The sequence below is a fragment of the Pongo pygmaeus genome, chromosome 4, assembly GCF_028885625.2.
Source record: "Pongo pygmaeus isolate AG05252 chromosome 4, NHGRI_mPonPyg2-v2.0_pri, whole genome shotgun sequence".
Classification (NCBI taxonomy): Eukaryota; Metazoa; Chordata; class Mammalia; order Primates; family Hominidae; genus Pongo; species Pongo pygmaeus.
The window spans coordinates 55853303-56141660 of NC_072377.2; the positions used below are offsets into that span (position 1 = coordinate 55853303).

Consider the following 288358-nt stretch of genomic DNA (forward strand, 5'->3'; position numbering starts at 1 on the left):
CTGGCATAGTCCTAGGGTAAACTGTAGGATAAGATTGATTTGCTAGGACAGGTAATAACTTCCCTAGAACTGCAAGCATTTAATATAAAGTGACTATGCCACCTTCTGCCAAGTTTGCCATGCAAAACTATTGTTGAAGAATGCTAGCCACCTTCTGCCAAGTTTGCCATGCAAAACTATTGTTGAAGAATGCTAGCCAGCAGATATTGATCAAGTCATGTCATGCCTTCCCTTTCAAAATCTTTCAGTGGCTAAGAAATTAGGATTACAGTGCTTAATTTTTTTTTTCTTTTGAGATGGAGTCTCTCTCTGTCGCTCAGGCTGGAGTGCAGAGGCGCGATCTCAGTTTACTGCAACCTCTGCCTCCTAGGTTCAAGTGATTCTCCTGCCTCAGCCTCCCAAGTAGCTGGGACTACAGGCGCACCACCATGCCCAGCTAATTTTTGTATTTTAAGTAGAGACGGGTTTTGCCATGTTAGCCAGGCTTGTCTCGAACTCCTGACCTCAGGTGATCCACCCGCCTCGGCCTCCCAAAGTGCTAGGATTACAGGGGTGAGCCACTGCACCTAGCCTGTGCTTAACACTGTCCCTTCATGATTTGATTTCCAGGTACCTTTATAGCCTCATCTATAGCAATATTCCTGCCCCCTTCATGCTTTTATATGGTGGCATGGCAAATATTTAATGGTCAGCTCTCTGGCAACAGAACAGAAGCCTTGCTTTGTACTGGCTCCAATTTCTGTGGTGTAAATACTCCCACCATGGCTGACATCCACCTACCAGTGTGCAATCCCTGAGTGTGAAGGTGGGAAGAGAAGTGCACAAGTGTTCTTGCAAGTTTATGTGAGCCAGCTCCAGCGCACCACTGTCTCTATGCCTCCCCACTACCTAGAATGTTCTTTACTTTCTCCACACCTACTCTTCCTTCCATACTCAGCAACTCTGACACCCCCAAACCTCCATCCCCAATTCAATCTGAGTTCTATGCCTCTTGTCTGTGTTCTATTTTGCACCTTGGAAGGTTTTGATCTTTTTTTCTTTTAACAAGTACGTATTGGGTGCTCTCTGTGTTTCACACATTAGCTTACGTCTGGGAGAAACACTGTTGAAGAGAGCAAATTACTCAGGCTTCAAGCACATTTGCTTAGCCTCTTACAAAGGCAGACAAACAGTAAATGTGGTAAGTGCTATAACTGGGCTAGGAACAGAGGACAGGCACCGACATGGAGCATAGCCTGCAACTATAATTATTGCACTGAGAGAGTAAAATTAGAAGAAATCCAAACTGTGAGGAACAAAATCATCCTTTTTTTAAAAATATGATTCACCCTTAAAAAGATGAGTGGCCATGCCAGATCCAGCCTAGGGAAATACAGTGAATTGGTGTAGCAAAGGACTTTTTAATCAGACTAGCAGTAGACCAATGAGAGATATTGCCTTCACCTTTCCCACATGCTGCCCCTCAACACAGGAATAGATACTTGACTTGGGCTCAGCAAATCTTACTACCTCATCCACTTGGCAACAGTGCTTGTCCCAAAGATAGGCCCTTGATCCAAAGTGGGTAGCGAATGGTATCATTTTTATCCTGAGATTAATATTTAGGGTATGGAGAAAAAAAAGTTATACTTCCCCCGCTGAGTTTACTAAACTGGAATGTCACAGATTTGGGATTACCAAAGCACATTTTTCTCTGTTACTTAAAAGAAGCTGCCAGCCAGGCAGGGTGGCTCATGCCTGTAATCCCAGCACTTTGGGAGGCTGAGGCGGGTGGATCACAAGATCAAGAGATTGAGATCTTCCCGGCCAACATGGTGAAACCCCGTCTCTACTAACAATACAAAAATTAGCTGGGCATGGTGGCACGTGCCTCTACCCCCAGCTACTTGGGAGGCTGAGGCAGGAGAATCACTTGAACCTGGGAGGCAGAGGTTGCAGTCAGCCGAGATTGTGCCATTGCACTCCAGCCTGGTGACAAAGCAAGGCTCCATCTCAAAAAAAAAAAAAAAAAAAGAAAAAAGAAAAGAAAAGAAACTGCCAAACAGAAATGGAAAAGAGAAAGTTCTGGTTGAGTTCCCCGTTCAATTCCCTGAGTCCCTGGGTCCTCCAGCTCTTGCTTTGTCTGCTAGGCCATCCAAGCATGCTTTACCATTGTACCAGTCAAGAAACTGTAACTTGTCTTTGTTGGTTTGAGTTACAGTTATGTCATGCAACCAAATGTTTTCTGACAAATACAGTGACCCTGGATGAGGCCTCAAGGAGGCAAGACTGGATTGTGACTGCCAATAAGAAAATGTACCTCCTGGGAGGCACTTGTTCTGCTATTCCTTCAAGCTTCTCTCTCTGCCTTAAATCTGTCTGAATTCCCAGATGTCACCAAGCCCATGGGGCTTACAAATAGAAATAAGAGGAAGTCCCTATGCAAGGACTTACCATTTACTTGAAACAAATGAATCCAAAAAACGTGATAGAAAACTACCAGCTAAACTGGGGAAACAAAGGAGGAATTAGTCAATTGTATAGAAGGGTAAGGAGAGAATAAAAGTGGCTCCTTAATAATAATTAATTCTTTTTATTTATTTATTTATTTATTTTTTTTTTTGAGACGGAGTCTCGCTCTGTCACCCAGGCTGGAGTGCAGTGGCGCAGTCTCGGCTCACTGCAAGCTCCACCTCCTGGGTTCACTCCATTCTCCTGCCTCAGCCTCCCGAGTAGCTGGGACTACAGGCACCTGCCACCACGACTGGCTCATTTTTTGTATTTTTAGTAGAGACGGGGTTTCACCATGTTAGCCAGGATGGTCTCGATCTCCTGACCTTGTGATCCACCTGCCTCGGCCTCCCAAAGTGCTGGGCTTACAGGCACGAGCCACCGCGCCCGGCCAGTAATAATTAATTCTTATTAAGCAACTTAGATATTTCTTTTTGCCTGTGTTTATCTCATTTAATTCTCTTCTACAACTATAAAGAGATAGAAGCCTTTGTTCTCCTCATTCTTCAGATGAGAAAACTGAGATTTTATGTAGTAAGAAATTGTGTAGCTTGCCCAAGTTCACATATCTAGGAGTTGCAGTCCATTTTACTCCAGTAAAAGTTAGAAGTTGAGTCTGTTTTACTCCAAATCCCAGTCTCCACAAGCCTTTCTTGAGATAAGTGTTAAAACTGTTTGACAATTAATATCACAAAGAAAACTAATACAGAAGTTTTTACCTGAATTTTAAAAATACATTTTTGAAATTACATGGAATCCTGTTCCTAAGTAAGCACTGCAAAAATCAACCAACCAACTAAACAAACTCAAATGTTTAGTCAATTAAAACTTTGTGGGGCCAGGCACAGAGGCTCACACCTATAATCCCAGCCCTTTGGGAAGCAAAGGCAGGAGGATCACTTGAGCCCAGGAGTTTGAGAACAGCCTGGGCAACATAGTTGGACCCTGTCTCTACAAAATTTTTTTTTAAACCGGGCGTGGTGGCCTGTGGCTGTAGCTATTTGGGAGGCTGAGGTGGGAAGATGACTTGAACCCAGGAGATAGAGGCTGCAGTGAGCCATGACTGTGCCACTGCACTCCAGCCTGGGTGACAGTAGGAAACCCTGTCTCAAAAAACAAAAACAAAAACAACGTTTTGAAATGTCATAGTAGGCATATTGCAGGCTTAAAATTATTAAGAGAGAAATTTATTTAACTTTATTTAATCTATTTTCCTCCAAACTTACTTGGACCTAGATCCGTTTTGGGAGAAAACCTCATTACATAATATGAAATTAATATCCTATAAAACACTCTTGGGGAAATGCTTCTCTTTTGTAAAGAAAAGACGAAACTTTGAAAGTGAGTGCAAATTAAAATCAATCAATCAATGCATGTATACTGTGTGCCTCCAACCTACTAAGCGTTGTTCTATGGGCTATTTAGGGGCAGTGAAAACAAAGAAGAAGTAGCAGGCAGAATTCAAGTCTCAAGGAATTTAAAAACTACAGCAATAAAAGACAATAACTTAGTCCCCCTCTTGTGCATTACAGATGCTCCTCAACTTATGATAGGGTCATGTCCCAGTAAACTCATCATAAGTTGAAAATATCAAAAGGAGAAAATGCATTTAATATACAAACATACTGAGCATCATTGTTTAGCCTAGCCTACCTTAAATGTGCTCAGAATACTTCCATTTGCTTATAGTTGGGCAAAATCATCTAATACAAAGCCTATTTTATAATTAAGTGTTGAATATATCATGTAATTTTTGAATACTGTACCAAAAATGAAAAACAGAATGATTGTATGGGCACTTGAAGTAAGGTTTCCACTGAATGTGTATTGCTTTGACGCCACTGTAAAGTTATAAAATCTAGTCGAGCTATCATAAGTTGGGGATCATTCGTGTGTTAAGATAGTCTCTATGGTAACCTCTTCCATGGTTACAAAGATCAATAAAAACAGCTCCTGCATGCAAGGAACTTACAGTCTAGAAATGGGGAGTTCAAGGATGAGGGAAGATTAGCGAGTTGGAAAAATCAAGACAGATTTTTTTGAATAAGGTAGCATTTGGTCTGGAGTTGGCTTAAAATTTTTTTTTTCTTTTCTTTCTTTTATTTTCTTTTTCTTTCTTTGTTTTTTATTTTTATTTTTTGAGATGGAGTCTCCCTCTGTCACCCAGGCTGGAGTGCAATGACGTCATCTAGGTTCACTGCAAACTCTGTCTCCCGGGTTCAAGTGATTCTCCTGCCTCAGCCTCCCGAGTAACTGGGACTACAGGGGCACACCACCACGCCAAGCTAATTTTTGTATTTTTGGTAAAGACGGGCTTTCGTCATGTTGACCAGGCTGGTCTTGAACTCCTGAACTCAGGTGATTTGCCTGCCTCGGCCTCCCAAAGTGTATTTTTTTTTTGATTTTCTAACAAATAAAAATTTAAGGCTTTTGTGTAAGTAAAGAGTATCTATAACAGAAAATGAATTGCTATCTAGAATATACAAAAACTTCCTACGAATAAATAATACAAACAAAAAATTCAGTTAAAAAATAGAGGAAATGACAGGCAATCATACAGAGACGACACAAACTGTCAATAAACACTTGAAAAAACGCTCAATATCACTAATAATCAGGGAACTACAGACAAAAACAAGATGAATACTTTACACCTAGCTGGTTAGAAAAAAAATTAAAGACGAATGGTATATACTGTTGGGAATATTGCAGGGAATTAGGTATTCTCAAAAACAGTGGAGTATAAAATGATAAAGTAAATTTGAGAGCAATTTGCTTGTATCTATCAAACTTTTAAATTGCCAGTTCCCTGTGATCCAGTCAATTCACTTCCCAAAGAAACTGCTGAAATTGTGCATAAATTTGTGCATTTGTTGTAAATTGTTTTAATCACAAAACATTTTGCAAAAGCCATCATGACTGCAGAAGTATGGTTAACACTTATTATACTGCATTCATTCAATATCATTCTCTGCAGTGGCTAAACAGAATGAGCGAGATCTCTTTCCACGACAAAGAAAAAAAACTCTTCAAGACAAGTAGAAAAATTAAGTTGTGGCCAGGCGCGGTGGCTCATGCCTCTAATCCCAGCACTTTGGGAGGCCGAGTGGGATGGATCACGAGGTCAGGAGATGGAGATCATCCTGGCAAACATGGTGAAACCCCGTCTCTACTAAAATACAAAAAAACTAGCCAGGTGTGGTGGTGCACGCCTGTAGTACCAGCTACTTGGGAGGCTGAGGCAAGGGAATTGCTTGAACCCGGGAGGTGGAGGCTGCAGTGAGCTGAGATCATGCCACTGCACTCCAGCCTGGCAACACAGCAAAACTCCATCTCAAAAAAAAAAAAAAAAATTAAGTTGTAAAACAATATATATTAGGTAGTTCCATCAAATTATTATTTTTATTTTTTGAGACAGAGTCACTGTGTCACCCAGGCTGGAGTGCAGTGGCCCAATCTTGGCTCACTGCAACCTCTGCCTCCTGGGTTGAAGCAATACTTATGTCCCAGCCTCCTGAGTAGCTGGGACTACAGATATATGCCACCACGCCTGGCTAATTTTTGTATTTTTAGTAGAAATGAGGTTTCACCCCGTTACCCAGGCTGGTCTAGCACTCCTGACCTCAAGCAATCCACCCACCTTGGCCTCCCAAAGTGCTGGGATTACAGGCATGAGCTACTGTGCCCAGCCTAAATTAAAATTTATATGTATAAATCTGTCAACATATGTACATCTGTGTGAAGATATGAGAATGCAATAATACAAGACATTCCCACACAATTAACACTAGTTACTTCTGGGATGAAGGGTGGAATTAGGGATCAGGATAGGTAAGAATTCTCACATTGTACTTTATGTACTAATATATGTCTTAAATCATTTGCGCTGAGAATATATTCATATAGTATTTATGTACTTTCTAAGAAAAAGAAAAAGGTATTCAAAAGAAGGAATTAATATGAATGAGTACAAGCTAAGAATGAGTTTGGTTGCATGGCACAGTGAGGCATCTCATCTAATTATGGTCTAGAATGCTTCTAGGTAGAAAGAGGAATTAAAATTTTACAGGAAAAATGGATCTAAATTAAAGTGAAATTTGGTAGAAAGAAGAGTTAAGGTTTCATGCTGTAGCTTTAGTATTACTTAGGTTAGTAAAGATGCTAGAAAGGGCCATAAAACCTCACCACCACCCCTGTGCTGTCACATTTGACCTTAGTAACCTAATGGAGGTATGGTAAGAACTAAAGTGTGATAAATTCCACAAAACATCACCTAAAGTTCTCCTTCAGCTTGTCAAGTTTATTTAAAGTTGACTTTGGTTTCTCACAGTAGACCTATCAGAAGAGGTCAGAAAAGTAGGATTAGTTTCCAAAGGCAGCTTTTTTTTTTTTCTTTTTTAAGAAACAGGGTCTCCGTCTGTCATCTCAACTAGAGTGCAGTGGTGTAGTTACAGCACACTGCAGCCTCAAACTCCTGTGCTCAAGGGATCCTCCCAAGTAGGTAGCACTACAGGTATTCACCCACACGCCCAGCTAATTTTTATTTTATTTTATTTTTTGTAGAGACAGGGGTCTTGCAATATTGCCAAGGCTGGTTTTGAATTCCTGATCTCAAGCAACCCTCCCACCTCAACCTCCCAAAGTGCTGGGATTACAGGCATGAGCTGCCACGCCAGGCAAGCAGCTTTATAAGGAAAGAATTGCACACATCCCTCTACTTAGAAGAAGGTAGTTGGGCCCTTAGCAAGCATTTTGAATTTTACAGATTTCTTTCCATTACAGAACCACCGCAAGGAGAAGCTAATAATTAAAAAGAACTTTTCAGATCATCTTCCTTCCAGTGGCTCTCCATTTTTCTCAGATGAAATCCCACTTCCTCACCCTTGTTTAAAGGCCCTTTGTGGTGTCTTCGCACAGCAATGCCTCGGCCCCTACCTTGTCCCTCCTTCACTGATTCTGCCACAAAAGCAAACTGTCCCAGTGCTGTTTCCACATCCCAGCAAGGATGGTAGGCATTCCCATGGGCATTTACCACTGATAACACTATCATGCATTTGGCAAAGAAGGCTGTTCCCCTCTTTGCTAATCCTGCCTCCTATCCTCTTCTTAATAACCATGGAATAGCAGAGGCCAGGCTTGTACTTTTCTTAAGACTGTACTAATGGCTGGGTCATTTGGGAAAGGAAGTTGAATGCAAGAAAGGGAAATATAACTGCCACTAGCAGAGGCTATTTTGGGAGTCCGTAGGCTTCAGCCCTCCTCAAAATCCATCATAGGGCTTCTTGTTGGCTTCACTCCTGGCCTGCAGCCATTGGCGGGGCGGTTTACTTCCTAGTGTGGCTTCTGTACATATTTATTCCTTCAAGTTCAATTAAATTGCTGAAAGGTTTCCAGAGAGAAAAAAGTTTCCTGTAGTCCATGTCTCACCTTAGGTGAATTAACCCCTTTGAGCCTGTTTCCTCTTTTGTAAAATGAGAAAAATAACAGCTAGTATATATGGTTATTGTGAATATTAAATGAGTTACTATATGTAAAGCTTTTAGAACAGTTTCTACCAGTTCTGGATAAATGTTAATGAATTCTGGATAAGTTCTGGATAAATATTAATAATAAGTTCTGGATAAATGTTAGTTACAATACCCACATCACGTTATTGAACTTAATGCCGCATGTCCATTACCTTATACTTCCACAGTTTGGCCTTTTGGCACAGGCAAAAAATTTATATTTTTCGCTAATAAATTATATCTGTTGGCTTAGAATCATTATTCTAAACTGGTGGAATTTTTTCAGCAGAGTCTATCATCCAACATGTAGATTATTATCTTCAATTTAGTTTGGGATACCACCCGAGTTCTCCCTCACTGTAAATTGTGATTTTATTTATTTAACAAATTGGTGAAGGGCCTCTTATGTGCCACGTTCCTGAATGCATGTGTGTGTATGTTGTATACTCATGAGTGTTTAAGGCGGGATAGAACTGTTTCATCTCAAAGATGCATATAGTTTTTGATAAGGGAAGTATGTTGAGCACACGTAATATAAACACTTAAACATTCAGAGATGGGGCAAGGTAAAGAAAGGATCCTCGATGTGGGCTGACTTACTTTGAGCAAATTGCTCCATAAGGATCTAGCCTGGAAGATCCTTGGAAGGATCTAGGTTGGTATAGTTTTTAATTAGAGAAATTTATCTTGCAGAAATACATACTAGATAGAAAGGTTAGTTTTTATTTTTTAATCTTACTCCTTCAAATGTAAAAATATTTATTAAATACATCACACCTTAAGGGCATGAACAGGGTGAGGTTAGCTTTGTTTAACCAAAACAGGGCAGCCCATGAAGCTTAAAAAAAAAATCAAATATAGGACAAGTCACAAGAAGGCCTATTTTAAGGAGTGAGTAGTAAACTAAGAGCTCATCCAGACAAAAAAATATTTGGTAGCTTTAAAACTATTTCACATTTATTTGTAGTAAGGGTTCTACTTGGAAGATGCAAGCCTTGTGACTAGATAACTGTAAAATAAATTTTTGTGAGTTAATAGACTTTCAGCCTTTCAGAGAAGTTAAAGCACATAATGGAAGAAGAAATACTCATGATTCTCAGTGGTGATGTGGAAGAGAAGAAAGCGTTTTTGGCAGCCAAAGGGCCTACACAAAGCAACATACCCAGGAAGGACAAAGGGCTTGAACCTGTCCTACCCTAAACAGGAAGCATTTCAGGAGAGGACTGAGCAGGAGATATAGCCTGTTGTGACTGTGGCTTTACTACATCAAAGGCTGCAGTGGATCTCATAATGCAGTATGTTTCCTTTTATAACTCATAGTGAATACGACAGGACAACGAAACTATTTTGTAATTTCTTTCCTGAAAGAAAAAGGAGTTAGAACATAGAATCTTTCATTGATTCTACAGAATCTTAAGACTCCTTCAGGGATGGCAGTCATTCCTACCGTGCTGAACATCATGTTGTCACGGTCAGAATCAGAACTAAATTGATTAAGGGTCTGAAACAGTTTGGCAACTCTTGGACACTTATGCTGATAAGAAAGCTGATGAGACAGGGTAATGAAAAGAGGCTGCAAGAAATGACCATTCATGCATTCAGCCAACATTTAGGCCACCCTCCTGTATTCCAGGCACTGTACATGGCACTGAGAATGCAAAGCAAAAGGAGTCATGGTCTACTGGCGGGAGCCTTCTCAGTGGAGAAAAGATCAACAAGAAAAGTGCCTGCTGGAGACCTCTCCTAGGGCATAAACCAATAGAGGTGGGGGCAGCTACGTCAGCCTGAGGTGTCCTTAGGCAGAACAGAAAGTGAGAATCAGAGCAGTATCTCATTTCTGAACACCTGGATTGTAGCTTTCCCTTGACTGACTGTCAAATGAGGTGGTTTTAAAAATCAAGCCAAATAGGTTTCCATCTTTTAGGAAGACCCTGGAACGTGCCAGTTGATTCTGACAATTTCTCATGAACAGAAACACCTAGGAAGGGAGAACTGGTGAGTCTTTTCAAGAGGAGGAAGTCCCTCAAAAGGGGCTGTTTCGTAAACGGCGCCCCAAAAGGGCTGAACTACTTCGATCTGGAGGAAAAAGACTCAGGCACTGAGGGAAGGGGAGGGTGCACGTCTGGAGTAATTTTAAGGGTTTTTCCGTGTTATGTGATGTGGCAACAAAGAAAGATTTGTTCGTTTTATTATTTTTTTAATTTTTAAAGATTTTCTTTTCCCCCCTTTTCCCCCTCCCAGCCACTCTGGTTTGGGTTTGCCACAAGACTCATAATTCCTTTAGAAAGTGGAGTCGAATTCATAAAAGTGATGGGGGGAGGGGCGCGGAGAGGGAAGGCTGGGAGCCCCAGGGAGTCTTCACTACCTACACTGCCGCTCAGCTCCCGGCGCTAGCGGAGGTCGGGGTGGGGAGACTCGGCTCTCGCCCGGGATGGCTGATACTGTGCGAGCCCCGGCGGCCCGCCGCCGGGCGGGGTGACTAGGCGGCGGGCGCGGAGGGTCTGCGGCGGGCTGGCGGCGCTGCAGCATCCTGGGCACGGCTGCCGCCGCCCGCGGGCGCGAGTGTGCGCGGGTGTGAAGGCCGGCGTGCGGGCCGTGAGGGGTGTGCGCGCGTGAGCCGGAGCGGGGCTCGCCCCTCGCCGGCGCCCGCCGCCCAGCCAGTGATTGCTCTCCGGCTGTCCCCGGGCACCCTCGGCCCCCCACGGCCGTTGGTCCGGGCGGGGGAGGGAGAAAGTGAGACTCGGTGTCATCACCATCCATTGTCAGAAGGAGAGGAAATTGGAATCCAGCAGCGGCGAGCAGCAGCTGGGCGGTCACATCTGGGAATGCAAAGCCGACCTCCCCCTCCTCCTCCTCCTCCTCCTCCTCCTCCACCTCCTCCTCTTCTCTCACCCAGGATCACTTCCGAAACCACTTCGCCCTCAGCCCCTGCCTCGGCCAGAGGTTTCATTTTTAACTGAATATTTACGAAAGCTGGAAGCGTGCGAGGGGGGTGGGGTGGGGTGGAAATAGCGGCTGCTTCTTTTCCAGGGATTTATTTAATGGGGATGTGTTCAAGGCAAGAGCGAATTCAGAAGGATATCGACGTCGTGATCCAGAAGTCCAGAGCTGAGAAGGACTGCCTGTTTGCAGGTGAGTTCTTGCTTTTCCAGAACCTCGGACCCAGCGCCCCCTTCCCAGTTTTCTGACCGCGACGTGTGTGGCTGGGGGTGGGGTGGAGGTTGCACGTCCCCATTCTGGGGTTCATTTGGCAACAGCTGCTGCAACGAGCGCTGGAGCCAAAAGGGGGAGGGGGCGCCAGCCTCTCCCCTTCCCCTCCCCCCACCCCCAAGTCTGGGGCAGCCACCAGCTTTGAGGGCAGAGCCGGCGTGGCCGAAGCGGGGGTCTAGGCGAAGGGGCAGTGCGTGGTCTTTCCAAACCCGCGTAGTGCCCGAAGCCTCCAAGCACGCTTCCTGGGTTCCAGCAGCGGCGGCAGAACGGGGTTGGTTGGACCCGCCGGGTTTGCGCAATGGGCTGAGCGGCGGCGGCCGGGAATGGAGCCCGCTGCGCTGCGCTGCGCTCGTAAGCTGCGCCCGGCGCCGAGGACCCCCGGGGAGCAGCGCTCGGCCCATCTCCGGCCCCTTCGGCTGCCTCTAGTCCCCTCCGACTGGCAAAGAGAAGGGATTCCTTGGATTCCCAAGGCACCCAGCGCCCCTGCCTGGGGGTCGCCTTTCGTCCATTTTGCTCCCCCGGGAGAGAGATCTGATTTTGCTTTCGCTACCGCGAGCCCGGCGGGGGCTGCTTCCGGCCTCCCCGACCGGGAAATTCCCGCTGTTGCCATGGCACCCGGCACTTGTTGCGGGGGGCGGCCTCCCGCTGCACCCAGTCGGGGGCGCGCCGCATCCCCTCGGACGCGGCGCGGAGGGACTTCGCCGCCCTCCAGCCCTCGCCTCCCGCCCGGCCAGGCCTCCCCTGACACCACCAAATGGGGGGCCCAAGTCCTGATCGGGGTTAAAACAAATCCACTCCAGGGGTAGCTTTTGACAGGACTTTCTGTTTCAGATTTCAGATACTCAGACTCCACCTTTACTTTTACCTACGTTGGCGGCCCCAGAAGGTATTTATGTGAATAGAGTTGCTTCATTTCCTGTTCACACTCTTGTGTTTCCTTTGTTCTTAGCGTGTTCCGTGTTCGGGTATTTTGGTTGCTTGTTTGTTTGATTATTGTGGCTTTTCTTTACCTGCTACCCAAGCCTGACGTCCTTCGGTTTTAAATAGCGGGGGGAGGGGAATCAATGTTTGATTCAGGTGTTTCGAAGACCACGCCACAGGCAATGAGCAGAACTCTTCATGTTGAAACTGTTCTGCTACAGTACTAGATTGCTCTCAGGCGATTTGGGGTTGATACAGGCAAGCCGGTGCAAAACTGGAATACTGAATATGAAGTGAAATGTATAAAAGACATAAAATGTCACAAAATAGTTTGATCAGAAGTGTTGGTTTTCCTGGTGAGTTGGGGCTGCGTGTTTCCATGTTTTGTGAAGGTTTACATAAACATGCAGCCTGCCAATTCTCTGTACATTTTTTTTTTTAATGAGTGGTATTTCGGTTTTCACGTATAGTTGTAAGAAAGAAATTGGAGACTTATATGTAGCTGGAGTGGATGACTTCTTTCTTTTGGGGGAAGAATGAGAGATGCACATTTCGTTAGTAAATTGTGAACAACTTGAAACAAACCCAAATCCAATTTTGAATTTAGGAAGTAGAGTTAAAATGAAAGGTAGCCATTCAAATACTATGCCTTGCTGCCTTCACTTGTTGAGTTTGGAGTTTCTTCCTTTTAGCCCTTTAGGGACACAGTAGTTTAAAAGAGCAGTAGCCACATATGAAAAGTATCAGATTTAGCTTAGAGGGAATTCCTTAGACCAGCCCTGCTGTTAAGACTTGACATTCAATATTGTTTGATCACATTCCAAAATATATCTTAGCTAATGGAAACATTTATAAACATATAAATTGCAAAAGAAGCTTTCTTGTGTACATACATTTTTAAAAGCTTGAAATTGATGTGAACTTTTAAAAACACGTAGGATCTGTATTACATTATACATCTCAAAACAAATTTAATTAAAGTGAATATCATTCCAGTATATACAATATGCCTAAGCCCCAGAATTGGCACATTGATTTACTAGTTGAAAATATAACAGTGAATCACCAAACTTCAGTGTATACTTTTTGGGAGAGAATGAAATTAACAGTATTTCTTAATTTACTGTAATGTCATCTTTGTAATTATGAATTAATAATTCAATGAGAGGAGACTTGGTTGATTAAATTAACGCTGGTCCTACACATTATATCTAAAGGATCTTCGTATATGACTAATATCCTCTTGGATTATTTTAACAGTTAAAATATACAAAGTGGCCCATTAAAAACAGAGTTGACTTTTCACTATTGCTGTTTTTCTGGTGAGACATGTGGACAGGAAGGACAGGTGGGCTTTTCAACTAACTAGCTTTCTGATTTTTAATAAGATACCTCAGTTCTTTTGGCCTCAGTTTACTTATCTGTACAATCAAAGGGTAAATCATATGCTTAATCACTAAGATCGGTTAAATACTGCAGTTAAGATTCTTTATCAGCAAATTATTGAACTCTAGTGTTAACATAGCTAGAGGTGGAAAAGGGAGCAAGGCCAGGTGTTGGGATGAATAATTAACTAAGCGAGATAACATCAGTTTTCACCATAGAAGAAGTACCATGGTTGCTCTTAAAGTAGGAGATGTTTCCTATTTTATGTAATTTTATTAAGGGATAGTGTTTTCTTTTGTCACTGATTTAAATGTACCTGGATGTTTCTCAGCCATTTGGCTAAGATCGAGCACAAGTGTACCTGGGCCTTTTATATCTAATCTAATGTAGACCAGCCTGTTAAAAGAGAAAGACAATTGGTTAAACTGCTGATGTGTTGCTTTGTGTTCTCAAAAGCTTGTTCTATAATACAATATGTAAAAAGTTGTTACAGTGTAGTAACCGCAGATAATCCCTTTATGATTTGTACATAATGGCGAAGACTGTTTATTTTCTGAAAATAATGTATTTGTTTTCATTACCGACATTATAAACCAATATTTATTAATCTATTTCTTATCCTGACATTTCAGTCAGACTCTCAAAATAATCTTGCTGTATTTTGATTTAATGTGCTTATCAACTTGTAATATTGAATTAATAGTGTCATTTTAGGTGAACTAGACTTCATTGAAGGAGGTGGGAGCCTTATGGAGAGAGAGTATATGATTATCTCTATTTGTATTTAATAACCATTTCATCTAACCGTTAAGAGAGAATAATTTTAATTCAAGTTGTAGATAAAACTTACTATACCATTTTCTTTTTGACGCTTTCCAAGAATGAGATACACGGTATTTTAAAGACAAAGATTGATCTTACATGTTACTATTAAAAAAAAAATACAATAATTTTGTTCTACATTTATACTTTTAATTTTTCTGTGGATAATAAGAAATGCCAAGAGGCGATTGTGTCCATGCTGGCAAGTGGCCTAATAAATTGTCCTTTTATTTGGTGGTCCTCAGGGTGGCAGTTAACATCTTGCTATTCTGCCTTGTGGACTTGAGGTGGAAAGGTTCGTGGAATTATATCCTTGCTTTTGGATGTGCAAACTGAGGCTCAGAGAGTTTGAGACACATAGTCACTTTCACCAATTGAATGATGAAGCTGCCATGTAAACCTGTTCTGTCACACTCCTGAGACCTCCTTTTTCTCCGTTAGTGTTTTCAAGCTTTTTGAGCATGCAGACACTTTACCGTCAAAAAATTATGTAGAGACATACTTGAGAGTTACAGTTTAAAGAAAAACAAGGTGTAATTATTTGGTTATTAGTAGCATTTACATATGCTTGAAAACTTGTGCTATATATACGGTAAGATTAATTTATTCTAACAATGATCTTGATAATCCCCCTGATTCCCAGACTCCTTGGAATAGCTCCACAGCTATCAGTGGTTCTGCCACAGGTTCAGAGCCTTCCCAGTACTGCCTTCTTATTTGAGAGGTGTGCTAAGAACTATAAAGCAGAGGCTTCAATTGTACACAATTTGGAAGTTTAGGCAAAAGTCATTTCTTCCCTATACTTTGTCATGCTTATCTCCTGTCTCTTTCTGTTTTACTGATTAGCAATAAACTCCTTAAAACTCAAAGGTTTGGGCTTCTGTTCCTTTCACTTGCAGTCAGACATGGAGTTAGTGGTAGAAGGAACAGAAGGGTTAACCTGCATGGTGACAGCTACTGAGGGGATGGATAGGAAAGCAGGCTGAGTCCCTGGGGCCAGTGGTTACCAAAGCCAAGGAGAGAGCAAGGGGAGCCCAGTGGGCCTGGCCATGGAATTCCAAGTGGGAACTTTCAGCCAGGAATGTATTGTGAAAATATTACTGTGAGGTTTTAAAAGTACACAAATAAGAATTGTTTTTTGTAAAAAAAAAAGAAAAAAAAAAGTTAGAAAAAGAAATATGCCAAAAAGAAGGAAGTAAAAAATACATGACTTCTGTCTTCTGTTAACATATTAAAATTTATTCTTTTAGATTTTTGTGTGTCTATATACATATAAAATATATATTGAGACCTCACCTTTTTTTTCACCCAAGAGTATAACATTAATTCCTTTCCTTTAGAAAAGATATGAGACTAAAGAATGTTTATTAAGTTGAGAGTTTCCCAATCAAGGAGTATGACTCTGTATAATAATAAAGCTAATGTTTTATTAGAAATTATAATAAAATTAGAAATTTAATATTTGGCAGGATGTGAGTTGCTGCATATGTACACCCTTTATTATATGACTAGACACTCTTTTGTGTGGTCATGGATATATTGGCATCTTTTGAAGTGTATCCTTTTTGTTTCAGGAGCTTCTGTCTAGATAAATAGCAAGTGTGACACTGATAATAGTAATGGAATATTCCTCAAAGCACAGGCTCCTTCCTCTTTCTCCTGAACCTTGCACATGCTGCCTGGAAAACTCACCCACAACCTGCTTTTCATCCTGTCCTTTGGCTCATCCCTGCTCAGCCCTCTTTGTTGAGATATTTGCTAGCCAGATTCTCTGAGAAGCCTTTCCTGGCATCTTCGTCTGTATGATTCTGCTAGGTGTTTCTAAAATCATGTTGTTATAGTATATTGTAATCGCCCATTTATGTCTGTTTGACTGTGAGCATCTTGGAGATGGGAATTCTCTCCTATGCATTGCAGTTTCCCCAGCCCCTAGCACACTGTCTAGCCCAGTATTCCTTCTAAGTAAGTAGGTGTTGAATGACTTACAAAATGAATGCTAAAAGACCTGGCAGACAGGAAGGAATTTCCTAGCCTAAATGACCAGATGTGGAGAAGATAGTCAAACACTTCAGGGTCCCCAATCTGGTGATGTCACTTGCAGTGGAATTTCATATGAATCCAGTGTGACAGAAGTTGCCTAGTCAAGTTATAAGTCCTCTTCTCTGGGTCACATGTTCAAATACTTTTAGGGGACAGATAACGCAATATTTAAGATACTAGGGAGTGATGAGGACTGTGGCACATTGTAGAGTTTGGACTCCAAGAGTAATTAATTCAGTTGAAAAAATCAACAGCACTCTGTTGATCAAGTAAACTTTCCAGGGGCCCTAATCCACCTGGGCCCGCAGTGTGTAATTCCATAACTCATGGGATGCCATCAAGAGAGACAATCTACTTGATTGCTAAAGGGCCTTGTTTTCTTTGGAGTTCCCCAGAAAGGAAGTGTATGTGTGTGCAGGGGTGAGGAGGGGGAGGGTGAAGAAGCAATACTATCCCCTTAAAAAGGTTTGTCAATTTTCATTATGAAAGATCAAACGTGCCCACTCCAGAAATCTTGGCATATACAGTTATTTTGAAGCCATTCAGTGTTCTTCAAGATGTCACAATGAAAAGAGTGATGATTTTTTAAATAAAAAATTAACATCTTTCTCTTGGCAATGGGACTTTCTCACCATACTTTTATGTTACATCACTTATTATATATTCAAAATATTGATTTTTTAAAAGTGTGTTCCTTGGAGCCCTGGGAACCTGCCTCAGGAGCTGTGGTGGCTGTGGGGAGGCAGTGTGAAGGGAGCTGAATGAGTTAGTGAGAATCTGGGTCTTCATATCTTTTTTAAAATTGCAGCTGCTTTTTTCTGTTCTGTATAACAACTCTTTTTGAAAACAGTTTCATTGTTGAGTTTTAAAACCACTGACCTAAAATAACCACCAATTTAACATAAGTATAACTTTATTGAGTTTTTTTGTATTAAAAAAATTAAACTCCATTTTTTTCATGGATTAAGGTGATTCTACTAGTGATATTTATTAAGCATCATCTCTGCTGTTCTCGTTGCTTGCCTTGCTTTATCCCGTGTTTCCAAAAAACACAAATAGGTATTTTGTCAGCTGTTTTACGTTTTATAGCAGGAAAAACAGAGGCTTGGGTGATTTAAGTTACAGTTAGTAAGAGCCATAGGATACATTTCAGTGTAAGTCAATGTTTATGTAAGACTTAAGGGACATTAGTTGAATTGGCATGGCTAGAATAGTTGGGAACGTTTGGGAATGGGGAGAGATTGCTAATGGGATGTCTGCCAGGGGCAATACTGAAAATCTACTGGTTGGCAAAGGTAGTGCCTGAGCCCAGTGCTAACCATAATAGTTGGAAAATTATGTACGTTGGCTGTGTAATCCTTATGCAAATATTTGGCCAATCCATCTAAATTTCCCATCATTTCTCTCTGCAGCATTTTTAAAAAGACATATAGCTGAAATTTTATCAATCCTAAAAATATTTTGTAATTCTCTGCCCAGATTTGCATTTGGGTAGATTGTGCTGTAGAAGATATATCTTGCTTTAAGATAGCTGCCACTGATTAGTTTATTTTAGTCTATTTTAATCAACTTATTGCCTTGTAATCTTTCCTTTTTCATTCTCTAAATTTCTGAAATTCCATCTTCCATGTTCCCCAGGAAAGACTAGTAAGATGTGTTTTTATTAATAAGACTTACTATCCTCATTTCACCATGACATAATTTGGGCTTTCTGTTCCAAGTTATCCTACTTGAATGCTGGACACTTCCACCTGAATATTTGTCATTTTCACCTCAACCCCAGCACATCAAAACAATCCCTTCTTACCTCTTTAAAAGAAGCTTCTGTCTCCAGCCTTTTCCTAGTCAGTATCACATCTTTTGAGCCAGGTATGGGGATTACAGTTTCAGATTTCACCTCAAGTCTTCCTCTTCTGGTTCCTGAAGCTCCACCAGCCTCTATTTGAAACATTGTTGGCCTCTTCATCCCATCCCATGTCAACATTTAGCCCATGCCCTGTTGGCTTTGACTTAGATCAATCACCTTAACCCAGTGTCTTAAAATTCTTGATTTTGAGTTTCTTATCCATCCAGTTTATTTACACCTGAACTCTTTAAGCACGAAATTAATCATTCATCTGTTCAGAAGCCTTCAAATGTGACCACAGCTTTTTCCATATAGACCTAAAACTTACATTCTTGGCCTTTGAGAGCTGATTTCCCTCTCCACTGATACATGTTTCTCATGCTTCCTAACACCTATGTGCTTCTGTTTGCTTAGTGACCACCCCCCGCCCACTCATCAGCAGTTTGTATTAATTTAGTGTAAAGCTGTGTAAAGTTTATTGGTTGATAACATCTGTGTCAAGATCATGGTTTTTATCACAAAGAGCAGTTCATTGTATTTTTTCCTTGCCCACGAATGACATCTCTGTTTATTAGAATACATAACGTTTTATGCATAGGAGGATAGAGTGAGAATATGAGTAGAACAAAGTAAGAATGAGAGGAGAGGATAGTGAAATTTGAGGATAGGATGAGAATGTAAATAGATTTATGTCCATCCATTACAAGATTAATAATCACAACGATAAAAGTCTTGAATGTTATTTATTTGCATATGAGTGATATTTCAGTTTGTGGCTGATACCCTCTTGGTATTAAATGAAAGATGACAAATCATTCAATATTAATTTTAGAGGGAGACATCTATTGAAACCTTTGTGCAGTCAGGTCAAGTTTCTGTGTACAAAAATTAGCAGAGAGGTGGCTGCTGGTTGACTTCCCCTAGGGTGGTGTCTTTCTGAACATTTTGAAATGTAGATTGAAAAGGTGGATTTGTCAACTAACTCTGAAGTGCTGTAGTTATTTGTGTTTTCATCATTGTTTTATTGTTTATTTTTGAGATGGAGTTTTTGCTCTTGTTGCCCAGGCTGGAGTGCAGTGGCGTGATCTTGGCTCACTGCAACCTCGCCCCCCAGGTTCAAGCGATTCTCCCGTCTCAGTCTCTCAAGTAACTGGGATTACAGGCAAGCACCACCACGGCCGGCAATTTTTTTGTATTTTTAGTCGAGACGGGAATTCACCATATTGGCCAGGTTGGTCTCGAACTCAGGTGACCTCAGGTGATCTGCCCGCCTCGGCCTCCCAAAGTGTTGGGATTACGGGCGTGAGCCAGCCATGGCACCTGGCCTGTTTTATTGTTTAAAAAACAAGTACAGGTTGTTATTATCCAAGAATTGTTGATAGAATATATACTGTATTTGAAGTGTAGAACCAAGGCAGAGGCTGATTAATATAACTAGTTTACATTTGTCAGCCTTTCACATCTGTGAAGGAATAAAGTACAGGCAAAAGTGGAAAACAAACCAGGAAAAAAAATTGTTAAGCACAGAGCTGCTTAAAACAGTGATGTCACATTAAAAAAAAGTCACAGAAATAAGTCAGTTTTTTGTTTAGAAACTAGAATTCCAACTCCTAGCCAAGTGCCTAGAATATAGTAAATATTTTCTAGTTTCTTAAATGACTAGCAATATTCCTACATTATGTGATGGCATTTCCCAAACTGTTTAATTAGATGTTAGATTTGTAGCCAAATATGTCTAGGAAATGCTTAAACAATATAAAACAGTTTTAATGATTGGCTTTTTAGAACGTTATATATTAGTGTGCTTTTTGCATATCCAGGAGGTGAGTGAAGTATTTGGGGTTTTTCAGACTTACTTGATTACAGATCTGGAGTATCTCAAAACAGTTGTTTTGTGGAAAACACTTTGGCAAACTCTGAGTCTTAGTCATTAAAAATAGTTTTTGGGTAAACAACAGTGTAGTAGAAATGGAAATTACTGATTCATATTGAGCCATGAAGAATTTATTTTCAGCAATTTTTATACAAGTTGCTTTATGACAAAGAAAGCTTTGGTTAATCGGCATTTGGCATTTCATGTCCCTAACTTTTCTACATGAGGATATATTTCTCTGGTTCTCTCACTCTCTCACTAGTTATACTGAATTCATTTATGATAAGGGCTCTCAACCATTCTTATTCATCAAAGCCCTGAAGTTGGCAGAGCCCTCTCTGGTACCTGATTAGAAGTCCATCTTCCATCTCATAGGGAGGTGTTAGAGATGGATAATGATTCTGTGTAGCAGAAGTAGTCATTATGTCCTCTTAAATTCGGTCACTTTGACTGCAGTAGAGCTTCTTAGTGAGCGGTCTATGATGGAGTGTACTTTTGGAGAAGCTCGTGGTGGGGGAAATCTGGAATTTGTCTAAATATTTCATTTCTTTGATAAATTACATTAAAAAATCAATGAGAGTATCTATTTGGTGAAATCATTTTCCTCCATGTGACCAAATGAGAAATTTAGTGAAAGATTTAAAATCATTTCTCAGACTTTTTCCACATTAGTCGGGAAGCAAACCCTTTTTTTAAGGCAATGTCAATTATTAAGCTTTAGGGAACCACATGCCACTTTAGGTAACACATGATTGGAGAGATTGAAGAGTGAAGTCCCTGCTTTAAAGTGTACTCCTGTGGACACAGTAATACATATATTTAAAATGGTTCATGTTAAGAGTAGGTATATTTCTATCTAAATACTCTGTAGCTTTTGTGATTCAGGGAAACGAGTGGAGCCTCACAGGCACAAGAATCTAGTAAATTCTAAGTTTCTTGTGTGGAAATCAGTGTGCAAAATCTTAACTGAGTGAATTCTTGATTGTTGGTATCACATTTGTTAGTCTGTATGTATCTGTGTCATTGATCTCCTTAAGAAGAGACTCGTAGATATTGACTGGGAGACCCAAGCTGAATGCTAAAATCTGCTCCATGGATATAAGCTGATGCAGTCATCATTTCTCATTAAAATGCATCACAGCTAGATATGCAGCAAAAAAAAAAAAAAAAAAAAAAAAAAAGTTAGTCCCTCCAGCTGAAAAGCGGTCATTACTTTATTATCACCACAGAATTTGAAATGATTTCTATAGTTAACAGTCAGATTTTATTTTTAGTTAACTAAGACAAAGTTTGAATAATTCACTGTGAGACAAATTCTTTCTTGATTCTTCTTTTTGGAGCAGTCCATCTTTGTGGGAAAACCAGCCTAGAATGGTGATTTCAGTTTCAGTTAGGTGATTTCAATGAGAATTGTATTTGGCTCAGAAATGATGAGACTGGGGCCAAGAAAAATTTTAAACTTTTTTTTTTGTAATCATATTACTAGTTTGATTTCATATGAACTTCCTTTGTTGACTTTCTGTGCCATTAATTTAAAATTTCCAGTATCCTCAATATTTGATGTCTTATATGTACAGAATGCTTTCCAGCTGTAAGTTGTCAGCAAGTAAAAAAATTTAGTATGGCAATAGTTTTCATAAGAGGTTTTTTAAAACAGAAAAATGTTGACATTGCCAGCCTCTGGGTTGCATTTAGGGATATGCTACATTTCAAAGGTATCTTTCTGAAGGCAAAGACTTTTTCAACATCTGAATATTCTGATTTACAGAAATAAAAAAAAAAAACCCTGTACATTACACAGGCATATAAATTTGAATCAGGAAAATATAAAATTAGCTGATTATTTTTATTCAGTAAAAGTGCCTTAGCGCAGAACTAAAATTGATACCTTATGGTTTTAGCATGTACATAAGTACATGAGAGTAAATCACATTTTTATATGAATAGAAATATCAACTTTATTCATGTATAGATTATAAAACTAAACAAAAAGTAATTATTTGCTATTACAAAAATTAAGAACCATTACAAAAATTCTCTGCCTACTAATTTTCAATCACCATAGAAATACAATATTTAATAATGCTGCTGCAGTACTACATAAAACATATTAAGAATTGATGTTATATTTCTGTGTTTGAATATTGAGCTTAAACATAAAACATGTTTGAAATGTGTTCGTGTGTGTCTCTCTCACACACACATAACATGTACATACCTGAAACTCATACTACAATTGCAGCACATCTTAAGCTTTTCCTTTTAAACATACCAAGATAACATTCTAAAATGAAGAATATCTATGTCTCTCTTCATACTGTCTCTCTATGATATGCAATTGCTATAAACATATCTTCATATTTGATATATATAGGTACATATATATGGATAAATATAGATATATGAGAGAGAAATGGAGATTAGAGATCTATGTTTGCCATAAATCACACTTGTTAACATAAACTATCTGATTAAACTGATATTTTGTGGCCCAGGACCTGAGACATGCAAAACTACTCTTACCAGATAGAATTTTCTAAAAACTGAGAGCTCATTCTCCAGGAGCTGGCCAAGGACCAGTCCTAAAGGCAGACCTTTCTTGGAAATGTACAGTCTGAGCAAACAAGGCCTGCTGAGTTAACCCTTTCCTATACATACGCAGACAGTGTTCAGCACAGGGCCTGACAGAAGTCAGTGTTTGTTATTATTATTCATAGCATTAGCCCAATTCTTGTTGTGAGCAACATGAACAAGGAGACTAAGGGGGGAAAAATGCCCTTTTGTAGGGTGACCACCCGAACTGATTTGAAAGTCTACAATTTTTTCAGTTTAAAATGGTATTTATTTGTAACATGTACTGTTATTGAATAACAATTTCTAATTAAAAACTACACTAGTTTTCTGCCTGTGGAGAAGCCACCTTTTTATTCCTTTACTTTCTTAATAAACTTGCTTTCACTTAAAAAAAAACCTACCCTACATATACACAAAAGTTAAAAAGCAGCAATGGTGTACACTGATCAATATAAACGCATGAAGTTTTCTTTTCTTCAGTGTACAAAGTCCAAGTCTAAACCTTTATAATTTTTAGAGTCTGGCGATTCTCCAGACTCCATACTTTTCGTTATTATCAGATGCCAGCGTTAATGCTCTTCCTTTCTCCTGTTTTGGGTTCCTGATCTTCACCTGTGTCTTTAAAACAGATTATTTTCTTTAGATTTGAAAGGTTGGGTTTTTGTCTTCATTTCTTATTTGTTTAGCCTTGTATTTCCCTTTCTTTAGTTGAATTGTGTTATTGAAAATTAAATAATTCCCCTGTGAAGTCAAAAATCCTGTTGCAGGGTGGGCTCTAGAGCCTTTCTCTTGGGCCACCCTCCCATATCCTTAGAAAGCCTGTGTGTATTCTGATACATTTGGCAATTTCGACTGGCTTTTCTTGTATTGTCTGACCCGTTTTTATTTCAGTGGTGCATCCTGGTTTTACCCAACAGGCAAGTGGTGACTCCAATGCAGGTGACACAGAGGTGACACTAGAATGAAGTGAAATATTCTGTTGAGGGCTAAGTTCATGTTTTTGCTGACAGTGGCAGATAAATGTCATGGCTTCCCCCTGCATAGTGCTTAGGAAGTTTCTTTTGATATGTGTTTTAGAGAAAACATAAAACTTGTAATCAAGAAAATGCAATAACGAAAGAAATGCTTACTTGAGTAACTAATGTGAGTTAGGCAAAGAAGATGCAAATACTTCCCATTTCCTGCTTCTAAATTACCGTCAAATTGTCCTAAGCAAATCTCTTTGTCTCCATGTAAAAGATACAGAGAAACCGTTAGAAAAAGGTGGCTGGAACGATTTTATACATACAGCCTGAATGAACTGCCTCACGATTTATATGTTTGAGGAAAGTGTCTGTTTGATAATTTAAATTAAGTTTAAACTGTCATAAACGGAAAGCTGTACAGATTCTGTGGGAGAGGATACTGGGGTACCAGATACTTATTGCTAGGTTGTCCACTCTGCCTTCTTCAATACTCTGGATCGGTGCCCTTTATTCGTTTTTTTTCACAACTTCCTCACCTTTGCTCACATTCTTTACAAGCTTCCAGGATTTTTTTATTTTATTTTATTTTTTTCCACAATGACTCTCATGGCTGTTGCTATAGTTGCTATAAAAGGCAAGGTGGGGAACAGATGGGTGAATGAGTACAGAGGTCATTTGTAAACCGTTTGTGGTTAGTGCTCCTCTGTTTACTGTCTGTCTCTCTTAGTGTCTCTGGGTGTGTGTCTGTTTACAACATAAAATATATGCACACAAATCTCCAATTTTTCTAGAGTAACTATTAACACAGTTAAAATCTGCAGGAAATCTATCTTTTAAAGGAAATACCAATTAGCAAATAAAAGAGTTGATTCCCCCCAACTCTCATTCCCCAAAGCTTGCTTAAGTGTAGGGTTCTCACACATTCCATGAATAAAAACATTGCTGGCTCGTAAGTATGCTTCACTTTCATAAGCCTTCCAAATGTTAGTAACTTAGCCTTCTCCTTTCTAAGGGTTAGTCTGTAAGTGATGCTGGAAGCCATGTGGTAAGAAAGAGGACAGAAGTATAAAATCAGACTCAGAAAGTCAAATCTGGCATATTTGGCATAGATCCATTCAGCTTTGTATACTTTGTTAGGACCCGAGGGCATGCCTGATTTTCATAAAATCGATGCACTGTTATTAAAACAAACAGGTGAAAATCACTTTTGTTACCCTACTTGACAAGGCATCTGACTACCTTAAATGTGTTAGAAATTTTGCAAGTGGTTAAGATTTTATGCTTATGGATTCAAAATATAGACTTTAGTTATCTTAAAAACTAATTTATGTAGATATTTTCCCTAATAATATAGCACAAATGGGTTTTATTTCCAACTAAAAAGAGTATTTATTACCATGGATATAACTAGAAGAATCATACAAATATATGTAATTCCATTAGAAAATATTTTTCTTAAAATTTTAAATGACAAGAACTTAATGAATCTTAAATATCTCTTGTTTTATTTTGAAAAATTGTTTTCATAAGATACAATTGAGCAGTTGATATTTGTTCTCCCAGTATCTGAAGATTTTTTTGGTCTTGTTTTGTTTTTTGGGTTTTCTGGCCCTAAAATTAGGTGAATTCAGCTTTGGGTCTATTTCTTCCATTCTGGAAGGTTCCTTGGGTCACTGATCTGAGGCATTCTTGATGTGGTTAGGACTTCTAAGCATTATTTTTTTTTAGATCCTATTTATTTAAAATGAAAAGGATTAGCATGAGGGATGGTAACATTCCTTTTTGATATCTGTAGCAGCAAGTTTTCTTATGATTCATTCTTCTTCTTCTTACAGCTTTAAATCATCTAGGAACTTCATATAAAATTTAATTCCAGTTTCAACTAGTTGTGGAGCATTTGATCCAAAATAAAATGAAAGTCCTCTCTGAAGTTGTAGAGGAGACTCAAGAATCAGAACAGGGTTTCTTCCAACCTGAAGTTCTTTAAGTTATGAGTTGAAGGACTAGGTAAAAAAGCAAATATCATTTAGTGTGATCATTAATGCACATGAGTCATTATTCCATGTGGTTGCTGTCGACTGGTCAGGGGCACTTCAAGCCCTAATCTCTACTTTGTCCTGTCTGCCTACACCCTGTTCTACTTTTTCAGCTTGTTGCTTGTAATATGTGAATGGAAATAAAATAATCAAGCTTGTTAGAATTGTGTTCATAATGACACAAAAGACCTGAGAGAATGTAAGAACATATAGAACATCCAAAATAAGATATATTTTTGGTTGGTTTAAAACCTTTCTGTTTGTTTCGTTTTCTTCTGTGCTTAATGTATAGTTACTATTATTTCATATCCTTTGACTTACAGGTTTGGCTGCAATGCAGTGTGAATATTGCACATGGGACCATTTGTTATATTGGCAGATGGCAATACATAGATGGATAGAATTTTGCTGTTTGATCAAAGCTGTGCCATTGGAAACTTGTTTTCCCAAGTATGGGTACATTCTCCACTTTTCCTGGGTGGAGAAACCTAGATCTGAGCAAAAAGTGTGAATCAATACACCTTGGGAGGCAGGGTGTCAAGTATTTGATGCCATTTCCTTTGCTTGTAAATTGTTCATTTCATTTGACTATAAATAAAAAGGACTTCTACCAAGGACATGAAACTAACATTTTGCCAAGCTAAATTTTAATGAATTCATTTGGACTTTTTTGTAATCACTTAATATTTTCAGTTCATGTGCTAATATTAACTCTGCTTACTGGAGAGAAAGAAATGGTATTCAATATGATAACTACCTTGTTACTGCAGAAATGTAGCAGTTTGACATTTTAAGTGTCAAATATTTTAAGTTAAAAAAAAAATTACCGGTGTCCCACAGCACAGAGAGAGAATATATGCTTGCTTGTGTCCCTTTAATCTTTCCCCTGTAAAATTAAGCCTAGGGGCCTTACACTATTTTAAATTTTCAAAATTAGGTCATGTAAATGTTGTGTCAGATTTCCAATTCATAAGTAGTATCCTTATGAATACTGAATAGTGAAGATAGGATACATTTATATCCCACTGATTGCTTAGCTGTGGACCAGAGGTGAACAGAGAATGGATGGTATTTTCACAGGTTAGTAAACTGTTTTTCTGTGATCTCTTATATACAAGTGTGATTAACATTTTTTTCCCCCTTCCTGAACTAATATAGGAACATATGGTCTAATAAGTGTGAGTACATTTGGGGAGGGCAGGATACAATGCTTGAAATTAGGACTGACCCAAAAAATGCCTTGGTCTCGGTGTTTGTGGATTAGGAGGAGGAAGGGCTGAAAAGGAACCTTAAAAGCATTAGAATGGTAGAGTACAGATTAGCAGCAACACTCAGGGCTCCATCATGAAGAGAGTGAGATGAGTTCCCATGGTTAATGCAGCAGGTGCTCTAATTGAAAGCCCTCTACCTAGGAAATGATTTAAATCCTTTTATCCTAGCTGGATTGCGAACGTTTTATTTACTTTGAGGAAGTTGTTTAACCCTTTTTGTAGATTCTATCAATATTCAGAGTAATGTAAATACATTTTCCCTTTGGCTATTTGACAAGGACATTGAGGATTAATTAAATTTAAAAGAAAGTAGTGCAGTTAACTCCCAGGAGACAGAGGGAGATGTTTATCATTTTTCTCATCATTCATTCCTTATTCATTCATTTTACAAATGTTTGTTGAGTAGTAATTATAATGAAGACACTATACCAGCTTCCTGAATTGGGAATACAAAGATGAAGGATGAGAGTGTCTTCTGCCCTCATTATGTGTTCATATTTTCTTTTTAAAATTCTCATTATAATATGAGTAATTGTGCAGGGATTTAATATTGCCGGTCTCAGCAATAGTTGATCTTTGATTAACATCTCACTGACACATATTTTCACTGTGTATGTTTATTTTTCCTTTCTAAATTTAGAACTACTCTTTATCTTCTACTGTAAGAGATATACAACATACTTTTGTTTTTTTCTATATTGTAATCAGTGCAGTTTTTTAACCAAGAATAAACACAAGTTCTAATAGCAAACAGAAATAAACTCCCTACACATTACCTTCTCCATTAAAATATGTTTTATGCCACTTGCAGAATTTTAACATTATATAGTTATTTGTGAAAATATAGCTAAGTAGAAATTTTAAGAAAGAAAGCCTCTAATATTCATATCTTAGCACTAAAGAAGCATATATTATTCTGCAGATTGAATTAAAATGTTAGTTACCAAGATATGAACTTAGACATTTTCAGTAAGCATTTATAGGCTATTCTAGTAGAAAACTGTACACAATTTCCTATGAGGCTGGTGAAGGTTTCTTAGCTTAAGTGGCTTTTTAGCTGGTTCTTGGATTTTATTAAATAATATTTGAATGAACAGTTTTGACTAACAGCCTGAAAATATTAATCTTTCATCTCAGTCTGAGCAAGTGAAAGTAGATAAATTCATATTGTATGTCTGATTCCCTTTGGGTTTGAAAAGAAATACTCTACTTCTAAATTAGCATAGAAAAGAGGAGAATTTCTCTTGATTTATTTCTCAGTTTCGGTCTGTGCTTTTGGAAAAGGAAAATAATGGTCCTGAAATCAGTAGCCTTTGTCTTTGCCAAAAAATGTGGACATATTGATCTTAGGGGGGCTGATTATATAAAACAATAGAAATGTAGTCTTAGATGAAAATCTGTAAAGATGTAAGAATGCTGAACTAACATGAAAATCAGGGGCTGAAAAAATGCTGGATTGAGAATAATGTGATAATGAAAGTTTTATATATATTCATATATATAAAGTATATTCATGTATTCTCTTTAACATACATGTCATAAAAAGGATAAAATGCCTAAGTCTAGTCTCGACAGAGCACCAGCTTAAATCACATGAGCCTATCAGAGAACTTATGACAATATTTAGGGCTAAACTGATGTTACTGTTGAACCAGTATCTGGAATGATTTCCATAACTCACTTAACTTGCATATTTATACTGTGGACTTTAAAAAATAATTATCAGGATGGCTACTCTGAAGCCAGGAGCTTAGGAGGTGTCACAGATTCACAGATGGTATATATTTGTATTCCTGCCTCATGTCCCTTTCCCTGAAGTGGCATGTGGGGTATGAGGGATTACGGTGTATTTGTAGGTGGTGTGCCTGAAAGGCTATCAGGGGACTTCTGGTTCTGCTTCAGTTGTGTTTTGTGGAGACGGTCAAGTGATTTAAGGTCTCTTGCTTCAGCCGTCCCACTTAGAAAACAGTTGCTTGAGACTACTTCACTGTAAAACTCCTTTTTTTTTTTTTTTAAAGAAATGCAGATTTTATGATATACCTGATCATTCTGTTTGCATTTACTTTTAAAATGTTATTTGCAGTTGATTAGAGAGTGGTGATAAGTAAGCCAGGATTTCTGGAATGCCAGGGCACTGTCCCCATGCGTGGAAAACTGCACAAGAGCTTGTGTGTCTTGACATTCCCACATGTCAGGATGCCTTCATTTGCTAATGACAGAATACCCAACTCAGACTGGATTAAATAAAAGGGGATTTTCTTGCTTATTTAACTCTAGATTCAGTGGTAAATGGGTTTCTGGGTTGATTGGTTTGGGGCCTAACAATGTCTTCAAGGACTTGGTTTCTTTTCAACAGTCAGCTTTTGCCTTCCTGTGAGCTAGCATTGTTTCCCACGGGATTGCAAGGCAGCTGCATACAACTCCTGCAGTTCTTCCTTTTCCATATCCAGAGAGGCGACATCCTTTCAGAAGCTGATTATTTTAGGTGTAAATTCCATGTCCCATCTCTAGAGTCAGGGGTAAACTTAGCGATTCCCAAATGAACTGTCCTTAGGAAGATATGATATAGTATTGAATAGCAGGCACATTTTTTTATTTTTATAGAGATAGGGTCTCTTTCTGTAGCCTAAGCTGGAGTACTGTCTTAGTCTGTTTTCATGCTGCTGATAAAGACATACCCATGACTGGGCAATTTACAAAAGAAAGAGGTTTAATTGGACTTACAGTTCCATGTGGCTGGGGAAGCTTCACAATCATGGCAGAAGGCAAGGAGGAGCAAGTCACATCTTACATGGATGGCAGCAGGCAAAGAGAGCTTGTGCAGCAAAACTCCCTCTTGAAACTTACTCTCACAAGAACAGCATGGGAAAGACCTGCTGCCATGATTCAATTACTTCCCACTGGGTCCCTCCCACAACACATGGAAATTCAAGATGAGATTTGGGTAGGGACACCGCCAAACCATTCTGCCCTGGGCCCCTCCCAAATCTCATGTCCTCACATTTCAAAACCAATCATACCTTCCCAACAGCCCCCCAAAGTCTTAACTCATTTCAGCGTTAACTCAAAAGTCCAGCCCGAAGTCTCATCCAAGACATGGAATGTCCCTTCCACCTGTGAGCCTGGAAAATCAAAAGCAAGTTAGTTACTTCCTAGATGCATTGTGGGTACAGGCGTTGAATAAATACAGTCATTCCGAATGGGAGACATTGGCCAAACAAAGGGGCTACAGGCCCCCTGCAAGTCCAAAATTCAGCAGGACAGTTAAATCTTAAAGCTCCAAAATGATCTCCTTTGACTCCATGTCTCACATCCAGGTTACACTAATGCAAGAGGTGGCTTCCCATGGTCTTGGGCAGCTCCACCCCTGTGACTTTGCAGGGTGTAGCCCCCCTCCTGTCTACTTTCACAGGCTGGTGTTTAGTGTCTGCACAGCTTTTCCAGGCACATGGTGCAAGCTCTCAGTGGATCTACCATTCTGGGGTCTGGAGGACAGTGGCCTACTTCTCACAACTCCACTACGTGGTGCCCCAGTAAGGAATCTGTGTGGGGGCTCTGACCCCACATTTCCCTTCTACACTGCCGTAGCAGAGGTTCTCCATGAGGGCCCTGCCCCCTGCAGCATACTTTTGCCTGGGCATCCAGGCATTTCCATACATCCTCTAAAATCTAGACAGAGGTTTCCAAACCTCAGTTCTTGCATTCTATGCACCTGCAGGCTCAACACTAGATGGAAGCTGCCAAGGCTTAGAGCTTCCACCCTTTGAAGCAACAGCCCGAGCTATACCTTGGGTCCTTTTGGTCGGGGCTGGAGTGGCTGGGACGCAGGGCATGGAGTCCCTAGGCTGCACACAGCATGGAGACCCTGGGCCTGGACCATGAAACCATTTTCTTCTAGGCTTCTCGGCCTGTGATGGGAGGGGCTGCTGTGAAGACCTATGACATGCTCTGGAGACATTTTCCCCATTGTCTTGGGGATTAACATTCGGCTTCTAGTTACTTATGCAAATTTCTGCAGCCAGCTTGAATTTCTCCTCAGAAAATGGGTTTTTCTTTTCTATCACATTGTCAGGCAGCAAATTTTCTGAACTTTTATGCTCTGCTTCCCTTATAAAACTGAATGCCTTTAGCAGTACCCAGGTCACATCTTGAATGCTTTGCTGCTTAGAAATTTCTTCCACCAGATACCCTAAATCATCTCTCTCAAGTTTAAAGTTCCACAAATCTTTAGGGCAGGGGCAAAATGCTGCCAGTCTCTTTGCTAAAACGTAACAAGAGTCACCTTCGCTCCAGTCCCCAACAAGTTTCTCATCTCCATCTCAGACCACCTTAGCCTGGACTTTATTGTCCATATTGCTATCAGGTTTTTGGTCAAAGCCATTCAACAAGTCTCTAGGAAGTTCCAAACTTTCCCACATTTTTCTGTCTTCTTCTGAGCCCTCCAAACCGTTACAGCCTCTGCCTGTTACCCAATTTCAAAGTCGCTTCCACATTTTTGGGTATCTTTTCAGCAGCCCCCACTCTCTACTGGTACCAATTTACTGTAGTAGTCTGTTTTCACACTGCTGATAAAGACCACCCCGGACTGGGCAATTTACAAAAGAAAGAGGTTTAACTGAACTTACAGTTTCACGTGGCTAGGGAAGCCTCACAGTCATGGCGGAAGGCAAGGAGGAGTAAGTCACGTCTTACGTAGATGGCAGTAGGCAAAGAGGCTTGTGCAGGAAAACTCCCCCGTGTAATAACTGTCAGATCTCTTGAGAGTTACTCACTGTCACGAAAGAAGCACCAGAAAGAACTGCCCCCATTATTCAATTACCTCCCACAGGGTCCCTCTCACAGCACATGGAAATTCAAGATGAGATTTGGATAGGGACACAGCCAAACCATATCAAGTACAATCTTGCCTCATTGTAGCCTCCACCTCCTGGGCTCAAATGATCATCCCACCTCAATCTCCCAAGTAGCTGGGACTACAGGTGTGTGCCACCACACTGGCTGTGTTTTAATTTATGTAGCGATGATGTCTTGCTGTGTCGCCCAGGCTTGTCTGGAAGTCCTAGGCTCAAGGGATCCTCCTGCCTTGGCTTCCCACAGCTCTAGATTACAGGTGTGAGCCACTGTACCTGGCTAGCAGGAAAATTTCTAAGAAATAGATATTGGTGCAGTAACCACAAAGCCGACCAGAGAGAGTTTTTCCATTTCCATTTTATAACTCATTTTTCTCTTTGACCTTGGAAAACTAGGGAACAGTTGGAGTTAAGTAAGTAAATGTACTTACTGTATAAGAATACTTCACTCTGACACACAGCATCTGCAACACACAAGTCAGCTCAGACTTCAGTAACTGCTATTAGTATTTCTATCATGAACCTCACAGATCCCTGGTGAGCAGGCATTGCGTAAGAAGAAACTTCTCAAGAGATAGAGATTCACTGGGAAATATACCAGAATATGTCATAATGAATAACCTCCTTCCAATGCATATGGTGAGGATAATGATAGGTAAATATTTTAATTTCTTGGACAATATTCTACAATTCATTTAGAACTTATATGGTATTATTGATGTAGGTTTCAAACTCATATATATGGCTTAAAGTATGTACTAATTTGATAGAAATTCAAAGTCAGATAATTCTCATCTTTATATAGGAAGTAATTATGAAAGTTCTCAATTAACATTAATATAAAACCTAGAAAGTAAGTCTAGCTTGACTCTTGAAGTATTATAGTATTTAAATTCTTTACTGAAAGAAAACCCACCACTTACCTATGATGAGTGGTTATATACATTTTGTACCTTTTATTATATAGCCTTGTCAGTTTAGAAAATTAAGAACATTATGATGTATTATTGGTTGAGCGGTAGCCCAAGCTATTCAGACAAGAAAATGATGGTTTGAGTGCACTTGATCTTGGACAGATAGTATCACTGAGAACTGCTTCCTTTTTTGTGCCAGAAAATGGGCTGGCATTTGAGAAGATGTTTAAATATGAATGTTTTTTTTTTTTTTTTTTTTTTTTTTTTGGTGAGTGATTTAGGGCATGCTACAGTGTTCCTGGGGGCTCTTAAGCTGCTGTTTTGGCCCTCTGGCTTTCTGGGAAAGAGATCCTTAATCCACCTGTTATTTGAGGTGTGATTTTCTAGGAATGGGCTCTTTGAAACTGTAAACTGTGTTCTCTGTCCTTTTTTCCACACCATCCACTCTTGTTAGCTGTCACAGCTTTGATTTTCTTGGCCAACATGGAAGTTTTCTACATTTACTAACTGTAGCCTAGGCTATGCTGCAAAAAAAAATAGCTGTGAAATTAGAGCCACTTAATTCTACTGAGGTTTATTTCTTATTCTTATTCTCTGTATCCATCTTCAGCTGGTTGAGGCCTCTGCTCCATTTAATCACTTGGGGAGTCAGATTGAAGAACCACCATCTTGTATGTATATTATCTGGAAACACTCCCTCTTTAATCTCCATTTCAGGGAAGGAGGGAAAATGAGGAATTCTATTTGGGTCTTTTACTACCTCAGCCCAAAAGTGACACACATTGCTTCCTCTCACATTTCATGGACTCACATTAGTCATGTATACCTGACTGTAAGGGTTGCAATGAAGAGGAGTGAAAGGAAAGCATTATCACCCATGCTGTATTTTTCTATGACCCAGAAAATGTTGCAGTTTCTGAACACTTCGTGAGGTTGATGGGATCTAATTCATTTTCTTGTCTTCCTCCTCAGTTGGTAGAAGGGTCTCTTGGAATCCACAAATCTGGGTAACTTCTAGATGAGGCATAGGTCCCACCTGGATTGCAGGTGTTTTCTATTGGACGGCTCTTTTGGAAATACTATCATTCCAGCCCGAGGCTGCTGGGACTGGCATTTTTGGGAACATTCCACTGTACCTCACATCCATTCTTGGTTCCTACTCAATAGCTAAAGCTCTTTGATCATCGATCTATTTCTGTTCTCTCATTCCCTTGCTCTTCTACTTCTCTGTGAACCCAAGGGTACAAGGGAGACTTTTCTTTCCTCTGCAACATGGGAAACAAACCAGTAGACAAACTCGAGCTTTTTGGTTTGAGCCTTAGGTGAAGATTGGGCTGTGCCTGAGGCCATCCTTCTTCCTGCAGCCTCTCAGGAGGGCTCCTCATAAGTTCATACCCCTTTTCCTTACAACTAGAAGCTAGGATCAGTGAATTATGTATGATAGTAAAAAGGTTAAGGGATTCCTACTGGATGGTCTGCATTTCTTTTTGGAAGAAGGTAGAGGAATTAGAGAACTTAAGAAGAGTAGAAAAAATTGGAAAAGCCACTGTGAAGAAGTTTGGAGAAGGAAGAGAGATCCCTAGTGCTGCTTTATTTTTCATCCTGTGCAAAATTCTCTTTTAAAGTTCTATTTCACTATGCCACCCTCTCTCTCTTCCCTCTTGCTGGTCTTTACCAGACTCTTAGTTATTCTCCCTCCTTTTTTGAGGACTTTGGTGCCGAGTTTGAAGTCTTCCAACTAACCCTATTAACTTCCTCTCAATTTTACCTCTTCCTTTTTTAGCTGTGTTCCATCATTTGCCAATGGCAGCTCAGCTTCTTTGTTCTTTTATTCTTTTATTGGACCCATCTAGCAAAACTATGTCTGAAGATCTATTCACCTAGTCTAATCCTATGCCCAGACTGATAGCATTTCTGGAGGTAGAAACTCAACAGTGGCAATTGATATTCTTAAATGCATGATTTCCATCCCCAACCAAACCCTCCTATATCAGACACTACATACATGGTATAAATAATGTTAAATAGTGTGAAACAAACACTGTTTCTTTATTCAGTTCTCTCCCCTATTATCCATAGTAGTTCTCTATGCTGTTTCTACTTCCCTTCTCTACACTTCTCAAATTTCTTATTTCTCTACCTTCTTCAAAATGACATCGAAATTCATATAGAAGTCAGTATCCAAAAGGTAGCATGTCCTCATCATCGTTTCTTCCTTTATTCAAATCTCACTGGAAAGGAGGCTCTGGCTGAGGCCTGACACCACAAATCCATTGCATGACTTACCTTTCCCTTACCTTTTTCTCTCTCACTAACTTCTTTCTGTCTTGAAAAACATAAAATTCGATAAACATACAAGTAAAACCTCTCTGGTTTCCCCATTTGCCCTTTGCTCCTTTTTTCCTCCCCTCCAAAACCAGATTCTCAGATGGAAGTGTTTATGTTCTTTTCTGTCCATCCTCAGGTTTTCTCTTCAGCCTTACAGCAGTCTGCCAGTGCCTCCAGGACTCCACTGAAGCAGCTTTCATTTTACGTCACTGGTGGAATGTCTCCTTAGACGGGGTTAATCATGCCCTCCCTTTGGAAGTGCGCTCCTCTCTTGGCTGCTGTGATGAAATCCTGGTTTTTGCCTCACATCTCTGATTCCTAGGCCCCTTTTATAGAACTCCACTTTCTATTTAAATATTTTAAATGACAGTGTAATTTAATGACACCTTCTGTTTCCTCATCTTTACCCACTCCATACACTGGGAAATCTCTATCAACCTTGTGTTGGTTAGACCACATCCCAACGATCCCCCAAATTCCTGACCCCTTGTAACGCTGTTGCTCTTCTGTAATCTGCGTTTCAGCTCAGATCTATGTTCTGTGTATCCACTGCCTACTAGACATCACAAACTGGACAGTTTAAGAATCTTCAAACTCAGCATATTAAAAGTGAAACTCATCATCTACCCACCTTTCAGGTTTCTCATGCCAGTGCCTGACTCCACTAGTTACCCATATTACCCATGTCAAAAACCTGGTGACACCTAAGATGTCTTCATCTCCCACAGCCCCTACTTACAATTAATGACCACGTTCTTAATGATTTTAACTATTTGTTATCATATCAGTCAAATGGCTGATACTGAATGGTGGCTACTTTCCATTCCAACTTCCTCTACCTTAATTCCAACCACCACCACCATTTCTTACTTTGACTATTCAAAAGCCTTTTCCAAATTAGTCTCTCTTTATCCAGTTTTGCTTCATTCTATTCCATTCAACCCATAGCAAAATTATCTTTATTGAATATAAATCTGATATTACTTCATCTGCTTAAAGCCCTTCCTTGTTATTCTATTGACTGCAGAGTGAAATCTAAAATCTTTGTCATGTCATTCAAAAGTGTCTTTGTGATCTGGCATCTCTTGACCTTTCCAGCCTTAACTCACTAATCTCTATCATATTATTTATAATTTTTAATATATTTTTATTTTGCATTGTCTATTCCTGTTTATTTCAGTGGAAGTCTTCCCTAAGACTCTCAAAATTAAACATCTCCTCTAGGAGCTATCATAGCCCCTAATACTTAGTCATCTGGGGATAGTGATCACATGATTAAAAGTTTCGTTTATGACTTTGTCATTTTTATTCTTTAAAGGCAGAAAGAAGCTTTTTTTCGGTCTTCTTTCTTAGCATGGTGTATTTTTTTCTTCTTTCTTAGTACAGTGTCTGACTTAAAGAAGTACTCAGTCAAGGCTTTTGAATGAAGGAATGAATGCTCTTGGGACCTCATTTAGACAACCCTACCTGTGAGAATTCTCTTTGTCCCTATGGTTTCTTTTTCTTGATTTCATAGGCTGGTAAAAAAATAATACCTTTTTTCCCTTTAATCCGTTGGACTAAATCTTACTCTCTTAAATTTCAGCTTCAGTAGTCCTACCCGGCTCATCATTCCCCTGTCTTTGAGGCACTCTGTACCTCCTTGGCACCTTGTGTTATCTGTTACAGCACTTAAAACAATTATTTATGTATAATTATTGGTTTTCCTGCCTGTATTCATTCATCTCTTCACTGAGAGAGACATCAACAGAGAGTTCTTCGAAGCAGGACTTTATATTTTTTAATCTGTGTTTCCAAATGATGAGCTCAGGAAAGGAGCTCTTAAAATTTTTATGATAAGGGTGTTGAGGACCCTCCCTTAGGAATTCTTCATGTAAATTAAACATCAAAGTTCTTAAAATGATTACCAAACTAAAATGCCAAAGGAAGATTTTAAGCCAAGTTATCAGTTGATAACTGAAAGGAGTATTTTAAATGCTTTTTTTCTTGTCTTAATTATTTATACCAACTGGCCGTAGATTCCCCTACCAATTTTTAAATGGCCTGCCTCAAGTAAAGTTTGAATTAGCATGGGAATTAGCTACTATGGCTCAGCCTTTTCTTACCGTTAGTACTGCAGGTCAGAGGATTCCCAGGCATAGAATGAATGACATTTAGCCATTGTTTTGAATCTAAGCCTTGTTCTGAAGCCCTTAGGAAATTAAACCTCTCCAGGTGTTGCTGGTTGTGTCCCTTGTCTTAGGAGGTCAGACCCTACATAACATTTATAGAAGCATAAGTTCAATTTAGCATCTAGGGCAATATAGACTAATTCTAAGGTTTTTAAATTATATTCATGTCTACATGGCACATGATTTCAGAGTTATGCATACTTGTTATAACAATGCAGAAGGATATAAAGAAAGTAAAACTGCCTAAAACTTAAGCACTTAACAATGCAGAAGGATATAAAGCACTTAACAATGCAGAAGGATATAAAGAAAGTAAAACTGCCTAAAACTTAAGCACTTAATTTATATAATTTATATTACTGTATTACATACATTATATAATTAAATCACACAAATCAATCATGTAAATTAAATTATGTAAATTAATCATTTGATTGAATTATATAATGTGATCGTATAATCACATCATATAAATTAATTATATAATTAAGCTATGTGGATTAATTATATGATTGAGTTATGTGGATTAATTGTATGATTAAATTATATGATCAATTATTAATTTATATTAATTTATATAATTATAAGCACCCAAAGATAATGTGGTAACAATTTGATATATGTCCTTTCCCTTTTTTCTGTACACACACACACACACATTTGCTTTCTCTCACTCTCACACTTTTATTTATTATGTATAAAGAAGGATTATCCTAAACCCCTAAATGGTGTCTTGCAAGTAGACTTTTTACTTAACAGTAGCAGTAGATAATTGTCTACACCCTCTTTCTGTACCATTCTTTATGTTTTAAACACCTATTTGTGAACATTTTATGTTGCTTCCAGTATCCTGCAATGAACAAGGATCCTTGTACTTATATATTTTTGCACTTGTCTATTTACTCATGCTATATTACTAGAAGTGAAAATTCTAAGTCTTGTGACACATGTTGTGAAATTGCCCTTATGGAAGTGACATCAACTCCTGCCAGTACTCTCATGACTTAATGTGGGATATTAGAGTTCTTTTTAATTCCTTGTCAGTTCCATAGTCACAAAGTTGAATTTCCTTATAGTTTTAAATTGCATTTATTTGATATTGATTTGATTATTAATTTAATTTGCATTTATTTAATTTTCATTTATTTGATAATGAATTTAAATGTTTTTATGTTTACTTTATTTTCCTAGGTTTAATTAACATTTGCTAAAGGGGTCTTGTAACCACATTTCTTGTGAAAGGGTTTCAGCCCTGCTTTTATAAATTTTGTGGCATTTCCTTAGGGTGGCTTTAAGAACCTCAGTTTTAACTATGAGCCTGACAGTGCACATTGAGATATTACCTTCTAGAAACTGGAACCACATGTACCTGGCTGTATTAGTCTGGGTTCTCTAGAAGGATGGAACTAATAGATTTATATATGAAGGGGAGTTTATTAAGGAGTATTGACTCACACAATCACAAGGTGAAATCCCACAATAGTCTGTCTGCAAGCTGAGGAGCAAGGAAGCCAGTCTGAGTCTCAAAACCTCAGGAGTAAGGAAGCCGACGGTGCAGCCTTCAGTCTGTGCCTGAAAGCCTGAGAGCCCCTGGCATATCACTGGTGTAAGTCCAAGAATCCAAAAGCTCAAGAACTCGGAGTCTGATGTTCGAGGGCAGGAAGCATCCAGCACAGGAGAAAGATGAAGGCTGGAAGACTCAGCAAGTCGGCTTTGTTCTAGCCGTGCTGGCAGTTGATTAGATGGTGCCCACCCAGATTGAGTCAGGTGGGTCCGCCTCTCCCAGTCCACTGACTCAAATGTTCATCTCCTTTGGCAACCCCCTCACAGACACACCCAAGAACGATACTTTGCATCCTTCAATCCCATCAAATTGACACTTAATATTAACCATCATACTGACTATGTAGAATCTATGAAGTAATCAGCTCCCAAGTGTAGAAATGGAGTGAGAATATTGCATTGTAGCAAGTGCCTTGGTAATAATACTGAACTGTCAGTCATCATGTAGATCTGAACTATAGGTGTCCCCATGACCTGATGTAGCACACCCAATGCTTAGAAAATTACTAAAGTAACAACCTAGTGCAGGTTCATACTTAGTCATTCAGGCCTCCTAAATTAATGAACTAGGTTGTAAATGATTGTTGGAGTCTGACCAGCTTAGCTAATTGGGTATTTATTAGACACACTTCATAAAAGCCGTAATTTGTACTAATAATGTGCACTAATTAATGATTATTGCCAGTAAAAGGGCAAAACAGTTATATAAACTAATCTTTTGTGGCTCTTTTAAAAAATAAATATGGTCGTTTATGTCCTGTGATTATTTTTCAATTTCATTCTAATATTTGCATCCTTGCTTCGTTGTGTAGTTTAGTAATGGACTATTTCTAAATTTTTTTCTAATAACAAATTATTTCGATTTAAAAATAACTCATCAGATATGGAGTTATTATTCCTTGAAGCACTGCAATTTGATTTACATTTGGATATGCAAAATTCAAGCTTTAGTGTACCTGAACAATGTTTTTGTGATTTAGAGCTGCTATGGGAATTATAAATTTCAAAATTTTTCACTTGGATGAATTCAAAATCATTCTCCACTGTGCATTATCTTGATATATTTGAGTTGAATTTACTGTTAATTTTTTAACAAAGACATGATTTTGAGGTGAAAGACATATATGCTCTTTATTGTTAGGAATTATGTAAATCTTAAAAGTTAAATCTGTACACCAGCACTGTGAAAACATAATTTAATGCTTATAAAGGAGAGAGTAAAGATTTTGCTTTTAATGAAGAAAAGAGAAACAGTTACATCTAATTAATTTTAGATATATAATGTAGCCTAGGATTAAGGCGAGTCAAACTATACCATAGCTCTTTCTGTGGGTTAATCTATCTTTTATTAGTGTATCATCACTTTTTAGACTGTTTGGGCTGTTTTATAGAAATAGCAAAAAGAAAATACATTAAATCAGAATTTATTTAATCTTTACCTAGGTGAAAGCTAAAAGTTTTATGCTAAGTTTAGTGTAAACTTGGGTAACTGAAAAATTAAATTTTAAATTAAATTTGGCCACCCAAGGTACCATAGTTTATTGTATGTGGAAGTATACATTAAATTTCTTGAATAATCCTCATTCAGGAAGCCCATAATCTTTGTTTGGAAAGATGAAAATGATAAGGCAGCCATAATTATATTATCTAAATACAAAGTACGATCCTGTTACCCTCCAGTAACTTCTCTTGCTCTTTCCCTCTGCAACAGTGTTTCATGCTCTTCATTTTCCTTTTGATGTGATATCTGTCCTTTGTCCTTACTACTCTGATAGGCCACCTTCTATTTTGCATCTTCATTTTGAAAAGTCTTTTTTTCCTTTGACTTAACTGACATCACTTTCTCCTAGTTCTGTTTGTTTCGCCCCACCCCTAATCACTTCTCAGCTTTCTCTATTTCTCTATTTGTACTTCTTTATCTGCTTGCCCCCTAATCTGTTACTTCTTTCTTAATTGACTGTAGCTTTTGGAATTTCTTCTTTTGCAAATGTAGCTGCCGTCAGCCCCTCAGGACTTAATCTTCTTATCTCTGTGCTCTTGGATTTAACTGTTCTTGCCTTGGGTGTTCTTATTCTCCTTTACGGTAGTGAGACCCAACAACAGCTGCCACTCAGCTAGGACATTAAGAAGAATGAGTCTGTGCCGGGCAGGGTGGCTCATGCCTGTAATCCCAGCACTTTGGGAGGCCGAGGCGGGTGGATCACGAGGTCAGGAGATGGAGACCATCCTGGCCAACATAGTGAAACTCCGTCTCTATTCAAATACAAAAATCAGCCAGGCGTGCCTATAATCCCAGCTACTCAGGAGGCTGAGGCAGGAGAATTGCTTGAACCAGGGAGTTGGAGGTTGCAGTGAGCCGAGATTGTGCCACAGCACTCCAACCTGGCGACAGAGCGAGACTCCGTCTCATAGAAAAAAAAAAAAAAAGAATGAGTCTGAAAACAAGTTCATATCCTTCGGAATAAAAAATTCTCAGGTGTTTGGAAAGTTATCGAATGAATAGAATGCCAGAATCTTATCTGAAAATCCTATCTCATATTTCAAATCCTGTGTAGCAGGATTTTAAAGAAGAAAATCAGTACTTAAATCAGTATGTTAATAAATTAAAAGGCTTATCAATTTCAGAAAGAATCCAAATTATATTTATCGTTATCTTTTCTTTTTCTTAAAATTATTTTCAGACAAGATCTTGCTCTGTCATCCAGGCAGGAGTACAGTGGCACGATCATGGCTCACTGCAGCCTTGAACTCCTGGGCTTAAGCAATCCTCCTGCTTTAGCCTCCTGAGTAGCTGGGAGTGTAGGCACATGCCGTCATGCCTGGCTTATTTTTAAATGTTTTGTAGCGGCAGGGTCTTGCTTTGTTGTCCATGCTGGTCTTGAACTCATGGCTTTAAGAAGTGCCCCTACCTCAGCCTCCCAAAATGTTGATAGTAATAGACGGAGGATATTCAAAGCTATATCTTTTAAGTAAGTAATATTCTCATTTGTCTTCAATAATGTGTTTCAGCATATGGCATATATACTGTTGTTACTTTAGTCAACTTTACTAATAATGAAAATAACCACTGTGCTGGTCCAGTGGCACCACTTCCTTTTTCATCTCCTTTGTATTCTTCAGGTTACATCTTCAGTGTCAGGAAGAAAAGCCTTCTGTCTCTCTCTCTCTCTCTCTCTTTCTCCTTGTGATTAGGTTAAATCTCCTTATTGGAGTTTTCTCTTACCATTGCAACTGCAGTTTTACACATTTAGATATGACTATGGAAGATATGACCTTCATGAGGACTTTTGGTGTCATGGATGTAGATGGGTGCTCATGGAATATTTCTCAATCGAATGCACGAGTTAATAAATGAATGAGTTTGGGCCTCACAATTAAATTGGAGGTTTAGATAAGAAAACCTCAGAGAACAAAACATGTATAATATTTCCTAATTGATTTATGTGTCTGCCACTCTGGCAGATGATGAATTCAATATGACCTTTGTACTTGAAGTGTTCATGTTAATCTAAAGCATTCCTTATTGTTTTCAGGGCTACCTGAGAATTGTAGAACATTTATGAATATTATAATTGAAATACTTAGGAATGAATTTTTCTCCCAGCAGGTTCTTCATATCCCCTTCTTACTCCTTAGCATCTTTTTATTTCTTATTACTGTGATAAAATGACCCTGTGCTTTATATAAAGCTGTAACTTATACCTGAGAGTTTTAAATGCAGCAGAATCTCAGTGGAAATAGGATGATACAATTTTTTCCCCTAAAGCACAGTGGAGAGCAGGAAAAAAGCTAAGGACTGCTATCCAATGAAAGAATAATCAGTCTTTTATCCTGATGAGATAGTACCTTTATCCCTTCTCTTAATGGATTGAGAACCCACTGGAAAAATTAAAAGTGAACCAGAAAAATCTCAAAAGGAAGCCATGGGACCAGGGGTTCCTTGAAAGTGTTCAGGGAAAGGAAAGAAAAGGATTAGAAGAGTAGATGTTTAATAAACTATGCCAGCCAAAATGATCTTTAACTTTGAATTAGTTAGCTAAAAATGTACCAAATAAATGTTTTCAAGACCTGTTTCCCTTCCCCTAGGGAAGAGTTAGAGCAGGATTTTACCTTGTTTTACAAAAAAGAAAAGTTTATTTTGAAAAAAATTCCAACCTTGCCTCCTCCGAACTATAGTTAAAAGATAATTTTCCACATCCCTTTGTTCAGGAAATGAGGACACAGTGGTGTCACTGGGTTTTGATTGTCCTCTTGGAAAAGGTTAAAACCTGTCCTACAGTCATGATGACTTCAGTTCTATTTAAGTGGGGTCCTGTCTCTCTCACTCTCCACCGACTGTACCTTTACTATAACATGGCCTTACATAGATAGTTTTGAGTAAGTGTGTGTTAAATGACTGCCCAAGTGAATAGAAAATTGAGAAGGGCCTCCAGCACTGGAGCATGGAAAGGAGCACTGGGTTCATTGACTCTTTGGATTCCTCCCTTGCTACATAAGTCCGTTCCCTGAAGGACATGGATCTTGACAGTATTGGAATCTTCAGAAATAGTCGCAATACCAGAAGTTATTTAAGATTTTACCATTTTCAAATATTTGTACATAACACTTTCATATGTTTTTGTTTCCTAGCTACCTCAGTTTCCCTGTTGGCTTGAGCAGATTAGTGTAAAGAGGTGGTGAGATCAGGGGAAACAGGTTTACTCAGCCATCTTCATTACCATTTTATCACTGGCTTGAGGCTCCTCCCACATGCATTCCTAAAGAGGCTGTTGTGGGTCACCCAAATTATTTACAGCCATCTATATTATCGATATATTGAAACACAAGTGTGCTCTATGGAATACATCTTAGGCTTGAATGTGATTATATGGGCCTCTGTTGAAATGCAGATTCAGATCTATTGAAAGATCTGAGATGGGCCAAGATGGGATGGACATATTTTTAATAAGCTCCTAAAAGTGAGCTGATGCTGCGGGACTATGGACCATATTTTGAGTATCAATATCAAGTTGCTAGGACGTAAGAGGTCTCGGTGCAGCTGAGGACCATTGGTTTCTACTCTGCCTGACACATTGTTGACAGGATAACACCATCACCCACTGGATGAGTAGAAGTTCCATTAACTTGCAAAAAGGATAGATAGCATGACTCATGGAACCTGTCTTCATTTAAAATTAGTGAAGTAAACTAGACTAAATAGTCATCCATTTTTAGAAGTCCAAATATTAGGCATTCTGGTGAGAAACATTAGTCTTTGATGGTTCACTTGTTCAAGAAAATAGTGGGATTTAAGTCTTAAATCATTACTTGTCCTCTTTCCCTTATACCAAGGTCCAGAAGTGCCAGAATCAGCTTCTGGAAAAAGTAATTGCACTGGTTTAGGGGTGAAAAGGTAGTATTTTTTATCTGTTGCCACTATGCTGAAAAGTGAACTTATCTTTAAATGGTTTTCCTCTTTGAAATTCTCTGAGAGGATAAAGCTTCTGTGTAGCGAAAACCAAGTTTCATCTAACTATTGATTATTCTGTAGATAACTTCATTCACAGTTGGGAGACAAGATAATAAGTTTAAAGATAAAAACTTCTTTCCTTGAGTAGCCTGTGGTTTCTAATCGTAAATTTTTGTTTGATCCCACTATTGTGGGTCACCCAAATTATTTACAGCCATCTGTATTATCAATATAATGAAAACACAAGTGTGCTCTATGGAATAAATCTGTAATGCAGTGAAATTGGAGACTTAATTTGATCAACTACAAGGAAATAAACATACTGTGATCTAAATTTACTAAACAATGCTTTAAGGCAAGTGTTTAAATTAGTAAGAATTGGATTGGTTTTCTCTTATTTTAACTATGTTTACAGTCTCTTGACTATTGCTTATATTTAATAACTGAATATTTGTGTTGGGGCATAATTACTCAAAATTACGTTTTTCTTCCTGCGAATACAATATTAATGTAGTAATGCTAACTCAGCTACTCTTTCATAAACTTCCATGTCTTTTTTTAATCTGGCAAAAGCCTTCTCTCAGGATAATCATTATGCTCGGTAATCCTCACCGTCATACTTGAAATAGTTAATAGATAATCCTCCAAGCAGCACTCCAGATCCATCTGAGTACCCATTAAAACGTTTCTTGATGCTATTGGAGTTTTCTGAATTTCTTTATCTGTGAGACAATGGAAATTCCACGGAGAATTTCTTCTATTAGAATGTATATTCAAATCTTACATTGTTTGAGTACCCTCTTCTAATTTTAAATATGGTTTCCAGATGTGAATTGACTTTACAGATTTTTAATCTTGGAATCCTTAATGAACACAGATTAAAGATTTGACAGCCTATGTTGTTGACTCCCTCTCCACTCATTTCTTTTTCTTAAAAGAATGATAAAATGGAAGGGGTTTCATATAGTTATTGTTAATAATAGGAGACTGTTCTGGTAGTGGCTATAAGGATATGTATAAGTGGATGGATTGAAGAAACATTTACTGCAAAATTATCAGGAATTAGTGTTGATTGGATGTGTGGGATATAGATGATGGTACATCAATAAAACAAAGCTCAAAGCATAGTGAATTTGGTTATCTGGGGATAAAGTTTTTAATTCTTCAAACAAAAAGAAAATGCTTTTTATCTGAATTGTCTTTATAAATATTTATTTGCTCTCCTTTGCATAGTTTTCATAAGTGGCATGCAATATATATGAATTTCTAATTATGTAACTCCATTCACAGTTTGAATAACTATTTTAGAAGTGACTTTGGCTAATAAGATTGGCTCTTTTAAAATCTGGAAAATTCATGAGGTTGTTAAAGAGATAAAGTTAGTTTGGAGAGGCCATTTAAAGAATGTGCTGATTAATATATCCAAAATAAACTATTTGCTTTTCTGCATAGATATAGCTACATCCTACAAAAATCTTGCTTCACTCAAGGGGTTTCAGATAGGGTACCTGCTGAGTTTTTTGTTGTTGGTGGTCAGTAACATGGTTATATACAAGCATTTAGAAATTCTTCATTTCTTATTTAGAACCTAAGATCCTTTTGTATCATAATTTTGTTTTAAAAACTTCAAGAATTTGACCTAGTTCTTATAGTTCTGACTCACAAAAATAATGGGCGTAATTGGGGAGTTATGATCGTTTTAGCTTGGAGACATAAACTATTACATTTTTCTTGTTTTGACAACTGACCTTCTTAATAAAATGACATGAAGTTTTCCTGCAGAATATGTAATTTAAAAACTGATGAAAATGTATTCCTATTTACTTGTACTATTTATGTAAGTATTCATTTGCTTTTTCTTTAGAAATAAAAGGAACATCTCTTAACTTTTAAAAAATAACATTTAACATCAATTAAATCTTAAATTTCACTAAGAAAGGACAATAAGTTTTTTTAAAAAAGATAAGTATTACATCACAGTTGATCACATAATTGCAGTAATTTACTTATCATGTGACAATAAATAACTTGATCTGTGATCCCTGATAAAGCATAACAGTAGAAAAATCCTTTGATGGGATAAATATGTTTCTGTTTTACAGGTGACCTCTAGAAACTACCACCTTTAAACTCACACCTGCCTGGAGAGTTGAAAGTAGTCTGAAATGACGATTTTCAGGGCTTCTCATTTTGTTATGTGATTTTCTAAGGCGTTTTTATTTTCTAAAAAGTATTTTAAATTCAAAGTCAAAATGCCCTGATTCACTCAAAACTTAGAAGATGAGGCTCTTGCTTTTGACATCTTAGTCTTAGCACTACTAGAAAATGTGTAAAATCTATAATTCCATTGCTGTAACACTGCTCTTTCCCTCCACTTAGATTCATTTTCTACTTACTTCAACAAATATAGTAGAAGTTGTGTTTTTAGTTAGTGTAGTGTCAGCCTTCTTTAATTCTCCTGTAGAGGTAATTGAGGTATCACATAGTACTTAGTGCAAAAACAACCATTAGGTGAACACGTCAGTTACACAGAAGAGGAAGTGGTGAGGAAAATATCTGTCTTTAATTCTCCTATTGTTCCTTAAGTGCTTCCTCTATGCTGGGCACATGGCCGTAGTGGTGAGTGACAGGGCTTCCTGGAACCCTGTCCTCATGGAGCTTGGCATCTAAGTGGGACCAGCAGACAGAGAGTTGTACAAACAAACCAGATAATTACAGAAGATAAAAAGTGTTATAGGCCAGGTGATGTGGCTCATGCCTGTAATCCCAGCACTTTGGGAGGCTGAGGCGGCAGCATCACTTGAGGCCAAGGCTCAAGACCAGCCTGGGCAACATGGCGAAACCTAATCTCTACAAAAAACACAAACAATAGAGGGGTATGGCGGCCTGCACCTTAAGAGCTACTTGGGAGGCGGAGGTGGGGAGATCGCTTGAGCCCAAGAAATTGAGGCTAAATGAGCCATGATCACACCACTGCACTCCAGCCTGGGTCACAGAGTGAGACCGTGTCTCAAAGAAAAAAAAAAGTCTCGTAAAGGCAGATTAACATGATGATATCATAATCACCGGGAAATGCTATTTCTGATTAAGAAATAATTTGTCTTCATCATTTATTCTGTATGGATATGAGAGATGATATTTGAACTGTCCTGCTCAATGAGATCATTTCTTGGAGGTCTCCTTGGGGGGGGTTTGATTTCTTCCTTGAAAGATTCGTGATTATTATTACTGCCACAGCTTGTTCATCATTCCACACATATTTATTGAGGGCCTGATGTATTTCAGCCTCTGTTCTCACTTGGGAGAACAAAGCTGTGAAATCCCCTGATCTCAGTGAATTTGCCATGTGTTCTCTACTGTTTTAATAAAACCCACTTTCCAGGCCCTTCAGTTGTATAATGGTCTAGCTCTATACATTCATTTTCCAACCTGGGCAATATAGGGAGACCCTATCCCTACAAAAAATTTAAAAGTTAGCCAGGTGTGGTGTTGTGCACCTGTAGTCCCAGCTACTCTGGAGTCTGAGGTGGGAGGATTGTTTGAGCCCAGGAGATCAAGGCTGCAGTGATCACTGCACTCCAGCCTGGGTGACAAAATGAGACCCTTTTTTTTTTTTTTAAATTTCATTCTTCCAACATGAATTTTCCATATTTAAACATGATTTGTAGGAGAAAGTACCTGCTATATACAGCAAGATATAAAATTTAATTGATTACTTATTATGATCTATTTTATTGTTGCTAATCTTTTGAGGTGTATTTAACATTTGTTTAACTTGTTTTCTTAATTCACATTCAGTCTTTTTTTGCAGTAAGAAATTGTCCAGCTTGTGCACTAGCAGAGAGGTTGCCAAATCTGCCTTAAGCTGGAGAGTTTAGCTTCCTTTACCCTTTGAAACTTGAGGCACATGTAAGTCCTGAGAGATGTGATATTTATTACTTCTTGTGGCTAGCTCTTGTGTATAGATATCCTCACAATTTTCCTTGGTATATGTAGATCCTGGTCACCAATCTGACAGTCAAAAAAGGCCACTTAACTATCTTCTGTCAGGACATAATCAGAAAATTTTGTTGATTTTTCTGCTGTCTTTGAAAAACTGCTCTGACCAAGATATAATTACCTAAGTGAGCACGTGCTCACTTACCTTATTTGAATCTTCACTCCTTATATGCTCACCTCTAAACACTTGCAGTGATAATTTTAACATTTTATTTCTGAAAGTGATTTCTTTACTCTGCCCTCCCCCAAATGGTAGCCACTAGCCAAAAGTGGCTTTTGAGCACTTAAAATGTGACTGGATTGAGATGCGCTGTAAGTGTTAAAGTACACACTGGATTTGAAAGACTTAGTGTAATAAAAAGAATGTAACATATCTCATGAACATTGTCATATTGATTGTATATTGGAATGATAGTGTTTTGGCTATATGGGACTAAATAAAGTATATTATTAAAACTGATTTCATCTACTCTTTACCTTTTTAATGTGATGATTTAAAATTGTCAATGTAGCTTGCAATATATTTCTTTTGGACAGTACTGCTTTAAAATAGGAATGCATATGGAATGTTCAAAATGGTTTTGGAAGCCTGGATTCATTGATCTATTTGAAGAGTTGCAAGATTACTCTAGAGCAGTGTAATGTGTAAATTTAGAACTACTTCATGATCAATAATTTACTTCCTTGTAAAGCAAGTGAAAGCATTAATATTGCATGTGGGAGGAATATGACATTTACAAATGGGCAAATTTCAAACTGGACAAAGCAGTGTTTTCATTGCCATCCAGATTATCTGCTCAATATAGATCGAAATTTTAGAAGTAAGTACTTTTATTACTTTCAAAAATAGTTTACTGTTTAAAACAGTTGCTCTGTCTTAGGCAGCATGGCTCAAGAGAATATGTGATTTTAGGAGTAAAAGATAAAAAGAACGTGTTAATGCTTTTTGGTCAAACATCTAGAAACTATTTTCTGTAATATCTGGCTCTGCTATGAAGAGAAGAGGTGAGCCAGGTTGCTCACAAAAATTGGTGGACAAAGAAATGGGGATAGAAGTATATTATTTCAAGTCACCAAGGTGCAAAAGAGTTGAAAGATTAAAAATAATAGTGTCTATATTATATATAAACAATGTGAAGGTGGTAAAATAAGAAGATATAAAATGATATAGAGAAAACCAGAGAGGAGCTAAAACTAAATAAATTTAAAAGGAATTGATGGGGCCAGTGTGGTGGCTCACACCTGTAATCCCACTTTGGGAGGCCAAGGCATGTGAATCACTTGAGGCTAGGAGCTCAAGACCAGCCTGGCCAATATGGTGAAACCCCATCTTTACTAAAAATACAAAAATTAGCTGGGTGTGGTGACGTGCACCTGTAATCCTATCTACTTGGGAGGCTGAGGCATGAGAGTCTCTTGAACTAGGAGGCGAAGGTTGCAGTGAGCCTGATCGAGCCACTGCACTCCAGCCTAGGTGACACAACAAGACTCTGTTTCCAAAAAAAAAAAAAAAAAAGGGGGGGTTGATGGGTGGGTCTGGGCTAGGACTTGACTTTCATCATAAATGTCTTATACTATTTGATTTGTTGCCATTTGCCTGCATTTCCTTGATATATATTTTTAATTTGGTCTAGGGCAGTGTTTTTTAAAATCTGCTTCAGAATTAGGCTGCATTAGAATTATTGAAGTGCACAGAAAAATGCAAATTTCTAAGTCCCACTGCAGAACAACTGAATCACATTTTCTGGGTGCAGTGCTTGGAAATCTGTGTTTTAACTTGCCTCTCAGTGGAATCTTGAGAACATTAAAGTGTGAGAACCTTTATAAGGTATGTCAGAATATATCTGGTTAAGTTTTTTTTTTGACATGTGATTACATGTAAAGTATTTCAGCAATGAGTAAAATGAATGTGCAGTACAAGTTCATAGCGATTGGTATAACATACAGCTCTAACCAGCCATGCACAGCATAATATTGGGATTTAAAAAGTACTTTTTTATTGCTGATTGGGACCAACTATTTCTGTGTCAGCAGTTAAGATGTTGGCAATGTACTTTCCAGTCTTCGGGCTTAAGTGAGTCTTTTCTTCCTATTTTGTAATTGCAACATTATGTACAGCACATAGGAATATTAACCCTAAATGAAATACATCTTTTTTTTTTTTTTTTTTTACAGTGGTGGTGGAGTATGCAGTGATCATATCAGTGATGGTATCTTTGTCTCAGCCAGGTTACCCTGTGCTGCAAAATACACACAGTTTCTATTACATATATATATATATATATATATATATATATATATATATTTTTTTTTTTTTTTTTTTTTTTTTGAGATGGAGTTTCGCTCTATCGCCCAGGCTGGAGTGCAGTGGTGAGATCCTGGCTCACCACAACCTCCGCCTCCTGGGTTCAAGCAATTCTTCTGCCTCAGCCTCCTGAGTAGCTGGAACTACAGGCATGCGCCACCATGCTCAGCTAATTTTTGTATTTCTTTTAGTAGAGATGGGGTTTCACCATATTGGCCAGGTGGTCTCGAACTCCTGACCTCAAGTAATCCACTTGCCTCAGCCTCCCAAAGTGCTGGGATTACAGATGTGAGCCACCATGCCTGGCCTTTGCTTCTATGATATTTTGACAACAGATAATGGAAAACCTGGACTCAAACTGGCTTAAATATGAAGGACATTTATTATCTCAAATGACTAGAAGACAGCAGCAGTAAGCTGTAAGTCAGGGCAAAAATCAGGGGCTTAAGCGATGTCATCAGGAACCTGGTTATGCAGGCCTTGTCCTAAGGCTTACTTTGCTCCTGTTTTCAAGATGACTGCCGTTCACAGTAGACACTGTTTGCTTCCTTGTTCAGGTTCAACAGCAGGTATAAGAAATCTGTCACCCAAGCCAGGAATTCAGATCCTCACCTTTATTCTCACTGGACCTAGGGATGGGACCGTATTACTTTAAGTCCTGAAAGAGAGAGAAGTGGATACCTTTAAAAAAAAAAAAAAAACAGGACTTTGTTTTTTTCCGGAAAGGAAGAAGGCACACTGTAGGCAACAACATTGCCTACCGTAAAAACGTTTTAATATATTTCACTGACAGGTAGTACTGCTAACTTTTAAAATAAGTAAGGCAAACTTTATGCATAGACAAAATAGAAATGTGATAATGACATGTAATACTTGATGAGTACTTACTATATGTTGGCATCATTTTGAATTGTTCTACATATAAAAACTATTAAATTATTTAGTACAATATAAAAACTTTTAAAATTATTTAGTACATTAGTTAACTAAATTAAGTACTCTTGCTACCTCTACTTTATGGATTAGGAAACTGGCACATAGATTAAGTGACTTGTCTGAGGTAACATAGATAGGAAGTGGCAGACAGGGATTTGAACTGTCAGGCCGGCTCCAGAGCCCACTCTGGTAACTGCTACCGTATGACCGACTCAGTAGATGCTCAGTGGGGTTGGTCACTATGAGTGAGTGTGGCCTTTAAGAGGTGATTGTCATAGTGTTCATAATCAAGAATATTGTTAGAATCCTTTGCTTGCTGGTGGTTGGAACAGCTTTCATAGATACTATATTAAATTAAAATCAGCTGGGTGTGGTTGGCTGATGCCTGTAATCCTAGTGTTTTGGGAAGCCAAGGCAGGAAGATTGTTCAGGCTAGGAGTTCGAGACCAGCCTGGGGAACATATTGAGACCCTCATCTCTACAAAAAGTTAAAAGATTAGCCAGATGTGATGGTGCATGCCTGTAGTCTTAGCTACTCAGGAAGCTGAGGCCAGAGGATCACTTGGGCCCAGTATACAGTGAACTGTGATCACACCACTGCACTCCAGCCTGGGTGACAGAGTGAGACCCAGTCCCTGAAAAAAAAAATAAAAAAAAAAAAAGGAAACAGAGTGATTACTGGGCCATAGTACGGAGGTAATAATAGTAGTAGTAGTGGTGTACAGGCAATAATACTAATAATACCAACCTATATTCCTATTATAAACCTGTTTGGATGGACTTATATTTATGGTTTCAACAGTATTAAGGTGATTATTTCAAATTTCCTGAGGCCATGTGTTCATACATAAAATGATAAATAAAAACAGCATCTGTGCTTTTAATAATTTCATGGTCTGGTTAAAGAAATCAAACGTAAACACAAGCTGCAATAGAAAATAGTTAAGTACTGGAATAGAGGAAGAAGCTAGCCTCAAAAGGGGAGTTCTGCTGGTTTTTGGAAGGGGAAAAGTTTGGGAAAGTTTTCAAGAAGAAAGATTTTGAAGATGAGTGGGTAGACCTGAGCAGGAGAATTAGATCCAACATTTCAGGAAAAGTGAACAACATATGCAAATGCACTGAAAACTGAAGAGCTTGCGTTTTGTGGGTAACGTAAGTACTTTATTATGTCCTAAAAAAAGGACCATGAAGAAGGTAGTAGGAGCTTAGGTTATGCAAATACTTCTGGAATATTTAAATTATTAAGATTTGCTGAATTTTAAATCTTTGAGATATATTTGTTTGGATTTGGGCAAGAGAAGTATTTTTAACCTTCAACATCGTGATTTTTAGTTTAGATATAGGACCTGTATTAATTCAAGGCCCTGATGCTCAGTAAAACAGATCAATTAGGAATCATTAGTTACATTGCAATTTCTTCACTGCATATACATAAAATAACTATTTAGTAATACTGGGTGTGTTTCAAAGTACTGGAGTGTGTTATTTGAAGAATTTCATTAATGAATTGGTTTTATATTTGAAATGAAGACTCAATTTAAACACATATATTGAGTACAGCATACCAGAAACACTAATCTATTCCATAAACCATGATGTGTATCTACTCAAGCCATTGAATGACCTTATGTCAATTTCATTGTAGTGGAATTGTCCACCTTCTATGGTTGTTTCAAGTTAGGATAGGCACTTATCTTACTGTTTTATAACTACACCTCTTTGAGATAGTTTCTTTTTATTTTGTTTATTCTCAAAACATTCAAGCATACAGAAGAACACAGAAAAATAATGTATTAAAAATAATATCCTCACTTTTGAGATTAAGCAGGTTTTTTTTTTTATATTTTAGATGTCTTTTTCTTTAAGAAGTGTTACAGATGTAATAAAACCCACGCTTTCATCACTTCAGCTCCCTTTCTCTCCAGAGGATATCACTGTCCTGAAGTTGTTAAAGACCATTTCCAAGTACGTTTTTATGCTTTGATTACACATGTATTCATAAACAACATGTAATATTGCCTTGAGTGTGCATTTTAATTTTTACACCAACCCTTTTGCACTGTATATTTTCTTGCAAATTGCATTTTTACTACTTTTTTGAGATTTGTCTAGGACTTTCATGCAGATCTAGTTCATTCAGTTTGCTACTTTTATGTATCCATTCTCCATATGAAGGGTCAGTTAGAAGGTTTTCATCCATTTATCATGCACAGTCCTTCAGTGAGAATCTTTGTGTCTCCTTGTGTACTTGTGCTAGACTCTCTTGAGGGTAGGTTTTGAAATGGACTAGTTGGATTAAGATATGCTCATGCTTAACAATTGCTTTCTAAATTGATTCTATCAAATTATACTCGAGGCAGAAAGGTACTGTTTCCCCCATTCTTGCCAATAACTGATGTTAAATTTTAAAATTGGTATCAGTGTTATATGTTAAATCATACCCCATTGTTATTTTAATTTGTACCTGCTGATTATTAGTGAGTTTGGGTTTTTTCAGTTTATTGAAAGTTTGGAATTTTATTTCTGTGACGTTTCACATGCTTTTACATATATTTTATTGAGTTTTAAATATTTTTTTCTGAGTAATTTTTAGGAAACCTTTATGTTTTTCAGATGGTTGTTTTTTGGGATGTAGAAGTTTTCATGTCTGGTATCAATTTTTCTAGCCTGAAAAATTATTTAATTCTCTTCCTGTCCCATTTGACTATAGCTGGAGCCTTTTGATTGTAAACTTCTTAGGATTGTTAATGTGAGAAACAAGCCTACTTAACAGTAATTTTAGTGATGAAGATTTTAAGAGCTCAAAAGTTTGGATTTGAGTTCAAGATCTTCATCATTTTGGGTGGTTATTTATTTTATTTTTTGTTTTTGCATTTAAGACTATTTTCTCAGCATATTATACCTGTAATTGAGTAGTTATGTAGTCTTTCCAATTTCTGAATAGGAATAACAATATGTTATAGTACACATAAGCACACACTCACATGTACAAATACCGCAGAGCTTGGGACAGTGTCCACAATAATTTGAAGTAATAATAAGAAGAAAGAGAATAGCATTTTTTGAAAACAGATACCTTTTACCAGAGTGCTTTTACTTAAGTAAAACTTGGTTAATTTGAGCATTACCTAATTCAGATTCTAATAGTGCATTATGATGCTAGCATACAGTGATTGATTTCTGTAATTTTCATATACTGGCACGCATATATCTTGCTTATGAAATCATTACTCAAGGGTTTCACAATTTACACAAAAATCTATGTAGCTGTTTTTTTATTGGATAGTCTTAAGTGTTAGATTTGCATATATTTATGTAGCTCACTAAATCAATATGTTCTTTGTAAACTGATATAAAACCTTTTCTGTACACATAAGAACATTTACTGATTTAATAAATCAGACACTGGTCAGACATGCATCAGTGTAAATTGTTGTTTATATATAATGTAAGCATAATTTTTTAGATACAGTATATAATTCGTCATTCAATTAACATAAATATATAATCAGTCAGTAGTTTATCTCCCAAGGTTCAACTCCTGCAGGAAAGAAACTGTCTTTGATACATAGAAATTAAAACATTTAATGATTTTCCTAAGGTGTTTTTGCATTCTGTAGAGCTTTAAATTTAGATTTTTTATTTTTTATACTCATTTCACAGTAACAATTAAGTAGACTTGACAGCTACCTAGAATTCATAATCTTTTTCTCAAAAACAGTGGCAAATTGTGAAGGTTTGATTAAAATTCTTAAGTCATTAAAGCTAACCTTTTAAAATCTGAATGTAATTAATTGAATGATTTGAAGATTTACCCTTTGGAAGATATTCCAAGGAGATATGAGATAGAGAGATAGAGATAGGGGAGACAGAGAGAGAGAGAGAGAGAGAGAGAGAAAGAGAGAGAGAAAATGCCAATATTATCCTGCTTCTATTGGCATACAGTTGCCTGATCTCCTCTCGTTTTCTATGGGGAGTTAGGCAAAAATTTATGTATTTCTTCAAGTAAGCACATATTTGATTACAAAACCAAACAGTACTAAGAGTCTTATATCAACTGTATTTAACATTTTTTAAAACAATATGCTTGAGTTGCACTTTATTGACATAAGTTTTAGACAGTTTCTATTGAATGCCTGTTATATTAGTATTTATCTTTCTTACATTTCCTTACCACACGATCTCTCACCACAGCCACTTCAGAATTTTTGGTTGCATCACTAATCAGCATATTACAATGACCATACTGTTACACCATAAGTATATATTTTTTCCTTCTACTTTTTATTTTTCCTAGAGTTAAAAATTGCTTATGATTTTTCCCATTAGCTTGTATTTTGCTGTGTATCCATTATTGTTTTTTCCCTAATAATTTAAGAACATTAGTCATGGTTCTCAATAATTTTCCTAAATAGTCTAACACATCAAATAAATTATCAATAACAAATTAGTTTTGCCTTCTCCTCCACCCTAGAGACCTTCCCAGAGCTCTCCTTTTTTCTTGTGTCTGAACCATAGTCTCTGAGAGTATGATGCACATCTGTTGTCATGTGTCATATTCTCTTTTCTGGATGCCGTATTCTTCTTGTTTTATTGAAACATAACACTCTTTGTAAAGAAAACTTTATTCTTTGTAAAGAAAAGTTGTATCGAAGATTGTTTTTCTTTTTTTTAATCTCTGCATGTCTAAAATACCTTTATTTTACCCTCATTTTAATTAATAGATTGAGAAGGTATGGAATTCTGTGTTAGAACTCATTGACCCTCATAATTTTGAAGATTGCTCAATATCCTACTACTGTGCAGTGTTGCTGGTTAATCTAGTGCTTTTCTAATTTCTTTATATGTAACTTGCCTTTGTATATCTTTGAAGTTTATCAAATCTCTTTTTCATCCCTGAAGTTCTGAAATTTCACATTGATATGGCTTGATGTAAACTTATAAAAAATATCTATCAGGCTTGGTGTTTACTGCAAAGCCCTTCACTGTGGAGACTCCTGTGTTAGGAAATTTTTTAAAAAATTATTGTTATTATTTTTTAGAGGCAGTGTCTTACTCCGTCAACCAGGCTGGAGTGCAGTGGCATAATCATAGCTCACTGCAGCTTCAAACTCCTGGGCTCAAGCAATTCTCCTGCTTCAGCCTCCCAGGTAGCCAGGACTACAGGCACTTGCCACCATGCCTGGCTGATTTTTTATTTGTTATTTTGTAGAGACGGGGGTCTCAATATGTTGTCCAGGCTGGTCTTGAACTCCTGGCCTCAAGCAATCTTCCCACCTCAGCCTCCCAAAGTGCTAAGATTACCAGTATTAGCCACCATGCCAGGCCAGGACATTTTCTTGTATTTATATCTTTGATAATATTCTCTTATCTCCTTCTACTCCTTTTTTGGGGTCTACCATTGAAATTCCTGTAGTGATACTCAGTTTCTTATGTTTACTTTCATATTTTCCACCTCTTCCTCTCTTTATTCTGCTTTTTCAAGATTTCTTCATTTTTATGTTCCAACCATTTTGTTGCATTTTTAAGTTTTGACATCATATTTTAAATTTCCAAAGGCTCTTTTTAAATTCTTCCATTTTTTTCTTTTTCTTTTGAAAATGCTTTTCAGAGCATTTTGTTCTTGTTTCATGTGCCAAGTATATTCTGGTTATCTATATTTCTTTTAAGTAAATTTAAGTTTCTTCTGTTCCTTTCATTGCTTCTGTTTCCTGCAAGTGTCATTTTTTTATTTGTTCTTGTCTTTCATATTCATGTTGTAGGCTTTTCTCAAATGTCTACTGATCTTTCAACTGTCTATTCACATTTAAGAGTAAGGTAGTGGGAAACATTTTAATAATAATGTAAGCACCATGGTAGGAGATAATCCGTAAAATTCTTGAGTGCAGTAGCCACAGGCTTACAGTGTCTTCACTCTGACTCATCCAGAGATGAAATTTGATCGTTCCACAAAAAACATACCAGTGTTATTAAGCCCTGGTACTGTTGCAAAAATATAAAAAGGAGAAAAGAAAAAGACCAAGAAACCAAAAGAGAGATAAGTAGACAAAGAGTCAGAGATGGATGGATGGACTGAGTGTTTGTACAAGTGTGTGTGTGTGTGTGTGTGTGTGTGTGTGTGTTTGTGTTGGTGGGGAGAGACTATGAGAATATGAGGTAGAAAGAGTATATATATGTATATATATATATACACACACACACATATATATACATATATACACATATATACACATATATGTATGTGTGTATGTATACATATACATATATGTGTATGTATATATACACACATATATACACACATATATATGTATGTTTGAGATGTTTGTGAAATGTGCTTAATGACCCTTTAATAAAGAGAAACTTTGTTTAGATTTTGGACAGGGAAAATTCATATTAATAATTTTTTTCTGGGGCTAATTATTGTGCTTTCATTTTATTACATCTTTGTGCTCCTGATGTATTTTCTCAGTTATTTAAAGGTGATGAAACAAGCACCTTCCATTAGTTCATTACTTAATGCACATTTCTGCTGCTGTTATCATAGGGAGATCCATTTGCATGTCTGGTTTAATCTGAAATATAAATTGAGTTTTTTTGTACTTTCATGGATCTTTGCTTAGAATCCATCTCCCACTGACTTTTATCTATATTTTGAGGTAAATTTTGAGGCAGTGGTTGCTTTTGCCTTAGAACTTTATCAGCAATAGTAATAAAGAAGTATTCACATGCTTCATGCTTGTTATTTATATCTTTTTTTATTTAAAGAAGGAAACCTTTATTTATTTATTTTTTATTTATTATTTTTTATTTATTTTATTTATTTATTTTATTTATTTATTATTTTATTTATTTATTTTTTTAAAGAAGGAAACCTTTTTTAAAAAAGTTTTTTTTTAATTAAATAAACCTTTTTTATTTAGAAGAATCAGAGATTAGAATGAATTCAACACCTGATGGTATGATGGTACTTAGATCTTACTGGGTCCTGCTAATTCTCATTTCTGGTCTGGTAGGAAACTTTTTAGAGAGAAATAAGGATCAGCTTGTTTTTGTGTGGATGCTCTTTTGTTGTGTGAATTTTCTTGGACTTCATTATCCCTTTTCAAAGTATCAATATTTAAATATAACAGATATAGCAGTGTAACTCTGGTGTAGACTTTTGAAAAAGAACACAATTTTTGTTTCTGTGTCTGCAACCTACATATGTGATTGAAAATTTTTATATGTAACAGGTTCTACGTTTGATGACCTATTACCTAACCACAGTGTATCTGTTTCTATCTGTAGCTTTATAACTATCTGTCAATCATTTATCCATATCTATGTCTCTATCTGTATATAAACACATATACATATGTGCCTGTATATACAATCAAATGTGTATATTTGAATGCTTTCCTAGCCTCAGCATATATTAGTGTGTTTAACTACCTTGTGGTGAATTGTTTGTTGCTACTGGTCATCTGTAAAATGGCATCTTGATTCCTCCTCTGATAAACACAATTATGTTATTATGAAACTTTCCTCTCTCGTTTTACCTCCTCAGAGCTTGGGAATTAGGCCAGTTGTAGAGCTAAGTCTTCTGACAGTCTTGCTGTTTTAAATATTGTTGTCTATCGGCCATTCATTACTACCTTTTTCCATGCAAAGGGAGCACCAGTGTTGTTCAAGAAATCATACCTTAGTGAAAATGCATGGCCCTCTCTCCAGCTCTGGAATAAAAGCCTATTAGTTTAATTCAGTCATATGACTTGTCCCTCTGGCCTGCCTTCTCCCTCCTCCCCTAACTGATTGATTCAGGGCTGTCTAGGAACTTCTCTCTGGCCTCTGAAATGTGAGGAGTTTGCTCTGTGGCTTCTGGGGCTGACTTTCATTTTCATGTCTGGATGTGATGTTGGGACTGCAGCACCCGTCATGTGGGCCACACAGGAAGTTAGCCCAGATGTAGTTTGAAACGGCTGCTATACTGTGAGAAACAGAAAGACAAAATGGGCAGAATTTGAGTCTTTGGGAATGAGTCCTTGGTTAAGCCGCTGAATTAATCATGGACCTCCTCACCTCGCCTTAACCCCCAACCCTCCTGCCCATAATCCAACATACATTTCTGCACTTACATAAGAAAATCAAGGTCCTTATTTTTAAAGTCAATTCAGTGTAGGTTTTTGACAGTTGCAGCCAAAAGCATTCTTGCTGAGACACATCACTGCTTTACCTTTTATTTCTGTTTTCCATAGTGATTATTAACATCTGTTAACTTCTCTTTTCTCTTTTAAGCGAGTAGAGTAAATCATAGGCCAGGCTATTTATCTAGCATTACTGTGGTAATAATAAACTTTCTGAGAATCAAAAATCTAAATGGTTTTTCTGCAAAGTTGATTTATCTGCATCCTGAAGGACCTCATTACTTCTTCCATTTCTGACAGACATTTATGGTGCAATATAAGTTTCTTCTTTATCAATTTTAAGAGTAGTAAGTTTTATTAATCTTCACTTTATTCAAAGTGATTTGAAATAGATTACAAAGTGAAATGGCAGAAACTAAATTATGTTATGTACAGAATAATAAGAACAGCATATGTTGACCTTTGGCTGTTGGTTATCATTTTGTAGGCTTCTCCCAGGATTATATATTTAGAAATAGATATTTGGCATTTTATACTTTAAAAAACCCAACTTCTGGGAAATCTTCTGTTTCTCTACAGTAAATATGTACTGTTTTGTGGAGCACCTATAATACAACAAAATGAATTGTTCATGTTTTTCATGCTTCGATTATTGTACTGTTGATGGCCGAAACTAACAGGAGCTTTTTAGAATCTATTCAACTTCATATTGTTTTTATGTTAATATCAGACAACATTTTATTGTAAGAAATGTACAAAATAGTAAAAGTTGCAAAGATTCTTGGCAAAACAAGTGACTAGATTTTTACTTTATTGTAGTTCATGATTTCCTCATTCACTCATTCAGTCAGCACTGAGGACCAGGCTCTGCAGGCCACCCTGAATATAGAAGAGTCCCTGTCCTGAAGGCATTCACAGAGCAGGGATGAGATAAAGCAGCAAACATTATAATGTAATGTCATAAGTGACAAGATAAGTGTAGGGAGCCACGGGAGCATGCAGGATGAGAAAGAAACAAGTATGGATCTGGTGGTGAGAAGGAGAAGAAAGATATTATGGTATAAGGACTGTTTAAAACAGGAAAGAAGGAGGAACAAGGTCTTTTTTTTTTTTAAGTTTTGTTGCTAACATTAGGCTTGATTTTATTGTGTTTAGGAGATTTTTTTTTTATTTATGTTAGTGGCATGAGGTAAAGTATTATAATAAACTCAGTGCAGAGATGTAATAATAACAACTAAAATTTATTCAGTGTTTCTGTGGCAATTAAAAGAGTGCGTATAAGTGCCAGATGGCTTGACTTTCAAAACCACTCATATCAGATATTTGCTGTGTTATTAGGTTTAGGTATATTAATTGTGTTTTATTTTCCACATTTATAAAATGGCTGTGAGTCATCTATATGTTATAGATCTGTGGTGATGTTTCAATAAGTTAATTATCCAAAGGATTTAGAAGAGTGCTTGCTCATATTGAGTGCTCAATAAACATTAGCTATTATTATTATTATTATTATTATTTTGAGACAGGGTCTCACTCTGTTGCCCAGGCTGGAGTGCAGTGGTGCGATCTTGGTTCACCACAACCTTGGCCTCCTGGGCTCAAGCAGTCCTCCCACCTCAGCCCTCCAAGTAGTTAGGACTACAGGCATGTGCCACTATGCCTGGCTAATTTTGGTATTTTTTGTAGAGATGGGGTTTTGCCTTGTTGCCCAGGCTGACCTTGAACTCCTGGGCTCATGTGATCTGCTCCCGTGTGCCTCCCATAGTGCTGGGATTACAGGTGTGAACCATCACACCCAGCTATTATTATTATTTGGATAATCTCATTTAATTTTTTCATTAATCTGATAATATAATGTGGTAGACAGAATAATGGCCACCAAGATGTCCACATCCTAATCCTGGAACTTGTGAACATATTACCTTACATGGCCAAAAGGAATTTGCCAATATGATTAAATTAAGATTTTGAGATGGGGGGATTACCTTGATAATTATGTTGAGCCCAGTGTCATCATATGGATCCTTAGAAGAGGCAGGCGAGTCAGAGAAGGAGATGGGATGAAGGAAGCAGAGGGATAGAGTCAGAGATCTGAAGATGCTCTGCTGCAGCCTAGCAAGATGGAAGGAACCATGAGGCAAGGAATGTGGGCAGATTCTAGAACCTGGAAATGAAAGGAAATGGATTTTCTCCTGGAGCTCCTGGCAGGAATGTGGCCCCCCTGACATCTTGATTCTGGTCTGGTTGAACCCATTTAATTGGAATTCTGACCTGTAGATCTGTAAGATGATACATTTGTGGCATTTTAAGCCCCCGGTGATTTTTCTTATCTTTCTTTCTTTTTCTTTTTTTTTTTTCCCAGAATTCATCAAGCACAAAGTTTATTTTGAGGGTATCTGAGTCTGGTTTTTAGAACAATGCCTAACCCATGTTGGAAAGAGCCCCACATTTTCTTCTCTATCAAGACTTTTTGGAACTTAGTACCTTACACACAACAGCTCACCAACACCGATTGCTGCTTGGCTCAACATAGACAAATAAATTCAAGCTAGGAAGAAGGGATAGGAAATAAGACATTGAAATTCTATCACTATCTTTCCATAATCCTCTTAGAACAGAATTACAGTTTTTCTTTTCTATTTTTTTAGCCATTTATTTATTTAATTTTCTGTTTTATTTTACTTTAAGTTCTGGGATACATGTGCTGAATGTGCAGGTTTGTTACATAGGTATACATGTGCCATGGTGGTTTGCTGCGCCTATCAACCCATCATCTAGGTTTTAAGCCCCGCATGCGTTAGGTAGCCACTGATTTTTCACAGTATCAATAGAAAACAAATGCAAATAGGCATTATTTCCATGTCACAAAGGAAGGAATGTGTTCTGGGGGATTAAGTTATTGCCAAGATTATTGGAAACTGTGGGGTGCTCACAGGGCTGTGGACTGATAGGCTTTATGATGGAAGCAGTCACCCAGAGAAGGAACCAGGGCCTTACAACTCTATGTGCAGCCTTCCAAGCAGGCCCTGATTTTAGCCTCCCTCCTGCAGCTGACTGTGTGTACAAGACTGGGACTTTTCCAGGATCTTTAAGGCAGCCACTGCTTCTGTTATCCTTAGCTGTCATTCCTGTAAGAAGCCCACCACTAGCTTTTCCACACTGTTAGATCACTTCACATTTTTCTAGCCCCTTGTCTTTTTCTAAAAGTGGTAGAAATCTGTCTTCCACGGATTCCTCTTTCATTCTTGCTGTCTTTGTGAATTTATGCTTTTTTTCCCTTCATTTTCTGTAACTTTAGTAAGAGTTCATCAGGAAACAGTCATCAGTGGCCAGCTAACTATTCCCTACTCAAGCAGCATATCAATTTTTGACCCATGGCAGTGCCTCCTCTCACTTCAGCACTCTCAAAAGACTGCTGCAAACAGTAACATAAATTCACCCAACATGACCACAGTGCAAAAGCGTTTCACATGGTCTTTATGAAAGCACCCACAGTTATCGCTCTTTAGTAACCTTTCCATACAGTAGGACAGTAGGCAGGAGGCAAAATGCTCCTCCACACTCTGTCAAAATATGTATGATGGATATGTTTCATATTTTGGATAAGTTCCTGTGAATTCACCTATATTTTATAACCGTTCTAGGAATTTATTTATACTTTCATGAGCTCCTTCCTGATATTTGAGGAGAGAAGGGAAATTGTAGTGCATACTTTTTGTGGGGGGTTGTGTGTGTGTCAGAGTGTCATGGTATTCATGAGGATCTACTATAAAAGCTTGTGATTACTGCAAATAAAGATGACCAAAATTGGTCATTTAATAAATAACAGATAACATGATTAATCAAAATTTTAAAATTTGTGTTTTTAAACAATTATTTTTCAGACCTCTACACCACAGACAGTAGTAACAAGGGGAACAGGTAAATATTGAGAGAATATAAAAAACTTTAGTATTTAAATTATAATACATAGTATGTTTACTTTTTAACTTATGTTTGCAAATTTCTGTGCTTGTATGAAATTGGCAGTTGAAACTATTCGATTTTTTACAAACAGTTACGTCCAGAGCTTCTGTCTCCTTCTTGTTCAGTCTCAAGAATAATATAACCTTCTTTTTTTTTAAATACTACCTTCTTTGTACATGATGGGTAAAGATAAACACTATATTGGATCCTTATTTGAAGTGTTCAGTTCCCAGCTTTCTCATTGTAATTCCATTCCTCTTTAACTCCCACTTGGACAAAGTACATATGAATGAATAAAATTGATGTTGTAGCAAGAATCCCAAATTTACTATGCTTTATCGAAATGAGTAATTCTTTCCAAAAACTTGCTGTGATTCAAATGATCATGTTATATCCCCATGTTTCCACATAGAGGCTGAGAATTGTTAACTTGGAACCTTCTATGGAGAAGGGAAGAGGCTGGTTATTCCTTACATTAGAATACAAAGGAAGTTAAATTACAAAGGAAGATGACTATGATGTGGCATAGAGTTTTACAAGTGAGATAATAATTGTACGATATAGGGTAGTTCTGATTGTCACAGAACAAAGTTCCAACGAATTGAGTTTAATGATCTAATTGGCTTTTATTAGTGATTCATGGATTGGGCGGCTTCTTCTCTGTGAAATAGAAAGGTGCTCTGCTGAGCTGAGCAGAGGGAGCTGGCTTTACAGGCAGAAGACGACTGAATTAAGAACAAAAAGCAGATTGATTGTTTCAAAGTTACTTTCCCTACAGGGTAAAAACAGAGGGGATTTCTTTATCATGCTGGCGCAGGTAGACTAGGCACTTTTCTGTTGGAATCTCCTATTTTATTTTGAAAACTGGCCCATTTTAAAATTCAGCTTATGTGACACCTAGCATGAATGACTCCATTCTAGTTTTGTCTGGTCTTTGGGCTTAGTGCAGGAGCTTAGTCCAAAACAGTGGCCTGTGGTAGGAAATTTCTTTAACATGGTTTAATACCTGTGTCAATACAGTGAATATTATCTTTAATCTGCTCATCAAAGGGTTTGATGATTAAATGAGCTAATGCCTACATAACATTAAGAGTCTCAGATTAAAAGAGTGGTAAAATATTTAGTTTCTTCCTACTAGTGAATGTAAGCTGTGTTTGAATAAACATACTGTAAGTTTAGTACGTGTTTTATATGTATTCCATCCATAAATTCATTTAACACATACTGATTGCACACTGATTATGTATCAGCCACTGTTCAGTGTGTTTGCAATACTGTGTTTACAGCAATGAACAAGGCAAGGTAGGCAGGGGAAAGAATCTGTAGAGCATATTAAATAATTTGGATTTTATTCTAACTATGAAGGAAGCCATTGGAAGATTTAATGTAGGAAAGTTACATAATTTGTAAATATGTATTGAATTATATAATTTGTAAATAGAAGACTCTGTATTCTCTGCATGCAATGGATTATTTGGAGAAACAAAGGAAGTTAACAGTCTGGGAGGAGGCTATTAAAGGAGTCCAGGGGAAAAATGATGGTGGCTTATGTTGGGGTTAAAAAAGGGGAAATACAAAGCTGCAGCTTCAGAAAGTAGTGTTCATGAGACTTAACGATGGAATGGACAGATATAGGGGGTAAAGGAAAGAAAGGAATCAATCATGAGAATGATGTTTTTGGCCTGAGCAAGTATGTAGATGCTAAAGATAGAGAAGTATGGGAAGAACAGATTTCAGGAGTGGGGAATCAGCAGGTCAAATCGGAAGTTAGATTTCTAGTCTGGAGTTCAAGTGTGAGGTTCTAGTCTGGAGTTCAAGTGTGTAGGGAAGGTAGATTTGGGTTTCATTGCAATAGAGATGGCATTTAAAGCCCAAGAGTAGATGATACAGTATCTGTGCAAGTAGAGAAAAAGGTCCCAGGACTGAACCCTGGAATATTCCCATAATTTAGAGGCTAAGCAAGAAGATGGGTTCTGAAGTTGAAACTAAGGAAGGACCATAGGCATAGAAACTAAGAGAGATGACGGTGTCATAGAAGCCAACAAAAGTGTTTTGATAAAACAATGAATCTTTGCACATCAAATTTTGAAAGTAATACAGGTAAGTTGACCTCATTACTTCCTTCTCTTCATGAAGCAATTTTGCATAATCATTAACTACTCAGTGCTACTGAGAGTTCAGCTATGACAGGGAGAGAGAAGTGACTGATGGATTTAGGATCATGGAGGTTGTTGATTATACTGACAAGCAGAAGCCGAGTTTGATTGGTTTAAAAGGAAAATGGAAACTAAAAAAATGGAAGTAGTGAGTATGGGGACTCTTCCAAGAAACGTTCGTAGGAAGTAAAACAGAGAAATAGGTTGGTAGCTTGGAAAAATTATACTAGGTTATATCAGAAAATAGATTATACTGGAGTGCTGATTATACTAGAGTATGTTTGGAAGCTAATGGAAATGATCTAAGAAATAAGGGGAATTTTAAAAAATTTCACAAGTGAAGTTGAAGAGGTGAGAATATAATCATCAAGGAATTACACAGTTGTGACCAGTTGAAAATTCATATTCTGGGAGATTGACATTAAGTAAGAGCTTTGATAAAACAATTTTAGCATAAAATTATTAAACAATACAGGTAAATTAACCTTATAACTTCTTTCTAAGAAGCAATCTTGCATAATGACTTCTTGATAAAAATTGTAAATGTCTTATTGACTAAATAGAAACTGCTTTTAAAACCATGGAGAAAGCATATGTACACATATGTGTGTGTGTATATGTGTGTGTGTATGTATATATATATAATTATATATGTAATTTTTCCCCCTGCACATGTGCCAACAGTAATTTGGTTCAGTTTTTTTTCAGCTCCCACATATGAGTGAGAATATGCAGTCTTTGCCTTTCTGTGACTGGCTTATTTTACTTAGCATAGTATCTTCCAGTTCCATCCATGTTATTCCAAATGACATGATTTCCTTCTACTTTATGGCTGAATAGTTTCCCATTGTGTGTCTGTACCACATTTTCTTTATGCATCTGTCTATTAATGGACACTTAGGTTGCTTCCATATCTTGGCTATTGCAAATAGTGCTTCAGTAAGCATGGGAGTGCAGATAGCTTTTTGACATACTGATGTTCTTTCTTTTGAGTATATACCCAGCAGTGGAATTGCTGGATCATATGGTATTTGTATTTTTAGTTTTCTGAGGAACCTCTGTACTCTTCCTTAGTGGCTGTACTACCCACCAACAATGTACCAGGGGTCCCCTTTCTCCGCATGCTCACCAGCATTAATTATTGCCTGTCTTTTCAATAGAAGCCATTTTAAGTGGGGTGAGATGGTAACTCATTGTAGTTTTGGGTTGCATTTCTCTGATTATTAAGGATGTTGAGCATTTTTTCACATACTTTTTGGCCATTTGTGTGTTGTCTTTTCAGAAATGTTTATTCAGACCTTTTACCCATTTTTAAATTCGATTATGTGACTTTCTTTATTGAGTTGTTTAATTTCCTTATATATTCTGGATATTAATTTCTTGTCAGATGGGTAGTTTGCAAATATTTTCTTGCAAATATTTTCTCCCATTCTGTTGGTTGTCTCTTCACTTTGTTGATTGTTTGCTTTGTTGGACAGACACTTTTTAGCTTGATATAATCCCATTTATTCACTTTTGCTTTGGTTACCTATGCTTTTGATGTCTTACTTAAGAAATCTTTGCCCAGAACAATGTTCTGGAGTGTTTCTTAGTGTTTTCTTCTAGTAGTTTCATAGTTTCAGGTCTTAGATTTAAGTCTTTAATTCATTTTGATTAGATTTTTGTGTATGGCAAGAGATAGGGATCTAGTTTTATTTTTCTGCATATAGATACCCAGTTTTCTCAGCAACATTTATTGAAGAGACTGTCGTTACCTCAATGTATGTTCTTGGCACCTTTGTCAAAAATAAGTTGACTGTTAATGCATGGATTTATTTCTGGGTTCCCTATTCCATCCAAATATTGGTGGTGTTTTTGGCTCCTGTGTTGTAGATTTTAGGAGGAATCATATTAAAATGTGTGGCTTCCTTTTTCTTTTAGAAGCTTGGTAGTTTAAAAGAATAAAGAGAGAAATTATAAAAAGAAATATTTTCACAGCTTCTCCAGAGAAAGAATACCCCTTGGTAACAAAACACGCAGTACATCTTCAGAAATGATTTTCATTATGAAAAGTCAAAGCCTATCCTAGATCAGTTTTATGCTGTTAATTGAACTTCTAAAAGCCTTAAGAGAACCTGTAGTGTCTTGTCAGGTATAATTGTTATAAAGCATAAAATCCTCAGGCAAAATTAAAAAAAAATCTGACATGCTTCTATCCTTGTTATGAGCCCTACCAACCACAATATATTAATTTTCATTGGGGGAGAACCTTTCAAAAGCAATATGTTTAGGAAATCTTCCTTTGTTGCTTCTTATATAATGAAAGCATCCTTATATTGTTGTTTGCATTGCTTACATGAAAAGAGACATTTGATTTATCACTGTCAAGATCTAACTCACGGCAGCAGTTTGCATTCAGTGGGGATTTGGGAGGTAGTATGTTTTGGGCCCCTCTTAACTCCTTTTGTGTGTTCTCAGTTCTTAAAGCTGCACATCACAGTTTGTTGGCAATTATAATAACAGAAAGCTGGTGATAACATCACCCTGAATAGGAAGTGTTTTCCTTCTGCTTTAGGTCTTTCAGGCCTGGTCTGATCACTCTATTCAGCGACCCTCAGCCCCCTTTCCGCTCACCTCTTCCTTATGGTCTTGGGTGGTATCCCTGTTTCTGACAAAAGGGAAGAATGGAAGAAGAAGGTGGCAGAGACATCTGCCAGCTGCCTCCGAAAGGAAGATCCCAGAAGCTGTTGCAGAATACTTTTGTTTGTACCATACTGGCCAGAACTTAATTATATCATATTAATTATATCTTAATTATATCTTTATAATTAATTATATCTTCAGATATAATTATATATCTTAATTATATCTTCAGATATAATTATATATCTTAATTATATCTTCAGATATAATTATATATCTTAATTATATCTTCAGATATAATTATATATCTTAATTATATCTTCAGATATAATTATATATCTTAATTATATCTTTAGAGCAGAGAAGCCTGGGATATATAGTCCTGATTCCGTGCACCGTATTCTAAGCTAAACATCAGGTTTCTATAGAAAAAGATGTAAATAAATATTGGAGTCAACTAGTAGTATCTGCCATACCATCCAACTCCTGACGCCACAAAAGCCTGCATTTCCATGAAATACACCATGCTTTTGAGCTGACCTTTGCTCCTCCTCTTCCCCTCACCATAACTATTTGACATGGAATCTTTGAAAATGGGAAAGTGGCATCTCTTCTTTCAGACCAACCTGTGCTAGGTTGCAAGTCTTATTGAGCAGAACACAACTTAGATAGCCACTTCCTGGGAAACCTTCAGCTTGGAGCCCTTGTGCTCCAAGTCTGCAGGGCCATACATGACAGGCCTGTTTCTTTGTTCTGATACATTTCCTGTGTCCTCTGCTACATGTCAGGAGAAGAGTCATCTAATGATCTAATTAAAATACATATATATATATATTTTTACCTTCCTTAGGGGGTGTGTATGAAATATTTCTGAGATGGGATAAAATATTTCCAGTCATCTTATAGCCTTCAGTGTGAAACTTTCCAATGGCGGCATTCCTGATCTTAAGAAAAGTCTGTCTCACCTGCGTATAGCTTTCATTAGGAGGCTGCAGCTGTGAGTGCTTCCTCTGAGAAAACATGTCATTTAAACACCAATGGGTGCAGGAGACTACAGTTTCATCCCCCATCACCCCAGGTAGAGTTTGTAATGCTACCATATTTGAGATGATTTATTGGCGTATAAAAATTGGCCAGCTATTTAAGAAGCATTAAATTATTGTGCCTTCTGTTGTAGTCCATGTATTCTGCAATTTGTCTCAGAGTTCAGAACTGACAGAGTTGAGAGAGAATATTCAATTCAGTGAATCTTCCCCTCCCATTTTTTTCTTAATTCCAAAAGTCAAGGACCTGTGACTTACTAAATAACTGATTGTATTGTTCTGTGCCTTTCATTTCTGTGGCTGATTAATTCAGGTGGGTGGAGTATAGCTGCAACAGCCTCCACTATCAGAATGAGATTGATGATGTTCTGTGGCTGAACCTGTCTCCCTTTTGGTAACTCTTTATACTTTATTTTTAAACATACTAGTGTCTTATTTAGCTAGAAAAGGTGAGTGAATTAATAAAAGAGCTTTCTCATTAGCAGGAAAAAGTTCTTATTGGTTGGTAAGAACTCATGCCTTTGTACGCAAAACGTAATGATTAAAAAACTGCTAAAGCAATTCTGATTTTTTTCTGTCTTCTTTTTACAGGTAATTCTTGTAAGATACTCTGTTCTTCTTTTTATATTTTATGTTCTCCTGTATCTATATCATGCCCTAAAAATGTTGTAGCTTTGTAATAATATTAAGAAACATGACTAAGTAGCTGAACCAAATTTTATTTTGTGTGCCCAAGCTGTTCCCTTTTTTTGTGTGTCCAATTAAAATATGTTAGTTTTCTTAGTGAATGTTTTATTATAATAGTTGAAGGATGAGGGACAGCTGGACTGAACAGTTGTTTTTGAGAAAGTTTTAAGGCTTATGGAGATCTGCTTTAAAATTATATATAGTTGTTTTTCTTTGCCATTCATTTCTCATTTGTGTCACTGCCGCCGAAAACTGAAGTTCGATAGTTAAGCAGAGTTTTCCAAGTAAATATTCAGACATTTTATAATAAGCCAAATGTATGACTAAGGTTAAAAGATATGGTATATACTTCTATGTGTTTACTAATCCCTCTCTCCTTGGGCACAGCTATGTTCCATTTCCCAGCTTCCCAGTAGTTTGCAGAGGAGGATGAAGCCTTAGCCAATAGTGGGACACAACAGTCAGTCAGTCGGGGTCCCTCAGTGACTGTATGGAGCTGTGTCCCCCACTCTTCTTCATATAATATGATGTGTACAAGAAGTCAGCCTGTATTGTGTTAAGTTTTTGAAATCTAGGTTTATTATAGTATTTACCTAATGTCATATCAGAATTGTTCCAAAAAACTATCTGCTTCTCAGACCGTTGGGCCCATGGAATCCAACTGTGTGCCTTGGAGGAAATAGAAATGGGATTTGGTGAAGATAGAGTGTTGTCTCTGACACATATTTTGTTAAAATGTTCATGTGTGGATGTTATATGTGCTTAAAGATTCTATGCATCTGGTATGACCCCAGCTCTCTCCTAACCCTGTAATGTGATGCGAGTTGTGTACTCACTAGGAGTGTTTGGGATAGTCCAGCATCAAGAAGATATTTCATTTCACTCTACATTATGAATATTTCTGCAGCAGATAATTAACTTCTCTAATTGTGTTGTTTTATAGCCTGCTTACTGGAATGATCTGTAATGCAGCTTGGCAGCAGTGTACAGTTATCAGATGCCATTTGAAATGATTTGCTGATTAAAGATGAGAGTTATTAAATCTTGCCCAGCCTTTTCACTTGGTGAATGTTAAAATGTATTCTTGCCTCTTACATATGATAATAGCTTTTCCTTTACATGCAAATATTAGTAGTAAGCTAAACATTTCTTTCTCTTGAGAATCAACTTTTAGATGATTTGAATGATAAATTTTTGATAAATTAAAAATATTTATAATTGTGTACATCAAAAGTCTCATGTTTTACAAAACTCACTCCAGAATTCCAGAGTGAAGTCCTGTCTTTCTTAGGAAGCAATGGAAAGGTATTAAATATCTCTCAAGTGTTTAATTCATTGTATTCTCTACTAGGTATAGATTGTTGTCTCTCAGTTTCTAAATTAAACAGTTGCCTTCTCAAGACTTTGCTGATGATGATTATGATGATGGCAATTATAATATTAATATGACTGAGTGTTTGGGTATCAAAGATGAGAAGAGGCCTTTCTTTTCTAAAAGAAGTGATTTTTTTGTGTGTGTGGTTAATTTGTATTTAATTTCATTTAGGTAGGTTTGGTTCTGGATGAATACTAGATTTTTGTGCTAATTGTGTCACCTTCTTATTGTGTGACATTAGATAAACCTCTTAACCTCTTTTTACAATTAGAGGAAAAACTAAGTTCTTGAAGGTATGTAGAAAGAACATCAAAAGACAAAACTAAGTGACAAAAAAGGAAACGTAAGAAAAAAGTATATATTAGTGAGGAATATTTTCAGATTTCGCCAAGCAGGTTTTTTACTATTCTTTATTAGATTAAGAAATATTATTTTAGGAGGTAGGTGAGAATTATTAAAAAGTTTTCTACTTGGTCAAAGTTTTAAATTCGTGAGGCATTGAAATTATTTTCTAAAATTTGTTGATGAGAAATTTAGTTTTCCTTTTAAACATTAAGTAGAGAATTTGAAATCCTCCAGGAGAAATTATTCTCTTTAGGCAAACATTCATTTTTAAATTAAAAAAATTCATTTTCACAAAGAGAGGGTCTTGCTACATTCCCCAGGCTTGCCTCAAACTCCTGGGCTTAAGTGGTCCACCCTACTCGGCCTCCTGAGTAGTTGGGACTACAGGCATCCCCTCCTTCAAACATCTAACTGTAAAATGACGTGCCTATAAATATTCTTCAGGACCAGCTGTAGAAATTCTTGAAAATACGATTGTCTGTTTTCATTATATGCCTTTCCTTTCTGCTTTTGGAATGAACAAATAAATATAGCTCAGTGAAATTATATTATATATGTGAAAATTGATTCTTTACTTTTACCTACCTCATTAAGCATGCAAATTGCTAAGTTTTCAGTAGATGCATTTAAAATAAATTATAGCTAATCAAATGTGTTGCTTTATTTCCTTTTAAATGACACAGTGTATGTGCCAGCACAGCAAAAGAAAAAAAATCAGTTTGGTTATTCTTTACTGAAAGCAGAAGTTGATTGGTTCAGGGAAAAAAATTGCAGCTACATGAATTGATATGTAGATGAGTTTCCACAATTTGTCAGAAATGGCTGCTTATGATGTATGGTGAAATGTAAGATAATTCTTTCCTCTTCTGCCATCTGTCTACAATTTATTCTTTTATTAAGGAATGTATTGTAATTATGTTGTTTTTTTTTTTGGTAAAAGCAATACATATTACAATTTTGACTATATTATGATGCTCTCTTTTTATTGGTTTTTGTTTCAGTAGCTTTGGGGGTACAAGTGTTTTTTTTTTTTGCATGGATGAATTACACGGTGGTGAATTCTGAGATTTTAGTGCACCTGTCACCTGAGAAGTGTACATTGTACCTACTGTGTGGTTTTTTATCCCTAGACCCCCTTCCTCCCTCCCACTCTGAGTCTCAAAAGTCCATTATATCACTCTGTTTGCCTTTGCATACTCATAGTTAGCTCCCACTTTTAAGTGAAAACGTATGGTTTTTGGTTTTCCACTCCTGAGTTACTTCACTTAGAATATGGCCTCCAGTGCCATCTATGTTGCTGTGGAACACATTATTTTGTCCCTTTTTAGTGGCTGAGTAGTATTCCATTGTGTGTGTATGTGTATATACATATATACACGTGTGTATGTATACTATATATGTATATATATATGTATGTATATGTATAAAACACATTCTTTATCCACTCATTAGTCGATGGGCACTTAGATTGGTTGCACAATATATTATGATACTCTTTAATATATTTTATTTAACATTTGTATTATTTTAAAGTACTTAAATGCTTTTTAATTTTTGTCGATGTAATAGTTTAATACCAGTAAAATAAATTTCATTATTTTTCATGAACCATCTTACATGTTTGTGTTGCATCAAATGACGGCTAATGTCTAAAGTAAGAAAAGGCAATTAATGAATTATTCATCTGTACTTTTAGCAAGATACTTAGTTATACACAGGCTCAAATAAAAATCTTATGTTTAAATCCTCACTTTTAATCTGGGAAAATATTGGCTAAATATTGCTCCCTAACATGAATGCATGTTCAGTCAGGGTATCTGTGAAATTCAAACATATTTCATGTGTTCACTGCTAATATGGCTGTTAATTAAAGCAAAATTAGTGGGCTAGCTAACAGAAGTTAAAAAATATTTTTTAAATTTGCTGATTGTTTTTTCCATGGCAAACGGTTTCCATTATTTATACAGTATACAACACTTGTGCTCAGGCAACTGCCTGTAGTTTAGTTAAATTGCAATAGAAGTAGATCTGCTGGATCTTAAGATAGTCTTTCCAAAATATAATCAGTATGTTCTTCTCTGTTGGTTTTTGTGTTTTGAAATGACACTGCTAATGTTGGCATTATCAGCTTGTAAGCAATACTGCTTAGATAGTATATAAAGTTAGTTTTTCTAATTTTGTGCATATACACAAGATTTCCTTCAAATCATGACTGGAGACACATCCTGTAGAGCCTGAGCTGTTTATGATTATGCTACCTACTCCTATGGTATTGTGATGCCTCATTTTTGAAAGCTGACAACTTGATTGCTTTATATGTAGTTATTCCACAGCTTATGCCATGTTGTTACAAGTCATCCTCCTCCCTACTTATTTTTTTTTTATTTTTTATTTTTTTATTTTAGCTGTGTGTCAAACAGACCTGGGTTTGAAGCCTCACTTTAATTCCCTTAGTAGCACAGTGACTTTGGGAGCATTTCTAAACTTGGGAGTCTGTTTCCTCAACTATACAATAACAGTGAGTTTATGGTGTTTTATTTAATGACGTCATTAAGTGCTTAGTACAAAAAAGGTGTTCAGTAAAAATCTATTCAATGGAGGATGTATGTGTAATCTAGTTCATTAGCTACTTTTCAAGCTTTACTTTTTTTCCCCATTTTACAAATATGTTTTTATTGATGGGAGTACCTCAGATCTGATCACGAACTCTAAGAGGGGAAGGTGTTTTTTCTTGTTTAGCCACATGATTAGCATCACTAACCACTGTAAAGCATATTGTATATTGCCAATGATGTCTCAATTAAAAATCCACTGGGAACAAAGCCCCATTTAACAAAGTTGGCTTGAGCACAGCGATGATTGAGGAAATTCATTTACCCCAGTGTGGGAAATCCCACAAGGGAGCTGTTTTGCACACTGGTCTCATGTAGACTTGCTGGCTCCTGAATATTCTCTGAGAAGGGCAAAACCACCGGGAATTGTGCAGGCTGGTCATATGCAAGTACAAAGGAGACTGCCTAGGGCCTGTCAACTGTGGATCATCTCTGTCCTCATGCTACAGGCCATTCTGCTTGCTTCTAAAACAAGACTCCTTTATTTGGTAGGTTGGGTGGAAATACTGTAGAGGAAATTTGTATTTTAGAATAACACACCTCTCTGTTTCCTATATTAATTCTTTTTGTGGAAACAACCCAAAGATTGTGTCATTAGGAACTACTCTCTCATTTGAGGACTAGGCCATCTCATGCTATCTGGTAAAGATGACATTTATAGTCATAAATCAAAACCATCTGAGATTTTCCAGGGTCTTTCTGAAGGTTGTGAGAAAAACACAGGCAATTCCTTTGTATAGTAGTATTTTGTGAGGGACAGGGCATAGCTCTGATAATAGTTTTTGGTAATCATTTTATCTTTAGTTTTCTACCTATCAGTGGGCTATAGTATTTTTATGACTTCTTCACCCTTCTTTAGATGAACATTTGAGATACTTCCTTGTACTAAGAACTGCAGGCACATTTAGACACGTTGTGAGTCAGACCTGGCTTTTGCGTGCCAACTACTCCCTTCTGTTGTTGGAGTGTACCCAGTCCCCGCTCCTGCTCCCACTTCCCAGCCGGACTTGGTGTTCTTTTGAAAAGATGGACATGGATCCACTCAAACTTTGTCCCTGTTTTCATATTTTTGTTCTTTGTTTAGGTACTATGCTAACTGCTTTGATCCAGCTTTTGGCCAGAGTACGTGTGGACTATATTGTTCAAAAGTAAAATACTTCTGTTAATGTACGTGGCTTGTAGGCTTGTTTTTAGTTCCTTTTGACAGAATGTGTGAAGGTCAGATATGGTCTATACCTTCCACTGTGCCAGGGGCTACATAGAGAAATAAAATATAATAACCGCTAAAGGGAGGTTTGGATTCTACATTTAATTTGGAACTATAAGGCTGAAAAAGTGAAAATTTTGAAGAATGAGGATGGTATATTCAGATTCCCCAATTATTTTCTTTTACTCATCCATGTATTTTTGTCCCATCATCGCATCCTGCAGGAAACTTTCCTGGTACCCTTTGGCAAGTTATGGGCCCTTATGTGATGCCACAATACATGGTGTAGTCCACCTTCAGAGTTGAAAATTACAACTATAATTTTCATTTATTTGGATGATACTGTAATTGTGTTTTCCCTTGCTGGACTAGAAACTTCTGAATTCAAGGCCCCTGTCTATTTTTACTTTCCACCTGTGTTGACACAGAGTGGGTCTTCAATAATCATTTACTCCATAATTGGTTGAATGAATGTGTGAGTTCCAACTAGTAATGATCGGTGAGAGTTAATTTTTGAATTCAAAATTCTTGCCAGTGCCAAGACTTTGGGAGTGCCAGCACTGATTACTTCTGTGTCATTTTTCTAGGTAGAAGTAAATGATGGCTTAAGTATTTCCTATCAATTCTAATGACTATTTCTAAGGCATTTCCCTGTTCCCTTTATTAATTGACAACATCCAATGCAGAAGCTTCATTGATATTGTAATTTTAGAGTTGGGTATAAGTGATGAATTGATGCTATTGCAATTAGACTGACTTGAATTTATCTGTGAATTAGCTCATAAAAATGATTCTGTTGATCTTAACATTTTGAGTTTTGAGAAGGTTTTAATAGCATTTTGATTTATCTTTTAAAATTGACATAATTTTCATTTTTTTTGTCTCTGTGACATTCGGAGTGCAACTTAATTTGCAGTTTATCAATCTATCTATTGTTATTGTGGGCCCTTGTTTTCATAGGAATCATACTTTTAAATTAAGGTCTCATAGTTTCCTCAGTTCCTAAAGAATTACACAGAATTTTTTTTTTTTTGGCACCCAAATAAGTCAGTTACTGCTCTCCCAGAATTCCTTGTCTTTCCTTTCCTTTTTTGAGACTACTTGATATTAGAAATATGTCCCAAAGAGAAAGCAAAACTAATATTTTAATATTTAAAGTATTTTAATATCAAGGAAGTTAGCTGTTTTTGAGTTGATAACTTCTCCATCAAAGTTTAAAATGTTGCATAATTTATAAAGTATAATTTTGATGTCACTCTTAAAATGAAATTGTATATTAAATATTTTAGACTAAGTTTTTCCATATTTTATATTGGAGATATATATGTACCTGAAAAATACTTAAAAATGTGATGAGACAAATCAAAGATGTTTGTTGATGTTGAAAAAGGCAACTTATTATCTCATTTTTATTGGAACTGACTGAGAGTTAAACATTTTTTCTCATAAATTTACTTAGATATGTGATAATTTTATGGTCCAGTCTTATGGAATACATTAGTGTGCAGTTGTTCAAAATTGCTCCTCTTCTAAAGTGAAAATCTCATTCACCTAACAAAATAAAACTAGATAAATTTTTGCTCTCATACTGCTTTGGTGACTATGAACTAAGTAAAAATAGTTTTTAATAGGGTCATCTCATTGTTATAGGAACTCTGGATAACTAATCAGTTTGCAAAAGTAATGCCAAATGGAGTGAGATATGCCTCCTTTCACAGAAGTTGCTTTGCTAAGGAAAGAGCATACAGGGGAAAAAACTTTTTCTTCACACTTGGCTATTTAATACATTGCGTAATTGTTTTAAATTGATTTCTGATGAGTTGCTAAATATGCTGTACAAATTGAATTAAACAATTGTTGAAATGATAAAATGTAATGAAAGGTATTTGGACCAAAGGAGAACTAAGTTCTGGACCAAGTGCTGTGTAACTAGGACAAATTGATAGACCTCTCTGGGCCTTAATATTCTTGCCTGTAAAATAAAAGGAACAGATAGATGGTCCATTTTGTAACTCTAGGTCTGTGAGTGTTCTGGGAATAAATTTTATTTTTCTTGCCGTTCAGAAAGCTTACTCTTTCTGAGTTATTTCTTTTCAGTTAGGTGTGAATATCTCCTCAGGCATCTTCCATCCATCTCTTCAAGATTAGCTGTCTCAAATGTTTTTCCTTCTCTTCTTTACTGATAAATTTGGACTCCTTCTTGACACTGATGACAGCTTCAGTATCCTTCTTGTCACCTTGCAGACTTTAAACATAAAAATACTCATTGGTTTTAAAAGGGAAAAAAGTATACATTAGGACTATTAAGCTTGGCCTTGAAACATTTTCTATCTTTTATTAAATGTCGGTTAGCTGAACAGAATTCATTTTACAATGCAGAATGAGAAAAGAAGGGAGCTATATGCATTTGAGAATGCAAGCATTGTCAAATAAATATTTTAAATGCTTTCTTAAAGTGAGCACATACAGAAATACATTAAGATATTAGAAAGTGTTTTTGCTTGTGTACTACTAATTAGGAAGCACCTTGTATAGTTCCTCTTCTAAAATTGAAGTAGATTTTAAAAACCCATGTAATTTAATTGAGCTCTCAGTTCAGATTTTAGGAGAATTTTAACAGGATTTGGTTTTGTCTAAATTTTGTCAATTGTTTTTGTTAATCTGTATAATTTTATAAATGTCAAACTGTATTAGTCCATTTTCATGCTGCTATGAAGAAATACCCAAGACAGGGTAATTTATAAAGGAAAGAGGTTTAATTGACTCACAGTTCAACAGGCCTGAGAAGGCCTCAGGAAATTTACAATTATGGCAGAAGGGGAAGCAACCATGTCCTTCTTCACATGATAGCAGGGGAGAAAAGTGCTGAGCAAAAGGGGGAAAAGCCCTTTGTAAAACCATCAGATCTCAAGAGAACTCACTCACTATTATGAGACCAGCAGCATCGGGTTAACCGCCTCCATGATTAAATTACCTCCCACCGGGTCCCTCCTATGACATGTGGGGATTATGGGAACTGCATTCAAGATGAGATTTGGATGCCGACACAGCCAAACCATTTTACAAACCAATTCTTATTTCTTAAAAAGAGCTGATGTGATTCAACTGAATGTATTATGTGCTAATATGAACCAGTACATTAGTTGATGGAACATTTATTGAAAACCAGAGATTATTGGGATATTTTTGTTATATTTTAAGTGATTTCCTTTGAAAATAATTTTATACTTTTTGAATAAGAATAAGTTGTTTTGTTAATAATGATCAAAGGTGAGGGTTAATAGATGAAGAAATTACTGCATAAACTTAGGCGTATTAATCAGAAGACAAGGAAGTAATGTGCAAGGGCAGATTACCCAGTGAAGTTTGGCTCACATGGGGCAGTAACTTTACACCGTTGACTGCATTTTCAGGAATACTTTGAGCAAGAAAGATTAGATCTTGTCACAAACTAATCAGAAGTTTCTTGCCATAAGCAAAAAAGGTCAGTGCGAAAAATCATAAGAGGCTGAGTGACTTAGAGGAAAATGTCAGAAAACCTGGCTCTGCTTCTGGTTCCACATGGAATTGAATGAGTCTCTTTAAATTTGTGTTTGTTCATCTGTAAAATAAGGGATGTGCAACTGGGTGATTTCTGACTTCTGTTCCAACCTAACACTCTGTGAAATCAAGATCACATGTACATTTTTTTCCAAATTTCCAAAATTTTTATTCTTTGGCCTTTAGAGAGTGAAATCAAAAATCTCTCAATTTTGAATTTCTTTTTTCAATTGAGTTCTCTTTTGCTCTTCTGTCCAAAAGAATGAGTGTGTTGGTCTGTTGGACTTGAGTCAAATGAAAATGTAAAATAGGAAATTCACAGCAGTGTGCATTTGCTTGTACAGGTCTGGCTCATCTAAATCGGGGAAATATGGTAGAGTTTAAATTTATTTATATGCTAAAGAAGAAAGATGTGTTTGTTCCCTGAGTAAACGGTCGCTAAACAGCTTTTTGTTATTTTCATTGTAAAGATATATTCATCCTGATTGTAGTATGATGGGAAATGTTATTTTTTTGGATGCAGTCGTTGGGAAAGCATAAGGTATAGGACTCAACCCTTAGGTATATATTTATAGATTTCTTACTATTCTCAGTTAATGCATTTGCTTAATTACAGAACTTAGTCTCATGAGTAATCTTCTTAGGTATTAAAACTTGAAATATATAGGTTGGATACAGTTCCTTATCTAGAATTTCTGATTCTTAAAAGCTCTGAAAATTCAAGCCAGGTTATTTTGTAAATTTGCTCCAAACATATTTAGCGGTAAACCTATTCGAACAGACATGAGATTATATAAAGTTTGCCCTCTCTATAAATATCCCATACATTTGCCACATAGTGGGAGTGTTCATGCATCTCCCTACGGATATATTATTGTTTTCAATGACACGGTTTCTCACTGAGGGTTTTGTGTAAAATATGCCCTCGATTACTTTTCTAAAAAAAGGAAATTTCTGAAATTTGAAGCACATTAGGCCACCAGGGTTCATATCACAAACTGATGGTAATTAAAGATTCAGATAATGACAATCTTTATCATCATAAATTTTCCCGAAGAATTAGTATGTGAACATGAGAACATTGGTTTCTTACTCATTATCACTGGCAGTAGAAATACAATACAATACATAGTAATTTAGTGAGTGGTTCTAAGAAAGGTTGGAATTAGAATCTGGAAAAATGAACTATATACAATATGGAACGGAACCTTAACAAGCACAAAACATATGATAGTATTATCTGTAGAAATTACTGTATATTACTTGTAATTTTTAAAACCAGTTTTCTGTTTAAGTTATAAATGCAAACAATATTTTGTAATATTTGCTAAAAACGGTTCAAAGAAAGTCTGAATAGAAATAGTAGATATACCGACTGATATTTGCATAAAAAACTAATTAAAGCACTTCTTTGGAAACATTCAGTATATAGTTGACTAATTTGGCTTTAAGAACAAAGTATGACATGCAATAGCTTTGACTCAGCAGATAGTATTTTTTTCATTTTTTCCTTTTTTTTTTTTTTTGAGATGGAGTCTCGCTCTGTGGTCCCAGCTGGAGTGCAGTGGCGCGATCTCGTCTCACTGCAAGCTCCGCCACCCGGGTTCATGCCATTCTCCTGCTTCAGTCTCCCGAGTAGCTGGGACTACAGGCGCCCACCACCATGCTCGGCTAATTTTTTGTATTTTTATTAAAGACTGGGTTTCACCGTGTTGGCAAGGATGGTCTCAATCTCCTGACTTCATGATCCGCCAGCCTTGGCCTCCCGAAGTGCTGGGATTACAGGCGTGAGCCACCGCGCCCAGCCGTATCTTTTAAGTGTAGGAAATGAAACTGTGAATAGTTTTCACATAACAGTGCTTTTTTATTTCTCATCTGTGGTCATAGATGACATTAAAAATGGGTGAAAGGTCGGGCGCGGTGGCTCATGCCTGTAATCCCAGCACTTTGGGAGGCCAAAGCGGGTGGATTGCCTGAGGTCAGGAGTTTGAGAACAGTCTGGCCAACATGGTGAAACCCAATCTTTACTAAAAATACAAAAAAATTAGCCGGGCGTGGTGTTGTGTGCCTATAATCCCAGCTACTCGGCAGGGGAATTGCTTGAACCAGGGAGGTGGTAGTTGCAGTGAGCCGAGATCGCGCCACACCACACTCCAGCCTGGGTGACAGGCTCAAAAAAACAAAAAAACCAAAACAAAACAAAAAAATGGTCGAAAATCTTGCTCCTGACCTAACAGATGGTGCCTATTGGAGTCTCTGATGGGCAGCTTGACTTTTAAAAACTGAAAATTCAAACTGTTAGTACCAATAGTTTTTTAAAAATACTTTTTTCTCTTAAAAAATCTTTTTCACATTTTAGAATTCTTGATGAAGTAGTTTTTTAAAGCCTCCTAAATGATGTCTTGATTTATTGACTTTAGCTAAATACCTTTAAATTATCAATTTTTGAAAAACTACATGAAGCTATAGATAGCAGTATTTATGTCAACTAAACTATACTCAGGGACAGAAATCGTGGTTGAATAATTTAGAAAATAGTTATTCAGTTATTGACTCACAACCTCACAATTTGTTGTATTAAATTGTATAAAAGGGCAATTTTTCTATATCTATGGTAAAATCTAATGTTTTTACATCATATTCAAACTTTTTTTTTTGTCATGTGAGGCTTCATTTTAGTATTTAATATGATTATTTCCTTCTTACCAAGCCAGATTCCCTACAGTTTCTTACAGATCTGGTTCCCCTACTTGTTCATCTTTTCCTTAAATCTGTAGCACTTACTTGTTTCTGGTATGTTCTCAAATACTGCACACTTCCCTCCAAAAGCATAACTTAAGTTGTCTTGTCTTATGTATAGCATTTCTTTATTTTCTTCATAACGTGAACAGTAACTGATAACTTTACTAATGAGGAAGATGAATTTAAGTGATATACTTTGTTATGAAAAATACTTTTGGAAGCATTTAGAAAATCCTATGATTTAATGTTGTTAAATATAAACATATTGAAAGAGTGATAAAAAGGCTTTTAACATTGAGCTCCATCTTCCTTTTTTATGGAGGTTTTACTTCAGATTCCATTTGGATGTTTATCTTCTTGTCAGTTGGTATATGTGAAATCTGTATTTTATTATGGACCTCTTTTTGGGGGGTAGGATGAGCGTTGGGAAATCTCATGAAGGAAATTTTATCTTTTCCTTCTCTTCATGATTCCCCAGCCCTTTTCAGAAAAAGAAAGGGGAAAAGGAGAAGGAAAGGTTTGTGTGATGGTGTAGGAATGTCCAGTTCTTCATTTGCTTTGGCCTGTCTCTGGAGAACTAAAGTCATGAGGATTAAAGTCGATAATCATATGTTTAGTCCTTCATGATAACAAAGGGCAGGATGTAGGTGAATGCTTTGCTGGAAAAGACATAATCATTTCAAACAAATTAATTTGTCAGTAATATATTTACTGGTATATAAAATTGAGTCTGTTTTCCTTTTTTATGTCTTTAGAGCTATATAATTCTGATCTAAATTGCAGATGTCTCCGGGATGGCTAATATATATTTTCTATCTCAAATTGATCAAATAAATATTTGGTGCTCTCTTGTTGTCTGCTTTTCCCCGAAGTCTGTACCCTGAGAAATTTCTTCATTGACTTATCTGCAGCTAAAGATATGTTTATTTTTAGAGATAGAGAAGTGAATTTTTCATGAGTATAGGAGTTTTCTCATTTTCTTCAGTGAATTCATAGTGTCAAAATCAAGGAGGCCAAGACATGGATTTACTCTTTAACCTGCAGTGCCTAGAAAGGGAAGCTGAGACAGTGGGATATTTATGCCCATCCTAAAATTCAAATCATAACAATATTAAAATATGCAGAATAATATATAGTTATAATATCTAGTAATAACATCACTATAATAGAAATTCGTCATGTGCAATGTAGGGTATGTAGTGACTGGAATAACATTTTTATAAGATAGATTGATGCTTGCTTCTCTTGTGAGTTAGTACTGTACTATAATAGGATTCTGGTGTACTTTTGTTTGGCTTCTGGGTAGCTCCCCAAACAGAATGTATTTTAAACATATTTGCACGGCCTACAAATATTGACATTTCAAGACTTTGAAGTGCCCTTTGCTGCTTGTTCAGATTTTATAATCAGTGTTGCAAATATCAAGTGTAATATTTTCATGATTTTGGGCTTGTTGAATTATAGATAAATGCACTTGAATGCTCTGCACATAATGTATACATGGACAATGTGACTCCTTTGTTCTAATTTTACATTATATGGTACAATCAAATTTTCTTAGAATGACTTCTTTCATGCAGACACATCATAGGCCAAATTCTAACCCTTAAAATATTATATATGCTGAAAATCTGTTTCTGTGAGTGAAAGACAAGTATTATCCATCTCTCCTAAAATCAGACTTATAAACAGACTTAAGTTAATTGGATTCAGGTTGTTTATCTTTGATAAGATATAAAATACTTTTTATTCTGCCATTTTTAAGAGTCATTCAATGTCCCTGACAAGGGAGCTATACATATATTTTGAACATCTCTTAGGATGCAACCTGCATATATATTGAGCATCTGGGACACAACAGTGAATAAGATACATAGAGAAATACGATCTAGTGGGAGAAAGAAGCATTAATCTGATATTCATCCAAATTACAACTAAGAAAAGTTTTAAGTTGGGGTTGGTATAGGGCTCTATGAAGGGGATTTAACCTTATCTACGTCAGGTAGGGCAGTGGGGGTGGAAGCTGGGGGAGGGCTTAAGAAAGTAAAAATGTAAACTAATACCTGAAGGATTAGTAGGATCAAGCCAGGAGATCTAGGGGATTCCCCCCGCTTTTATTAGTGAATGTATTCTCACTTGAAAGATGGAATTTATGTTTTGAATTAAATCTAATGGTGTCGCCCGTAAATATGTTTGATTACTATTAATAAAACTGATTCCCCAAAAATTAGAAAAGGAAGGCAAACACCATCAACAATAACAACAATCAATGAACCAAGAAACCTCCCTCCACCCACCGAAAGCATACCCTGCAAAAAAAGTTAAAATTATAAATCCATACAGAGAGTAATTTGTGACACATTGATTTATGTCCTTAGAGACACTTTTCTGTGCATCTGTATGCATTTGAGTATGCATTGTTCTTAACAGAGATGGGGTTATAGCCTCATTAAGCTAGTTTTATGTCTCTTTTAGTGGCTGCAGCATCTTTGTAATGGTACAGCATCTTTGTAATGGATATGCTATTACTTAACCAATGCCTATTTGTGAACATTTTAGTTACCTCTAACTTTTCAAAACCCAGAAGTATTTTAAGCAAAGTCTACTGTGTTTACAAAGTTGACCTAATCAGTTCAGCACCTAAATTAATCTGAAATAAGGAGACATTTATTTATGGATACCAAAGATTCTTTGCTTATGTTTGCATATTAAATAAAGATGGTTCAAATGAGCATTTGGAGGTACAGGCATTTAACTTACTGAGATACATATTCTTTAGCAGACAAAATTTATTTGTAATGCCATGAACAAGAATCACTTACATTATTACCAGTTTTCTATAACTTATGCCCATCATTCCAATGGAGAAACACCCAAGATCTTTTCTGCCCATTTTCGAGGTTTTTACAGTTTTTCCTTTAGAGTTTCTCTCCTGTGATCATAAATAATTTCCAAAGGTAATTCTTCATCCAAAACCAAACAAACAAAAAACCTGCAGTGAGAGTATTCATTAACCATATAGGCTTCCTGGAGTTTGCAAATCTAGAACCATGATCTGTTGAGCAGCTACTGATCAAGGTGATAAAATTAACTTTTCCTCTGAAATTTTCATAAGAAAGATGGGATTTGACTTTAAAAAGTGCTGTCTTGAGGCTAGAAAAACAAAATGAAGAAACTCTCTCCACCTGATTTTTATCTTCAGTACTTATGTACATAACTGGTGAATTTCTTTCTGGTTGAGGCTCCCAAAATTTACTAAGATTCCCGTTTTGCCAGAAAGTGACCTTCCTCACCATCTATAAGTCTGGGACCCTATCAGCTAGTTCTTAGGCCAGTTTTCTTGGGAGGGGTATGTAGGCATTTATTCCACATATAAAGTCATTCCTTGTTCCTTAATAGTTGCTTGCTATTCCTGATTAAATGAAAATTATTTAAATATGATACTCCAGAGATAGCCTTGGTTACCAAATAGAGTTATCCAATGACATTCTGGTAATAAAAGAAGAGATATTCTTATTCAACCTGTGAAAATAACTATACTTGCCATGAGAATAAGGGCACTCATTAGCAGTTTCTGAATTCTGGAGTAATCAGTGAGAGTCATATGCTGTTTTAAAATGTTTATTTTAGTTTAGAAAAGCAGCGTCCACAAAATTCAGAATTAAATATAGCTTAAAAAGAACTTCTTCATATATATGTTAGAAAATAGAATATTAAAACAGTATCAACAGTATCTAGACAAATAGCCACAATTGAATGTCCCTCACCAGTTATTTAAATCTTATGTAGTTCCTGTTTCATTGGACCTTGGGTCAACATTCTATCTAATGCTTCCACATGAAAAGTCTACATTTAGAGCTTAGTTTGGACATACATTCAAAATTGGCATTGTAGTCATAACTGTCTTGTTAAACGGCCACCTTTACTTTGGTAAAACCATACACACTGTTGTCTTAGATTTTTGTAACTGAGGCTTTTAGTTACATATTCATTGGCTTAAGAATGAGTTGCATTTGCTAACTAAATACTTACTAATCAAAATATGTCATCAAAATATGTCAGATTTAAGCACAGTGCCCTTATAATTCAAATAATTATACTTTATACAATCTTGTGAGAACAAAACATTTTCTGAAAGCTTAATGAATAGTGAAAGGCTAACTGATTTTAGTAACCACTTAGAAATACCATTCTGGAGTCTATAAAAGTATTACTATTGCCCTCTTTAGTTGCTGTTCTCCCAAAAGACTGTATCCAAAAAGAAACAAGAAAAGCAGTGGATAGGACTAGGGCTTTCCAAATATAGCTTTACATACATATTGTATTTAAACAAAGTAATGAATCAGTGCCTCTGAAGGCCTGAAATAGCATGTAACCGCTAGGGGAAACATTGTTAAATCATGAAGAAAATGACTTTATCTTCGGCGAGCAGAAAAATATTAAAACCTGTGCGCTTGCAGTTTTTTCTTGTGTAATGTATAAATGTCTAATTTATTACAGTTGTTTTTAGGTCATGACCTAAAATTTATTCTATAAAATTTATGAATATTACTTGAAACTCTAAACAAATCACTAGTGTGTATTCACTACATTAAAATAATCAGGTAAAAATCATAAAATTAAATCAAAGCTATATGTTTACATTCAGTTTTTAATGCAAATAGCTTATAGATGCTTACACTGAAACATCTCAAGTACTTTAACAGGTCTGCCTAAAATTAGGATGATTTCAGTTGTAAGAAACAAAAATATTTTATTTGGCTTAAACCAACTGTGTCTAATCTTTTGGCTTCCCTGGGCCACAGTGGAAGAAGAAGAATTGTCTTGTGCCACATATAAAATACACTAATGCTACAGATAGCTGATAAGCTAAAAAAAGAAAATAGCAAAAAAACCTCATAATGTTTTAAGAAAGTTTACGAAATTTGTGTTGAGTTGCAATTCAAAGCCATCCTGGACTGCGTGTGGGCCACAGCTTGGACGAGCTTGGCTTAAACAGTAAAAAGGATAGTTATTTGTTCATGTAATAAAAAATTTATTATTGATAATGAGACGTAGGCTTAGTTTACATCAGGGCTCTGCCTCTGTCTCTGACATTTTCTAAGCTCCACATTTTTCTGTATCAAGCACATTCCTAGACCGGCTTGCTTGTGGGTGTGAGAAGGCTAACCAGCAGAGACCAGAGCTGTCTGCTTCCTCATTCACATCTAGGAGGAGCAAGAGACTTCCCACAGGTATTGAATCAAAGTCCCAAGCTCTACTCTGAATGGAGCACCCTGAACCAACAACCATTGGGTAACTCCTCTTTCCTTCCATTGCAGGGCGATCTGTTATCCTGATGGCTTATCCAGTCATTCAGTCTTCCTCTCCACCTGGGAGAAGGGATTCTCCTCATGAAAACCTTAGGGCTTCCATATGAAGAGGGAGAGGAAAGAGTGGAATGGATATTGAGGAGGCCTTTGGATGTCCATTTATTCTGTATGGACATATTCTGTATGGATGGGGGTGGGGAGGGAGTTGAGAAATCATTTTTGTTGATCATCTCCTCTCGCTACATAAGCTGCATTCTTCCATATTTCATCTTCCTTGTAATCCTCTTCACAACACTAGGGGAGTAGATATTATCAATCCAAATAAGCAGAAAGGAGTTAGCCAATTTAATTTTCTGAGGTTTATATTGTAAAGGCAAAATTTAATTCAAGCCTATCATATACTAAAGTCTGTGCTCTTTCTCCTGGTTGTAAAATAATTCTTATTTACACAATAATTTTGTAAGGAAGGTTATTCAGACTTGGAAGATCAATGGGTATATATATATACATATATATATATATTTTTTTTTTTTTTTTTTTTTTTTTTTGAGACAGAGTCTTGCTCTGTCACCCAGGCTGGAGTAAGGTGGCATGATCTCAGATCTCGGCTCACTGCAACCTCCATCTCCCAGGTTCAAGCAGTTCTCTGCCTCAGCCTCCCAAGTAGCTGGGATTACAGGCACCCACCACCACGCCTGGCTAATTTTTTTGTATTTTTAGTAGAGGCGGGGTTTCACCATCTTGGCCAGGCTGGTCTTGAACTCCTGACCTTGTGATCCACCCTCCTTGGCCTCCCAAAGTGCTGGGATTACAGGCATGAGCTACTGTGCCCGGCCTGGGTTTATATATTTTTAGTAAGCATTCATTCTACATATATTAATAATGTTCCCACTATGTGCTAGGTAGATGGTAGGTGCTGGAAATACAACAGGAAGAAAACGGGTGCCTTCTACTCTATGGATTTAGCAGGGGAAGCAAATATTAATAAGTAATACAATCAGCCATATTTACAAACTGTGTAACTGCTCCGCAGTAAGATCTGATCAAGTCTAGGAAAGGTCATCAAAGTTTTTTCTTAGGAGATGACATCTGAATTGAGAACTGAAGGATGAGACTGAGTTAACCAGGTCAAAAGGAGGAGGAGGGGAGAGAGAATTCCAGGCAGAGGGAACACAGCATGCTCAAGAACTGAAAGGAGTCTTTTTTGTTGGAGCATAGAGAGAACACAGAACAGTGAGGCAAGACAAAGATGAGATGCATAGATAGGGAAGGTCTTGTGGGGGCTTTAGGTGCTATTAAAATTGTGTTTGAGCATGGCATGGCAGCTCATGTCTGTAATCCCAGCATTTTAGGAGGTGCTTGAGGCCAAGAGTTTGGGACCAGCCTGGGCAACATCCTGAGACCTCATCTCTACACTAAATTTTTTAAAACTTAGTGAGGCATGGTGACTTGGGTCTGTAGTTCTAGCTACTTGGGAGGCTGAGGTGGGAGGATTACTTGTTCCCAGGAAGTTGAGGCTGCAGTGAACCGTGATTGCGCCACTGCTCTCCAGCTTGGGTGATAGAGTAAGACCTTTTCTCAAAAAAAAAAAAAAAAAAAAAAAGATTATATATTTGATATTCCACAAGAAATTAACTTGAAAAGAACTTATTTTATTTGCCTTAAATATTTAAGATGCTGAGGGTTGTATCATACTATCAAAGTTGTCTCTAAATATTTATAGTGTTTGTTCCCTTTCCTTGACAAAGTCTTAATTCAGCTATAGAGTTATTCAGTCATATTTAGTTTTTCCATCTTGGTATGCGGTGCAGATCATTTATAGCCTCTTTAAACTTTTTATGACCACTTAAAACTTGAACTTAGATATAAAACAGTGAAGGTAAAAACATCTACATGTTAGTGAATATTTATCAAAAGAATGCTGAATTAGTTATAGTTACAAAGTGTTCAGTAAAGAAAAGCTCAGATATTAAACTTTCAGGATGCAATATGGAAATAATATTTACATAATTAATTTAATCGAGGTGTTAGTGTTTGATGACTTGACATGCTCTATCTACTATTCATATTTTATTGGAATTGTATTTTTGTCCTTTTATTTGTAGTCATGAGTAAAGAAAAAGAGAGAAGCACAGCTTTATTTAAATATGTTGTTGTCTTTTGCATGGAACTAAGGTAGTGTAAAAAACCATTTTTCTCACTTGCTTTTTAAAATATCATTATAAAGCTTGCATCAATGTTACTAATCAATGTCAGACTTAGTTCTCTCAGGTTCCTCCCTGTTGAGAAAATAGCTTACTTAGAAGTCCAAACATTTAACTTATAGTGTAATATTTAAGCATAGAAGTTGCTGACTTGGCCACTTCCCTAAAAATCAAACAAACAAAAACATTACTTTTGATCCTGTTACTTCACTTGCTGAAAGTATAACTTAAAAAATTACCAAAATAAGTTTTGAAAATAGGAAAATATATTATTGAGAAACTAACTTAATGTTTGTTGGGCAAGAGTCTTCATCCTTTTACCTTAGTAAAGGGTAATACGTAATTTATTTCATAGGTGAGAAAGATTGTTTTCTTTTCTTTTTTTTTTTTTTGAGGTGGAGTTTCATTCTTGTTGCCCAGGCTGGGTGCAATAGCGTGATCTCAGCTCACTGCAACCTCCACCTCCCGGGTTCAAATGATTCTCCTGCCTCAGCCTTCTAGTAGCTGGCATTACAGGTGCACACAAACATGCCTGGCTAATTTTTTCTGTTTTTAGTAGAGACAGGGTTTTGCCATATTGGCCAGGCTGGTCTCGAACTCTTGAACTCAGGTGTGATCCGCCCGCCTTGGCCTCCCAAGGTGCCGGGATTACAGGCGTAAGCCACCACCCCTGGCCGCGTTTTATTTTCTAGAATGAGAACTTAGTGTTCTTGTCTTCATGTTGAGTGGTTCCGAAGAAGGGAGGGGGCAGATATTGTGTGCAGTAGTTAATATAATCCTATTTTTGGCAGTTTGGCTTAAAAACAAATACATTTGTTTATTTTAAATAATTCTACCATTAATATCTTTGTGGCTAGTTTTTTTCCCCACTCACATAGTTACATATGTTTGATAGATTTCAAATTGTGAAATTGTTAGATTAAATTAATAGAACAAAGCCCCAAATGGAGTGTGGGTTTATGAGTTCTGTGCAGCAAGTAGATGAATTAATCTTAGATTACAAGGACAGATAGTTCCTTCTTCCTGGGTACAAGGAGAGGAGTATGAGCTTGTAGGTGGTTGGTGGGAGACAGAATAGAGGGAATGCCTTGAGGAAGTAACCATATGATAATCTCTCTTAATGTGGAAAGAAAGCATTTTGATGAGAGTGAAAGGGTAGATTGTTATACAGTGTTGGAAAGCTGTGAAAATTTGCAAAAACAACTAAGAAGAAAAAGTAAGGGGGTTTATGAAGAATGGGTTTCTCAGGTTACTGAGCAGAGTTGTTAATAGATGATACTGGGAACCACATGTCTGTAGGGCACCAGGCCCCTTAGTTTCATTGTCCTTTCCAGCAGCATTCAGAGCCCAGGTCCAGGAGCTGAGCATGGCAAATATGACCTAATCTGCAGTTTGGAGCTGGTAGGTCAGGTAGTCTGCAGGGGCAAGGTAGGGGCTGCACATTGAAGGAGTTGAAGATGCTGTGGAGAGAGCAGTTAGGTATCTAAAATCATGGGAAGATGAAAATGAAGCTCAGAGGGACTGGTAAAGACACAAAGAGTGAATGCATTGTTTAAGGGTGTTAGAAGTAGGAGGAAAGGAGTGAGAGCTGGAAAATTATAAAATTGTGGTTAGAAAGTGGGACATGGGGGTTTGAGATTTTAGAAGGGGAGCCATTCACTCCAAATCAAGCTTCAAGGTATAGCCATTTGGAGATTTGGTGAGCTAGAGGTAAGGGAAACGAGGCCATGGGACTATGTGCAGCTTAACGTTGTCCAAATGGATGGGAGTGATGTCAAGATTTTTGGTAAAGAGGAAAAGAAGGTCCTAGAGTTCCCCAACCCTGGATAAATGACAAAAATATTGTAGCTCATAGTGGTGAAGAATGAGGATGCTGTAGCTGATTGACCTGCACAATTTGAAAATGTTTTTGGAGGGTGAAATGATGATGAACATGAAAGTGAATGTTTTGGGAACTGAATGGCATTAAAGTAGCAAAGGTGAGCTTCTAGCATGCCCTAAATTACCTTCTAGCTTGAGACACTAGAGTTGGGTCTGGAGGTGGGTAGTGGGACAGCATCTCTTTCACTCTGCAGCACTTGAAGAGTAAGGAAGACAGAATTAGTAAGTGCTGGAGTGAATTTTCTTCTAGAAAGCTCCATTGTGTCTGGGGGTGAGATGTGGTCTCAGGTTTCAACTGCTGACTTGCAAGTGAACAAAGACTGAGACCTAACCAGGCACGATGGCTCACATCTGTAATCCCAGAGCTCTGGGAGGCTTGAGGCCATTGCATTCCAGCGTAGGCAACAAAGTGAAACCTTGTCTCCAAAACATAAATAAATAAATAAAATTAAAAATTAATTGATTAAATAAAATTGAGACCTGTACTCCTAAGCATCTTAGCTGGGGTAGAGGATTGTTTGTCATGTGCAATTTTTTGTTTCTGCCTTTTGCTTTTTCTTATTTAAATTCTTAAAGCGTGATCTAACTGGGAGGGATAAAAGATACGAGGATGTAGTTTATTGGAGAAATTGTTTTAAATGTTAGCGGGCAAGTAAAAAGGTAATGTGCAATAAAATACTGGTTTTTACTTGTTCTGTCAAAACCTCTGGGTGTTGTTGAAAAAGCATGAACTGAGGATCCAGGAGTTTTAAGTTACAGATGGCAGTTATGGGCCCTGCTTGTAAAATCAGATAATGAATTGGTGCATCAAAAAACTCTTTTAAGTCTAAAATTCTTTCATGTTCAAGCCTAAGTTTCAATCTTTATTACATACGAACTACCATCTTCCACTACTTTTGAAAGACTCTTCTTAGATCCATGAACTTGGGAGTTCAGACCAAACTCTATCTGTTCTTAGCTCATTGCAGACATTTCAGAAGGAAAAGGATGGTAATGGAGTGATTGGGAAGTGTAGATACAAGAATGACCTTATTAAATGGTTTCAATTATAGGACTAAACAAATATATGAACAGAATACAGGATTAGGTAGATATGGAACAACTGACAGCTGCTCTGGGAACTCCTTTAGAAGGTTGTTGGCTATTGGGAGATGTCTTTGGTTGGGCCAGATGCTTTCAAAGGAAAAAGAGGTGAAAGTAACTATTTTGTTAGAAAATTATTGAGGTGCAGTAAAATAATTTTTAGATTCTGGTTTCAAAGTTGTGACTTTAAGAACCATGCATCACGCTGTTCATATAATATATACCAAACACATATTTGACTGACATGAGTTTCTCTGGCAAAGCACCTCAATGTAATTAATTGTAAGTCAGCATATCCCAAAATTCTGAAGGCTTTTTTTTTTCTCTGAATAGGAATTCAGAGCTTGCTCCAGGGATGTGAGGACAAAAGATGAATATGACTTTTAAAAGGAATTCAGAACTTGCTCTAGATTTTGCTTTCTTCTTATGTCCACCTTCTTTCACTTTCACTTACGTTTCTTGACAATATTTTCTGCCTGCTACATGGTATTTATTATGTACAGCACATACTAACAGTACTCTGCAATCTACTTAAGCTTTGCTCTTTCCACGTTTTTTTGGTACTACCCATTAGATCCTTGAGCCAATCATCCATGTCTGTTTGTACTAGATTGTTTCCCTTAGAACTCTGTAAGTCACAAAGTGAAACTGATTAGAATTTTACAGTCCTGGTGATTTTCCTTCTGGTATACCACTGAGAAAATGCTGTCACACAAGGGGCTAGTGAATCATTTTGCAGGATTTCTGTTTGCTATTTTCTATTTGAAAAATTAGGTATGTTCACGAACATGGGAATGTCTCCTAATATCATGAGGACAATATGACCATAAAATAAAATAATCAGTGTTGGTTTGGGTCTCAGATAAATGTAATATATTGTACTTTTTAGCAAATTGAGTTCCCCAGAGAACATTCATTCATGTAAATTTCAGTCCTATAAATTTTAATTGCTTGTACTGGAAGCTGACTAAAATTACTCAGCACCTGCTGTTATGTGTCTGGCATTGTCCTGGGGTCCTTGCACCTGTTAAGCCATTAAATCATCACAGCAGGCTCTTAAAGTAGGTATGGATTCTTCCATTTTACTAAATAGAGATTGAGTCTGTGAGTGTTTAACTAACTTTTCTTATGCCTCCCAGCTAGTAAGCCTCAAAGCTGCATTGGACTCCTATTTGTCTGTCTTGAACTACAACAGGCCCTCTAACTGGAGGTAGACAAAGGAATGAATTAAGGCCTCATTTTGGATTCAGACATTGATTTAGATGAAAAATGAAGCCAATTGCCATTGGTTGAGATGGTTAGCTGTTGGGAATTAATTCAGCTTAGTACTGAGTATAATCTCTGGCATTGCCAAGCTTCTGTCACATAGCACTGCCAGATCAGAAGAGTGCCTTGATCATCAGTTTTATTTCTCCATAGTACCATTCGACAGTATAAAGGAATGGATCACAGGAAAATGATTTCATATGGGGTCATAGTGTACATTTCCCCCAGCTTGTTTGGGGCACCATTGTCATGGATATTTTATCTTCTAATGTTTGGCATGTTGATTCAGGGCCGTGATTTCCAAAGCTGCTCTATTGGCTGGAGTCCAACATCTGCCATTTGTTCCTGCATTCTTATTCCCAATACATACCTTTTCACTGATATTTGCTCATATTTTACTACTATGATAGCTTCTTAATCTGGTCTCTCTTTTCTTCAATCTATCTTAAATATTAGCTATCAGAGTACATTGTTCAAAATACTAATGTGCCTGGAAATACTGTTATGCTTCATACTCTGATTCCATTTATGTATTCTTGAAATGATAAAAAATTTAGAGCTAGGGAACTGGTTAGTGGCTGTTGGGCTTAAGGATGCTTAGGTGAAGGGAGATGGATATGTCTCTAAAAAAGGTAGCACAAGGGAAATTTTTGTGTGATCAAATAGTTCTGTATTTTGTTTGCTGTAATGGGTATGTGATGCACATGTGAAAAAATAACATAGAACTATACTCAAACTTTGCACTAATGTCAATTTCCAGGATTTGATATTCTACTGTAGGTACATAACGTGTAAGCAATGGAGGAAACTGGGTAATATACATGACACTTTTGTACAGTCTTTTCAACTTTATGTGAGTCTATATTATATAAAAAGTAAAAAAAGAAATACTACTTTGCTTTAAAATGTTCAAGTTCCTTTGTCTGTCATATTTATGTATCATATTCTCTGGTTCCCTCTAAATTAACCATCCAAAGGTGTTGCCTCTGATATATATATTTTTTTCTGTTTAAATCTTATTTGGCATTAACACAATGTTTGGCTCATACCAGGTTACCAAAAAGTGTTCCTTGAATTAATACTGGGATTAATGGTTTTAATCCCAGTGCTTTAGACGGCTGAGGCAGGAAGATCACTTGAGGCCAGATGTTTGAGACCAGCCTGGGCAATATAGCAAGACCCCTGTCTCTATCAAAAATAAAATAAATTAACTGTGTGTGGTGGTGCAAATCTGTAGTCCAGTCTACCCGGGAGGCTGCAGGGGGCAGTTGTTTGACCCCAGGAGTTTGAGGTTACAGTAAGCTGTGATTATGCCATTGTACTCCAGCCTGGGCAACAGAGCAAGACCTCACCTCTAAAAAAAATTTTTTAAAAATTGAAAAAATTTGCTTTATGAAATAAAAATGTATCAAACTTGGTCTGATTACTAATTGTACTTCTTTTCTACTCATCTACTTATTCAATTGTGGTTGTTTTTTTTTTTTTTTTTTTTTTTTTTTTTTGTCTCTGCCTAATCTCTTTCCAAGGACTGAGCAGCATGCCAGGGATTTGACTGGTGGAGTTGGGAACTCTTTTCTAGGACTTAAGACTCAAATGTCATAAGGGCAAGATGAGCCAGGGAACCCAGGGTATAAGCTATGCTGACTCATGTTCATCCATTCATTCAAATTTATTGAGATTTGTGTTATAGCTCAGTATATGATCTATCTTGATATTCTGCAGTTATAGTGTTCTATGAAAATCAGTTTCAAATATTCTGTGTCTTTAATTTTTTTTTCTTTTTGGTCTGGTTCTGTTAATTACTCAAATTATGATTGTTGAGTTGTTCATTTTTCCTCTATTTCTGTCAGGTTTTGCTTCATATATTATGAAGCTTTGTTATTAGGTACATACACATTTATGATTGGTATGCCTTCTTCCTGACGAACTGACACGTTTATCATTACAAATGATCTCTTTATATCTTTAGTCCTCAGTCTTCTGATGCTTATTGTTTGCATGGTGTATCTTTTCCATTCTTCACTTTAAATCTGTATGTGTCTCTATATTTAATATGGATCTCTTAAAGATAGCATAGACCTTGCTTTTTTATCCATTCTGGTAATCTTTTCCTTTTATTCAGTGTGTCTTATTCCATTAACATTCAATGCAGTTATTGATATGATTAGATTCAGGCTCTATTTACTTTTTTGTTTTCTATTTGTTCCTTCTGTTTTTTGTTCCTCCTTTCCTGCTTTCTTTTGGATTAAATGATCCAAAATGATTTTTGGAATCATTGTATAATTTATCTATTAGCTTTTTAAGCAGTTTGGGTGTGTGTGCATGTACATGCTATAGGGATATTTCCTTAACTTTTCTGATAGTTATTATTTAGGGTTAATATATCATTTTACATCATATGAAAGGATTTTGCAACTTCATTTTACATAATATGCAAGGACCTTGCAACTGTTTAAGACCATCCTACCCCTCCCTGTTACAATGCTGTAATCATATGTATGTGAAGTGCTATAATTTTACTTTTTAACAGTCAAATGTATTTTTAAAACATTAAAAAAATAGTGTTTTATATTTACAGTTTTTGGTGCTTTTCATTCTTTTGACTTTCCATCTGGTATTATTCATCCAGAAGAGCTTTGTTTAGGACTTCTTATACTGCAGGTCTGCTGGGGACCAATTTTCACAATTTTCTTTTATCTGAAAGTTGTTTTATTTTTCCTGTTTTTGGTGGATACGTATATATAATATATGGGCTGAATAGAGAATTCTGGCTGGACAGTTGTCTCCTCCCCTCCCCAAAAGTCAACATTGGTTCTTATCACTGTTTCCTTGTGTGTAATGTGTCGTTTTATTTTTCTCTGAGTTCTTTTAGAATGTTTCCTTACATTTGGTTTTCAGCAGTTTGACTGCATGTACCTGGGTGTAATTTGCTTTGTGCTTTCCTGTTTCAGATTTTCTGAGCTTCTTTATTCAACACATCTTTGTCTTTCACTCAAATTGGGAAATTTTCAGCTCTTCTTGATATTTTCTGCATTATTCTTTCTTTCTTCAGCCTTCTAAAACTCTAATATACAAATGTTTGCTCTTTTGCTAGTGCCCCATAAGTCCCTGATAGTCTGTTTTTGTTTGTTTCTGTCTTCTTCAGATTGGTTTTTCCTTTACATCCTTAGGTATACTTATGATAACTGTTTTAACATTATGGTGGGCTAATCCCAACACTTGGATCTTCTTTTCTCTTGAAAATAGGTTACATTTTTCTGTTTGTACATATATTAAGTGATTTCTGATTATATTGGATTCACCTTGTGAATGATACTTTGTGTAGATTCTGTCTTCTATATGTTCCTTTAAAGAGAATTAGGTTTTTTTGTCTTAACAGGCAGATAATTGGCTGAACGCAAACTAAAATTTGACTTTTCTGTGGCAGGTGGCAGCTTCACTGATGCAGTCAGATAGCTAATGTTAAACATGTGCTGTGTGTCATGCACCAAAGTAAATGATGACACTGCAAATATAAATAGACGTAGATCTTAACCTCATGGGGCTTGCTATCTAGTTGACAGGGATAGAAAAATGAACAAATAAATATGTTCAATTTTCATATGTCATATGAGATAAGTGCATAGAGGCAGCGGGGTTACTGAGAAGGGAGTTGTGCAATTGTTAAAATCTAATTTAAGAATTATTTTGAAACAACTCAATCCTTATGAAAATAGACTAAAGTTTGTTTATATGTAAATGTGTGTGCGTGCATGATGAACGATTGATAATATTACTTATACTTCCATTATATTTTGTTAATTCTTCTAGAAAAAAACCAACATTATCAAAAGTACTTCATATTTTGGGGAAACTATTAAAAATGTTTAAATTCTTGGGTGCTGTTCTAAATAACAGAAATACTTTTTTGTTAAGAAAAGATGATTTGAGGAAATCTGAGCAAAGAAAACAAATGATCATATAGTAGGAAAAATAGACCTTGCTGAAATAAAAGACCTATCTATACTAAAAGAAATATCCCTTTTGGGAGAAAGATATTTCAAAACTGTTAGACTAAGACCCATTTAGACTAATGGAAAGTATATTTTAAAAACCTGTAAGTTTCTTATGGTGGATATAAAAGTGTTTTTCTAATCTGTTTTGGAAGTTTCCTGTTTATGCTTACATCTATATAACTGAATGGGTAACATGGGTTTGATTTGTCTTTTATAAAAGCCTGTTTACCTTAGCAGTAACTTGAGCCTTTTTTTGTTGTTGTTTTAACAGTGTATCCTACTCAGTACATGTATCTGAAGATTACCCAGGTATGCTTTTCTCGTTTTATTACAGATATTCATATCAAGGTTCCTTTGAATATTTTTTTCTTCTGGAGATGTAAAACGCATATAAATATATCGAGGGGTGAAACATTGGTAGAGGAAGCCTTAAAGCTGTAGAAGAATTCTGCTTACTGCCTGCGAAGCACATGTCTTACTCTGAGACACAGTGCAGAATCAAAATAATTTCCCAATGAAAAGTTCTTTAAAGAGCCCTATGATAGTTCCAGTCTGTACATTTACATCATTGCAATTAAAATAAAGAGATCAATGGTCTAATTGTTAGTTTTGAACATCATTTGGCCTTTCATAATGTAAAAATAATAGGTAACATTTATTTGTTTCAGTCAGTTTTCTAAGTGTGCGTGTGTATCTATTTTTTCTTTTTAGTATTAAAAAATAGCAATTAGTTCATAGTTTGGTATGGAGATAATGTAAAACTTACTTGTTTAGCATTTAAGTATTTTCTGCAGCAGTTTGCATTAAGCATTTAACCATTTTATAAGATCGTTACATTTGAAAATACTTTCTTAAATCACAAACTTCCTTACAATTATTTTGCTATGCTCTCCATATGTTTTAAGCATAGTATTCTATAAAACTATTATACAGTTATACAATGAAGTTATTCATTAAGGCTATGCCTATTTTTAATAGTAATACAAAAAGTGTTCTAGAGAAATTTTACTGGAAGAACCAATACAAGAAGTATTTATAAGAAAAATACTTTTTGTAGATGGTTATGCAATCAGCCCTGTCTGATAGTGTAGCATGTTTTTGATGCTATGTTTGCCAAGTATGTTATGAAATAAAAGCCCCACTATTTATTGTAAATATAAAAATTAATGTGCTTTTCATATGAGGCAGATCATAGAGATGTCAGCCATGAGAGGTACAGAACTTTAAGTCAAGGTAATAGAAATAATAGTACAAATTAAAGCCCAAGTTGAAGACACTAAGTGAATTAATCTGTAGCACAGGATGTATGGTAGATGCCTTTAGTAAACCAAGTGGGCCAAGTGTTTAGCTCCCTCTTGTGGCCGAGAGGTATTACTTGGGCTTTTTCTCACTTTACGGGAGCCCCACCTGGAAATGCCAATATACAAACATTGAAATTCTAAAAAAAAGTGTTGATTATCATTTGTGCTCTTTTTACTGAATTCTCTAACTGGAGCAAGTTTGCAATGAATTTTCAATATAACTTCATTTCCAAAAGGAAGGAGTGTAAGTATATATATTTGATCTGTTTGGTCAAAGTAGGTTGTTATGCTGCAATAAAATACGATCACAGAAGACGGAGATTAGTGCATTCTGGTAAACACTAGGGCAGAATTTTCAGTTGGCTGATGTAACCAGTATATCAAAATACACTATCCAGTGCACAGTATACCAAGTATTTGCACATACATAATTTCATTTGATTCTCAATGCCAGTCTGTATGAAAGGCAGAACAGGGCATTTTATAATACAAATTCATACTTAGAGAAGTGTGCTGAGAGATGGTAAGTATTAAATAACATTTTCCCAAAACATGTAGTTTGGTGATAAAATCGTCTGTAATTCAATTCTGATTCCCGTTGCCTCTGGGGAAGTAGTGTTAGTATTTTTATGGAGCTTTCTTCACAGTCAACATTAATATGATAATGTTTTCCCCATTATTAAATTTTAATCCACATTTATTTGTACTAAGAGTTGTTGGTTAATATGCTTGACTTTTTAGGTAGACATCTTGTTTTATAACTTATGTGTCTGTTCTTCCTTTCCAACATTTATACCTGTTCTTGTTGGCACTGGAATAATTTTTAATAATAGATAGGAAAGTTGGCAGCTTTGTCCCTTTTCTCAAAATTGGTGAGCATGCCTCCAGTTGTTTTCAGAAAGGAAATTACTCTTTTTCTCATTTACCAAGCTTTTTTTTAAAAAAAATGAATATTAAATCTTTATCAAACTATTGTTTGGCATCTGTTGAGGTGTCATATCTACTTTTTCCTTTAAACAATAAAGTAACAAATTATATTAGCAAATAACTCAATGTTGAGCTATGAGAATTATGTGTTTTGTCATATACTTTAGCATTAAAGACCTTAAGTTGCTGAAGGAATTAAACAACTCTTTGAGCATTTGCTAGAACTTGCAAACAAATCTGTCTGAGTTTTTTAGGGATGGTTCTGGGGCAGTTGTCTTGTTTTTCTGACATGATTATTATCTCTTCTGTTTTCCTATTTCTTAGTCATTTTAAAATATGTCTTCTTACTGAAAGTTTCTGTGTTGGTGAAATGTCCAAACTTTTTAGCAAAAGTATAGTATTTGATCTGTAATTGTAAAAATCTTCCACGTCTCTGGTTATTTCTCCTGGCCCATTTTTATTGTTCATATTTGTTCTTGTTCTTCCCTCCGTTGGTTTGTCTTCCAAATAGTTTGCCCATTTAAAAGATTCTTTCAAATAGCTCTCTTTAATGTTGCATTCAATTTCTAAATGCAGTAATTTTGATACTATATTTATGAATTCTTTCTAATAATATACCTTAGGCTTCCCCTCCGCCTACTTTTCCTGGATTATTTGGATCAGTTATTAAGTAGTCATCTAAGTTTGAACATATGAAATTTTCTTTGCTCTATGAAAATATATCAGTATTATCCTCCAAAGCCAAGATTACATCATTCTAGCTTATGTCCCTAGGAACATATTTATCCTTTTATAATTGTGATCTGTTAATTAACTTGTGCCATCTATTGAAATTTATTTCATAGTTTTAGTGAAATGAAAATTTAGAGGGCCTTTGTTGAGTCAGCATACGTAATAGCATGTATATAAATGAAATACTAAATGATATGTTGACTGTTCATGATTAAGTGAAGAAATAGAGAGGCCTTGTGATTTACTTGTACTTCTTTGTGGATTTTATACTGAAGACAGTTTTTTTTTTTAATGTCAGAGAATGAATTACACAATAGTTGTGTATATTACAAGTCACAGGTTGGCTCTGCTATAATGGCAGAGTTCTTTAATTTTCTCTTTCCACTTTTAATTAGGAAGGCTTACCTACTGTTGGGAGTGGACTTTCTTATCCCTAGTAGCGGAATGAAGGGATACTTTCTGGATCCTCTAGCACCTGTGAGTCCAAAGAGTCTTGACCTACATGATATTAGGTATAGCTTGTGAATAAACCTCTTAAGTGAGAATTAGAATACTGTACAGTCTATATCAAATTATAGCCCCCAAAATATAATTGTTTTTATACCTAATAAACATTTATATTTTATAAGATATTGCAACTTTTTAATGACAATACTTTCCATATTTAAAAAAGCACATGGTATAGTGACAAAACATTGATTTTTGGATTCAGGCAGATTAAAGTTTTACCACTTACTAGTGTATAGTTAGTTAATTAATAGTATTTAATTTCTCTGAGTCTTAGTTTCCTAGTATTTAAAATAGGGATAATAATTGACTGCTATAGGGGATGAGGTGAAATTATGTAGAAAATTCAGCAAAAATATCCAGAATGTAACATGAAATCAATATAATTACTTTTTAGAGTTATAATTATTATTTATCTTAAGTTACATCAGTGAGGAATGGAATGACTTGACTTAAATGATGCTGTATTTGGAGCAGAATAAAAGCAACAGTTTAAGAAATACTTTTTGCACAGTTCTATTCATGTCTCCCGAAGTCCCAAGTGTTCATGGAAGTTCTGGTAATGCTTTGCATAGTGTTAGAGAAGTGAAGAGAAAATATCTTGCTGTTAACAGCTTTAACAAAGATCTGTAGGTCCTCTATAAAACATACACATTAAAAATCTAACTGTCCCCAGAGGTTTTCAGAAAAAAAAAGAGAGCTTAGAAGTCAAGATGGAGAATTCCAGTGAAGGAATTTGAGTTTGAAAACATTCATATATATATACACACACATATACGTGTATATATATTTTATTATACTTTAAGTTCTAGGGTACATGTGCACAACGTGCAGGTTTGTTACATATATATATACATGTGCCATGTTGGTGTGCTGCACCCATTAACTCATCATTTACATTAGGTATATCTCCTAATGCTATCCCTCCTCCCTCCCTCCACCCCACAACAGGCCCCAGTGTGTGATCTTCCCCTTCCTGTGTCCATGTGTTCTCATTGTTCAATTCCCACCTATGAGTGAGAACATGCGGTGTTTGGTTTTTTGTCCTTGCAATAGTTTGCTGAGAATGATGATTTCCAGCTTCATCCATGTCCCTGCAAAGTACATGAACTCATCCTTTTTTATGGCTGCATGGTATTCCATGGTGTATATGTGCCACATTTTCTTAATCCAGTCTATCATTGATGGACATTTGGGTTGGTTCCAAGTCTTTGCTATTGTGAATAGTGCTGCAATAAACATACGTATGTGTGTGTCTTTATAACAGCATGATTTATAATCCTCTGGGTATATACCCAGTAATGGGATGGCTGGGTCAAGTGGTATTTCTAGTTCTAGGTCTCTAGAACCCTAGAACAGCATGATTTATAATCCTCTGGGTATATACCCAGTAATGGGATGGCTGGGTCAAGTGGTATTTCTAGTTCTAGATCACTAGAACTCTAGTGAGGAGTTGCCACACTATCTTCCACAATGGTTGAACTAGTTTACAGTCCCACCAACAGTGTAAAAGTGTTCTTATTCTCCACATCCTCTCCAGCACTTGATGTTTACTGACTTTTTAATGATCGCCATTCTAACTGGTGTGAGATGGTATCTCATTGTCGTTTTGATTTGCATTTCTCTGATGGCCAGTGATGATGAGCATTTTTTGATGTGTCTTTTGGCTGCATAAATGTCCTCTTCTGAGAAGTGTCTGTTCATATCCTTTGCTGACTTTTTGATGGGGTTGTTTGTTTTTTTCTTGTAAATTTGTTTGAGTTCTTTGTAGATTCTGGATATTAGCCCTTTGTGAGATGAGTAGATTGCAAACATTTTCTCCCATTCTGTAGGCTGCCTGTTCACTCTGATGGTAGTTTCTTTTGCTGTGCAGAAGCTCTTTAGTTTAATTAGATCCCATTTGTCAATTTTGTCTTTTGTTGCCATTGCTTTTGGTGTTTTAGACATGAAGGCCTTGCCCATGCCTATGTCCTGAATGGTATTGCCTAGGTTTTCTTCTAGGGTTTTTATGATTTTAGGTCTAACGTTTAAGTCTTTAATCCATCTTGAATTAATTTTTATATAAGGTGTAAGGAAGGGATCCAGTTTCAGCTTTCCACATATGGCTAGCCAATTTTCCCAGCACCGTTTGTTAAATAGGGAATCCTTTCCCCATTTCTCACTTTTGTCAGGTTTGTCAAAGATCAGATGGTTGTAGATGTGTGGTATTATTTCTGAGGGCTCTGTTCTGTTCTATTGGTCTATATCTCTGTTTTGGTACCAGTACCATACTGTTTTGGTTGCTGTAGCCTTATAGTATAGTTTGAAGTCAGGTAGTTTGATGCCTCCAGCTTTGTTCTTTTTGCTTAGGATTGACTTGGCAATGTGGGCTCTTTTTTGGTTCCATATGAACTTTAAAGTATTTTTTTCCAGTTCTGTGAAGAAAGTCATTGGTAGCTTGATGGGAATGTCATTGAATCTATAAATTACCTTGGGCAGTATGGCTATTTTTACGATATTGATTCTTCCTATCCATGAGCATGGAATGTTCTTCCATTTGTTTGTATCCTCTTTTATTTCACTGAGCAGTGGTTTGTAGTTCTCCTTGAAGAGGTCCTTCACATCCCTTGTAAGTTGGATTCCTAGGTATTTTATTCTCTTTGAAGCAATTGTGAATGGGAGTTCACTCATGATTTGGCTCTCTGTTTGTCTGTTATTGGTGTATAAGAATGCTTGTGATTTTTGTACATTGATTTTGTATCCTGAGACTTTGCTGAAGTTGCTTATCAGCTTAAGGAGATTTTGGGCTGAGACGATGGGGTTTTCTAAATATACAGTCATGTCATCTGCAAACAGGGACAATTTGACTTCCTCTTTTCCTAATTGAATACCCTTTATTTCTTTCTCCTGCTTGATTGCCCTGGCCAGAACTTCCAACACTATGTTGAATAGGAGTGGTGAGAGAGGGCATCCCTGTCTTGTGCCAGTTTTCAAAGGGAATGCTTCCAGTTTTTGGCCATTCAGTATGATATTGGCTGTGGGTTTGTCATAAATAGCTATTATTATTTTGAGATACGTCCCATTCTTATTCTGTCACTGACTCATTCTATTACTTTAAGTCCTTTCTTTAACCCTTTTTACGCTCCACATTCTCCTCTAAACAAATATGTTATTTTTACAAATGTCAAAATAATTTGAGGAAGATTTAGAAGTAATTAAGCAACAACAAAAAGCCAACAGAATGGATTCATACAGATGGGATGATCATCAAAGATGATGAGCAAACCTCTCATTTTATAGCTAAAACTGTGGCTTATGCTAAAGGAGATCAATAGCTATTTGGCAGTAGTGTCTAGATTTTTCTAAATCTTAAAATATTTAATTGTCAAATAAAGATTGAATATAGTCAAGGTATACAATGTGATGATTTGATACATGTATACATGTGTAGTGATTACCACGATCAAATTAATTAACATATCCATCACCACCCGTGTTATACATTAGGTCCCAGAACTTGTTCATTTTATAGCTTTAACTGAAAGTTTGTACCCTTTAGCTAACATCGTGCTGTGTCCCCCAACCCCTGGCCACCATTGTTCTTATTCTCTGCTTATACTGGTTCAACTTACTTAGATTCCGTATAGAAGTGAAATCATGCAGTATTTATCTTTCTGTGTTGTCTGGCTTATTTCACTTGGCATAACGTCCTCCATGTTCATCCATGTTGTTGCAGATGGCAGGATTTCATTCATTTTCAGTTGCTGAATATAATATTCTGTTGTATATATGTACCTCAGTTTCTTTATGCAACCATCCATTGATGAACACTTAAGTTGTTTCCACTTCTTAGCTATTGTGAATAATGCCACAATGAACATGGTGGTGGAGATATTGCTTGAAGAGCCTGGTTCCATTTCCTCTGGATCTCAAAAGGATTGCTTAAAATGGGTAAAGTAGAAGAAATAGATAAATTCCTAGAGACATGCAACCTATCAAGACTGAATCATAAAAAAAAAACAGGCCAATAATCAGTAAGGAGATCAAATTAGTAATCAAAAATATTCCAAAAAGAGAACAGAGTGCTTTGAATTCAGAGTGAAGTGAATTCTTTCAAATAATTGAACCAGTTTCTAGATTTGATGTGCTTTCTTTCCTGTTCTATGTTTCTGATCATAAATTGGGTCTATCTCTGTGATCTGATCTGGCCTATTATGTAATAATGGCAATTTAATAAATAATGTCATAAAACCTGGAAACATTTTTATTTGGGGTAAATTAAGCCAAAATAAGAAATTACATGTGTTCTAATGCCTAAACAGTAATCAAAATACAAACTATACAAAATCTTTCAGAAAATGATATGTTTGAAGGCATAATGCTGTCTAGCCTATACAACTTATAGTCACCAAATTATATTCTCTTGAATCAAATCTCACTGTCTTCCAGTGTTGACACTTTACGTAAGCCATTTTGATAGAAAATCCTTTCTATTTAGTTATTCACTCCCCTGTTTTCTTAAACATAATGTCTTAATTTACTTGCCTCTTGGTGTTTTAGTAAAATCTTCGTCATTCCATGATACTGTGAAATTGCATGATGCTATATCCACCTTATGGATTCTTCTGGATCTTCCCTTCTACTTGGTGGCCAGCTTTTGTTTCTGTTGTTCTAATGCTGCCTTCTAATACTCTTTTTCTTCTAAATGTTAGCTCCAGGGAATCCATTGTGCACAGGGAAAACAGATAATTAGGTTTTATATTAAGTAGCAACCGATTTCAAATCAGTGAGACTCTGAGTGAGGGTTTAAGACATAATAAAAAAAAATTGACTCTAATAGGCGTTTTTGATACTTACTGAAAGTATGAGGTTACTGGCAGAAGAGACTCTAGATAAGTGATCAAAGTCTCAACTAATGAGATAATAATTAAGTTTATATTAAACCTGTTTCTTAATCTGTGGTCCCACTCGATAAGCATGAAAACCTCACATGCTCCATGAAAATATTGGAAAACTAAATAAAGCAAAATTTGTGATTGCACTAATCCAAATAATGAGGCAAACATCTTTTGTCTCAAATCTAATTCATATCCACTCCTGCTTAGCTCCCTGACTGTTAAAGCCTTAGGTCTGTTGAGAATCTTTTGCAGCCAACCTGTACATACAGATCACTATCATTCACTCATTACTTGAGGCTAAGAATGCTACAGATGTTTCTTTGGAAATAGTGACTTAGAGATGTATTAATTAAAAATTGTGTTCTCATTGTACTGACACAATATTATGAAAACTGGGCTCAAAAATATCTTTTAATGTGCATTCCCTGCGTCATAAGAACAACTAATTTCTCCTAGCAGAAATTGATCCATGCTTCTATTATATGTTCGTGATATTTTATACTATTTAGTAGGTCATTGATGGGTGCATTATAGGACCATTATTAATGAATTGATGAAGTGTGGGTCAAAAAGCTCTTCTGAGAGATGCCCTGCAATCATCAATGAGCAAAGAAAAATAAATACCTAAGAATTGTATTACCATATACTTGGAGACCTGTATTCATTAGGGAAAGAGTGCTAAACTCATAAAAATGTTATTTTTTAAAGAGGAAACAAATAGTGAATAAGAAATTTAAGGACCCTGTGGACTAATTTAGTATTTTGTGCACTCAACTTGTATAATGCATGTAGCTAATTTAATTCATGGAAGAATGATAATTGTGAGACTTTATCAATTTAAAAATATGCGTTAGAGCAATATGGAAGGTATGATTTACAACAAAGTCTTCAGCTCAGATTTTTGAATGATTTGATAATGAATCTTTCCTTATTTTTATTTTTTATTTTAGAGATGGGGGTTTCACCATGTTGGCCAGGCTGGTATCAAACTCCTGACCTCGAGTGACCCGCCTGTCTAGGCCTCCCAAAGAGCTAGGACTACAGATGTGAGCCACTGCGCCCAGCCCACTAATAATTTTTTTTTTTTTTTTATTGCAACAAATGCTCTTCTTCAGTTTTCTCTCTCCACTCACAATCCTGCTTCCTATAGTAGATGCTGATATTGGGAAGGACCGTGCCCAGTGAGTTAAGGCACCCAGTTGCATCCAAATGATTCATTGCCGTAAGGGATATTAGAGATGTACCTGGATAGTCTCTATTCAAAATCTGTATTTCACCAGGAGATACAAATGTCTTTAAAGAGACTATTTACAATTACTTCACACATAAATCTGCAATTTACTTATCATATTTTTTTAGTTTAATCAAACAGTAGTGTGTGCTTTATGAGAGTTGGAACTAAAGTGATGTGCATATAAATTAGCTATTATTTTTGTAAAGGATGTATTTTTTAAACTTATGCCTTTCAGTATCTTTTTTTTTTTTTTTTTTGCAGATAATACATATGTGTCAAGTTCAGAGAATGATGAAGATGTGCTAGTTACTACAGAGCCGATACCAGTAATTTTTCATAGAATAGCAACAGGTAATAGTAGTATTATTTTTTATAATAGGTTAATTTTTAAAATTGCATTATCCTTTTTTGTTTGTTTGTTGCATTTAGCCAGTAACAGATATTTATCTTCCATATCTATAAATCCAGTCTCCATACAAATTTTCTATCTAAAGTACATTTTTTAACAATTTTGTAAATGCATAAATTTAAAGTAGTTGTAAAAAAATTCTGTGTAAATGTATTATGCTGACATTGCTGTTGTAAAAATATTTTCCTACATAGTGACAGACTGAATATTTTAAAACCACACTTACAGCAATGAAGATACCATGAAATATAGAGTGAGAGCTGAAGGAATTTGTAAAGTGGTGGTTTAGTTTAATCACATCTTTCTGCACAGTGAAAAATCAGAATAGCTTGCGTATTGTGTAACTCCTCAACATTACATGATTTCAAAATATCCCTTAATTCTTTTTCAGAGGAGATGGAATCACCTGAAGGGTGGTTTTATACCAAAACTTATGATTGCTTGGTAAATAGCATACTAAGTACCATAATTTTTTTAAATTATAACTTTCTTTCAGAATTAAGAAAAACAAATGACATTAACTGTTGCTTATCCATAAAATCCAAATTACAAAAGGAAAATGGGGAGGTATGTAAATTATATTTTTTATTTTCTTGAAACAGTATAGATATATTTAAAATTTACTGGGTATTTGTAGTTAATAGCATCATTAGTGAGACTAAAATGGTATATGGTGAACGAAACTCAAGCTAATGGCTCTGGGGTGTTTGGTATGGTAGGAAGTGGCCTAAAATTAACTCTGAGAAGAAAGTTCCCTTTAAAATCATAGAAAGAAATGTCTGGTTTAAATCTAAATAAAATGTATATAAAGCTTAATTTATTCTGTACTCTTTCTCAAACACTGTAATTAGCTGAGGAACATTATGTAACTGATTTGTAACTGCACATGGCTATACGTAATTTTGATGGGATCCTTAAAATTTTAAAAGATGATTTCTTTAGCCAAAGGAACACTGAGGTTGTACATAGTCTTATTTTCTGTCAGTATTTAAAAACACAAACTCATCTTTTCTCTCCATTTCCAAAGACTTTACTTGAATCTATAAATAAATATCAGGATATTAAACAAACAGAATGAGTGCAATGGGACCAGCAATTCTTTGCTTTCAAAATTATGCATTTGATCCAACCCTCCTCTTCCTGTTAGTGTTGCACCATTCATTGTTCCTTTCTTTATCCACATTGAGAATTATTGGTTGAACAAAAGGATTGCTGAAACCAGAAATGGTTAGAATTTTATAAAACCCAAATTTCCTTTTGCATATTTTTTTGTTTGTTTTCCTTAAGAATTTGAAATTCAGTGTAGAAGTTTAGGGATGGTTACAAAACACTGAATGAATGGATTCCTGTGTCCAAATACCTACATTTCTCCTGTGTTAATAGGGCCAGTGATAGGAATACCCCCATGAATTTTCATTGTTTGTACTTCAGACACATGGCAGATGTGGCTCAGTTAATTAGAAACTCAGACTTCAAGTTGAAGCATATTAAATTAAATACCCTTTTGAAATCTGAATTCTGAAACAAATAATTTCTGTATATCAAAAGTTCTCATGTGTTTCATATTTATTTTTATAATTTGATTATATATTATTGCATTTAAAGTTTCTTTTTTTTCATACCATTGTTTAGAGTTGGCAGGGTAAGTGAGAACAGCCTGGGACAAATAATGCTGAGGAGCTTTTTAATAAAATTGAATTAGTATAAGCTTGCCAAATGTTTTATCAGAGCAAAACTGAAGGTATAATTGATTATACATAAGTTTTTAATATACATCAAATATTGAATTGTGCATTTCCTGTAAAATCAGTGAAAGAGAACTTTTAAAACAGATGTGCTGCTGAATACACTCACAAAGCCATTTGTCTCCCACTACCTTTTGTTTTGGGGTTTTACTGCACCAAGAATGTTTTATATACAAAATCCATAATATATGCTCAAGACCTGCCTATTATACTCACTTGATATTTTAGAAAGGTAAAATAATTTGACCATTAAATTGTTTTGTTACTTTATTATTTTAAGGAGTCAAGACAGAATAGTACAGTGGAGGAAGATTCTGAAGGTGACAATGATTCCGAAGAATTTTATTATGGAGGGCAGGTAAGGTCTTCCAAATACTTAGTCTTAAAGTTCTAATAGCCATGTTGTCCTAGTGGTAATCTGTGCCTGAGAGTTAAGGGACCTGTGTGTTGTTCAGGGTTCTGTAACTAACTAGAAAATCTATGTAATTTATCTTTGCATATTTTTAACCTATTTTTAGAAATTAAGGTTCCCCTGCAGTCCTTTCAATTATAATCATTTATTTACATTGAAGTCATCTTAATTCATTACAGAGATTTTGCAGATAGTATTTTATTATGCTTTTGACTTGAATTTCTTAAGCATGTTGTGTTCAGTCACTATTCTGAGATAATGACACTTGTAATAAAAGTGTATATTGTTAGTTTTAAATAGAAGCTGGTTAACCTTTATTAAATTTGATGGGCCCAAATTACTGAGCATCTTCATCATTTGTTTATTTGTATTCACTGCCATTGAATTCTTGGTGTTGAAAAATTGTTATGAAGACTCATCATAATTTAAATATATGAGAATAGCCTAGCCACATATATAAAAGAACTCATCAGAATTTTTGAGGGTAATGTTAAAATTTAAAACTGAGCAATTGATTTTAGGGTGTGGCTGTATAATATGTGGTTCTGTTTCTATAAACTCCTTGAGCAAATGTGCTTTATAAGTTGGATAGTATAATGGGAGGGTAATATGTTAAAGAAGGACATTAAAGCCAAAATTATGTAAAAGAATGCAAGTAAATTTATTTATTCAGAATGAAAAATTAGTAATTTGTCAATCAAGCATGTGCAAGGCTACAGAGAGATAGATATAATAAAACGGGCTTTCCTCTCTACAGGAATGTCTTTCTAGCAATGAGATAGTTTTCCCAATGAAATGATTCCTTTACCAGTATAACATTTTAACATTATGCAAAATCATTCCTGTTTGATTTTTGTTTACACAACTAATTCTTACAGAGGGGAAGTAAATGCTTTTCTTCAGTCTTGATGTTCATTCTAGAAGTTTTTTAGATTATCTGCCAGACACTTACTTCACTAGTTTTTTACATTTGCTTTTTCTTTGTATTAATATAAACTAACTTTAAGTTCTAACCATAATCAATTTTTCTAGTTATATGTGAACCTAAGGATATTAGTGAATATATTCCTTTAATGAAGCTAAAAATGCCCATGGCAAAACGCACAGGGAGACCTGTCTCAAAAGGTTGCTTAAGTTTTTGATTCTCTTCACTTCTGAGACACTTTTAAATTATCCCTTTTCATTAGGTGAACTATGATGGGGAACTGCACAAGCACCCACAACTGGAAGCTGATTTGTCTGCAGTTAGAGAGATATATGGGCCACATGCAGTTTCTCTCAGGTAAATAAGTATCACTGGTGAATAAAATTAAAGTTTTATGGTAAGTCATTGAAATTTACTTTCGGAGTAATTTAAATTAAAGGAAAATTTGGGGTTTTAATTGTATTTTAAAGTGTTTTAGAAAGAGTCTACTGTTTATCCTTATACAGAATGACATATTTATGGCTATTTTTTTGATACATGTGGTTTAAGATTACATTGATTGCATTAAAAATTATTTTGGAGAGTTAGTTTGAAGACGTATCAATCTTAAGTAGTGTCATAATTAATTCCTAGAATAGATTTGGCCAGCTGGGCCCATGCTGTTATCGTAAATCATGGCCACATGCTTGTGAAGGATAAAAGTAAATGATGCCTACCCACTGGTATCCAAATTACATTGTCATCTGGTCCCTAAAAAAAAAAAAGGGTGTAACTTTGCACAGTGCTTGTTTGAATGATAATGTATTTTATTCTGTAGTTACCTAATATATTATTCGGTGATAAATTTACACATCATTTTTATTGCTTTTAATAATTCAGAAGACCCCACCATCCTTACTTTTCTTTTTTCTCCTTAATGTAAGAAAAAGCTTTTTCTGCCACCATAATAGTTTCCAGGAGTCAGCTCTGGTTATTTCAGATTTCCACTCTTTGCCTACAGTGTAGTCTCGAAGTCTCCATGGAATTCCAGACCCCTTTCGTAGCCTGACCTCAGTCTGGCCCCTTTATGCACCCAGACCACCCAGATATGTCATATTCCGTCTTCACGTTGGGCATTTGCATAAGCAGTTCTTTGATCAAGGAATGCGTCTCTTCAAATCCCACTGCTGTCTCTATTTAAGCCCCAGTCCATGGGTCAGCTTCTCTCTGAGCCTTCTTGGAATCTCCAGTGCAGATAAGTTACTCTGTTCTCTGGACTTCCATCACATTTGGCTCTTACCTTGTGTTATTCGTCTCATGTCTTTTAATTATTTGGCTTACGTCTCCCCCTCTAGACTGAATTCAGTGAATGGTTGGGCGGTGCTTTTTCTTGTTCGTTTTGTTTTGGTTTGGTTTTTAATTCTTCATGTATTCTGGTACCATCATGGGACATGCATGAAATATAGGCTGCCGGCTTCCTGATTGTTTTCAGTGGCACCATCTGAAAAAAGACATTCACATTATCTGGTTGTAACTTCTTCAATGGACATATGCATATTTTGAGAGGGCGAACAAATAATTTTAATTGGGAAGTACAGCACAGCTGTAATTTATAATTGCCAAACATTTTATTTTAACTGCAGAAACAGAAACTCCCTACCATCTGCAGCCTAAGATAAACTGGGATTCTGTACCCAGACTGTCTCTGTTCTATTCATGAAGGTATATTAGGCTACAATTGAGTGAAAGTGTTGGGATTATATTTGGAAAAGCAAGTCTTCTCTTTGCAAACTTCAAAGTTTTAGCAAATTAGCTGCAATAATTTCACATTGATCTCTGTTATGGCTCCAGATTAGGTAATATGCATATTTATAAGTGTTATAGAATGAATATATGAAGAAGGCAATTGGGACTATCAATACATAGTCCAAAACAATGGCTGTGTTTTTTTCCCTTTTTTTTTTTTTTTAACAGTAATTGAACTTTGCTTGAAAGCTTAAAACTTTAATTTTAAGCACAATAATCTACATCTCTATATACACCAAAATATGTCTATGGGATATAACTAACAATCATAATACAACATAGACTTCAACTTCTTTTAATTTGAAATATATATTTTGGTTGCTGGGCGCGGTGGCTTACACCTGTAATCCTAGCACTTTGGGAGGCTGAGGCGGGCAGATCCCCTGAGGTTGGGAGTTCAAGACCAGCCTGACCAACATGGAGAAACCCCATCTCTACTAACAATACAAAATTAGCCGGGCATGGTGACAGGTGCCTGTAAACCCAGCTACTCGAGAAGGCTGAGGCAGAAGAATTGCTTGAACTCAGGGGGCGGAGGTTGCAGTGAGCCGAGATCATGGCATTGCACTCCAGCCTGGGCAACAAGAGCGAAACTCCGTCTCAAAAAAAAAAAAAAAAAAAAAAAAAGGAAATATTTTTGTTTAGTGGACAACTTTAGCACATGTTGATTTCTTTTATAGTTAAATATTTTTCTAAAACATCTTTCCATGCTGTCTAGGCCCCAGTCATATTGCCATGTATAGATGAAGGTCTTTTTTTATTTCTTCACCAAGCGTTTGTTAAGTACCTATGATGGTCTGTATTAGTATTTTTTATTATTAATTAAGTTAGTGATAATTGTTAGCTGCTGAAATTAGATTAAAAAATGTTTGGAAATTCAGTCAAATGAAGTATCTAAAGTCATGTCAGTGTTTTGAATTTTTTCCCCTTACCCTTTTCACTTGTAATAGTTTTGATCCAGTTTAAATCTTAATGAATGTAAGCCATGTTCCTGCCTGCTCTAGATTTTCTCTAGCTGTAGAGGATATTTCCAAAATAAATAACTTTCTAGAGTCTTCATGGTACAAAGGTGAATCACAGCAGGACTAGTTTGATTTACTTAAATGGAAATGAATTTACTGTCTAGTCTCAAATACTTAGGCTTGGATTCAAGGGAAAAGAGGTGGGTAGTTAGGCAGAAGGTCTTGAAATCATCTTCCTTGCAAAGTTATAAGTCTGTTGAAAACAGACTGTTCTAATTAGCTGTTCTTTTACCTAATTGGGGCTTACAAGAACTTAATGAAGTTTGAAGAGCAAAAGTAACTCGATATGCACAACAGGCTATTAGGAGTAATTTTTTTTTTTTAAAGCAACGTCTAATGAGAAAGGCAGCTAACCACATCTAAGTTCTATGAGATTGCCTAGGCAAAATCCTGAGGTTGTTGAGGCAAAATCCTCTTAAAGAAGACTGAAAGAAGGTGTAGAAAAAGTGAGTGATGATAGATATATTACTTAAGTAGGTAATGACAATTCTACCTCACCATACTATCCAAAAGCCTACTACTGGCTGTTGAATCATACATGTAAACATTGATGATAATTCTGATTTATAGACTTTTGTATAGGAAGTGAGTTAGATCTTGGGGCAACATGAAACTTTGTGATCAGTCTGAATAAGTCTCATCTTGAATCATTCAATAAAACGCATTTTATGTTTTTCATTGTAAATGTACCTCCCTATATAATTATGAAAATAAAATTGATCAGTGTCATTGGAAAATAAATTGAAATTAGTATTTTTAGAAAGGGAATTACAGATCAGGAAATTCATATTTGTTTAAGAAATAAATGATTCTGATAGTTTCGTTGTGAAATTTAAAACTTCCATTTAATATAAAATATTCTTTGCCGTATGATCATACCATCTTTCATTTAGAAAATTTAAGTCATATGAGTAATAGTGTAACCTTTTTATTGTGAGTAATGCTTAATGTAGGCTGGAAGCTTCTAAAATTGTGACTGTTCTATTGTGACTGTTCTATTGTGAATAGTCAACTGTTGTGACTATTTCGATCACTTTTGTGCACAGACAATTGTAATTGGGCCTTTTGAGGGTAACGTTTGGGAAACGAGCATTCTGAGGGTTTGGGGTGGCTTGAGGAACCTATATCACATTACTCATACCCACCAAACATATATCTCCTTTAAAAAAGAAAAATGGTAAATGAAAGGAAAGAAAAAAGTGCATACCTCAGAATGCACTGCTTTAAATTCTCTGGATTTCTGAATTCTCATTTGTAGTGGTGAGTAGGACTGCTTACATATCTTCTGGTTCTCCTGTTCTGGTCTTATGGTAGGATTGTATTTCCTTGCACTCTTTAGTGTTAGGCATGGATATATTACTAATTTTGGCCAGTCATATGTGAGCTAAGTGCTAGTGTGTTAGTTCCCATGTCCCCTCAGCTCTGCTTCTTTGGGCCCCTTAGTGACGACAGTGAGCTGCCCCTCCCTAACCCCCAATTCTATATTAACAATAAGGTAGGAGTGAGATATAAATCTTTTTTCATTTTGAGCCACTGAGATTTTGAGAATGCTTATTACCACAACATACCTTAGCCTACATAGATGTATATCATTCATCAAAAAAAGATCTTGGATTGAATATTTTGTAATCTCCTTTCTAGCATATTGAGTTTTCACCCTCTGCCTCCAAGCCAAAGAATAAAAACAGTCTGACTCTGAAAATCGGGGAAGTGATGACAGGAGGCACAGAGGGGAAAGAAAGGAGAGAGCATTTTCCCAAAACATGGGGACATAATCTAGATGTAAGCTTCAGGTGCTCAGATCCTAGACGCCAACCACTACTCCCAACGCAAGGGCTTTCTCCTAGCAAAACTGAGGATTTTTAAGCTGACTGCAGAGTTGTAGCAGTTGTTTATACTGTACCTCTTATGCACAATTTTACATGAGCTTCCTTTCTCATCTGGATCTAATTTTAAAATTTTTCTCAGCCCTGTTGTTCTTTAGAGAAATTTATAGCTACCTTGGATAGTCTTGCAAATGCTTTAATCTGCCAGAATTTCTTCCTGACTACTGAGTTTGCATATTTCTTGGCCCATTCACAAACATCTCTCCCACGCTGGGCAAAAACCACACATTGAGTAGGCATGCAGAGATAGACATGCAAGCTGTTGAGTTTCAGATGACATGGGAAGGTGTATGTATCTTCACAAAATATCTGTCTTCTCAAAATATAACCATCCAGTTGTTGAAAGAAGAAATAAACAAGTAGCAATAGAGGCCTACTTCCTAGGAACATGTGGTAGAGTTGTATGCATGCACGTATGTGTATATACATATCTATATATGTGTGTGTGTGTGTGTGTGTTCCCTCACAGTTAATAAGGGAAGGCTAGATATCTGAAATATATTTTCATAACCAACACAATGACTGCTGATTTTGATCAGGTTGCATTATAAAACATCATAACAGTGTAATGAATAAGCTGAAGTTTTATAGACAAAGGAGGACCAACATAGATGCTCCAACATTTAATATATTGTAAGTGTGTATGTGAGTGTCTCATGAGTGAGGATATTGTCTTGAGTAGTTCCATTAAAAATAGGAGAACAAATTGCTAAGAATTCTAACACAGTGGCTCAAAGTCCATATTCATTGAAAAAAAATCTTTATACATATATGCTTAAATGAACTAAGTCACATTTAAATATCCAAAATCAAATTAACAGATTTCAAGAATTGTAGATTAAAATAGTAGCTCACCCTGAATTTAATGTGTCACTACATGTCGGGAAAGAACATTTGTGGAGGCATTCTTTTCAGACCAGAATGAAGCAATTTCATTAGATCATTTCTGTATTGTTTCCCTCATGTTAAAAAAATTCGAATTCATCAATTTGATGTGATCTTTTCACAGTGAATAAATATAGGCAGCGCATGAAATTATTTTGAGTTATTATGTACCGAATACTGCATTCAGGACACAATCAGATATCTAGCTTCACAATTCAAGTTGTAGTCATATTTCAAGCATTCAACTTGATTCTGCATTTGCTATTCATGAGATCCTGGGCCACTGAAAGTTATTCAGATATAGAAGCAATCCTGATGATTGGGTCGCTGCATCTGGACAAACTGTAATCATGCTTTGTAATCTCTCAGTGGGAAATATGAAATTACTGGCATTATATAAAAAGGGCATCACAACGGAAATGGGTTTGCATATACACAGCGTCATTTGTGAATTCTTTGAAATCTGGCATACAAAGAAAAAAGTATAACTATTTATAGATCTACACCTGCAGAATCCAGTTAATTGCAAACCTTTAGGGCCTCTGCCTCCTTAAAATTCTTTATTCATGCTCTGGTGAAGAAGAGGAACACTTGCCCCCTTCATTTCCTTTTTTTGGAGTGTTAGAAATTGGGAAGATACTTTTAACCAAAACGTCATTTAAGAAGTCATATACAAAATACTTAGAAATTCACATGTAAGAGGTTTTAAAAGCATATATGCACATTCTGATTATTCCTTTATGGTAAATTCTGTTGAAGTAATCTGAAAAACTATTTATGGAGAAAACAGTTGTAGATAAGGGTTGTACTGATTTTTTTTTTTTTTTAAATCTTACTGCCTGTAAACATACCAGCGTTTTGCCAATGTAAATAAGTCCAAAAGAAAAAAAAAGTTGTTTCCCTCCCATAAAATTGGCAAAGATGGGAGAAAAAAAATGTCTGATGATGATGAGAATGTAGGAAAAGGTCATTGTGATAACCTGGCTGGTGTAATTATAAGTTGTTATAACCATTTAAAAGAGTAATTAAACAACATACATCAAGAATCCCAAATATGGTTATAATGTTTATTTAACCCAGTAATTCAAGAAGTGATTCTACGAGAAGACAGATGCACATAGATTTTTTTATCCAGTTGCTGTTTACCAATATTTATAGTGTAAAAAAATAAAAAGGAACTAAATATTTTATTATACAATTATGTATAAAATTGTAAAATTTTACATTATAAAACTTTATATTATACAAAATTCATAATTTTATATTATATTATATTATATATCATAAAATTATGTATTGTATTATATAAAATATAATGCAATATGGGAAAAACAGCTGATGATAGTAGAAGTGAAAGAACAGAACCACAATCTTTATATATTACACTGTATAATTTTTGTATACATGGAAGAGTGGAATGAGAGATAAGCAAAAAGAATTATCTCCATATGGTGATAAGACAGATTATTTTTGTGCATTTTAAAATTTCTCACATTTTATATAATGAGCCTGTATTACCTTTTTAATCAGAAAAAGTAGGCATGTGTTTTTAGAAAATGCATAACATTTTTCATAAAATAAGTTTTACACACAATTTAGAGTTGATATATAAGTACTGTTTTTACTCTTGATTTTCCTGTTTCTATTTTCTTAAAAATATCATTTTAGCTTCCATGCTTTTTTGGTAATCTGCTTGTCGGTATATTTGCAACATTTACCCCAGGATATGAATATTTTTGTATCGACGCCTTCACTAATGGGTAATTTTTTCTCCTATCAACATGCTATAGTTTACTTAACTATTTCCTTATTATTCTATATCTATTTTCTCAATTTCTGCTCTTACACACATGGCTGTAGGTAAGACTTTGAATATATTTGTTATTATTTTCTTAGGATTAACTTCTGTGAGCAAAGTGTGGTTGTAGACAGGGCCCCTTCACACTCCTGAAACTTTTCTTGAACATCATTCATCGTCTTTCCTCATCATTCAGTTTAGTGGCTCTTTCTTTTTACATGCCTTACAATTTTATTTATTAAATGTTTGCCAGTGTTCAGGGTCATTCAAATTATGACCATTGGGCTGTGAGGTTTGTTTTGAACAGATCTGTGAACTATAAATGGTTTTGCTTTTTAAAAGGGTTGGAGAAAGAGAGAAAGAGAGAGAGAGAGAAAGAGAGAAGGAAAGAAGGAAAGAAGGAAAAAAGAGAAAGAAAGGAAGGAAGGAAGAAAGGAGGGAGGGAGGAAGGAAGGGAGAAAGAGGAAAGAAAGAAAGAAAAGAAAGAAAGAATGAAAGAAAGGAGAGAGAAAGAAAACGAAAGAAGGAAAGAAAGAGAAAGAAAGAAAAGAAAAGATGGATGCAGCAGAGACTGTATGTGGCCTGAAAATCTTAAAATATTTACTGTCTTCACCTTCACAGAAAATGTTTGCTGTACCCTGAACTAGAGGCAGAGATGAAAGTGTTCATTTGCTTGGCCCTTATTCTTGTCATACTTTCTGTATACTTTCATATTGACATTTGCACATAATCTTATCCTTTAAGATTAATGTTTATCATGTAGTACAGACATTATTGATGCTTTGACATTTTTTAAAAATTAATTCCTATGTAAATATTTATTCATTTATTTATGTAACCTATAAAAATATTACCATGAATAAAAAGTGCAATTTCCTTAAAAATGGAAATGTGCTCTCTCTCTGTCTCTCTATATATATCTATATATACACACACACATATATATACACATATATATTATATATATATATTCATTTATTTATTTTTTGAGATGGAGTTTTGCTCTTGTTGCCCAAGCTGGAGTGCAATGACACGATCTCGGCTCACTGCAACCTCCACCTGCTGGGTTCAAGCAGTTCTCCTTCGTCAGCCTCCGGAGTAGCTGAGGCTATGGGCATTTGCCACCACGCCTGGCTAATTTTGTATTTTCAGTAGAGACGGGGTTTCACCATGTTGGTCAGGCTGGTCTCAAACTCCTGACCTCAAGTGATCCACCCACCTCGGCCTCCCAAAGTGCTGGGATTACAGGCGTGAGCCACTGTGCCTGACCAATGTTTTGATATATTTTTAAGGAGAGAACAGAGAAAGCACACAGGCTACCTTGTATTTGGATATGCTGACATTATTTTGGTCATAGATATCAAAAAGCAAACAAATCTCCCACATTCCTTTTCTCATTAAATTACATAAAACCATTTAATCAGTACAAATTTCTTCTCTGAACCCTATAAAAGGGATTATATTCTATTACTTGAATAGAAATTTTTATTTAGTGCCAGATACTGTGCTTTACACAATTTTTAAAATTTTATTTTTAATTGACACATAATAATTGCACAGGTTTGTGGTTTACAGTGTGATGTTTCAATACATGTATACATTGTGTAATGGTCAAATGATTGCGTTTAGCGTATCCATCACCACAAACATTGATCTTTTTTGTGGTGAGAACATCAAGAATCCTTTCTTCTGGTTAATTTGAAATATATATTATACTAATGTTTACCATAGTCATTCTACTGTGCTATAACTTATTTCTCCTATTGAACTGTGATTTTGTACCCATTGACCAATTTCTCCTCCTCATCATCTTTCCCTTTATGCTTTCCAACCTCTGGTAATCTACTCTGTACTACAATGAGATCAGCTTTTTTTAGATTCTGCAAATGACTTACATCATGCAGTGTTTGTCTTTCTTTTCCTGGCTTACTTTACTTAACACAGTGTCTTCCAGGTTCATCCATGTTGCTGCAAATGACAGGATTTCCTTCATTTTTTATGGCTGAGCAGTATTTTATTGTGTGTATGTACCACATTTCATTATCCATTCATCTATTAATGGACACTTAGGTTAATTCTGCATCTTGGCTGTTGTGAATAGTGTTGCAGTATACATGGGGGCACAGATACCTCTTGGACAGACTGATTTCATTTCCTTTGGTTAAATATCCAATTGTGGAACTGCTGGGCCACATGGTGGTTCTATTTTTAATTTTTTGAGGAACCTTCATACGTTTTCCATAATGGCTATACCAATTTACATTCCCACCAGCAGTGCAAAAGGATTCCCTTTTCTCCACATCCACATCAGCATTTGTTATTTTTTAATCTTTTTTGCTAACAGCCATTCTAATTGGAGTGAAGTGATATCTCACTGTGGTTTTGATTTGCATTGCCCTCATGATTAGTGATACTGAATATTTTTTTCATGTACCTGTTGGCCATTTGTATGTCTTTTGAGAAATGCACATTCGGGTCTTTTGCCTTTTATTTTTATTTTTATTTTTATTTTTGAGACAGTCTTACTCTGTCACCCAGGCTGGAGTGCAGTAGTGCGATCTTGGCTCACTGCAACCTCTGCCGACTGGGTTCAAGCGATTCTCGTGCCTCAGCCTCCCGAGTAGCTGGGACTACAGGCGTGTGCCACCACACCTGGCTAATTTTTTTGAATTTTTATTAGAGACGGGGTTTCACCATGTTGGCTGGGCTGGTCTCGAACTCCTGACCCAGTAGACCTGCCCGGCTTGGCCTCCTAAAATGCTGGGATTACAGGGATGAGCCACCACACCTGGACTTTTGCCCATTTTAAAATCAGATTATTAGTTTGTCTGTTTGTCTTTGTTCTTGAACTGTTTGAGTTCCTTATATATTCTTGATATAAACCCCTTGTGAGATGCATGACTTGCAGTTATATTTTCACCCATTCTGTAGGTTGTCTCTTCACTGTGTTGATTGTTTCCTTTTTAGTTTGATGTAATCCCATTTGTCCATTTTTGCTTTTGTTATTAGTGCTTTTGAATTCTTATCCAAGAAATCCATGGCCAGACAAATGCCATGAAGCATTTTCCCTATGTTTTCTTCCAGTAATTTCATATTTTTGTGTCTTACATTTAAATCTTTAATCCACTTTAAGTTGATTTTTGTTTATGAAGATAGGGATCTAGTTTCATTTTTTTGCATGTGCATGGACAGTTTTCCCAGCACCATTTATTGAAGAGACTGCCCTTTCCTTACTTAAGGTGTGTTCTTGGAGGCTTTGTTGAAAATCAGTTGGTTGTAAGCGTATGGATGTATTTCTGTGTTCTCTATTCTGTTTCATTGGTCTACATGTCTATTTTTACGCCGGTCCCATGCTGTTTTGGTTACTATAGCTTTGTAAGGTAGTGTGATGTCTCCAGCTTTGTTCTTTTTGCTCAGTGCCTGGCTATTTGGGGTCTTTTGTACTTTCATGTGAATTTTAGAATTTTTTTTCTATTCCTGTAAAGGATGTCATTGATATTTTGACAGGGATTGCATTGAATCTGTAGGTTGCTTTGGCTGGAGTATGGATGTTTTAATAATATTCTTCCATTCATAAACAAGCAATTATCTTTTCATTTTTTTGTGTCCTGTTGAATTTATTTCATTAATTTTTTATTTTTTATTGTAGAAATCTTTCACCTCCTTGGTTTAATTTATTCCTATATATTTTATTTTTCATAGCTGTTGTAAATAGGATTTGTTTTTTCATTCATTTTTCAGATAGTTCATTATTGGTGTGCAGAAACTACTGATCTTTTTGTGTGTTGATTTTGTATCTTGCAATTTTACTAAATTTGTTTATTGGTTTTACAGTTTTTTTGGTGGAGCCTTTAGAGTTACATATATATATGATCATGTCATCCACAAACAGGAACAATTTGATGTCCTCTTTTTTATTGGATATCCTTTATTTCTTTCTCTTGCCTGATTGCTCTGGCTAGGACATCCAGTACTGGGTTGAATAAGAGTGGTGAAGGTGGGCATCCTTATCTTGTTCCATATTTTAGAGGAAAAGCATTGAGTTTTTCCTTATTCAATGTGATATCAGCTGTAGGTTTGTAAATTTGGCCTCTATTGTGTTATGTTCCTTCTATAGCTAATTTGTTGAGAGTTTTCAACATGAAGTGATGTTGAATTTTATCAAATGCTTTTTGTCTGTTGAAATGATCATAACATTTTCTTCATGATTCCATTAATGTGATGTATCATGTTTATTGATTTGCATATGTTGAATCATCTTGCACTCTCTAGGATGAATCCTACTTGCTCATGGTGTATGATTTTTTTTAATGTGCTATTGAATTCAGTTTGCTAGTATTTTGTTGAGGACTTTTGCATCTGGTTCATCAGGAATATTGGCTTGTAGTTTTCCTTTTTGTTGTTGTTTCCTTGTCTGGTTTTGGTATCAGGGTAGTGCTGGCCTCATAAAACAAGTTTGGAAGGACTCCTTCCTCTTCAGATTTTTAGAATAGTTAGAAAATAATTTGCAAAGCACAGATGTTATGATGCTTTGATGGTCTTTAAAAGGAATACCTATGCAAATCATTTTTATCCCTTTCTTTATGTAACATTTAAAGATATTACCATGAAAGAATAAGAGTATAATTTCATAAAAGTTGAAAATGTGCTCAATGTTTTAATGTATGTTTAAAGGAGAGAATGGAGAAAGCACAGAGGCTACTTTATATTCTAATATGCTTTGGTTTTTGGTCATTTATATTAGAAAGAAATAGATCCCCTAGATTCCTCTATTCATTAAATCACATAAAATTTTTCAATCATTAAAAGTTTCTTCTCTGAACTCTATAAAAGTGCCACAATTATGTATTATAATTCTATTACTTGAATACATAATAGACATAAATTTTTAGTGAGTACTTATCTATATGCCAGATACCATACTTTACACAGTTTTAGAGTGGGACATATATTCAATTCCTGACTTCCCCACTAACTTATTTTTCATTTGGCAACTTTTTTCACATCTTTAAATGTTAGTTTTTTCATCTGCAAAATGAATGTCGTAATATTATCCACCTCACAAGGCTGTGATGAGGACCTAATGAGATCATCCATTAATGCTTGACCTGGTTTCCAACACAAAGTGCTAGTTTCTTGAATATTAACTAAAATACATGTATTCAAGTCTCAGCTCTGCTATAGAGTGATGATTGACAAGTTACTTTAGTACTCTGGGCCTCAATTTATGCATCTGTAAAGCGGAGATGGCAGTAGTACCTTAGGTGTTTTGTGAGTACTGTATTAAATTATCACATGTATGTAAGATCTTTAGAACAATTTCTGGCACATCAGTGCTGAGTAAATACTGGTCATTAACTTTTATCATTTCAGTTATTTCTGTGGTTTTATCTCTCACTGTGCATAGCATTTGTAACTTCAGAATTTTATAAGAATATCAAAAATACAGATGTGTATATATGGAGAATATTCAAACTTGTTTTTATATTCTTTCATTCGCTTAAGAAGTATGCTGGTTCGTGGCAGTACCTGCGCTGTACAAAAGTTGATCTTCATAATTCCTTCCTGTAGAATATACTACAGTTCCCTTTTTTTTTTTTTAATATCAGACTTTTAGAGCTGCTCGTCGAAACACTGACATTTAAGTGGCAGAACGCTTGGATTGCTTTCTGAACCACTGATGCAAAAATTATGGGCACATTATTGTGTGTCTCCCCTATACTCCTTCCTCATGTCATAAACTCCTTTCTTGTCTTCAGAAGCAGCTCCTTATCCTCAGAGAGTATAGTGAAAACAAAGCAGTCATATGGGAAGATTGACTAATTTGCCACAGAAAACGGAATATTTAAAGCTATGAACCAAGCAACTCTTGATTTTATGTATGCATGTGCGTGTACAAGACAATAGAAAGATATCTATGTGGTATAAACAGAAAAATGACAGTCCAACTAGATTATTAGTTATTTCATATCCACAGCTAGATGTGAGCTATTTGTCAAAATCAAGGATGAGAACTAGTGATTTAAAATTTTAAATAAAATAACTTAACACACACCATCTTTTAAGCATCATTAAAATGAAAAAACAATGTTAATTTTTGCTTTCAGGGAATATGGAGCCATTGATGATGTAGATATTGATCTGCATATCGATGTTAGCTTTCTTGATGTAAGTATCAATTTTATGTAATATGAATGGTGCATTTAAAATACACTTATTTTATTTTTGGGGGAAATTTAATTTTCAGTTGTCTTATAATACTATTAGTTACATATTGACTGTTAAGGTGCTTTGTGAAGAATTGCTGTGACTTGTCAAAGAAGCAGCGATTTTATAAACATATATATTTGCATTGGTTTTTCTAATGGTCTCTGAAATTTATGGGCTTTTACAATACTTCGTTATTTTAAGTGTTCATTTTTAGTTCTCATACATAGAAGGCCAATATTTTCACACAACAGTGGGTTTTGAGATAACTTATAGGCCTTCATGTTATATGCATTTTGCGAACACAAGTTTTAAAAGTTTGTATGTTTTTTTTTTTCAATTGGAACTCTAAAAGATGATTAATTCATCTTTTAAATATATTTGTGCAGGAGGAGATTGCTGTGGCTTGGGAAGTAATTCGAACAGAACCTATAATTGTTCGACTACACTGTTCACTTACACAGTATTTAAATGGCCCAGGTTAGTTTTATTTCTTTATTTATTATTTTGAATATTAATTAGCTGTGCACTATGCCTTAAGCAAAATGCGTGTTCATTTGTCAGTTCTGAGCAAAAGTGCTAAATATCTTGATAATGGTGTTTAAAGAAGCTTGCATTCTAAGAAAGATGGTTTATTGCCAATATAACTTATGGAAACGGAAGCGTAACATGTCATTTTATAGATTTTCAGAAACTGACAAGTTTCTGAGACACAAACATTTAAAAAACCCAAAAGAGTACCTTGCATGTAGTAGAAACTCAGTAAATATATATATTTTGGGTTTTCCTTAGATATAATTATTTCTCTCTTTGATTCTGAGATTCAATTTTAATGCAGTATATTTCTGTCTTTGAACATGGAGATTATAATAGTGTATTTGTTTGCTGAATCTTTAAGGGACAATGTTGCTATTATATTTCAACTGATAGCTGTTTACAACAAAGGACCCTATCATAAGTCTTGCCAAAATTTACTTGGTAAAATGTTTTTTCCTACCTACTACCAAACACACACACACACATGCATGCACACACACGCATGCACACACACACAATTGTATCTACTTATATTGTTCCAGTTATCTAGTGTTACATTAAAAAAAATCCTAAACCTTAATGGCTTAAAAAAACTTCTCTCTCACTATTCTTTGGGCACTTCTTGCTTGCAGTCTCCCATGATTTGCAGTTATGTGTGGGTGGGGCTGGGGCCAAATCAAGGCCTCACTGGGTTGGATACACGTGATGCTGTACGTTCAAATGGCTAGCAGTTGATGCAGGTGTCATCTCGAGACTCACTTGAGGCTTTTGGCTAGAGTGCCTGTCCGACACATAGCTTCTTCATGTGTTTTGGACTTCTTGTACCATGGTGACTGGGATGCAAATGCAAGTGTTGCAAGAGACAGGATGTAGAAGCTACTGGGAAAAGACATAGTGAGTCTTTCATTGTATTCTGTTGATCACAGCAGTTGAAGAGCCCACCCAGAATCAAGGGACAGAAACATAGACAGCACCTTGTGAAATCATGGGCATCTTTAATCTGACACACATGTTACTATGATGTCTGCATGTTTTTCCTTTAGGCCTATCAGGGAATATACATCTACTGTTTGTTTTCACATAGGAAACATACTTGTTCTTTCAGATTTATAAAATACAGGAAAATCTTTCATTTTTAAAGTTAGTCACTTGTTTTCTGTCTTTGCATAATACATTCTATTTAAATTAATTAATGCATAATATAAATTACATATTCTAACATTTAATGCTGGACAAGAAAAAATAAATGTTTAAAATATTTTTATTCTGATAATTTCAGATATATAAATATGTAATAAGAAAAGGAATTTCTCATAATTCTTGTAATGAGAAAGCTAAATGGCTTGGTGTTGTTTCTGTTTTCTATGTGCATATGATTTATTTTTATAAAGTTGACAATGAATTTTATAAATAGCTATGCACCTTAATGTTAAGTCATGAGACTGTCTTCAAGTCATTAAATAAGCCATAAGGGAATGATTTGTAATGTATGGAGAATATTTCAGCCGATAGTTGTATGTGTTCTTGCTCCTTCCCCACATATTCTGCCATATGGCTAACTTTTTTCTTATTTTAGTGATTTGAAATGTACTAATTTGATTTTATTTTAATGGTGGTTAAAAGAAAAGGAAATCCTTATGTCTGAACTTTGTTTAGGGTTAGGAATGAAATTGGGCTGGTTAATCTCTACTCACCCAAACCCCATCTGTGTAAGATGATACTGAAGCATGCTTTTATGTAATCTTACCTCTGATACATATTTTTTGATATAATCTTGAATGTAAGGGAGATATTTTCCTTCACAATATCTCTTTAAAGATTTTTTACATTTGCATAGTTTTATAAATATTTTAACACTCATTTTAACTCATGGTTAGATTGTTTTAGTGTTCAATACAACTCCTTTAGTGTCACAACTCATCTGCTCTTTCTTTCATCTGTATTGGTTGATTGATATATTTAACAATTTGGAAACCAAGGAAACCCGAGGGTTATGTTTTCTTTTTTCATACCTGATAATAACTTTTTGTTTTGTGAATGAGACAAACTTGTCCAAGTAAAATTAGCGAGGTCATGATAGTTCTCCTCCTACAAAAAGCAAAAATGCTCTAGAAACTTCTCATTTTGTGCCTGAAGTATTTCAACTTTTTTTTATTTGCAAGAAATCTATTTTGATTTGTTTGTGTTTTGTTGTGTACTTTTTGGACTGTTTTTTCTTCTTCTCCTTGATACTATTTTTTCTATATTTATTTCTGCATGGTATACCTGAGTCTTAATTCACCTCAAGTACGTTTTATGTAATTATTTATTACTCCTTCTTTACCTGCTAATCCCAATATGCTGGTTGGATCTAACTCTTTTGTCCTCCATGTTTTTCATTTCTCTAATTCTTTCATCCTTCATATCTGAAAACTGTATATGTTTTTTCCAATCTGTCTTCTGCTCCACTGAGTGAATTGTTTTCATGATTTCATCTTAAATTTAATGTTCCCATTGTATTTTTAATTTGGCCACATTCTTTACTGATTCCGTATTATTCCCTCTTTATCACCAGTCGCTTTCGTTTTATTTGTTTAGTGTCTTTTTGAATTTTGTTGTGAATATCAGTCAGTAATTGTCAAAGATTTATTGTTTTATTCCTATAGATGGAGTTTTGTTTTTCTCAATATTATATGCAAGCAAGAGTTGAAATTGTTCTTCTTGTGGAAATTAGTGTGATGTGTGAACAGTTTCTCCCATTAAGAAGAGGAAAGAAAGAGAATTCCACACTGACCCTACTTTAGAGTCGGCAGCTCTGAGATCTGCCCGCTGGAGGGGAGGGATGTGAGCTCTGCTGGTGCCCCACCCTGTTCCCCTGGGTCCCCTTTCCCAGCTCTTGCTCCCATCCCCATTTCTGCACCCTTGGCTGCTAACAGCTCCACTTGAAACCCTCAGTAGCTTGTCCTTAGACAAATAAGCTTTCCTTTCCTGGGGAGTGCAGGTAAGTACTTGGCAGTTTTTTTATCTTCCCTTCACTCTTTAGGTGTCACTAGTGTGAGGGTACAGTGGCCTAGCTACTCTATTTCGAGTCTGTACAAATTCTAAGTTGTAATGCATGCTCCAGTTTTACCTACAAGATGGGATGGAAACTAGAACTTTCCCTGGATTTGTACCCTTGCTTGGCTTTTTCTCTTTTCCTATCTACCCCCCTCTCACTTGTTCTTATTGCTTCCTCCTGAGAACAATTCCAAATACATTATTTGCCCCTTGTCTGCACTCAGGGTCTGCTTCTGAGAGAACTTGACCTAAGGATGGTGGGTCCGAGGTCAAGAAAAGGCAGCATCTCCTAAGGGAGGAAGCCCTGCCAGACCAATCTGGAGTGTCCTCTCTGCCTTAGGGTTCATTTGCTCCCTATTTTGAGAGGCGTCAGCAGTCGTTGACTTTTATTATAGCATCTATCTCTTTCACAGAATGGAGAGTTTTTCATCCATCCTGTAGGGCCCTTTAAGATTGATTCCATCTGCTCTGTTTGTGCAAAATTTGCTGGGCATTTCTCACGTGGGGATGGCATTACTCCAAATTTCTGGTCTTTTCACTGGTTTTCTCCTATTTCTGTTAGGCACTGGTTATGATTGTGTTTGTGCAAAAGTATTCACTCACATTACCATCTTACTAGTAAACTCCCCAAGAGGTTTTTTTTCTTATTGAAAATTTGAGGAAAATATGATTGAAAATGTGCAGTAATGTATAATATATGAATAGAACTGGAGACGGTATTACTAAAAAGGAACCTTTAACTTATTATTCCAGGAGAATAATTAGGTTTTATTCTAGCTTATGATTAGGATTATTGCTAGCAAATAAAAAAGAAAATATTTATGAAGAGTGTTTGTGCTATGCCCATAATGCCTCTGCCTGTCACAGAATACCATTATTTCAGTTTCTATCTGTAAAGAAGTTACCACCTTATTAAGGTTAAGCAGATGAACTGCCCAATCTCAGTATCCCATTTTACAGTGTGTTGCCTGGGACCACTCCCAATATCTGATACTACATCAGTTAGAATCCAATCAGAAAACAAACCACTCTAGTATCTCAGGTAAAAAAAATAAACATAAGGAGTTAGTTAATCCAGTGGCTAAACAGTTGGAAAGAAAAACAGGATGATGAGACTCCTCAGAGAGTGGTAGGAGGAGACCACTAGGGAAGATGACAACAAGAGATCACTACAGTCCCTTGGGGCTGGAATGACACTGGGAAAGGGATGGTATGCAGCAGAATCCAAATATCAGGGAAATCTTGCAGGTTCTAGAACCATGTCAGGAGTTGCTCTGTAGGAGTTAGGACCACAGAAATAGGACATGTCTGGTAAAGAGCTGCAACCATGGAGAAGATATGGCAACTGCTAAAAAATGCCCACACAAGACAGAGAGGAGAGGAGAAGGAAAGAGAGACAAGGGAATAGGAGGGAAAAGAGAGAAGAGGGAAGGGGAGACGGGGAAGGGAGATGGGGTAGAAGGGAGGAGAGAAGAAGGGAAATAATACCTTGATTCTCTTTCTCTTTCTTTTCCTCAAGTCCAACCAGCGCTTCCATTAGTCAAACCTAACCGGAAGGTAGTTGGCAAGGGACCTGTGGAAATGCAGCCTAAAGGTGGAAGAATGAGGAATGGACTTGAGAGCAAACAAAACACAATGGCCTATGTGTATATCCTTGTCAAATGCATAGTGCTGTTAGACTTTTTTTAATTTACATAAATTCTATCGTGCTATAGATTTTATTCTCTTAACCACTTCTGTTGCTAAAATAGCAACAGAATTGTTGGCCCTGTTGCTCTATGTACACTAATATGTACTATAGTATAGAGCCACTACAATTTACATATTTGCTTTCTTAGTGATGGCCACCTACATTGTGTTCAGATCCCTGATGCCATAATCAGTGCTGCAAAGAATGCCCTTAAAGAACTTATTTTATGGACTTCATGACAGTTAACTTATGAAGAATGGAATTTTTATGGGTTGGTCTAATCTGAGCTGAGAGCACATACTCATCATCATCATTTCAATTGCGTGGCTCTACTTACTCATCAGAATTTCTCCAAATATCTGTTAACCATTTAGAATTTTCCTTCTCTATGTTGCTTTGTCAAACCTTTATTTTTCTAATGTGTTTCCTGTCTTTGAATTTTATTATTGTTTATCTTACGAATCCTTTTAGTATGTTAGCTGTTGATAGCTAGTGGGTTCAATTCATGCAGAAGTCTTTTACAGTGATATTTATGAAAAGTTGATATTTTATGTTTTTTATGAGAACTTTTTGAAATAACAAAATTCAGTGATTTAAAAAATCAGTGATTTAAAAAGAGTGTTTGCAATGTGTCTTTGGAAGGTATCAGCATTTATAGTAAAATGGAGTTGCAAAAAATGTATGGCTAATTCAAGATTTAGACTGACCTACTTAACAGTTCTTTTTGAAAAGGATTTATTCCTACATTTTGGAAATGTATAAATAACGGTTATTTAAACAAATATTTGGCTACAGCTAATCTGACAGTATATCTGTGAGAGAACAGGAATGATACGAATTGAAGACATATACCTCCTTATCCACTTTGAAACTAAAGATAAGGATTATTTGTATTATATATGGGGAAATATACTTTAAATAAAGATATGATATAATTTATCACTTTTATGATAATGTATATTTTCTGGGATTACTGATATAGAGATGCAGTTTTTCATCTCAAGGACAAAGCTGTTTTTAGTTGAAAATGATAAACAACTAACCTTACTTTAAAATGATTTCTGTGCATATCATCTCATTATTGGTACCTCTGTGCTTGCATGATCAGTGCATTAGAATAATTTCCACATATCTTGGGCAGCCCTCACTTCCCAACTGCAGTTATATGAGAGATAAGAAAGCATTGAATAACTTTGACCTTTTTTAAAAACATGAAAATATATCACTAGTACTTTCTGTCAAGTTCTTACTTTTCTTATAAAAGAACATTTATTTGTAGTTTCTAGTTTTATGTATCAGTACAGTTCTGGGGATTTTTGTTGTTGTTTTTTATTTGCTTTTTTTGGTTAGGTCACTAATTTTAGCTATGTTTATTCCTGAGTACTTATTTGCATAATTAGACTTCTGTAGTTCATTTTATTTTCTAACTCATTATTGATTATCAAGAAAATATTAATTTTTTAAATCATTGTTAAAAATGAACTTAAAAAGTTTTACATTTACAGAAAAATTGCAGCTAGTACAGAGTTCCCATACACTCCAAACCCCTGTTTCTCTGTTTATTAACATCTTTCATTAATACATTGAATATAATTAATTATATTTATTTTAATAATAATATGTGTTTTAGAACTTGAATTTTGGAATATTTTATGAATTACAAATTATTAATTTTGGAAATTTTAGAATTTTATGAACTCTTTTAGTATATTCCAAAATTATAGGTCATTTAGATTTTATGCTATTGAGTCAATGTTTGAAATTTATATTTTTCTAGAAAATTTATTTTGATAAATATTAACACTTTCTAGTCATGCATAGTATGATTAAGTTTTGGTCTTTGTATTATTAATTTATAGGAATAATTTGTATGTTCTGGATAAACATTTGTGTCTGGTATTATATAACCCTTCTTTCTCTCTTCCTACATATGTATCATACCCAGTTTTCTCCGGTAAAGGGATTAGTTCTAGTGCATTTCGGATTTTTCTACATTTTTGTAGCTAGATCTCTTTTGTTTCTCTGCCCTCATCTTCCCACTTTTTCTGTCTGCCTCTGAAGAGACTGTATCTTCTTAAATCTTAGAGAAAATACAGTGCTTTCTCATTTAATTCCACTGAGGTTTTCAAGATGTTAGAATGTTTTTATTCACTTTTGAATTTTGATAGCCATGGGTTTAGGATAAGTGGGGTTGGAATTATGTTTACTCTATACCTTACTCTTTGTACAAGGATTAGGGAGTTCTTAGGAAACGAACTAATTTTTTGGTGATACAAACACCCAATTTCCTTGATTGATGGAGCATTTGTGTCTCAGAGTAGTGGCCAACAGGGGATACCATTTGGCTTACAATATAGAGCATGTGTGATCTGAGAAGGTCCTATGAGCAACACAATCTTTGCTGTAATTATCTGCTGCCCCACCTGTTGCTGTGAATGGCACTATGTAAGCTCCTATATGTCATCTTTTCATTTGCACACTAGTTTCTGTTCCCTTTCACCTAATTAGGACACCATCCCAGCAATTCAGTTCTCCTCCTCCTTCCTGTACTATTCATTTCTCTTAGAAGATTCACATCAGCAAATATTTCTCGTCTTAAAAAAAAATAAAATAAAAACCCTCTTGATCTCAAATGCCTCTTCAGTTGGGACCCTAATACTCTGCTTCTTTTGACTGTTAATTTCCTTGATTAGAGTTGTCTCTATTAGCTTACTTCATTTTCTTTTTTCTTTTCTCTCTTTAAATCCACTCAAGTCAGGTTTTGGTCCCATCATTCCTCAAACACTGCTCTTGTCAATGTCATCAGTAACTTCATTCTTGCCAAATGACTCATAACCTATTTGAGTTCTCATCTTAATTGACTTAGCAGTATTTCATAACAGTTGTTTACCTCCTCCTTGAAAATCTTTTTTTTTCTTTTTTTTTTCAAATAGGTTCTTGCTCTGTTACCCAGGCTGTAGTACAGTGGCATTATCACAGCTCACTGCAGCCTCAACCTCCCAGGTTCAGGTGATCCTCCCACCTCAGCCTCCTAAGTAGCTGGGACTACAGGCATATGCCACCATGCGTGGCTAATTTTTTTTTTTTTTTTTTTTTTAATAGAGATGGAGTCTCCCTATGTTTTCAAGACTGGTCTTGAACTCCTGGGCTCAAGCAATTCAACTGCCTGAGCCTCCCAAAGTATTGGGGTTACAGGCATAAGCCACTGTGCCTGGCCTGAAAAACTTCTTTGAATTTGTGTCTAGATAGCAGCACTCTGGAATCTTCCATCCGCTTGGCCATTCCTCCCCAGCCTTCTTTGCTGAGCTGGGCTTGGGGCCTAATCCTCACACTTTCTCTCTCCTCCACCTACATAGACTCACTGAGTGGTTTCTCATCCAGCCTCATGCCTTTAAATATATATATATATATACTCTGACTGTTCCAAATTTATATCTTTAGTACATTCCTCTCACCTTTAATGCCTAAATGCTGGGCTTCTCCAGTTGCCTTCTTAACGTTTCCATTTTAGTATCAAATAAGCATCTCAAATTTAAAGTATTTGGTCAAATAACTAGTCTTATCTGCCTTTTCAAACCTGTTTCTCCTGCAGTTTTTCACATTGTAGGAATTGGTAAATTTCATCCTTCTGGTTGCTCAGACCATAATCTTTGGATTCATCCTTAACTCTTCTTTTTTTTCACACCTCAAATCCAGTCCACCCACAAAATCTGTCCACTCTCCTAGAAGTGTGAATCCAAAATGTTCATCACCTCCACGGACACAAGTTCTATATATCTTGCCTCACTTGTTGCAATAAGTTCCTGACTGATTTTCCTGTTTTCCCCTTTGCTCTTTGACCAATTGATCCTGCACAGCTCCACCAGGTTCCTTCCCTGCTCTCATCTCCTGACATGAGACCTTGTTCAGTCCTCTCCCCACACTGCTCTCCAGCTGTTCCTAGGATATTTCAGCATATTTTCTCTTCAGGGGCTTTGCCTTTGTTCTTTGCTCTGGCTGGGACATTTTCTTCCTGCTTGTTCTTATCTAACATTTAAACCTCAGCCCACATAGCCTGCAGCCCATATATATTTTTCCCCATCTTTATTTTTCTCCAGAGCCTTTATTGCCATCTAGCATCGTATCTATTTTTCTATCTGTTTTTCATCTTCCTCCTCCCACTGAACTTCAGACTTCATGGGTGCAGGGATATTCGTGGGTGTGTTTTTACTCTTCGTCTGAAATGACTGGAGCGATGAGTGCAAGAGATACTCTTTAAACCAGTGAATAATGAAAAATGAGCGACTTTTTTGAGAGAAGTTATTAATTTAATTAACATAGTTACTGATTTAAATAAATATATGTATATATGTATTTTTATATATTTAGTTACCGATGTAAACATATATTTTTATATATTTAGTTATATATTTAGTTTAGTATTTTTATACATTTAGTTACCGATTTAAACATATATATGTTTGTATATATGTATATATGTTATATGTACATATATACATATATATACACACATATATATATATACCTGGTAAAAGTACGAACCAGGTGAAAAGGAAATCTCCTGTGCCTTCTCATCTCCCATTGTTTTATTCTAAAAATGATGTATGTAGATGCAAACATGTTGTCTTTCTTCCACTTAAAAAATAATGCACTAACTGTCCTACATGTGGCCAGTTCAGCTGTTGCTTACTTTGGAGATCATTCTTTCTTACACTTACATATATTATACATTATACTGTATGTTATTATACATTATTATACATTATTATACATTATACTGTATATTATTATATAATATACTGTATATTATACAATATAATGTATAATATATTATACAGTATAATTATACAGTATAATATATAATATACATTATAATGTATATTATATATTATACTGTATATTATTATACAATACAATGTATAATATATAATGGCCAATAATGATCTCCTATGTGCATATAGCATAAATAGCATCGTTTAGGACTGCATGTACACTGTTTTTAAATGTGTATATGTATATGCACATATATAATGCAGTTTCAACCTTTTTCTGGCTGATGGTTGAGTTTCAGTTTCAAGTCAATATGTGACTGTAATCCTTTTTCCTTTCCAGTGCCCACTGTTGATGTCTTTCAGATTTCCACAAAAGAGCGATTTGGATTGGGACATCAGCTGAAAAAGTAAGTTTGCTAAAGTGCAAAAAATAAATTTCTGCTAAAGAGAACTGAGTTCTCATTTTGTTCATTAAAAGAAACAAACAAAAACCTTCTATTCAATAACAACTTTTTGAAGCAAGTCCCTCAAGAGAGGAAATCATCCTGATGCTAAGAGCTGTGTTGATAATTTATTAGCAGGGCTCACTTTTCCACCTGGGCCAGAGTCCTTCTACTGCTATCCCAGATCCACTCTCTTTCCTCCAGCACCCTGCACTCTACCTGGGGAGGCTGACCTGTGTGGACACAGGCTCTGAGTCCCTAACATGACCAGTGGAGGGAGGAAGGAGAGTAAGATGGAAGTACTTACTGCTCTGGTTTCCTTCCTAGGAGGTCATCCTGAGCCGACCAGTCCTTCCACTGAAGCCTGCTGCTCTGCTCCAGGCTGCAATGTGTACATGACTTTCTCTCTTACTGGGCTCTATTGAGGGCTCCCACTGCTCATTCCTTGGGGCCCAGAGGTGGTATCAGTTTAGCAGCCACCGGCCCTGGACTCCTGCACTGTCCCTACTTGCCATTCCTACCGCTTTGAAACATTGGTTTTTTAACTAAACACTTTATTTCCTGTGTGGACCTTGATTTTGTTTTATGATCTTTAAGTCTGTTTTATATAAAAATCTATTTTTAAAAAAACAGAAAAAGAAAACACTGATAGAGCCAGGATACAATGGCACTAGAAAGAAAAAAATTGCATCTTAGAAGTAAATAGAGAACACTGATAAATTACAGATACAAGAATTGACTCTCAAATTTTTCTAAAATCAGATGATCACTGATGTGATCTAAGGTACAGAACTTTGGGACCCACTGGCCTGTGTTTCGGTATGCATCCAGAGGGCTTGTTCTGGTTTTCCCTGATGAAAATAATGTTGCCATCCACATGGTCTCCTTCGCCAGCCTTCCACACAGAAGGAATACAGCTTTCTCTTTAGACATAGAGTCTAGATGAGCCTTGATTTCATAAGAAGACATAAAGCCACCCCATTTGAACTGAATTTTAAAATTTAGGCATGTACCTCAGTTCGCCATGGTCAGAATATAAACATTAACTTCTATACTTAATATCAGCTTTAAGAATTTGTGTTTATGGAGAATTCCCAGAGGATTATTCTTCCAAATCTGCAAATTTAGCTTAAATGTAAATTTGTCAAGAAAGACCATTAGATAATTGTGTGCTTAAAGCCTGGTTTAGGCCTTTCATAATGATGCAGTCTATATGATCACTTTTATTTTAATGAATTTAAATTTGGCATCATATGTGGGCTTCTACTGAGCAATATTCTAAGAGAAAACTTATTGAAACTGTATTTGATATATGAAATAGAGAACTTACTGAGGCCATTTTGCCTGATGTAGGAAGCCACATATATGATATCTAGGATTTTGTACGTATTACAGAGCTCTAGAATTTTCTCAAGTTTTTATGACTTAAATTGAGGCAGCACTACTCAAATGTGAGTTGTGTGCCTACCGCATTTGAAAGGAAAAACATTCTTATAAATACCCAGTGTTGAGTTCAAAGATACGCAAATATAAAATTAGATAATAAACCCTTAATGTTTAGAATTCTGCCTCTCTAAAACTAAATTCAATTTACAATGTGTGTTTAGCATATTATATAATGTAGTGTTCTCTTACAAGGACTCACAGGATAAATTTTCTCAGTTTTCCATTCTAGAGTTAGATATGCTTTCCTAGGACACTTGCTTGTGTTTTTGTGATTGGATTTTGTTTCCTGCATTGTGCCCATATCCTGCATGTCTTGGAGATGAGCATGGAGCCTGCCTCCATAATGAGCATGGATGGCATTATCCAAGTTGGGTACCATTTCACCTTGACACATTTTTTTTATACTATGATTTTTTTCCTCAGTCAATTTCCTCCCTTGTTTTTATACTGTTCTACTTTGTGTACTTTTGCAAGCCACTTACGAACTTTTATTTTTAAGTGGCATGGAGCTGATCAAAATAAGATAAGATTTACAAAAGTACACAGGTCTAGGAATAACTAGCTTTCTACCCTTAATGGCTTCTGGGTACATTACATAGGCTCAGCAAAAGAAATTGTGTATATAATCCCAACTCTGAGAAATTAAAGAAAGCTATGTGCCTTTTTCACTGTTTAAGTACCTAGTAACATATATAACATATTTAATTAATATCCCTATCCAAGTGATTAATGTTTTCAAAGAGTTACTTGCTTTTAGGGATAAATATTAGCTATGTGGAAAGTTTGTTAATATAGATTAGAATTTTTTTATGATCCTTGAGAAATTTTGGTCTGATATGTTGTTTCCCTAATTATAAATAATTAGATTTGGCTATGATCCTTAAGGTCACTGCCAGCCTAAAATCCCATAATTTTAACAATCTAATTTCATCCTCACAATAATTTATAAAAAGAAACTAAATATAAAGAGGTTATTTTCTTAGAAACATACAGCAAGTTAGGAAGGCAAATTTAGAATCTAGGCCCCTTGTTATCAGTTGGTTTTCAGTAAATAAAAGACACTCTTATTTACTGAATAACTTTTTCACAGGAAAATTTTTTTCTGGTGGTTTCAGACAGCAGAATAATCTTATCAACAATAGCAACAGCAAATACTTATGCAATACTTATATGTCATGCACTATTCTAAGTGTTTAACATATAATAAGACCTTTAATCTTTACAACAACTATGAAGCAGGCCTTGTTACTCTCATATTTCCTAGATGATGAAACTGAATCCCAGAGAGGTTAAGCAGCTTGTTCACAGTCACACAGCAAGAAAGTGATAGAGTCAGAATTTGACTCCAAACCAGTATTTATGACGCGTAAACTAATCTGCCTCTCATATAATCCTAGATATTCCTTTGCTTGAGATAAGACATGGAATATGTATTTGGCATTGAATGAATATTGAGAGAATGTGAAGTCAAAATAGCCTAAAAGAAAAAATATTTATGTATTTTCTCATGGCTGACCTGACACAGATATCACAGATACAGTGGTTGGTCTTGTATATGGTATCCTATCATTCAAAGGCTCAGCATATCACAGACAATGGAAATAATCTTCGACTTTTGTATGACTTTATGTTGAGTCTGCACTGATCAAACCTTAGTTGTGTTTAAGGGGGGAAAATATTGCAGATCTTCAGTTTTCCCTTAAATTTATGTGCAACATAAAATTAGGTATAAATTTTTCATATGTAGAGCTCCACATTTGTAAAATGAAATTCAATTTACAACTTAAAAGTGCAAATCAAAATAAAATACTTGAAATTCAAATTAATACCATTAATTTGGTTTATGATATTATTTTGCTAAAGCTGTTTCACCACCACAATTAGAATATAATACTGACTGCTTTAGTGCATAGTTTTTTGAAATCAACATGTAAAACAGTATGATGTCTTCCCTATGTACTTGCTTTTGTTCACTGCCCTGGAACCTTTGTTCACACAGTTGGCCGTGACATCATCTGCTCTTGACGCAATGCAAATGTATACTTTACCTTGAAATTTTTTTTATTTTTTTCCCCTACCATCAGCCAATCACTGGCAATGGTAGTAGTTCCTTTTGGTGCCAGCACAATAGTAAACACAAACTCAAATGTAAATACTGAAGTCCCTTCATGGTTCTCTATTATAAGGAGGTGGTTGTTATACCAAATGTGCTCATACGTATACTCCAGATTACCCCTGAAATTAAACACAACATTGAACGTCTTTTAGAAAACAATTTCTTTTGCATCCAAGAACAGCTAGGTACCTGGGTATTCAAGTTTAAGAATTACTGATTTTAGATGTTGAATCACACTTTGAATCCTAATGTAATACATAAGTGGGAAAATTTTTAGCCATTTTGACCTGTTTGTTTTTTTGTTCCACTTAGCTTATCAAGATTAGGCAAGCACTTGCCATCTTTCTTAGAGAATGATGCACAGGAGTAGCAATTTTTTATGGGAAGAAAATCTGCTTAATACAAAGGGTTGTGTCAGCGGAAACTTCAAATTAGGTACAGAGAGAAATGATGATCTTATTATTACATTTAAATCCTGCTGAAATTTTGGGTTAAAAAAAAATTCAAACATGAATAAAATGTTTCTCGTGCTGACTGAGCGAATTTACTGTGAATTTGGAATCATGGCATCACTTTATGAAAAATCTTTTATGATTCTAAATTAGCATCTCACTGATTTCTGTATGTTTGCTTTTATTTGATAAATGCATTTTCTACATAATAAATACAGTAACATTAATTGAAATTGCCTTGGAATGGTGATAACAGAATTACCTTTGGATCGACAGAATCATGCAGACATTTGTTACACAGCAGTGGAAACAGAGCAAAGAAAAATCCAATTGCCTGCACAATAAAAAGTTATCAGAGAAGAAAGTGAAGTCTCCCCTGCATTTATTTTCTACTTTGCGCAGGTTGGTAACAGGCAACTTCGTCATTGTCTTACTAAATACTGAGTGTGTGATGTAGTTCATGCTTACAGCATTCTTCTATAGTGTTGGCATCTGTTTATTTTCTTTATAACCTCTACGAAAAGACTGAGTTAGATGCATTCCATCAAAAACATATTCATTTCTACGTTTAGAGTTTTTATTAATATTTATTTAACATTGGTTACATTTGCTAAAATTACATTCTTTGCTTTCTAATCACCTAGAGTTTTTCCTACCAAAATTAGTTTCATTATAGGGCTTTGGGATAGATAAGACGGAAAAAAAATCTTAGAAGCTTTTTTTTGCTTTTCAGGAAAAATGGGATTCAAGTCCTGTGATCATTCTGCACATACCTTTGATTTCAGTTTTGACTGGGTAGGCTATATTAAAATGAGGTGGTAGAATATTTATTAGCACAGTCAAGTGGAGTTTGAGCATGACAAGCTTTCTTCATGGTCTGCCATACCTGTGATTTGCCCTGTATTAATTGTTGTTCGATTTTGAAGGTCGCCAAGTTATCCTCCCCCTGGTTGTGGCAAAAGCAAATCCAAACTGAAATCTGAGCAGGACGGAATCTCCAAAACTCATAAGCTGCTGCGGAGGACTTGTTCCAGCACAGTCAAGACTGATGATGTGTGTGTCACAAAGTCACACAGGACCTTTGGCCGCTCCTTGTCCAGCGATCCCAGGGCTGAGCAGGCTATGACAGCAATTAAATCACATAAACTTTTGAACCGTCCTTGCCCTGCAGCTGTTAAGTCAGAGGAATGCCTCACTCTAAAGTCGCATAAACTATTGACTCGATCTTGTTCTGGAGATCCGCGATGTGAGCACAACACAAACTTGAAGCCCCACAAACTGTTAAGCAGGTCTTACTCTAGTAATCTCAGAATGGAAGAATTGTATGGACTGAAAAATCACAAATTGCTCAGCAAGTCCTACTCCAGTGCCCCCAAGTCATCCAAAACTGAGCTTTTCAAGGAACCTAACGCAGAGGGCAGGAGGCTCTCTCTTACCTCAGGGCTTATTGGTATCCTAACACCATCTTCATCTTCATCTTCTCAACTTGCTGTGCGTAAATATTTTCATCTTGAGTTCTTAAATGTTAGCTAAGGTGCAGTAGAATTTTTTTTTTCTTGTAAGATCTGGTGGAGAAAAGAAGCAAAACTTTGTTTTAATTTACCGTTTTTTTAAATCTTTTTGGATATTGTTTTGCATCCCATACATTTGCAACTGGCAATGAAATGTAAGCATTGGTTCTGAAAAAAAATAAATGTAGCTATTCATTTGAAGTCCAGTTCAAATTCTTGTCATAGTAACAAATGCTACTAAAAACAGAAGGAAATGCATTGGATTCACAAAGCCCTTACTTATTAAATAAGCATATAATTTTAATGTTTCATTAAGTAGGTGTATCTAATCTCTGGTCTTCTCACATGACTGGTGGAGGACCACATTTTTCTTGTGGTTAAATTAAGAATAATTCCCTTTCAATTATATATAAGAGCACTTTGCCCATGCATGTTTTTACCTGTGGAGAGAGGCAACATTTACCACTTTATCCCAGAGCCTCACTTAAAGTTGTTCTTAGTGTCCATTTTATACTGAAGTCACTTTATGCTGGAGCCGTCTTTGGGGGACATGGGACCAGGAGATGACTTTAATAGTTTAAGTCCTTTTGATGCTATTTATCAAGAGTAACTCTTACACAAAATTTATCACTAGCATGATTGGCATGATAGCCAAGTTCATGCTAGTGATAAATTCATAGACCTATCTTATGTATATTATTAACATATTCAAAATAGTTGATGAAAAGTCTTGTTTCCTTTTGCTCAATATCTGTGTGTGTATGTTGGGGGTGTGTGTTTAGCTCTAACCATTAATGTGTAAACACTCAGCAAGAGGTGAAATTGAAAAAAATAAGATCTGTTTCAGGAAAGTAATATTATTCTTATATAGGTTTATTTCTAAAATTAAATTATAAACTATACTGTATACTTATTTTCTGAAAAGTTGAGTATGTTGTCAATTTCACATGAGCATCCTAGAAGCCCATTCCTACTCAAACATACGTTTTAAGGACATAGAGCAAATAATGTAGAACAAACTGCACAGTGGAATGTTTCCCATGTTAGCTTCATCCAAGAAAGACCATTTCAGACATTCTGTAAAAGAAAATGCCTTAATAACCTCCGATATGGCTAAATATAATACATAGTTTTCTGTTATGACACTTTCAGTAGCTGTCTAATATTTCTTTGGAGGAATAATTGTATCTGATTGTAAAATAAGACTGAAGTCCCCTAATGAAGAGGTATGAGCATTTGCTGATTAGTAACAGACAAATGAGTTTTTGTGATCGTGTAAAGATGCCAGTAATTTTTGCTAGATCGGCAGCTAAGGGTGCTGTTCATTTACTGTAGGCAAAAATTGCATTAGTAATAGTAGAAAGGGTATTTATAATAGAGTGAATAAAAAAGTTTTTAATTTTGATGTCATCAGTGACTCAATTCATATTTCATGTGATCTTAGATCACTTTCGTATTCACTATTGCAAAAAGTCTGTAATTTATAAATTTTTACATTTAAAAAAATTATTATTATTTTTTTTACTTTGCTTTTTATAGCCAAATGGTGCAAAATGCATTCCAATACGAGACCGTGGCTTCCTGGTGCAGGTATGAGCCAAAACTCTATCCATTGTAGAAATATTTTAGTTCTCTTACTAGGTTTTTAAATCATTTATGAGCTTGTCTTAATTATTTTTCCTTACTGTTTTATTCAGACAATTGAGTTTGCTGAACAGCGGATCCCTGTATTAAATGAATACTGTGTGGTTTGTGATGAGCCACATGTGTTTCAAAATGGCCCTATGCTTAGGGTAAGTTCTTGCTGATAGAATGTTAGTGTTGGTTTAGAATATGGAAATATAGAAAAGGTTTGAAATATAAAAATAAGTAAATAAATGCAGTTTAAAGCAAATACTCTTTATTGAGCAAATTATTTATGTATAATTTTGACAAAATGCATTAGTATTACTTCTAAAGTAGCCTGTGAAAGAGCAGTTAGTTTGATATTAGGAAAATGTTTCTTATTATATTTTTTACATATGTTTATCTAACAGCTATTTATCCATCTACACCTATATCAACATTAAGCATCTTAAATTGTGGAATTTTGAAGAACCAGTGTTTACAAGGTTATGTGACAAGGATGCTTAGGCAGTGTCCCTTCAAAACTCCACAATTTAAGATGCTGAATATGTGAGAGGAGAGTCTTGGTCCTATGCCAGTTAAAAGAGGTACACAATAGTAGAGAGAGGATCAGAATAAAGATTTCCAAAGATGCTAACATCCTGACACATTTGGGAGATTATCAAAGGAGTATGAAAATAAGAATCGGCGTATACGTGCGTTTTGGAGAGAACGATCTGATTTTAAAATGATTTTTTTTTGCAATTTTTATTGCCAAAATATAACTTATAAATCACTACTTAAAGTATACAATTCAGTGGTTTTTCATATATTCACAATATTATATAACCATTACCACTATTTAATTCCAGAAAATGGAATTTCCATTATCCCCAAAAGAAATATTCTGTTACCAGTGACTCCCAATTTCCGCCTCCTATCATCCCCTGGCAATTATGAACCTGTTTTCTGTTTCTATGGATTTGGTCATTCTGGATATTTGATATGAATGGAATTGTACAGTATGTGGGCTTTTGTTTCTGACTTCTTTCACTTATTATGATGTTTTCAAGGCCCATCCATATAGCATATGTCAGTACTTTTATTTCTTTTTATGACAGAATAATATACATTTTATGCATATACCACATTTGTTTATCCATTCATCAGTTGATGGAATTGCTAGAACATATGTTAACTGTGTTTAACTTTTTGAGGAACACCCAAACCTGTTTCAACAGTGGCTGCATAATTTTACATTTCTACTGGCAATGTATGACAGTTATAGTCTCTATACATCTTTCCCACATATTATTCTCTATTATTATTTTTAATAATTATAGCCATGCTAGTATGTGTGAGGCGGTTTATTTTTTGTTGTTTTTTGTTTGTTTTTTTTTGAGACAGAGTCTCGCTCTGTCGCCCAGGCTGGAGTGCAGTGGCGCGATCTCGGCTCACTGCAAGCTCCGCCTACTGGGTTCACGCTATTCTCCTGCGTCAGCCTCCCGAGTAGCTGGGACTACAGGCGCCCGCCACCACGCCCGGCTGATTTTTTGTAGTTTTTAAGTAGAGACAGGGTTTCACCGTGTTGGCCAGGATGGTCTCGATCTTCTGACCTTGTGAGCCACCAGTCTTGGCCTCCCAAAGTGTTGGAATTACAGGCGTGAGCCACCGCGCCTGGCCTGAGCCACCGCGCCCGGCCGAAGCAGTTTCTTATTGTGGTTTTCTTATGCACTTTCCTGATGACTGACTAAAAGATACTAAAATGTTTTGATTTTCTGCTAAAAAAATTTTGAGCATCTTTTCATGTGCTTATTGGCCATTTGCATGTCTTTGGAGAAATGCCTATTTAAACCCTTTTCATATTTTTAAATTGGGTTATTTGTATTCTTATTCATGAGTTGTAAGAGTTCTTTACGTATTCTGAATACTTTATCCTTACCACATATATGATTTGCAATTATTTTCTTCTATTTTGTAGTTTGTCATTTCATTTTTTAATAGTAATCTTTGACACACACAAGTTTTTAATTTTGATGAAGTCTTATTTATCAACTTTTTCTTTTGTTACTTGTGTTTTTGATGTTGCGTCCAAAAAGTAATTGCCTAATTCAAAGTCACACAGTGCACTTATGTTTCCCTCTAAGAATTTCATGATTTATGTCTTACATTTAAGACACAATACTTTTTGAGTTAATTTTTGTATATGGTGTTAGGCTGGGGTCCAAAGTCATTCTTTTGCACGTAGATACCCAGTTGTCTCAGCACCATTCTTTGAGAAGACTATTTTTTCTCTACTGAATGATCTTGGCACCCTTGTTGAAAATTATTTGACTATAGATGTTTTGGTTTGTTTCTGGACTCTCAGGTCTTTTCCCACTGATCTGCATGTCTGTCCTTAGGCCAGTACCACATTGTCTTGATTAATGTTGCTTTATAGTAAGTTTGAAATCAAGAGCCACAAATCCTCTTTGTTTGTGTTTTACAAGATTGTGTTGACTGTTTGGGGTCTCTTGCATTTCTCTATCAGTTCTGTGGTTCATTTGTCCATTTGTGCAAAAAGGCAGTTGGAATTTTGATAGGGTTGCATTGGAATTGTAAATCGGTTTGAAGACTATTGCTATTGGCTATAGACTGGATGTGTTCCCCCCGAAATTCATACATTGAAATCCTAACTCCCATGTGATGGTGTTAGGAGATGGGTTGTTTGGAAGGCGGTTAGGTCATGAGGGTGGTGCCCTCATGAACAGGAATAGTGCCTTTATAATAGAGCACAAAGAGCTCTCTCCTCTACCATGAAAGGACACAGCAAGAAGATCAATTTGTGGCATTACTGTCACTCTGGTCTATGAATCAGCAGATGGGCCTTCATCAGGCACTGAATCTCCTGACATCGTTATCTTCCCAGCCTTCAAAACTGTGAGAAATAAATATTTGTTGTTATAAGCCACCCAGCCTGTGGTATTCGATTACAGCAGCCGGAATAGACCAAGACATCATCTTAGCAATATTAACCTTTCCAATTCGTGTACACCAGATCGTTTTATTTATTTAGGCTTTTAAAATTTTATTTCAATGCTATTTTGTAGTTTTCAGCATTCAAGTCTTACACTTCCTTGGATAAGTTTGTTTTTAAGCATTTTATTATTTTTGATGTTACTGTAAATTAAGTTGCTTTATTCCATTTTCAGAACGTTCTTTGCTATTATATAGAAATAGAAGTTATTTTTGCATGTTAATCTTTTATACTGCAACATTGCTGAACTTATTTATTAGCTCTATTAAGTTATTTTTGGATTCTTTGTTTCTCTATATAAAATTATGTCTCTTGCAAATAGAGTTTCACTTTTTCCTTTTTAATCAGGATGCCTTTTATTACTTTTCCTTATCTAATGTGCTTGACTAGAACCTTCAATACAAGACTGATTAGAAGTGGCAAGAAAAGAAATTTTTATCTTGTGATTTAGGGGGAAAATGTTCAGCCTTTCACTGTTAGTTGGGGATTTTTCATAGGTGCCACTTACCAGGTTGAGAAAAGTCCCCTTCTAGTCCTAGTTGTTAGGTGGTTTTATAATCATGAAAGCATTTTTGTTGGTTTTTGTTTTTCTATGTCTCCTGATATTACTATGTTTTTCTTTTATTCTATTAATATGGTGTATTACACTGATTTTTTGATATGCACTAACAACTATCTGGGCCTGGAGATTTCTGTTTTAGATTTTTTTTTTTTTTTTTTTTTTTTTTTGAAACAGGGGTCTTACTTTGTCACTTATGTTGGAGTGCAGTGGTGCAAACATGGCTCACTGCAACCTCAACCTTCTGGGCTTAAGTGATCCTCCCACCTCAGCCTCCTGAGTATCAGGGACTACAGGTACATGCCACCATGCCCAGCTAATTTTTAAAATTTTTTGTAGAAATGTGGTGTCACGTTGTTGCCCAGGCTGGTCTTGAACTCCTGGGCTCAAGGAATCCTCCTGCCTTAGCCTCTCAAAGTGTTAGGATAACAGGTGTGAGCCATCACACCTGGTGAAAAATTTTTAATTTATGAATTCAATTTCTTTATTAGTTATAGGGCTATCCAAATTATCTTTTTTTTTTTTTTTTTTTTTTTTTTTTGAGATGGAGTTTTGCTTTTGTTGCCCTGGCATGATCTTGGCTCACTGCAACCTCTGCCTCCCAGGTTCAAGTGATTCTTCTGCCTCAGCCTCTGAGTAGCTGGGATTACAGGCATGCACCACCACACCTGGCTAATTTTGTATTTTTATTAGAGACGGGGTTTCTCCGTGTTGGTCAGTCTGGTCTCAAACTCCTGACCTCAGGTGATCCGCCCTCCTCGGCCTTCCAAAGTGATGGGATTACAGGCGTGAGCCACCATGCTTAGGCTCAAATTATCTATTTTATTTTGGGTGAAATGTGACAGTTTGTGCTTTTAGAGGAATTGGTCCATTTTGTCTCAGATGTCAAATTTATGTGAGTAATTTATTAGTATTCTCTTATTATCCTTTTGATGTCTGCAGAGTTTTAATGATATTCTTTGTTTCATTCCTGATGTTAAACATTTGTATCATCTGTGTCAGTCCTGCTACAGGCTTGTGGATTTTAGTTACCTTTTCAAAGAACAGATTCTTCGTTTCATTGAATTTCTCTATTTTTTCTTTCAAATTCATTTATTCTTTGTTACCATTATGAAAATGGGGGTATTGAAGGCTCTGACTATTATTGTTGAATTGTTTTTACCTTCAGTTCTTTCAATGTTTGACTAATGTATTTTGGGAAATCTACTGCTGGATACGTATATGTTTATAAGTGTTTTATCTTCTTGATGTTTTGACTCTTTTTTCGTGTTCTTCTTTGTCTCTAATAGCAATTTTTGTCTTCAAGTCTATTTTGTCTGATTAGTGTAACCACTGCAGCTCTCTATTGGTTATTATTTGCATGGAATATCTTTTTTCATGCTTATGTTTTTATCCTATTAATGTCTTTAAAACTAAAGTGAATCTCTTGTTGATAGCAAATTGTTGATCTTGGTTTTAAATCCTTGCTAATCTTTTTACTTAAACATAATTACTAATAAGGAAAGACTTCTGCTATTTTGCTATTCATTTTCTATTTGTATTATATCTATTTTGTTCCACTGCTTCTCCCTTACTGCCTTCTTTTGTGTGTTTAATAGGTATTTTCTAGTGTACCATTTTAATTCCCATGTTGTAGCTTTTCAGTTTGTTTTCTTAGTGATTGCTCTAGGGATTACAATTAACATCCTAATTTCTAAAAATCTAGTTTGGATTAATACCAACTTGATTTTTTTTTAATAAGAGACAGATCTTGCTCTGTCCTCTAGACCGGAGTACAGTGGTGCTGATCATAGCTCACTGAAGCCTCCAACTTCTGGGCTTAAGTGATCTTCCTGCTTGCGTCACCCTCGCAAGTAACCAGGACTGGAGGCACAAGCCACTATGCCTGGCTAATCTTTAAAAAAGTTTTTTGTAGAGATGGAGTTTCACTATGTTGAGCAGGCTAGTCTTGAAGTCCTGGCCTCAAGTGATTCTCCCTCCTCCCAGAGTACTGAGATTATAGGCATGAGCCACTGTACCCAGCCTTAATAATATATAAAAACTTTGCTCCTACATAGTTTCAACTCCACTCCCAGAGTGGAAGTACGTGTAAATGCTGTTATATATAAATATGTAAGTTATATCTTTATATTATGTGCTCATCAACATAAATTTATGATTATTGCTTTATGCAGTTGTTTTCCAAACCAGAAAAAATCAGGAAAAAAAATCAAAGTTGAATGTATCAATGTATTATATCTATGTTTAAAATTTAAAAATATATATATTTGTGTGCAGTCCTTTGTGTTTACCTGTATGTATGGTTACCTTTACCCAAGCTCTTTATCTCTTTGTGTGGACTATGTAGTGTCCTTTCCATTTTAATCTGAAGAACTCCCTTCATTAATTCCTGTGGGAAATCTCTGCAAATGATGAACTCTGTTGGTTTTTACCTGGGAGTGTTTTAATTTCTCCTTTATTGTTTGAAGGATAGTTATGCTGGATATAGAATTCATGGTTGAAAATTTCTGTGTGTGATGGAGGAGGATTTGTGCTGTTTTCAGCATTTTGAGTATGTCATCTTGCTGCCTTTGGGTATTTGTGGTTTCCCATGAAAAATGACCTGTTTTCTTGTTGAGGATTCCTTATTATGTGATGAATTGCTTCTCTTGCTGATTTCGAGATTTCTTCTTTGTCTTTGGTTTTTGGCGTCTGGATTTTGATGTGTCTAAGTGCCTCTTTAAATTTATCCTATTTGGAGTTAATTGGGTTTCTTGGAAGTGTAGATTATTTTTTTTCTAATGAATTTGAGATGTTTTAAGCCATATTTATTCAAATATTCCTCTTGCAATTTTTCTCTCCTCTTTCCTTCTGGAATTTCCGTTATCTGTATATTTGTATGCTTGATGGTGCCCCATAGATCTCTTACACTTTGTTCATTTTTTTTTCATTTTATTATTCTTCCTCTTCCTTAGATTAGTTAATCTCAATGGACCTGTCTTCAAGTTCACTGATTCTTTTTTCTGCCTGCTCAAATCTGATTTTTTATTTCAGTAATTGTACTTTTCAGCTCGAGTTTGTTTTATTTTTATAAATTCTATAAATTGATACCCTCTGTTTGTTGACATTGTCTTTTCTTCATTTATTTAGATATGGTATACTTTAGCACTTGAATGTTTTAAGTACAGCCAGTTTAAAGTTTTTGTCTAGTAAATTTAACATCTATGCTTTCCTTGGGCCCCTTCCTATTAGTTGCTTTTTACCCTGTGAATAGGTCTTACTTTCTTATTTCTTTCCATGCCTTTTTAATTTTTTTATTGAAAACTGGACATTTTAAATATAATAATGCTGGAACTCTGGGATTTAGATCTCTGCCAATCTGTTTTGGTAGGCCTTAGCCTTCATTCCTGCTTGTACAGAGTGTTAAGATCAGCCAGAGGTGAGATTTAAGGCCTTTGAAAGTCTTTCTTGAGCATGCACACAGTCATGGGCAAGCATATGGCCTTCTGGATTTCCAGGAATATATGTGAGTTTTTCATAGTCCTTATGGACATCTCTTTTCCCAATCCTTTCTTCTAAGCTTTTTTGATTATTCTGTTGTTTGCCTCAGTTGTTATCTGTTGCCTCACACAACTAAAACGCTTACTGTAAATGTTTTCAATCCCCACTCCAGGTAATGGTTTAGTACTGGGTGAGTTCCAAGTCAGGCCGAAATAAAGACAAGTGTTTTCAGCATGTCTTCCAGAGAACTGTCAGACAGCTCTTTGTGAATCAGTTCCATTCTGCTCCCTCTATTATTGGAAATACAGGGTATTGTTTTTAAGGCTACCACTGAGCTGGCGAATGGAAGATTGGATTAGGGTAAATTTAACCCTTTTCCCATTTGCCCCAACAATACTTGCCAGCAGCACTTGCGGCTACAGTGTTTACCCAGAGATAACTTTGCCATGAAATCTGTCGCTTTTATTATTATTTCTGCATGGCTCTAGTATATCTACTTTGGAAACAAAATACATCATTCTACTTATAGCGTTTTGGTTTTAGTAGTGGTATTTCCATTTACAAAATATAGTAGTAATTCCTGATCACTGAAAATGTCAAATCCTAGAAAATATAGCATTTGTACGCATAATGTTAACATTGTTCTGGAACAGCTGTTGGCTGATGGCTGAAGATTCATTTGATGACTCTAATTTTTCAGAAATAGACGATTCTAATGGTTCAGATGATTCTGATGTTAGTTCTGTTTAGAAATAGCTCCGAGAACAGTTTTTATATTTTATTTTCACATTGATTGAAAATCAGATTTGCTTCAGCCTCAAAGAGGGCGTTTATGTAGAATTAAATAAGTGCTGGCAATGAGCTGCACCTTTTTTTTTTTCCAAAACGGAAAAAAGGCTCAGTGTCACAAGTTTTACGGTTCTTACCAAAATTCAGCTGTTGATCCTGAGTAAGTACTCCTTGGGTTGCTGCAAGTTTTAAAATTAATTTCCAGAATACCAAAAGAGTTGACTCAGGCCATTTTTGCCAGTTTCTTTTAAAGATTTTACAGAGAGGTGGAAGTTTGGGTTCCTCACTCAGCTTTTTTGCTGATATCATTCCTTATTTCAAAGTTTTAAGCAAGCAAGTTCATTGTACCATATCTGCATAGTATTCAAGGTCCAGCTTTTGAGTTAAGAAATAATAAAATATAGATAAATATGAAAATAATGATTGAGCTAATATCTATCATAGTTAACAGAAGAAAGGAGGTTATTGAGGGTTGTGTGCCAGGCACTGTGGGTAGATATTTGACATACTGTTTTTTTATTTTATCATCACACAACTCTTGTGGTTTAGGTACTTTTGCTTTCATGCTGCAAATAGGGAGACTAAGGTTTATAGAGGTTAAGCAGTTTGTTCAACACCACCCAGAAAATATAGGTAGAAGTTTGGCTTTGAACCTAATTCTCTCTGACTTTAAAACTGCATCACCAACATTTAATTTAATATTTGATAAGCAGAAGGCACCATGCTAGATTTTCTGTTACACTTTTTAAAAGAAACCTGTCTTGCCTTTTGGAATATATGTTTGAAAAGATAAAACACAAAACTTGGAGAGCAATAATTTTATCAGAACTTTTTTGTATTTCAAGATTTATACTTTTAAAAAACATGTCTTGTAGCCATTTAAGAACACAATCATCTGTCAGATATTTTATTTTATTTGCTTAAGGGAAACAATCTGTGTACTATTTTTTTGCCAGTCAACTTTTCTCTCAGAGATATGTTATTCTGAAACCAAAATCAACTAAATCAGCATTTAATTATGAAATAACTGCAATTTTGTCATTTCCATTTGTTACAGGGAAATGTGTCCTTATGATGAGAATAGGGGGAATTCTCTGGTCATCTCAACCTGCCCCACTTAGATGCTATGTTTTCACTTGGTCAGTGGTCACCTGTTGATATTGATCTATTGCTTGTTCCATAGGATGGCCATTTCTACCACAAAAGATAATAGTAATGTTATCGAAAGTAAATGCTTTTTGCATGTTTTTTATGTGATCCGGGTGTTCAAAGTTCTTTATGTGGATTTTCAAGTGTAATCCTCTTAATAACTCTCTGAGGTATATATTATTACTATTATCACTTTATGGTGAGAAAAATAGTAATTTGTTCAGTGTTACTGTGCTAGTAAGTAATAGAGATAGGATTCTAATACTGACAGAATGGCACCAGGCAGAGGTTCTTACTCTTGACTTGTGGACTTGAATTGACTACATCTATGTTCTGGAAATGTACCACACACATTGTTGGGAGTTCACTGTTTGTGGTTTAATTGTGGGCAATTCATTCCTATAGTAAGTAGTGGAAATACTATAGTTACTATTAGTATTCTTGGTGTCTCACTCCAAATTTTGTTTGACTTTATCTATATCTGCAACAATGAATATTGCTGTATTTTTCTAAAAGTGGCCATGCTTTTTTATAAGCAAGAGAGAAAACATTTTCTAAATAAATATGGATGATTATCAGATGGTTTATTGTTGCTGTGATGCAGACTGATACCCAAGGAAATCAGAAAACTTTCTTAAATAGTAAGATAAGTGACATAGGAAATCAGGAAATGAAAATTAAAGAAACTTTTCATGTTGAAAGGAAGAGAGATAGACACGGGAAGAACTATCTCTTGATTCTGTGAAACAGATATTTTACCTAAGTTGGTCCCACTCATTTTTTTCTGTATCTTACTTGTATTTACTTTGCAATGTATTTTGCTGTAAATTCAAGAGTAATGTATAAAAATAATATATAATTTATTATGGGATATTAACCAATTAACTGATTCATTGACCATTATTGAGCCCATCTGACACATTAACTGATTCATTAACCATTATTGAGCCCATCTGACACATTACAGTCTGTAGCAAGTCCCAGAGACATAAAGAGTGTAAGTTATAACCCACTGGTGATTAAACAGGTTAAATAAAACTCAGGTTTCTATAGAATTCTATGCCTATTCTATTTTATTACATTTACATTTGTTAGATCTTGCTTTCCAAACTTAGACTGTCCCATGTTTTTTTTCTTTAAGCCTGATTGTTTTTTAGATGACATAAATCCTCTTTAACCTTTATTCTCCAAAAGTCCTAAAATTTTAGTCACTGCTTTTATACTATCTGTCACTCCATTCAGAGGTCTAGGTTAGCATGTCACACTCTGCAATACAGGGAACTAAACTACTTACTTACTTAGAAACTCCCTGATGCTCCTTCTTCGCTTTTGTTTACAAAAATTATAAATGTCATTCTCAGATTTGGGTCCTGACACATATTTTGCATCTGCATAATGCTCACATCACAAGAATTGTTCAGGAAGTCCTGGATTTTCAATTTAAAAGTGTCATTTATACTCTCATCACAAAACCAAATGCATAGTTCTCTCCATTGTGGAATCAACTAGAGTGTTAATGCAGCAAATTGTTTTAGAGATGCTTTTTAAATGTAGTTTGTGTCTTCAGGTTGTTTTTGAAAAACAATAAAACAAGGACTTATTGTCAGAAATGCCAGTTTTATCAGCCTCTAAATTCCTAATGCCCTTTTCTGTTATACTCACCTTAATTACCTCAATCGTGGATTGGTATAATGGTGTGAACTGCTGAACTCTGGTAGAGAAAACCATGTGGTTATGTGAATAACAGTTCCTGCAAAGCTGGGCTTGTGTCTTTGATAGTTGGCAATTGTTCTATGTGTCCTTGATTAATAGACATTCTCATTTCCCACATCAACATGTGATATGAGAATTATGATCTCATTCTCTTCTCCTATCATGTGAAATGTCCTGGGTTACTTGCTCTGAGTGGTTTGATGAGGCATGAGATTCTAGTCTGCTGATTCCCAAATATGTTTGCACGTCTGTCACCCACTTAGAGTAATGCTCATTCTTACTGAAGCAAAGCCAACTGAGAAACCTGAGAATCTATATTTTTGTGTATCTGGCATTAAACAGATGTTTGTAACTAAGGTTCTCATTTTCCAAGTGAAATTAACAACACCCAGTTATAATTTGGTCCAGTTTTAGGTGTTAACCAAAAAGTGACTGAGGCAGGTCTCAGTCGATAAAGATTTATTTAGCCACGGTTGAGGATGGGAGATCCAGGGAGATCAAAAACGTGTCTGTGACCCTTTTCCAAAGGGGATTTTGGGAACTTCAGTATTTAAAGGGGAACGAGCAAGCAGGAGGGAAGAAGAGGAAGGGCAGGCAGTGAGGCAAATGGTTACATTCTTATGAGGCTCTGATTAGCCTCAGTAAATCTACATTTTATATGTGAAAAGAGAGAGTAGAGGAAAAAGTTACATATTAATCACAGGGTAGGCACAAGGATGTCTCTGGTCTTGGTCCTTGCTCTCGCCCTGTGAAGATAAGCTAATAATTGACATTGTCAGGATGAGATTCGGCAGAACTTGGTTTTAGGGCTAGTTTATAGTAGGTATGTCTCCTGAAAGATTTGGGGACTTCACGGAATTTCCTTGTGAGGGAGGCCATCTGGGGAGATGTGTGACCTTCTATTGTTGTGGAAACCTGTCTCATGGGTGAGGCTATGACATGGAGCTGTGAAATTACAGCTATCAGTTTGGGAACAAAAGGAAAGCAGTATGGCCTGACTCAGTTCTCAAACTTAACTTTCCCTTTGGCATAGTGAGTTTGGGAGTCCCAAGATTTGATTCTGTTTTCTTTCACAAAGACATTCCCATGAAAATTCATGAGAAACTGAGCATGAGGATAAACCTAGGTGTGTCCCATTTTACCTTCTAAGAGTAAAACAGGTAGGTCTGCTTGTATTTCGACCTGACTTTAATATTTGAAGAATGGATGAAAAAGCACAACCTATTAAAACCCTCCCCCAACCTTCAACATGGAAGTTCAGATACCAACTTCTGAAATACTAACTAAAATAATAATTATGCCAAAAAACTTTTAGTTCAAAAACATGGTTTAAAAAAAATCCAAACTGAATAGAAATTAGTTTTAATACTCAAATAACATCTTTAGTTTTATGAGACAAATAGAGACTACTGTGTGTTTAAGCCTAATTAGACCTGATCCTGTATCTTACTGTGGATCTGCCTTAATTGCTGTGGGGTTCTCTCTCTCTTAATGGACAGTACACCTTTCCTCACCCTGAATGTGTGTCTTGACCACAAACAGAACCCAAAGCATTGACTATAAAACTGTAAATACAGAGAATTAAAGGCTTCTAAGTTTGTAGTTCTAGAAGATATTCATATAATTATTCTTGAATTTTTTCAATATCGGTTTTTAAATAGGAATTTATATTTATTCTGCTTGTTTCATTTTTAGTAAGAAAAATCACAGCAATAGTTTTAAACAGTGGATATACAAATAAAAATGCTACTTCATAATATGCTTCAAAGAAAACTATTTTTCGTTAAATACTTATCTTTATATACACATTGAGTTAAGGCAGTAGAGCTAGCTTCTCCAGGTTCCCTTATATTAATACTTAAACAGCTTTCCATACCTCAAGGATATTTTTTAAACCTTATCTCACTTGGTATTTTTATCAACTTGAGAGCTAGATATTATTTTTATTCCCATTTTATAGATAGGAAAACTGAGCTGTACACGTGTGCTCCAACAGGAACAAGTTCCACTTTTATCTGTTTTGTATATTGGACTTATGTGAAATATTTTGTTGAAACAAAAAGAACATGGCAAAAATATTTGCAAACCACTCATCTACACCATGCTTTTCTCTACATAAATACATAGCTAGATGCTTTAGAGTTGTATTATTTATATTACCAGTAGAAGGTAATTTAAATTCATGGAAAACATAAATTTCTTAAAATACAATTAGGTTCTAAAATACTCTTCAGGGCTTAAAACATTTTTTGAAACATGTTTTTATTGATCACATTTAAATTGCTTTGATTCGAATAATGTTAAAAATGTATTCATTTTAGTTGAAAACTTCTAAAATATATCTTATTTTAGGGACATATATAAATAATGTTCCTCATGCTTTTAAATCGTGCCTAATGAATATTTTATAGCAAATATGTACGTGTTGATAATAGAGGGACTTGCTATGGTTTTACAGTCTAAATTAGAGTGGTTAATTGCTTCCAGGCAATATAATATAATATTAAGAATAGGTAGTATTTTACAAATTGGGACTAATAGTCTTTTTGTAAACTCAGAATGAATTAATAAGTAATATAACATTTGGTTTTATTTAGGCATACATACTTTGTATTAAATTATGTACAATAAAACATGGCGCAATACACTTAACTGGTAATAGCTCTTAAAATGACGATGTGCATTTTGAATTGATGCTAGCATTTTCTGTGTAAATAACATAGTCATAGAATTTGTCAGGGTGAAGGATTGGGTGGGAATAGGATAAGACTAGCCCACAATATAACTACTTGTGTGTCTTTAAGGGAGTGATTCAGTTTCTCTTCCTTGAATAAGATGTTCCTTCTGTGAGCGAAAGAGACATCTAATCACTTAATATAATTTGAGAACTTTCTTTTAGTGCAGCATCTTGTGTTGACACTTTGAACTTCTCAGAAATAAAGTGTGAATAAACAAGGAAAAGGGAGAATTACTACTCTACAAGAAATAAATACACAAACACCTCGAAACTAAAGTCATTTACGTCCTACATCTTAAATACTACTTGAACCTTCCAGTAAAAATGAGCAAGAGATACAGAATTGTTATTTTAAAAATTTACTAGCATTTACTTAGTATGGTGTATGGTAAATAAGTTAATCACATTATGACGTTTGTAGTTGCTGTGTTAAAAAGGAAAGATAAAATTATTTTTATAAGAACACATTCCTTACTTTTACTTCTTGTTTTTTAGTATGATGGCAAAGTGTTTTGGTTTTTGTTTCCAAAAAGCAGATTTTCTAGGACGCCTGATTTCTGTCTGATTTCCTTCTTCAAACTATTGGAGTAGCAGAACATACCTAGAAATCTGCCTTATTCACTTGAGTATGGAAGAGGGTTACTTTTAAACCAAAAACATGCAGGAAAGAAAAGTGTTTCCATAAAGTAATCAAATCATAGCTTCATCCTGAGGAATGCAGGTGTATTATTTAAAATAATGAGTCAGTTAACAAGTCAATAAAGTTGATTTAGAACTTTCAAGATTGGAATATAAACAGACTGCGGTTGGGGGGCATTGAAACAGAAATGCAGAAAAAGGCTTTATAATAAGCACTGAAATTTTGCTTGTTTGTTATTTGTGATAGGAAATAGAGAGGTCTCGGTGAAACTCCCAAAAATCATTTGCAACAAAGCCAGAATGACACATGAATACCTAGGATTGGTGACAAAGTGTGTTGATAGAGATTTATAATAATAGTTGTGTCTATCGCGTTTGTCCTTTTCTTTGAAATTTTTCCTGGATTGAAAATTACTTGAAATTTCAATCTCGTGTAGTAAGATATTTGATTTCATTTTATTTCCATTGGGTGTTTTTTATTATTCTTATACTTTAAGTTCTAGGGTACATGTGCACGAAGTGCAGGTTTGTTACCTATGTATACATGTGCCATTTTGGTTTGCTGCACCCATTAACTCATCATCTACATTAGGTATATCTCCTAATGCTATCCCTCCCCCATCCCCCCACCCTGCGACAAGCCCCGGTGTGTGCTGTTCCCCACCCTGTGTCCAAGTGTTCTCATTGTTCAATTCCCACCTATGAGTGAGAACATGCGGTGTTTGGTTTTCTGTCTTTGCGATAGTTTGCTCAGAATGATGATTTCCAGCTTCATCCATGTTGCTACAAAGGACATGAACTCATCCTTTTTTATGGCTGAATAGTATTCCATGGCGTGTGTGTGTCACATTTTCTTAATCCAGTCTGTCATTGATGGACATTTGGGTTGGTTCCAAGTCTTTGCTATTGTGAATAGTGCCACAATAAATGTACATGTGCATGTGTTTTTATAGTCACATGATTTATAATCCTTTGGGTATATGCCTAGTAATGGGATCGCTGAATCAAATGGTATTTCTAGTTCTAGATCCTTGAGGAATCGCCACACTAACTTCCACAATGGTTGAACTAGTTTACACTCCCACCAACAGAGTAAAAGCATTCCAGTTTCTCCACATCCTCTCCAGCACCTGTTATTTCCTGACTTTTTAATGATCGCCATTCTAACTGGTGTGAGATGGTATCTCATTGTGGTTTTGATTTGTATTTCTCTGATGACCAGTGATGATGAGCATTTTTTCATGTGTTTGTTGGCTGCATAAATGTCTTCTTTTGAAAAGTGTCTGTTCATATCCTTCGCCCACTTTTTGATGGGGTTGTTTGATTTTTTTCTTGTAAGTTTGTTTAAGTTCTTTGTAGATTCTGGATATTAGCCCTTTGTCAGATGGGTAGATTGCAAAAATGTTCTCCCATTCTGTAGGCTGCCTGTTCACTCTGATGGTAGTTTCTTTTGCTGTGCAGAAGCTCTTTAATTTAATTAGATCCCATTTGTCAATTTTGGCTTTTGTTGCCATTGCTTTTGGTATTTTGGACATGAAGTCCTTGCCCATGCCTATGTCCTGAATAGTATTGCCTAGGTTTTCTTCTAGGGTTTTTATGGTTTTAGGTGTAACATTTAAGTCTTTAATCCATCTTGAATGAATTTTTGTATAAAGTGTAAGGAAGTGATCCAGTTTCAGCTTTCTGCATAATGGCTAGCCAGTTTTCCCAGCACTATTTATTAAATAAGGAATCCTTTCCCCATTTCCTGTTTTTGTCAGGTTTGTCAAAGATCAGATGGTTGTAGATGTGTGGTATTATTTCTGAGGGCTCTGTTCTGTTCCATTGATCTATATCTCTGTTTTGGTACCAGTACCTGCTGCTTTGGTTACTGTAGCCTTGTAGTATAGTTTGAAGTCAGCTAACATGATGCCTCCAGCTTTGTTCTTTTAGCTTAGGATTGTCTTGGCAATGCGGGCTCTTTTGTGGTTCCGTATGAACTTTAAAGTAGTTTTTTCCAGTTCTGTGAAGAAAGTCATTGGTAGCTTGATGGGGATGGCACTGAATCTATAAATTACCTTGGGCAGTATGGCTATTTTCACAATATTGATTCTTCCTATCCATAAGCATGGAATGTTCTTCCGTTTGTTTGTGTCCTCTTTTATTTCACTGAGCAGTGGTTTGTAGTTCTCCTTGAAGAGGTCCTTCACATCCCTTGTAAGTTGGATTCCTAGGTATTTTATTCTCTTTGAAGCAATTGTGAGTGGGAGTTCACTCATGATTTGGCTCTCTGTTTGTCTGTTATTGGTGTATAAGAATGCTTGTGATTTTTGCACATTGATTTTGTATCCTGAGACTTTGCTGAAGTTGCTTATCAGCTTTAGGAGATTTTGGGCTGAGACGATGGGGTTTTCTAAATATACATTCATGTCATCTGCAAACAGGGACAATTTGATTTCCTCTTTTCCTAATTGGATACCCTTTATTTCTTTCTCCTGCCTGATTGCCCTGGCCAGAACTTCCAACTCTATGTTGAATAGGAGTGGTGAGAGTGGGCATCCCTGTCTTGTGCCAGTTTTCAAAGGGAATGCTTCCAGTTTTTGCCCTTCAGTATTGCTGTGGGCTTGTCATAAATAGCTCTTATTATTTTGAGATACACAATTTGGTACTGAAAAAGTAATGTCTATTGTTATATTCCCTGGAATGTGTGTGTATATGTACACGCACACACACGCACACACGCACACACAAATATACATATTTAGATGTTCACAGAGTAAGCATAGTTCAAGGTTCAGATAAAAACTAGTCATAAATCATGTCAGTAAATGAGCCTTTGGGATTGATGGATTTTAATCATATAAAAGTGATGGTTATTCTAAAAGAGTATTGTTAAAAACAAAGTGCCCTTTGTGTCACTGTTTACTTCCTCAGTAGTTGATACAAGAATAAATTCCCAAGGCCTTTTATGATATCTAAGGTTTATCTTCTTGGATTCTTGTTTGTGTACTGTTTCATTGTATTAAAGCACCAGAATAGCATTTGACACTATCGTAAATATTCAGTAAGTGGTTGCCCCTCTTATTTCAGATCATACCATGCTCTAAGCCCCAGAAAATGAACAAAAGAAGCAATATAATATCCATGGGGAAAACTGAGGGTAAAGCATATGCACACATAGATACACAAAAAAATTGGAGAAGATTAAAAATAAACACTCAAGTTAAAGGAAAAGTTGTTGAAATTGAACAGTTTGCTCTATGTATATCTAAATATATATTGCAGAGTGTATAGCTTGAGTCTGGATGAAGAACTTTCTCTACTTCCTCTCATGGTTCTGAAGTTTCTGAAAATGGAATCAAATGCACTTTTAAGTCTGACAAAGGAAATATATAGATTTATTTTTTTCCCTAAAATTCTTTTTGGAGCAAAGTCAACCGGAAAGCTTTGTAATTGGTCAGGCTTTCTATCTGTAAAGCCACGCATGTGGGCCCATTCTGAACATAAATGATGTTCAGAATGGGGCCATACATCCCCACTGGTTAAGCAGAAGACCAAGTTGGCCTCTGAAAGAAGTGAGCGTAGGAGCAGTGGCACTAACAAATGCCTTTTGTCTGCTGTGCAGAGACATCGTGGATTGCATCGTGTTAGGCTTCATCAGCTACCTAATGCAATGTAACTTGGGAGATAAGATAAATCAGAGGGATGACACTGTATTAGATTTGAAAGATGAGAGCTCTTCCAAAGTAATTGCAGAGTGTATATTTCAGTGCTGTTGACTTCATGAGGTTATTGAAGTCAAAAGTGTTTGCAACAAAATGAGTCTTTCAAGAGCTGGGTAGCAAGTAAACAGAATCATGCTATTTTTTTTTTCAAACAAAATTTCCTAGGAAAAAGTGGAATTCTCCTTTGTATGTTTGTTTTATACAGCTTTCATATTTAAGCTCATTATTGTTATATCACCAGCTTAGGTATTTACATTTTCTGTGCATCTCATGTGCAGATGTATATGAAAACCCGAGAGATAAATTTTCCTATTTAAGGATATTTTTACCGCTAAATTGTTCTGAGTGTGTCTAAAACTAACTGAAAAGGATCTTTTTTATAATTTTTTTTACTCTGTATTAGTAAATGACTCTTTACTAATTGTTACCTAAATTTAAGAATTTATTTCTTATTAAAGTAGTATAATTTCCATTTTAAAAAACACTAAAACTTTGCATTTTCTATTTATTATGTGAAATGTCGTGAAATTTAATTTTGATATTGAGAGTTGGAAAAAAGTTTTGTGATTGATTCCGTTTTCTTTTGTAGCCTACTGTGTGTGAACGAGAGCTGTGTGTGTTTGCTTTTCAAACCCTGGGAGTAATGAATGAAGCTGCTGATGAAATAGCAACTGGAGCTCAGGTAGTAACACAGGATACTAATTATTTCTTATTTTTCTTTGAAAAATTTGTTCCAGTACACGAGTTATCTTCATTCTGCTATTCTTTGGGGAAAATATTTGATAACTTCTAGTTAAGTGGCAAATTGGCATTTGATTTTTTTTATATGTAAACTAAATGTTATCGCTCCATCTAATGTGTGTTTTGTCATTTTGTGATTGCCAAGGAGAGAAATTAAACCAACTTTCCATTGCATGAAAAATAATTCTAATTTGTTGTTACACAGTGAAGTGGAGATGTTGAAACCCTCGTGCATGCTTTATGTAAAATTTATTTGTAAAGATAACTGCCATAAAATGGAAGACAATTTATTTTTAAAACTTAGGTGAAAAGATAATAGGCAGAGTATGTAATAAAAAGATAACATTCAATTTTACAGAGCAGTGTTTAGGCGATAGGAAGAAAAGCAATTCCAACAAAATTTCAAGGTTTTTTTTTTTTTTTTTTTTTTTTCCAACTTAAAGAACCTGACTAAACTACTAATTCATCTATAAGAAAAAAATCAAAGAAAATTCTAAAAAATTAATGAACATTAAGAGAGGCTAGAACAACCACATACAGAAACATATATGCAGTGCTATAACATTTTAACAAAATATAGTATTGGCAAAGAATAGAATGGCAGATCAATGGCAGATTATCCCCCAAATGGATCAAATTATGAATAAATTTAATGTATGTTAAAGTAGGTTTCACCTCCTCACTTACTGAAGAGTTATTTAAAGTGAAGTAGAAACAAATGGCCTGTAACAGGGGGAGAAATTGGTTTAGCGCTTTACATTACACTGTGTGCAAAAACAAATTTCAGATAGCTTAACGAATACCTAGTTTTAAAAAATTATTTACTAATACAAACTACAGGACAGTAAAATTGAACATGCACAACCTGAGGCAGTGTATCAGGCTTATGAAGGCAAACAGTTAAATAATACAGATGGTAGCCCGGAGCTTAGGAATGTACGCACCCCTTAGCCTAGTCGTTTTAATTAACTAAAACTATTTTGCATCCACCTGATGAAATATTTAGGGCAGTATTTTTCATATAATTGAATTATAGATGAAACAAATAATACAAACAGTAGAATGTTGGTCTTATATGATATGAAAAAAATGATTAAAATAAATTTCCAAACTATAGCTTCATATTTCCCCCACACCCAACATGCACACATTTGCACGTTAACGGTTCTGAGCATCCCTAAAACTAAGAAAATAGCTAGCCTATACTTAGAGGGTTACTAAAATATATCTGACTATGGAGAGCCTTTTTCTTTTCCATCCTTCTTTTTTAAATGTGAAAGTTTTTCTTGTCCCTTGGAAATAATATTGCTAAAAGGAAAAAAAAAGGTACTTTAATATGTATGGTATTTATAGCTATGTAAAAATAATTAAAACCTTACAAGGGGTATGTTGTATGAATATGCTCACATGTATATTTATATAGATTTATGTATGTGCATATATGTTAAAAATTCTTCAAGTAGTATACTTAAAATTCACACATTTTACCGTATGCAAGTTTCCCTTTAAAAAAGAAATTAAAGGCTAGAAATAGTAAATTATAAATTAGAAGGAAAAGTAATATGCTAACAGTATGGTATGTTGATAGAATAATAGTTGGCCTTTTAAAATCATTGTTACATCTTAAAATTAATGGTTTTGAATAGAAATGAATTTCAAATTATATAATGATTGATACAAAGCACAAGTATTTGATCAGCTCAATTTAGTGATGTAATTCTAAAAATCAATATCAAAAGATCAGAAAGTTTAGTAATTCTACTCCAAAGACAGCATTTTTTTCATACTTTATTTCTTAAAACAGGTGCCCCAGTATTCTGTCATAATCCTAACGATTACAGGGAAATCACTTTTTCTAAACAAAAAGAAACCACCTCAGGGTCTCATTGCCTCAGTTTACCCCCACATTTTAAGTGGTGCTCTGGGGACTGCAAAGACATTCCTCAGGACCACTGCAGGGGACTTGCCTGGAACAACAGTGTCCTGTGGTCCAAGCAGCTGCTATTCCAGTGCCCCAAATACTACTTCAACAGAATAGTTCCATTTTATTTGTTTAGATATTGGGCTCTCATCTAAGATTTTTTTAAAATTACTATTGCAATATTGGACAATGATTGGTTTATAATTCTGAATCTGCTTCCTTTTTTAGACTACATTGTATACCCATAGGCTATTCCTGTAGGTGCCTTTCTTAGTCACGTGGACTTCCAGTTAGTAAAAGACTAATGACTAAAGACTAATAACCGAATTTTTCTCATTTGCCTGAAAGGGGTGTGTGTAGGGAAGGTTGCTCTGCCAGTTGAATTGTAGTAATGTCCTTTGGAGGCACCTGATTCTGTAAATTCACAGACCTTTTTATCTTCAATTATCACATGTCCTAATTTTTCTTGCTTAAACCTAATATTTCTTTGCATTTCCATCCTAAGTATCTTAGTCAACTGCCAAGTTGCTTCTTCAGTTATATCATTCAGTCAAAGAAGGCAGATATATGTGTGTAACTTGTTGTCCATAGCATGCATCATATATACTAAGATTCTACTCAGAATCTGTAATTTTATATGTTGGGAGTGGGGAAATATATCATTTAGGCCAAAATAAAAAAAAAAAGAAGTCATAGTTGTGTGCTCTCTTTTATTTTTTATTTTATTTTCTTTCTTTTCTTCCCCCCCGAGAGAGCCTCTTTCTGTCACCCAGCCTCTCTCTGTCACCAATTGCATTGGTGCAATCTCAGTCATTGTAACCTCTGCCTCATGGGTTCAAGTGATTCTCCTGCCTCAGCCTCTCTAGTAGCTGGGATAACAGGTCCATGCCACTGCACCCAGCTAATTTTTGTATTTTTTTGTAAAGACAGGATTTGGCCATCTTGGCCATGCTGGTCTTGAACTCCTGACCTCAAGGGATCCTCCCGTCTCAGCCTCCTGAAATGCTTGGATTACAGGCATGAGCCACCATGCCCAGCTTCTCTTACATTTTAATTTTTATTTGTTTTTTGGAGACAAGGTTTCACTGTGTTGTCCAGGCTGGTCTTGAACTCCTGGGCTCAAGTGATCCTCCCACCCCCGCCTCCCAAAATGCTGGGATTACAGGCATGAGCCACCACACCCAGCCTTTTATTTTTTAAAGTGGATGTTTTAGTCCATGAGATACTTAGAAAAATTAAGATATGTAAAGGAATATAAATCCAAATTGTATTATAAATGCTTTTCTTCTTAAAAAGTCTAATGCTAGCTTCTGTAACAGATAAACCATAAAATCACAGCAGCTTAACATGGTAGCATTTTGTCATTCACGCACTCCAATTAGAATGTTTGATGGGCCACTTTCTGTGTGGTGACTGGGGGGACTGGACCCCTTCGATCATGTGGTCCTGGCTGTCTTTACTATATGCCATGTGGTAGAGAAAGTGAGGAAGGCATACCTTTCTTTGCATCAGGTCAGCCCCTTTCCACTGATGATCTGGTGAAAGCCAGTGGTAAGACCTTATTCAGACGAAAAGGTGGAAATGTCCCTTGCTGAGCAGCTGCTTCCAGGTATTAGCACTGTGTCCTGGAAGCGACCAAGGAGTTGGAAACTTTGGTGCATCCCATGTAATTGAGTCACAGTAGTTAGACTTTTTTGTTGAAGTTAGGCTAGGACATATATTAACAGAAATATTCTACCAATTAAATTTACTACCCATTATTACATTATAATTTACTTAAATATACTAGTAAAAATATTGGTCAAAAATGCATGGACTTTTATAAAACTTCAATTGCATAGTAGGACATAATTTTTAAAGGGTTTTAGTGAGAGCATATCCATCTGTGTCATTCCCCTCCTCCCTACAAGGTCTCAGAAAAGGCTATTTTATCTTTTTTTTTTTTTTTTTTTTTTTTTTAGACTGAATTTTGCTCTTGTCACCCAGGCTGGAGTGCAGTGGCACAATCTTGGCTCACTGCAACCTCCACCTCCCGAGTTCAAGCAGTTCTCCTGCCTCAGCCGCCCGAGTAGCTGGCACTGCAGGCACCTGCCACCATGCCCAGCTAATTTTTGTATTTTTAGTAGAGATGGGGTTTCACCACATTGGCCAGGCTGGTCTCGAACTCCTGACCTCAGGCGATCCTCCCTCCTTGGCCTCCCAAAGTGCTAGGATTACAGGCGTGAGCCACTACACCCGACAAGGCTATTTTATCTTACTGATTCTTCTTTGTCAGTTCTTGTTTGGGTTTTCATTAGAGACCAGATAATGCTGAAAACAGTCTGTATCAGGGTTAGTGTGCATCTCTAGCGTAGAAGGAATGTGAGGGTGGGAGAGGAAGGCAAAAAGGAGGGTTTTATTATGTCCTTACTATGTTTATTGCTTGAAATATAACTTCTTGCATATATCTATATACACACACACACAAATGAAATAGTGTGTCAGGAACATTAGCTGTTTCCATTCTGTTTTCTGAGTGTGTCTTGTGGATATGCATGTCTATGTACTCGGGGCATGTTATGTCTGGTGTCTTGAGCGTTGCTGATTATTTTAGGTCACTGGAAATTCTGGATGCTATGATTGGGTGGGTGTGTTTTGTGAGTACCCACACAACATAGTGAGCTCTGCTGTCATTAGGTCACAATACTCCTCTCTTAAAAGCAGGAGAATCAAAAATTGGCCCCCTCTTACTGTGCATTTTTTAAATACCTGTCTAAAGACTTTCTAGAAATAGCTTTCCCTATAAAGATATATATATGCTTCCTTATTAAGTCACTTGTGTTCACACTGTAGATATGTCTGTTCAGGTGAACTCCAACCATTCAGACAGTATCAGTTTTCTTTATTCAGTGGCCAGAATATATTGTTTTGGGGACTGGAAAGGGGAGCCATGCTATCAAACTACTATATAGTACTGCCTCTTAGTAGATTGTGCAGAAGAATCATAGGATAACAGGATAACACAAGAATAAAGCCATTGTCTTTAGCCAATCAAAGGTCATTAGTGGACTTGGATAGAGGAGAATAGGAAGAGGAAAGATGTTGTCAGGCAATTAGCTATTCCTGGAGCATGCCAAAGTCTTTTCCTGCACATGGGGCTTCCTTCCCCTGGAACAGCTTCTCCCCAGATGGTCGCCTGTCTCCTTTCTGACCCCATACAGGTCTCTGTTGAGATTCACCACCTTTCCTAGCCACTCTAAAACAGTGTCCCTTTCTGCATTATTCTCTAGTGCCTACTTTATTTTTTTATAACATTTAACAGTATCAGAAAATTCTATTGAAGCATCTATTTGTTTAACTGATATTTTATTGTGTATCTTCTCCCTTAGACTGTCAGCTGCACCAGAGCATGGACTTGTCTGTCTTGTGCCTTGTCTTACCATAGGGTCGAGAACAATACTAGCATATAATGTGTGCCCTTGAAAAAGAGATATTAAGTTGTGAGTAATAAGAGGCAGCACACGTTTGTTATTTTGAATTGATGGTAAAGTTTGGTCAAATGTGGTCTCAAGTCTTGCATTACACATTTGAGAAATTGGTAGCAGTCCTGATCTTCCTCATTAACTTATGCTACCTTGAGAGGGAGAAACAATGGCGAACCACTGGATAAAACCTGAAGAGTAGTAACTGTCTTATGTGTATATTTCAAGGTGGTAGATCTACTAGTATCCATGTGTAGGTCTGCGTTGGAATCTCCTAGAAAAGTTGTGATTTTCGAGCCATATCCTTCTGTGGTAGATCCTAATGATCCTCAGATGTTGGCCTTCAACCCCAGGGTAAGTTGTTATCCTGGCACACCAATCACAAAGTTTTCTTTAACAATAACAACAACATTGAGATTGTAGTCTCATTAGGTTTCCTCTTTCTATCTAAATCTCTATTTCATCAAGCATATCCATGAGTATTTTAATTTCATCATATATTTTTGGGGATTCTGACTTATATAACCTCATTTTGATTTTAAAGATCATGGGTAAAGGGACAAATTTTCCTTTCTTTTCTGCATTTTCACTTCAACCCTCCTTTCCTCTTTCCTTTCTTCCTCCCTAGCTATCTGAAGGTTAGTGAAAGTTTAGTTCATACTGTTAATGGACCTGCCTTTCTTAAGGAAGCAGTTTTATAAATGTTCCTGAAGATAAGGCAGAATCCTTTTGAAAGTACAAAACTTTCAAATTGCATAAGGCTGAAATTGCCTCAGTTTCTATTACTACTCAGCTTGAAATAATTTTATAGAAACAACTGTATACAATTTTCTTGGAAGAACTTTATTTCTTCATAAATGGCAACAGCGCACATATTTAGATCTTGCTTGAAAATGAATTGTCAGTTACGTGACTGTATGCTATCATTTGCATACTGTCAGCCATACTCTTGTTAACAATATTCAACTCAAAATAAAATAAAAGCAGTTGTGAGATTTGAAGTGGGTTTTTGTATTTTAGAAGGATTCTATGTTGACTTTATTCATTATGGCTTAGTGTTTTAGTGGTGAAAGCCTGAATCAGGAGCCCCGTAACTTTTTTGTGTTTCTAGATTTTTTCCCCCATGGCTTATAGAAGGATTGGCATTGTTTTCTTTGTTTCTTTTCTCTGACTGAAGTCCTGGAGCCATCTTATTATAGTCTTCCCTTTTATGTACACAAAACAGTCATTGCTTTCAAATTCACCCCAATGGAAAATTCACATATGGAAATAATATATTTCTCTAGTGATATACAGACTTGCAACAGCTTATAAGCAAATGCTGTTTTTTAACATCACTTTTTCATTAAACAGAAAAAGAATTATGATCGAGTAATGAAAGCACTGGATAGCATAACTTCTATCAGAGAAATGACACAAGTAAGTATGTCATCTGGTCTTGTACAGTATATTTTTAAAATGTCTGAGAGTTCTAGCTATGTAGTGAAATGTAGACTTTTCTATTATACAGGGTATAATTAAAATCATTTAAAAATTTGTGCGGTATTAAGATGTTTTAATTAAATCACATCAGTGTACTAACATGTAACACTGTGACTTCAGGAAAGTAAGTGGATAATTATAAGATAATTATACTCCTAATACTCTGCCCTCAAACTCGGGCAAGAGCTTGGGTACATGTAGGTATGTCGGAATATTTTAAGGCAAAGGTTAAATCTGGTACCATCTTCCTAGACTGTCAATTTTAATTGATGGTAGCAATTTCAAAATGTTATTTGAGTATTAAAATAAAAACAGAAATGTTCTTTAAAATGGAAATTTTCCATAAATATTTTATATAATGCAAAATCCCAAAACCACTTTGGAAGATGCCAGGCTCCCTGAGAGTATGGGTTTATGTTTTTGGTCATTAAGGGAGGCTTTGGTGGAAATAGTTTGATGAGCAAGGATCGGAGTTTGTTAGGAAAATCTAACACATCCCTGGGCTATAGTCCAGCACTTGGAAAAGCACACACTGTTTAATTATTGAGACCTTTCCACTGCCAAAGACTTGGAGAGAGGTTTAAAACTCATCATTGTAAGTAGAAATTAATAATCTGAGATTGACAACACACATTATGTGTGCAGCTTGCATGTAGTGGTTTCAAGGATTGCACTGCCCTAGAGACCCTTGCAGGCTTATAATGAGTATTACCCTGGGTCCTTTATTTTCTCTGGGGAGGGAATAGGCGAACCCTCCTGTCCCAGGGCCCACTAAGCTGCTATGCTGCTTTCTCCCCGCCCCCCACCAACCCCCAGAGTTATCTCTACTCCTCTGTAGGATGACAATACTCAAAAAGTACATTTTTGCATTTCCATTTTGATTCTTGATTCTTTTGATCATCATTTATTCATGTAGTCAAATATTCATTCATTCACTCAATAAATAGTGTGTGTCTGGCAGAGTAAACAAGAGATCCTTTAATTCACAAATGCTATCATTTGCTTAAAAAATCACCATCACTTCGGGTTGTTTTTCTATGCCAGTACCTTTCTGTATTATCTGAATGCTTTCTCAGACAAGCACTCCTTATTTGTATAGGGAAAGAAAACAATAAAATGTATTTCCACCTAGGAGAAAAAAAGAACATATTGGAATATCTTATACAAAGTCATATAAACATTTTTAGTCATGAAAAAGACTTTGGTATAAGGTATTTATACTATACCCTAGACCTTGATTATTTTTGGATTTAAAAATAGCTACAAACTCTGACTCTGGAATCAGCTCTCTGCCAAAAATTGCTTTCTTTATTCTGGGTCATGTGTAAGCTATTTTAATAGAAGGGAACGTAGACGGCTGAACGTCAGCCTAGGAAGTTAAGGGGCCAAAATTGGATAACTGGCTCATCAATGAATGTGGCCTGTGACCTTGGGCAAGTTGCTTAATTGCTTGGTGCTTCGCTGTCAAGGTGGAAGTAGTAATGCTGCACCCTCTTTCGGTGTGTACTTCATAGGGAAGCTCTCAGGTTTTATTGTGTCAAATTCTTTAAACCTTTCTGAATAAATACAACATTATACTGTGCTGTTTTCTAGAATGTACTGTCCTATACATAGCCCTAAATTATCACAGAGAGATTGCTCTTCATTCTGTGAAATGGTTGTTGGTTAAATCCCATTAAATACTTTTTAGAGAAGGCTTCGTCTTAGGTAAATTGCGTCCAATTTTTTAGTGTAAAGATCTATACCTAAGTCTGGACTCTCAGATATGAGCATTAGTAGTGGCCCTCACAAGCTTTGCTTTCATATTAGTTATTGGTTAAAATAGTCATTGTGAAAGAGAAACTTTACAGGACACTTGTAAAGGTGGCAAGACAGATTTATTCAGAGCACTGCAGTGGGGGAGAGAGACTGCAGCATAAACTGAGCTCAACTTCAACTAAGACAAAGGTGATCCAGGTTTTTAAAGGCAGAGGAGAGGAAGCAAAAGGCACTACAAGTAAGTGAAAAGGCAAGGAAAAGAAGATGGGACTAGGGGAGTTATGTAAAAATGGAAAGTTACAAAAGGGGATAAGTGGAGAATTACCAAAAATGGTTTGGCAAAGTGAGTTGGTACAATATACATTTTGTGGTTTGGCAGCATCACGTTTTCTTGAGCAGAAACTCAGCAGGGACCCAGAGAGTGGTCATCTTTAGGGACATAGCCTAGTGTAAATGGAAGCCAGGCTAAAATCTGGACAAGTCTTTTAACACAGTGTTTGGGCAAGTCATTTTGGTGGCATGAAAGTTCACAGTTCCCATCATCTTGGGAGAAAAGACTAGGGCAATTTTTGTTGTTCTCATGTTAAGTCCATAAATTTTTAAGTCTTACTAGATTAGCCATATTGTTTGGCCTGATTTTCCTTTTGTGAAAATGGAAAAATGAATTTTTATGAAAAATCAAGAAGTATAATGACTTTTTTTCAGGCACCATATCTGGAAATCAAGAAGCAGATGGATAAACAGGACCCCCTTGCTCATCCCTTACTGCAATGGTATAAAATTTTAGATTTCCTCTTAATGAAAACAGCATCCTTTTCTACTGCTTGCTTTAAGGAAAACAAAACAAAACAAAACAAAAACCTGTCTTACAAGCCCTGCAGTGCTACAGTTCTACAAGCTTATGAGACCTGGTGATTTTACAACCTAAGAGTCCTTAATGACTCTCACTTTAATTAAAACTTATACATCACAAGAGGAAGAGAATGCTGTCACATGCACTACCAGGGATAAATAGTGCATTTGACAGCAGTTTGCCTATAGTTTTAAAAGATGTGATTAACTAGATTATGTGGCAAAAGTATTTTGGTTCATTTAATTTTCTAGTTCAGTGAGGACTAAGTGATCAAACTCAGTGTTTCAACCTTTATTATTGAAATCTTTCTAATCTAAAATAAATATTTTATATTTTGCTCCCTTAACAAGGGCAGTATAAATATGATTAACTCTTTGCTTGCTCAGTGCAGAAGATGCGCAGTTTCCGAGTGAGCCTGGTGAGGGATGTAGTGTTATCCCAGCATGAATTCTAGAAGGAGGGCTAGACTATGAAGAGGAGAGAAGTCACCTTGCTGTGATGCCCATTTCAAATAATTTGCCCTCTTCTACTTCTAATAATTCCCTCTCTTGTTTCTCATTTGCAAAATGAAGACACTAGTTTCTACTCAGCATCCCTTATAAGGGTTTTATACACATCTCTTTGAATTAACTTTGAAAACTCCAACTCCATCGTGAGATTTACCATACAGTAATACAGATGTAAGGCTTATAAGAGATTGATATGAATGAGCACTTATTCAATGCTATGACCAGGAAGTTTTAAAAAAATATGTAAAGGTGGGCAGATGCAAAAGAATCTGGCTTCCTCAAGATTCTGATTACTTAACTTTCACTTCATTAAAATTTTATAATACACATTTAATTTAGTCTAACAAGATTATAACAAAAATTAGGTATAGAAGCCTTCCTTCTTTGTATCTGTTATGATCTGTTACTAAATTCTGACACAATTAAGTAAAATAACACTAAATTTCCATTGTAACCTTTAAATTTTTCTCATTATTATATTTGGATTGAAGGTAAAAATTGCATATATTTAGTTGCTTTCTTTTTTTCCTTGTAGTCAGATGATTAACTTTTAATTCTTGTGATCATTTCCTTCAGCTTGTTAGTCACTCTTCTTTCAAGATGAAGAGAGTCTACCAAAACTTATTATTTTGTGTGCTTATAGAGCAGTTCCTTTCAGATACTTGAATTTAATTTTTTTCAACTGCAGTGTCTACATATGTTGGATTTTGTATGTAAACCATTGTATATATATCAGCTCAAAGAGATCCTCAAATATTTAAAGAAAAAAATCTTCATAAGAACTTATCCTTAATTTAAGCAATGTAAGAGAGGAATAAAAGAAGCAGATCCATGACTCACTGCTCTTATTTGTATTTGGATTATCATTATTTGAAAGTACATTCAGAAATGTTCAAATGTTCATTTTGCTGATACTTGAGGTTGTGCTTATTAAAAACTATGTCTTAAGTTTTAGGGAACAACTTCCTAGTGTGTTTTCTCAGATTAAAATATTACCTTTTTTGTTACATAAGCTCTTTAAATTGTTTCAGGAAACAAACCTAAATTATGCGACTAAATGAAATTATTTCCAAGTTTAGTTCATGGCACAGCAAAAATAAGTTTTAATCACTTGCCAACTAAGAAAAAGAACTTTAAATATATTTGGCATGTGTTTGTGACTAATGGATCATTTTAATTTCAGGGTTATATCAAGTAATAGATCACATATTGTGAAACTTCCAGTTAACAGGGTAAGTTGTTTTTTTTTTTTTTACATATGCATACAGAAATGGGAGGAGTACTTATCAGTTTGGGAGAACCTACCTTGTAATTTTTAGCCAGCCTCTCCAAGAATTGAAGTAAACCCAGGTTAAATATAATTCTTTAGCTTGAAATAGCCATTGTTTGCTAGCTCCAAACCTTTCCAAGATAACAAATTCAAATTCAGTCTGCTGTCCCGACTTTTTAAGTGAATAAAAACATCAATGTGAAATCATTTAGTTATTCCACAAGCAATTGAAAACTGTTATGTGGAGATTGACCAGAAGGAAGTTAATGTGCTTTGTAATCATTGTCAGTTTCATGTTGGCACATTTCTACTTTTCTACAGCTGAGAAGCTATTGACCTCAGACAACTTATTTATCAGCCTAGTAAGCTTAAAAAATAATAATTTGTAAAAAGCTAATAGACTCTGGATTTCAGTTCTGATCATCACCTAAGAGCTGTACCTAAAAATCTCATTTTTGCCATCTGTGAATCTCTAAATGTGAGATTCCTATGCATTATATTCCTGTATAACTATATTCCTAAGAGAAAGGGAAACACTTAGAAGATGTTATCAAGCTATTAATCCAAAAGATTCTGCTTTCATTTCTTTCCATGACCGAGGAGGAGACTATATTTGAATGTAGGCAAAAATTCTCAATTTTATAAATATATGCAAATAAAGCATAATAATAATTTTTGCAGTTTTATAAACTTTTCTTTTCTGCTTAGCAAACTCCAGAATATTTCCCCAGTTAAATAGCTAGTATATACTTAGGGACTCAATAAGAAAAATGTTAAAAGAAATGTAATTAAGAAGGCAGATCTGCTTAAACATGATTGCATACTGTATTCCAAAGCTAAATATAAATGGCTTTGGATTGTCTGTTTCCTATTCCTTTCCCATTTGCCCGAAGAATTGTTCTTCATATTTGCAATTCCATGTGACTTACCACTTACGTAGAGTTTTAAAAACATTATACAAATTAGCTTGCTAATGTGGTTAGTGTAAAATTACTATAGTTTGAAAGTGGGTAATTCTTAAACCAATAAAATTTGAAATTGTCATCAGCCTGAATATATGTTAAGTTTTACATGTTTTTGTTTGTCTTTATTTTAAATGGCAGCAATTGAAGTTTATGCATACTCCACATCAGTTCCTTCTTCTCAGCAGTCCACCAGCCAAAGAATCCAATTTTAGAGCTGCTAAAAAACTCTTTGGAAGCACCTTTGCATTTCAGTGAGTAAGGCTTAATGTTAATGGGGATGTGCTCCCATTAACATTTTCCAGAAATGTATGGGGAAGATATCACTGTCTTTCAGTAAATGGTCATTCAGTAGATGGTCATTCAATAGATGGTCATGTAGTCAACTACATAATACTTGATTTGGCAATCCAGAACCTTCAGAAGGCACCATGACTTATTATGTTTTGACCACTTTGAAGATAATTAATTTTCTGGTTTTGCTTTTTCCTTTCCGTCTGTTTTTTTAGTGGCTCACACATTGAAAACTGGCACTCCATCCTGAGGAATGGTCTGGTTGTTGCTTCTAATACACGATTGCAGGTAGATTTTCTGAATGCTTTCACAAGACTTCATTCTTCTTCAGAATTGATATTCAGTAAGCAACCCTGTTGTTAGGTTTAACTTGCAAAAGAGGAAGCATGTGAGTAAGACATTATATGGAATTTCTAGTAGGCATACTAGAACTGAAGCAGAACTGATCTATACACAATGATGTAAACACAAAATGGATCACACAATGAAAAGAAAAAGAAAGGATGGGTGCAGTGGCTCACACCTGTAACCCCAGCACTTTGGAAAGCTGAGGCGGGCAGATCGCTTGAGGCCAGGAGCTTGAGACCAGCCTGGCCAACATGGCAAAACCCTGTCTCTATTAAAAATACAAAAAAAAAAAAAAAAAATATCCAGGCGTGGTAGCACATGCCTACAATCGAAGCTAATTGGGAGGCTGAGGCAAGAGAATAATTTGAACCTGGGAGATGAAGGTGAAGGTGGCAGTGAGCTGAGATCACACCACTGTACCTCAGCCTGGGTGACAGAGCAAGACTGTCTCAACAACAAAAAAAGAAAAAAAAAAGAAAAGACAAGAGAGTTTAATTCCCTCTGAGAAAACAGTAAAACAAATCACACTTTTTACTTAAGTAGAAAAACATTATCATGCACAAAGTAAAATCATACAGGCATTCTGTTAACTCAATGTACATTTCTAGAGCACTGGGCCTCAATATGAATGCTTTTAGAGAATAAAATTTAGAAATGAGTGGAGACTGCATGCTAGAGAGCCATCTGATACCTGCTTTTCTGCCTCCAGGACAGTACTTGGTGTTAGCAGGATATCATGGCTGTCGTCTTCATCTTTATTTATGCCTTTCATCCTGCACATTTCACTTCACTCTCATGCAGCTGAATTTTCTTTCATCTGACAGCATAAGGACATAAGGAAATGAGATGCTTAACCCAGTCACTTGAGCTAGATCTCATATTACGATGACATTTTAGGTGATTCAATTAAATGTTAAATGTGTTTAGTATTCAATTCATACTAATAGTGTGTGAGGGCCCAGAACACAGAGATAATAAGAAAGAAATTTAGTTGATCTGAGTATAGTTTCAGTTAATGAAACTTATGTAACCTGAAAAATGTAACAAAGGATAAGAACAGGATGACAGATAGTGTTATTTAATGAAAATCTGAGCAGGACGGTTTGTTTATACACTAACATATAAATCCTAATCAGAATGCATTACTGTGTCTTTCAGACCAACTTTAGTTTCTCAAATTTTAGATCTATTAAAATAAAGGCCTACTAGTGTACTTTATAATAAGTGATTGTCTTTATTAATGGTAGGATGGAAAACATTTATCAAGAATCAGTTTCCTCTAGATACCATTTTTCTTACATAAACTCTGAGTTTTAAGCACAAGGATATTAGTACTGTTTTCAAATTAGATCTTGGAATAGAAGCTCTGTCATTTTTTTGTAAGACTGAATGTTCTGACATGAAACTGATTGCTTTGTCAAATATTAACATTTAAACCATGAACAAACCTCTGTCTCTCTCTCTGCCACTCTTCCCATCTTAGCTCCATGGTGCAATGTATGGAAGTGGAATCTATCTTAGTCCAATGTCAAGCATATCATTTGGTTACTCAGGTAATCCTGTATTTCATTTCCAAAGTCAAATTTATTAGGTTTTAATTTTCTTATTGTTTATACTCTATTCACAGCTTTCTATTGTGCCTTATTAGATATATCTTTATTAAATTTATTTGCTAAATGTCAAAAGCAAAAACAAAGCCCAGTGTCAAGATGAATTTATAATACTCTCCCTAGTGTACAAGATGGAATATATGTTTCATCAATTTAAAAAAATATTTAATATTCCTTACATTTATTCCTTCCGCAAATGAATATTGAGACTATAGTATATGCAAAGCACTATGTAGGGCACTGAGAAGTACACATACATAATATCTTTAAGTGTAATTCTATATCATGCTAATTTCTTATCTTTGTATTATTATATTATTCATAAAGAAGCTTTTGAATTATGGAAACATTAGAAGTAGAAAAACACCCTCAAAATCATCTTTCTTGTTAACAACTTTTTGTAAATTTGGTGAGATTGTGGGAAAAAATACTTTGGAATAAATTGAAAACTTGTGCTGTGCAGGAGCCTGGTGAGTTCAAAATGTAGAAAGAATGATCACCAAATTGTTAGCATTACTTATCCTTGGTGGAATTGGTGATGTTTTCTTCTTTGCACTTAAAAAATTTTGGGGATATTTTACAATGATGAGTATGATTTATATAACAACTAACCTATTCTGGTTTAAATATAAAATAATTATGCTCATTGTGTAAATTCAAGCTACACAGAATTTTTGAAGTAGCGATGAAAATTTTCTCTCCTTTACTACAGCTTCAGTGTTCTGTGTATGTTCCTTCACACTTTTAAGTGGTTTTATACACATATAACTGCATATGTAATTAGTTTTGCTTGTGTGCTCATGCGTGTGTGTGTGTGTGTGTGATTATGTGATCACATTACACATTTTAGGAGATGTCATTCACATGGTGCCTGAATGGTGAGTCTTAATATCCTCATGTTATAGGAAAGGATATTTAGAGAGATCTGATAACCAGGTGAACATTAAAGAGAACTACCTAATTTATTTACCAAAGTTCATGTTCTTCCAACCATAACAAGTTGTTTCTCAATGATAGGAAACTTGGAATGCTTAAAACCAGATTTATAATGAGAAATACTAAAAGAAAACAGCAACATTGATAAATGGTAAAATGCTGATGAAAAGAAAACTTTAAAAAATGAGAAGGTTACATGTTAACAAAAAAAGAAAAATTAGAAATATATGAAACATTGAAACATAATTATTCAAGTAACTATTGCTGTTCAACAAAGCACCTTAACTTTAGGGCAAAATAACAGCTTCATTATGCTAATAGATTCTTTGGGTCAGGAATCTAGGATGGGACCTGGCTAAGTGATTCTTCACCCCCTTGAAGCATCCACTGAATGCCACTCAGCTGATGGATGGGCTGCGCTGGCAGGCCTGAGACAGCCTGACTCATATTCCAGAGTTGGGGAATTAGACTCCATCTCTTGTTAGCAAAGAAATACTGTTTCAGTGATCTCTGAAAATACAATATGCCAAAATAAAACTAAGAAAATAAATACCAGGAAGTGTAAGATACTGTAGAGATAGGAAATGGAGTTACAAAGAAGAAATACATTAAAATCAGACTCTAAATCTTGCTAAAACAGTACAAAATAAAAAGCTAAGAAACCAGCTGAAATAAATAAACACATTCTCAGCATAAAGAAAAAACACAGCAAATCATCAAGTACTGTGATTTTCTGTTTTTTATACTGGTATATAGACTCCTTCGATGGGTACATGGAAAGAATTGTGGAAAGGTACAAACCGTGTGAATGGATGTAAAAATTTGTCTGTGTATATGTGCTTTTGTCTGGAGAGGGAGTACATACCTTGCCTCAAATTCTTGAAGGGCTGTTGATCTAAAACAAATGTAAGAATCACTACAGTAAGATGACGTAGCATCTGTAGTTGATTTTGAGGGCTGAAAGTGTAGGGGTAAGAGAACAGGACAGCTTCTCTGCATATATACCCTTTGCTTTTTGTTCAGAGTTGGCATTTGAAATCCAAGGCCTTCTCCTCAACCTGTCCCCATCCACCTCTGCACCTTTTTGGAAGTCCTGGAAAAGTTGGATAAATGTACTTTGCAAATTTATAAACAGGCTTTTCTCCTTCTCATTAAGCCATTTGCTGAAACAACTACAAAAATTAACACCTATCTCAACTTCTGGTGTAACAGTAGATGAACACTTTCTAATAAAGTGTAGATACAAATTACCTATTCTAAAACAGATGTGTATCTTAGTTCTGCTTTTCTAAATTATTCACAGTAAGAAATTATGGCATTTACAGAGTAAGCTAAAATTTGTGAATATTACAGACAAAAAAACTTATATAATTTGTCTTAATTAGAAGAAATGTTAAATTCTGCATAGAATTTAAGAACAAATAACAACAAAAGTTCAGTTGTAATGTAAAAATATTTTTCTGGCATTGTTCACATTTCCCACCCTTTATTTTCTCCTTCTCCTAGCCAGATAGTAGGAATGAAAGTTAGGTTCTAAAAGCCTTTTAAAATCGAGTTTTAAGAATTTTTAAATTATATTAATTTTATGCAGAAGAATTTTCGATCCTTGCTTTCAATGCAAAAAAATAACTTTCTCAGGACTTCCCAAACCCACTGACCTTCCACCTCAGGTGCTGAAGGCACAGCCCTTTGTTACTGTCTCTAGCCTAATGTGATCAAACCTTTACCTAGAATGGAACTTGGCATAGTAGGTGGATTGTACTTTGAGCCGCATCAGACAGCTTTGTCCCTAAATTATTATTTTGCTGATGTTTTCAGGGATGAACAAGAAACAGAAGGTGTCAGCCAAGGACGAGCCAGCTTCAAGCAGTAAAAGCAGCAATGCATCACAGGTGTTGTAGTGACTTTAGTGACTGCTTATGATTAGTGAACTGTGGCCTCATTAGCCAGCAGAGCATGGAAAAATAGGCTTTTTAAGTCTGAAAAATTATTTAATGTGGTCATTACTTATAAAGGAATAAAACTCACTCTGAAATGCGGTAACTGAGTTGCCTCTATACAATAATTAATTAACAGGTATTTATTTATCTCCCACTGTAATACCAGAGATACTCCTAGGCAGTAGAGTGTAGTGATGGCCAAAAGTAGACACATATTCCGTCTCTTGGAGCCAACATCCTGCTGAGGGGTATAAATAAATTAAATACATATTTAGATAGATAGAATGCTAGATATTATGAAGAAAAATAAATCAGGGAAATAAGACATTTAATGCTGTCAGGTGGAAGAGGGATCTGGGTTGAATGTTTAATGGGATGGTCAGGAAAGGATACTCTGAGAAGGTGACATTTGAGTCAAGACCTACAGATGATGAGTGCATGAGCCATGTGACTCTCTAGGAGAAAGAACATTCTGGGAAGAGAGTAGAATGACCATCAATCCTATGTTGTTTCAGAGAAAACAAGTATATTCTGGGAAAATTAAAAAATCATCTGATAAGTAGTGTGACTTTAAATTTTTTAAAAAAGAGTATAGCTAATCTAATATCTGAAAACAAAAAAACAAAAACATCCCAGATTTTCTACATGAAATGTTTCTGTAACTTCTGTGACCTAGTAAATGATGCTGTTAAAAAAAATGGGTTGGTTTTGGAGTAGATGATCTGAAATAATTGATTTTGATGTTTGAAAAGATCATGCAAATTTAATTTTGTTTACTTTGAAGTAAAGAGGCCAAGCTTTTAGTAAAAATAAATTAGAGTTCTAATTCCATGTTGTAAGATTATTGAACCCTAATTTAGCATTTTTCAGTTCACTTATCTCAGGAATAATTTAGTAATGATGATGTACAGAAATTAAATAAAAATAACAATATTAAGAGAGTGCAAGGAAATTGATGCTAGTCTAGATAGGCTTTTTTTTTTTTTTTTTTTTTTTTACCTGGAGCCATCTTAGTGACTATTACTTTTTAATGATGAACAGCTTTTTCACAAAGTGTTTCCTTCTGACTCTAAGTTTTAATTGTTTTTGGAATTTAGTCACAGAAAAAAGGACAGCAATCCCAATTCCTGCAAAGCCGTAACTTAAAATGCATAGCCTTATGTGAAGGTAAGTTGAAAGTTTTACGAACCTCATAGTGTTAGTTCCTAGCTCATTTATAATTAAAAACATAAGTATATTTACAGAGTGCTTATGGTGGAATAGGGAAAGCATTATTCCTTATGATCATCTCAAAGGGCACAAATGCAAAAACGGGTACCGTAGAGATCATAAAGGTTCAAACCAAATTGCAGAATTGGCAAGAATTCAGGCAGTGACATATTTTATTTCTGGCAGATATTTCCAGAATGGTAATTATATCTTTCTGATCAAGTAATGCTTATCTCTTTAGTTAATGTGTTACCTTCCTCTTAAATTTGGTATTTGAATATATGATACGGTGAAAAATGTGAAAGATGAACCAAGCACTGAGAAGATAACCTATTAGGTCTTTCTGTTTCTACACTGAAAGTATTATATTATTCTGTACTCAGGACAGAAAAATTGATGGGTGATTTGCAAGATGATATACTTTTCTTTGTTCTTGCTTTAAAATATGACATTGGCTAAAAATTCATTTTTTTCTTCTTGTGTTAGGAGTTTTAGTAGCTACTGTCAACTGTCTTTTAAGTTTTCAACACACAGTAGTTATATAGTACGTGAACTTGCTGTCTACATAGTTCTTAAGTCAGGACCTGTCTGCTTTTGATAATACTTAGATGAGTCCCTTTTTATTGTTATACCAGTTGTTATTCAAATTATAAAGTTGTTACATGGCCTTTCACTGTTTTTATCTATATTTCTTCATAGACAATAAGGCTAAACAATTTTTATGTGTTCGTTAGTGCTTGTATTTTTGCTTTAGATTTCAAAGAGAAGAGATATATTAAGTCGGAATGGACTAGGATTCCTTTAGAATAAAGTGGTTCTTTAATTTTATTTTCCACTTACAGTGATCACCTCACCTGACCTGCACAAACATGGAGAGATATGGGTTGTCCCCAATACTGACCATGTCTGCACACGATTCTTTTTCGTGTAAGTGGAAATGCTCAAATTTGTGTATTACTGTCTGCCACAAATGGGTTAGTGGTGACTGAATTATCGTTTGGTCTCTTTAGCTGCCAAAATATAACAGGTAATTGAGTTTAACATCAATTAATGTTTCTGTTTTATTTTCAATAAGCCATTAAAAAATTTAATAATTTTTAAATGCTGTTAACTTAGAAGAGCTCATGAAAAACACCTGTTAACTTACAACTAAAAAACGTCATCTTAGTCAGGCTCGGTGGCCCACACCTGTAATCCCAACACTTTGGGAAGCCGAGGCAGGTGGATCACCTAAGGACAGGGGTTTGAGACCAGCCTGGCTAATGTGGTGAAACCCTATCTCTACTAAAAATACAAAAATTAGCTGGGCATGGTGGTGCATGCCTGTAGTCCCAGCTGCTGGGGCTGAGGCAGGAGAATCGCTTGAACCCAAGAGGTGGAGGTTGCAGTGAGCCAAGATAGCACCACTGCACTCCAGCCTGGGTGACAGAGGGAGAATCTGTCTCAAGAAAAGAGAAAAAAGAAAAACATCATCTCTGTCTCTCTAGCCATCTCTCTGTGTGTATATATGTATACATGTGTTTATACACCTCCATACACACATATACTTTTGTTAATTTTAAAAATTTAGAACTGGGATGAAGAATACAGTAATGAAAAGGTCTGTCCTATAAAAGATTGATCTACATTCCATATAATATAGGCTGGCAATGCAGTACAGTCGATGTGGGGTTTTTTTTTGGCACGGCTGTATTGTAAGATTCGCATTAAAATATAAAAGCATTATTTTTCATTCCTAAATAATGGGTGCAGTAGACCAGTCCAATTTTCACTCTACCCTTGGCTTCCAACTGTTCCCACCTTATCCATGATCTTGTCACAGAAAGGATTTCAGGGAAGAGTTGAGCATATCTGTTTTGTACTTTATGTAGTATTCTTAAAAGAAGCTGAAAAATGGAACTGTTAAGTTTGCTTCAGTATACTGTATATCCTTAGTACACTGTGCATTCAGCCTTGGATCTGTTGGCTTGTTGACAGACTATTCACAGTGAAACTTACAAGCTGCCTGGTTTTCTTTTGGATGATTTGAAAACTGTGATCGTTCTTACGATAGAAATTTACTGGCTATAGATTTCTTTCTTAACAGTGAGGCAGCAGTGAGTATAGGAGAAAAAGCCCGCTTTTGATCAGATAGTTTGAATCCTGGCTGAATAGTAATTAGTAAGGTGCTATTGCCTGGTTGTATAACATGTCTAAGCTTCATTGGTAAAATGATAATAATATACCTGTATCAGTCAGAATCCAAACAGGAAACAGATGACCCATGAAAAATATTTTTGGGTCATCCACAATTAGATTATTTACAAGGGTGTGGTTATAAGGAAACCGCAGGTCCAGTGTAGTAACCTGGATCTGTTAGCACCAGAGCTGTTATACATTCCCAGGTACAAAAGGACCCAGACAGGAAGCAGTCCTGTTGGGAAGCCCCATTGGCCAGACCCTTCCAGAAGCTAGAGAACAATGAAGCTTATTGAGAAATTCCTTACAGGTCAGGTTCCTGGGGCAGAACGAAGGCAGAGAAAGACTCCAAGAGGATCCTTGGGGTTCCTAGAGAAGCTAACTGCACACAGTACCTGTAAAGTTTATTACGAGGATTAATTTAGCACAATGCACGTCTTGGCTACTGAAAGGCTATTAAATATTTTTTTCTCTCTTCTTTCTTAACTATCTTGATTGTTATCCACTATTAGATGCTTGGCCTTCCAAAAAGAAGCCTTCAGTCACCAAGTTATTTCACTGAGAAATCTTGAGATTTTGGCCAAAAAGTAACTCCAGAGTGCTTTCCTTAGCCTGTCATCTAATCAGTTCATCTACTCCTTCTGCATCTTGCTAAAATTCAAATTAATTGAGCCAAATAAACAACCTTAGATATTTAAATAGACAGTACCATTTTTAGTATTATTTCTTTTGAACTTTTAGATAAATTATACATAAAGCCTATCTGTAGGGATATACATGTTGCGGGTGGTGTTTACTGGAGAAAAGAATTTCTGTATTTCATAAGCAAAAATTGAGGATAAATCATGTGAAGAAAAGAGAAGTACACTCAGATACTTCCTAAATAATATGAGGAAAAATTTCATATTATCATATTAAGATAATTTTCATTGCTTTGTGAATACAAATGAGATTTCATCCTTTCTGCACCCTCAGGAGTGAAGAGACTCATTAAGGAAAATTGATAAATTCAAAACACATCAAAAGGGGAATCTGTTTCATTAATGTGCATTCTAATTACAACCATCAGTTTCTTTCTCTATAAAAGATATGATCACAGAGTTCTACTAGTAGTGAGCCGCCCTAATGCGTGGTAACACATAGAAGAAGAATAAATCGATGAGAATGAAGATAAGACAAAAACTCAATTTCTGTTCTTTTTATTTTAATTTTTTAATACATTATGTGATCCTGGATGTTAGAAGCTTTGCCTAATGACTAGGATATGAGTTAACATGGTTACCTTCTTTAAAAATCTATTATCAAGTAACAATACTAAAAATTACAATAACTCCCATGCTAATCTGATTCCCACAGTTGAGATGATAAAACAGTCACATAGTATGCTCATCACATGTTTTCCAGCAAGTAAGCAGCACAGAATGAGAGAAAAATTAGAGGGAAATTTTAGGGAACAGGCTGGTGTATCAGAAAAAAAAAAGGAAGTAAAAATTTAAAGGAAGATATCAATTAAAAAAAGAAGAAGAAGAAGAGAATTAGAAGTTCAAAAAATTTTTGTTGGAAAATTCCAAAATGAAGAAACTTAATTAAATATAAGTGCTCCAGGCAAAATGTAATAGTTCAGATGTTATGAACAGATCCAAGCCAATTCCTAGTTTCTAGAAACTGTGAGTAAAGCTTGATTACATGACTAACCTTGAAACGCATGTGTACTAGGACATTAAGACCCATATGTAGAAATTAGGAAGCTATTTTCAAAAGGGCTGGAGATGTGAATGTAGGAATGAATAAAATGCTCACATTATAACTGTTTAATGAGTATTTGCCCTCAAAAAGGGCTAATACCTCAAAATCAGTATACAAATAGGAACCCATTATTTAAATTCCCTGGCCAACATCTCACCTTCTCCAATCTGTGCAGTAATTTTATACACCAAAGAGACTCGAAACCTGAGCTGTAGTTTTCCATTTCTTTTTCCTTGCTCACTATAGTCATCAATTCCCAAGTTTATCTTTTCACAATTTTGTCCCAATGCCTTTATTCCCATGGATGTATTATTCTCTCCCCTAGAGTATATCAAAAGATTATTAGTTCTCCCTGCTTCTACGTTCTTCATCACTCTTAGCCTCCTTTGTGCAATGCAAGACTTATTAAACATTACCATTATTACACTAGTGATATACCTCTTTAGTATTCAGAAATTGAAGATAAGCCAAAAAAAGGAGAAAATTTTCCATATTATCCCCATTTAGAGTTAACTAAGATTAATCCTTTGGTGTACAGCCTACATTCCTATGCATATAAAATTCTAAGATCATACTATTTGTACCATATTAATTTCCCTAAAGCAGTGTTTTGATTATTCACTGCCCAGACAGGCTGATACTTAAATAGAAGCATAGCATTCTCCAACATATAGAGTCGCTTCTACCTTACTTCAGTTACATGCACAAACCACTGATTAAGTGAAATTCTTGTCCAAGCTGTTTCTTAAAAACAACTTGGAGTTGTAGTTCCCACTATTGTGCCTTTGCTCAGTCAATCCGAATGATTTGGCCTTCTTACCAGCTAGACCATTAGCCTATTTTTCAAGGCTCATTCAAACATGGTCTTTTCCTTGGCGCCTTCCCTGACCTCCCAGTCTGAAATGATTCTGTCTTTTCTCTGAATTCTGCTCACCCTATGTTTGGACAGCTCAGGCTGCCTTGTCATTTTTTTAATTTGTGGAGATGAGATCTTGGCTATGTTACTCAGGTGTGTCTCAAACTCCTGAGCTCAAGTGATCCTCCCACCAAGTTGTCAGTAATTTCAAAAGTTTTTATTTATGAAATGTCCTGATATACCTAAGAAATTTCCAGGCAGCTAAGTTTCATCTAATATCCTAGTTTCTATTATTTTTAAAGCAAATTGGTTAATTTTTCGTTAAAATTTTAGTAATCTTTTTACACTCCTTGGAATATGAATAATTCTTGTCTCCTTTTAGACGTTTTCATTTTTCATTCTACCAAAACCCAGTCAAATGTATCATCTCTCTAGTGGTATCATTCATGTTCTATTTCTCTTAAATTCTGCTGCTTTCCAGACATAAAAGAACGTTACTCTTAAATCATAAATAGCTGTGACATGTTCTGTATACCCTATTGTAATAAATACTCTAATGCCACTACCAACTTATGTATCTAAGCCTTGCCAGTTGCCCAAATTAAATGGATGTTTGATTTTTCTTGATTATTATATATGCATCAAATTTAAAACACCTGAATGCCTTTGGTCAACTTTGTTCTTCAACCCACAACTGTTGTGCTTCCTTGTGGGTTTCCTAGACAGTAGAAAAATATGCATTTTATTTAATACTTTCAAGCATACTGTCTCTCTCTCTCTCTAGTTCTCACTCTTGCCTTCACTCCCACTTTTGCTCTCTGTTCTCTCTTACTCTGTGCTCTTTCAGTCTTAAATTATTGTAGTTTATTCAAAGAATTTGAATCTCATATCTTCTCTACTAACTTCTAATGCTTTTTAAGTGTCAGGGTACATATAATATTTGGGTAGACAAACCCTTCCATCTGACTGAAAAGAGTGATGGGGGAGTGATGAGGCATGACCGGAGAGGAAGTCTGTATTTGAATGGTGAGGGAACTCGTATTGCCAATAACTTGGATTTTGTTCTGTAAGTGAGATGGAGGCCATTTTTCTATCGCTTTTGCAGGGTGGAGAATAGATCTTGTAGGACATATGATGGGGATAAGTGTAGAGACAGAGACATCAGTTATAATGTTATAACAACATTCTAGATCAGTTTTTCTTGCCACAAAAAGAAATGTGTTTGACATTGTGACTTAGAAAAAAATAATTCTTTCTATCTGTAGTGAAGTCAATGTTCTCTATTCGATTCGATTCGATTCGATTCGATTCGATTCTATGTTAGTCACTTAAAATGCTGGTCTGGACAACCTAAATTAATTTAAAAACCCACTAGTTATACACAATCTGCAACTTGAAAACCACTCATTTAGAAGAATGACGATGGAGGCCTAAACAAAAGTAGAGAGAAGATTTAAGAAAATGGAAGCAAGATAGCTTGGTGATTAATTGGGTTTAGGCACAAAGAAGAGCCAAGAATGACTAAAGGTTCTGTGTTGCTGGATGATGGTACATCAAATTGAGATATGGATAGCATAAAAAGTAGCAGTCCTAGGGTCAAAAAATAAGGGCTTTGAATATACTGAATTTGTGTTATCTGTAGGAAAGTTATGTAGAGAGAAAAATTTAAGGATTGGAGGTAGAGCTTTAGGAATTAGCATGTGGGTGATAGTTAAAACTTGAACGGGGCTGAAATCATTGATTTTGCATATCATGAGAAGAGAGAAAACTGAGGTGTGATTCATGTATAAAACCATCATTGAAATGAGAGGCCAAGGAAGAAGATGCAATAAAAGTGATGGAGAATTAATCTCAGTAACAGAGCGCTCACTGTCCTGAGAAAATATTTGTAATTGGGCTGTGTACCACATATCCCATTCTTTTTCTTAGGGTAATGTTTCACCATGAGGTGTCATTTCCATGTATATGTAAGTTGAAACTTGCTAAGTATATCTAAAACAGCGATAAGAATTAGCCAAATAGACAACCTTGGGTCATTTAGTTAAGAATTTAGACTTGGTACAAATGCAGTTATCACTTGATGGTTAAGCAGTGGATTACATAAGGAGCCAAGTTCTCTCTGCTATATGTCATCTTTTCATTTTCCTATATTTTGCTATTTCAGGAAAAGATAGTGGCTAGTATTAATCTTTGAGACACTGTGCTTATATCCCTGGTTATCTGTTTTCAAGTAATTACCACTTTTCTAAAGCTTCTGTCTTGAAGCCGTTTTTATGAAGTAAAATTAATTTATCACTTGTTCCCCTCTGAATATGATCATGAAAGCTTTGAAAATTCATTCTTAGGAAATTCTTATTGCCCAAGTAACTTTATTTGAGAAAAATGAATTACCATCTAAAATGTAATTATTTCTTTTTAAAGAACTTGGTAATTGCTGTTCTTTAATATTATGTTTTCCCTTCTACTGCTAAAGTAAACTTAGCAGGCTTGCATTCTTTTGTGAAGTGCCAGCATAAATAAGAATATGTTACAGTCAGACTAAATAGTGCAACCAGTGATAAGAAAAAAGGGCAGCACTGATTATGGCTGAATAATTATTAGAAGGCAGGCATGGCAAAGAAGCAGTGGTAGAAAGTGAAGTGTTGTCATCAGTCAGAAAATAAAGAAATGATCGAAGTAAGAGTAGAGTTAAAAAGTCCAGAATCTTAGCAACATAAAGTTGAAGCTGTTATATTTTTTTATAGTAGACTTCATAGCAGCTGCTATGGGAAACGCCTGCAAGGCCAAAGACACTGAGAAGCTTCTTGCAACTCAGACAGTCCTTTATGGGAGGATAAAAAAAAAATGGAAGAAAGGGGAAAATTTAGGCATGACATAGAATGGGCTGTTCTGTGTTTCGCAGTGAGAACACATTGTTAAATACACCTGAAAAACAACTGTATAATTTGCTTTTGGGCTGTATTTTAGGTATCAAATAGCATTTCTAAGCTGTTTTAAATGCTGCCATCTTTTAAAATGTTTTTATCTTTTTATGTTTTGTATTTCAGCTATGAAGACGGCCAAGTGGGAGATGCAAATATTAATACACAAGAAGGAGGCATTCACAAAGAGATCCTCCGAGTAATTGGTAATCAAACTGCTACTGGTTAAAGGACCACCATTTAATTAACATGATTCAAAAGCCTTCCTCGGGTTCAAAGCTGGATTTTGAACTGAAGAAGATTATAAAATTATTTATTGTTATTATAAACAAAATTAACCCTTTGAATACTGATTTTTTTCTTAGTATTTCTAAGTATCTCATTAAATACCTAAAATGGTATAAGATTTATCAATTGTAGGGTTATGGAATCTAGTAATAAAATTTTAACAGCACTTAAACTGAAGTTTGGGTTGCTCACACAATAAACAGATTGAAAAAACTGTTTTGTGCTGATATTTTTATACTAAACTCTTTAACTGGATATTTGGTATTATATACCGACATTTTAGGTTACCAAAATAGAATTGAGAACATTTTACAATGGCATCTAAATCTATCAGATACTTTGCAATAAGTATACTGTTTGCACATTCTGATGTGTTATATCATTAGTAGTATGGGCATTCTAATGTTTTGGAAGGGATGTTCCCTATTCTATTTTTCCTCATAAAAAAACAAGTATGTCTTAGAAGCAGTGCTTTGCCAAAAAGTATGTAATATACACATCTATAGATTCATGCATCAAAATGTGTGGTTGTGAATATATTTGTGTATATTCACACGTATGTTTTGACAAGAAAGATGGCTTAGCTTCACAATTCTATCCTCATTTAATGGAAAGAAGATAATATTTAGTAAGCAAGAAATTTGGACATAAATCAAGATAGGAGCCAGATTTACTACCATTCATTCACTGAAAATATTTGCAGACAATTTTTCTGTTTGTCTGAAGAAATTCAGCTCTTTTAAAATGTTATCTAAAAGTCATAATTTGGGGAACATACATGGCCTGGTAGACTGAATCTATAGTCAAATGATTATGTATTTAAAAGAAAGACCTCAGAATTTAAAGAAACCGTATATTTTTTTATTTACTACAAGAAAACATTATACAATTTTATTTATGCCACACCAGCATTTTTATATTTGTTCATCTAATACCTCTGCTTATTTTTTTCATATTGAGAAAGAACACAAACTTTGACGCTTCTTTTATATTAAAAGACCACAAATAAGTTTATAGAGAACAGTAACACCAGCTCTCAGCATTTCCTTTTCAAGAGTCATAATTTCATCAAAATCATTTCTTATTCTTTGAGTCCTAGAGTTCTTATTCATCAAGTTTTAATTGACAGTGTTTATTTTCCCACATGTTGTCTTTGGAATAAGGCCATTCATGAAAGCAGTTTAATTAGTGAGTCTGCCACTCTATTCAAACCCTGAATCAAGGCTCTATCTGATTTTAATTTATGTAAAAAAAAATAAAAATGTATAGTCATTTGTAAGTATAATGTGATAACTGCTGTGTTTATTTCCTTTGTCTGGCGTAAAAGGTGAGAAAAAGGTCATAGATGTTGTTAAGGGTTGCAGTTTAGGAAGTATTTTCTAATAATTTGTTTTGTTATATTGCAAATAATTGATATGCCACTTATTTCTGCAAGAAAAAATAGGCTTGAAGTGGTTGGGATATTAATCATTTTGATAGTATCTACTTAAAGCATTGATCTGTTTTGACTTGTGGCTCTGAACTCTGGGCTAGGCTGAGGGATAATAGTAGTGGGGTAGGGCAAAGATAAAATATCCTATCCAGTGTTTCGTGACCACTTATTTGAAGATTAGTGTGGGACATGAGGACCTTGCTATTTTTTTGCCAAGACACCACAAGTCTCCCAAATCACTTTAACTGTGTTTTTAAAACATTTTTAAGCAACAGAATTATTTTTTTGAAATTAGTCTATATATTAGACAGTCTATACATGACAAACATGAAGATCTAATACCAAGATTTGGGAGACGGGATCTTGGAACTCCACCTGTTTGACCACTAGGACCACTGAGGCTCCTCCAATAAGCTCTGTAGAGTGCCTCCAACATAATTTAAAAGCCACTGACCTAATCCATTATGGCTTTACTTAACATTGGAGTGATCTGTAAAGAATATAGTATTGGAGGCTGAACTGGAACGGTAACTCGTAGGACTCAAGAAAGACTGTTTAAGGAAAATTGGCATAATAAAAACTGTTCCTGTTGACTTTAGAATAAGACTAGGTTCACCTATCTGAGGAAATTAAGTAGTTGATAGTTTAATGCTAGGCATCTTTTCTGATAATAAAGTAAGATGTCTTCTTACGACAGTTAATTGAGTTGTATCATGATACAGAATGACAGATTTTGTTTCAAACAATTGCATCAGAACCTTTGTAAGCAAATATTCTAAGGAGAATCAATCTTATTTTTTAATTGAACTTTTTGAAATTAGGATACTATAATAACTGATAAAGATGATTTTCTGTATTTCTAAAGAATCTAATTTCAATTACTACTATTAACATATAAATGTGCTTCCAAAATCCAAGCAGGTCCATACAATTTAGAGATTTGAACACTATTATCATGCTTTAATACAGTCATTCATTAAAATATTATCTATTCACTTATTTGATGATTCCAAACATTTGATATTGTATTGTGTTTTTATAATTATTTGAAATCTGTTCACCGATGCTTTGTAATGGTTTTATTAATTGTGTAGCCATTGCTACTTAGATAGTAACCCACTGAGCAAAGGCAGTCATTTATTTTCATCCTTGAAGTAGGGGAAGAAAATTATTAATTTATTAGTTCTACTTTTTCCTGCATTGCTGATTTTGTAAACATTTTACTACAAATCATCTGTTCTCTTTCACTGTATTAAAAGGAGAAGAAAATGAACATTTGAGAACGGAAAAAAGTAATAATATACAAATAATCTAGTGCTATAACATGCATTATAGTAAGACACTTTTGGCGTCTTCGAGTGCACTATGTTGGAATAAATTTTATGCTTGTTGCTCAGTAAATCTCAGTCATACGTTGAGTTTGAGGCTGTTTTTTTTTTTAATTTAAAGTTTAATTTTAAAAGTGCCACATTGTAAAAGTTACTGTTAAATACCATGTAGTATAAAAAACCAACCCAAGCTATTATTAATGCTCTGAATGTTTTTCTTTGAAAATTTAAGTTTAGAGAAGAAATTCCTTCATTTTTCTCCCCTTTGCTAAAAGAAAGAAAATCTATAATATGTAAGTCTATGAATCTTTAAATAACTGAAGGAATTTTAGCAGTACTTTGTATAATAAAAATATTTTTTAAACTATAACTTGCCTTAGAGCATGGGGTTTCAGAAAGTTTTAATGAAAAACTCATCATCCTCATTAAAGAGTCTAGATAACTTCATTAGATAGTAATTTAATATGTCGTGAAGGGGCCACTCAACGTTGGGTTATCTACCATCTAAATAAATATGGATTTCATGGTGGCATTTGAAGCACATTTTGCAAACATGATGTTCTATTGTCTTGCTGAATTCTTTATTATAACACTACCTCAAGACAAATGATAGACTGTTGGTAAGGTAAATTGGGTTTTCAATGTCAGGAACAAATAAAATTTTGCAAGTAGAAGTCATCAAATAATTCAACAGGAAGACCATACTGGACACAGATGTCGTCAGTTACTTCTGGACAATGTGGTAACATGGATATTTCAGTCACTGGTAACAATGTCAGGGTTAACACCCAATGAGTTATTTGAAGCAATTTGGGTTGCAAAATTTGAAATTAATTAGTCTATTTTGAGATTGATTTTCTACATGGGCCAATTTTATGTCCATTACCTAAAGCCACAATCTCCTGCTCTAAAGAGTTAAAGGATGAAAACACCCAACTGCTACACTGGAATGGCAGACTGAATATTCAAGCATTTTTGGCATTTAATGCCTGCTAAATTTTTGTCTGATTATATATAGATTTGATGTATATTATTACCCAGTAAATTCTTCTTGGGAATTTTGTATACATTATGGAATATTAGGATAAGTCTTTGTAGGTCAGAAGAATTTCAAATAGTTTTTAGACAAAACATATCCGTGAGTGTGAAAAAAGCTGTGTTGATGAATAGATTACATTTCACATTTACCAGCAAGTCAGTAAAAAATAGTGCTTATTTACATAGTCAATATAATTTAATGTTCTAAAAATAATATCTTCGATCTGCCCAATATTTAATGTATCATTTGAGATTTTTAAAAATGCAGCCACTCCTTTATGTAAACATTAAGATATGCCTATGTTTCTTTAACTATACAGCCTCTTTACAATAAATTTCTTGATTTTTGTGCACAGGATAGTATTGCAACCTGCTATTTAGCCTTTGGTGCCTTAGAATTATTATAAATATTTAACAATATGTACATAATGTAAATACTGCCAAGAGATCAGTAAGGCCAAATATTTTCTCTATTCACTTTTTATTGCTCTTGCTTTCTATTGCTACTAAAGCCTCTTTTATCCAGCTTTGTAATAGTTCCAACATTGTAGCCAATGTAAATGTTTACTTTCAATAAATCTGAATTTGTTCAACAAGTACGGTATATGTGGGCAGTATTTTGAAAACTCAGTTAGGCTTTAGATTCTCCTCTTGATGAATCTTGCTTCTAGGGACTATGTATTTGAAGGTCTCAAGAAACTCTAAAAATGATGTTGCCCTTTTTATTTTTAAAATGAGGGAAAAAAAGTCTTTTCAGTATTCCCCATGTACTTTCAATAGATTTAAATTGATTGTATGCGTGCCGTTTTAATTTCAAATTCTGTCAAGAAGTATAGCATTGAAACAAAAGATTCTTGTATGTTTGTACGTGTGTCAGTTTGTAACATCTGGCCATAATATCTAAAGGAGCATTTCAAATGAAATGTCCTGAATTTTCTAAGCATTTTTGACCTGATAAGTAATCAGAAAATGATTTTTAAAGCACCACTTTTTATAAAATACATCTTATTAACTGAATAAGATCTCAGTCCATAAATAAATATGGTCGTGTAAACCCATTAATAGTAAAAAATTATGAGGAGCTTACTGTATATTCTTACAATAAGTAAAATAATTTTTTATTCATGATATATTCATAACTGAGAAACTTTAGATAGCAAACTTCTTTTGTTAGACTTGATTTCAGTTACTCTAGAAATACTTGTTGGGAGTCTAGTATGCATTTTTCATGGTAAGTATAAGGAGTAGAGAATATTAGATTTTGTCTTGCCCTTAAGGAACCTTCAATTTTTTTGTGAAAATAAAGCAAACACATTTGGAAATAATTCTAGAATAGTACAAGATGAACAATGCAGAATGGAAAAGACAAATGCAAGCAAAACTTGGGGGAAAGAACAAACCATTGCATTCACTGAAATGAAAACTGCACCCTTAATATCTTGAATCCTTAAATTAGTCCTAATGAGTAATGTTGTTAATATTATTAATTTCCATTTACTTATTCACCAGACACTTCACAACTCTAAAACAAAACCTAATACTCTCTTGGCCCTTTTACTGACTGTCAAGATGCATCCTAGGCTCTTAACAAGTATTTCTAGAGTGATTGGAATCAAGACATGTACTTTGTTGTTGATAATACATATATTAGAAAGCACTTAATTTTTTGTTGATTTTTAAAATTTTTAATGATGTTTGTTACTCCTGTGACACTTATCTGTCCTCCTCATGGAAGCTGGCCAGAGCATAGTTCTAACTCTCCAGTTAACTTAATTTACCTTTCCCAGTTCCCCCACTTTTAATGACCACTAGCTAGCCTGATAAAATCACCTGTGCTTTTAAAAACCATACAGCCTGCTTTATTGGAAAGCCACTGTTAAGAATTACTTAAAGTGTCTGAATTTATTTGGCCTCTATTTCTGTTCCCAACTTCCGGGTCCCTCTTTTTAATTATTTCAGATAACAGTGACTTGTAACATGGATCTAAGAAGACTGATCTTTTCAAAGATATCCAACATGTATATAGTTTAAAAAATCATATATTCTTCATTTTCAGATAGATAAAAGTTTTGATTCAACAGTTTTTACTTTAGCACTTTATAATTTAGAAAGCACTTTCACATAGATTGTCTTATTTTCTCTTCAAAAATAAGACAATGTAGAATGTACTTAGTAGGTATCCTGGTATCACAGATGAGAAGCTAATCACTTTCCAAAGAGGTCACTGTGCTCCAAAGCTAGCATCAGGGATTCTGAGTCTCATTTCTGAGCTTTCTAATAAACCAGGTTTATTACTGCTGAGATCCCATCTTTGCAAAACTCATAGCAAAGGTTAGAATTATAGGCGACTATGTGGAGAAATAGGAACACTTTTACACTGTTGGTGGGACTGTAAACTAGTTCAACCATTGTGGAAGTCAGTGTGGCGATTCCTCAGGGATCTAGAACTAGAAATTCCATTCGACCCAGCCATCCCATTACTGGGTATATACCCAAAGGACTATAAATCATGCTGCTATAAAGACACATGCACACGTATGTTTATTGCCGCATTATTCACAATAGCAAAGACTTGGAACCAACCCAAATGTCCAACAATGATAGACTGGATTAAGAAAATGTGGCACATCTACACCATGGAATACTATGCAGCCATAAGAAATGATGAGTTCATGTCCTTTGTAGGGACATGGATGAAATTGGAAATCATCATTCTCAGTAAATTATCGCAAGAACAAAAAACCAAACACCGCATATTCTCACTCATAGGTGGGAATTGAACAATGAGAACACATGGACACAGGAAGGGGAACATCACACTTCAGGGACTGTTGTGGGTTGGGGGGAGGGGGGAGGGATAACATTGGGAGATATACCTAATGCTAGATGACGAGTTGGTGGGTGCAGTGCACCAGCATGGCACATGTATACATATGTAACTTACTGCACATTGGGCACATGTACCATAAAACCTAAAGTATAATAATAATAATAATAATAATAATAATAATTACAATAAAAGAAAAAAAAAAAAAGAATTATAGGCGACTAGTGAGAAGACTCAATGAAGAGAGAGTGCTGACTGCTTTCAAGAGCTGTATCAGGGAAACCTGAAATACCATTGTATAGGCTGGGTGTGATTTTATTCTAGAGAGCTTGGAAGAAAAGAAGTCTGCACTTGATGTAATTGGCAATGGAAAAATCATTGTCAGCCCTTGGGTGAGTGACACGAAAGGGGGGGTTTGGAAGCATGTTAGCAGCTGTATGCAGAAAGGATTTCTGAGAGGGAGCCAGAAAGCAAGAAGAAATATTAGGTATCTCTTGTAGTAATTCTGGCAGGAATGAAGGCTTAGAGAAGAAGAACTGAGAAAAAGGATGGATATAAGAAACAGTAAGAGAATATTTAGGAAAAAGCAGTAGGAAACAAGAGATCCAATTTATAATAGAAATTGAGAATAATTTCCCTCTTGATTTTTTATTGGAGATCGTTTAAGATTCTCCCATAGCATTTAGTATTCCGAGAAGGACTGACTGAAGACAAATGACTTGGCTGTGCTGGCTCTGCACTAAGAAGTCTGTGAGCACATTCAGCCATGTGAAGGGAAAGAAGAGAGAAAGTATGCTGAATCACATGGAGACGTTTGAGAACAAATCCCTACACCTGTAAAACCAGGCTTACTAAATACTGAGATCTGTAAGAGAATGGTTGTAGTAGTGCAGTAAATCTCATGTCTGTTTTAATGTGATTTATTATTTCCAAGATCTATCGTGTGTGTGTGTGTGTGTGTGTGTGTGAGAGAGAGAGAGAGAGAGAGAGAGAGATGCATTTTAGCCTGGGGAACACTTAGGACTCACCACCCAGAATGGTGGCATCCTATTCTTTACACTCAACTTGAAAGACACAACCCACTGTGAATGGCTCCAACTCTGACCCGTAGTCTGATGAGTCTGATGACTCTTAAATCTGCAGCTCTTGTTTATATCTTTCCCTTGAGCTTCAAAATTACATGATCAAATACCTCCAAACCAACATCTCTTCCTGAACGTTCCCGGGACACCTCAAACAAACTCTAACCAATGTCCCCACCCCCCACCATTCTACTCCTCTTCTTGTACTGTTATCATTGAAACATAGAATGGCCATACGTTCCACCTGTTTGCCCAAGTGAGAAGATAAATTATCCCCTATCCCCTTCCCTTTCACCCAGTCCCATCCTCCAATCAATAGCTAAGCCTTGTTAATTTTTCTTGTTGAGTGTCTTGATGTGTTCGACAATCTCGTTCTCTCCTGTGACTTCCTTTGCTAACATTCATGTAGGTATAGCAATATGCTTCAGGCAGCTTTCCTTGACTGAATCCAGTACCCTTTGCCGGGAACAAATTCAGCTAGCACATAGTACACTTACAATTGGTAAAATACTGAATGCCTCTGTATGTTAGTAAATAGACATCCAGTCCCATATTGCCCAGATGCAGCAACAAAAATGTTAGCTTAACACACAGAGGACTTCCTCCTGTACTTTGCCCCCTGCTAAATAGGCTATGACTGGCTCTACCTCCTTCCTGACCCTTTGCCCTCTCTTAGTGCTGAAGCTAAAGTGATTTTACTGAAATGAAAATCCAACTTTGTAATTCCTTTGCTTAAAATCCCTTCAATATCTCCCAATTTCTCACTCAGTAAAAATTTCTCACCAAACCTTTCACACATGACCCTTCATGGTCAAGCCCCTGCTTCCCTCTCATCCCTCTCCAGCCTCATTTTCCGCCACCACCTTACACTCAGCATTGCAACCCCACTGAATTCTTGGCAGTTCCAGGAACAGCCCATTGCTTCCCACCTCTCACCTGCATTTTCTTTCTGCCCCGGTCACCATTTCCAATTTATACTTCTTTTGACTCTCAACTTATTCCCAGTCTAGACCAAATGGTCCTTCTAGATATTTTCCAAGTATCTAGCCATAGTTCATCTATTTCACTTAGCACAAAGTGTTGAAAAGATTTATTGATTTGCCTGTTTTTTTCCCCCCCAGCTACCCTTCCTCCATGCCACCATGCACAGATTATTTCCAGTACCGACTAAATGTTTGGGACTTAAGTGGGTGTACACATACACAATATTACAAATGTCTATCTGAGAAAAACAGTCTTCAAATAAAGTGGCATTAAAGCTGAAAATCTTAGATATGTCTTCTATTGGTACATACTAGATTCATACATCTAAATAAATACCCATGGTGGGGACATGTCAGGCCAAGGCTATCACTGTTCTGATCACCACCGTCACTATCATCCTGGGCATCATTTCCAGCTCTATCACCTGCAGGAAAATGTAGGAATCTCATAATGTTGGCAACATCTACGCTCTCTCTTACTCTTGAAGTATATATTTGCATTTTAACTTTAGAGCAAGCAATACCTGGATTGGAAGGTCGCTTTGAGGGCCCAGAATGAAACATAAAACTAGATACTTACAAATTTATAATTCAAAGTCAGTAATTTGCATAACTAAAGGATCATTGCTTTGCTAAATAATTACCTTAAATAATGAGCTTCCCTAACATACTTGAGTTCATTTACAGGTCATTAACTACTTGACATACAAGAAAGAGAGCTACTTTAAGCTATAGTACTAATATTCATTACCAGTAATAATAAATCAGTGATGGAATTAAGCACATCTATAACTATAAGTCAATGGGAAAATAAAGTTTCTTCCAAGGGAATTGCATTCTTCTAACATAGTATAAATTGTAACCAACCTGAATTTTATTACACATTTTTCTCTGTCAACATCTAACTTAATTTTTGCAGCCCTGAAATTGGGAACATTTCTATTCTTTATGTGTTTCCTGGTTAACTTCTGGGATACATATTTCTTAATAGTTGTAGGCTTACAGCATAGTCAATTTTCTAGTTCTAATAACAGCAGCTCAGGAGTGGAATAGTTTTCTGTAGTGTATTGTTTGGATTCTTTTTCTTTGAGTTGCTGCCTGTTGCAAATCTACCCATAATTCAAGGTCAAGTTCATGTACTCCTGAGTACATGAATACTTGTACTTTTCATCTAGCCATAAAAGATCTCTCTCTGCTCCAAATACCTGAAACATTTTGTAGCTCTCCCGGAGCACTGATTTATAGCTATCACTATTTCTGGGGCTCTTTTTGTAAAAAATTGTATTCCTGAACATAATGCTCTACCACCACTAACAATTTCTCTCTGTTAATGTTATGCTTAATTCTGTAAGTTTAACCTGTTAAATATTCAGCGTTTAACTTTTTAAAACCTTGTAATTAAATAGCATTTTACATTTCAGTTAGTAGTACTGAAGGAAGTGACACAGTGAGTCCAGACACTGAGCTGAAGGCAACCACAGTCTCTTCACTTCTTTGATAATGTCTCCACTTCTACACCGCCAGGATGATTTGTAGGGAGTAACAGGTCAGAGTCACCATACTATAACAATTTAATGAATAACAGATCCACCACTTTTGTTTCATCCTTTCTATGGGAGTTTTCTTAAATTTTGGGGGGTAAAATAGTCTGGTTTTTCACTGGACCTGAGGCAAGATATTAAGTTGCATATTGACACTCAGAAAACATCTGACAAATGCACAGGTTACCTTTTAATATATGGAAGTTTAAAAAATTTATGTGCAAGCAAACATTAAATTTCATAAGCATATTGATTTAGTTTTATAATTGATGTCATCCATTTATAGAGATTAGGCATGCTATTTTAGCTTGCATTTGGAGGGTTTGGAAGAGTGTGCTAGCACATTTTCCTATCAAAATAGCAGTGACAATTTCTTACTATCTTATTTCTGTCCAAGGCACCACCATCCAAAGTCACAAGGTTGAAAACCATTTCCTTGCCTTCCCCATCCAGTCAGCCCCCAGGAACTGTCAAGTATCTATCCAAGGTACCCCTGACTTCCCTGGACTGGTACAATATTTGTCAGCTCTGATATTTTCAGTTATTTATTCAAAATACTTTTTTAGTCCATGATATGTACCAAGCTCTAACTAGTATTCTCTAAAAGCTCATCTTTCAAAAAGTAGTTCTTGCCTTAAAAAGAATCTTCAGTCTATTAAAGAGTATATATGAGAAGCAGTTACAATCCAGTATGATGCATGATGTTGTAGGGTAGGTACATGGAAGGAAACCTCTCACTGAGCCTTAAAGACGTTGTCAAGGTACTATCCCGTGCAATAAATCCTGTGGCTGTCATGGCTATAAAGACTACACATCCTTGTATGTAAGCCCTCTATGAAGAAACTAAACTGTTCTCCATCTTTTTTAAAATGTGTGACAAAATCACTTCGTATACCTTTTATTTTCAGTCAAGCCGGGGTTCCCACTAATTCCAAATCTACAAACTATAGACTCTCTTAATTCTATGCCTTTCCTCACTCTGTTTCCCTTTTATTTGAATCATTCTACCCATTCTCACTGTCAGAAGAGTTGATTTTAATTCTCCTTCCTTAAAATCTCAAAGGAAATCCAACTTCCCGTCTGAAGCCCCGCACCAGTCATAATCTTTCTTCCTTGCAATCTCATAGCTATTAACGCAAACGTATCTTGGGTCTGGGGGACATCTGCTGTGAGTAACAGCACCAGCATTTCTTCCACAAGCCTGGAAGCTCCTATGGGTAAGAAACTGTATATTTTTATTTCCTGGTGTCCTCACCACCCCAAGTAAGTAGTATGTTATCAGCAAGTATGTTGGAGTGAATAAACTTTTAAAACGTAATTTGAAAACTCTGTAGGAAAAGCAGTATTATTGTATGCCATCATCACATTCTTATGTGATTTCTGCCCTTCCACACCAATGGTACCAAACTAATCTGAGGACAGATAATATATCTAAACTCTGTTTTACAAATTGAGTACAGCAAAATGGCTGCTTTTTGTACAGATAGCAACTGGAAATCCCCTCTCAGAAAAAAGGAAAACTGTCGAACCTCAACCCAAGATCCTGATTGTTCTTCATGTTTCCTATTTTGCCTTGGACATACAGCTGTCTGATGCCTTCCTCACAGCAAAGCTTGGCCTGGCCTGGTTGAAATTAACATGTTTGTTGGCTGCAGAAGTGAGAGTCAAAAGGAGAAGCTAAACCCTGAGACTCCTTTCCTGGAGAGCTCTATGGCCTCCAGTCTCTGCAGACTCCTGCCCTCATCTGCACTGGCACAAACTTCCTGTTTTAGCTTCCTTTATGAAAGTCTCAAGAGACTCACTAAAATGGATATTTCAGTCTCTGTGTGGCTACTTTTTCTTCTGCAGGTGAAAAAAGAAAGAGTCTTGCAAAGGGGTCCCCAACCCAAGAGGCTGAAGTTTTCTTGGAGAAGAAAACTTTTGGAGTTTTCTGAGGGCATGATTGGAGAAGCCCTCGGAAAACCCTAGAAGAGCAGCCGTGTATTTTCCTTTGTTGATGTGAGGTGAGAAGCTGAGGGAGGGTAGAAGCCTGAATTTTATTCCTCACACAGGCAACAGAGGAGGGAAGCCCAGGTCAAAAACAGCAGTGAGAGGGACAGAGACGGAGCACATGGAGGCCTCTGGGATAATCTGGGCACCCTTTGAAACCAAGAAGAGTATCAAGAGAAATTTGTTTCTCAGCCCTCTACTTAGAAGCCCCATATGAACCCTAACTCTATTCCACGCTTATTTTTCATGCTACTTTGTATAAATATTCAATTTTTGTTTAAATGCTTAGTAACTTGCTTGGTTGTCTTCATAGCTCTGCTGCTTTTATTCCTTTGAAATTGTCTAGTTATTCAAGTCAAAAAAAATTACATATTTATTTTTCTGTGATGTTTCACTTTATTCATCTGTATAAATAAGCTTTTTCCTCAGCATGACTATAACCACATGTCTACCCACATCCTCACCTCCACAACTGCCCTGCAAGCATCTGTGTTGTTGACATATTTCCAAAAACGTCAGTCTGGAAGCTGACAAGGTAAAAGATTGGCCCATATTGGGTTGTGGCACTGTTGACAAGGTGTCACCATCTCAGGAGTTGTAGACAAAAAGCAAGCAATGTAAGCACAGCTTCGGAATCCAGCAACCAGTGTGATTTTCTACGTGACCACCAATAGACCCCACAACAACCAAGAAATCAAAGTGAAAAGGTTTAAAGGCAGTGACGGCGGCTGACGTTTAATAAAGGTGGCAAAGACAAGAAGTTAAATATTAAGTTCAGGCTACAAGATAGCAACTTCTCTTCACAATGGAACTATCTAGTATATTCAGTTAGTCAAAGAAAACCTGTAATTCACTTATTCGCCTTCTGTTTTCCTGGAAGGTGTAGAATGGGGTTCTGGTCACAGAGTATGCATGAGATACTCTAATTAATTATACAGTTTTTTTCTGAGATTTTTCAGCCCTACATGATTTGATCCCTCCCATCAATCCAACCTTATCTCCTATTACCTCTCCCTCTCAACTCCCTGAATTGAATCCTTTTTCTTTTTTCTGTATGACCTCTCAATACAACATGGGCCCATTCACTCTCAGGAGGCCCCCGAGTCATCTTCCTTGCTTAGAGGGTCCTCTTCCTCTGTCCTCCAGGTACCAGGTTCCTGTAAATACCTGCAGGCCCAAGCTAAGGTCCGCCCCCTCTATCAACTCTTTTAAAACTATAACCTCTATTGTTTAGAGGGGCATTGTGAGTTTTTATTTTCTCTCTCATATTTTATAAAGTCCTACATGGAAAGAAATATCATTTATACTTTAGATTTCTGCAAAGGTCAGCATACAACAAGAACTCAATAAACAATTATTGAATGAGCAAACTGAATTGACCAGCTAATTGAATGTTAAGAGAATGAGAAAGTTAGGATTTGAGGAAGACTGGATATGTAGCCAAAAAATGTCTATATTAAAAACATTTAGTCATTCCTACTTCTCTGCCCAGACAGCACTCATATATACTTCTGCTTAAAGTTTTCTCACAAATGTAACTGTTCACACAATGATGTCTCTTTGTGTTTTGTGAGATCAAAGCACTGGAGTTATTCACCTGTGTCTTGTGCTTTAGCCCAGGGCCTGATACAGACAAGGCACTCAATATACCTTGATAAATGAGCTAGTTACCAAGTGAAAAAATAAATTAAGTGAAAACAAGATCAAATTTGGAGGCCTCTAAGCAATACCTACTCACGTCTATAAGGAGATTATGTCGTGTATTGAAATTACTCCTGTGGGCCCCAGGAGAAATACATCCTTGGACTAAAAAAGGATAGTTAGGATGTGGATGCTTGGAGGAAGGAGGGGGCAGGTGTTCTAAGTAATGAGACCTACGTGAAAGCCTTCATGAGAGTGGAAACCCTTAAGGTGTGCAAGCTTTTGGAAAGGGTATAGTTTCCATTCATTCTGTTCCTTTTTGGTGCCAGGACTTGTGTCATCTTACTCTAGCGCACTATGTTTACTTTGAATTTGCCTTTCTCATCACTGGTGGCTTCCCTTGTTGTCTCCACTCTCCTCTTGAACTCCAATTATCCCGAAATGCAAACTGAAGGTGGACAGAGAATGAGAGATCCGGGAGTCAGCCTAAAGGCCAGGATGCTGGGTGAAGGGCTCATTTCTCCTGACTGAATGAATCAGGGATGAAAATTAGGGCATGTTCTAATAGGATATAGTAAGCAATTTGAAGCATTTCACTACATCCGAATAATTTTTAAAAATGGGAATAGCTACTGTGGCCCAGGTACTGTGCTAGGCACTGGGGGGATGCAAAGGTGGAGGCGCCTCAATCCTTGCCCTTCAGCAGTGTGCAGTCTGCAATGCTTTTAAATAAGGATGACGATGATGATGACCAACACTATGCACGAGGCATTGTTCTCACCATTCCACATGCCTTAGTTCATTTAATACTTAAAATAATCTTTTAGGTTGATACCATTATTATCCCCTTTTTATGTATTAGAAGACCAATGCAAAAAGACAGCAATTTGCCCTAGGTTACATATTCAGTGAACAGTGGAATCAAAACCATCCAATTCAAGCTCACATTTTTAACTGCTCTCTGATTTTGTCTCCCTCACCCTCTGCTCAGCACAGTTCCAAGCACAGAATCCACATGCCAAAATGTTTACTGAACTGAATCATTTTGTATGCAGTGTTCATACAATCTCTCCATCCATGTTTTTTGAACTAATTTTGGCATTTAGAATGGCTCAGAAAAAGACACTGGCCAGGGAGAAAATCCTTATAAGAATAAGAGGAACAGCTGCTAATCTAAATGCTACTCATAACATTTAGAGAGTTTGCCAACAAGTTCAACAGAATCTTGGAAATGTCTGCTCCAGAAAAGCTTGCGATCAATTCCAATGCCCATCTCACGCCCAGATTGCACAAGGGAAATCCAATGATCTTCTCATAGAATGTTGAATGCAACATCTGCAAGAAGGGCTGTTGGGACAGGCTCTGTCCTGCAAAATACAACAGAATGAAACCTGGAAATTGTCACAACAATTTACATCACCTGGAATACAGTGACACTGATAATCCTCAGGACTATGAAGCCTTGGAATGATATCAGATTTATGAGGCCTAAAACAAAACACCAGAGAAAATTCAATATGTATAGAGAACTCAAATGCCCACGAGGGAAGTGAAAGCTATGTTCTGCTTATTTGATATCATGTGATAAAACTGCCATTCAAAGTGTCTTCCTGTGAAGCAGTTTGTCAGAATTGTGGAAGGAACCGTGAGATCAAAATGATTATTTATTTTGTACCTGTTTCATTTATATGTTAAAGTAATCAAGATGTATATTGGCCACTTATAATGTGCAATTGCCACAAAAGGAGTTAGGAATACCGAGATGAAATAGAATGAAACACTTAGACTGTTTCGTGAAGGCCGAGAAAATGTTTCTGATTTTTCACCACGGTTCCAATCCTGGGCATTTTTGCCTTAGAATCCATTCTGCACTCTTCCTCTGCTGTGCTCTGTACCACTGCGAGTTACAAACCTACAGATGACACTTCTCAGGCTCTTTTCATCGAGGGCTTCCAATTAACTAATAACAATAAAAAGGACTAATTGATTGAAGAACAGGAGAAAGGAGCAGCCAGGGTATTTCTCCCTCAGTTTGTTCCTGTGATAGCCTCTCCAATAGAAGCTGTTTCTCCCACATGGTTTCAGGTAGCTTTCAAAGGCTAGTAGCTTTCATAGGCAGGTAGTCATGGTTCTAGTTGATGAAGGGTGACCACAGCTCCTGGGCTCTTGCAGCATCACCTCTTTCAGCTTCCCCAGTCTTGGGATGCTGGTGATTTCCGATTATTAACTTCTGGCTGCTTCCATGGGCCCTGTTTGGATTCTAGTCTCCTCCATCACCTGAATTACCAATACTCCACTTTAAACCCCTTCTGTTGTAAATATTCAAAATACTTTCTATTTTAGACCCTGATTAAGATAACTGCTGTATTTCCTGTGCCTAGAACAGAGTCTACCACATGTTTATTTGTGAGTCTACCACACACACACACACACACACACACATATATATACATAATTTTTTTTTCTTTTTGAGACAGTCTCACTCTGTCACCCAGGCTGGAGTGCAGGGGTGCAATCTCGGCTCACTGCAACCTCTGCCTCCCAGGTTCAAGCAAGTCTCCTGCCTCAGTCTCTCGAGTAGCTGGGATTACAGGTGCAGCCACCATGCCCGGCTAATTTTTGTATTTTTATTAGAGATTGGGTTTCGCCATGTTGGCCAGGCCGGTCTCAAACTCCTGACCTCAAGGGATCCATCTGCCTCTGCCTCCCAAAGTGCTAGGATTACAGGTGTGAGCCACCACACCCTGCCCTAACACATATTTAAATGAACAAATAGATAAATGGGGTGAAATAGTTGTACAGGTTATTATAATACATACACATTATACATGATTAAATGGATATGCACTACAGGAACATAGAAGAAAAAAATTCTTGGTGTGTTTGAGAACTTAGGAAAATCTGAATTTTGAAGAAGAAATTTTCAGGTGAACAACAAGCAATGCTTTTCAAGTATCAGAAAACATGAATCGAAGCAAAAAGACAAAAAAGAGAAAGGTATGAGAGCTCAGGACACTACTTAGTATTTCCTCACAAGTAGGATATAAAATTACTGTCTGAGTATTATGGGAGTTAAATTAAAAGATGATCAGGTTTAGACTACAAAAGAATTCATGTCCAACCTAAGGAGTTTAGATTTATCATGCAGAATTATTGAAAAATTACTAGCAAGGAAATTACATAAGCACACACAAAAAACCCTGATATCCATGATATGCCCAATCTAAAAGCAAAACAAGCATTTTATAATCATTGAATGTCCACTACTTTATTTTGTGTCACAGAAAAACATCTTGGGGAAATATTTTATCTAGTTAAAATGATTTTCAATGGTAATGGATATTTCAGTTTGAAGATGTTTTATAAATACTAATTAGTTAATACTCTCAGATTTTATAAGATTGTATTACAATAAACATCAACCACCTTCTGTTTTGTTTTTAACCACTGATGCATCATCTTATAATGTCAGAGTTGTGCTTCTTAAACAGGCTGCCAGATGGCTGCAATATGACAGTCACCTAAAACTCCACAAGAATGTCATCTACAGACTAAAATTATAGAGAAATTGGGAAAGCAGGTGACAGGTTATTAGGAAGCATTGTTTTTACAACTGTGTTAATCTGGAAGCTTTGCTAAGTTTACATTACAGCCCCAATTACTGGAAGGAATACCTGACTTATTGCCTGTGCATATGGAGGAGTGGTAGCCAATAATGATAACTTGTATTTGTGAAGCACAGAGACTGTAGCACCACCTGCTTTGAAAGATTTTTAAAAATATTTTATTGCCATTTGAATTTAGATATGATTAGCTTAAATGCCTAGGTCAATGCACTGTGGAAATCCAAAGCCTTACTCAAGATTTCTGTAGACTGTTCATGTAAAGAGATCTCCTTCACCTCCTGGACCCTGATGTTATACAATTTCTGTGCTGTTAAATCCTTTCAGCCACCTCCCTGGGGTTTCCTCACTGGCTCCTGATCAGCTATACATGCCACTATATTTCAGCTTTCTCACTAGAATACTTACTAAGGAATTTAAATGATACAATTTCCAGCTTCTTAAATGAATGTATCTTTATTCTAGCTTATCTACCATGACCCATCTTAACTCAAATGAGGACAAAACTTCTCAAAGGAGTTAATTCAGCATATGGCATCAATGTAAGTCACTGTATCATTGGGGATATTACCATCGTTTAAATATCTTTAGGTCCTGGATCCCTTGAGAATCTGATGAAAGCATTTGACTGTCACCTCAAAGAAATCCACATGGGGAACAAATCGTGCATACAATATTGGGAAGTTATGGACCTTTCTAAAGTCCAACCATAAACCAACTTTGTGAGGTCCATAGACCCATGTTGGATAGGAAACTTGCACTGCTACTCCAGAAGGAGTGTTCACCATCACCCTAACCCCACTTGGTTGCTATGCTATCTGGAAATGCTTGCGCAAAAGCATTAATACAAAATGAAGGATACATTTGCTGGTGACAAACTCTCTTAGTTTTCCTTTATCTGAGAATGTCCTTCATGAATTGTTTCCAGTGGATATCTAAGGATTCTGGGTTAAGAGTTCCCTTTCTTCAGCACTTGAAAATGTTTGCTACTTCCGTGTGGCTTCATGACTCCTGATAAGAAGTCCATTGTCGTTCAAATTGCATTTCCCTACAGATCAGGTGTCATTTCTCTTGAGCTGCTTTTAAGACTTTTTGCCTTTGCTTTTCGGAAGTTCAATTGTGATGTATCTTGTACGGATTTCTTTGGGTTTACTTCACTTTTGGTGTCTGTAGGTTTATGTCATTTGCCAAATTTGAGAGATTTTCAGCCATTATTTCTTTGAGTACTTTTTCAACCCTGCCATTTTCTTTCTCTCTTCAGAGACCCACAGTGACATGAATGTGAGATCTTTTTTATAGTCTCATGGGTCCCTGAGGCACTGTTCATTTTTCCATTTTATTTTCTCTGTTATTGAGATTGGATCTTTCCTATTGTTCTATCTTTACGTTCACTGATCCTTTCCTCTGTGCCCTCCATTCTGCTGTTAAGATTTTTATTTCAGTTTTGTATTTCAGGTCTAACATTTCCTTTTGGTTCTTTTTTAAATATCTTCTATTTCTCTGCTAAGACTTTCTATTTCTTTGTGACAGTTTCTATTTCTTCATTTGTTTCAAACATGTTCATAAGTACTCAGTGAAGCATTTTTATAATTGCTTGTTTAAAATTCTACTCTCTCTGCCATCTAGATGTTGACATCTGTCTTTTTTCATTCGGTTTGAGATATTCCTGGTTCTTGTATGAGAAATGATTTTTAATTGAAACATAGACATTTTGGGTGTTAAGTCATAAGGTTCTGGATTTAGCTAAAGCTTCTATTTTACTTTTAGCTGTTTCTGCCCCTCCCCCTCCCCCCCCCGCCCCCGCCCCGCGAACACCACATCTTTGGCTGGGGAATGAGGGGTGCTACCTATTTAGTGCCAGGTCTGGTAGAAATTCAGGTTGCCCACTCAGTCTCCATACAGACTTGAGCAGGTGGACTTCTGGCTACTGTTGGATAAGCAGGGAGTTCTGGCTCTCACTAGGCCTCCACAGATGCTTCCCTGGCTGAGAGGGACAAGACTGCCTTGCTACTGCTTTCCATATAACCTTCACTGAAACCATGGAGGGGTGTTGTCCTCACCATCACTTGGCCATAATGGAAGCCCTGACTCTACTAGGTATCCTTGGATGCCACTCATGTCGGAAAGGGTACTTTCAGACATGAAGTATAAAGGGTTCTTCATGTCTACCAGATGAGAATGAAGTATAGGCTCCCCACAAGGTCTGTGGCATGTGCTTGTCAAGGATAGAGTGATTATTATCTAAAACTTCTCTTTCATGCTAAGCTGCCTTTTTCTTGGTCCTTTGACTACAGAGAACAGGCTCTTGTTTGGGCTTCATTTGTCTGTGTCTGTTGATGTTTCCAGGTTACTAGCTTTTTCAGCTCCCAAACCAGAATATACAAGAAAAAAAATAAATCCTAGAGAACTCACCACTATTTTGTCACTTGAGTTCCCAGGTCACTAGCCAGTCTGCCATCTTTTGTCCACCTTTCATAGACTTCTTATGTTTGTTTTATGGATAATGGCTTTTAGCTGTACTTCACAGAGTAATAGGGAAAACTGGTCTACTTCATCTTCCTAGAAGTGGAAGGCCACTGATTTCTCATTTTTTTAAGATTTTTGTTTTTATTCTTTCATGAATGTTCTGCTTAAGATCTTTATGTTTCTAACTATTGAATTATCATTGCTATTTTTTATTTCATTACCTATTTATTGTTTAAGACTATTAACAATGCCATATTGGTGCAAATATTTTACCAGCTTTTTGATGGACCTGAATTTCAATTATAATGTTGATATATAAAAGTTTGAATATTTATGTAGTCAAATCCTTTGTGATTTTTCCCTTACATAAAGCTTCAAAAGTCTCTCCTTCTCCAAATATCAGATAAACAGTTGTCCATATTTTCTTTTAGATTTTAAAAATGACTTTATCATTTTCTTTTACTTTTCACCCTTTCATCTATCTAAAATTAATTTTGGCATATCGTCCCAGGAGTGAAAATTTTTTGACTATGATTTTAGGAAAGGAATTCCTGACTGCATTAAAGACTTGACAATGTTTCCAAATAGCCTAAATCCAGTACAAGATCTTGATGCAATAGCAAGAGACCGTGACATTTACTTCCCACATGGACTAACATCAGTACTTCCTAAACATGCATCTGCATTCACCTCAGATCATGATGGGGATGATAGGGAAGTAGACTTGCCTGAGCTTTCAATAATGTGCTTTAGCACCATAGGAAAATGGCCAAGCTGAGAAGCCTGCGTGAATGATAAATGATGAGTGATGCTGTGATCTGGACTATTTGAGGATATTGGTTGAGGCATCATGCCATATCACCTGTTATTCGACATACCATTCCAAGCTCAGCAACAGAAGCTAGCTCTGCTGAAATATTAAAGAAGTGGTTTGTTTCAAGCACCTTGATTCAATTTTGAGCAAGATTTGGAAGACAGGTGCATATTATGGCTCCTTTGGTTTCTCTGACAAGTGTTATTCTGTATTAAGAACGGTAGTCTGTATTAGTCTGTATTAGGCCTGAACCAAGGTCATTGCCACTTATTTGGAAGCCAGGGCACTCTATGACCATTTCCCAGATGCCAGTGGACTAGTGTGGTGCTGTCATCTTGAGACACCAGGAAGAGATTCCTAGTAGCAGGTATAGCACTGAAATAAACCTTTCAGAGCTCCCTGCCATGGCTTGTTCCCTGGCCCCTCACCCCACCTTTTTTTTTTTTTTTTTTTTGAGACAGAGTCTTGCACTGTTGCCCAGGCTGGAGTGCAGTGGCATGATCTCAGCTCACTACAAGCTCCGCCTCCTGGGTTCACGCCGTTCTCCTACCTCAGCCTCCCAAGTAGCTGGAACTAGAGGTGCCCGCCACCACGCCCGGCTAATTTTATGTACTTTTAGTAGAGACAGGGTTTCACCGAGTTAGCCAGGATGGTCTTGATCTCCTGACCTCGTGATCTGCCTGCTTCGGCCTCCCAAAGTGCTGGGATTACAGGCCTCACCCCATCTTTTATGCTTCTAAGCCTTCACTAAAGCCACAGACTGAGTAAAACAACAATTCTGTGCTTAATGCATCAAGTAAAGAAGAGAGAACTCGTAACTCTGTATCAACTAGAGTAACTCAGAAATGGAGTCACAAAAGGAAATCTCATTGCTGAAGTAAGGTAAAAAGCTATATTAATATTAATTATGACAGATATAAAGACTCATAGAAATATGGAAGAGATTTCTGGGGTACAATATGTAAAAAAAAAAATCAAGATGCAAAATAATGTACTCACCATATTAGGAAATAAACTCAAAGTGTGGTAGTAGTAACTTGCAAGTGATTTTTGTTTCTATTTGTTTCTATAACTTATATAATATTGAGTATTTAGAAGATATCCTAAAATTGCATTTTTACAATTTTTATTAATTAAGGAAGGGGAATTTTACAAAGGAGGGAGTTACCTTGGCGTCTGTTCTTTGTTGTTGTTCCCCGGAGTTACAGACCAGCTGATTTTAGAGTAGGGTTTACATGAGCTAGTTCTCTGGCAATAAAATATTGTTTTATTGAAGGATGCCTCATCATTGCCTGGATTTTTATCGCTACACAACCCAAGAGTGGATTAAAAATAAATGTTATAGGGCTTTATAAATTTCACTGTTCTTTTATAAGCAAAGCCCAGATTGAGAAGACTACAAGATTAAAGAGCTTCGGCTACTTCCCAAAGCAGCCTCTCTGCTGCTGTCTCTGAGCTGTGTGAAAGACGTTTAAAACCAATGAAACAAGAAAGTATCAGCAGGGGAGATTTGTTTCCTTGGGGTGTGCTTTTCACAAAGGCAATTGCCAGGAAACTCAGTAGACAGAATTTCTTTGGGGCCAATTTCTTGGCCTTCAACCATGCCAAGAGTTGGTGGGAAGAAAACCCCAGAAGCATTCTATTCTCTAGAAGGCAAATTTTGGTGCAGACCAAAGCCAAATCTATGGCCACTGTGTATCTCCAGGGCAAGTGAGTTTCATGCTTCATAGAAGAAACAACAAGCACAAGTATTGTTTGCAAGTTGAGAACAGATACTATATAAATAGTTGCAAAAGAAAAAAAGAAACTTCATAAGTAGTACATAAAAATGAAGATGAACACAGGTGCTGCCCCAACACACACACAACACACACAGACACACACACACACACACATACACACACACCCTCAAGGCAGGATGAGTGGGGGTTATAAACATATTTGGCAAACAGAAAGGAAAAGCCTCCTGGAACCAAAGGAAGGTTAAACAATGTATAAAAAAAGAACAGAAGCTGAAAGAGTAGGGGTGAAGGAATGGGAGAAAAAATGTTTGACATCAAGTCCCAGTCATGTCCCTAGGTCTCTGGATAGACATTGATCCACTCTCTGAAAATCAACTAATGCAGACTTTTCTAGTACCTCTTGAAGAGTCTGTATGTATATGTGGACAGAATCTTAAATATGAAGGCTATATGTTTATTTTATATTTATCGAGCAAATACCTATTTGTTACAAGTCTTCGTTAGGCAAAAGTCTTGAAGTTCTTTAAAAAGACTTGTGAATATTGGTGTGCGAGCTGATGGCACTGAACTGTGATGCCTACACAACACCCGATCCTTCCAGAAGAAAGAGAAGACAGAAGATTGGCAGCAACTCAAAAAGAAAGACTTCACATCCCTATGTCTTACTCGGTGCTCCTGAGAGCATTATTAATGTCATCATATGTCACTGTTAAGATAAGGAGTCTCACAGACTTGCCCAAGGCCACAGGCTAAAACAACTGAGGTAGGAATTAGAACACGAGTTCTCTGCTTCCTTGAGCTCAAGTCAGGTTTAATGTATTTATACTTAGTTGCATAAATACCATACAGAAAAACCACTCTGGTTTCATTGCTCCAGTCTCTACCCCAAAGGGAGACACTCCTCTGGTACTGATCACTGGACACCAATGACAGAACACAACAAATTCTCACCTCTGTGTTGTGTCAGCTTCCACTGAGGTCATTTTAATTCTATAACCAGTCCTTTCTTCTTATGTTCCCTGATGGGTAATTTACATGGCAAACCAGAGCCTCCTATTAAAAATATGCACACAATTTTTTCCAGTAAGACTACACTATGTATTTTTAGTTTAGAAAAATGAAAAGGCTAACATAAATTTTCCAGACCAGTATTTATCTAGGAAACATTCACCTATGTATTTTTTTTTTCTGCTTGCCTCATTATTTTTCCATATTAAAGTAATCCCTAAATGCCAGCAGGATTCTGGTATGTGTCATTATTCACCTGACACTTTCTTCTTGTTGGGACGTTCTATTTGCATGCAATTGCATTATTCCACTGTTGGTGTCTCTATCAGATTCTGCAAGTGTTAATGTTGTATCTGCCACAATAACATTCAAATAATAAAAATAAATAGCGGAGGCTTGAAGCTTCAAAAGTAATCAAAGAGATACTTCCATTATAATCTGTTTTCACCTTCAAATGCATTCATATTTCTTTTGGCCTGAAGTGAGTTTCACAGAGAGTGGATAGAAGCAAAAGAAATGATTGCATTTAAGGAAGTTTTTGCCTATGCAGTTTCTCCAATTTCTACTTTTATTTCATTCTTCTTTCCTTTTTATTTCTTTTTATCAATTTTCTCTCACCAAGGTATTATTTGTAATACTTTGAATGTATCATTTGCAGTATTTCGAAAAGGCAAAGTTGACAAATATGTTTGCTTTTGTAAGATTGATTTTTTTCTTGCCTAGGTTTCCATGAGTTGAATTTCTAACGCAGCATCGTTCCTCTTATCATTCTCTTGGCCATTCGCTCAGAAAAAAAGAGAAATAAAGGCTACATTTTCAGATTTAAAAATGCATCATGGTTGTTCTCCTGAATCAAAAGCCTGAGGCCAAGCCTGGAGCAGCTTAGGGATGGAGCCAGCATTCTCAGGTTGAGTCATTCACAACATGTGCCCCTCTGGGGACCTCCTCAAATTGTCTTGTGGGCACATGGCTTTGTACAGTTTTGAGAATTTGGATGTGGGGAGCATACAAAAGAAACTTGAGATAGTGGTGACAAGTAGATTGGCTCAGCATGCAGCAAATATTTGAAAGGAAAGAGAACAGTGGTAGAAGGTTTAACATTCAGTTCAGAGTGTCCCTATAGAAACACTTACAAGTCACTCTAAAGATGATCTTAAACTCTACAAGCCTGGCATGGATTACATAAAAATGAACACATATTATAACAAATTACAAAGGTTCTTAAAGAGTTTAGTTTCTCTCTACATAGAATAGATTTCTTACAGTATTGTACCCAGAAACTCCATGTTGAAATTCTAGAAATTTTGCCTGTCTTAGAACTGCAGCTTCTTTCTACATGTGGTGTAGAGTGGTGGCAATAAATTCTGCCTTTCGTTTAGTTTCTGTTTAATTAATTGAAACAATGTTTATATTTACTCCTCACTCTCCTTACACAGTCTAAAAGTAAATGGCCAACTTACATATTTTTAGTTTCCAGAGCAAATCAATTGGGCTACCTTGGGTTTCGAATACCACTTTAGTGTTTGTTGTTGTTGGCTTTGATTCATACTTCTTATCAGTTTCTAAGTAGAGACATCACTGCTGAAAGATCAACTGAAAAGTGCTATCTTTGTCTTCTTTCTTATCTAATTTGGCTTATACCCATGATATATCTGATCTCTCTAAACCAACAGTTCTCAAAGTGTGATCCAAGCACCTGTCTGGGTCCCTGAACACCTTTCAGGAGTCTGTAGGGTCAAAATTACTTACATAATACTACCAAGATGTCATTTGCCTTTTGTACTCTCATGCTCTTTTGAACCTACTGTGGCATTTTCCAGAGTCTGAAAGGTGTGTGATAACTCAGATCAACTGATTTCATTCATATCAGCTCAAATGCAGAGCAGATATGAAAATCCAGCTGTGTTCTTCTCAGTCAGGCATTAAAAAAATTTGCAAATAGATAAAACAATGCCACTCTTCTCACTATCTTTTATTTGGAAAATAGTTATTTTTCTTTAAACTGTCTTATTTATGTTAATATATAACAGTTTATTGACATGATTTTTAAATGAATGAATTAATAAATATTTTACAATTTTTCAGTCATGTTCTTCTTAGGTAAACATAAAAAAATAAAACCCACGAGAGCCAAAGCTTTTTTGAATCATCAATTTAGAACATGTTAAAGTGCAGCCAAAAGTTGGTGAACTGCTGTTGTTTCCTCTACCTTCATTTAATTCCTTATTTCTCTATTTTGCCTTTGAGTGACTGAATCTTATTTATGAGGCACACTTTATGTCTTTTTCTTTTGTTTTGTTCACAGACCCAGATTCATCCCCCCCAACCACCACCCACAGCCTCCCTCATAGAGCGCACCCACAGGGGTTTAACCAACTCATTTACGCTCAGCAGAATATGACACTGGAAGAAAATGAAGGAAAAGGGCTAATATAATAGAAAGAGCACTCGATGTAGTTAGCAAGTGTGGGCTCTGGTCCCTCTGCCAGGGACACAAATTAATGTCCCTTTTCTGTAAAATGAGAGAAAAGATGAGTTATTTTAAAACTGCATACCACAGAGCTTTAGGACTCTGAAAATGTGACATGCCAGTGGGTAAGTGAAGTGACTGAGTGGATAACTCCATCCTCCCCCAATTCAACTAAGCAGAGCCACTTCTATGCCATCTTATGTATCTGTGTTCAGAGTAAGACCTCATTTGATGAAAGAAAGTTTGCATTAAAAAGTTTGGAAACCACCTGTTTAGGTGATTCCTGAGGGCCCTTTCAGCCATAACTTGACAGAAGAGCATTGGCTCCTCATAAGCAAATGTGTTATTCCTACTAAGACAATGTGATTTTTTCTTGTTGCTGTTCTGTACTTTGTGAGTTAAGGAAGGATCTCAAATGAATTTGAGATGGAAGCCATACACAGACCTTATGTGAAAAGGACTCAGAGAGAATTTTCCTGTGCTCTATTTGTGATCAGTGTTTCTTCAATATTTGAATACAGCCCTCTAACCTGAATCTCACTCCAACACTTGCCTGTACTCTCTTTAATGGGGCCACTAACTTCCAAAAGCAATTTTATTTGATGTGATAGAACATGACTGAGTAACAAATTCAGGAGCTTGTCAGAGAAGGTTTCTTTTCTCCACTGGAGTTTATGAAATGTTTGCTTTGCTGTTGAGATTGGGAAAGAAAAAAAAAAACCTGTAAGATCTAAAAAAAACTATTGAAGTAGAGGAATCAAAGCAATAAAATATTGCAATCAAGCAGTTTTTTTATTTTTACTTTAAGGAGTCTTTCAGGTATAGCATTTCAGTTTTCTTTTCCTCGACTCAATAAAATATTTAGACAAGATGTTCTCTCCATTTGACAACTTAAAAAACTGAGGCGTTGAGATGTGGAACAACCCATGTAGATTCACTAGCAATAAAGAGACAGCCATAATGCAAGGATTTTGACTCATCACCTGGGTTCCTTGTTTTACATTCAGGAGAGTGGATTTCTTTCCAGTTCTAGGAAGTGGTCTAGGAATATACTTTTACAAAAGGAAGTATTTCCTGGAGAAACAATTCTCTTAGGTAGAACATGTCTGTTTTCATCTCTGGCCCACTTTTCATCTTCTTCTGCAGGAATCTAGCTCCCTCCTCCCTCTCTTTTCTTGTATAAGCATTTTATATATTCCATGTGAAATAAGTTTCAAGTAAGCTATAATTACCATTTTCATGAGAGAAAGGCTATCCATTTTCACTTCCATTTTATAGTTTTGATTATACTTTGAAAAGCTCTAGCATTTTCAAATATTTATAGTTTTAAAATATAAAGAAAAATGCATGATCCTACTGTCATAGATTTACCACAGAAGGAGGCAAAACGGGGACATTCTATGCTGATTTCAATTCCAGGTAAATTATTGTTTGAATTCAATTTCTCTGGAATTAGGAAAGCTACCATTTAAACACCTAGCTTTTGAGACCTTTTTAAAACCAGTCACAATTTTGTTAAAAACAAAATCATAAGGTTTAAAAATCTTCAATGAAAAATGATTTACAAAGATTTTAAGAGATTTTTCTCATCAATCATAGTGATGCCTCTTTCAAGATGTGCTTTCTAATCCAGTTCTATCCAAATTTATGACCTACTCTATAGTTTGATTTTCCTATCATTTAATGAGTGCTCAGTTTTTTCACTTGGATCATGAAAACAAGAAAACGTGAAAGATAAACAGCACTATGGAATTCAGAATCCACACTGTTTGCTGTTCCACAGAAACTAGAATGAGTTCGTCATGTCCTGCATTTATTGCTGACCTTAATGAAATCACTTGATGAAAGTCATGCTACCACAGTCATTTTGAGGGGTATTTTGGGAGTTTTTTGTTTGTTTCTTTGGACCAGTTCTATAGTGAACTAAATTAGTTAATTAATGTCAGCTCTTTCTGCTCTAAGTTACATATAACCCATTTTTGTATGCTTATCTGGGAACAATTCATTATTGACTTAGCTTGGAACAGATATAACGTACTCATCTTAGTCATCAGAAATATGCCCTACTTGGAGAAATTTTCCATTTACTTTATTTCTCAAATCCACGGACCACTTTGAAAAGTCCTTATCTACAAACAACAGTGGGGAGCAGCTTCACACTCTAGGAATTCATCACAAGCCCCTGGAGAATTTGACATATCCTTATGCATCAAACTTCTCTGCCTGAAGTAAATTTCAGCATCAACCCTTACTTGGTGAAATGAAATTCATCCAACCATTTATTTGCATAGTTTGGAGATTATAACAACACTGATGGTTCTATTTTGAAAGGAAAAAATATGGTCTCAATTGCTGATCAGACACAAAACAAAACAAAACTACTTCAAGTTTTGCAAATTCTTAAAAGTGTCTAGATTTGGAATGGAAATGAATTACTGCTTCCCTTTTACAGCTTTATCTTGATTTCCCAGTTTTATTTTCTCTTTTCACTCCTCCTCTCCTTCACAGAATTCCTATCTTCCTTTGGCCAATCTGCTGCTATATGTCAGGCATCACCCTTTCTTTCCACATTGCTCCTCTTCCTCATTGTTCTAAGGAAATGCAATCTAGAGAATGAAAAGATGAGGTGTATCCAACCGAATATTCCATCAATTGAAAAGGTCACAAGAAAAATGTTTCTTGCTTTAGAGAAGTAGAGTTTTAAATAAGACTTTTGCTTTCCTATGTTTTTGGTGAAATCCTCACCAGGTAGCAACAATGGATATTGTCCAGTGGGGTCTCATTTTTCTCTCCATATAAACACTTGGATGTTAAATCTGGGATGTAGCAGGAGTGGTGTTATCACAGGAACCTAGAAGAGCTTTTCCCTTTGTCCTAGTATGAAGTAACACTCTTCTATATCCCAGAGGGCACCATGTATTCAGTGCTACTGTTCTGATTTGTTTCGATTTATGTAATAATAATATTTTGGAATGAAGTAACTCAAGTGGAAGTCATTGACAACACATCAGCTTATTGGCTTCTATATTTGGAAAGAAACATTCACTCTTAATCAGAGGAAGAAGCTAGATCGAAAGTAGCTATGAGCTAGGTTTGGTGTTATATAAGTCAGGGCTTTACAGAGAAACAGAATCAATAAGGTGTGCGTGTGTGTGTGTGTGTGTGTGTGTGTAGGGAGAGAGAGAGAGAGAGATTGATTTCTTTTAAGAAATTGGCTCACATGAATGTGAGGGCTGGCAAGTCCAAAACGTACAAGGCAGGCTGGAAGGCTGGAGACCTCAAGAAGAACTGATATTGTAGTCCTGAGTCCAAAGACAGACTGAGGCAGAAATCCTTCTCTCTTCAAAGGACCTCTTAAGGCCTTCAATTGATTGGAGGGCAATCTGCTTTACTCAAAGTCTACTGATGTAAATTTTAGTCACATCTAAAATATACCTTCACAGCAACATCTAGACTGGCATTTGACCAAACAACTGGGAGTCATAGCCTAGCCAAGTTGACATAAATATAAAATTAGCCATCAAAAGTGGATTTTACAATACAGTGGTGGCAACTCATTGTGACACTCTGTCCAAGGGCACCGCTCATGTTCTTGCTGTAAGTTAACCACTGCTAAGCATCTAATAAAGGTAGCAATGTCAGACAATCTGTTGTACAGCCATGTTAATGTGGAAATAATTGGTACCATAATGATCTCTTCTACATGCACTAGCTACATAATGCATCCAGGAAGGATACACAAAGAGTGGATGTGCATATTAAATGCTCACTTCTTGTAGGCACAGAACCACACAATACAGCCTCCTGCATTAGTCTGGCTTTTTGAATTCATTATTTATCACTGAAGATGTGATTTCTGCCTCATCATCATTTTAAAGTAGTGGATTTACATTTTCAAAATAGGGAGCTTCTGAACCCTTCCTTTGAATGAAATGTTTGGAAGTACAGCAATGAAATGGAGCACCAACCATGTCCTGGTGCAAGTGGATTCTTCACAACAGGGCCTCACTGCCTCCCCACCATTTTAAAACACCATGCTGTAAAAATAGGGAAAGATCTTGTTTTTCTGTACTTCACATACTGGCAATATCAAATCTTCAGAACCAAACCACACACTTTAAAAGTTTGCTTTAAAAGAAAAAGCAAACTTTTCTCTGATAATTTGAAACCGTTATTGTAAAACTTCTGCTTTATAAACCCACACGTCATTGTTTCAGCCATCATGTGTGGCCTCACTGGTCCCAATTTATTCTTCTATCCTTCACCAAGCCCAATTAGGTGCCTTCTCAGGCCATCACATGTTGTGGTGGTAAACAAACCTCTTACTTGGAAAGTAAGGCTACAAATGAAGTAGCCTCTTGGGTCTTCCACTCTCTGACTAAAAGGAAGCCATAGTTTCAGGGAAACATGATGAGAAGGGAAATGGCAGAGGAGACACAGGTGGGGAGTTCACTAGACAGAGTCACTGCATGGTGATGGATGTTTGTGTTGAAAATAATGAGTCAAAACTAATTTAATTTATAGTCAGTAGCCTCTTGTTAAGAGAGTTAAGGAGTATATTGGAAAGCTTCCAAGTAGATGAGTTAAAATATTTTTAAAAAAGTTTTTAGTGTACAGTATGGGTAAAAGTCAGTTTGAGAAAACTTCATTTACATAAAACTCAGATTGCTAATTAAATAATGCACTTATTTATATGATCATTTTACGATAATCTCAAAAAATGATTTATTTTTCCAGTTCAAGCTCCATTTCAGAACTTGAAACACTGTGATGTTTATTTTTGAGGGGATCTTTTACTGTGGTTACAGAAAAACAAGTACATATAAATAATGCACTTATTTACACGATCATTTTACAATCATCTAGAAGAATGATTTATTTTTCCAGTCAAGCTCAATTTCAGAACTTGAAACACTGTGCTGTTCATCTTTGAGGAGGACCTTTTACTGTAGTTACAGAAAAACAAGCACATTTAATTTGTAACTAAAATAAAGAAGACAACAACTATAATAGCCATTATTTAACAGTTACCAAGTGCTTCCTCTGGGTCAGGGACTGATCTAAGTATTTCACAGTAATGAATTATTTAACCCTCCCACAACCCTCTGAGGTACAAAATATTCTTCCCCATTTTGCAGCTCAAGAAACAGAAGCATAGGAAGTTTGTAATTTAAGACTGCATTGCTGATACATGAAGAGACAGGATGAACATGCAGCCAGTCTGGCAAGAAACTCCACACTCAGGAACTCGATGGCATGGAGTACGCTGCACCCAGAGTTTTCTCAGAGAAGCCTGTGGATGAAATGGTTCTTAGCCACTGAAGGAGCATGGACAGGTAGTAGAAAGGTAAAAAGGATTACACAATGAGAAATAGCAAAAGCCCTCAAGGAGAAAGGTGCAAAAAAGAGTGGAAAAAAAGACTTCCTGGGCTGAAGTGAGGTGTTCATGGGGCGTTACAGCAAGGAGTTGGGAGAATGCTGATAGAGATGGCCAGTTGATGCAGGATCTCCAGTCAAGAGTCCAAATTTGGCACTGAAATGTAGTAGGACGAATGGAATCCACTGGAGGCTCATGAGTATGGGAAGTTTATAATGGAAATGACTCGGGAGAAATAAATAATCTTGGGAAGTTGGTACCATAGAGTGAGGAGAAGTTGATTTGTGGAAAGATCTGGACTATGCTAATGTTGTCCCCGAATGCTGTTTGCCGAAGAACACAGGTTAAGGTTTACATGCTTTCCTAGCAGCTCAGTGAGGTGCATTTCCCGTACTATCACCAAGGGGTCCCAGGGCATCTCAGGAAATTCATAGGGGAACAGCAAATATTTTAAATTTTCAAGGGAAGCAAGACCATATCTGTCAGACACAAGCAAATTATTAGCTTAAAAACATTCATAGTTGCATAACTGAATTGTACTATATTCCTCTTAATGTCATATCTTTGAAAAGTTGAGTTTTCTTAAAGACGCTGTGATAAAAAGCAAGTAGCATGCAGAATTCAGTTTAAAAGAGGAAATAAACGTGGCAGTGTCCAATCTGCTTACAAGGTTTGAGAAGCTGTGAAGTGCCCAAGAGGTGCACACATGCAACTCATTAGTAAATGGTATTGGTTAAGGATGAAATAAAATAAAATTGTTTCCAGTATATGTGTGCACACATATGAAAATATTTTTTCAGACACCAAAGGGTACCATCTTAGTCTGTTTGGGCTGCTATAACAAAATACCATAGACTGGGTGGCTTCTAAACAACAGAACTTTATTTCTCACAGTTCTGAAAACTGAGAAGTCCAAGATCAAGAAGGCACCAGCAGGTCAAGTGTCTGGTGAGGGTCTGCTTTCTAGTTCATAGACGGCACCTTCTTCCTGTGTGCTCACATGACAGAAGGGGGAACAAACTCTCTGGGGCTTGCTTTGTGAGGGCACTAATCCCATTCATGACAGCTCTTCCCTCACAACATACCATCACTTTTACGATAAGGGTTTCAATATATACATTTTGGGGAGACTCAAACATTCAGAACGTAGCAGGAACCATGAACTGAGAAAGTGTGCAAATTTCTATCCAAGAGATTATGACTGCATTTACTACCTGCTACCAGTTGAAGAATGAGTTTCAAAATGTGCTAAATCTGTAGTTTTTTCAAGTGTCTGTGTATGAAAGAGAGAAAGCGCATGCATGAAAGAGAGAGAAATAGAAGTTTTACATGCATTTTGACTGTATAACACTCCTATTTTAAAAAAAGAACATTTAAGTTTTAAAAGCATAGTGACATTGAATCTCACTTCAAAATCTCCTTCTCTTTCCTTATCTAGTTTGTCCCACCTTGGTAGAAATGATTTTGCTATCAAATCAGAAACCTAAGCATAATCCTTTATTCTTATCTCTTTGTTACCCTTCACAGTGAACTTATCACTGAGTCTTGTTGCTTCTGCCTTCAACATATATCTCAAGTTCATCCATTTTTCTCTGACCCCATAGCTCTTTGCCCAAACCACCCTCCTTCCTCCCCTAGACCTTGATGACCTCAACAGCCTCCCACATGTCTTTCTGCATCCTTCCTTCCCCTCTTTCTGTTCTCAGCAAAACAGCCTCAATAATCTTTTGAAAATATAAACAGAATCAGGTTATTCCCTTACTTGAAATCTTTGGTAACTTCTCATTTCATCTTATGCAAAAAAAAAAAAAAAAAGAAAATCTAAGCTACTTACCATGGCTTAGACAAATCCCACATAATTTCTTCTTCTCTGTCTCTGTGACCTCACCCAGATCTGCATCACATCCTCAGATTCCATGCGTCAGCCCACTGTCTTCTTTCAGTTTCCCAAAGACACTGTGCTCGTCTCCCAGTTTTTATACCTCTTCCTGGAACACATCTAACTGTCATCACCAATGTGTCTGACTTCTTTAATTCTTCAGGCAACAACTTAACTGTGCCTTCCTCAGCAAAACTCCCTCTGACCACACTGCCTTCCATAGAACCCCTCCATACATTCTTAAGCAGAAATACTCTCCTGGCCTGAACTAGTCACAGTTTTTATTTATAGTTGTCCATTTGCTTCTTTATTGCTTGTCTGGCTCCACTAAAACTGGAATGCTCTACTAGGGTAGGTAGTGGGTCTTTGCATTCAGCAGTGTATACCCAGTATCTAGCAGTGTCTTTCGCAGTATCTCTGGCATTATAAATGAATGAGGAAATGGGAGAGGCACCTCCTCCATCAGATATGTGGGTTGGGGTGTAGGAGTTGTCACTTGATATATACCCACTTGATATATACTGGCTATTTTATCTAGCCTCAGTTCCTGGTCTTTGCCCCCAGATCACCTGTAGAATGGAATTTTATTTTATTTTATTATTTTTTATTATACTTTAAGTTTTAGGGTACATGTGCACAATGTGCAGGTTAGTTACATATGTATACATGTGCCATGTTGGTGTGCTGCATCCAGTAACTCATCATTTAACATTAGGTATATCTCCAAATGCTATCCCTCCCCCATCCCCCCATCCCAAAATAGGCCCCGGTGTGTGATGTTCCCCTTCCTGTGTCTATGTGTTCTCATTGTTCAATTCCCACCTATGAGTGAGAACATGCGGTGTTTGATTTTTTGTCCTTGCGATAGTTTGCTGAGAATGATGGTTTCCAGCTTCATCCATGTCCTTACAAAGGACATGAATGCATCATTTTTTATGGCTGCATAGTATTCCATGGTGTATATGTGCCACATTTTCTTAATCCAGTCTATCATTGTTGGACATTTGGGTTGGTTCCAAGTCTTTGCTATTGTGAATGGTGCCACAGTAAACATACGTGTGCATGTGTCTTTATGGCAGCATGATTTATAATCCTTTGGGTATATACCCAGTAATGAGATGGCTGGGTCAAATGGTATTTCCAGTTCTAGATCCCTGAGGAATGGCCACCCTGACTTCCACAATGGTTGAACTAGTTTACAGTCCCACCAACAGTGTAAAAGTATTCCTATTTCTCCACATCCTCTCCAGCACCTGTTGTTTCCTGACTTTTTAATGATTGCCATCCTAACTGGTGTGAGATGGTATCTCATTGTGGTTTTGATTTGCATTTCTCTGATGGCCAGTGATGATGAGCATTTTTTGATGTGTCTTTTGGCTGCATAAATGCCTTCTTTTGAGAAGTGTCTGTTCATATCCTTTGCCCACTTTTTGATGGGGTAGTTTTTTTTATTTCTTGTAAATTTGTTGGAGTTCATTGTAGATTCCAGATATTAGCCCTTTGTCATCAGAATGGAATTTTAAAGTAACCCAATAAGGCTGTAAGATTAAGTTGAATTTAAGGACACAGATAAGGAAGCACAGTACTTTTTCTTCCCCCTCTGAATAACTCTCCAAATCCCCTAACTTTTTGAGTACATAATACATTAAGGTTTCAGATTGTTTTCCTTGGGTTACTCTTTCCTGTCCTAAGAACATGGCTATTTTAATACTTTCTAAATTATTTGAATATTTACCTTTTATACAAGATTTCCTGAGCAACTATTTTTCCTATGTTAAAAATTATATCCTGGACTTTCTATTTATAGAAGTTGTGGCAATAATGTTCATGTGAATGAAATAAGAGCAAGATTTCTCGTGCTATCTGCTACATACAGCATGGAAGATGTTGCAAAGCAATATTTCAGTTTTCTGAAAATAAATCTTATCTTCCAACCATCTACTCTATTAAAAATGTTATTATGGTTCAAAATCCAGGGGAAAGAACTTTATTTGGTTCCTGAAAGTGAGAAATTTGTACATAAATGCATTATAATATGTTCGGAATTGGTGGGTTCTTGGTCTCACTGACTTCAAGAATGAAGCCGTGGACCCTTGCGGTGAGTGTTACAGCTCTTAAGGTGGCACGTCTGGAGTTTGTTCCTTCTGATGTTCGGATGTGTTCGGAGTTTCTTCCTTCTGGTGGGTTCGTGGTCTCACTGGCTCAGGAGTGAAGCTACAGACCTTCGAGGTGAGTGTTACAGCTCTTAAGGCGGCGTGTCTGGAGTTGTTCCTTCCTCCCAGTGGGCTCGTGGTCTCTCTGGCTTCAGGAGTGAAGCTGCAGACCTTCACGGTGAGTCTTACAGCTCATAAAAGCAGTGTGGACCCAAAGAGTGAGCAGTAGCAAGATTTACTGCAAAAACAGAAAGAACAAAACTTCCACAGTGTGGAAGGGGACTCCAGCGGGTTGCCACTGCTAGCTCAGGCAGCCTGCTTTTATTCTCTTATCTGGCCCCACCCACATCCTGCTGATTGGTAGAGCCCAGTGGTCTGTTTTGACAGGGCGCTGATTGGTGCGTTTACAATCCCTGAGCTAGACAGAAAGGTTCTCCTCCTCCCCACCAGATTAGCTAGATACAGAGTGTCTACACAAAGGTTCTCCAAGGCCCCACCAGAGTAGCTAGATACAGAGTGTCCATTGGTGCATTCACAAACCCTGAGCTAGACACAGGATGCTGATTGGTGTATTTACAATCCCTAAGCTAGACATAAAGGTTCTCCACGTCCCCACCAGTCTCAGGAGCCCAGCTGGCTTCACCCAGTGGATCCCTTACCAGGGCTGCAGGTGGAGCCGCCTGCCAGTCCCAGTGCTGTGCGCCCGCACTCCTCGGCCCTTGGGTGGTCGATGGGACTGGGCACCCTGGAGCAGGGGGTGGCGCTCGTCGGGGAGGCTCCCGCCGCACAGGAGCCCATGGAGGGGGTGGGAGGCTCAGGCATGGCGGGCTGCAGGTCCTGAGCCCTGTCTCGCAGGAAGGCAACTAAGGCCGGGTGAGAAATCGAGCGCAGCGCTGGTGGACTGGCACTGCTGGGGGACCCAGTACACCCTCCGCAGTCGCTGGCCGGGGTGCTAAGCCCCTCATTGCCCGGGGCCTGCAGGGCCGGCCGGCTGCTCCGTGTTCGGGGCCTGCCAAGCCCACGCCCACCCGTAACTCCAGCTGGCCCGCAAGCTCCGCGTGCAGCCCCGGTTCCCGCTCTCGCTTCTCCCTCCACACCTCCCTGCAAGCTGAGGGAGCCGGCTCCGGCCTTGGCCAGCCCAGAAAGGGGCTCTCACAGTGCAGCGGCGGGCTGAAGGACTCCTCAAGTGCCGCCAAAGTGGGAGCCCAGGCAGAGGAGGCGCCCAGAGCGAGCAAGGGCTGTGAGGACTGCCAGCACGCTGTCACCGCTCAATAACAGTCAGAAAGGAATTTTGAAAGAACACTAATTTGCCCTACATATTTTTTATTCATTTCAATTTTTAAAAATCTTAGTGAAATTTGTGTATGTTACATCAGTTTAACATTTTGCAAGTATGAAATATTATTTATTAAATACAAAGGGTCAGACTCTATAGTAAACACCAAAGAGAAAACAAAACCACCTAAGACCTGGTTCCCACCTGCCGAGAGTTTACACTCTAACTGGGAAGGTTAGACATGTATATACACAGCTATACTATGATGTCCTTTGGAATATAATTTATTCTCACAGAACACATAATAAGCAATGCTGAGATAGGAGGGGTTTCTTTTAATTCTTTTAATTAATGAAAATGCCATGGAAAATATGGGATGCTTACTAGTCCTTGAAGAGTAGATTTCTTTATACATAGAATTTCAAAAAAAAAAGTATTCTATAGAGAAGGAATGTGCCAAGAATCAGGCTATCCTTGGAAAATATTACAAATGGATGAAGACAAGAAGCAAATTTTAGAGGTCTCTATTAGTGGCCTAAGCTGGAGGATGGTCCAAATAATGACCCTTTATCTGCAACTGACATCCACCTCAAACATCAGGGATACATTTGGCTTAATGATGCCCTGGTGGTCATGGCCCCCTCAATTTTCCCACTCCTGCTCAGCAGAACAACACTGAGCCCTTATCTGACACTCTTCCACTCAGAAAAAAATGAGCAAACGGACACATCTTAATAACTTCTTTAACATAAAAGATTCAGTAGGGAAGACACTAGCTTTTCCCTCTGACTCTTGTTGATAGACTATTGGCCTGGTCCAGGTTGCTCTGTGATGAGTAAAGTCCCAAGAAGATAATGTCCCTGAGCAGATAACCAGAGTTTCAGTGACACAGTATCGACCAAGTATTTACCTTAATAACTTTACCCAGAAGAATCTTGGATCAGCGTCTCTTAGTGGGTACTCCCACTTATCCTTTGAGAAGATTGTTTCGATTAGGGAAAATTGTTTCAGAGGAAGGGATAAATTCAAGTGAAGGTGGCAACAGAACCTAGGACTGCTGATTGCAACTTTTACTTTAGGTCTGATATAATTTTGTTTTCTATTTTACTTAAAATACTTTAGATTTAGTAGAAAGCTGAAGGTTTAATATTTTATAAAGATCATCCAAAATTCAAAATAGACTCTCCACAAAATAAAGAATGGTAAATAGCATTGTGTTTATGCCCTTCAGGGTTCAGTTGGAGGATTCAATTTAGTCTAAAAAATGCAATTAAAATGTAAGTGCTTTACGCCCAGTTTAAGTCAATAGGCAATTGATGGTACTATGCAGAAGGTAACATAAAAATAGCTGTGGAGGATGTAAAGAGTTTAATGCATGGTCTCTGCCGTCACTTGGAAAAGGAGATATAATCTCAGGAAATACAAAATATATAAGGCAATATGTAAGCACCAAGTTAAGAGATTCAGCAATTTAAAGATTGAAAGCCTCATTTTCATTGCAAATTACATAATTGCATTTTCATGTTTTACAACAAATGAGTTGAATTTCTCTCCAAATTGTTCTTCTCTTGGAGAAACTACTTGGCTTGAGAAAGCCTATCCCAAAAGCCAGAGCCAGGCACCTTAGATGAGAGCTTTGCTGTTCTGGAGCAGCACAGCCCTGTATGTGTCTTCTGGGTTGAGGGGACTGAAAGAGGTCTGATTCGATTAAAAAATGGAATATGCCATTTATATGGATAACTAACTTGGAGATCAAGGGAAGAGTTTCTCTTTTCTAGAACTATGAAAATGAGTTACTGTGTTTTGTCAGTAAATAAATGAGATAATTAATTTACAGGAAATTACACATTGGTGTATAAAATTACACTTGGATATTTGAAGTATTTGGACAGGAAGAAGAGCTACGGCTCAAATGTGTTGTTCAAAGACAAGAATTCTAAGGTAGGTTTTGCACAGTGGAGAAGGTGCGGCAGAAGGCTACCTTTTATTCCTAACTTTCAGTCAGTATGGGCTTGGGGTATTTTCTCTGATGTGCAAGAGATCTAAACCATGCAAACTATTCTATTATTATAAATTCAAATTATTAAATGGATGAGATTTTCTGGGTGAACTGTACAATTATTATTTTAAATATTGAGAGGCTAATGTATGCAGTAAGGTGTGAGCTTGAACTCATGTTCAGCTCATTGGTGGATATTCAGGATTATCTGACAAGTTGAAAAAATGGGTGGCATCTATTCATTTATATTTGTTGATTATCACAGGAGCAAGTTTTTGTGCAGCAAAAAGGAAAGGGAGGGAATTGGGATGTGCATCATAATATCTGACCCAGATATGTGTCTTCACAATGAGTCTGTTACGGTAAGTAGCAGGTCAGACATGAGCAGGGCAGAAGAGGGCTGCCCCTGGCCCACAGGCACACATCAGGAATGTCGGGTGACTATCAGGTGATGGTCAGGCTGTTGTTAACTGTCTCTCTAAAATAATAATTGGTCACAGCTGGTTCTAGGGAAAGGCAGGCTCCTAACAGATGAAACACCTGAAACCGGTGATCAGCGGCTTCCTGATAAGATCTCAGGAGTTGGGAAAGTGTGCTCAAGTATGTGCATGCAGACAGCCCACCCCAAAGGAAGAATCAGGGGAGAAGTAAAGCAAGACCCTGGAAGTATGCCGAGGTACAAAACCCCAAGTTAAAACGTCCAACTGCGCACTTGTCTTTCAAGTTGCCCACTTGGCCTTCTTCCAAGTGTACTTTCCTTCCTGCCCTAAAGTTTTTTTTAATAAACTTTCATTCCTGCTCTAAAACTTGCCTTGGTCTCTCCTTCTGCCTTATGCCTTTCAGTCAAATTCTTTCTTCTGAGGAGGCAAGAACTGAGGTTGCCGCAGAATTGAGGTTGCTGCGGATAACAAGTCGTACTGGCCATTTCCCCTTCTTTGAAATCTACTCTCTTTCCCTGGAGGTAGATGTCCTGTAGATATTTTGTATGATAGAATCCCTTTGTACCTGGAGTAGACATCCTACTTAAGATGGGTCATTTTGATTTTCTTTCCTGTTAATCTGGAATTGGAGAAATTCCAGAACACTCAGGAAGTCTCTCCATGGAACTCAATCATATAAACAGTTACACTGTAGTCACAGCAATAGAGTCTGCCAAGTAAAAAGAAAGCAGGAAAAGCTGGGTCAGGAGAGGGATAAAGAAGAGTGATATTGATAAACTAGAAATCTGAGGTCACAAGAGGTACAGCTATGGTTGCCAGTGACAAAGGGTAACCTAGAGAGGAGGGAGGTAGTTTTGTATTTAATGTGGAACCACCCTGAGGAGACACCAGTACTCTAACGGAGGGCACGGTGAGTGGTGGCAGTGTTCAAGAACACCTGGAAGTGACTGAGGATCAGGTCAGTAGATAACGAAAGGAAAATGGTGCTGACAGACTGATGGATGAGTATCACCTAGAGACCTCAAGATACAGCTGGATAAGATTTGGATCCGGCCAGGTGCGGTGGCTCACGCCTGTAATCCCTGCACTTTGGGAGGCCAAGGCAGGTGGATCACGAGGTCAGGAGTTTGAGACCAGCCTGGCCAACATGACGAAACCCCGTCTCTACTAAAAATACAGAAATTAGCCAGGTGTGGTGGCAGGCACCTGTAGTCCCAGCTACTCAGGAGGCTGAGGCAGGAGAGTCACTTGAAACCAGAAGGCGGAGGTTGCAGTGAGCCAAAATTGCACCACTGCACTCCAGCCTGTGCAACAAGAATGAAACTCTGTGTCATAAAAATAAAAAACAAAAAACAAAAAAAAGATTTGCATCCATGAGATGAGGATGGTAGTGAGCCCCTGAACATTAGCTAACTCTAATAGTATTATAGTGATCCCTTTAGTACTAATAATCAGTTAGACTTAAGGAACCTTGCAATCGTTTAAGAGCAAAGGACTGTATTCCAGGGCAATTGCTTTCAAATAGTAGAAAAATAATACAGCACAGTGGTAGCTTTACGTTCAGTTGCACTATTCTGAAATAAGTGTCACTCAATGGCCAGGTGGCCTTGGCTAAATCAGTCACCTTCTTGGGACCTCATTTGCTCATTTATAAAATGAAGCATCTGAGCAAGATGATTCATGTGATTTTTTTTTCTTGGTCTGAAATCAGTATTTTTGTGAAGCTATGACTATGTTTCATTTGGTCTCCTCCTTCTTCAAAAATATTCACAAACAATATTTTGGGGTAGATAATTCATTATGTTTTTCCCTATGCTTAGAGTTTTTGTCTATATGTATTTTATTATAAATGAACATTTGTTTCAATCTTTCTTACAAGCTGAAGTACAAATGAGCAACTTTCTTAAGACAAAATTTCAAAAGAGCAGTTTTTTTTTTTTTGGCAAGAATTTAAAAAGAAGTGTGCTGAAATGAATGTTTCCCCAAAAGCCATTAGAAACATGCCTCTGGTACATGTCAGTGGCTCAGCATTGGAAAGAAGCAATTTGGCTGTTGTCAAAAATCTGATTTGTGTTTGTTGAAGTATTCCAGGCGCCTCGTGTGTGGAAACCTTCCTGAAGCTCTGACCAGCAGCAGCATTGCACCAATAGAGGCCTGGAAAGTGAAAAGCTGGTGAGAGCAGTGGAAGAAGGAGGATAATTAATGCACCTAAATCTTTGATAGGTAATGGAACATTATGTCCTTCATAAATCTGAGTTTGGCAGAGGAGTCAAAAGAAAAAAAGTGGAGGCACAAAAATACAGACACAAGATTTCTACTGGAGACACAAAATTCCTTATAGGCTATCCTATAAGGAATTAGGAGGACAGTTTAGGACTAGCCCTAGGAAAGCCTTGAAGGAGACAAAGTGTGTTTGAGATTATCTCCATTATGCTTTAAAAACTAGACAACTTATTTTCTGCGATATAATTTGTGTGTATTAAAGTGTCATCTGAAGGCATGAATGGGGCTTGAAAATGAATTGCGAAATTACAACCTCTACTATAGAATCAGAGTTGTTCAATATTTTTGAATTACTCTTTTTGCTAGCACCATAATCTCTATACATTCTGTAAAAATATGGAGATGTAATGACAGCTTAAGCACTAAGTGTACTAGGTTAGTAGGTGATGGAAGACAGGGAGACAGAGAAAGGAAAGAGAAGGGGAAAGAAGGAAAATTTTAGAATACTAAAAAGGTATCAGGAATGCTGCTGGAAACATTTATAAATGTTATTTAATTTTTTCCCATTAAAAAAGACTACATTGAATGCTGAGAATAAAATGGAATAAATGTTATTCCTTTGGGAGACGAGTGGAGGTTTTTAAACAATGTTATTAAATGTCAGGGGAGGCAATATAGCGTATCAGTGAAGGCCATGGATGTAGGAGTCTGGGAGGTGTGGGTTTGAATTCAAAATGTGCTTGCTAGTTGCTCAAAGCATCAGTTTCCTTGTCATCAAAGTGACCCTAGTGACATCTAGTTTTTATAGGCTGCTGGTCCCAGAGTAAGCATTCTTTACCCATTATCTCATTTAATCCTTACAGTTGATATCTGAGGTAGATATTGTTATGCCCATTTTGCCGAAGGGGCACCTCTTGCTAAAAGTAACAGCTGGCCAGTGGCGGGAAACCCAGGTTTTATGACTCCAGGTCTAGAGCACTTTGACTTACCTGGGATTTTGACCAAAGAAGTCAGAACAAAAACAGGCAGAATGAAAATGGCATGCCACTGCCACGTTCTTCAGGGCCCAGGTGTCCTCTCAGAGCTGGTAGTACTATGTCAGGAAATAGAGGCCCTTGAGTGAGTCCTTCCTCTTCTTGCCACTCCATTCAAATTGACCTGTGAGCTAGTCCCTGAGCATATGCTATTGTGGCAAACTGGAGGTGGGACTTCATGTCAGGACACTATCCTATAATAATAGCCTTGTCTCAGGCCATGGCAATGATTCAAAATAAATTCAGAAGTTCTTGAAATCTCCCAAGCTTTGCTCCTTATTCTCCACACACAAGGTTATTCTTCAACCCACACAGTCAATCAAGAGGCATGGTTAACTGAAAGCATATTTGCTGGTGCTATTGTCTGCTTGAGGCACGTGGCCCTGGGAAGCAGGCCTTTGGACTAGGCTGGACTCCTATTTATAACTGTTTTCCAGCACTGGGTTTTCAGAGTGGTTTTCTCCTCCTCAGTCAATTAGTATTTATTATCCCCTATAAACTCATCATTAAGGTAACAGAAAAAACATTAAGAAGCCATTATCTTGATATAAAGGACTTTATAGAGTTCTCAAATGAAGGTTGGGGTGGAGGGTAGGGGTTGAATTGATTATTTCCAACCATAATGACTGCTTGTTGCTCTCTTTCAACTAGTTTTTAACCTATAGAACTGATTCAAGCAAATCGTAGATATTGCAGCAACATAGAATGCTATTAAACAGAGGAAAATATAAGGCATCAATAAAGAATGAGTTTGAATTCGCTTTCTAGCCTTCCAAAACTGCTAACAGACAGAATAAGCAGAATTTTAAAAGTGTCATCATTGAAACCATAACTTAAAACATAACACGTATATTCTAGTTTTTGATCCACTCATAAGTAGTTGTACAGTCTTAGATGAGTCACTTGACCTCTCTGGATCCTAGTATTCTTTTCTCTAAAATAAATAAAGTATAATGTGTGAGAAATTATATACCTATGTTTCTTTCAGCTAGAGCCTGAGCTTCTGGGCCCCCTCACCTAGAAATATATTAATTTTAATTATTGTGGCAGGTGGGTAGACCAGGCTGTTGCTGCAATCTCTGGTCTTTACTGAAGTTTCAGGTCTCTGCAAGTTGGAGGGGGCGACTTTGGGCTCCACAGCAGGGAAGGACCGAGGGCCAAAGGCCCCACCACTGGCCTGTGAAATATCCCCTAAACTGACAGGCATCAGACTACATAAGAGTTTAGACACTTCTAACAATAATTACAGGGTTAATAAAAATGGATTCAGAACTAGAGAGCTTTACTCCCTGTTCTGACACTAATTTGACTTACTACTTTAGACAAGCTACTTACACTGCCAATTTTACATTTTCCCCTTTGGCCAAAAGGGAAGAATCATATTGATTCTAATTATTTTATCAGACTGTTGTGAGGATCACCCTTACCCCCACCCGTGCATTGTACCCAGTTATAAAAGTACCTTCAACATCTTTGGGTTTTGTGGTGGCAAATCTCATTTATCCAGAATGGATATGTCACTCACTAGCCTTTCTGCATGATTATTCTTAAAGAACAACTCTTAGCTTGCCACTTCCCTATTTTAAAACCTTCTATGGCTCCCATTCTTGATGAAGGTAATCTGAAAAACCCAAAACGTCACAAGCCAGGTGATATGGTTTGGCTGTGTCCCCACCCACATCTCATCTTGAATTGTAGCTCCCATAATTCCCATGTGTTGTGGGAGGGACCCAATGGGAGACAATTGAATAATGTGGGTGGTTTCTCCCATACTGTTCTCGTGGTTGTGAATAAGTCTCATGAGATCTGATGGTTTTATAACTGGAAATCCCTTTCACTTGGCTCTCATTCTCTCTCCTGCCTGCAACCACGAAAGAAGTGCCTTTCTCCTTCCGCCATAATTGGAGGCCTCCCAACCACGTGGAGCTTTTAGTCCATTAAACCTCTTTTTCTTTATATATTACCCAGTCTGGGGTATGTCTTTATCAGCACTGTAAAAATGGACTAACACATCTGGTTACTGAAAAGGTCATAGAGACCAGTTAGACTCAACATTTGCCAGCTCAGTCATCCTCAACTGTGGACAAACAAATCCTCCGTACTCCCTTTTTTCCACTCCTATTTCTTCAGACACTTCCACGAGAGGCTGCCAATGATCTATCAGATCAGAGTGGGCTTCTAATCCCTTCCCATTGTCTTCCCACATCTGTTCTCCAATGAAGAGTTGCCCACCTGATCCGGTGCAGCCGCTGCCTCCAACTGTCAATCAGTCCCTTCTTGAGTATCCATTTCCATTGCATCAACTCTTCAGCCCATACGACCACTGGCACCCTGATTCCTCTTCCTTTGGTGGCTGCAGTCACAGTGCTGAAGTCCTGGGATACTATCTAAGGTCCTCAGCCGTCTGATCCCAATCTGCTCCAGCTGTGTTGCCTAGTTCTCCCCATGGGAACTTTGTGCTCAAGGCAAAATTTCTTTCTTAACTTCAGACATCCTTCCTGCTTACTCTATCATCCCTTTTATACGTTTTTAAGCTTTGTCATCTTTCAAGCTTTAATCAAAACCTCACCTGCTCCAAGAAGCCTTTCCTGACCCCCTCACTGAAACTCAGCAGCCTTTTCTCTCAACAGCAATTTTATTCCTTGCATTCTACGTATAACACTGAAATGCTGTCAGAACTGTTTGTTTGTTTGTTTATTTGTTTGAGACAGTGTCTTACCCTGTCACCCAGGCTGGGGTGCAGAGGTGTGATCATAGCTCACTGTAACTTCCAACTCCTGGGCTCAAGAAATCCTCCTGCCTCAGCCTGCTGAGTAGCTGGGACTACAGACTCATGCCACTGTCCCTGGCTAATATTTTAAAAAAAACTGTTGGTAGAGACAGGGTCTCACTACATAGCCCAGGATGGTCTTGAACTCCTGGCCTTAAGGGATCCTCCCTCCTTGGCCTATCAAATTGTTGGGATTATAGGCATGAGCACACTGCAACTGACCAGAGCTGACTTTTGAAGTCAGGTCTCAGTCCTAGTACAGTCTTTGCAAATCTTACTGTTTAGATGATGTCTTAAACTCGTTTTTCTAGAAGTCCTACTAAAATACATATTACTTGTGGCAAAATGTTAGATACTAACAATATTGCTACTCCTTCAGGTCCTGGTGGGATATGAAAGGATTTGGTGAAATCCTACATTCACCAAATACCTAGTGAGCATTAATTATGTATCAGCACCATGCTGAGATTTGGTGGTAACAGAGAAGATGCTGTTCCTGTCTCAAGGATCTTACATCTGTGTAGGAGAGAGGGATATTAAAAGCAAACAAAAAACCCCACCTACCAAATAACTGTTATGTCACAACAATTTTGCTAAGTGTCATGGAGGAAAACTATAGTGTATCAGAGGGTATATTAAGTAGAATCTAATCTGAATTCTACTTCAGATTAAATGTGTCCTCTATGGACAGTGGCATGGGAAGTGGCATGACCTCAGATTGAAAAGGTGAGGAAGAATTAGCCAGGTAGAAATGAGATGAGACCATTGCCCAGTGAGAAAAGAGTCCCTGTAGGGTACTGGGGTGGGAAGGAGCATGGGGACTGGGGTAACAGAAAGAAGCTGTCTGGACAGAACAGGGTGATCTACAAAGGGAGTGATGGGGATGAGGCTGCACAGACTAGCAGCCAGTGGCTGGATCATGGAGGTCTTTTAGGCCATGACATAATTTTGATTTTAACCCTAAAAGTGAGGTGACACACATGCCTAATTTTAAGGAATGCTATAATCATACTGAGGTTTTTTTAAAAAGATAAATCCGAAGAAAAAAGTTTGGGTTGAAGTAAAAAGTAAACTAGATGCATTCTTTAACAAAAGAGGGATTCATAGGAGAGAAAGTTGGGGCAATATGAATATCTGACTTCCCCCATTAAACATGTCTACCAGAGCTGGCCTTTACAGTGGCCCACTCTCAGGTTCATTCCTGCTGTAAAGTTCCCAAGTAAATTCCGGCTGTAAAGTTCCAAGTTCCTGCTGTAAACTTCCCAAGGTAAGGAAGACTCCTGCTGAGGCAGCAGACTGCTACAGTTTACCCAGCCAGACTCTCTCTGATTCTCATGGAGAGAAGAGTGTGACAAGGGGCAGGCAGAAAGAACGGTTGTGACTTGGTCCTCTCCCCTTCATGTAGCCGGACAAGTAGCAGTTACTCTCTCGCCCACCAGTAAAGAAACAGAACTGATTATTCTATAGATGGTATCTTTTTTTTTTTTCTCAGTATCACACTAATCAACTCCCTGTGGCTGTGATGACGAGAGATGCTAAATTGCTGAAACGGCAGACTTTCAGAGGAGATAAAATTGAGCACCTGCTCTTAGGTCCATAAATAACTGAGGGTTATTTTCCCTGGGGACTCAGATGCTGGTCCTAACATTCCCACCAAATGTTAATGTAGTCATTACACTGTGTCTGATTGAATTACCATTGTAATTTCAGGAGAAAAGCTTTGGTTTGGCCAGAGCAAAAAATATACTTTAAGAAGCACTAGTTTATACCTGAATTAGGTTTTGTGGCTGAACATCTATGAATTCACAAAATCCAGAAACAAAAATCTGGCTTTAGTTGTTCACCTTTTTTTGTACTCGAATATGCCTAACCTAAAATCTGCTTTGTTGTTGTCAAACCAGCATGGGTCCATAATTATTATCAATTTTATCTTATTCATAATAAAATAAGCATTATTGAAAAATAACCATGTCTAAAACTATACTAACAGTCAATCCTCTTCCACCTGATAGCTTTTTAAGAATTGGCCTTGCCCGTCTACTTTTCTAGTGAAATAATTGCAGCATCACTTCTTTGCTAGGTAACATAGGACATATTTGGCGATTCTGTCTGCACATGGAAGGACTTTCTCTTCTATAGCTACGCAGTATTCTCTCTTCTGGTGGCCTTTGACTTAAGTGTTATAAATCTACCAATTATCAGAAGTGTGTAATGTTGCCCAGTTTCTAAATCTTCCTTAAATGCTTGTCCACAGAAATATTTGAACAATTGAATAACACTCTACTTTTCATGAAGACATTCCAGAATCATAAAGACAAGCCCTAGGCTCTTTGATATTACTCTTTACTTGAAAGTGACCTTACTGTAATAGGCTGATGCCTAGCACCTAGCAGTTATCATCTAGAGTTTCTAAGAGCTTTTCCCAATATCTTTCTTTCATCCTTCATTTCCGCTTCGTTTGAGATTTCCCAGCCTCACCATCACTCTCACCACCTCTCATCTGCCATGTGGAAAACATACTTCATTGGCGTTCCTACTTCCCTGCTCAATCACATGCAAAGTTCACCATGAGTCATAGTTGTTAATGGTTCCCCCCTGCCTTTTGTACTTGTTTCAAATTCTGCAACTCAGCCTTCAAAGCCCCCCAATTAACTGGCTCCCATTGAACCATCTTCCACAGTGCCTCAAAGGAGCTCTTATTCTTTCATCAATCTGGTTTTCCCATTGCATCTGCCCCTCACACTCCCAAAACATACATATAACTCATACTCATTTCAGCTGCGTGAATTAATGAATAATATGTCCCTCCATGCAATGTTCTCTTTCTCTTCGTTTCACTACTTCAAATAAAAACTCACTGCACATATTTAATGTATATTTGGACATATGTATACACCTGGATACCATCAACATAATCAAGGCAATAAGCACGTCTATCACTTCCAAAGTTTCCTTGTGTCTCTTTGCTTTTTAACTTAACTTTATTTATTTTCTGGTAAGAGCACTTAACATGAGGTCTGCTCTCTTGACAACTTTTAAGTGCATACCACTGTATTGTTAACTATAGACACTGCAGCAGATATCTAGAAGTCATTTATCCTGTAAGACCATTAATATCTTAAATTTTATTTTTTTAACTTTTTACCCAGCTGATAACTCAGTTACTTTCAGAATTCCAAGTTTGATTCATTTTCTTTCAAAATTTTGAAGGCTTTACTCTACCATGTTCTAGCTGCTAGTTTTACTTCTGGGAAGTCTAATGTCATTCTGATTCTCCATCATTTATACAGGACATACTTTTGTTCTCTTTGGAAGCTTTAAGATCTGTTTTCCCATTAACTGAAATGTCATCATATCATGACTTGGTATGAGTCATTTTTCTCACTTATGATGCTAGGCTCTGAGAGAGCTCACTCAAGACGGAAACTTGTGCCTTTTACTTCAGAAATATTTATTATTTTTGTCATTATTATTATAATCATTACTACATTTTCTATATTCTCTTTTTATTCTGAAAGTCCTGCTATTTGGATACTGGACATCTTACAGTGATCCTCTAAATCACGTATTTGGACTCTTCTATTTTCAACCTACCTGTTTTTGGTTTTACTTTTTGAAATATATCTTCAATATTGTCTTAAAAAATTATATATAATTTTTTAACGGGTATCACATTTTTCATTTTTCAAGAGTTACTTTATCTTGTGATTTGCTTATTTCTGTTGTATAGTTTTATGTTATTCAATAGATGTAATACTTTATATGTGCAGTGGGGTTTTGTATATAAATTATACCTCAATAAAGTTTTAAAAAAAGAAACTAGAAAAAATACAGTTGACCCTTGAACAATGTAGGAGATTGGGAGGCTGACGCCCTGTGCAGTTGAAAATCCACATATAACTTTGTACTACCCCAAAACTTAACTACTAATAGCCTACTGTTGACTGGAAGGCTTACCCATAACATAAACAGTCTATTAACACATTTTGTATGTTTTATGTATTATATACTGTACTCTTAAAATAGGCTAGAAAAAAGAAAATGTTATTAATATAATAAGGAAGAGAAAACACATTTTTACATTACTGTATTGTATTTATCCATATTGTAAGTTTATGTTGCCTATTTACAAGATAAATTGTCTATTTGCAATGGCAGGCAACCGCAGCTGCAAATCTATGGTACCTATCAAGCAATCCAACTTTTCCTAGTAATGTCATTACTTTTCTCTGCTTCTTGGGAGCACTTCTAGCATCACTAGAGGTACTTTGTATGGGTCCTATGTTGTTATTCAAGGTTTATGGTATTACACTATACATGAAAAATACACCAGAACCACAAGAGATCACTTTTTACTGTGATTCGCATTTTACTGGAGAGATGAACTGCTCACAGGGAGATGATGAGCATCACATGGCATTTTAGGAGGATACTTGGCAACTCTTGAGCTCATGGCAAAAGCAACAGGAGGTGGCCACAAAATTATTACAGTAGTACAGTATGTACTACAGTTAATTTTATACAGTTATGATTTAGTAATACTTTACATTTCTTTACATTTATGTTTCTTTACATTTCTCTTGACTATGAATGGCATCATGTACAGTCTGTGTGCATAAGTTTTAATAAATTTTAACTTTTGTAATGGATCTGTGCATGTTTTATGATAGTAAATGATAAAATAGACTAATATCTATGTGTAATTTACACATTGATGTCACACATAACGTTTTCTTGTTTTTTTCTGTATTTTTAACCAATGCAGTTTGTTTACAAATTTTTCAAATTGTCACAAATCTCTAAAAAATTTCCAATATATTTATGTAAAAAAATGTGTATAAGGGGATTCATGCCATTTAAACCTGTGTTGTTCAAGGGTTAACTGTAGAGACTATAATGGTCTAAAAAACACCTAACTTTCCATGTACTCATGAGTAGCTATTTGAAGATTTACTCCTTTTTAAAATTGAGTTATTGATTTTTCAAGTAATCGAGTTGTAGGAGTTTCTTATATATTTTGAAAACTAACTCCTTGTCATATATATGGTTTGCAAATATTTTCTCCCATTCCACATGTCAGTTGGTTCCTTTGCTGTGCAGAATCTTATTAGTTTTATATTGTCCCACTTAGTTATTTTTGTTTTTGTCTTCTGTGCTTTCAGTGTCCTGTCTATGAAATCATTGTCAAAACTCATGTCGTGAAGGTTTTAGGTTTTATGTTTAAGTCTTTCATCCATTTCGAGTTGATTTTTGTATAAGGGTTCAATTTTATTATTTTGCCTGTGCATTATTTTATATGTATATTCTTTTGCAGTTTCCTCAGCACCATTTGTTGATGAGACTATGCTTTCCTCATTGCATATTCTTGGTACCCTTGTCAAAGACCAGTTGACCACATATGCAACAGTTTATTTTGGGCTTTCTATTCATTTCCTTTGGTCTATATGCGTGTCTTAATGCCAGTACCATACTATTTTGATTACTGTAGCCTTGTAATATATTTTGAAATCATTATGTGTGATGCCTCTAATGAGTTAAGGTCATGAATATACATGTCCAAAGAAGATGCATTAGTCCATTTTCACACTGATATAATGAACTTACTGATGCTGGGTAATTTATAAAGGAAAGAGGTTTCATTGACTCACATTTCTGCATGGCTGGGGAGGCCTGAGGACATGTACAATGATGGTAGAAAGGAAAGCAGGCACATCTTACGTGGTGGCAGGTGAGAAAGAGAGTGTGAAGGAGGAACAGTTGAACACTTATAAAACTATCAGATCTCGTGAGAGCACACTCACTATCACAAGAACAGTATGGGAGAAACTGCTCCTATGATCCAATCACCTCCCACCATGTCCCTCCCTTGAAACCTGGGGATTGTGGGGATTACAATTTGAGATGAGATTTGGGTGGGGACACAGAGCCAAACCATATCAGAAGATATACAAATAGCCAAGAGGTATGTGAAAAGTCATTAACATTATTAATCATCAGGGAAAGGCAAATCAAAACCATGATGAGATATCTCCTAACACCTGTCAGGTATGGCTATTATCAAAAAACCAAAAGAAAACAAGTGTTTGTGATGAGATGAAGAAATTTGAACTTTTGCATATTGTTGGTGGGAATGCAAAACGGTGCAGCTGCTGTGGAAAACAGTATGCGATTTCTCAAAAAAATAAAAATAGAACTACCATATGACCCAGCAATCCTGCTGGGTCTTCTTCTTCTGTATTTACCCAGAAGAATAGAAACAATGATCTCAAAGAATATTAGCACTCTTTTGTTCATTGCCTTACACAATAGTCAAGATGTGAAAACAACCTGAATGTCTATTGACAGATGACTGGATAAAGAAAATGTAGCATATACGTAGAATGGAATACTATTCAGCCTCAAAAAACAAGAAACTTCTGTTATATTCAACAATATGAATAAATCTTCTTTCTCTTTTTCCTTCTCACCTCCTTCTTCCTCCTTTCCTCTTCCCCCATCTCTCCTCCTCCTCCTCCTCCTTCTCCTCCTTCTCCTCCTTCTTCTCCTTCTTCTTCTTCTCCATTTTCTTCTCCTTCTTCTTCTTCATCTTCTTCTCCTTCTTCTTCTTCTGGCAGAATCTCACTCTGTTGCCCAGGCTGGAGTGTAGTGGCACAATTACAGCTCACAGCAGCCCCTACCTCCTGGACTCAATCAGTCCTCTCACTTTAGACTTCCAACTAGCTGGGACCACAGGCATGTGCTACCATGCTCAACTAATTTTTAAAATTTTTGTAGATATGAAGTCTCACTATGTTGCCCAGGCTGGTCTCAATCTCCTGGGCTCAAGCAATCCTCTTGCCCTAGACTCCTAAATTGTTGAGATTTCTGGCATTGAGCCACTGCTCCTGGCCAGTATACGGATAAATCTTGAGAACATTATGCTAAGTGAAATAAGCCAGTCACAGAAAAACAAATACTGTGCTGTTTTATTCTACGTATATGTGATATCTAAAATAGTCAAATTCATTCAAGTGGTTGCCAAGGGCTAAGTAGGGGGGAAATGGGAAGTTACTAATCGATGGGCATAAAGTTTCAGTCAAGCAAGACGAGTAAGTTCTAGGGATGTGCTGCATGACATGGTACCTATAGTCAACAATAGTGTATAGTTCATGTAAAAATGTGTTAAGAAGGTAAATCTAATGTTAAATGTCCACAATACAATCAAATTAAAGAAAGTTTACTCCAACAAAATAAGGAAATAAACCAAAATGAGAAAAAAATCAGATGCAAGACATGGAATAGTGTCACCAAACAACAGCTCCAGCAGGCCTGCAGTACAATCAGAACGAATTAATAAGGAAATTATCTAAAAACGTCTTCAATTCAAAGACCAATATGCATTTGGCTTCATTTTTTAAAGCTAAAATACATACAACTAGAACCAGCTTATTTTTATTGCTCTGTAAACTAGCGTGGGACTAAGCATTTCCTATGAATTTACAGATAAAATGTGACAAATGGCAAACTCTAAACATAAAAACAAACAAAAATTGGTAAAGCTAAACACTGTTTCAACCTTATGTTTTACAAATGCAAGTTATTTCCCTCAATTCGACACAGAGTTTTTGTTTGCTTGTTTTTCCCAACATGTTTGCCTGTGTAAGCTCATTCCACACTGTAGGCCCACAATTAATGCTATGACATGACCAAGTGAGACTTTGTCACTTGCTCACTCTGTCCCTCTACTATGGTCCTGCCTCTGACCCTCTTCCTCCTATTACTGTCTACAGATTTCTCCCTCTGCTAATACCTGCCCTCTGCAATTCCTCTAACACCAGGAAAAGTGTTTGGAATGTCAACAATTTACACATCCTAGGAGCACATCTTTGGCAAGAATCAGACTATTCCCTCTTACCCTCTTCTTCCCCCAAGAGAAGACAGATCCTTCCAAAAATTGGTGCTACTACTTAAATGTCATCATTTCAAGAGTTCCTCTGGCTGTTATTCTCAAAACTCTTGGGAAAGTAGAGTTGATTAGAAACCTTGTCAATAGAAATTACATCAGTTTCTTTTTAATCTCTTGATCAGTGAAAAAACAAATAATGCAAGGAATTGTGGGCTTGGTTGTCTTCAAGAGGACTTAATGTAGACAGATCTGATTACCTTAAAAACCATCCTGTCTCTTACTTTATCTTTTAGTGAGTTTGTCATGTTGATTGATTAGATGAATTTAGCCAAGGGCTGCAGCATAAACTTAATTTCATTTTGTTATACTGTCAATTTAGGGGTGTCTTTACTTTTTAGATAAATATAGTATGCTTTAGTTTTAAATTCCAATTTGGGATAATTTATACCTGTTTAGGATAATTTATACCTGTTTATGTGCCAGTGAGGTAGGTACTTTTTAGCTCTTGCTAGATGGGGAGATTTTAAATGATACCAGCTGTTGGTGTTGCAATTAATTTTCTATTAGTAAATCCAATGGAATCTTCTTCCTTGGCAGAAAATTAAGTTAAAAAACAGTTGGAAGTTCAATACTGTGTGGCTCAATATAATATATGTTAGTATTATTTTGAAGAGTTACCACCGTTCACTAACGGTTGAACTCAGAGTCAAAAAGCCTTCTTTGGTTAGAAACTCAATATGTAACATTAAGAAAATCATTTAACTTTTCTAGATATCAACTTCTTAGCAGTAAAACGAAAGGGTTGGACAGAATTATCTCTAAGACCAATTTCTAGAAATACCTGATTTTACACTTTCTATGCTTATGATTGAAAAAAAGTGATAAAAGTAAGAAAGTTAAAAAATCTTACTTGAAAAGTGAATACAAGTGACTGGCCTCAAATTCATTATCAAGGTAAAAATGATTCATGTGTTGCCTGAGGAAATTATTATGATTAAGAAAAAAATATGGCGGCCAGGTGGCTCATGCCTGTAATCCCAGCACTTTGGGAGGCTGAGGCAGGCAGATCATGAGGTCAAGAGATTGAGACCATCCTGGCCAACATGGTGAAATCCCGTCTCTACTAAAAATACAAAAATTAGCTTGGTTTGGTGGCGTGTGCTTGTAGTCCCAGCTACTCGGGAGGCTGAGACAGGAGAATTGCTTGAACCCGGGAGGTGGAGGTTGAAGTGAGCCAAGATCACATCACTGTACTCCAGCCTGGTGACAGAGCGAGACTCTGTCTCAAAAAAAAAAAAAAAAAAAAGAAAAAAATGTGAAATGAAAGGGATCTACTTCCAAATTGTTTTCCTTTTGGGTATCATTAGAAGTTTTGAATCTTACAGTTCTTATTAGTATAATATTGGGCTCATACTTTTGCAGTAATTTAGTTTCCTAACCCTCATCCATTGTTTATTAATAAAAGCTATTACATGTAGAGGCTTATTATGAGCTCTTTTAGGAACATTTTCTAATTTAATTCTCACATCTACATGAATGTAGTATTATCACCAATATATTGAGGAGTAAAATGAAGCAAAGTGTGCTTGGATAATTGTTCAAGATCATAAAATTAGCTAATGACAGATTTTTTCACCTGGAACCATAAGACTTCACAGCTATCCTGTTAACCATGGTATTACCCTGCTTTTATTTCTCCATAAATGTTCTAGTAAATGTGCTACGACTTTCTCCTTTTTCTAGTCACTGTCTTATGGACTGAATGTTCACGTTCTCCCCAAATGTACATGTTGAAACACCGCCCGTTGTGATAGTGTTAGGAGGTAGGGCCTTTGGGAGTTGATTAGACTTAGATGAGGTCATGAGGGAAGAGACGTCATGAATGGGTTTAGTATCCTTATAAGAGTCCCTAGAGTGTTTGCTTCTCTCTGCTCTCCATTACGTGAGGACACAACAAGTCCATAGTCTGCAGCCAGGAAGAGAGCCCTCACCAGAACCTTACCATGCTGGCACCCTGTTCTCAGACTTTCAGCCTCCAGAACTGTAAAAAATTAAATTTCTGCTATTTATAAGCCACCTAGTCTATGGTAATTTGTTAAAGCAGCCTGAACTGACTAGGAAATTCTGTAAAACATTGGCAAACTCTTTTTTCTTCTGAGCAACATTCTCACTGTTGAAAAAAAAAAAAAAAAAAGTGCCCTGCCATTTAAACACAAATGAAAATGTTAACCATAGAATAAAGATATTTCTTTGCTATTTATATGTGAAACAAGCAGAAAATTAAATCAAAAGACTCTCTTGACATTGTTTATTTAAATGTTTTTTGTTTTTTTTTCAAGAACGACATGAAGCTACTTTATTAGGTACAGAGTCAATGGTGAGTTAGAGATTAGTAAGTTTGCAGGAGGTACAGGTTACTTCCCCACTCAAACCATTAAAACAATGCAGTATCTAGTTCCAAAAGAAAAGATGTTATCTCATAGCCAGTTGACAAATTTTACTGGTACCATTCAAGTGAAAAAACAACCATAACTAAATCTTAGTTTTTATGTAATCCATGTGTTATGGGTTAAATCATGTCCCTCCAAAATGACAGGGCGGAGTCCTAACTCCCAGTACCTCAAATGTGACTTTATTTGGAGCTGGAGTCTTTGCAGTACAATTAATTTAAAAGTTTTCTAGGTCATGGACTAAATTTGGAAGATGACAAGATTTTAAGTAGCTACTGCTTTAAGATTTAGTACCATACTTTCTATTATCCCAAAATAGTTTGTTCTTAACCTTTGCCTTCTACCTCTGAATATGTTATAAACAGTCCACCTACATTTTCAAAATTAACAGCTATCATGAGTACATTAAAAGGGCACCATTGTGAAGTTTGTTTTATGTTTCTTTCCATTAAAATGTATTATTTTCAACATCTTGCTGTTTTACTTCTTTTCCCTGGTGTGGAGCGCAATTACCACCATATTCTTATGAGTGCTTTAAAGCCCTTTTTCCAGCTGAAAGCCACACTATATTGTTAACTCCATGAGGTCCAATAACATTTTCCCAAACATGTTGTGACTGTCACCACTGGAGAGAAAGGCTTTTAGGGAAAAATGTGGAGTTGTTATGCAGCACATTCCTTTCTTTCTTTTATGCTTTCCTAATTTCAGGTAATTATTGCGTTGAAGTTTATTAGCTAATTGTATACATGCTGTGGTATTCAAGTACTTTCATTTATGTGGTTGACAGTAACTAGAGTTTTCTTTCATATAGGTATTTTCTTCAGATTTGGGAGGTGAAACTCTAATTGTGGTACTTGGAAGCCTAGTGTGAGTCTAACTAGAAGTTAATCAGTTGCATTTGTTAGAGAATTGTTCCGTGCAACTTGGGGAATTATAATAATTTTTCTATACTAGGATATCATCCAGTGAGTGCAACACTGAGATGCCCACAAACCATGGACCTTGTTTTGCCTGTAACACTAGGGACAAAGTCAGGGACAAAGTCAGGAACAAAAACTTGAACCACTTGAATCAAATAAATGGGTTCTGGTTCAATATTGTGGTGACGTTTGAACATTTCTAGTTCTGCTCCTGTCAATCGTTTCAGAAAACATGTAACTGGTTTCAGTTAAAGTTGATGTCTTGGGCACATACTTGAAAAACCCTTAGCTTAGTTTGAATTGACTTATTGGTCACTAAAAAAGAGATTTTATAAATTGAATTTAATTTCCCTGGTACCTTCAGCAAAGCTTCGTGGCATCCCTTATTTTGAGTTCAAAGTGCCATTTGGTGTAAAGCCCTGTATGAATAGATATCTTTGGCAGGGATGAAAGTTTACCAGACAAGATTAAAACTTGTTCATTAATTCTCAAAATTGTCCTTGGACTAAATAATTGCCAGTGCTTTTCCTAGGATTTCATTTAAAGGTTGGTCATATGACAAAGTATACTTCCAAGACCATGTCCTGGGAGCTGAGAGAAACCACTCAAAAGGAGCCCAGGGGTTCTGACCAAGGTCAGGTGAGAGAACACAGTAATTTCAGACATATGAGACAACCTATGGTTCTTCTTCTTTTTTTTCTGCTTTATACTGGATATATAATATATTGCATGAAATGATTTATTTATTTTCAATTAAAACTTTTTTTTTTGAGTTGAGGTCTTGCTCTGTTGCCCAGGCTGGAGTGCAGTGGTATGATCATCACTCATTACAGCCTTGAACTCAAGAGATCCTTCCATCTTAGCCTCCTGAGGAGCTGGGATTACAGGTGCATGCCACTGAGCCTGGCTAATTTTGTACATTTTTTGTAGAGATAGGGTTTCACTTTGTTGCCCAGGCTGGTCTTGCACTCCTGGCCTCGAGCAATTATCTCACCTTGGCTTCCAGAGGCACTGATATTACAGGCATGAGCCATTGCACATGTCTGCATATATTTGAAACTTACAATTTGATCAGAAGCCCACCCGTTATTCCCAAAAGATTCCTCATGCCTGTCTGTCATTCTCCCTCCCAATTCTCTACCTGCCCCATTCCCAGGAAACCAACAATTTGCTTTCTGCCATGATAGATCAAATTTTGTCGAAGTTTATATTGATGGGGCTCAGGGCCTGCCACCCCCAAATATGGTATGTTGGCATTTGAAAAAATAGCAAAAGTAAGAAAGTCACTCTCAACTTCCCCTTGCCCTTCCACCCCTGAAGTAGGCCATGAAACCCAGATGATCTTTTCCTAAAGTAGGTCATGAAACTCTCATTCTAGAGATGCCATTCCTATATTTCATATCCAGAGGAAAGATACATCCTTATCCTTGAAAACACAGAGATACCAAGAAGAATCTGAACAAACAGGCCCAAGATCCCCCTAGTTGATCACCATTGGGTCACACCCCTTTGCCCAATCATACTTCTGCACAATTGTCCACTGTTCCTCAAACCTAAGCCTAAAAAATACACACATTTCCCTATTTCTTTGAATCTTCATTTCTCAAGGCTCCCATGCCACATTATTAAATAAATTTGTATGATTTTTCTCTTGCTAACCTGCATTTTTGCTATAGGAGCCTCAGCTATGAACTTTGTGATGCATGAGGAAAAGATGTTACCTTTTCTCCCTGACGATAAAAATGGAATCATACAGTATATATTCCTTTTTGTTTGGCTTTTGTCACTCAGAATAATTAGCTTGAATTTCACTCATGTTATTGAGTGCATTAAGAGTGCTTTTATTGCTGAATCACATTCAACTCTATGGATATACCATGATTTGTTTATTCATTTACCTATTGATGGAAGCCAGAAAGAAAATGAGCACCTTAGCCCTACAATCACAAGGAAATAAATTCCATTAACAACCTGAATGAGCTTGAAATAGAAATCTTGAGCCTTAGATAAGTTTGCACATAACAACACCTTTTTTTCAGTCTGGTGAGAGTCTAAGCAGAGAACTCAGTTAACCTCAGTTAACCAGAGTCCCAATTCATGGGAACTGTGAGATAATAAATTTGTCTTGTTGTAATGTTCTATGTCTTTTGTGATTTGTTATGCAGCAGAAGTCAAGAAATGCTGCCATGGGGAAGGAACCCATGAAGGAGTAGACTTCTCCAAGGTGACACTAGGACAGAGGCAATAGCCTGCTCAGACACCCAGTGGTAGAAGGGAACACAGAGTATTCAAGGGAACCGAAAGAATGCTCTGGCTGGAGTGCAGCTACTCAAAAGGAGAAGGAACTGGGATGAAGCTAGAGATGTAGTCAGACCCTATAAATTTTTTTTTTTTTTTGAGCATTGAGACCTCAGGAATGGTTTTTAATGGGTGTTTGGGGGTGGAGGAGAGGGTGGAGTGACTTAACATGATGAGACTTAATGTGTTGGAAAGATTATTCTCACTGCAATGTGGAGAGGGCAACACTGTTGGAGAGGGCAACAGTGAATGTGGAAACCAGTAAGAAATGCAGTGTAGTCCCAGGGAAAGAAGTTGGCAGTATGAATTTGGGTAGTAACAGCGGAAGCTAGAAGTGAACAAATTTGAGAAATATTTAGGAAGAAGCTTGGAGACAACCAGCCACATGGAGGTATTGGGTAGAGAGCTGCATGTACTGATTCAAAATACTCTTTTCAAAATACTCTTCTTTTGACTTCCTTACCACCTTCTTACCTTGTGTATCTTTGGTTACTGAATTGAATTTAATTTCCCTGGCACCTTCAGCAAAGCTTCGTGGCATCCCTTATTTTGAGTTCAAGGTGCCATTTGGTGTAAAGCCCTGTATGAATAGATCTCTTTGGTAGGGATGAAATTACTGATTCAAAGCTAAAAAGGTAAGCCCACACTGGAGAAAGACTCATTGGCCTGTAGAGGGTAACCGAAGCTGCAGGCATGTTTGAAATAATCTAAGATACTGAATGTTTCAACACTTAGTGTCTGCAAAAATAATCTTGCAAAGGAGACTTTCAGTAACCAAAGATATACAAGGTAAGAAAGTGTTAAGGAAGCCAAAAGAAGAGTATTTTGAAAAGAGGATTTTGAAAATGAGGAAATGATCCACAGTAAAAATAAATGCTGAAAAGTCAAATAATAGGAGATTTGAAGATGTCAGTTGTACTCTGAAGCTCTTAGAAAGAACTGCTTTGGTGTGATAATGAGGGTGATGAGAAAAACGGTAACATTGTAATTTGGACAGCATTTGGGAAATTTGTGGAAAAGAGGATGGAGAGACTCTAGCTTAGAGAGAAGAGAGGTCAATGAGACTTTTTGTTTGCTTTTTGCTTGTTTGTTTAAAAATAGAAAATATGTAAATAAAGAGATCCAGTTAAAGAGTAAACCATTAAGTAACTCATTATTGCTATGTTTTTATTGCTTAGTGTGACTATTTATCCCATGGAAAATGAAAAAGTTTTTATTTAACAGCATAGTCTTCAAAGGCATTCGAGCTATTCTTCTTTTACCTTATTTTTTAATACCCTGTCTTAAACTTGAATCACAAATAACTCCCAGGAAGGTATTTTTGCAATAAATAAGCAAATACAGAAACTCATTTGGAGCTCACAGTATTTGTTTTTATAGGTGTTCCATGGCATGAGTCAATCAGTTAACAAGGCAGTAACCTTTAATACGAGCCCCTTTCTTCTGAATACCGTCAAAGCATTTGTGATAATTGTTCAGGCTCTAAAAGAAAGAATTGCTGCTCCCCAGGAGTTCAAAATTGAATGGATGAAGTGATGAACAAAAGCACTGAAAGGTTTGTGGAATACTAATGGGAAGAAAAACTGAAGGATAATTTATCTTTCCTGTAGTATCATTAAATCTCACTTTAAAAACTAAATCCTTGTCCTAAGAAGTTTATACAATTTTTTTTTCATGACATATACGAGAACTAAAGCCAAGAAATTCTATTATTACCACCCTTAAAATTGGGCTGTATCCATGCCACACACACAAAAATTTTTTTAAGAAAGCATGATAGTCATTTGTTCATTGATTAGTAAACTTCATGTATGAAGTCAGTCTAGCAGACAAACTTTTTTGTTCCAATAGGATAACTGCAATCTTCACCCTCTCAAGTTTCTATTTTTCCTCCTGAAATTCCTATTATCATTCAGGCAGCAGCCAGGACTTTTCTGTATGTCCTACCCTCAGGGTCTGCTTGATATTGTAAAACTGCTGAGTCATCACTTACTTTGCATTTCAAAATAAACTTGACAAGTACAGCAGAATAAAATACAGCTGTGAAATAAATAAACCTGGATATTTTGATACCAGGTCCAAAGTTTACATCATAGGAGAATAATAATAGATGAAGAGAACTGAAGGTCCCCAGTCAGCTCTGTTAGGCTGCCTAACTCATACCATATCAAGTACCATCTTTACCAATTCTAGAAGCCAAGTGAGAGTCAGATTGGCTTCTAAGGTCACTCAGTGACTATTCATGAATGTGTTTTCTGAGCATTGGCTGTGCTGGGCAAACCTTCCTGTGGGTACCCTGAAAAGTTTTTCATGGTTAGCATCTAGCACACAGTCTATTGATCGTCTAGCAGGGGAGACAGACAAGTACACAACTCAGTCATTTTTAGTGTATTTGCAAAGTTTTGCCACCATCCCCATAATCTAACTTTAGAATATTTTCATCACCCCCAAAGAAACCTTGTACCCATTAGAAGTCACTCCCCTTAGCCCTTGGCAACCACCAATCTATTTTTTGTCTCTAGATTTTTCTTTTCTGGACATTTCATGTAAATCGTATCATAGAATACATGGTGATATGGTTTGGCTGTGTCCCACCCAAATCTCATCTTGAATCTGTTGTGGAAGGGACCCACTGGGAAGTAACTGAATCATGGGGGAAGGTCTTTCCTGTGCTGTTCTTGTGAGAATGAGTAAGTCTCATGAAATCTGATGGTTATTATAAGGGGGAGTTTTCCTGCAAAAGCTCTCTTTTCTTGTCTGCCACCATGTGAGACGTGCCTTTCACCTTCTGCCATGATTGTGAGGCCTCCCCAGCCATGTGGAACTGTAAGTCCAATAAACCCCTTTCTTTTGTAAATTGCCCAGTCTCGGGTATTGGTATGTCTTTATCAGCAGCATGCAAATGGACTAATACATATGGTCATTTGTGACTGGCTTTTTTCACAGAGTTCATCCATGCTTTAGCATTTATCAGTACTTCATTTCTTTTATTATGTTTCATGTACGACATAATGTTCCGTTGTACACATAACCACTGCATCAGTTGCTGCACATTTGTGTTGTTTCTACTTTTTGGCTATTATAAATATTGCTGCTATGAACACTTTTTTACATGTTTTTGTGTAAACATATGTTATCATTTCTTTTGGCTAGATAGCTATATAACACATGACAATTTTTAGCAACTACCACTGAGAGCTTTAGACCTCTATAGACCTGGTGGTTTGGAAAGGTCTCATTCTCCCAACCCTTGCCCTCATGTATAATCTATGCTTGGTATATTAGTCAGGGTTCTTCAGAGAAACAGAACTAATAGGATACATGTACAGGAAGAGATTTATTAGAGGAATTGTCTTATGTGATTACGGAGGCTGAGAAGTACCATGATCTGCTGTCTACAAACTGGTGACCCAGGAAAGTTGGCAGTGTAATTCCAGTTCAAGTCCAAAAACCTTGAAAAAAAACAAAAGAGTCAAGGGGGTAAATTTTAATCCAAAGGCAAGAAAAGACCAATGTTCCAGTTCAAGTAGGTAGGCAGGAAGCACAAAAGGGCAAATTCCTCCTTCCTCCACCTTTTCGTTCTATTCAGGTCCTCAATGTCCACCCACATTGGGGAGGGCAATCTGCTGAGTCCACTGACTCAAATGTGAATGTCATCTGAAAACACCCTCATAGATATACCCAGAAATCATGTTTAATCTGGGCACTCTATAGCATAGTCAAGTTGACACAAAAAATTAACCATTATAGTTTGCTAAGATTAGTCAGAATTAGAGTGAGCTCTATGCCAAGGACACAGTGTGGTGAACTTTTTTCTGTTTTTGCACAGATCATTTATATATATTTTACCTGGTTCTACATGGGTTTATGTAGTCAGTACACAGGAAGCTACAATAAGCTAATTGGAATTAATATAATTCTTAGAATATGTTGAGGAAACTTGGTGTTAATGAATGGTTTCATTCAAAATAAATGAGTCATCTAAAATAATTTAATTGAAATAAATATCTATAATTAACTGAGAAGTTTTGGGAGCAGAATATTATAGTCAAGTACCAAAAAAAAAAAAAAAAAAAATCCTAGTAAAATAATAGACTCTAGAAATAGAAAGACCTACTTTTGAGTTTCAGCTTTTTCAGTTGTTATTTTGCTTTGAGCAAGTTGTTTAACCTCTGTAAGCCTATCTCATCATTTCTAAAGCAGGATTAATAACAGTACTTATTTTTTAGGATTGTTGTTAAAATTAAATAAGATAATATTTGTAAAGATTGAGTGTAGAGCCTGGTTTATAACAAGAGCTCAAGAAATAGGCTTTTCTCAGCTGCCACCAATGTGCTCTGTCCTTCTGAGGACACTAAGGCCGCCTTGGAGTGAGACCTTCACTTTAGTAGATAACTAACACCTCACCTGCCTGGCAGCACCAACCCCGGACTTGCCTGAACCATGGCTTCCATCTCCAAGCTTTTGCATCTGCTAAGCCCTCGTCCTGCACAATGACAAGGTGACCATCACAGAGGATAAGATCAATGGCATCTTTAAAGCAGCTGGTATAAATGTGGAGCCTCCTGGCCTTCCGTGGTTGTTGAAGTAATGAGTATTTTACAGGGATTCTAGTGGATTGCTCAATGCAGTTCTTCAGCATGAGTATTACTGTTTATGTCAAAAAAGTCATCTTTGACAATTTGATGCTATCAGGTAAAATTGCCCTGTTTCATCGCTGCCTTCTTTTGAAAAGTGATGTTTATGACGTGGAAGTTGCTTAATTATATGGCTGACTTAGTTTCTGAGGTCTATCAAAGACTTTCTGTTTTTGACTTAGGAATTGTTTGAGAATACCTTTCATGTGAAATAGTATAAAATCATTTACTAAGAAATATGTAAAATATCTACATAGAAAAAGTTCTAGAAAGGTATAGAATAAAATGTTTACAATAGCTTTGTAGGAGAAAGTTGAATAGCAGAGATGGAAATGGTGGCAAAGGCTGAGAAGACAGAATTTTAATTGTTACTGTATATATTTCTACACTGCTCTTTTTGATTGTTAAACAATGATCTGCTATTAGCTTTGCAACTGAGAACATGTGTGCCTTGAGAAACTCATGTGGCATTTTTTGCACATGCATGTTTCCCTTCTTCTAGGTATCACTGTTCCCGTTTTACATATAAAATACACCAACAGAGATGCCTCCCTGAGTAGAGAATGCTTTTATTATTTTCCTCTTTTTCCTACTAAAAATATTTGTAAAATGAGAACACTAGAACATTGGGGTTAAATAAGAATCAATAATGGCACTAAATTCTCAAGATAGAAATTCATAGTATCCATTAATCACAGAGTATGTGTATCTTATTTATAAATCATCTCCAAATAATCTTACTTTGGTAGAGCAGGTGGATTTTGGTTTAGTAAACATTTAGTGTGATATGTTTCTGGAATAAGAATTTCAGCAATGGACTATATTGTGCATTCATGTTACCTGTAGAGAGTGACAAATCCAATCAAAGCTTATTGTACTTTTTATTATTCCCATAATAAGAAATACAATAAAGTAGAATATAAATGGCCTGAGGCACTCACTGCTTTATATAAATAAGATTTTTAATTAAGGAAGAAAATACATAATTACTTATTTTAATTTAATCATAGTTTTTTGTCGTTTTATACCTTTACATCAGCTGCTATAAATTCATGTCTAAAATACCATTACACCAAATGAAAGGCTGGAAATGGTGAAGTGGATGTTGCTGAAGAAATTGAGATGTTATTTCAGGTACATTCTTCAGGAAGAAAACTCCTTTATCTTGTTTTAGATGATGGTCTTGAAACATCTGATTTTTTAAGCTATAATTATGTGACTTTTTATTCTTTTAATGTCACAAAGTAATATTGCAATCTCCAAGTGACTTTGAATATGGCAATTTTAGCTTTTATAATAATTTTTTTGATAGCTGAATTCTAAATGTATCAATTAATTAGAAAAAAGTCATCCTAGTTTTGGAGACAAATCAAAATAATAGGAAGGAAACCTTAAAATCATATTTAAAGATATTCAGACAACTTTTAAGGATACTATTATTATTTAAAAACAATTGGAAATTATTTTTAAATACCTTAAAAGTATTTTTTCATAATCTAATTAATATTCATCAAGTGATTCCAAGAATGAGACAATGATACAGGTATTTTAGGACATTCATTCATTCATTCATTCAAAAATATTTACTAGGCATCTACTATGTATCAGGTTCTGTTCTAAATTCTGGTAACACAGTGGCAAATAAACCATCAAAAGAAATGTTTGACTACGATTATATTTCAGACACTATGCTTGGTACTGAGGTCTAGTAATGAATTAAAAAGAAAAAATTCTGGGCGCGGTGGCTCACGCCTGTAATCCCAGCACTTTGGGAGGCCGAGGCGGGCGGATCACGACGTCAGGAGATCAAGACCATCCTGGCTAACTCGGTGAAACCCTGTCTCTACTAAAAATACAAAAAATTGGCCTGGCGCGGTGGCTGGCGCCTGCAGTACCAGCTACTCCAGACGCTGAGGCTGGAGAATGGCGTGAAACCGGGAGGCGGAGCTTGCAGTGAGCTGAGATAGCGCCACTGCACTCCAGCCTGGGTGACAGAGCGAGACTCCGTCTCAAAAAAAGGAAAGAAAAAATTGTCTGTTCTCATGGAACTTATCTTCTAACTCATACATTCAAAAATATGAAAGATAAATGAGTAAAACAGATAGTATGTTTGACAGTGATAAGTACTCAAAGGTAACATAAATAAAGCAAAGTTGAGTGTGTGTATGTGTGTGTGTGTGTGTGTGTGTGTGTGAAATTTTAGATAGGGTGTCAGGGTAAAACTAATTGAGAGCATGATTTCTTTAATAAGCACTTGAAAGAAGCAGGCAGAGCTCTATCTGGGAGATTATCTGGTATCTAGTTGAAGAGAATCCTAGGCAAAGGCAATAGAGGTGGCAAAAGCCCTGAGGAAAGACTGTGAACGAAATGTTCCAGGAAGAGCCAGGAGGTAAGATGGTCCCTGTGAAGAGAGCAAGATGGAGTGGATAGGAAATAAGGTTAGAGGTGCAATGCAAATTGGTTATCTTTGTAACAGATTGTATATGATCTTATAGGTCATTGTAAGGATTTGAGGTTTTACACTAAGAGAAATGAGTCATTGGAATTCTTTTAAGCAAGGAGATGACACGACTTATGTTTCAACAGGATCATTTTGACTTCTGTTTCAACAGTATAAATTTGTCTGTTGCCTTCAAAATATATGGCAGTGTGGCAAGGAAAAGGCAAGAAGACTAGTTGGGAGGCCACCTTAATTATTGAGTTTGGAGATGATGTTGGCCTTAATTGTGGTGGTAAGTTGGTAGACACCTAGAAATATTTTGAAGGTGGATCTAACTTCAGCATTTATATGGAGACAACTCTATATAAATACTGTGACAATCTTTATACAGATGACAGAAAGGAAAAAAATGACTCTATGATGTTGGGCTGATTGTCTTCTAGTAAGTGTCTGCCATTTAACTGAAATGGGAAAAAATTATAGCAGTGGAAGATTCCCCTCTGTAGCCCCACCCCCAAGAGTGGTGTTTAGTAATTCAGTTTTGCATGTGTTAAATTTGGACACCTTTGGACATTCAAGTGGAGATATCAGGATATACGGTGAAAGATCCAGGCTGGTAAAATCATTGAACATCATTTCCATGTACATAATAATTAATGCCATAAAATGAAATAACTTCATTTAAGGAGTTAGTATAGATGGAAAAGAGAAGACTTCCAAGGACTAAACCTTGGGTACTCCAATATTTAGAGTTTGGGGAAATAAGGAGTCCCAGCAAATGAGACAGAAAAGGAGTCACCAGAAATGTAGGAGGTAATCCAGGTACATATTGTGCCTTGGAAGCCAAGAGGAAAAGTACTTCAAGGAAGCGAGAGTAGTCAACCATGCCAAATAACACTAGATAAAGTACTATGAGGACTGAGACATAAACAATAGATTTAGCAAATTGCAGGGTTTTTTAAAAAATGACCTTGATAAGAACAGTTTTACTGGACTGATGGGGATAAAACTTTGAGTGTATTCAAGAGAATGGGGTGGAGGGGAAGAGAAATTGCAAGAAATTGCAGGTGTTGAGTACAGCATGGACAACTCTGCCAAGGAGTTATATCTTAAAGAAAAGAAAAGAAGGAATAGTAGCTGGAGGTGGAAATGAAGTCAAGATATAAAATATATGGCTATACATAATGTTTAAAAGTATGTTTTTGAATCTTTTATTACTGCATTTTGATTATAGCATCTCATGCAAGTCACACTATAACTGATAATTAAGAAAAAAATAAGAGATCATAGTGTGATTCAAATGTAGAAAATGGGCAAGCAATGACTGAAGAGACTTTATGCCTAAGAGGCTCACCTGCCAATGAACATGATTTTTACAGTTGTATTATGATTATGATGAACTGATAGGCCTCAGAAATGTCAAGTGATTTGCTACACACTTTATAAGAAAATCAGCTAGCAAGAAGCCATTATATTAGAAAGAGCTTTGACCTTGGTGAAGTGGCAACAGACTGCAAAGTCATAATGTCATTTTCACTTAAATTGGAATTAAGGCTTTAGGAGGAAAATGCTCCTATGGGAGGAAAGACTTTCCAGAAGGAATTACAAAAAGCCGTATGTATGTTATGAATCTTTACTCTTTGCGAAGAAGTGTTCCTGAAATAAGAGATGGGAATCATAAAACTTAGATATTTTATATGCTGGATTTATTATTATGTATTATGAGGCAAATTGTGTGTCCTTAAAAGACATGTTGGACTCCTAACCTTCAGTACCTCAGGATGTGGCCTTATTTGGAAAGGTGACTGCAGATGTAATGAGTTAAAATGAGGTCGGCCAGGTGATGTGGCTCACGCCTGTAATCCCAGCACTTTGGGAGGCCGAGGTGGGTGGATCACGAGGTCAAGAGATCGAGACCATCCTGGCCAACATGGTGAAACCCCGTCTCTACTAAAAATATAAAAATTAGCTGGGTGTGGTGGCGCACGCCTATAGTCCCAGCTCCTCGGGAGGCTGAGGCAGGACAATCACTTGAACCCGGGAAGTGCAGGTTGCAGTGAGCTGAGATCGTGCCACTGCACTCCAGCCAGCCTGGTGACAGAGCTAGACTCTGTCTCAAAACAAACAAACAAACAAAAACGAGGTCACACTGGAGTAGGATGAGCCCTTAACCCAGTATGATTGGTGTCCCGAGAAGAGGAAAAGAGACCCAGAGACACAGATATGTAAGGGGAGAACACTCTGTGATGACAGAGGCAGAGATTACAGCACTGCAGCCATCAGCCATGGAACACCAAGGAGTGCCAGCAACCACCAAGGCTAAGGAGAGGCAAGGAAGCACTCTCCCCTCCAGATTTCAAAGGAAGCATGGCCCTGCTGATAGTTTGATTTTGGACTTCTCCAGAACTGTGAGAAAATAAAGTTTTCTTCTTTATTTCCAGATTTTCTACTTAATAAGGATATTAAAATCGTGTTTGTAAAACCCACCCAGTTTATAAAAGCCACCCAGTTTGTGGTACTTTGTTACAGCAGCCCTACGAAACAAATACACTATCTATTGCCAAATGTAGGAAAATATAGTGAAAAAAACCTTGCTTAGAGTTTGAGTTCCAGTCTGAAAAACAAAAACAATGTAGCAATTGGGCAGCCATGGATGAATAACAATATAAACCGAAGAATCCGGCAGTATTATTATATTATTAAATACAATTATTAAGAACAGACTATGTGATTCTTTCCCTGCATCATCCCAAATCTCCAGAATAGCCTATCTGCAGTGTATGTATTATAGCTCCTATTTCATAGATGAGGAAACCAAAGCTTAAGGGAGTAAAAATAATGAGTGAGACAGAATTCTGGCAGATCCAGACAATTTCTATGAAACATCTCCCTTCCATTAAAGTACAGAAGAAAATAGCACATGAGAAAGTTATCAAAGTTATCTACCAATGTGTGTGAAGATATGTTCCTAAAACTCATTTAATAAATTTTTTGTTATTAACAAAAGGCATGTTTATGATTTTCTCACACTTCATTTTTTAAGATACAAGAACTTTGCTTCATGTTTTATATGAGGGTAAAGAGATTTAATCTATAGAGCCATTAAACAAGTATTGAATTGGTGCATGACCTGTATGAAATCATCATGTGGCTCTAAAAATAAGACTTTTTAAAAACAGATACCATAATTTCTAGAACGATTGCTCAAAGAAATGAATGGTCCTCAACCCCAAACAACCAAAGAAAACAGAAAAGCCTGACAGAGATCTTTATTAAAATGTATCACCTCAGGTAAGAAAATATAAAATGTGACAAAATCAGAATAAATGAACATAAATAACAAAAAGTAAGACAAACATGATTTTAATAGCTTTATTAAGTAGAAAATCTGGAAATAATTGAGCCCTAAAACACAAAAGAGAGATAAAATATATTGTGACTTTTGGTTACTTAGTCAGATGTTTGTGTTTTGAAGAAAATGAAAAAAAAATAATTATAAGAGAAAATATTCTGCTTAAAAAATCAGTGGAAAAATCAGAGTATTTTTGGCTATGTACCATTCCTATATAGCAGGAGTCCCCAACCCCGGGGCAGTAGCCTGCTAGGAATCGGGCCACACAGCAAGAGGTGAATGGTGGGTGAGCGAGCTAGTGATATGGTTGGGCTGTGTCCCCACCCAAATCTTACCTTGAATTGTAATAATCCCCACTTGCCAATGGCAGGGCCAGGTTCAGATAATTGAATCATGGGGGTGGTTTCCTCCATGCCATTCTCGTGGTAGTGACTAAGTCTCACGAGATCTGATGGTTTTATAAATGGGAATTCCCCTGCACACACTCCCTCTTGCCTGTTGCCATGTAAGACAAAACGCGCTTTTGCTTCTCCTTTGCCTTGTGCCGTGATTGTGAGGCCTCCCCAGCCATGTGGAACTGTGAGTCTATTAAACCTCTTTCCTTTATAAATTACCCATCTCAGGTATATCTTTATTAGCAACGTGAGAACAGACAATACAGCTAGCGTTCCTGCTTGAGCTCCGCCTCCTGTCAGATCAGCTGTGGCATCAGATTCTCATAGGAGCTCGAACCCTGTTGTGAACTGCGCGTGCAAAAGACCTAGATTGTGAGCCCCTTATATGCCTGATTATGCCTGAGGTGGAACAGTTTCATCCTGAAACCACCCCTCGACCCCGGTCCTTGGAAAAATTGTCTTCCATAAAACCTGTCCTTGGTGCCAAAAAGGTTGGGGACTGCTGCTATACAGTATCTGCATATGTGTTTTAATGCTTAGGTTATTGACCTTTTGCATTATCTTATGAATCTCGCACATATCAATGTTTAGTGAAGAAAAAGAATTTTTCTTCACTAAATTTTTCTTCAGATAACAGGTTTCAGCCTTGATGGAAAAATTTCCTTATGTTCAATTCTTCAAAATGATCTATTTATATGAGTGTCATATGGCTAAGTTCCTGGCCATAGCCTCAGATAAATTTCATTCTTTCTTGTCCTAGGAGGGCAGACATCTTTATCTTTTTGTCAGTTGGGAGAAAGATAAAAGACGAAGCAGCTGGAGAGAACCGTGGCTGTGGAGGAGGAGTGGTTACTATTCTTTGACTCCAGTCCTCTTCATCTGTAGCCACTTCCTCCCTTGTACCTCTGCTGTCTTATCCCAAAGAAAACTGCTCACTGAGGCAAGTGGCATTTTCAAGAAGATATTGCAATGGCATCCACAAAGCCTATTGATGTTGAGAAATGAGAGAGAATGTGCTTCATACAGTGGTCCTGTCATATAGTCTTTTATGAGCCAAGATAAAACTGTCATTTCCTCTTCTTTAATAGCAAAAATTATTTGTAATAATTTCAAGCATTATTGTGAAACAAACAGCATAGTAATTAAGATAATAAACTTAGGTACTAGACAGAACTGGTTTCTAGTTGCAGTTTTTTCAACTTTCTAAAGCGATGCATGGCAAATGATTTAATCTCTCTAAGCCCAAATTTCCTCTGGTGATAGAGTTTATGAGAACAAAGGACATCATACTTGGAAAGCACCAATTTCAGTGCCTGTAGAAAGTGCATGATAACAGTAAAGTATTGTTATTGTTTATTTATTTATTTTTTTTTGAGACGGGGTCTTACTCTGTCACCCAGGCTGGAGTGCAGTGGCGTGATCTCGGCTCACTGCAACCTCCACCCTTGGGTTCAAGCAATCCTCCTGCCTCAGCCTCTCTAGTAGCTGGGATTACAGGCGTGCACCATCACACCCAGCTAATTTTTTGTAATTAAAATCCCAAAGTGCTGGGATTATAGGTGTGAGCCACCGATCCCAGCCTGTTATTGTTTATCTGTGTGACCTTAGATAAGTTACTCAATCACTCTGTGCCTCAGTTTTCTCATCTGTAAAATGGGATAATTATATCATCTGCTCCATAGAGCTATTGTGACAAAAAAATAAAGACTATATCTAAAGCACTCAGAATAGCATTTGACATGTCCTAAGTGTTCTGTAAATGTAAGTCACCATTATTATTGTTATTACCATTATTGTCAGCAGTGTCATTTATTAATGTAATAATAATAAAATTAGTTTCTAATTTTGTTCATTTATAATTGATATATATTAAGGGTGGCTAGCTAGCATTAAATAGGTATGATTTGGAGTCTGCTAGAAAAAATCTCCCTCCCACTCCACCTCAATCCACATACATCTTTCTTAGAGAACTCCCAGCGACTAAAAGCTCACCATGAGACTCTGAATGTAGAAGTCTCTTTGCCAAAGGATCTCCCTTAAAATGAGAGTTTACAAAATGTAAACATTCTAGTTTCAGAAATAATAATACCCAAATTAAATTATAATATGGATCAATTTATCAGGTCATTTTCCTTCTTGGTATCAAGAACATGGTAAAATTCAAGAGCAATGAGATTCCCAGAGTGTTGAAGCAGATTCTGTAGCCAGAATAAAATCAGAGCAAGAGGCGAAGAAAGAACGTGTGGAAATTGACAAAGATAAGCACTGTCACTTTAACATTTGAGTGGATTTTATTCAAATGACTGCAAATATTGAAAGTGCCATTCTTGTTCTTCCCTTGAAGCAAAGGTAACTCCAAAAAGGTTTGGGTAGGGAATCAGTGGCAAAGCATGATTTATGAAAAATTTCCTTAGAACGCTGCAGGAGGCAAGCCCAACGTAGAATGTCTTTCCTCAGAAACAGTGAAACAAATGGATGCATTCATTTGAATCCTCCATAATGGGAAAAAGAGACTGGTGATAAGAAATGGCTGCCTGATTATTCTTTTGAGGAATAAAATATAATAGAAAATGTGCATAAAAAGAAATATTTGAAAAGTTTTGGCTTATGAAGAGGAAAATGTTCTCAGCAAAAAGTCACTAAGTTATAAAATCATTTGTTAAGTAAAAAATGAAAGATGGAATTGGAAATTCGGAATTCGGTAAGGTTATATAATTTGGATGTTTGTCCCCTCCAAATTTCATGTTGAAATGTCACCTCCAAAAAAAAAAAAAAGAAATGTCACCTCCAATGTTGGAGATAGGAGATGTTTGGGTCATGGGGTGGATCCTTCATGAGTGGCTTGGTGCCATCCTTGCGGTTATGAGTGAGTGCTCACTCTGAGTTCATGCAAAAGCTGGTTGTTTAAAAGAGCCTGGCACCTCATCCCCTCTCTCTTGCTCCCTCTCTTGTTACGTGACGTGCCCAGTCCTCCTTTGCCTTCCGCCATGAGTAAAAGCTTCCTGAGGCCTCACCAGAAGTTGAGCAGATGCTGGTGCCATGTTTGTACACCCTGCAGAACTATGAACCAAATAAACTTTTCTTATTTATAAATTTCCCCATCTCAAGTATTCTTTTATAGCAATGCAGAATGGATTAACACATCAGGAATATATTAAGTATTAATATTTGCATGACATTGTTGGTTTTAGTGATTTTACCCAACAGCAAATTTATGTAGGGTTGGTTATAAGCAATGTAGTGAATCTACATTACACAGACAACAAATATGAACATTTTAAAGAAAATAGTCCCATCACACAGAATTTTTGAAGTTGACTAACCTTGGAAATTCTTTTTCTGGCACAGGTACAAAATTATCAAGATTGACTTTCCATGTGTTCACATTAACCACATAATAATCAATCAGGAGATAACAGTTTTTGAATTCAGTTTAACTTTATAGGCTTAGCCACTGTAACAGGACCTTTATTTTGCAGGGTTGTAGTCTATAGAAAAGTGACTATAGGTGATGAAATATGTAATCAATACATATTGATTACATAGAATAAGGACCTGCCAATGGAAAACTGATTTAGATTATCATACAGGACAAGAGTGCCCAGTGCTTGTTTGAAACCTTGGGGTGGGTGAAGGTTGGGGTGGCTGTGGCAATTTCTTAAAACAAGACAGAAATGAAGTTTGCCACATTGATTGACTCTTCCTTTCACAAAAGATTTCTGTGTAGCATGTGATGATGTTTGGTCACATTTCATGCACGGTAGAATTTCTTTCAAAATTGAAGTCAACCTTCTCTAAGACTCTAATGGTTGAGGATGGAAAACCAAACTGGGATTGGGTGGAAGTAGATGCAAGTTCCATGGAAATTGTCACTGACTTAAAAATTCTACTTAAACATAGTTCTGTTACAACATTTTCAGTAAAGGATTTTACTAAAACAATTAAGCACCAGTTCAAATACCGTCAAAATCATTTAACATGACCTTAGGAAGTCAACACACACGTAATATTTCTTGTTGTCTCTAGTATTGAAACACAAAAGTTAAAGCCAAACTTGTAAGTCAAATTAGATCATCATCATCCTTATCGCTATGAAAAAAAAAAAAAATAGGACAACTTGATTTCTATCTCACTCCATACCCCAAAGTTTTGTTTTGTTTTGTTTTGTTTTGTTTTTGAGATGGGGTCTCTTTCTGTTGCCTAGACTGGATGGCAGTGGTGTGATCTCGGCTTACTGCAACTTTGCTTTCTGGGCTCAGGTGATCCTCCTGCTTCACCTCCAAAGTAGCTGGGACCATAAGGTCGTGCCACCATGCCTGGCTAATATTTTGTATTTTTGGTAGAGACCAGGTTTCACCATGTTGCCCAGGCTGGTCTTGAACTGCTGAGCTCGAGCCATCTGCCTGCCTCAGTCTCCCAATGTGCTGGACTTACAAGTGTGAGCCACCAAACCTGGACCTACACCCCAAAGTTAATTCATGATGGATCACGGACCTAAATATAAAACAGCACTGTAATGCAGCTAGGCATGGTGGCTCACGCCTATAATTCTAGCACTTTGAGAGGACAAGGCGGGCAGATCACGAGGTCAGGAGTTTGAGACCAGCCTGGCCAACATGGTGAAACCTCGTCTCTACTAAAAATACAAAGATTAGCTGGGCATGGTGGTGGGGACCTGTAATCCCAGCTACTTGGGAGGCTGAGGCGGGAGAATCGTTTGAACCTGGGAGGTGGAGGTTGCAGTGAGCTGAGATCGCACCATTGCACTCCAGCCTAGGCGACAGGGTGAGACTCCATCTCAGAAAAAACAAACAAACAAACAAAACAACCAGTACTGTAATGCATTTAGAAGAAACTTTTGGTAGGTAGAAATTTCTTGGACAGAACACTAAGAGCAATACTATAAAAGCAAAAAAAAAAAAAAAAAAATAGATTGGATTTCATCAAAACTGAATAGGTTTATCAAAAGTCACCACAAAGAAAATAGACAAGCCATAGATTGGGAAAATTATTTGTGGCATATATATGGCAGAAGACTTGTGTCTAAAACATAAAAAACCAACCTATAAGTCAACAATAAAAATACAAACAATTCAATAAAAGGATGGAAATAGAGATACTTCACAAAAGAACATATACAAAATACCAATAAGCATATGAGAAGGTGCTTAACACTATTAGTTTCCAAGAAAATTCAAAATAAAATGACAATTAGATACCATTTCACACCCACTAGAATGACTAAATAAAAAAAAAATCATCCTTAATATAGGCATAACTCAGAGATATTGTAGGCTCAGTTCCAGGCTACTTGCAATAAAGCAAATATCCCAATGAAGCAAGTCACACAATTTTTTTGGTTTCCTACTACATATAAAAGCTATGCTTAAACTTTACTATAGTCCATTAAGTGTGCAATAGAATTATGCCTAAAAAATGTATGTACCTTAACTAAAAATACTTTATTGCTAAAAAATGCTAACATTCACCTCAGCCTTCAAAGAGTTGTAATCTTTTCACTGGTGGAAGGTCTTGCCTTGATGTTTATAGATGCTGATTGATCAGTGGTGATTGCTGAAGGTTGGGGCAATTTCTTAAAATAAGACAATAATGAAGTTTTCCCATGTTGATTAATTCTTTCTTCCACGAAAGATTTCCCTGTAGCATGTGATGCTGTTTTTTTTGGTTACATTTCACCCACAGTAGAATTTCTTTCAAAATTAGAGTCAATCATCTTAAGCCCTGCCACTGCTTTATCAACTAAGTTTATGCAATATTCTCAACCTCTTTTTTTTCGTTTATCATTTCAACAATGTTCACACCATTTTCACCAGGAATAGATTCAACTCAATAAACCACTTTGTTTGCTTTTCTGTAAGAAGCAACTCCACATCCAATCAAGTTTTCCTGTGAGTTTGCAGCTATTCAGTCAAATCTTCAGGATCCACTTCTAATTCTAGTTCTCTTGCTATTTCTACCACATCTGCAGTTACTTCCCCCACTGAAGTCTTGAGACACTCAAAGTCACCCATGAGGGTTGAAATCAACTTCTTCCAAACTCCTGGTAATGTTGATATTTTGACCTTCTCCCATAAGTCACAAATGTTCTTAATGGCATTAGAATGGTGAATCTTTTCTAGAAGGTTTTCAATTTACTTTTCTTAGATTCATCAGCAGAATCACAATCTCTGTCAGCTATCACCTTACAAAATTTATTTCTTAAATAATCAGATTTCAAGATAAAACTTATTCATTGATCCATGAGCTGCAGAATAAATGTTGTGCTAGCAAGCATAAAACCAACATTAATCCCCTTGTACATCCCTATCAGCGCTCTTGGGTGATCAGGAGCATTGTCAATGGGCAGTAATATTTTGAAAGAATTTTTTTTTTTTTCCTGAGCAACAAGTCTCAACATTGGGCTTAACATATTCACTAAACTGTGCTGTAAACAGATGTGTTGTAATTTAGGTTTTGTATTTCATTAGTGGAGCAGAACAGATTTAAAATAATTCTTAAAGGTCCTTGGATTTTCAAAATGCTAAATGAGCACTGGTTCATTAGTGACTTAAAGTCACCAGCTGCATTAGCCCCTAACAAGAGATTCAGCATAGCTTTGGAGCCAGACATTGACTTTTCTTCTCCAGCTATGAAAGCCCTAGATGACATAAGCCTGTTTTATCTAAATTGAAAAGTTGTTGTTCAGTGTAGCCATTTTCATCAATTATCTTAGCTAAATCTTCTGGATAATTTGCTGTGAATTGTACATTAACACTTGCTGCTTCATCTTGCACTTTTATGTTATGAAGATGGCTTCTTTCCTTAAATCTCATGAAACCACCTCAACTAGCTTCAAATTTTTCTTCTGCAGCTTCTCTCTCTTAGCCTTCATAGAACTGAAGAGAGTTAGGGCCTTGCTCTGGATTGAGCTTTGGCTCAAGAGAATGTTGTAGTTAGTTTGATCTTTTATGCAAACCACTCAAACTTTCTCCATATCAGCAATAAGCTTCTTTTGTTTTCTCATCATTAGTGTGTTCACTAGAATGGCACTTATAATTTCCTTCAAGAACTTTTTCTTTGCTTTCACAACTTGGCTGTTCCGTGCAAGCAGTCTACCTTTCAGCCTATCTTGGTTTTTGACATGCCTTCCTTGCTAAGCTTAATTATTTCTATCTTTTGATTTAAAGTAAGAGACATATGGCTCTTGCTTTCACTCGAAAACTTAGAGGTCTTTGTAGGGTTGCTAAATGGCTTAATTTCAGTGTTACTGTGTCTCAGGGAATAGGGAGGCCCAAGAAGAGGAACAGAAATGGGAAAATTGCTGATAAGTGGAGCAGTCAGAAAACACAATGTTTATCAATTAAGTTCACCATCTTATATGGGCGCTATTTGCAGCACCCCAAAATAATTTCAACAGTAACAATAAACAACATTGGTCACAGACACGAACATAACAGATATAATAATGATGAAACATTTGAAATATTACAAGAAGTCTTAAAATGAGACACAGAGACATGAAGTGAGCACATGCCATTGGAAAAATGGCACCAAAAGACTTGCTCAGTGCAGCGTTACCACAAATCTTCAATTTGTTAAAAAAAACACACTATCTGCAAAGTGCAAGAAAATGATGTAATGAAATGAAGAATGCCTATATGGGCTAGGCTATAGGGCAACTGAAATTCTTATACCTTGCTTGTAGGAGTTTAAAATGGTCGAGTTGTGGCCAGGTACGGTGGCTCACGCCTGTCATCCCAGCACTTTGGGAGGCCGAGGTGGGCGGATCACGAGGTCAAGAGATCGAGACCATCCTGGCCAACATGGTGAAACCCCGTCTCTACCAAAAATACAAAAATTGGCTGGGCGTGGTGGCACGCGCCTGTAATCCTAGGTACTCGGGAGACTGAGGCAGGAGAATTGCTTGAATTCGGGAGGCAGAGGTTGCAGTGAGCCGAGACCACGCCATTGCAGTCCAGCCTGGCAATGGAGCGAGAATCCGTCTCAAAAAAAATAAATAAATAAAATAATAAAAATGAAATAAAAATAAAAATAATTTTAAAAAATAAAATGGTCCAGTTGTTGTAGAGAACTGTTTGGTAGTTTATTATAAAGTTAAATATATATCTACTCCATGATCCAGTAATTCTACTTATAGGTATTCATTAAAGAGAAATGAAAACATAAAATCACAAAAAGACTTCTACAAGAATATTGGTAGCAGTTTTATTGATAATAACCAAAAATGGATCACTCAAATGTCCGTTAAAATATTAAAGGATAAAAAAATTGTAGTATAGTCATATGGCAAAATATACAGCAATAAAAAAGCACTACCTACTACATTCAACAACATGAATTAAATCTCATAAGCAAACATTATGTTCAGCAAAGAATGCGAGGCACAAAAAAGTACATACTCTCTGACTCAATTTGCTAAAGTCAGGCAAGTTTATAATAATACAAATTTAAAAGTGTTTGCCTAAGTGGTGGAAAGGTGGTGTATGGGAAGAGGGATGGTAAAATGGACTGGGAAGGAGTTTGAAGGAACTTCCTGGAGCTATGGAAATGTTCTACATCTTGTTTTAGGTGGTGCTTTCATGGATGGATAGAATAACCGAAATCTTAAAATCTGTGCATTTTTTACATGTTAATTATATATCAATATAAAATGATTCCCAAATGGATTCTCGTATGTTGGATTCCTATTGCATACCAGGAATTCTGCTTATACCTTTAAAAGTGGTATCTATAAATAAACCTATCAGTTCCTTATGGGAATGGGTATATAAATTTTTCTTATTTTAACACAGGAGGAAATTGGAACTCTTTAGATCAACTCCATGAAACTTATATGGCTAGTAAACATCGGAAATGTTGTTTAAATCAAGGTCTAAGGTCAAAACCCATGCTTTTCCTAAAATGTCACACTTGTATAGTCAATGCCACTTACAGTCTCTAACGACAAAATAAACAGACTTGGTAGTTTGTGGGTGCAGTTGAAATAGATGGAGCTATGGAGAATGGAATTCAAAGACTGTGACTTGATGTCAGAAATTTTGTTTGTAAGAACCCATGTGTCATAGAGAGAAGCACAAAGGGATTCTCAGCATAATGCCAAACTTACAATGCCCATTATCTAAATCATTTGAATGTGAACTATTTTAAGAAATTGAGTTATTTGGTGCACGTGTCTGTTAGAATAAATCACTTTATAATTCTTTCATTTGATAGAATTACAACTGTCAAAAAGATTCAGACAAAAAAAGGTATTTTTTCTCCTTCAATTGTTCCCTGCTAAAATAGCATTTTACTAAGAGAAAGCAGCAGTAGAAACATGGAGGACAAATATGACTTTTAAATACTACTGGAGTCAATGATATAGCTAGAGAGGCTCTCAGAGAGTATCTCTCTATACATGAGTTTCCCTTGCTCTTTATCACAGTATTCAATTTTTTTTCAGTATCAGAGATCCTTTTTTTTTAGGGTTTGATGATATTTTGCTCCTCACGAATACCTTACTGAAATGCAAATACCTCTCAGGAGTGAACCATTAAGCTTTATTAACAAAAACATGAGTTTCCGGATAAGGAAGTAGAAAACAGAAAGCAATTATGTTAGTCAGGATAGGATAAGCAATGTTGTGGTAATAAATAAATCTTGAAATCCTGGCTGGGCATGGTGGCTCACACCTGTAATCCTAGCACTTTGGGAGGCTGAGATGGGTGGATCTCCTGAGGTCAGGAGTTCGAGACCAGCCTGGCCAACATGGTGAAACCCTGTTTCTTCTAAAAATACAAAAATTAGCCGGGCATGATGGGGAGTGCCTGTAATTCCAGCTACTCAGGAGGCTGAGGCTAGAGAATCACTTAAACCTGGAAGGTGGAGGTTGCAGTGAGCCAAGATCATGCCACTGCACTCCAGCTTGGGTGACAAGAGCGAAACTCTGTCTCAAAAAAAAAACAAACTTGAAATCCCAGTGATTTTCATAGCAACATCTATTTCTTGCTTGCAAAATTTCTGATGCAGGGTAGGTGACTCCACAGACACTTTTTTATCCATGTACTAACAGGGGGATCCAGGTTGTTTTTACCTTATTGTTTTATTCTTCTGCCTTTTTTTTTTTTTTTTTGAGACAGAGTCTCGCTCTGTCACCCGGGCTGGAGTGCAGTGGCCCAATCTCGGCTCACTGCAACCTCCACCTCCCAGGTTTAAGCAATTTTCTGCCTCAGCCTCCTGAGTAGTTGGGATTACAGGCGTCTGCCAGCACACCCGGCTAATTTTTTGTATTTTTAGTAGAGATGGGGTTTTGTCCTCTTGGTAAGGCTGGCCTTGAACTCCTGACTTCATGATCCACCCACCTCAGCCTCCCAAAGTGCTGGGATTACAGGAGTGAGCCACCGTGCCGGGCGTTGTTTTGCCTTCTTGAAAGGTGGCATTCCAGCTGGGTGCAGTCGTCGCGCCTGTAATCCCAGCACTTTGGAAGGCCAAGACGGGTGGATCACCTGAGTTCAGGAGTCCAAGACCAGCCTGGCCAACATGGCGAAACCCCATCTCTACAAAAAATACAAAAATTAGCCAGGCGTGGTGGCAGCTGCCTGTAATCCCAGCTACTCGGGAGGCTGAGACAGGAAATAGCTTGAGCCTGGGAGGCAGAAGTTGCAGTGAGCAGGGACCAGATCATTACACTCCAGCCTGGGCAACAAGAGTGAAACTCTGTGTCAGAAAACAAACAAACAAACAAAAGGTGGCATTCATATCCTCTGGCAAAGAACAGTGAGCATCACCTCTATTCACATTCTGTTGATCAGAACTCAGTATCCCTGTCCATTTTATGGAAAATGAGAAAATATTTTTCTACATGTGTAGGCATAGAAAATGATGTTACAAATATACACAACCTTCCACAGCAGAGTTATAGTGGTGAGAAAAACACAGAAAGAGAGGCTTGCAAATTCAAATGTGAATTTAGTCAATTTCAAGAACATCTAGAATGGCTAATCTTGTATAAAAATGTAAACTTTAGAAACCACAGCTACCTCATTCCATATCTATATGTTCTCTTAGTGTATTCCTTAGACCGACAAGTGTCTACTGCCCTTTTGATTGTGCCATCTTGTTAACTCAAACCTTATCCTTAGGAGAGATCTGATGTGCTGTTTTCTATTAAGGCATAGGAAAGTCACCATCAGGACTGTGACCAAGCATACTTCCCTACTTTTTCACATTCCTAAGAAGTACATAGCTAGAATTATGTGGCATTCCCTCAAGTAACATGAACTTAAGAGAATGCTACTTATTTTAAATCTGTAAAACAAAAGCAACCAAAAATCATTTTATTTGTAGATTCTGTATGCTCTATAAATCTCGTATTTTACAAGCTCCTTTGGATCATGAAAGTAACTTCCTAAAGAAAGAGACATAAAGAGAAGACAAAGCAGACTGACTATGAATAAATCACAATCAATTAATGTTTGTTTTCTTTAAATATTCTTTACAGGAAAGTTATTTTCCAGGTTTTCTCATCAGAACTTGCAACAATGATGAAATGCATCACTGAGAAATCAAGAGATGGAGAATAAAATTTTTCTTTGTGTTTGAAAATTACCTTTATGAAAATTAAATTACACACTTTTTAATATCCGGTGGATTAAAAAAGAAACCAAAAAGGAAACAAAAATTTTTTTGAGACAAATGAAAATGGAAACACAGCATGTCAAAACTCAAGGGGTGCAGCAAAAGCAGATCTAAGAAGGAAGTCTATAGCAATAAATGACCACATTAAGAGGGAAAAAAGATCTTAAATAAACAACCTACCTTTACACCTTAAAGAACTAGGAAAAAAAAAAAAAAACACTAAGCCCAAATTCACCAGAAAGAAAAAAAATCATAAATATTAGAGGAGAAATAAATTAAATGGAGACTAGAAAAATAATACATCAATAAAACTAAGTGTGTTTTCTGAAAATACAAACAAAATAACAAACCTTTAGCTAAACTAAGAAGAGAGAAGATTTAAAGAAATAAGATAAAAAATTAAAGAAGAGACAATCCAACTGATTCCACAGAAATGAAAAAGATCATAAGAGGCTATGATCAAGTATGAACAATTATATGCTGTAAATTGGATAATCTAAAAGAAATGGGTAAATTTCTAAAAACACAGGCTACCAAGACCGAATCATGAAGACAAAGAAAATCTTAACAGACCAATGATGAGTAAGGGAATCAAGTAATCAAAAACCTCCAAAAAAGAAAAGCCCCATAATCCATGGCTTCACTGGTGAATTCTACAAAACAGTTAAAGAAGAAGTAATATCAATCCTTCTAAAACTCATCCAAAAAATTAAAAAGAAGAGAACATGTCCAAACTCATTATATTAGGCCTTCATCACCCTGATATCAAAACCAGACAAAAACACAGCAAGAAAAGAAATTTACAGGCCAACATTCCTGATGAACATCATCGATGCAAAAATCCTCAACAAAATATTAGCAAACTGAATTCAACAGCATGTTAAAAGGATTATATACCATGATCAAGTAGGATTTTTCTCTGGGATGTAAGGATATTTTAATGTATGCAAATCAATATATGATTACACCATATGGATGGAATAAAGAAAAAAATCCTATGATTTTTTCTGCAATAGATGCAGAAAAAACATTTGACACAGTTCAACATCCTTTCATGAAAAAGACTGTTAACAAATTAGGTATAGAAGGAATGTACCTCAGCATAACAGAGGCCACATATGACAAGCCCACAGTGAACATTATACTCAATGGTGAAAATCTGAAAGCTTTTCCTCTAAGATAAGGAACAAGATGAGGATGCCCAGTCTTATCACTTCTATTTAATGAAGTACTGAAGGCAAGAAAAAGAAACAAAATGCTCCAAATTGGAAAGAAGTAAAGTTGTCTCTGCAGATGATATAATCTTATACATAAAAACCTTAATGCTCCACCAATAAAATGGTTAGAACTAATTAACAAATTCAGTGAAGTTGTACGATACAAAGTCAACAGTGTGTTTGATTATGTTTCTATATACTACCAATGAACTACCCAAAAGAGAAATTTTAAAAAAATGTTATTTCCAATAGCTTCACAAAAATACAAATAGATTTAACTGAGGCAGAGAAATATCTGTATAATGAAAACTGTAAAACATTGATTAAAAAATTGATGAAGACACAAATAAATGGAAATATATCCTATATCCATAGATTGGATGAATTAATATTGTTAAAATGTCTGCACTGCCAGGTACAGAAAGACAAATGTTGCGTGTTCTCATTTATTTGTGGGGTCTAAAAATCAAAACAATTGCATACACAGAGAGAGAGAATAGAAGGATGGTTGCCAGAGGCTGGAAAGGGTAGTGGATGGGGGTAAGTGGATACGGTTAATGGGTACAAAAAATTAGTTGTAAAAAATGAAGACCTAGTATTTCACAGCACAATAGGGTGACTATAGTCAATAATAATTTAGTTCTACATTTTAAAATAGCTAAAATTTATTTAGTTATTTACAAACTGGGCTGTTTGTAACACAAAGGATAGTTGTTTGTTTAAGGAAATGACTATCCCATTTTCCATAGAGTGATTAGTACACATTGCATGCCTGTATCAAAACATCTCAGGTACCCCCAAAATACATACACTTGCTAAGTACTCACAAAAATTAAAAATTAAAAAAATAAAGAAAAATTCCTGTACTATCCAAAGCAATCTACAGATTCAATGTAATTCCTATCAAAATTCTAGTGATTTTTCCATGAAAATAGAAAAGAAATCCAAAATTCATCTAGAACCACAAAAGATCCCAAATAGCCAAAGCAATCTTAAGCAAGAAGAACAAAGCTGCAGGCATCACCCTACCTGATTTCAAAACATACTACAAGGCAATAGTATCAAAACTACATAGTATTGGCATAAAAACAGACTCATAGACCAAAGCAACAGAATAGAGAGCCCAGAAATAAATTCATGCATTTATTTATATTCATGCATCAAATGATCTTCAGCAAAGGTGCCAAGAATGCACAGGAGGGAAAGGGCAATCTGTTCAATAAATAGTGATGGGAAAACTGGAAATCCACATGCAGAAGAATGAAATCGATCCATATTTCACAATACATACAAAAATCAACTCAAAATGAATGAAAGACTTAAATGTAAAACCAAAAACTGTAAAACTACTGAAAAAAAAACATAGGAGAATAGCTCCACATCATTTTTATGAAAAACAAAACAAAACAAAACAAAACCATAGGGTAATAGCTCCATGTCATTTTTATGGGCACTGATTTTTTTGGATGTGACCCAAAAAGCCCAGGAAATAAAAGCAGAAGTAGACAAAAGAGATTACATCAAACTAACAAGCTTCTGCACAGCAAAGGAAACAATAAACTGTTTGAAGGAATCACCTATGGGATGGATGAAAATATTTGCAAACCATACATCTGATAAGGAGATAATATGCAAAATACATAAGAAATTCAAATGACTCAATAGAAAGAAAACAAATAACCTGATTTAAAAACTGGTAAAGGATCTCAATGGATATTTTTCAAAAGAAGACAAATGGCCAAAAAGCATATGAAAAAATGCTGAACATCACTAATTATCAGAGAAATGCAAATTAAAACCACAATGAGATATCACCTCACACCTGTTAGAATGACTATTATGAAAAAGGTAAGTGTTGACAAGGATATGGAGAGAAGGGAATCCTTGTACACTACTGTTGGAAATGTAAATTAGTACAGCCATTATGGAAAATACTATGGAGGTTCCTCAAAAATTTGAAAATAGAGTTACTATACGATCCAATTATCTTATTTTTGGATATGTATCTAGAAGAAATGAAAGCAGTATGCTGAAGATATATCTGCACTCGCATGTTGGCTGAAGCATGATTCAAAATAGCCAAACAGTGAAAACAACCTAAGTGTTCATCACTGGATGAATGAGCTGTATGTACAATGAAATACTATTCAGCCTTTAAAAAGAAAGAAATCTTATTATTTGGGAAAGCATACATGAACCTACAGGACATTATACTAAGTGGAAAAAAAGACAAAGAAAGACAAATACTGCATGATGTCATTTATTTGAGGGATCTAAAAAAGTCAAACTCATAGAAGCATAGTGTGGTGGCCAGGAGCCAAGGTGGGGGTGGGGCAATGAGGAGATGTTGGTGAAAGGGTACGAAGTTTCAGATAGACAGGGTAAATAAGAGCATGGTGACTACATTTAATAACAATATATTGTATACCTTAAAGTCGCTAAGAGATTAGATCTTACATGTTCTTAAAACAACAAAAGTATGTGAGGTGATGGATATATCAATTAGCTTGATTTAACTATTTCACAATGTATATTATATCAAAACATCACGTTATATACCATATATGTACAATTTTTATTTGTCATTTATATGTTAATAAAAAATAATAATAAGTAATCTGAGTCTTTAAGAAAAAAAAGAAAATTATCTTTACAGGCTAAGTTTTCAGTTTATCAACAAAAAGAAAGATTTAAGCAAAACTTTTACTTAGCTCTGGAATATCTTTTTATCAAGATAAGGAGACGAAAAGTAAATTCTTCATGGAAACCAATTTCAAAAGGCTATACCACTCTTTTATAGGAAATACTGTTTCACACCATTATATGTAATAAGAATTGATTGTCACCAGCTCAGTTTGGTAATATAGTTGCAATATAGTTGCAATAATTACTTCTGACGCTGTCACAAGCATCAAAATGTTTAACAAATATTTCACAAATGTAGTGAAGATAATTATAATAAGTGATATTTCACTATATTTCTTTGTTATTTGATAACTGTAGCAAAATGTCAGATGATTCTCATTACCATAGAAGTCAATTGGCAGGTGACAAATAATTTTTACAAAGTTATTGAATCAATGTCAGAATCAGAGTAAAAAAAATTGTGATGGACTTGCTATGAGTAGAACAACTGATTGTTTCTGACGTCGTTGCTTTCTGAGTTTGAGGTTTAAATAAATAATAGAATTGTAAGGGTTAGAGAAATGGCCTCAAAATTAAAAGGTGAGATTTATATGCATTCTGAATAGAAACCAGAGGAAACTGGAGAAACCACCACCATTACAGCAACATCCAGCTTTTGATTACTTATAATCATAACCATTTGATTGCTATTTGATAGAAATAGTCTTTTACAGCAAGTGAATTTGATGAAAAATTCCCGTCACATTGAGTATTTCTTTCAGGACACATGGCTTTGATGACTTTGATCCCCTTTCTCTTTCTTTTTGTCTTGGTGGCCATGATGCAATAATCTGTAAGAATAGGGAGATGATGAGGCTGAATAGAGCAGCTGTATGATTGACCATCTCAGTGGTCACAATCCAGAGGACCCAATCAGCTCACTGGGGTGAGGATTAGCACGCAGGAACTGCTGATTGATGGGCACTGCCTCTTCTCAGCTCCAACACAACACGACTCATCCTGCAACCATGACATCTGAAATATGAGATTGTGGAATGAACATGACTTGAAGTGAGAGTGCTTTCCTGAGGGAAAGAGAAAATTAGGGAGAAAGAAAAAAAAGTCTTGATTATAGGCACTATGATTAGGACCATGATAACCACAGCTCAAACTGAAGTGTAAAAGGTATTTGGGTTTTTTTTTTAAACATGTGAACATGGCAGATGCAGCTTTGACTTGCCTCAGTGATAGCCTTTATTCGGTGTTAAGTCTAGCCTCCTTATTTACTTAGCAATTTAAATGTGTTGAATAAGATTTTTAAAAGAAAAGGATACTTAGTACTCAAGAATATTAATACATGTGTTTCCTAAAGGTTATAGGGAAAAAAAGATAATGTCCCAATTATATGTTCTGAACCAGTACAAGTCTAAAGTTAAGCTAAATGCAGTTTATATTCTTGTGAAGAACTCAATGCTTGGCACACATTAGGATAAATCGTGTTATTTCAGGTCAGTATCTCCCCAGAAATCGTTTTTCCAACCCCACCTGCAAACACACAACTTTCTCTATTCCCGAATACCACACATTTCATAAATGGAGAATTATCTTACTCTAATTTAAATCAAACTGGTAAGCATACAAAGTTAGTATTTCTACTGTTTTTGTCTAATAATTCCCGCCTGGTGTGGGTTTTAATATGTGGGAAGTAGAGAGGAGGGGGGTTAGATTTTGGAGTCAGTTAAAGGAGAGAAGGAGGTCAACAAAACAAAATTTTGCTTTCTTTAGTTTTTTTCTAAGTACATGATTTTTGGTATTGTTTTAAGAAGCCAAAGGACTGATACCATAAAAGTCCATTTGAATGTTTTAATTCTAAACATACAATTTCTAGATCTACCAAATGCTAATCAATGTTGGGAATAAATTCATAAAATAAGGGAGTAAACTCCTAGAATGAGAATTTTTTTTTAGTGCAGAGAAGGGATTTTTAAGGTAGAACGTGAATGTTTTCAGCACCATTTTTTTTAAACATGGGAAATTAAATTATCTGGAATTTGGTTACAGAGGAGCAGCTTGTATGCAAACTAAGTCAAGACTATTTCTCAATAATTTTCTAAGTGTTATTTATAAGTGGAACACACAAAAGAGAAAATGGTCCTTATCTTCTCAGATCGACTCCTCAGATATACCACATTTTCCATTGGCAAGAAGTCATTCTGGCTGGGTGCAGAGGCTCAGGCCGGTAATCCCAGCAACTGGGGAGGCTGAGGCAGGAAGATCACTTGAGCCCAGGAGTTTGAGATCAGCCTGGGCAAAATAGAGAGACCCTATCTCTTAAAAAAAAAAAAAAAAAGAAAGAAAAAGACTACCAGAGGCAGTCTTCATGGCAATGAGAGGAGCACAGTGCAAAATGAGAGAGATGATGAGTGACAAGGCTTTGTACAAACCTAGAGGCTATGTTAAGAATTATTTTGCTTTTGTTTCAGATTTAGTTTTAGTTTTTTTTTTTTTATTCCAAGAACACTAGGACATTGTTTAACATTTTTTGTTTGTGTTTTAAGGAAGAATATGGGTCAGATTTGGGTTTTGGAAAGATAACTCTGCGGATGCTGAGGTAGGTAATTCATTAAAAGGGAGCAAACGTACATAAGGGAAGAGTGTTTGGGATATTATAATAATCATGGAGGAAGATGTTGCCTACTTGGACTAGGCTGGTGGCAGTAGAGATGGAGAGAAGGGGATAGATTTGAAAAATACTTAGGGCATACATCAGCGGACTTTGGAGCTGGAGTTAATATAAGGGTGTGGGAAGACTTCAAGGGCAAATTAGAGGTGCTTGTGATTTCAAAGAGGGACTGTTAGATGAAGTTTGAAGGTGGAGATGGGAAAAGAAGATCTTGAGTTTAGATCCAGACACCTTGGTATTGAGGTGCCTATAAAGGTTCAAAGAAGAGATACAGAGCAGAGATTTGTTTGTACTCATCTGGAACTTAGAGAAGTAATCCAAACCAAAGATAATGCTTGTGATTCAAATCTTATAGACAAATCATAGCAGTGGGAATGAATGATACAATCTGTGGAATGAAAAGAGAAGAGGGTCACATATTGAGAGACTTCATTACTTTATGCCTGGATAAAAAGGGAATGAACTTGGAAAAAAGTCTGAGGAGAAGCACGCAGACACATAGGGAGAAAACTATTACATACCAGAAACCAAAAGAAAAGAGTATCTTAAAAAGTAACAAGAAGTCAAAATGTCAAACACATCTGAGAAATCAAGGGACTGTTATGGGGTAGGGGGAGGGGGGAGGGATAGCTTTAGGAGATATACCTAATGCTAAATGACGAGTTAATGGGTGCAGCACACCAGCATGGCACATGTATACATATGTAACTAACCTGCACATTGTGCACATGTACCCTAAAACTTAAAGTATAATAATAATAAAATAAAAACAAAGAAAAAAAAAAGATTCAATAGTGTGCATTGGATTTACTGACATATATAGTCCACTTATGGCTTTGGGGAGAGGGAGAAGAGATTCGTTTATGACGTGGGTTGTTGGATGAGATACATTCTAAGGTCCCTTTCAACTGTTAGATTTGTCAAATTTTTGTCATGAAAGATATATTTCCAAATTATTTTATGGTAAGATTTTTAAGTCACCTGCCGCTTCAAAAATGTTTTCTAAATTTGGGATAATATTTATTAGAAAAAAGTGCAAATTTGTGTAAGAATGTTCATAACTTTTCAAAGACAATGGTTAAAGTGAAAATGTTAATATATTTTGTTTTCATGTAAATAAAATCTCCAGCTGGGCTGCTTCTTCCTGTAAACAACAATTCACACAATGTTCAAATTGTAATCCAATTCCAATCTGGAATTGGTCACAGAGGAGCAGCTTGTATGCAAACTAAGTGAAGATGAAGGTTTGACCAGTTCTTGCTCATAAGAAATGCAGGAAGACTCAGGGATCAGGGTCCTGGAGTCTCACTGTTGAGGGAAGCTGAATGAAGATGATTTTAAACGTCTTTATTCTTTACTTAATCTGGGAAATCAATGGAAAATATCAAATTCTGGTCACTGTGCTAAATTACAGTTCTTCAGAAATGAGAGATAGTTTCCCACTGATACATTTGTCTAAGGCTTGGAAAACCTTAATAACCTTTTGGACATTGTCAGAGATTGCTTTCTATTGGTAAATAGCAGCAAGGGTCTATTCTTGGCTTGGTAACTGATTGGAGGCCTGATTTGCAATATGGCTCCCACCATGCTCTGTGCTATAATTTCTCTGCCTATAAAATGTGTTACTTACACTAATCTCTATTGCAGAGTTCTGTGGATGCAGTTATATCACTGATGGTCATAGATAAATAGTTATAACAATTCAAAGTCTATCTTAAAACATAATCATCTCTAATTATCCTTTCCAGGTTGACACTCTTAAGAGTGTCAGGTGGCTGGATTACAATTGTTTTCTCTATGGCTTCTTCATGGAGAATACCTCCAGAATTTCTGGATCTTCAGTTCAACTAGATGCCCTTGCATGTAAAATGATTATTCTGTCTTTCTGCTGAGCATGAATATCACAACCTGCACCTGCTCTGTGAACAGCATGTCAACAATGGGAGCTGCCTTTCACTCTTCCCTTTGTGCCATTGCTGGTTGTCCTCAAAGAGCTTTGGCTTAGAGGATTTGCATGGGTTTACCTCTCTTTCTCTTGGCTACTCCCTGTGATTCCTCTCATCAGTGGTATCTTAAATCTGTACTCTCAGCGGTTTTTTCTCCTACAACTTCCAAAGGAAACTCTGGGCAACTGTCTTTGGCAATGGCACCTCTACTTTTCATAGCTTCTCAAACTAGTAGTTTACTCTCGGAGTCAGCTTCCCTCAACTGTGAGATTCCATGACCCCGATCCCTGGGTCTTCCTGCATTTCTTATGAGTGAGAACCGGTCAAACCTATTGAGTTTTCTGCTCTTGGTCCTCCCTAGTAGTTACTTACACTGCCAGCCTGTGCAAGGTATCTGGCATCCCTTGCTCCCTACATGACAGTTCTTGGCTAAATCCCTAACCAGTTAGGTAACTCAGAATCACTTTCAGTTATATCTGGAAGTAATAACAAAAAGGTCCTTCTAGAGCTCTTGAAATGGTTTAATGTCTACATTCTCTTAAAAATAGCCCTTCCAAGTTACTCATTGAAAATCCTCCTAGGGGTGGGGAGAAAAAAAAATCTTCAATACTTCCTACACAGTCACTCTCTTGATTTTCCTATTACACTTACCTGTGTCCTAACATTAGTTTACTCAGGACAAGTTTTCTTAGTCATTAATATTCTTTCAAAAGGCAGAGTTTGGACAACTTCCAGGCAGTGTCCCAATTCAATATAGAGAGGTCTTAAAAACTGTCCCAGCACGAGAGTCTGCTTCACAGGCCATTTGATAATAATACACGATGTGGCTTAGGAATAGTTCTGGATATTCTGCAGTGCAATACAAAGAAGATGGCATAGCATAGTAGCTGAGTATGAGATCTGACATTAGAATAACCTGTGCTAAGTTTCTGCCTCTTTTATTTACTGAGCATGTAACTTTGGGGAAGTGAGTTTACCTTACCAGGTTCCAGTAACCTTGTCTGTAAAATGAGGTGATAATACCTGTCTTACATGGATGTTACCAGTACCCTATAGTAAGCAGTCCACACATTTTAATGTTGTAAGTTTTCCCACAGTACTTGCAATTGAAGTTTCCTAAAAACTATTCTGATCTTCCTCATGAGTCAAAAAGTGAATCTAATAAATCAACCTGGTAACTTTAGTCCAGTGCAATTTAAATGGTCCCTTTACGTCATGCTTGCTTTCCTTTAATAAAAATAATCAGTTTCTCAGAGTTCCACTCTCTTCCCTGCATCCCTCCAAGATGGCATCAGATATGTGAAGGTGGTAAAATGAACTATGTCCTCATCACAGTAGAGAAGAAAAGGTCCAGAGAGCCATGTACTTTTCTCTGGTCTCCATGGTGATGGCTTTCTGGATCCTGTTTGTCCTGCTGATATCCTAGCTCAGGTCTGGGCATTTGCTGGCCTTTCTCTAGGTTTCATTATTTCCCTGTGGAGCACCCCACATGAATCAGCCTTACCTTGGATCTTGCTTGCACTCTGGACACCCTTGAACTCCTCCACTGATTTCTGGGCTTAAACCTAGAAAAGGGACCTGCATGTCTTCTTCCTTATCTCTCAAGGTCAGAAAGGACAGACTTCTCCTGTACCTCTTCTAGATCCTGCCTTCCTTGTTCACAGATTCAGCCTTGTGACTAAAATCTAATACCAGGTTTGATGTAGATATCAATTTGAAATTTACTTATTGGTAAAGGAGCCCAAATTGGGAGGTGTCTTAGTCCCTTTGCATTGCTATTTTAAAAAATTCTGGCTGGATGTAGTGGCACATCCCAGCACTTTGGGAGGCCAAGGCAAGCAGATCGCTTGAGCCGAGGAACTCAAGACCAACCTTGGCAACATGGCAAAATCCCATCTCTACACAAAAAATAAAAAAATTAGCCAGGTGTGGTTGTGCATACCTTTAGTACCAGCTACTCAGGAAGCTGAGGTAAGAGGATCTCTGGAGCCAAGGAGGTCAAGGCTGCAGGGAACTGTGATTGTACCACTGCACTCCAGCCTAGGTGACAGAGCAAGACCCTTTTTTTTTTTTTTTTCAAATACAACGACAATAAAAACACTTGAGGCTGAGTAATTTATAAAGAACAGTTTATCTGGATCATGGTTTTGTAGGCTATACAAGAAGCACAACACCATTATCTGCTTCTGGTGAGGGCTTCAGGGATCTTCCACTCATGGTAAAAAGTGGAGGGGAGCAGGCATCATATGGCAAGAGAAAAGGAAAAGGGAAGGAAGGGAGGTGCCAGACTCTTTTTAGCAGCCACATCTCATGGAAACTAAGAGTGAGAGCTCACTCATTCCCTCCAGAAGAACATCAAGCCATTCATGAGGGATCTGCTTCCATGACCCAAACGACTCCTACTAGGACCCATTCCAACACTGAGGATCAAATTTCAACATGAAATTTGGAGGAGGAAAATATCCAAACTATTTCAAGAGGTATTTCAAAATATAATATCTTTTTTATTCTTTTCCTATTAGACTTCCAATTTCCCATATCAAATTTCCAAGAAGGTGGATTTTAGGTCTCTAAATCAGATCTATTTCACTGTTCATCTCTGGTTCCTTCAAACTTGACCCGATAATTCTGGATATTAATGGGAAAGTCTGTATCCTGCCATAAAAGTTGTTACATCCTACAGTCTTAATTCTTTCCTAGCAATGAGCCCATTTCTCTTGCAACTGAAAAATTGTAGAGTCAGGAAGAAGCCTCTCAAGGATTGGGTATTAACAGTGGGAGAGGTGAGTGGTATCTCACCTAAAGGCAACAGGAGTTGTAATCTCCTGGCTACTAGCTTTTTTCCAAGACTTCTTTCTCCCTTTGTCTCTAAATTGAGAGAAAAATAGCTGAACTGATCTGGGTACTTCAGGATCACATGATTCCTGCCTTGATGTCTACATTATTAATTATGCATTTTCTTTCTGAGTTGGCTAATAAGGTTTTAAAAATGTTTACTGGTCTCAATTTTATGTCCCAAGTTTTCATGATAGAATTGGGCTTCCCTCTGTTGAGTCAAAAGAGGGAGATTAAAGATGACTTTTCATTACCTGACCCTTTCTTTCTTCAACTGACTATCCCTTATCTGCTGAGCATTACATGTCTTTCGCAGAGCTACCTCCTTGATTTCAAGTTAATTAAGTAAAGATTTGAAATTAGTCCAAAGTGCAGATTTTTTCTGCACTTTGGTAAATATTTTCAAAAGAACAAACGCAACAGGTTTCTGCACTATGAAATTCCTGCTTTCTCCCAAGTATTGTTTTTTTTTTTCTTTCCTATTTACCTTTGTTGGTTGTTTTCCTTGTGTTCAACTGTATACACTTGAGATCAGAAGTCAAACATTGTTGTTTAGTACATGAATCGATGGGTACTTCACTTGGTTTCCTAATGAGAATTCACTCAAGTCTAGGATAGAATTTTGAAAGCTGCCTGCTGTTAAAGTTATTTGCAAAAGTCTAAGTAGTTCCCTTACAGCAAAGTTTAACAGAACTCCTAAAAATGCTGGGAAATTTTTCATTGATAGTTATGATGCAGAAAACTTGTAGCATTCCTAGTATATGCCTAATAAGGCCACCAGAAATGATGCAATGGCTTTTTCTCCTTATTTCTTGATGTTTGGGCAAGAATGCCATGGGTCTCAATTTGATTGAGTCAAAGAGGTGAGGTATAGAAACACCTCACAGATTGTATAGTTAACCTTGAACCAAGTAATGACCCTCAGACCAAGTTAGTGAAAAGGTCATCTGATAGTCATAACCCCACTTATTCTACATTTGGAGTACAGTAAAGTATGGCTCTCACAGCCAAATGTAGCTTGTGAATGAGAACAAATCATAGAAGACATAAATTCAGGACAGAGATCCAATTTCCTCCCCAGTATTGACTTCCATCTCCAGGAATAGGAGAATGGTCAGATAAAACATGTAAATTAAAGTGCAAGTTTTTTTTGGAATATAAAAATTCATTTCTGAGAGTAGGAGTGTTGCCAGATAATGCCCTGAAATATTTATCTATGCACTTTCTTTTTCCACTACCTAGTCAGAGTCATACAGTGCCTCAAGGCAAAGTACAAATAAAAATAAATAATAAGCTAAATTTAAAATAAGACAATAAAAAAGCAAGAAATAGCCTGTCTTAGTCCATTTTGTGTGGCTGTAATAGAATACCACAGATTGGGTAATTTATAAAGAGAAGCAGTTTGTTTGACTCATGGTACAGAGCTTGGGAAGTCCAAGATCAAGGGAAGGCCTCTAATGAGGGGCTTCTCACTGCATCATCCCACAGCAGAAGGTGAGAGAGCAGGAGAAAGGGGACCAAACTTCATCCTTTTATCAGGAAACCATTTCCACAATAACAACATTAATCTTCATGAGGGCGAAGAACTTGTGACACGATAACCTCTTATTAGGCCCACCTCCCAACACTGTTGCATTGGGATTAAGTTTCTGATATGATTTTGATATTTGTACCCTCCAAATGTCATGTTGAAATGTGATCCCCAATGTTGGAGGTGGGGCCTAGTGGGAGTTATTGGATCATGGGGATGCATCCCTCATGAATGGCTTAGCACCATCCCCATGGTGATAAGTGAGTTCTTGCTCAGTTAGTTCATGTGGGATCTGGTTGTTTAGGAGTCTGGGACCTCTCTGTTCTCTCTCTCTTGCCCTCTGTCTCTCTTGCCCTGTGGCATGCTGGCTCCCCTTCACCTTCCACTATGACTGTAAGCTTCCAGAGGCCCTCATCAGAAGTAGATGCCAACACTATGCTTCCTGTACAGCCTCCAGAACCATAAGCCAAAAAAGAGCCTCTTTTCTCTATAGATTACCCAGCCTTGGGTATTCCTTTATAGCGATGCAAGAATAGACTAATCCAGAAAATTGATACTGAAGAGTGGGGCATTGCTATAAAGATTCCCAAAGATGTAGAAGTGGCTTTAAAACTGGGTAATGGGCAGAGGTTGGAGAAGTTTGGAGGGCTCAGAAGAAGATAGAAAGTTCAGGGAAAGTTTAAAACTTCTTAGAGAGAGGTTAAATGGTTTTGGCTGAAGTGCTGATAGAAATATGGACATTGTGTTTTCTTTTTCCAAGATGGTGGATAGGAGGCAGTGCTAGAGTGCCTCTCCCACTTGGAAGGAGAGAAGGATGAAGAGATTCACACTGTGAACTTTTGTTCCAAGAACTACTGCAGGAATTTACCAGGAAAACTGAAAGAATTTACACGTCCTTTAAAAGAAGTAGCATGCCAAGTCAAACCCTGTGAGACAGATAAAAAACTGTGAGTTCCCAGAGTGGAAGATGGGGAGAGCCTTCCCTTGAACATACATCCCCACTGAGGAATCTGAAAATCCAGATCACAGGAGAAGGTTTCAACCTTACCTAAAGCTGGAATGAATTAGAGAGTGGCATGAAATATAAAAAAGTAGAAGCATCAGTGGGAAGAACCTTGTAGGTATTTCCAGTCTCCAGCTGGAGCCCAGGGAAGCCATTCTTGACTATATATCACAGGGGTCCTTGGAGAAGGCAGCCAGTGAACTTAAGGAGGGGTTGCAGGGTGAAGGAAGCTCCCAACTAAATTTTGTGATAATTTTGAGTAGGCATGAATTCCCTTAAACAGAACCCAGGGAGCAAATGGAAACTGCTGCAGATACAAGTGTGGGAGCTGGATGCTGGCATTATGGGCAGACAAAGAGGGGTAGGGCCTGAAGGTCATGCTTGCTTTCTCATCAGGGAAGCTTATGGCCTGGGGCAGGTCTGGGTTCTGTGTGAAGGCTGCCTGGATCTAAACTCGGCACTGTTAGCAGGGCACTGTTGGTGTGAGACTGGCCTTGCCAACTGCTTGGTAGCTGAGTGAGGCCTATAGCTACCAGTTATTCCCCACTCCCCATGCGGACTCTACTGCACAGTAGAGGCAGCCATACTCCCCTCTGTAACAACCTCATTGGCCTGAGAACCACACCCCCACACCCACAGTGGCTATGGTAAGCCCTGCCCAGGGAGAGTTTGAGCTCAGCCCTGCCTAACCCTGCCCTGACCCAGTGGTCTTTCTTTATCTACCCTGGTTGCTAAACACAAAAGACATAAACCTGTGAGCTTTATGGCCCTTCTTGTCACCTGAGAAACTAGAAACTTCCCCTGGCCAATTTAGGGCAAATTTAAATCCCACTGCTAATAACTCAGCTGATGCTCTCTTGAAAGCACCACCTCCTGGCTGGAGGACAACCAACTCAGTCCATTACAGTAACCCTTAGCAGAACAATACTTTATTTTTTCCTGCTCCCAGGAAAAAGAAAACAACAGGTAAGACTGCTGCCTGCAACACCCTGGCTAATCAGAGGTTCTGAGTCTGTCCATATGACAATTTCACTGCTAGCATAACCATCATTTGAGAAAGCCAGCACACTAAACTTATCTACAACCAAGGAATCTCACAGAATCTGCATAATTCCCCTGCCGCCTCCATCAGAGCAGGTGCTGATATCCATAGCTAGGAGACCTGAAGACTAATCACATCATTGGACTGTTTACAGACATTCCCTGCACCAGCCTGGAGCCTGGCAGCCCCACTGGGTGGTTAGGCCCAGAAGAGCAATAACAATCACTGCAGTCTAGCTCTCGGGAAGCCCCATCCCTAGCGGAAAGAGAAGAGTACCACATCAAGGGATCACCCCAATGGGACAAAAGAATCTGAACAGCAGGCCTTGTGTTCCAGATCCTTCCACTGGTGGGAAGTTTCTTACAGCAGAGGCACAACTGAAGTGTTGGGCACAGTAGGGAAAGTCTGCACCTATACCCCAACAGGCAGGCAGCCTCTTGGATACCCCAACAGGCAGGCAGCCTCTGGGATCATGAAGGAGTTTGGCAAAGGAGTCCTTGTTCACCCCTGGCACTCCACTTCAGACATATTTAGAGCTTTCCTCACAGGAACACACCATAGAGGCACCTATAGGCAGCCTTCCTGGAACAATCTAGGGTGAGCACAGCCCCACAAGAAGAGCACATCCCAGATTCAGGCCTGCATGAGAGGCACCATCACAATTCCTCCCTACTTGGAACATCAATATTCCTACAGATGAAAAGAGGTGCCTGTCTGACCTGAATAGCTGAAACTTTGGGAGAGGAGTAAGGCTGCTAAGTAAACAGTTTTCCTCCTTGCCTGGTTGGGGAGCTGAGGTGTCTCCCACTCTTCACCCTATCAAACCTCAATACACCTAACTGAGAGCTCCCCCAGCCACCCTCATCAAGGCTGTGACCTCACTCCACCATTGGGTATTAAATCTACACAACTACCTTAGCCACAACTGGTGCCTAGCCTGGGATACCTCCCTTATTTGCCTACAGCCTGAATCATCAACTCAAATAAAATACTGGGGGATAAAAGACAAAGAAGGACATTATATAATGATAAAAAGATTAGTCCAACAGGAAGATATTACAATCCTAAATACATATGCACCTAACACTGAGCTCCCAAATTCATAAAACAATTATTACTATACCTAAGAAATGAGAGAGACAGCAACACAATAATAGCGGGGAACTTCAATACTTCTCTGACAGCACTAGACAGGTCATCAAGACAAAGTCAACAAAGAAACAATAGACTTACACTATACCCTAAAACAAATGAACTCAGCAGATATTTATAGATCATTCTACCCAACAACTGCAGAATATACATTCTATTCATCAGCACATGGAACATTCTCCAAGATAGATCATATGATAGACCACAAAACAAGTCTCAATAAATTTTAGAAAATTGGAAACATATCAAGTATCTTTCCAGTTCACAGTGGAATAAAACTGGAAGTTAATTCCAAAAGGAAACCTCAAAACCATACAAATACATGGAAATTAAATAATCTGCTTCTGAATGATCCTTGGGTCAACAATTAAATCAAGATGGAAGTTGAAAAATTCTTTAAATTGAATGATAACAGTGACACAACTTATCAAAATCTCTGGGATACAGCAAAAGTGGTGCTAAGAGGAAAGTTCATAGCATTAAATGCCTGCAACCAAAAGTCTGAAAGAGCACAAATAGATAACCTGATGTCATACCATAAGGAACTAGAAAAACAATAAACTAAACCCATACCCAACAGAAGAAAAGAAATAACAAAAATAAGAGCAGGAGTAAATGAAATTGAAACAGCAAAATAAAAAAGACAAATAAAAAAAAGTTGTTCTTTGAAAAGATAAAATTTATAGACCATTAGTGAGGTTAAACAAGAAAAGAAGAGAGATGATCCAAATAATCTCAATTAGAAATGAACTGGGAGATATTACAATTGATGTTACAGAAATACAAAAGATCGTTCAAGGCTACTATGAACACCCTTATGCACACAAACTAGAAAATCTAGAGGAGATGGATAAATTCCTGGAAATATGCAACCCTCCTGGATTGAATCAGGAAGAAATAGAAACTCTGAACCGACAAATAACAAGCAGCGAGAACGAATTAGTAATTTAAAAACTGCCAACAAAAAAAGTTCAAGACTGGATGGATTCACAGCTGAATTCTATCAGACATTCAAAAAAGAATTGATATGAATCCTGCTAAAATTATTCCAAAAGATAAAGAAAAAGAGAATCCTCCCTAAGTCATTCTATGAAGCCAGAACTAGCCTAATACCAAAACCAGGAAAAGGCATAACATAAAAAGAAACCTACAGGCAAATATCCCTGATGAACATAGATGTAAAAATCCTCAACAAAATGTTAGCTAGCTGAATCCAGCAGCATATCAAAAAGATCAAGTGGGTTTCTGCTGGGGATGCAGAGATGATTTAACATACACAAGTCAATGAATGTGATACATCACATAAACAAAACAAAATTGAAAACAAACATCATATGATCATCTCAACAGATTCAGAAAAAGCATTTGACAAAATACAACATTGCTTTTTGATGAAAACCCTCAATAAAATTGGCATAGAAGGGACATACCTCAAAGTAATAAAAGCCATCTGATATGGTTTTGTTCTGTGTCTCCTCCCAAATCTCATCTCTATTTGTAATCCCCACACGTTGAGGGAGGGACTTGTAATCCCCATGTGTCAAGGGAGGGAGGTGATTGGATTATGGGGGCAGTTTCCCTCATGCTGTTCTCATGATAGTGAGTGAGTTCTCATGAGATTTGATGGTTTTATAAATGTTCCTCCTTCACTCTTTCTCACTTGCTGCCATGTAAGATGTGCCTGCTTCCCCTTCTGCCATGATTGTAACTTTCCTGAGGCCTCCTCAGCCATGCAAAACTGTGAGTCAGTTAAACCTGTTTCCTTTATAAATTACTCTGTCTAGGGTAGTACTTTATAGCAGTGTGAAAATGGACCAATACACTATCTATTACAAACCCACAGCCAACGTCCTACTGAATGGGGAAACATTGAAAGCATTCCCCCTGAGAACTGGAATAAGACAAGGATATCCTCTTTCCTCACTTCTGTTCAACATAGTATTGAAGTCCCAGCCAGAGCAATAAGATGAGAGCAAAAAATAAAAGGCATCCGAATTGGAAAAGAGGAAGTCAAACAGTTGCTGTTCACCAATGATATAATTGTATACCTAGAAAACCCTAAAGACTCACTCATAAAGCTCCTAAATCTGACAAACAAATTCAGTAAAGTTTGAGGATACAAAATCAATGTATATAAATCAGCAGCACTGCTATAGACCAACAACAACCAAGCTGAGAATCAAATCAAGAACTGAATCCCTTTTACAACAGCTGCAAAGAAATAAAACACTTAGAATTATAGTTACCTAAGGAGGTAAAAGGTCTTTACAACGAAAACTACAAAACACTGCTGAAAGAAATCATAGATGACACAAACAGATGGAAACACATCCTATGCTCATGAATGGTTAGAATCAATATAGTGAAAATGACCATACTGGAAAAAGCAATCTACAGATTCAACACACTTAGAATCAAAATACCATCATCATTCTTCAAAGAACTAGAAAAAAAAATCCTAAAATTCATATGGAACCAAAAAAGAGCCTGCATAGCCAAAGCAATACTAAGCAAAAAGGACAAATCTGGAGACATCACATTACCTGAATTCAAACTATACTACAAAGCTATAATTATCAAAACAGCATGGTACTGGTATAAAAATAAGCATTTAAACCAATGAAACAGAATAAGGAAGCCAGAAATAACGCCAAATACTTACAGCCAACTGATATTCAACAAAGCATACAAAAACATAAACTGGAGAAAGGACACCATATTCAGGCCTGGCATGGTGGCTCACACCTATAATCCCAGCACTTTGGCAGGTCAAGGTGGGTGGATCAGCCTTGTTCAAGACCAGCCTGGCCAACATAGTGAAACTATGGTGAAACCTCATCTCTACTAAAAATACAAACATTAGCCAGGCATGGTGGTGGGTGCCTGTAATCCCAGCTACTCAGGAGGCTGAGGCAGAAGAATCACTTGAACCCAGGAGGCAGAGGTTGCAGTGAGCCAAGATCATGCCATTGCACTGCAGCCTGGGCAACAAGAGTGAGACTCCATCTCAAACAAACAAACAAACAAAAGGACATGCTGTTCAATAAATGGTGCTGGAATAACTGGCAAGCCACATGTAGAAGAATGAAATTGGATCTTCATCTCTTACCATATACAAACATCAACTCAAGATGGATTAAAGACTTAAATCTAAGACCTGAAACCATAAAAATTCTAGAAGATAACAATAGTAAAACTCTTCTAGATACTGGCTTAGGTGACCAAATTATGAATAAGACCCCAAAAACAAATGCAACAAAAGCAAAAATAAATAAATGGGACCTAATGAAACTAAAAAGCTCCTGCACAGCAAAAGAAATAATCATCAGGGTAAACAGACTACCCACAGAGTGAAAGAAAATATTCACAAACTATGCATCCAACAAAAAATTAGTATCCAGAATCTACAAGGAATTCAAACAAATCAGCAAGAAAAAGAACAAATAATCCCATCAGGAAGTAGGCAAAGGATATGAATAGACAATTCTCAAAAGAAGATATACACACAGCCAACAAATATATTTAAAAAATGCTCAAAATCACTAGTTATCAGGGAAATGCAAATTAAAACCACAATAAGATACCAGTTTACTTCTGCAAAAATGGTCAAAATTTAAAAATCAAAAACCAATAGAAGTTGGTGTGGATGTGATGAAAAGAGAACACTTTTACACTGCTGGTGGGAAGGTAAACTAATACAATCACTATGAAAAACAGCATGGAGATTCCCTAAATAACTAAAAGTAGAACTACTATTTGATCCAGCAATCCTACTACTGTGTATCTACCCAGAGGAAAATGTCATTATATGAAAAAGACATGCACGTGCATGTTTATACAGCATAATTCACAACTGAAAAAATATGGAACCAACCTAAATGCCTATCAACCAACAAGTGGACAAAGGAAATGTGGTATATATACACCATGGAATACTACTCAGCCATAAAATAGAATGAAATAATGGCCCTTACAGCAACTTAGACAGAGTTAGAGGCCATTATTCTAAATGAAGTAACTCAGGAATGGAAAATCAAATATCATATATTCTCATGTATAAGTGGGAGCTAAGCTATGAGGATGCAAAAGCATAAAAATGATAGAATGGACTTTGGGGACTAGGCGTGGGGGTGGGTAGGTGGGAGGGAGTGAGGAACGAAAGATTACATATTAGGTACCATGTACACTGCTCAGGTGATGGGCATGCCATAATCTCAGAAATCACCACTAA

The 288358-nt window shown here is 36.5% G+C and overlaps 1 protein-coding gene across 6 annotated transcripts; it reads left to right on the top strand.

Moving 5' to 3' along the window:
• The first annotated feature begins 9908 nt into the window (after window positions 1–9908).
• Window positions 9909–188224, top strand: PARP8 (poly(ADP-ribose) polymerase family member 8). Of its 6 annotated transcripts, none has more exons than XM_054488212.2 (27): window positions 9909–9992; window positions 11028–11129; window positions 12039–12093; window positions 97887–97924; window positions 107455–107544; window positions 108099–108169; window positions 109628–109705; window positions 110947–111041; window positions 124168–124228; window positions 124657–124747; window positions 134643–134709; window positions 139036–139161; window positions 139686–140250; window positions 141810–141860; window positions 141968–142063; window positions 160251–160343; window positions 166013–166138; window positions 167138–167203; window positions 169730–169797; window positions 171570–171618; window positions 172760–172872; window positions 173128–173200; window positions 174744–174813; window positions 177625–177698; window positions 178844–178913; window positions 179798–179882; window positions 186783–188224. In XM_054488212.2, exons 2-27 carry the CDS (start codon window positions 11039–11041, stop codon window positions 186883–186885), a joined length of 2565 nt encoding a protein of 854 aa, XP_054344187.1. In that variant the 5' UTR covers window positions 9909–9992; window positions 11028–11038; the 3' UTR covers window positions 186886–188224. The 6 variants fall into 6 exon arrangements, with proteins under 6 accessions (XP_054344187.1, XP_054344185.1, XP_063520876.1 ...); XM_054488210.2 differs by lacking the exon at window positions 9909–9992 and adding an exon at window positions 10530–10940; XM_063664806.1 differs by lacking the exon at window positions 9909–9992 and adding an exon at window positions 53306–53421 and having other exon boundaries at window positions 11106–11129.
• The last annotated feature ends 100134 nt before the right edge of the window (window positions 188225–288358 follow it).

Bases quoted from the DNA above. Each gene is read 5' to 3' on its own strand.
- PARP8 (XM_054488210.2), top strand. From the start codon at position 10,823: ATGCAAAGCCGACCTCCCCCTCCTCCTCCTCCTCCTCCTCCTCCTCCA. The intron at 140,251-141,809 runs GTGCGTAAATAT...TGCTTTTTATAG, and splicing joins CTTCATCTTCTCAACTTGCT to CCAAATGGTGCAAAATGCAT. The intron at 169,798-171,569 runs GTATAAAATTTT...TTTTAATTTCAG, and splicing joins GCTCATCCCTTACTGCAATG to GGTTATATCAAGTAATAGAT.